General features: G+C 44.6%; 1 protein-coding gene across 2 annotated transcripts; it reads right to left on the bottom strand.

Moving 5' to 3' along the window:
• Positions 1 to 105,772: 105,772 nt before the first annotated feature.
• Positions 105,773 to 241,124, bottom strand: PLPP5 (phospholipid phosphatase 5). 2 transcript variants are annotated; one of them, XM_069214022.1, is made up of 8 exons: positions 240,915 to 241,124; positions 210,545 to 210,674; positions 208,348 to 208,456; positions 201,137 to 201,227; positions 193,827 to 193,890; positions 188,456 to 188,580; positions 152,606 to 152,776; positions 105,773 to 106,976 (listed from the first exon to the last, which is right to left on the bottom strand). In XM_069214022.1, exons 2-8 carry the CDS (start codon positions 210,613 to 210,615, stop codon positions 106,810 to 106,812), a joined length of 798 nt encoding a protein of 265 aa, XP_069070123.1. In that variant the 5' UTR covers positions 210,616 to 210,674; positions 240,915 to 241,124; the 3' UTR covers positions 105,773 to 106,809. The 2 variants fall into 2 exon arrangements, with proteins under 2 accessions (XP_069070123.1, XP_069070124.1); XM_069214023.1 differs by lacking the exon at positions 105,773 to 106,976 and adding an exon at positions 134,729 to 134,807 and having other exon boundaries at positions 240,915 to 241,050.
• Between the last annotated feature and the right edge of the window lie 47,234 nt (positions 241,125 to 288,358).

Raw genomic sequence — 288,358 nt, 5'->3', positions numbered from 1 at the left:
CAAACATTTTGAGGCACATTCAGCGCAAACCTTGCCCCATATTTAAACTTTGACGCACAACCCCACGGACGTCAGAATTCCACTGTGTGCGTCATTTTTTGGAAGCGGGAAACTGCCTTGCGTTAATGATATGCAAGGTAGGCGTTCCCTTCCCAAAAAATGACTTTAAGGCCTATGCGCCTTATTTATACCCCAACGTCATTTTGACGCACAGGAGGGCGTGGGCCTTAAAAAATGGTGCACAGCCTGATGTGCGCCGTTTTTAAATGCCTGGGTCAGGGCAGGCGTTAAGGGATCTGTGGGCTCGGAAGGAGTCCAGAGGTGCCCTCCCCTGCCCCCAGGGACACCCCCTGCCACCCTCGCCCACCCCTCGAGGACACCCATGGATGGGGGGACCCATCCCAGGTAAGTAAAGGTAAGTTCAGGTAAGTATTTTTTATAAAGTTTTTTTTAAGTAGCATGGGGGGGCCTAATTTGGGCCCCCCTACATGCCACCCATGCCCAATGACCATGCCCAGGGGACAGAAGTCCCCTGGGCATGGCCATTGGGCAAGGGAGCATGACTCCTGTCTTTGCTAAGACAGGAGCCATGCCAGTGGGGGTTGTGCGTCAAAAAAAATGGCGCAAGTCCGGTTTGAGGCCTGATTTTTGCCTCAGACCTGACTTGCACCATTTTTTGACGCACGACCCCCATTGTCCCCTACGACGGCGGTGCCTGGTGTGCGTAATTTTTTTGGACTCAGACCAGTCCACAGCGCCGGCTAACTTCATTCCTTAAATAAGGTGCCTGCATGGTGTGTTGGAATGGCGTTAGCCGTCGGTAATATTTTTGACGCACAACTGTGTTGGCGCAGTTGTGCGTCAAAAAGTATAAATATGGCCCCTAGTGTGAAATAAAAACGCTGTACACGTCAGACCTGTTCTGCTGCAGGACTGCCTATGCGCAGCCCCACCTGTTTATGCCCGCGGTCATGTGACTGCAGGTGAGACCAGTGGGTGAACTTAGGCCGGGTGGGGTTTGTACAGCACCCCTCGAACTGGCCTATGACATTACACTACAGTCTTCAACAAGGCGTCAATGTATTCAGTTGGATTCAGCACTTCAAAACGATCTGGTAGGCCAACAATTTGTGTTGTTGTGGCACACCTAACCTTTCGCATTACCAGTGGCGGCTGGTAGAATTTGAAAGTGGTGGGGTGCAAGATCTATTAACAATTTTTTTGCATGCAAGCAAGCAAAGTGAGCGAGCTCAACAGTTCTGAGGGAGGTTTTGGGGAGGCTCCCCCACCCCTGAGAACATTTTTAAAAAAAGGTGTTTATAAGCCCAGTTTCCTCACTATTTCTTCAATAAACAGACAAAAAATACAGTGTTTTTAAGCTTATATGATCGAAATCTTTAAAAAATATTTTGTAGAATTTCTGTGCCAAGCATGTCTGACCTTCGAAGAAGGATACAGTAGCAGGTAAAACAGCAATGTGTATTTGAGCATGTATATGTTTGAGTATGTGTGCGTTGCAGTGAATGCATGTGCAAGTGTTTGAAAAAAAGGGTGGGTTTTTGTGTTTATGTATGTGTATATGTGTATTGTCTTTGGGGAAACGCATTTGTGTGCAAGCGTATGTGCACAAACATGTGCATGTACATATAAGCAGATGCTTGTATGTGCACAGTACTGGTGCACACATTTAATCTCTTGTGACTGTGCGTGCACAAATGCAAACATTTCAGCAAGTGCGTCACAGTGTGAGTTTGCTCCAAAGTTTGTGTGTGTTTAGTGCAAATTCATGAATATGTGCATCATCAACTGCCATTTAGTAATTTCAGAAGCATATGCAGTGTATCTGTTTACGTGAGCTACTTGTTTTAAACCCTTCTACACATCTAAAACATACTTATATGTTGCAAGGGGGTGTGTGGCTTAGCACTGCATGGTGATGGCAGGGTTCTGAGAGAGCTCTGCTAGTAGGAGCACCGAGCCTGCGAGCCGCCCAGCACCGGCCACATTTGCTGACCAGTCGGGGGGCTGGCGATGAACACCAGCAAGTAAATCCACTGTAGCAAGGGTGAGAGGCCCACTGTGGCGGTGTGCGCACGACCCCGGAGGAGGCCTGCCCGCGTCAGGCCTGCACGGTTGGGCAGCTTCATAACCTATCAAATTGACGTGACGAACGGAGGTGGCAGTGGGCGCCGCTTTTACAGCTAAACATATCATCTAGCACCGCTTGGCGTAGCTGGTCAGGCCGGGGACAGCCAGGCAGGCGCGCCGCCGTCGACCAGCGCCAAGGGTCTGACTGACGCCTGCCATTGTGGGCCGGCTGCAGTGGCGTGGATGGCCCCCACCCCATCCAGACAGCAAGGAGGCCCAGGGGGGTCAAAAAATCACGCTGACAATTTCCTTGCACTATGTGAGTACAATATTTCATTGCAATGAGCGTGCTTGGTCTCTGCAAATGATACATGCACTCCTGTTGCTTCGGGCAGGGGGCTTAAGACGATTTGCATCCAACAGGATCACTCACCCCAGAAAAAAGCACCAAACTCTACCATAGACCAAGCGCAGTGATCCCCAGTTCATGGGCTCAATTAAATAAACTGATAGAGAGAATGCCTGGTTGCTCTGAACAGCTACCATAATGCTACTCGAATCTGCCACTCATTTGTGACATTCCTGTAGCGCAGTGGGCAAAATGGAAGCTAAGCAGCAACGCCTCCCGTTTGATCCAAAAAGACAACTGCGTGGACGGGGTCCAGTTCCCTGAAGAAGAGGGCAGAGAGGATTGGGCTTCCTCTCCCACAGAAGATCTGAAATTCATTCTTCTAGAAATGTGTACTAGCCTGGCCACCATTGATGGTAAGCTGGACTCTCTGACTAAGGGCATGGACAACATGAAAGATAGAATGGACACGCACCAGACACATCTAAACGATGCGTAACAGCGTATATCCGTGGATGAAGATACAAATCTGCAACACTCGAAACTACTAAATGAGACAAAACAAGAACTGTGCAAAGTCCAGCTAAAAAATGAAGATTTAGAAGCCAGATCATGGAAAACAACATATGCATCTTAGGAATTCTGGAAACCACGTTAATGGGAAATACATAGAAAACCTGCTTTTGAAGTTATTTGAGGCTGAACACTTTTCCAAACCCATTGTTGTTGAGAGGGCACATAGATCCTTAGCTCCTTGACCGATCCCTGGCGCTCCTCCCAGTCCCATCGTTGTGAAATTCCTCAACTACAGAGTTAGAGACCAAGTGATCCGCTTAGCCAGAGAAGATCAGGAGTTCCACCATGAGGGAATGCATCTCACCTTCTTTCCAGACTTTGTGCAATCTGTGCAGGATGCTGTAGGAAACTACCGTCCTTTTTGCATGGTTACCCCCACTTTTTGCCTGCTGTCAGTATGTTTTGACTGTTTCACTGGGATCCTGCTAACCAGGACCCCAGTGACTGTGCTCTCTCCCTCTAAACATGGTTGTGTAAGACATTGCACACCCCACAATTGGCATACTGGTTCCCCCATATAAGTCCATATTCTATGGTACTTAAGTACCCAGGGCATTGGGGCACCAGGGGATCCCCATGGGCTGCAGCATCTATTGGGCAACCCATGGGAGCCCACGCAAAATGTGTCTGCAGGCCTGCCATTTCAGCCTGTGTGAAAAGGTGCATGCACCCTTTCACTACAGGTCACTGCACCAGATCACTGTAAGTCCCCCTATGACAGGCCCTCCTAACCTAGAGGCCAAGGTGCAGGTACTTGTGTGTGAGGGCACCCCTGCATGAGTAGAGGTGCCACTATGAACTCCAGCTCCATTGCACAGGGACTTCATAAGTGTGGGGAAGCCATTTTACCCAGGTACTGGGCAGAGGTCACCACCTGTGCCCATCTACATAATGGTAACTCCAAACCTGGGCATGTTTGGTATCATACATATTGGAATCATAGCCCAATACCATTGCCAGTATTACTAGTATGATTCGCTGCACTCTGGGGGCTCCTTCAAGGACCCCAATATTGCTCCTAACAGTCTTTCGGGGTTTTGGGGTGCTACCCTCCTGCTGCTTGACCAGCTCAGGCAGAGGAAGGCAGAGCAAAGGATTTCATGTGGGCTAGGGAAGCAATACCCTCTCCATTGGAAATAGGGGTTACATGGCTTGGGACGGGTAGCCTCCACAAGCCACTGGTATGCTTTGAAGGGCACATTTGGTGCCCTCCTTGCATAAACCGGTTCACACCAGTCCTGCTCTGGCGTCGAATCTGGACTAAGGAAAGTTGAGTGATCACTCCCCTGTCCATCACCACCCCAGGGGTGATGCCCAGAGCTGCTCCAGGTGGCCACTTGATACTGTCATCTTGAATCCAAAGTGGGCAGAGGCCCCTAGGAGCATCTGAGTGGCCAGGTCAGGTAGGTGACATCACAGCCCAGTCCTGATAGGTGGTCAGCCTGTAAGGTGACCAATCCCCAATGGCTATTTAGGATCTCCCTCTTGGGTGGGTCCTCAGATTGGACAAGCAGGATTCCAGAAGGACTCCTCTGCATCATGTATTTGATCTTCTGACCACTGGGACTGCAACTTGACCCTCCAGGAACCAACAATCTGCAAATTCAGTGACGACTCCAATCTGCAACATTGTTTCTCCAGCTCCTTCCAGCAACTGCAACATTTCCCTGGCTGTGCACCCTCTGAGGGCAACAAGTCTTCAGCCTGCATAAGAAGTACGAAGGAGTCTCTCCTGCAAGTCACCCCCTGCATCCACAGGCATCAACTGCAACAATGACCGGCTGCATGGATCTTCTCTTTTCTGGAGCTGCGTGGATCCTCCATCACAGGTGGTGGTCTGGAGTGGTCCCCTTGGTCCTCTTTACCAGCTGTCCAACTTGGGAGACAGTAAGCCCTTGCCTCTCCTCGCAGGACAGTACCCTTGTGCCTTGCAGCTACAAAGGCTCTTTAGGCTCTGAGTAGCCCCGGCCCCCAGCACTTCTTCCTGAAGTGCACAGTCTCCTGCCTGCTGCTCCAGTGACGTGGGACACTCCTCCAGGTGTGCTGAGTGGGCCTCACTGCATCTCCTGTGCCTGCTGCCAGTGGGTTGCCTCCTCTTCTTGTGATTCTCTCAGGTGCTGAGAGTCACCCCATACTCCCCTCCTTTGGTCGAGTCCCCCGGAACTTGCTGGTCCTCTTCAGCCTTGCAAACCTTCTTTTCGAATTCTTGCACTTGTCAAGGCTTGTTGGTGGTTTTCCAGCACCACTGACTGACTGCATCACAACAGCTGACATGGGACATTACTTGCATCACTTCTCGAACTCCTCTTCTGCTCCTGTGCTGCACTGCTTACCTTCTTCATCCACCGTCGACCTGGTCCTGCATTCACAGAAGGGTGGGTAGTGGCCTCTTTTGTCAGGACCTACCTTTGGGTTCTTCCAGTCTTAGTTGGGTCTTGCACAATCCTTTTCCAAAGTCCTCCTGTCGGGTTTGGGGAAAACCAGGTACTTACTTCTCCTCTCCTGGTCTTGGGGGGCACCCTGGTACTTACCTTTTGGGTTCCTAGTTCTTCCAGCTCCCTTCTCCTGATTCCAAATCCTTGGGTGGGGAGCTGCCTTTAACATTACACCTCGTTAGTATATGTTTTGGCCCTCCCCTGTTTGCTATTTGCTGTTGCTTTTACCAATGCCTATTGCTTTCTATGCCATTTACTGATTGCTAATATGTATATTTTAGTGTGTTTTTAGTGTGTTTACTTAACTCCAGTTGGGAGATTGCCTATACAATATTTTAGCAATTGTGTTACTATAGTAAAGTACCTTTATTTTTTCTAACACTGTGTGGTTCTTTCATGTGTGTAAGTGCTGTGTGACTATCGTGGTTTTGCATGTCTCCTAGATAAGTCTTGGCTGCTCATCCACAGCTACCTCTAGAGAGCCCTGGTTTCCTAGACACTGCCTACACCTCACTAATAGGGGATACCTGGACATAGTATAAGATGATAACACCAAAGGTGGTCACCACACAACAGGCCATGTTTCTACAAATAGGAGCTGGTGGATGATATCATGGGGTAGGGATCCATCACTGGTGCTGGCTACCCCCAAGCCAGTAGGATGCCCACTGGAGTTGGGCCACAAGATAGTACGATCTGAAGTAGGGAACATTCAGTCCACCATGGCTCACCGGCAGTTGTAAATTGCTACGGGCTGTCAGTTTCTGCTTGTTGTCCCAGATCATTTCCCTGAGCATTGAATCTAGCTTCCGGACAAATTGTTGGGGTGAACAGACGAGCACATTGACGAAATAGCATAGTAATCGTGGAAGGATGATTATCTTGTAGAGGACAATTTTGCCACTGAGGGCAATGGGGTGGACATTTCCAGAACCAATTCTGGGACTTTAGCGTTGTGAGCATCTGCTTCAGGTTACCATCAAACAGATTTTGCTGCGAGTGGTATAAGTACACACCTACGTAGCGAACTGTTGCACCAGCCATTGCAACTTGTACAATGCCAAGTCGGATCTCTTGGGGGGGGTGAATCACAGCGCAGGTGGAAGATGCACAATTTCTTCCAGTTTACCTGCCGACCAGCTGCCGCCTCAAAATCCTGCAGGGCTATGTATATCGCATCAGCGCCTACGGTGGCTTTACAGAGATAAAGCAACAGGTCATCACTGTATAACAGCACCATGTGTGTGCTACCATCTAAGGGGATACCCCAGTGCCTGCCCTCTGAGTGGAGGCAGTGAGCCAAAGGCTCCATGGCAATGGCAAAGAGGATAGGGGTTACAGGGCAGCCCTGATGGGTGCCCCGACTCACCAGGAATAAGGAAGAGATTAAATGGCCAATTCATACACAAGAAGATGGGGTAGCATACAGTAGTTTTGTATAGGCTAGAAGACACCTAGCAATTCCAGGCTCCATCAGCACCCTGAAGAGGTAGTCCCACGAAAGCATGTCAAATGCCTTTTCTAGATCAAGTATCAAACACGCTGTGTGGAGAAACCTCAATAAGGCCTGATCCATCACATGAAATTGCCTCCTGAGGTTGTTTGACATTCTGCGGCCCGGGTAAAAGCCGTTTTGATCAAGATGTATGATGTTGGGTAGGATATGGAGATAATAGTCTACGAGAATCTTCCCCAGTATTTTATAACCTGTGCCCACAATGGCAATGGGCCGATAAGAGGATAAGTGAGTAGGATCCGTGGCCGATTTGAGAAGGGATACCAGTAGGGATTCTTGAAGGGACATCCGAGGCACCCCAGTAGTAAGTGCATCATTGTACATGTCAGCCAATTTGGAGGCAAGGTGAGTGGAGAAAAGATCATAGTACTCCAGAGGGAGACTGTCCATTCCTCGCGGTTTATTACCAGCCAGGTTTTGGATCCCCTTTTTCACCTCAACCACTGTTATCAAATTGTTAAGTTCCTTGCACTCGATGGTGGAGCTGATGTTGAGTAACAACAGCGTGCCAAGAACTCCCCCGCCACGTCAGGAGGTGGGGCAGGTGGTGCTCGGTAAAGAACAAAGTAGTAGTCGTAGGATACTTACAATATGGCCTGCTGCAAACGCAAAGGGCAGCCTACATCCAGGGCTTTTTCAGTGATGCGGGGGTGCAGGTCACCTGAGGAGGTAGCCACACCGGGAGATGGTCTTGTTTGTCCCCACGGGAATGTATCCCGGCTGTATATGCCTCGACGCTGTAGCAATTGAGATGCTGTATAAGAATTGCATTCCCCTCATTGGCTGCCGCCAGTGCTTGGCGCATTGCAGCTTTCTGGGGGGGGGCTTGACAGCCGAGGTTTGCTAGAGGTTCCTCTGAGTCTTTGAGGTCCTTGTCCAGCTCTCATTGGACACCTACTATGTTTTTGATACACATGCCCCTGATGACTACCTTAAAGCAGTGCTACTCAACAGCATGCGTAGTAGCTATGGAATGGATTTTAGCAAAATAGTGACCTATATGACTACGTTGGGAATCTTGGAAGTCTGGGTCGTCTAGGACTTCTCAGGACAGGTGCCCTGTAGGAATTGGAAGGAGGGGTATGCTCTAGTTGGTGTCTATTATGTGGAGGGCATGGTCGGAGATGACTTGACCAAGATAGTCTGAATGTTTCAACTGCAGCAGTACAGAAGTAGAGCTTAGGAAACCATCTAGGTGGACATATAAGTTGTAGCATGGCAGAGTACTGTGAATATTGTCTGGTATGTGGGATTTGCGCTGTCCAGGTGTCCGATAAGGACGGGTGCTGGATCCAACAGGCAAATTGTAATGAATGTTGATGTGCGGGTGCTTAGGGGACCGGTGGGTGGCATCTGTCTAGATGAATATCAAGGATACTATTATAATCCCCACCAAACATCTGGGGGATGTCCACCCCTTGGTCTAGGACCCTGGACAGAGAGACCCAAAAACCCAGAAATTAGATTGGTCCACCTTAGGAGCATAAATACATCCTGGTAGCACAAGAACATCATCCAAGTGACCCTCTACAAAGTCGTACCTGTCCACCTTCTTGTTGATGACTGTATTAAGTGTCTGGAAGGATGTGCCTGGGCAAATCCAGAATAAAGCACTGCGTGCATAGGCAAAGCATGTCATGCCGTGTCTTGTGCTCCTCCAAAGTTTAGTCAGCTGCTGAAGCTTTCCACTAGTGAGATGAGCCTCCTGAAGAATAACAATGTGTGCATTTTGCTGCTTAATGTAGGAGTAGACGGAATAGTGGCAGTGTGCTGTGTGCATGCCCCTAACATTAGGTTTTAAAAACCTAGTCTGCACATGGGGCACCATAAAGTAGGGACATGTGAAGGTGTATTGCGACTATATGGCCTCGAGTGGCTTCCCATCTTCCGTCTCCACACCCATATACATGGGGTGAATGTTATGGTGCTCCTGCTGTAGGAGAAACAACCATGGGAACATAAGAACAAACTTGACTGATGCCAGGAGCCTACAGCAATCGTCTGCACAGCCAAAATGTCTCTTGAGGAACAGTTCATAAGTTAGGGAGTTATAATACAAAGTGACCATAGTGAGAAGGTGGGGCGGTGGCAGATGGCAGGCAGGGAATCCATGCACGTGGCTATTTTGGGGATTATGAACAATCAGCAAGCTGTGCAGCTGGACAATGATGGGTCAGCATTCCATGGGGGCTGCAGAGGACAGGGAATGGACAAAGGCGGCGCAGCCCCCCCAGCAGCCAGGTAACAACCCGGTCAGGACAGGGGTTATCAGGGTCGAGCTGCCCTATCAATAGGTACCGTACGTGAGCAAGAAGGGCTTCAGAGCAGGGCATCAACTGTCTACGGGCTGACCAACGGGCCGTGAAACAATCCCAAATGCCCAGAAGGTTTAAAGGTGTTGTTATCTTTGTTGACAGTGGAGTCTGTGTAGGAATCTGGTGGAGACAAGAACTGGCAGATCGCAAGTGCTGCATCTATAGCAGACTGCTGCTCCCTTCGCAGCTCCTGCTGTGAGGGTGCTCCAGTGCCCACAGGGGGTCCTGCTCCACAGTGACTGATGCACCCCTATCGTTTGGTTCGAGGCACACCATCCCTGTCTACAAGAGGGGCGTGCAACCCAGTCAGTATGGTTCTCAATTCAGTTCCAAGTTGAGGAAGGCTCTGTGAAGAAGTAAGTACGGTGATCGCGGATGACTTTCAAATTTGCCGGGTAGAGTAGTGAGTATTGAACGTGTAGGTCCCAGACCTGACACCACGCAAAAGAAGGAGGAGCACTGCCTCTGTACCATCATTGTGTAATTGAGGAAGACTGAGACTTTACAGTAATCAGATTTGAGAGGGGCCTTTTGTTGGGCCGCCTGCAGAATGGCATCTCTGTCCTTGTAATGATGGAGCTGTGCAACAATGGGACGAGACAAAATATACTGGGACAAATCCACTATATTCAGACCGGAGCTAATAAAGGAATGCCCCACCCCCACTGGGATAGCTAGAGGAGACCCCAGAGGGTTTCAAATACTTGGGCATTTTCATAACTCCCAAACGAGAAACCTTCTACCACTACAACCTCGGAAGGGTAGTAGCCAACTTCCAGAAAGATGCAGAGCTGTGTCGAAAGATTGAAGACTATCGCTATTAGGGCACGCAGCACTCTATAAGATGATCACCCTACCACAATTGTTAAACGCTCTACAAAATACATAGTACCGGCTCCCAGGGGACATTTTCAGACATATAAAGGGATTCATGAGATCCCTCCTGTGGCAGTGTAGACACCCACGGATTGCTTTAAAGACCCTGCACCGAAACCCATGCAATGGTGTGATAGCTCTTCCAGATAAAGAGGCCTACTACCAGGCGTCACACCTGATCCCAATAAATGACTGGATACATGTGCCACAGGATCACCCCACATACAGACTAGAGAGAGGCACTTTTTGGCTCCCAAATCATACCTACACTACCTATCTGGTGGTAAAGGCGCATGCAAAAAACTCCCAGCGACGCAAGTAACACTGACGGTGTGGGAGAGGGTGACGAAAAAGATAGGTTGGGCCCGAAGAGTTGCACAGGGGGACATGGCTAAGAGACATCAATAAACTACGAGGCTTCGGTGCGTGGCACTTAATCGGGATCTCTACCGTAGGGGTTCTTCCTAGACAATGTAGATATTAAATCCTTGACAACTCTTGGGGGCAGATTTATGGAAAGTGGCGCTGTGCCAAGTGCAGTATCACTTATCCTGCGCCCCTTAGACCCCCCTATCGCCACCATGTGTGTGCCGTATTTAAAATATGGTGCACCATGGCACAGGGTGGGGGCAATAGTGTCATATCTTATGACGCTATTGATGTACTCTGCAGGAGTAGTGCCAAAATATTGGCGCTACTCCTGCAGAGTACAAAGGGCCCCATTCTAATGAAAATGACAGTCCCCTTTTAACGCTTGCTTTTGAGCAGGTATTAAACATTTAAAAGTATCGTAAAAAATGGCACAAAGAAATCTCATAGATTTCCTTACGCCATTTTTCCAGCTCCCCTAATGGGGTAATGCCCCCTTAGTATACATTATGACTGGTGCAGGCATAATGTAACACAAAGGGTTACAGAGTGACGCAATGCATGCATTGCGCCACCCTGTAAATAAGGCGCTAGGATTTTGACCACGTTGGGCCACATTAACATCAAAATAAATTACATTAATATGGCGCAAGGTGGCGCTAGGGGCCTATAATTATGCCCCTCAGTGATGAATATAAACTACGCAAGTCCCAGTTCCTTAAGTATGCACAACTAAAACATGTTTGGATCTCAGAGGGGTTGGAGGATAGTGAAATTCAGGAATATCGCCCACTGGAGGGGAGAATACTGCAGGGGGAGCTCACTTATCGCACACTGAATAACATATGCCTGACCCGTTGCATAACCTAAGGAAATGTTGGATGAGACACTTAGGCGAAATGGAAGACATTGATTGGGAGGCAGCACTCATGCACCCCGGAGAAGTGTCATCAAATCCTGACTACGCCTAGAACAATACAGAATCTTACACAGGATCTACTATGACGGGGCAAAACTCTATGCTGTAGGCCGAGCGGCATCGCCAGCATGTCTACGATGCAAAGCTCCCAGAGGGGATTTTCTTCACACGATATGGCACTGCCCCATCATTCAAGGGTTCTAGGAGGGGATCCTGGCAGAACTTGGCAGAGTCCTGGACGCGGTACTCCCAGCTGAACCAGCATATGTTATACTGGGTATCCCAAATTATATAGATATTCCACGTCCCCAAATTATTTTTAGTGCACTAGGCCTGGTGGTTGCAAAACAAGATATCGCACTAAGATGGGGGTGGCAGAATCATCAAACATACAGGAATGAAGAAGGGGTATGGACCTCTACAAGGTGGCGAAAAAGGTAACATATGCTACTTGGGCTGCCCAAGGAAATTCCATAAGATATGGGGCAGGTGGATTACATACTGCATATCCTAGATCGGTGAGATGATAGTCAGAACGGCACACCAGACGTGCAACAGTAGGAACATCCCAGAGACTATAGGTCTACGAGATTAACAACAATGGAGTAGGGGTGTTGGGAAATACACTGCAATGCCAAGATTCATATGTACTGCTGATTACCAATGCATGTCTTGTACAATGATTCGCTGTACTCTGTTATGCGCCCTCAGCACCACTATTTATAATGTTTACTCAGCAATGTGGTTATACTAAAATTTGTAAAATAAAAAAAACACAATGGGGTGAGGCAGTGAGCCGGCACCGGGTGTGTTCACTCTAGAAAGAAGTACAGGAACAATGCCTGACCCGGGGAGAAGGATTTCACCCAGTCTTCCAGGAATGCAATCATCGTACAGTGAGTTCTCAGCCCCTTCTGGGAGTCCCACCACCTCTAGTTTACTGTGTTGAGCTCGTCCATTAGCATCATCTGCTCAGCTTTCCAGATACTGGACCCTCTCTGTGAGGTCCTTGGTGCTTTTTCCTTGGTTTTGTAGATGAGATTTAATGTCTTCAAGGGAGCGCTCTGCTTCGATCACCATAGAGGCTAGTTTCCTCTGGTCATCGCATAGTAGGCCAGATTCCATGTGGAGTTCTTCTATCTTGGTGTCTACTGAGGACCAATAGGTCTCTATCGCTTGTAGAATAGCACCCAGCTTGTCAGAAGGTTCCCGGGAATGGGCAGACTGTGCATGCCGCAATTTGGCCTGGTGTAGGGGCAGGGGTTAGGGGATGGTGGCTTGGATTGTCCCCTTGCCGGCTCCTGATAGTCCATCTTGAGCCGGGTGCAGCAGTGCCAAGGCTTGAAAATGAAGGGGATCAGTCTGCTGTGGAAGAGCAGGCACCCACTGTTGCCCAGGTATGGGGCCCCCACTGTAGCCCAGGTATGGGCCCCCAAGTAGCAGGGGCACAAGGAGTGAGGGATGAGAGTCATGAGTGGCCTGTGCAATCCAAAATTCTGATGGCATTAACCTATTGGGACGCACAGCTACACACTAGCAAGAATAGGAGTCTTCATGTGCTCATGAGGCCGAAATCTGGAGTCTGGAACAGGCCACAGCAGGCATACTTTATCTTACCCAAGTCCCTGGAGTCGCTGCTCCGTCCGCAAATCAGTCGGAAGGTGCCCTAAGGTCCACCGCTCCCCCAGCTGAGAGTCTGGATCGTCTGCTTCTTGGTCAGATCCCCAACCGTACTCCGACAGGCCCACCATGGCACCAAAGTCCATCCAGGTCCTTCCGTGCTGGGGTACATCTCTGTCAAATAGACCTGGGGATTCCTTCTTTCCTCTGCGCCTTTCCCTTCCAGTAACACAGTATAATCAGCTCAGACCCAGAGAGGTGAAAGGCATGCTGGAAGTTCTGGAGCCGGGGAGACCTGTGAGCTGCCCCCCTTTGAGGTTGCCAGAGTCGGGTTCCCCTCTGTATTCAGCTCAGATGGGCTTTTGCCACTTCTGTGGCCTCTCCCTGATCCATCGCAGCGACCGAGCCTGTTCACCAGTACCCCGGTCGCAGAGTCTTGCCTTCATGGGGTATTGCCGTGGCCACGGGCCCTCACCTCAGGCCACCGCTTCAGAGGTCCTCAAGGCCACTTCTGCCCTGGGAGACCACCAGACATCTCTTCTGCGATACGGTGGTGGGCACAGAAGCATCCCACTGATGTGTCCAGCAGTGTCTGGCAACAGCAACTGGGCAGGACCAGGCCCCTCCCACAGGTGCCGCCGGGCCCCTCACTCCATCCCCTCCACCGCGCCAACCTGGAGATGAGTGTAGGCCATGCGGATGTGCTGCTCAGGTCCACGGCCTTGGGCCCTTGAGGAGTGTCAACTGCTCTTGTTGCGGCCCGCATACAGCTTCTGTTGTGTCACCGCTCCACTGTAGGCACAATCTTGTACCAATGGTGAGGGATCAAGCCTGGGTTGGCAGGATATAGTTGAATTTCCCTGCCTGCCGACCCAGAGCTCAGTTAAGTACTATCCGCCATCTTTGGTTGCTAGGCCATGCCCCTTTTGACCCCACACCCCTGTCCACACTCCAGAGAGTATCCGCTCTCCCTAAACATGCACCCAAAACCTCATGCCCCACCCATCTGCCCCCAATCCCACCATAGCCACTGCTTGCCTGTTTCACTTGTCACTACCCACCTGCTCTCACATCCCCAAACCACCAAGTTCCACCGTCCCTACTCGGTCTTTCCTACCATGCTGACCATCACACCTCTGTCTCGCCTCGATCACAGTTCATCTGCCCCTCCTCAGTCACTTTCGACCTGTGCCAACATATACCCCTAACATATATGTCACTGCCCACCTGACTGCCACATCCTTGTCCTCACCTAAGTGACTACACCAATACCTCCACCTTAGACAGTCCCCACCATCCCCCACAGCAATGCCCAGCCTCAGAAGCCACCACCTTCAGGTCTGCCTCACCCCTGCCCTAGCTAAGCAGCGACACCCCTGATCCCCATGCTCTTGCACCCACCCAGGCTGCTATATACCTACATTACAACCACTGGAAAACCCAAAGTAAAATAATCAGCTTCTATCCAAGACACCGTGCATCACTCCCTTCCCTGACTATGCCAGCCCCAGTCCCTCAGTTGCCCACCACTCAAACTCTACCCTTCCTTGAGCTCATCGGACCCCGAGGACTTCAGATTTCTGAGCACCCAGGAACACGCCCACCTCTCCACCCCCATGCACCATAGTTCAGTCCTGAGGATGTATATTATACCCTACATGAAAGCATATTTTCTTGCCTCCCCTCCCAAAGCTCTCTTTTTTTGACTTAGGGCATATGTCTATCTGCAAGAACACTGTACCTGCTGCACTTTAGTCTTCTCCCTGACTGTACTACCCACCTAGGCCCATGGTCAGATCATGGCCATGCCTGGGCCCCGCACATACTTCAGGTAATTAGCACAATGAATTACACAACGTTTAACTTAACATGCAAGCAAATTATTTGCACAATCTGTCAACAGTATTCACACTGGACCAACTTTTGCAAAATAATACCTTGCATTTTGATGTTAAAGATATACAATTTATTTTTGTTAGAAATGCCACCCGCACACACCAGCCAGGATTCAGGAGCTGAGTTGGAAACACCTGGGAAAAACTCAAAGTCAGGGAGGTCCTTGGCCGCTTGCCCCCCTCCAGTTAAATGTGCCACTGCCTTTCAGTAATTTCTGTTGACTAAACGTTTTAGTTGTCGGTGTACTTTTACCTATGGAACTTCATTGACTTCTATTTGTGGAAAGAATGTAATAATTATGCTTTACTAAATCTCAGCATGCAGTCACTCACTCGTGACCTAGTGTTTAAGGCTTTTTTAACCTCTCAAGCTGCATTTAAGGTTTTAAGCAAACTCTCTTAATGCTCATGTGTCTGGTTTAGGGTTTGCTTCTGTACAAAATGTTGCAAAGTTCCTTGAAATAAAAAAAAGTCAGTTTTGATATTGCATAAACAACATGGAAGCAAATATATTTTGCTGCCACGTGAGAGGGCATTGTTAAATACACCATGCCCAACTAACAAAATAACTTCTCACTCTCATTGACTTAACGAATGAATGGTTAGGCTTTCATAGCACATAGCTACTCAAAGAGTGTCCCAGCACTTTATTAGACTGAGTAAAAGATGACAACCAACATACCTAGTGGGTCATTATGGCCCTGGCGGTCTTCAGAGCACCAGGGTCGCAGTGGCCGTCTGACCACCGCCAAAGCGGTCGTCCAACTGTTTCGGCAGCGGTCTGACCGCCACATTATGACCGTGGCGCCGCCCTGGGGATTACGACCCCCTCTCTGCCAGCTTTTACATGGCAGTAGCAGTGCCATGTAAAGGCTGACGGAGACGAGGTTATTAGTTTTGTATTGCATAAGCCAGTGGTTCCCAACCTGTGGTCCGGGAACCCCTGGGGGTCCGCAAAGCCTCCTCAGGGGGTCCGCGACTGCTTAGAAAATTAAATAATATTAACAGTTTAAGTCCCCAGCTTTCAGTACTGACTCTGTGGGGGGGTCCCCAGATTCCAATAGTGATTCAGTGGGGGTCCTTGGGATCCAGGAATGATAAAGTGGAGGTCCACAGAAGTCAAAAGGTTGGGAACCACTGGCATAAGCTATATGGAAGCATTGTTTTTTGCTGCAATGTGCCAGGATTTTTTTTTAAATATAGCATGCCTCAAAGAACAATATAACTTCTCTCTATCTTTCTCTTTCCTATTGACTAAATGATGTAGTGTCAGTGCACAGTCAGCGATGACATCTCATTGACTTCTATTTTTGGATCAAGAGTCATAGTTATGCTTTCATCCAGGTTAATAGAAAGTAACTTGTGGTTACATTTTCAGGCCCTCAGGCTGAAATTAAGGGTACAAGTGTGCTCTCTTCATAGTTGTATGTCTGCATAAATGTCTGTTCCTGTGAGAATAGTTTCAGGGTTTTTTCTTAAACAATACAAAGTTAGTGGTTTTCATATTGCATAAGCAGTATTTAAGCAAATATTTTGTGATGAAGTCTGTGAGTTTTTTTTTTAAATGTGGCATGCCCCAAAGAACAACCTCTTTTTCTCTCACTCGATCTCTCTCTCTTTCATATTGAGTAAACTATGTGGCTATCAGAATACGATCAACTGTTGAACCTCCTTGACTTCTTTTTAGTCACATGTCATAGTTATGGGTTGAGATACCTAAACAAGGCCTAGTGGTTAGCTCCTTAACTCTCTCGCTGAAGTTACAGGTTCGAGTCATATGTGTGTTTTAGATCTTCTTTTTTTTTATTTTATTTTTTTAACATGAGTTTGAATATGCTCTGAAAAAGGTAGTTTGACTTCATATAATATGAGCAATATGGAAACAAATATTTATATGCTGCAATGTTTCGGGATTTTTTTTTAAAATATAGATGCTCAAAAGTACAACGTAACTGCTTTCTCTTTGTTCATTATTGACTAAATGATACAGCTGGCAGTTTGCGGTTAACTATGGAAGTGCATTAACTATTTTTGGTTGAATGTCATATATATTTTCATAAAGCTCAAAGAGACTTGTGACATGATGTTTAACGTTGTAGGCTCAAAGACTAATGGCCAGATTACAACTTTGGAGGAGGGTGTTAATCCGTCCCAAATGTGACGGATATCCTGCCCACCGTATTACAAGTTCCATAGGATATAATGGACTCGTAATATGGCGGGTGGTATATCTGTCACATTTGGGACAGATTAACACCCTCCTCCAAAGTTGTAATCGGGCCCTAAATGTGTGTGCTTAAAGGTGTGATTCAGTAAAAAAGAGTTTCTCTGAAATAAAACAAAATAGTAGTATGCATATTCCATAAAGAATATTAAACCAAATATTTCAGCTTTAATGTGCCAGGCTTTTAAAAAATATAGCATGGCGCAAATAACAACATAGCTTATCCCTCTCTTCTATTGACTAGTTAGGTTTTCAGACAGCTTGCTAGAAAGTTACTTATAGTGCTGATCTGCTTAAAGGTCTAGTCCTGTAACAATTGTGAACGAAATATGGGAGTAGATATTTTAGCTACAATGTATTATAATTTGTTTTAAGTATAGCATGAACTAAATAATATGCAAATGCTATTTTTCTTTCTTTGTCTCTCTTTCTTTCTCCTATAGACTAAATCATGTAGCTGTCAGTATACAGTATACAATATCCTATGAAACCATATTTTTGGATCAAATGTCATAGTTATGGTTTTATTTTGTTTTATAATGTACTGTGCCCCAAATAACAACATAAATGCACACTCTCTCTCTTTCTGTGTCTTGCTCCTTCCTATTGACTAAATTGCGGCGCTGTTAGTTTACAACTCATTTTTTTTGGATAGAATGTCATAGTTATATTTTCATCCAGTTCAAAAGAAAATTACTTATAGCATATGTTTTTATGATCACAGGTGTGCTTAAAGATCTGTTCTTTTTAAGAGTTTCAAAAGTATGAAAATAATTATTTGTTTTCATATTACATATGCAGTACAGAACCAATTAGTTTTGTTGTAGTGCACCTGGATCTCTTAAAGAAATATAGCATGGCCCACACAATAACATAACATCTCTCTTTGTTTCACGTTACAATTTTCTAGCTGATGTAGCTGCAAATGTACACTCAAGTATGGAATCACATTGACTTATTTTTTTGGATTGGCTGTCATTCTTTGAACAAGGATGTCACTTGTGGCCTAGAGGTTAATGTCTTAAACTCTCAGACTGTGGTTTGAGGCTGCTGCGTTCACATGGCTGCTGAAAAGTCTGTTCCTTACCAAGAGTTTAAAGGTTTTCTGACATTAAAAATGTTGTTTTTCTATTGTATAAGAAATAATGAAGCAAATGTTTCAAACCAATGTGTTAGTTTTAAAAGAAAAATATACCATGCCCCAGAGAACAACCTAACTTCAACCTGTCTTGTCTATTTCTCTATCTTTCTTACCCCTTCTCTCCTGCCTATTGATTAAATTATGTAGCTGTCAGTTTAAAATTAACTATGCAACTACATTGCCTCATGTTTTGGACTAATGACATAATTTAGTTTTCATCCCGCTCAACAGACGGACATGCACCTGTTGGTTAAGAACTTGGGTCCGGATTTATAGTTTGGTGGGCAGGTACTTCATCACAAATGTGAAGGATGTCTCATCAACCTTATTGAAAATGCTTTAGGATGTAATGCACTTGTAAAACGGCAGACAGAATATCTGTAATGTTTGTGATGGAGTACCTGGCCACCACATTCTAAATCAGGTCCTTGGACTCTCAGGCAGAAGTTTGGAGCTAAAGTCTGCAGTCTTCATTTGCATGTATATGATTTAATGTTTGCTCCTATACAAAGTGTTTCCAGATTCTCTAAAACAGAAAATGTAGCATTTGTCGTATTGCAGAAGCAGTATGAAATCAAATGCTTTTGCTGAAATGTATATCAAGGCATTTTAAATAGCATATGTGATAAAGAATCACATAATGTCTCTCTCTTTTTGCTCTCTTTATCACCCTCTCTCCCTCTCTCTCCTTTCTCTTGATAAAATGATGTAGCTGTCAGTACATTGTCAATTATGGAATCTCACTGACTTCTACTTATTTATCAAATATATTTATTTTTTCATGAAGTACAATTGAACATTTCTTTTGGCCTAGTGGTTAAGGACCTTTGTCTCTCACCCTGAAGTTAAGGGTTTGCCTATTCTATTCATTGTCATTTCTCTGTTCCTGTTTCAATGTGTTCTGAAATAATAAAAGTTTGTTGTTTTCAAATTGCATGGACAATATGTAACTAAATATTCTTCCTGTTGTATGTTAGGATGTTCTAAATATAATGTGCCCCTAAGAACCACATTCCATCTCTCTCTCTTATTAATCAAATGATGTAACTGTCAGTTTACACTTATCCAGGCAACCTCACTGACATATTTTTGGATCAAATATCATAATTCTGCTTTTAGCCTTTTCAGTAGAGAGTAACATGTATCCTAGTGTTTAAAGTCTTAGAACCTAATTTGGATCTTGGCGGTCGCGAGAGCAGCAGACCCGAGAAGACCGCAAAGTTGTCAGCCTTCCGTCCACGTATTTAGATGTATTGTAGCTGAAACGAAGACCGCCACAATAAAGTGCTTTTCCTAGCCGTCAGGCAGGGGGGTTCCTGACAGCTGTATTTAGATGTTACAGTTGGACAGGCGGTGTACTGGTGGCAGTTTACTGACAGAAGGAGGACATCGCTGGACCCAATGGACATCAGACAATACCAGTGGCTGTGGAAAAGAGGTAAGTCACACACACTCACTTTTCCCTTCACATATGTGTCCCATGCTTCACACACAGCACAATACACCACAAACACACCATTATTCATTGCCATGACACCACAACACCTACATGGTAGAAACGCACATGCACGTACATTCATCACACAACATACACACACTAGTGACACCACTTACACACAGCAAACACACCACAACCAGCACACTCATCTACACAAACACACACACAAGCACAATTACACACATCATGACAGCGACCGCCACACAACAACATGCACCTGAGTTCTGCACGCAGCAACACAACACAACCTACACAACAGCATCCACACCATTATCATGTGGGACACATGCTGACACAAACACATCACCCACTACTCCTTTCTCCACCTCACCCAGCCAATCGTATTGCACACACATATACACATACTGACTCACACACACAAATCAAGCACAACATGACAGGTACCGGTTCTCTTGCAATGCACAGTTGACAAGTGTGAATATACCGTCATTGCGGTGCCAGCATTCATTTGGCAATGACTACTGATGCCATAATGACAGTTTTATATGTGTTAGATATGTGTTTTGTACCATTGTGTCCCTATCTGTGTCTGACCCACCTGTGTCCCTGACATAGGCATGTCACAGTAAATTTTAAAACAATAATGTAACAAGTATATGTCTACAGTGGTCCCATGCCCATGTGCAGTGACTCCCCAAAGTACACAGCCAATGCGGGTTGCCTACCTTTGTGTCCAGTGACAGGGGGGGGCATGTTTTCTATGGGGTCCCTTGGCAGCAGCAAAAGAGGTTCCTGTCCAGTCATGTCCAGCCAGAAATAGAAGTGGAATTGGGTGAAAAGGTGTGTTTTCACCCATACCTTTTCACCCCTTTTCTCCGCAATCTGCCAAGTAAGAAGTGGAAGTCAGACCTCCACGTTTTGCTTGGCAGTATAGCACATCCAAATCTGCTCGGAGGTAAGTGTGACTGGAGTCCCGCCATCAGCCACACTTTCCTGTGGTGCGTTTTCATAGATGGGAATGCTTGACGGAGTCGGCGGGACCCGGGCAGGTTAAAGTCTTTTGGACTGCCAACATCTAAATTTGGCGGGTGGACTGTCATGGCGGCGGGTGGGTTTTCAGTCAGAAAACAAATGGTGGGACCTTTACCACCAATATCTAAATCAGGCCCTTAAACTCTTGGGTTGAAATTAATGGTTTGAGTGTGCTGTTTTGATGGTCTTGGTTATGCTTAAATCCCTGTTACTATGAAAAGAGTTTCATAGTTCTCTCAAACAAATTAGTTGGGTGTTTCCATATTGCATAAGCAATACGAAAGCAAATATTTTTTTCGACAGTGTCAGGAGTTTTTAAAACATACCATGCCTCAACTAATAAAAAACTTCTCTTTCCCTCTTACTTCTAATGAATAAATTATGTCACTGTCAGTGTGCAGAAACATATATAACCTGAATGACTTCTGTTTTTGGGTCTAATTTTATTCATAGTTACATTTTCATAAAGCTTAATAAAGAGTGGCCTAGTGGTTAAGGTTTTGGAAACTGAAGCTGAAGTGAAAAGTTTGAGGTCTTCATGGGAACGTGCTTGCTTAAATGTAGGTGTCTGTCCCTGTTGATAGAGTTCTAATGTTCTCTGAAAAAAGGATTTTCATACAGCACAAATATTTAGAATAGTAGGATTATGTAAAAAAAAAAATCATGATAAGCAAATATTTTTGATGAGAATGTGTCATAAATGTTCTTGAAATGTATTGTGCCCCAAAAAACAACATACGTAACTTCTCTCTCTGTGTCTTTCTCTCTTTCATGCCCAACCTCTGTTCTAATCTGTAAACGATGTGACCATCACCATGTAGTCACAGTAAATGCCCAGCCCACAAAAATAAGTGCTGGTGCCCCCCAAGGGAAACCACTGGCTCAAATTAAGCAATGGTGTAGATCCCCTCAATAGTTTCCTAAAGAAATAAATCGTCAAACAAAAATATGAAAAATGAGAAGGGAAAAACAGCCACTTGTGGCAATATTTTAATCTGTAACTTCTTGACATGATGGTCAATTTACAAAACCAATACACCTGAATTTCTGCTGGGCTCTTCTGCTCACGGAGGTGTATAGGGTTTTATATAGGGTTTGTAGGTTCTCTAAGAATTCAAGGCATGCAGAGCCCACAATGAGCTGCAATGTTTTTTCATTGTGTGCCTAGTATAAAGCAATTCATATGGTACAATATAAAGAGAGAAAAATGGGTATGAGGAAAACCTATGTATTTCAGAACTATAAACCAGATGTTGAGTTTAGGAGTAGTGGGCCTTTTGACCTGCGTGTCTCTCACCAGGTTCTTTTTACCCTGAAGCCCTTGCAAATCTCAAACTCTGGCCAAAAACACACATTTACCTCACCTTTGTGTGATGAAAAGTTCTGGAATCTGTGGGGAACTACAACATTCCTACACTCCCCTGCATTACCACAAGTCTCCTGATAAAGATGGTACCTCAACTTGTGTGGGTGGGGCAGCATGAACACCTCAACTATTTTGACAGAAACTCAAACCTTTTTTTGCAATTTGGGTAGCTGTGGATTTTTGGCCCCAGTTCAGTCAACACCCAGGCCAACCTCCCAAACCAAACCCACAGACATTTTGGAAAACTAGACATCCAAGGGAGTTCATGGTAGTGTCTCTCACATGAATCCCACAAATGTTTCTTACCATCAATACCCTGCAAACCTGAGACGTTGTCTAAAATCACTCAATTTCCATGGATTTCTGACATAAACTTTCAGAATCTGCAGGGATCTGCAAAATTCCTACCATCCAACATTCCCCTACTTGTAGCCCACTTGTGTGGCTGGCCCTAGTGCCTGTGACAGGAACGGAATAAACCGCGGGAACGGGATTTCCCCCCACGAGAACATCCACACTTAAAGGTTTATATACACCATGTCTTAAAGAGCAAGATAAATTCTCTATCTTTCTCTCGTTTTCCATCCTATTCACTAAATAATGCAGCTGTCAGTGTACCTTCAACAAAGGAATACCCTATTTGGGTTGAATTTTATAGCTCTCTTTAAATCGCATTCAGTAGTGAATTACTAGTGTCCTCTTGGTTAAACTTGTCGACTTTCTGCCTGGAGGTTACATGTTCGAATCCTGCTGTCTCCATTGTCACGTGTACCAAAGCATATGCTACCATTAGATGGTGTCTCTTAGGCTCTTTCAAATAGGTGAAGAGTTCATAATTGTCACATTGTACCAGTAGGTGCACATTTTTAGTTTGTTATTGGGGGAAACAGTTGGATTAGGTCAAACATATTTCTAATGATAAGCCACTATCTTCTGTTGGCATTGTCTCAGGAAATAACTTATGTAAATGTACCATGTCCCAAAGAATTAAACAACCGTGCTCTTTTTCCTCGCTTCATGTCTGCTTCCTTTTGACTAAATGTAGTAGCTGTCAGTGTGAAGAAACTGATGGAAACTCACTGATCTCTATTTTTGCAGGGGATGTCAAAATATGTTTTCATCCATGTCAAGTGGGTATTACTGGTGTCCTAGTGGGCAAAGTATTAGCAATTCAATCTGAGGTTAAGGGTTCAATTACCACTGCCACCACGATCATATGCCTGCTAGTAGTTCCCGTCCTTTGCATAGAGTTTAAATGTTTTATGAAATAAAAAAGTGATATTTTTTATATTGCAGCAGTATGTCCAATGGTTTTGTTTCTTAATGGGAGAATAGTATGATTAGATAAAACATATTTTTAATTCTATGCCAATATGTTTGTATACATTGTCTCAGGAACTATTTTATTGAAACATATCATGCCGCAAAGAAAGTAACTTGTCACTCTCCCACTCACCTTTATGCTCATCACCTCTTATTCTTGCTGTCTAAATGATTTGGGGCCAGATGTATTAAAGCTTTTTGCGTTCGCAAATGGTGCGAATGCCCGTTTGCGAATGCAAAAAGCCCTTTCAGAATGTATCAAAGGCATTCTGAATGCAATTTTAAGGAATCACTAAAATAGCGATTCCTTAAAATTGCGAGACTGTTTAGAGAGTCGCAAATTGCGACTCTCTAAAGAAGAAATTGCAAATAAGGAATCCTTATTTGCGATTTCTAAAGCACATGTATGAAGCAATTCCTTAATGCGAATTGGGCATTCAGGAATCGCTATTACCACCAAGTTGAACTTGGTGGTAACCATGTGCAAATTTTAGAAATGCATTTGAAATGCATTTTTAGAATTTACATGTAAAGCACACATGCCCTTTTGGCATGTGTGCACCTTACATGTTGTTAAAAAATGTTTTGGGGTGCAGCAGAGGGGGCCTTAGGCCCCCAGCACCCTGGACTTTGCATTTCCCAAAATTGCGAATTCCAGTTAGGAATTCACAATTTGGGACATGCTAAATATTTGCAAATATGGGCCGACAGGCCCATAGATGCGAATGGGGGCCGGTATCTCAATTTGCGATTTGGTAATAGCATTTGCGATGTTTAAGAAATCGCTATTACCGAATCGCAAATATGATACATTGCATTTTGCGAATCAGAAATAGCGATTTCTTAAAAATCGCTATTTCCGATTCGCAAAAGGCTTTTTTCATACATCTGGCCCTTAGTTGTTAATGTACAGTCTCCTGTGGAACCTCACTGACATCTATTTTTGTATTTATTGTCATTATTATATTTTTACCCAGATCATTTGAGTATAACGTTTAGCCCCCTTGTTAAATTCTTAATCTATCAACTGGAGGGTTAAGGATTTAAGAACTGCTGACTCCTTCTCCATGCGTGTTTGAAGTTAAAAAAAATTAAGAAGGTGCTTACTAAATTCTATTTTCAAGCTGAATGTCATGGTTGTGTTTTTTTCCAGCTCAATAATGCGCCACTTGTAGGGCACGTGCACACACACAAATGCACACACACACACGCATACATCCACCCCTTTTTGCTATAAACAAACACTCTTTCATTTAGAGACTTCATCCTAAAATACTGGACAAGAAATTATTTGATTAAAAAAATGAGATGAGATATTAAAAATCTTCTTAGTTCTAATTCTGGGAGCGTTTCCTCCTCCTAACATGTTTTGTCAAAGGATTGTTCATGTCTGAGATGTCCGGAACCTAAAAAACAAGATATTGCGGAGATGGACACTTTAAGTCGGTAATTGAAGGATTTAGAAAAAGACATCCAAGCCAATGGCATGAGCCCAGGGTGTAAGAGACAAGTAAAATCACTGAAATATAAAATAAACATTATCTCTAATCAAAAAGTGGAGTTTGTTCTTCAGCATATTAAACAGTGATATTAGGATGATGGAGAAAAGTGTGGAAAATGTTTAGCTTGTAGACTAAAACAACAACAAAATAATGAATGGATTTGCCCTGATGTAGTAAATTACTCTATTGCCCTGACAGAGGTGCGGCCCACCAAATTCAAATTTAGAAATGTGCACCGGCTCAGAGAACATATCTAGCATTGACAGGTACTGCCGCCACAGCGGTTCCTCTCAATAGATTTTAAGTTTGGCGGAGGAATCCGGCAGCATGATGGAGCAGTGCAGCACAGTTACAATGCTGTTTTTTTTATTTAAAAAAAGAAAATCCCAAAGCAGTATTTTCTATTTGAAAAAAAAACCTATGCCCCATTGCCATGGTTGTTTCCTCCCATGGCGAGGGGGAACTTTTCAGTCCCCTTACTGCCAGATTTTTCGTTCCAGAGACGGGCATTGAAATTCACCTGTATGTCTGCCCATCTAAATTAGGGACTCAGACACACAGTCAGACCTCCTATGGCCCTTACTCCATTGGGGGAGGGCAGGGGGGAGTGTCTCCGCTGTCATCACACCTATGGTCCACTCAATTCTAAATTGGGCAGGTGGACAATAATGCTGGCGGGAGGAAACTCCAACATTCAAATCAGGCTCACAGTGATTCATGGAGTTAAAGTAACAGATGTCAAGGAGTTAGACAACAATAAAGACATTAGTGAATAGTTTGCAAAATTCGATGAAAACTCATAAGTAGAGCCTAAATGTGACTGTAATAACATGCATAGATTTCTGGATAGTCTATTATTGCCTCAACTCAACATTCTAGACAAAGATTTTGAGGGCAGTAGTATCCCAATAATTGATGTAATGGACTCTGTTTCTTCAGTGCTGGTGTAGAAAGTGTCTGGCCCAGACGGCATAGGAGCTGAAAAATACAAACTCTATAAATCAGATTTAACGCCTATACCTACCACACTTTAACGATTGCGTAAAAGAAAAATCACCAGGAATGTGCAAATTATTGTCCTTAATCAATCTCAGTGCTAAAATACTAGAGCAAGAGGAAAAAGACTAAACAAAATATTATCCTGCCTCGTGAACGTAGTTGGATGTCGCAATATACCATTCCTTAACAGTGAGAACATTGCTTCCTTTTATAAGACAGTGTATCAGTTATAGAAAACCCTCCTTTTTGTGTAATTTTATCTCTGTTTATTTTTCTTTTGATTACACACTTCTTGGAGGAATTAAGTAGAGAAACTTAACCACTACACTTCCCAAAATGTTGTGCCTCTTCCATTTGGATCAGGAAATGTCTTTTCCTGAGATTCCAGAGGGTATGGAACGTATATATCTGTGTGACCTGGATGTCAGAAAGGCAAATCGGGTGTATTTAAAGCACACTGCTAAATTTTTCAAATGTAATTCTCTATTTGTGAATTTTGGATCCAGTAACATTAGAGCAAAACCAACCACGCCGGTTCTCAGCTGATGGGTTTGCTCTTTGATTATTAAAGCCCATGAAACTGCTGAAGTTCCACTGCCACCGTCTCTGCATGTTGGCTCTGCAAGGGGAATAACTCCTGATGTGGACTCTGCTGCACGTGTTCCGTCACCGGATGTGTATAGGATGGCAACTTGTATGAGAAAAGTGGAATAGGAGTACCATTATTGTATGGTGACTTTCGCTGTGGGCCAGTCTCTTCTTTCTGTGGGAGAGCAGTTATTTGTCGATATTCACGTTTTCACTTTTCCAAATTAGTTAAAAGACATTTGTGTTTGAATTACATTCTGGTGTTCTAGATGTTTACTTTTAAATTGTTTTGTTTAATTGCTCCTTCAACTTGTGAGTTTGGGTATATCCTCACAGCTGAGAAGTGGCACGAGCAATAAGAGAGGAAGAAGATAATGCACGGATTACTTGTGGTACTCTCCTGTGGCGTAAGTCAAAATGGCGGGGCCCCTTGCGGAATGTGATGAGGGACCCTTGTGTGTCCAACACCTCACAAATATTCTTTGGCCTTGGGCTGTACTAGTCCTCTTGAAGAGTTGGGGTGCCAGCTGTGCCGCAGAAGGTGAAGGAGCCTGTGTGATTTGGAAGAAATCTTTAGCCAGCTTGAGTCGATAATAGATACCCATTTAGGTCTCATTAGAGTTTGTTTGGATTTGATGGAGTCACGCCTGGTGTCTTTACACAAACCACATTATCCCCACCTAGAGAGGAAGTAACTCAATCTGAGACTTAAAATTTATCTGTGTCTGTTTCTAGAGAGAGGCACCCAAATGGCCAGGTTGGCAGACCAAGAGTCTCACAAACCTTGCTACAGGCTTCATCATGCACGTCGCAACTTGCTTATGAAGAGGGGAATAATTCTGGAACCACACATGGGAAAGACTGTGCTGGCCAGTGTGAGGGACATGCTCTGACTATCCCACTTCAGCAACAACTAACTGTGGTAGCCACCAGTTACTGACAACAGCAGTTGTGGGATTGGAGCTCCCACAAATCACGATCATAGGCAACACTGGACAATAGCTCCCAGGCTTCATCTCCCCCTGGATTTTACCCATTTTGTGACTATTTTGGCAAACATCACTCCCCTTACCAAAGAGGTAGAGGAGTCTACGTGTAAACTCATTCACAAAGCGAAATATTTGTGTTCTAGCAGGGGTGTAACTGGTCGCAACAGTGAAAATATTATCGTAGCCAGAGGACTGGACTGGTTAGGCCCCGGGCAAAAATTATTTGAAGGGAATTGTATTGTGCTGAATTTTAGGCAGTCAGATATATTCAGATGACTGATCTTTCACACTAGGCTTTTATTATCCCCCTGCCTGGTGCAACGGCTAGGGGATCATAGGCGTGCATATCCCCAAAACAGGGGCAGATTAGACTCTTATAATAGAGGACCTTTAGCGCCACTGAAGCTGAGGAATAGATTTCAACCCTTAGGGGATATGGAATGCAACAATTGACTTAGAGTAGAATCAAGATGCCCTCCCAGAGCTCGGTCAAGTCTATTGCTGAGGTCCGGGATAAGCAATCGCTTCTTCTAAAATTTGTAGCTGGAAAGTCGCTGGGTTGGGTGGTAAAAGAGAAAACCATGTTTGGCTAGAAGAAATTGATGTAGTGGGATTGCAAGAGACCTGGGAACCAGAACATCATTTTTATCTAGATGGATAGATTTATTTCGGTGTATCAGCAGTGCCCACACCAGTAGGCAGAGATAAGGGTGGTTTGCTTATATTGATTTCCCTGGGCATTGGGTGTAAACCTACACAGATTGCACTTACCAAGTAAAGCAGCATGAACCCCTGTAACGAAGCCTACATTCATCTGGTCACATCAATGGAATATTTTGCACAGCAATTAACTCCAAATACTACGTGTAAGCAATACACAATTTTTGTTAGGGCCTGAGACAAGATACCACGGTTTTAGCTATGCGATGTTCTCAGTAAGCCAGTCCCTCCTCAATAACACCTAGTCCAGGCCAAACTGTCAGGAACAATGAAATCACAGAGAGGTTGTGTAAGCACATTCAAACTCACACTACATTTCCAGCAACAAATGCTAAGTACTGTATGGACTGAGGACACAGTTGGATGTGGGCATGTATGTGAAACTGCAAAACAGCTGATAGATTTCATAGGCAGAATTAGCTTTCTAACCAAACACCATACCACTGGTAACACTAACCACAAATGAAACAGTGTCAGGTTTCATCACGCAACCATTAGAGCTTGGTACATCATTGTTGCCACACAGCACTTCGTTGAACTGGTGGTATGAACAGAACTACAGTCTTACCTGACTATCATTGGAAGTACTGGTGTATCAGATGTGTCCTGTTGTTCACATTCTCCTCTGCCCCATCTTCATCACGGTCCTCAGTTTCCTCAGCTCCCCCCTCCTCCTGCAGGAACGACACATGCCTTCTGAGGGCCAAATTGTGGAGCATGCAGCAGGCCATGACTATCTGGTGGACCTTTACAGGGGAGTAGAGTAGGGATCCTCCAAAAATATGTAGGCACCGGAACCTGGCTTTCAGAAGCCCAAATGTTCTTTCGATTACTCTTTCGGTCCTTCCATGTGCCTCATTGTATTGATTCTCTGCCTCTGTCCTCGGATCCCTCACTGTTGTCAAAAGTCAGTGTAGGTTTGGGTAGCCGAAGTCACCTGGAAGTAGTGAGAAATTCACATTACATATGTACAATAGCAGAGAGGCAAGACAACTCCAGGTAACATACTGTGGCATACATCATGCTCACCAATGGGCCAGACTCTCTCTCTCTTTCTTTAGTTGTGCCATCATCTGTGGGACACTGCTGTTCCTCATTACGTAGGCATCATGTACAGATCCTGGAAACTTGGCAGTAAAGCGGGAAATATAATGATCAGCAAGGCACACCATCTGCACATTTATAGAATGGTAACTCTTCCTATTTCTGAACATCTGCTCATTTATCCTGGGAGGGGCCAAGGCAATATGGGTCCCGTCAATGGCCCCAGTCACATGTGGAATATGTCCCATTGTATAGAAAGCAGCCTTAACAGTGGGAAAATCATCACTTTGTGGGAATGTGATATAGCTGCTCATGTGTTTCAGCAAGGCAGTCAAAACTCTTCTCAGCACTTTAGTAAACATTGGCATACCTGCAGCCAAGCCCACTGTCACCTGAAATGATCCACTGGCCAGGAAGTGGAGCACTGACAGCACCTGTACTGTAGGAGGTATTGCAGTAGGACTACGAAGAGCAAGAATGAGATCTGGCTCCAATTGTTCACACAGTTCAGTGATGGGGCCCTGTTCAGACGACAGGTGAGAATTATACGGCGTTCCTCCAGTGTAGCCAAGTGAACTAGGGGTCTGTACAAAGGTGCATTCCTCCTCCTCTGCTGTGGTTGGTATCTGAACATAAAAAACATCACAAGTGTGTGATAGCAGGACTTTTGCCAAAATTGCGGCCGAGAAGGACGCCTAAAGCGTGAGTTCCGACTCGGGCTCGCCCAAAAAATATCTTATAGGGTGCTCCCGGAGCGGTGTTCGGCACCCGCAGGAACAGAAATTTGGCTCGGGGAGCCGGCATGCCGCTGCAGGGCCGGGCAGTGCTGCAGACAACGACGCAGCAGCAGAGACTGGGCAGCGGCCGCGGCATCGAGGAAATTCAGGAGGCTGGGACGGTGTGGAGCGCTGCCTGCTGTCCCGGCCGCGAGGCATCGGCGCGCGGTGAGTGGGTGGCCATGGAGGGGGTCTCCCAACTGGGGGAGACCAAAACTGATTGAGGCTTTCCCCCCCTTGTCCCCACCTCCCCCCACCTGTGCTGAGCGGAGGCGGCCACCGCGACTTTGATATTCTTGCCGCCGGGTGGGACGCCCCAGCGGCTGATGTGCAGTGGAGCCCGCGCGCTGAGGATTGAGGCCGTGCTCTGCTCCGTGATGGCTGCCTGCCAACCGGGGAGGAAATAAACATTGGCAAGTGGAGGTGAATCGGCTCGGCTGCGAGTGCTCGTAAGCCGCGCCGCACCAGTGATTGCCCACCCGGGCCCGGCGGTGACTGGTTCGCCCAGGGGGAAAACGTAAGTGGTCCTGGCTGCGCCAAGGTGAAGAAAAACACGCGGAGGGGCGGGGGCACACCAAAAGTGAAATCTGCTGCCCAAGCAGCACATAGTCACGCTGCGCTGCACCTCGAAAGTAGACCAACAGTAAAGCAAAATGGCCGGGAAATCCAAATCTGTGAAAAGTCAAGACTGAAAAACACATGGACCGGCACCTAGTGACCAACAGCTAATACCAATCTTACAGTCATTGGAAAGCACACTCCAAACACACTACACAATTTGAAAAAGTACTGCAGGCGATCATGGACACTAAATCCTCCTTGGAAAATAGAATACACACAATATCACTAGATTTGAACGTACTTAGGGCCAGATGTAGCAACAAACCAAATTGCGAGTTGCAATTTGCGAGTCCATCCGACTCGCAAATTGCAACTCGCAATTTGGTATGCAGTACGGTGTCTCAGACACCGACTGCGACTCGCTATGGGGTCGCAATGACCCACCTCATGAATATTCATGAGGTGGGTCGCAAATTGCGGCCCCATAGCGAGTCAAGGCACTCGCAAACATGGAGCCCTGCTGTAGTCAGCAGACCTCCGTGTTCGTTACTGCTTTAAATAAAGCAGTTTTTTTTTTTTAAGTGTAGCCCGTTTTCCTTAAAGGAAAACGAGCTGCACTTAAAAAAAATAACCGAAACCTTTAGTTTCGGTATTTTTTCAGGGCAGGGAGTGGTCCCTTGGACCACTCCCTGCCCTGAAAAAATATTTTTGGGTCCATTCACAAAGTGGAAGGGGTCCCATGGGGACCCCTTCCAATTTGCGAGTGGGTTACCATCCACTTGAAGTGGATGGTAACTGCGATGCCATTTGCGACCGCGTACGCGGTCGCAAATGGTATTGCATCCCACTGCGAGTCGCAAATAGGAAGGGAACACCCCTTCCTATTTGCGAGTCGGAAATGCATTTTGCGAGTCGGTTCCGACTCGCAAAATGCATTTCTGCATAGGAAACTGCGTTTTGCGACTCGCAAACGGCAAATTTTGCCGTTTGCGAGTCGCAAACAGTTTCCTACATCTGGCCCTTAGAGTGGACCACCGCAAACTGGGCGAGAGAGTGAAATCAGCAGAAGATGTGTTGAATGAGCTGACCCCTACGGCCTCGGATAACCAAAAACAAATTCAACGACTGGACGCAGAGGTGAAGAGCTTACGGAGACGGGCTGAAGAAGCAGACGGCAGACCCGCCGCAATAACGTACGCTTTCTAGGGTTCCCCGAAAAACTACCGGAGCAGAACACGGAAATATTCCTAGAACAATGCTAATCAAAGAAGTGCTGAATGGGGCTCCATCGAAGTTCTTTTCTGTGGAAAGGGCGCACAGAGTCCCAGGGAGACCACTGGCCCCGGGCCAACCACCTAGACAGCTGATAGCCAGATTCTTAAATTACAGAGACTGCGACGCAATACTGCAGCAGTTCCGTAGCAAAGGCCCATTCAGACATGAGGACTCAGTTGTTAACGCCTACCCAGACTTTACCCAAGAGGTACAGAGACAACGTAATTCCTATGCAAAAATTAAGCAATGCCTCCGCAAGCATAATATTAAATATGCCCTATTGTTTCCTGCTAAATTAAGAGTGATATCAGATGATCGCACCCATGTGTTCACTTCTGAAGATGCCTGGACGTGGCTTCACGCCAAGAGTCTTGCACGATCCCAGGAGGGAACGGACGAGGGAGAGGAATGGCTCATCTCCCCTTCGCGGAAGCGCACCAAGAAACGACCCAAGGGACAACCCAATGAAAAACAGGCAGCAGAAGAAAGGGCAAAAGTCTTGAAAGAAACTCCCCTGCACACACAGAACTCCTTTGAGGCACTTCGGGCGATCCCTGCGGACAGCCCGAAATCCGACTCGGCCAGCTCACACTCCACATTAACAGAAGTGTTAAAGGGCCCGAAGCTCACCCCCAGATCTGCGGATGCACTATAAATGCAAGCTGTCAAGCCGCTTCTCCTTCTGAACTGAGCGATAAACTTGAAGGATGGCACAGGACATCCGTGTGCGAAGTTATACGATGGAGGATGTAACTTCCACCTATGAGTATCTTATGAACAAATTTCCACCTCTTTACTGAGAGCATTGTTTATTGTCATTGAGCATGTGATTGGGGGGGGGGACAAACACTCCGGGAGCGCCCATATGTATATGCAGACTAGGTCTGCGGAAGGATGTGAGCCCCGTATAAGAGCCACATCTGGTTGCCAAAATAGCTCCCCTACATATATCCACATGGATACAGGTTTTTTCATGCATCAGCGGGTTGTGTAGTTTATTACGAGTTTATAGTTGGGTTAGGGAATTAGTTGGGGTGGGAGGAGGGGGGAAACAGTTAACTTGTACACTATAGGTCTATTCAAAATACAGGAAACACTGCTGCGGCTGTCAGTCTTAACTATATATCCGGCAGTGATGGGAGGAGCCCAGAAGGGTATGGTAAATTGGAGCGTATCACATGCAGTTACATCACACAATGTTACATGGCTCAAAACGCGAATCACGCCACACATCAATATGAAATAGTCTCTTGGAATGTGAGGGGTCTGGGGGCACCAAGCAAAAGATCCCGGGTACATGCACGCCTCAGACGTCAGGGTGCACACATCGCCATTTTACAAGAAACTCACCTACTGAAGCCTGACCTACAGGAGATGAGCGGGAAGTGGGGAGGACAGGTCATAGGCACAACATACTCGGCCTTTGCTAGAGGAGTACTGATATGGATAGCAGGAGGCGTCCCATATGTCCAAACCTCGCATAGGATAGACCAAGGGGGCAGATATGTGGTAATAGAGGGGCGGTTAGACGGGAGACAATTATCGTTAATTGGGATTTACGCCCCCAATAGCGCGATAGCTGAATTCTTGGGCACACTTACGCCAGCATTATTGGTAAACCATATGGGGCGGTGACTTCAATAGCACACCGAACGCAGTATTAGACAGGTCAAACACACTCCCGAAAGCGTTAACAAAGAGAAATGTCAGATGCCCTTTGCAGACATGGGCGGGCGACATGAGACTCCATGACTTATGGCGCATGAAACATCCACAACAGAGGGAATACTCATTCTATTCAATACCCCACAAAGTACACACCAGAGTAGACATAATATGGGGAACCCAGGACATATGCGCACTGGTCAACAGGACAGAATACTTAGCCAAGACACTATCGGATCACTCGCCGCTTAGAATAACACTGGACTGGGGCAGGAGACGCTCAGTAATCCCCACCTGGCGTTTACAGGTGGAAGCTCTCCAAGATCAGGCATTTGCAGAAGTACTGAACACAACACTGAGACAGTACTGGGAAATAAACGAAGACTCCACAGACTCAAGAGCAGTAGAATGGGATGAGCACAAGGCAGTAGCCAGAGGGCATTGCATCTCAACCACTTGGGGGGTGAGACGCACCCTACATGCGGAGGTCAGCAAATTGGAAAAGGAATTGAGAGTAATAGAAATTGCAGTGGCATGCAATGAGACACCCTACATAGGGCTAAAAGAAGCGCGTACAAAATATAACAAAGCAGATGCCCGACTCCGCCGACATGACCATAAATATCACTTAATGAGCCTACAAATAGAGGGAGACAGATCGGGCAGGCTATTGGCGTGGCTCCTACGTGAGGACTGCCAACACTCCCCCATAGGGGCTATAAGTGTAGACGCAGGCACAATGGCCACCACGCAAGAAGAGATAAATGGGACGTTCAGGGAATACTACACAAACCTTTATACCAAACGCACAATATGCACGACACAACAACATGAGTCCTTTCTCGCAGGCTCACCCCTGGTGCAGCTGTCACAGGCAGACAGGGAGACACTGGAGGATCCTCTGACACTGGGGGAACTGGACTTAGCTCTAGCGCAGATGCCTAGGAACAAAGCGCCAGGTACAGACGGCCTCCCAATAGAATACCATTCTACTTATTCGGCAAGCTTAAGGCCACATCTGTTGAAAGTATTTGAGGAGGCATGGTCCAATAAGTTATTGCCTCCAACACAGAGAGAGGCAATGATAGTGGTCCTTCCTAAGCAAGGGCGCAATCCCACAGATGTAAAATCTTACAGACCACTCTCGCTCCTAAATCTGGATTGCAAAATACTAGGTAAAATATTGGCTAACAGGATAGCCCCTATCATACACACCCTGATACACGATGACCAAAATGGATTCATCCCAAAACATAATACTTTTTTAAACATCCGGAGATTGCTGAGTGTCATGGGAGACACCCCCCCGGATGCACATGACGAGATGGTACTCTCATTAGACATTGAGAAGGCATTCGACACACTAGAGTGGGATTTTTTACTTTCCACTATGCAGTGCATGGGAATCGGCCCTAATTATATGCGCTGGGTACAGACATTGTACACCAAACCACAAGCTAGGGTGAAAACGGGAGGGGTTATATCCGATAGCTTCCCGATCACCAGAGGCACCAGGCAGGGATGCCCCCTTTCCCCCCTGTTGTTTGCCATAGCGATGGAACCATTAGCGACTCGAATACGTGCAATGAATGATAGATGGGGAATAATCAGAAATGGGCTATACCACTCTATATCACTATATGCAGACGACGCCTTAATATATGTATGGAAAGGAAGTGAGGTGATACCTTCAGTAATATCGCTAATGACCGAATACGGAGGGATATCGGGCTTGGTGGTAAAGTGGGAAAAATTGTGTGTGTACCCACTAACTAGATGGTCCCCGTTAAGAAAAGAAAATGCCCCTGTAGGACGCCTGAAATGGTGTTTCGATACGTTTAAATATCTAGGGGTCTACATATATCATAAAACTGAGGATCTCAGAGACGGCAACCTGGGGAGAGCACTGGCTTCTATGAAGGGGTTGCCGCGTTTTTGGAATAAATTACCACTGTCACCCCTGGGCAGGGTGGCGGTGGCGAACATGCTGATATTGCCCAGGCTGCTATATTACTTTGCGGCATTGCCACTCAGTGTCCCCAAAAGCTTTTTTCGTAATTTGAACGCAGTTCTACTGCAGCTTATATGGGGTGGGGGCAGGACGCGCGTAGCATTCTCCACGCTGCAGCGCCCAATTAGCGCTGGCGGTCTGGGAGCCCCCAACTTCAAATTCTATTACGCAGCCGCACAGTTACAGTGGATACTGAACTGGATCCACAGTCCTGCGCTGGTGGAATCCGCATGGCTGATGGCCCGACTACAGGGAGAACCTCTGATCACATGGCTAACAAATAAAACACTAAAAGGCACGTCTGATAATCCAATAATGGTAGTGGCACATTCATGCTGGGGGAGGTACATACAAAAAGGACATAAGGTGCTCCCCTATTCGCTGCTCATCCCTCTGGAACGGCTCCCTGGTTGGGCTGCGGCTGGGTCGCACTCACAGCTTGGACGGAGGCGGGCATACAATCGGTAGGAGACTGCTTCGAAGATGGGAAACTAATGACATTCAAATCTACACAAGCCCTCACAGGAGTGAACCCGGGGCAATTTTTAGCTTATTATGCCATATGCCACTCAATCAAAAAAACATGGGCGGCTGGAGACCAAGAGCCAGAGATCTCCCCCACACTACACCACATGCTGCAATACGATAATCAAATAAAAGTAGTGACAAACCTATACAAAATCCTGAATAAGTCCCCTGAACCTAATTTGGAGAGAGCAAGGGATGGGTGGAACACTGTTCTGCCAGAACCGATACCTCAAGAGGTCGAAAGTCCTATACCACACCCGAGGGGTGTCGAGAAAGCCCAGATTTTGTTACACACAGTTCAACTACACACACCAAACATATTTATTACCAGCCAGGATTAAATGCATGTTCCCTGGGTCGGACCCATCCTGTCCTAGATGTAATGCCCCACTGGCACACTTCTACCACATGGTCTGGGAGTGTCCTCAGGTACAAAAGGAGTGGAATGGAGTGGTAGAAGAAATCACTGAGCTGACGGGTATCGCACTGGCAGTGGACCCCAAGTCCTGTCTATTAGGGCTGAGGACGAGAGTAAAGAAACATAGACACCTACATAAGTTTGCAGACGTAGCATACGTGATGTACAAAAGATTGATAGCCATGAACTGGAAAGCACCCAAAGCACCTGATTTGAAAACTTGGCACACCCTGACACTGCGCTGGACCCGCACAGAATACCAGGTACTAAGGAAATTAGCGCGGGAGGGCCAACAACACACAGGATGTGAAGCCTGGGAAACTTTAGTAGCTAGATTAGAGGCTAAAAATGATGAGAAACCACCATGAACAGGGTAATGATACAGCCTTAGACACAACCAGATAGTATCTGACCACTTATAACACAATAAAGCAACTGGCCGAGACACGCCATACTAGACATGAACACACCCACTATAGCTGCTGCTACCCACGTTAGCCAACAAGAGATGGGCAAATATTTAGAACACGCACAACAAATACATCCCCAACACACACCATAAATAGACAACAGAACGGCATCCCCCACCACCACAAACAAGCAGGGGCCAGCAAGGAATAGTGTAATCAAGTAGCTAAATGAGGGGCCACTTAATACCAAAATACAAGACTCATCAGCCAGACATAGCAGACAAATATATTGGATGTTATAATAAGACCTAAGTTGTGTACATTTTGTTTTTTGATTGAATGTAAATGTTTTACTAGATCAACCAAATCCTGCTAATGTAAGCATAAAGTCATGGTACATAGATCTGTAAAGAAAATTTAATTAAAATATATTTTTTTTAAAAGTGTGTGATAGCAGGAAGGATATAAACACACAAAATCACTGTAAATAGAGCTGTCTTTTCACGCAACCAATGACTGGAATCAGCTCTGGTGGTCTCTACATGGAAAGGGACTTCTGCTACCATACATTTTCATCAAATGGTCATATTGCTTCACAGATGTAGTCCAAGTTGTGAGACATGATTTGTACCATCACATTTAACATTTTTGTGAATTATTCTTCTGCAAGCAGTGCACTTGTATGAGCTCTTATTGAAGAGCCAGATTCTCACACCAAATGTATGATGTAAATGTGTAGGAATTTCCTTGATGTGTACCATAAGTACCTATGATGCACATTTAAATGACTACCATGATAACAATCATCAGAAAATGGCACCCGTCTGTCCTGCATGCAGAGGACAGGTGGAAGTGACCTTACTCCGCCGGCGTTTGACATCATGGAGGAGGGCAGTGTGAACCACTGCGCAACTCTTCATTAGTTAACATTGAGGTCCATGAAGTGCAGGGGCCAATGATGATCACTGCTCAGAAGACCGCAGAGGCCCAGCTTGGGACATCCTCCCAACGAGGGAGGGGTGCCTGTCGCAACCTGACCCCACCCCCCAATGGCCCTCATACTGGCAGTGGCCAACCCAGAGTTGGATGGGCACTTGAAGGCAGCACAGCAGCCACAAGGGGGTGAGTACTCACTGTGTACATTTGTTTCTTAATGCCTGGCATGGTCTTTGGATGCCAAAGTAATAGTCAGTGTATGCTTCAGTATGTCCTTGTGTTGTAAAGTTCTGCATTGCTATGGTGAGTGATATGTACAATTGGCATTAGTCATTTACTGGGATTTCTGCTTCAGTAAGCGCCTACATCCTGACTCACCAGTGTTTGAGTAATGCGCTGATATCCACTGCCTAGGTGGGGTGGCCCGGCAATTGCACTTTGTGCAGACACTGTAACGGAGTAAGTGTAGCTGTGCCTTTGTCAACAGGCAGACATAGATTAGTGAGTCTCAGTAGGCGTGCAGATGGTAGTTTCTTCAGTGTTCATTTTAGCTGTTGTTCCTAGGCAATGGTGTGGTACTGTGGTTGTCACTGCATAGTGTAAATTACCAGTGAGTCATTGTGATGTGAATGCCATATGTGCTTTTATTGCCGTTTTTGACCCTGTGCTCCCTTTCTTTCTCCCCCAGCCTCCCTCCATTTCTTCTCCTGTCCTTGTGTGCATCAGCATCATCTGGTGAAGGACCAGGGGCACCGGCAAGTGGGGGAGTTACAGCCCACGGGACTCAGGAGGCAGTGTCCACCAATGCAGAGGGGACCAGTGGGTTAGAGGGCGAGGGGAGCACCACAGGGGAGACAGGAGCTGATGTTACTGGCTCTGATTCCTCCTCCGATGGGAGCTCCCTGGTGGTAGCGGACCCCTCTGGGACCCTCCCAGCATTATCATTTTCCGCCACCCCTGTTCCAGCACCGCCCTGCCAGTAGCCCCCCACCCAGTTGTCTGTGCCCGCTCACCCAGGAGGGTGGGCATCTCCTTTGTCACAGGCACCTCAGCTGCTGTCCCAGTCAGCCCTGCTGCCCTCACTGAGGAGGCTATTGACCTCCTGAGTTCCATCTCTGTACGGCAGTCAACCATAGTGCATGCCATCAAGGGGCTGGCATCTCAGATGCAGCAATGCAATGCCTACCTGGAGGGCATTCACGTTTGCTTGGCTGGCCTACAGAGATCATTTCAGGCTCTGGCCTCCTCTTTGAAGGCAGCCAGTGTTCCTAGTTCTTCCGCCCCCCCTCGAACTACCTGTGCACAGTCCCAGAGCCCTCTCCCCAACCCATCCCATGTACACAATCAGACAAGCATGCACCCAAGACAACAGACAGGACTCTCAAAGACAAGCACAAGCACCAAAGATCACACCACAACCATACACACAGCCAGCACACAGAAGCACAAACAACAACAGCCACTGCCTCCACTGTCTCCCCTCGACCTCCTCCCTCACAGTCACATCAGCACTCACACCTGCAAGCACAGCATCCTCAGTCCCAGATCCTGCCACCTGTTCAGCCTTGCCCACAGTCACCACAACACAGACACGCAGACTAGCACCCCATCACATGCGCAGTCACCACCACCACCATCACAACCACATGCAGCACACCCACCTCACTTGCAGACACCACCCCAACATACATACACATAATCTTTGTCCTCTCCCTCCCTCTCTTCCCCCCTCCTCCCAAAACACATATACGCTCCCACTCAAACACTCAAAAGTCATCCACCTCACACATGCACACTTTGCATGCAGCTTCAACCCAGTCCAGCACACCTACACTTCGTACAACTACTCCCTCGTCCTCCACTCCCAAAGCTGCTCCCACAGTCCACCCCACTGTACCTAAAAAAAAATTCCTTGTCCACCTCGACCTCATCCCTTCTCCTGACCCACCCTGTGTTGTCCTTAAATGGAAGGTCCTGCTCCCCCAGGCCAGTCCCTCCAGCTCCCAGTCCTCCCATAGCCCCCCTAGTGTTTCCAAAGTCCCTACCTCCACTAAGAAGGCTTCCACTACGGCACACAAGGCAGCCACTCCCACCCCCTGCTCCAGGCCCGCTCCCCTGCCCCCTAAACAGAGGAGCAAGAGCCCACCCCCTCCCAAACCATAGTCCAAAGACTCCCCCCTTGCTAAAAGAAACCCCCTCATCCCCCACCCCTGCCCCCTGATGTGCCTGCCTTCCACATTGAAGTCCCTACCCAGTGGAGTCACTTGGGCTGTCAGAAGTCAAGTTGGGCATTTTTCATTGTCCTGTGGGTTTCCATGAACAATTGGACTGGCCAATGGCCCCTTGTATATAGTTGCTGTTTTGTTGTGGGTGCTATCCTCACTGGGATACAATGGTTGAATCACAGGTATTAGTTGGGGCTTTCTTTTCTTCTGGCTTATGTAATTGTTTTTTTCAGCGCATTGTTCTCCATGTGTGTGGTAAGTGTGTATGGTGTGTTTTGTGTGTTTGGGTGTGTCACTCTCCCCTCCCTCCCTTGTGTGCTAGGCAGCTGTACTCACGGTTGTTGTCTTCATCAACGTCGCTGCTCCTGGACTCCCATTGCATGGTCCAGTATATGCAGGACTTCCAGTTTGGGTTCCATGGCGGACGCAGACTCCTCTGTGTCCCTGGAGGTGAGTGTCCTTTTATATGGGTCGTTTCCTCCAGGCTTTTCATGGCTGTGGTCCCGCACTGGAAATCCTGGCAGTCTGCTATGTCGTAATATGGTAGGCGGTGGAAACTTTTCCGCCGGGCTGAAGATGGCAACCGCCATGGTCAGTGGCCGGACCGCACTGGCGGTGCAAGCGGTGTATTGGCTGTCTGTAGGAGGGATCACCATCGTGGTCATAATATAGTGGTCTTCACCGCCAGCCTGGCGGCAGTACTACCACCATCACCGGCGTGGCGGTCAGCTGACCTCCAAAGTCATAATGAGGGCCAATGTCTTTTTAACAAGTTTAGTTATTATTTTTCTGGCTTGGAGAACACTCACACATCCCTCCTCTGAACACCTGCTCCATTTTACACCCCTATTTTAAATGTTCAACAGCAACCGGACACGGCGCTATTCAAGGCACACGTTTTTTCAGCCCATGTGAGAATGCTCTGCAAAGCTGTGCTCCAATCAAAACCTCCCCTGGACCTAGGAAGTGGCTCCAGATAACTTTGCTCTTGCTGTGTAAGGGTAGCTGACTGTTGGGCAGTGCAAGTGGTCCAAAGCTGACCCTCCATGGCCCTGCCTTCCCCCTTCAGGACCACTGTAAAATTATACTAACTTTGGCAGGTCATAAACACATATTTTCATTTATGTCAGTAAATGTTGGGGGGTAAAGTGTAGACTTCACCACTTTACCTTATCTTGACACACTCCTCCTGGGAATTATTTTTGCTTTTTAAAAAGGTTCCAAGTGTAAAAACGAAAACGAAAAATATTAAAAATGGCAGCTGGTGTTTTGTCCTCTGTAAGATGACCTTTTGAGATAAGATGATGTGCCTATGTTTTACATGTAAATGGAGAAAAGACTGTATGAGATGACTTGTTTTAATAACAGTCGTTTTAAAGGAAACAAACTATATTTTACAAATTAAATCAGATTTAATTTTCAAGTACATTTATTTGTGAAAGTACAAACTGTAGATATGAACACACATCGTGAACCAGAATAAAGAGTTTAGGGAAATGTTTTGTCAAATCAAAATGCCACAAGTGAATAGGTGACTGAACTTAATCCTGTGATATTAAGAAATAAAATAAGAGACCATAGCAATTACAACAAAAACAGCACAAAAAAGCACATTCATTATTCTATTAAAACCTGCTAACAAACTCACATATCCTCTGCGCAAATCAACTCATACTAATACTGTACTGATATTTCCCTCTGCTAATCCACCACTAATCCTGTTTGGGTTCCAGAGTAGCGTGCTACTTGCCGACAAGTGATTTGACGCCTCATTAGGGATAGTAAGCACCATATAATTACGTAAACGCAAAAGTAATATTGTATGCATATATGTATATATGAGTGTGTATGTATATATATATATATATATATATATATATATATATTCACTTAAAAAACCACCAACAGTTATCGGGATATCATAGTTAGGCTCACATATTAAACATACCAAACCATAGAAATTCACTTGTTAGAGTTATCTCAAGTAGGTATAACTCGTGCCTAAGGTAACTATAACTCACACCCTTGTGATGCACATTTTTATGTCAAAAATTTTACCGCAAATATTACATTGATATTATCAATGATGTTATCAAAAATTTCATGAGTGCCGTAATTTGTGGGGTAATTAGCAGTGCATGGTAAAGGAGAGAGTTATAGTTACCTAAGGGCAGGAGACTTAGTTACTATAGATAACTAACAATAACGTGAATTTCTATGGTTTGGTATGTTTAAAATGTGAGCCTAACTATGATGTCCCTGTAACCTTTGAATTTTTAAGTTAGAAATTGTAATAATACCTTGCTTACTTTACAAAAAACCTTGGAAGTTCACTGAAAAAAACAAAGGATAAAGGGATGTTATAGTTGGCTGGTATTGTCAGCTAAAACATACTATTACTGAAATCTCCAGTTATTTTTATCTCAAGTAACAATAACTCATGCCCTAACGTAACTATAACTCACTCCCAAGGATTGCAAATTCCGTTTGGCAATATACTACTAACTTTTGAACCTTACTTTCTCAAAAATAGCTGTCCCTATTATATGTTTTTTTTGGGGGGTGTAGGGGTCCAAGAGGGAGATTCACAGGGCCTACTAAATGTTAAAAACAAATTGCCCCTCTGGTCCAGTGATACTCCTGCAAGACTCCCCGTGTTCTTCAAACTGTCTCCCACTGCATTGTACTCCCACAGGACTGTGTACAGAAGTCTTCATGGAGGGCCCATTGACTATAGACATTAAAGTGCCATTAGGTGACCAAGCCCCTACAACACATACCCTTCGCTCTGTAATGGATCCTTTTGCGGATAAGTACAATCTTGTGCACAATCAATGAGACGCAGAGGTTGAGACGCAGGTGGCCAAACTCCTACAATGCACAGCCTTCGCTTTGTACAGAAGTCTTCATGGAGAGCCCACTCCCTCTAGACACTGAAGCCCTGTAGGTGGCCAAGTCCCAACCTAGTACTGGGTTTGGCCTGCACCAAACCCTTCACAGCTAGCAGATCTCTTGTGGGCAATGAACCAGACATGGATAGGAAGCCCTTACTATGGATGGTGTTTGCAAAGATATAATTCCTTACAAACATGCTAGTCTCTTTAGACTTTGAGGGCCCCAATCACAAAGAGCCTTTGCAGTTCGGGTAGAGACTCCACACTTGTGGTGGAATCACCGCACTGCAGTTTCTCACTCCATTTGACTCTACCCAAACCTACCCCACTACAGTTTATTCCAATCTACCCAACTCCACTCCAATCTAACTCACTCCACCCAGTGTTTAATTTGTAAATTTATAAGTAAAAACATGCTGGTGCCCAAAGCTGTCCTCTGAAACACACGGCTGCTGCAATTAAATGTGCAAGGACAGAATACTTAGGCAACCTAATCCTAAAGTCATCTCAGGCCTTTTTAATCCATTTACAGCCATTCCCTGCCCCTTCAACTCACTCTTGCAGCTTCCTGCTTTCTCCCTTTGTGACACTTTTTTGACTTGTCTATCATTCCTATATGTATCCTTTGCTCACAATAAATGTTTGATGCAGAAAAATAAGCACCGGCCCCCAAAAATAAGTGCTGGTGCCCCCCACCGGAAACCACCAGTTCCAATTAACTCTGACTCTACCCCCACTCCAATCTACCCACCCCACTCTACCCCACTCCAATCTACCCCACTCAAATCTACTCCTACCTACTCCACTACAATCTACTCCACTACAATGTACCGCACTCCAGTCTACCCCACTGCAAACCACCCCACTCCAAACTACCCTGTTCCAGTCATTCCCCTTCAATCTAGCCACTCCAATATACCCACCCCAATCTACCCCACTCCATTCCAATTTATCCTACTCTAATCCACCAAATCTACCCCACCCTAATCTATCCCACTCTAGTCCAGTCTAGTCCAGTCTACCCCCACTCCACTCTTCCTCAATCCATCTCCCTCCACTCAAATCTATCCAGCTCCACTCTGCTCCAATCTACCCCACTCCACTCTACCCACTCCAATTCACCCAATCTACTCCAATCTACCACACTCCATTCCACTCTACCCAATCTACCCCACTCCAATCTTCCCCACTCCAGTCTACCCCAATCTGCCCCACTCAAAACTATCCCTCTCCTCGCTATCTCACTCCAATCTACCCCACTCCACTCCAGTCTACGTGACCATAATACACAAATCCTATCCCACTCCAATGTACTCCACTCTAATCTACCCCACCGCAAATTACCCCACTCCAATCTACTCCACTTCTATCTCATTCCAATCTATTCCACTCCAGTTCACCCCACCATTATACACCCAATCTATCTCACTTCAGTCTACCCCACTCCACCCTAATCTACCCCACTCCACCCTAATCCACCCCACTCCAATCCAGTATACTCCTCTCCAATCTATCCTACTCCACTTCTATCTATCCCACTCCAGTCTACCCCGCTCCACACTAGTCTACCCCAACCCAGTACACTCCACTCTTCCCCAGTCTACCCCACTCGGCTCCAATCTACCCCAATATATCTCACTCCACTGTACCCAGATCTACCCCACTACACATGTCTACTCCACCTCAGTCTACTCCACTCCACCACAATCTACAGCATTTCAATCTACCCTACTCTACCCCCTCCAATCAACCCCAATCTCCTAGTCTATCCCACTCCAGTCTAACACACTCCACTCTACCCAAACCTAACCCATTCCACTTCACTCCAATCTACCACACTCCACTCATATCTACCCTACTCCACTTCAAACTAACTCAGTCCACTGCACTCCAATCTATGCCACCCCACTCTACCCAATCCACCCCACTTCAGTCCAATCTACTCCACTCCAGTCTACTGTACCCCATTTCACCCCACTCAAGTTTGCCCCACTCCACCCCAATCTACCCCACTCCACCCTAATCCCTACACCCCTCCAAACATCTCTCTTCAATCCACCCCAGTCCAGTCTACCCCACTCCATTCAAATCGACCCCACTATACTCCAGTCTTCCCCAGTCTATCTTATTCTACTTCAATCTGTCCAACTACACTTTACCCCACTCCACGCTACTCTAGCTTACCCCACTCCAATCGACTCCATTCTACCCCAATCTGCCACACTCCATTCTACTCTACCCAATCTACCCCACTCCACATCACACATGCCACTCAAATCTACCCAACTCTTGTCCAATCTAATCCACTTCACCCAAATCCACCCCACTCCCCCCAGGCTTCCCTACTCCAGTCTACCCCATCCAATCCACCCCCACCCCAGTCTATCACACTCCAATCTACTCAACCCTAACCCAATCAACCCCATTCCAACCTACCACACTCCAATCTATCCCACTCTACTGTAGTCTACCCTACCCCATCACATTCTACCGCACAGCACTCTATCCAACCTACTCCTCTCAATCCCCTGGCCTCTCAAATCTACCGCAATCTACCTCCTCCTATCTGATGTCTCACTCAAATCTACCCCACTCCATCTTAATCTACCCCACGTCACTCCAATCTACTCCAATCAAATCCATTCCACTCCAAAGTACCCCATTCCAATCTATCCCCCTCCAATCTATCCCACTCCAGTCTACCCCAATCCACTGTGCTCCGCTCACCCCCAATCTCCCCAGTCCACTCTACCCCAATATACTCATTTCAGTCTACCACACTCCACCCCAATCCATCCTAATCTACCCTACTCCAATCTACCCCAGTTCACCCCACTACATTCTGCATTACTCTACCGCTAATCCACTCTACACCATTCTACCCCTCTCCACCCTTACCCAATCTACCATATTCCACTGTTCCCCAGTCTACCTCTTCCAATCTAACACACCCAACTCCAGTCTACTGTACCCCATTTCACCTCATTCCACCTCACCCACCCCGTGCCCCACTCCGTCCCCACTCCAATCTACCCCACTCCAATCATCTCGCTTCAATCTAACCCAGTCCAATCGACCCCACTGCATTCCAATCTACCTCACTCTACCCTAATATACCCCACTACACTCCAGTCTTCCCCAGCCTATCTCATTCCACTCCAGTCTGTCCAACTCCACCCCACTATGCCCCACTCCACACTACCCCAGTCTACCCCACTCCAGTTTACCCCATTCTGCCCCAATCAGCCACACTCCATTCTACTCTACCCAATCTACCCCACTCCACATTAACATGTGCGCCTAAAATCTACCCCACTCTAATCCAATCTAACCTACTTCACCCAAATCCACCCCACTCCCCCAAACTACCCTACTCCAATCTACCCCACCCAATCTGCTCCACTGCAGACGACTTCACTCCAATCGACCTAACCCAATCTACTCCACTCCAATCTACCCCACTCCAGTCTACTCTACCCCATCCCAGTCTACCCCATAGCACTTTACCCAACTCCACTGCAACCTACTCCTCTCAATCCACCTCACGACTCTCACATCTACGGCAATCTACCCCACTCCTGTCTCACTCCAATCTACCCACTCCACCCTAATTTAAGACACTCCACTCCAATCTACCCCAATCAAATGTACCCCTCTCCACTCCAATCTACCCCACTCTAATCTACCCTGTTGCAATCTATCCCACTACAATCTACCCCAATCCGCTGCACTCCAATCTTCCCCAATCTACCCCACTCTACCCCAATGTAACCCAGTCCAATCTACACCATTTCAATCTACCCTACTCCACTCATTCTACCCTATTCCATCTTAATCTACCCCAATTCAATCTACCCCACCCCAATCTACAATGCTAATCTACCCAACTCCTGCACTCCAATCTACCCCACTTCATTCTGCATTACTCTACCGCCACTCCACTCTACACCAGTCTACCCCCCTCAACCCTATCCCAATCTACCCTATCCCACTCTTCCCACGTCTGCCTCACTCCACTCTACCCCAACCCACTCCACACCACTAATGTTTAGCCGTTCTGAACAGTAGTCACACTGACCGATTGTTTTTGCCATTGCTTGTCACTGATATGAGTCCAAAAAGCACGAAGTTTAAACTTCGACAATGGTTGTTGGCACAGATGAGAAAACAAAACAAATGTGCCTTTAAAGTAATGTCAGCTGTCCCTAAACTGGCAAGAGGAACAATGCTTCCCTCCATCCGTAACACACTGTAGGCACAAAACAATTATTTTCCAAGGCTTTGGTCGTGTTTCATTTGTTGGAAAAATAGTGAGATAGTAATTCCAAACAATATCTACTTTGATTTCTAATTAAACGTCATATACTACTATCTTTTTATGATGTCCAAAAGCTCTGATGTGTTCCTCACTATTACTTTGCCATGAATCATGTTAGCTGCATGCCTTGCCTAAAACGTCTTCACTTTTTGTTCCCTCCTCCTACATAAGATCAATGTTAGAATATACTTTTTGGAGTTCAATTGTACTTTTTTTTATTTGTGCATCTTTAAAAACTAAACTTTCTTAAAAAATTTACAAAGCTTGATTACTGTATGTTTGTGATGCATTATCAGTTTACAGGTTGATGCAAACATTCTCAGGTATCACAGTAATATTTAATTCGCATTTTATTTTTGATGTTTGAAACATTATGCAGCCATCAAGAACCACATAATTTTGCACGTTATAATAAATATAAAATGTAAGTATTCAGCTGCTGAAATACATCTCATTTAAACAAAAATCTTCTACCTTCTATGTCTTATTGTATTAGCCACTGTTTTACTATAAATGTTTTTGAACTCTTACCTGCAATGGGCTGTTTAAGATTTTCGAAGTAGCTGGCTAGTTCCGCCTTCAATACATGTGAAAGGCACTTCTCGTCAGAAGAAATACAACATTGGTAAACAACCAAAATTGCATCAAATAAAGTAGGACTTTTTTACAAATGTGTATATTTCTTTCGTTTTCAAATGAGGAGTATAAATGTAGAACAAACATCTTATAAACCTTCACCTACTTTTATACATGCAAGAAAGAGTTTGAATTTTCATAGCTTAGTAATCAGTCACAGCGTACTGGCCAGGAGTTGGGATCTGAGAAAAATGCTTGTCCAAATTCCAGAATTTTAATACAGTTCTTAGTTCGCAAGATCGGTCAGACTGAAACTAACACACAAATGAAAAACATTGCTTGTACTGTCGATTTTAAACCTCAGTTAGGAAAGAGAGCCTCAAATGCGGCGGAAGCTGATCCAGCAGAACTGGATCAGCAAAGCCCTTTTTAGGTTCGGCCTGTCGGCTCAACTATCCCTATACATAATGGGAACAACCTGAAAAAGAGCAACAGGAGTAAAACAAGAAGGCTCTTGGGCTCCACCCATATGTTGGTGGACAGGAGTACACGTTTTGATTCACCACAGAAAAAGTGCTCCCCCACTATGCAGCTGTGATTATTTTTGTTTGTTTATCAAGCTGCCGAAGTCAGCAGCAGTGTAGTTACCTAGAGACGGCTCACTGATCCACATAAAATATCAAGCTTTCAATGCATTGGAGGTTAACCTCTTGGGGGCATTCACGTGACATTGTAATGCTGCCAAAGTGTCTTAGATAAGTAGATAATTTAGTTTGTTTTTTCTCTGGCAGCAGCCCCGATAGAAGGAGGGCAGTCATGTGGAATGTATTGTTTTATTTTGGCTCAGCAACACCCCCCCCGCCCCCCGTTCCACTGGCATCATTCACTTTACAGTGCAGTTGAGTACTTGGAAGCAGTATTGGATGCGCAGAGCTACGCTGCATGCATTTTAGGTCTCCCTTGAGAGTGCAGTTGTTGCAGGACAAAAAAAAACTTTCAAAGCCCTAATGAGAAAGGTGCTTAAGTTCCACCGAAGTGCTGGTTTCCCTGAGTATAGGATCTGATTTATCCTAAAGTGTGTACTTGCACTAAAAAAGAGTGATTGTATTGCAACTTTTGGCTGGTGGCAAAGCTTATACTCAACACAACAGGAAGGTGGCAAGCCAATGAGTATGGTTAGAAGCCTAATTTGTTTGTTATGACGTGTTACATTAAAGGCATTACGCCTGATGTATGTATTATGAAAAGCATATGTTAAAGTCAGTAGGCATTCAAGGGTGGATTGTTATTACTCTATGGTAAAGTGTACGGATAGGTATTTTGTTACATGGAATCTCACAGATCACTGCAGTAGGCATTGGTTACCTTGTGATGAACCGTGGATGTAGAAGATAGTATTTTGCTTATCCAACTGTACTTTTGTATACCTTTTTAATTTATGACTGTGTCTGATGGTTGCTATGTGGAAAACCAAATTCTCAAAACAGGAGCCCTGAGTTGGTTATAGTGGCAAGCTATATAACTGATTGGTAAACTGGGGAAACCTATGTCCAATGCCATATGTCTGATCTGCTTATTATGAAAAGTTATGATAAACGCAGCAGGCCTAGATTATTTATTGTGAAAAGCAGTAGGCTCGTTCGGTGCCTTGGACGAGGTGATCTCGTCCATGGCACCTGTTCCCGGGTGCCTTGGACGAGATCACCTCGTCCTGCACCCGGGAACTGGGGGGAGCGCTAGCGCTCCCCCCTTGGGCTTCCCACCCACACCCCCCAGTCGTGGATGGAAGGGGAAGCCCTTCCACCCCCGTCCCCCCCTCAGCAATCCGATGACGTCTATATTGCTGAGGGACGCACTGGAAGCCATTTGCTTCCAGCACGTCCAGGAGAAAGGATCCAAAAGGTGAGTTCTTTCTTCTTTGGGGGTTGGTGGGCGGGGGACAGACATGGGGGGAAAGGAAAGGGTTTTTCCTTTCCCCCGTGCCTGTTTTCAGTGGATTCCTGCTCCACGATCGCGGGCAGGGCCCGCGATCGTGGTGCAGGAATCCCCACTAGGCACCAGGGAGTTATTTTAGGTGCTAGATTTGGGAGCGACCCCTTGGGCAAGGGTCGCTCCCATGGGGGGCTAATTTTTTCCGAATTTCGGCCCCCCCTGGGGGCAGATCAGCCGATTTTTCAGCCGATCTGCCCCCAGGGGGGGCCTATATCCACTAGACACCAGGGATGTTATTTTTTATAATGTTTGCAATGTTTTTTAGGGAGCGACCCTTGGGCAAGGTTCGCTCCCATGGGGGGGCTATTTTTTTCTGAATTTCAGCCCCCCTGGGGGCAGATCGGCCGATTTTTCGGCCGATCTGCCCCCAGGGGGGGCGAAATCCACTAGACACCAGGGAAATTATTTTTTTTGTTTTAGGGCAGCGACCCCTTAGGCAAGGCTCGCTGGCCTGGGGGCAATAATTTTTTTATATGTTTCGGCCCCCCCCTGGGGCTAGATAGGCCATGTTTTTGACCAATCTGGCCCCCAGGGGGGTCGAAACCCACTAGGTGACAGGGATTGTGAGGTGTGTGTGTGTTTTGTGTGTTTGGGGGCACCCCTTGGGCAAGGGTCACCCCCCAAAGGAGGGAAATTTCGTATTGGCCATCTCTGCCCCCCCTTGGGGGCAGATGGGCCTATTTTTGTAGGCCCATCTGCCCCCAAAGAGGGCAGAAACCATTTTGTATTTTATTTTTTTATTTTTGGGTTCCCCTTTATTTGTTTAGTGCTGGGGGTGCCCCCCGTTTGCCCCCTTTGGCAAGGGTTACCCCCTAAAGGGGGCACAGAGCTTTTGGCCATTTCTGCCCTCCTTGGGGGCAGATCGGCCATTTTTTTATGCCCAGGGACAGAATCCACTTAGGCACCAGGGATCCTGTGTGTGTGTTTTGTGTGGGGGGCGGCACCTTTGGCAAGGGTCACCCCCCAAAGGGGGCACGTTAGTGATGGCCATTTCTGCCCACCTTGGAGGCAGATCAGCATTTTGTTTAGGCCCATCTGCCTCCTAGTGGGGCAGAAGCCACTTAGGCACCAGGGACAATTTCTAAGTTCTTGGTGGAGGGGTGTTTGTCAACTGGCGAAGTATTTGTGATTATAACAGTTTATTTCCTGTTTTTGTTCTAGTTTAAGGCTTTTGCTTCCTTTGCTGTGGATCCTTGCGGTTTTGGCAGTAGTTGTCCTGCGGTTTGAATAGTTGCATGTTTTAGGTAAGTGAAAGCAATTTACTCCAAAGGAGTATTTTTGGCATGCATGAATGACATGATTGTAGGTGGTGTACTAAATGCAGTATTGTGTGTGAAATTGTCCTTAGATTTGAGCACAATGACATTTGTGTTGTCATATGTCTAATTTTCTTTTTTCTTTTTAGTGGGATATCACTGGTGACTCCTGTGCAGAGTAGTTGCGGGTGAGTAGCTTTTTCAGGCAAGTGAGTGGTATAGTTTCTTAGTACATAAATCTGTGATAAAGCTACACTTTGTTTATTACTTATTTTAGTGCTAGTTGTTGTTGGCAATCCATTTGTTGTTAGTGAGGATCATGGCTAGCCGCAGAGTGACCGCTCAGGGGGTTGTTGGCATGCTCTTTGAGTCGTCTTCAGACCATGATTACGAGACTGACTCTGCATCTGAGGCAGAGGAGGAAGTGAGAGATTCTGGTAGTGAGTTTTCTGTCCGAGAGTATTCTTCTGATGAAAAAGCTACTCTCAGTGCAGATGAAGGGCCTGTTTTAGAGGTGGACATTGATGTGCCAAGAGTGCAGCAGCCTGGGGCTGAAGGGTTTCCCATTAGAAGAACTGACACCTGGATTGCCCCAAACATGGAGCAGCCACAGTTACCTGCATTTACTCGTCTCCCAGGGTGTAGTCAATACGGAAAACTTTTTGCCTGTCCATTTCTTTCACTTGTTTATGGACAATGTATTTTTGGAAGAGATTGTGGAGCAGACTAATTTGTATGCAGAGCAATATTTGAGGGACAACGCTGCCAGACATAGGCCTCAGTCTAGAGCTACTCAGTGGGTTACCACATATCTGGAAGAGATGAAAAAGTTTTTAGGTTTAACTTTTTTGATGGAGTTGATCAGGAAGCCGTCACTGGCTTCTCATTGGTCTACTAGTCCCTTGATGGCAACGGCTATATTTCCTGCAACTATGACACGTAATCGCTATTTGCTTATTCTTTGTATGCTGCATTTTGTAGACAATGCTTTAACCTTGCCACGAGATCACCCTGATTGTGACCGTCTTTTTAAGATTAGGCCTGTCCTTGATCATTTTGTAGATCGGTTTTCAGAGGTCTATGTTTCAGGCAAAGAGATAAGTGTGGACGAGTCTTTGGTCCTTTTCAAGGGGCGTTTAGTTTTTAAGCAGTACATTCCTAGTAAGAGGGCACGGTATGGAATTAAATTGTATATGCTGTCAGAAAGCAGTACAGGATATGTGTATAATTTCCGGGTCTACACTGGTAGGGATTCCAGTATTGACCCTCCTGGTTGTCCGGTCACTTTTGGAGTTAGCGGAAAAATTGTGTGGGAACTTGGTAGATGATTGTTTAACAAAGGTCACCATTTGTACGTAGATATTTTCTACACAGGAGTGCAGTTGTTCAAGGAGTTGTTTAGAGTGGACACTGTTGCTTGTGGCACAATGCGTTCTAACCGGAAAGGCTATCCAAGGGAGCTTGTCTGTAAAAAACTTGAGAGGGGACAGTGCAGTACCTTGCGGAATAATGAGCTGCTAGCTCTGAAATTTTCAGACAGGAGGGATGTGTACATGCTATCTACCATCCATGATGAGAGTACTTCCCCTGTGACTGTTTGGGGTCAGGTTGCAGAAGTGCGCAAACTTGCGTGCCTTTTGGACTACAATAGGCACATGGGTGGTGTTGATAGAGTAGATCAGAGGTTGGAACCTTACACTGCTCTTCGTAAGTCTTAGATGTGGTATAAAAAGTTGGCCCTACATTTATTTCATTTGGCAACTTTTAATGCTTTTATTGTGTTCAAGGATTGTTCACCTGAGCCAAGGATGACATTTGTTAAATTTCAGGAGTCAGTGATAGAGAGCCTTATTCTGGTGGAACGGGCAACAGTTCCTAGGGTAGAAGTGGTGGAGGAAGTGGCTAGATTGAAAGATCGCCACTTTCCAGATCACATTCCTCCCACTCCCAAAAAAGACTTGCCCATAAAGAAATGTAGAGTATTTGCCCGGAGATCAATCCGGAGGGAGAGCAGGATGTACTGCCCGAATGCCCTTCAAAGCCTGGGCTGTGTGTGCCCGGCTGTTTTAGAAGTTACCACACAAGGAACATTTTTGGGAACTACCGTGAGCGTAAACTGCCTGTTTTGTATTTTCATATGTTGAGTTTCACAGTTGGCATTACTGTCATGTATTTAGTTAGATCTTTTTTGTTTGTAGTTTTGTACCTATTTTATAATTAGTTAGTGGTTTCTTTGTTGTTTATAAACAAAAAAAAAGTGATGGCGGTGTGCGTGGCGTGGCGCTTGGCTGGCGGTGTGCGTGGGGTGGCGCTTGGCTGGCGGTATGGGTGGCGTGGCACTTGGCTGGCGGTGTGCTTGGGGTGGCACTTGGCTTGCGGTGTGCTTGGGGTGGCGCTTGGCTGGCGGTATGGGTGGGGTGGCGCTTGGCTAGCGGTGTGCTTGGGGTGGCGCTTGGCTGGCGGTATGGGTGGGGTGGCGCTTGGCTGGCGGTGTGCTTGGGGTGGCTCTTGGCTGGCGGTATGGGTGGGGTGGAGCTTGGCTGGCGGTGTGCTTGGGGTGGCGCTTGGCTGGGGGTGCCAGCCAAACGCCAGTCCACGCACTCATCAGCTGGTGTTATTGCTGTATGAGGAATGTGGGCGTATGAAAGTGATGGGCCCTTGACTGGCGCTGTCTGTCGATGCGAGTGTTGTAATGTGCCTTGCCCGTGGCTCGCGGCGTGAATGGTCTTGTGTATGTCATGTATGAAAGGTGTGTGAATGGACTGTAAAGCGGTTGGTGACTTGCCGTGGCTTTACAGCTCACGAGCTGTGAGTCATTGGTTCAGTTTTTTGGCCTTTCAGTTATTACCAGTGCATTTCACTTTTGTGAAATCTCTTGTTAATAACATTTTATCTACTGAACCATCACTCACCCTCGTGCCAAATCCAACCAGTATGTGTGGTACAAATGACAAAACCTGCTACGCTGTAATCAGGCATCGCAGCACACTTGAGACACGCTAGGTGTCTCAGGTGGGACCCCGATGATGAAGCATGCCACTAACTTGGTTGGTGGGTGAGGGGTCTTTTTCACATACCCTAAGTGCGTTTCTTTTCACAATTTTAGTGTTTGGCATATCACAGACGTATGTGGACACATCAAAATGATATATTACAAAACTATCTGCGTTTGGGGGGGAGGGGGTACCTATGTTTTTGGTCCTGGGTGCGGCCTTCATCTAGGGAAACCTACCAAACCCAGACATTTTTTAAAACTAGACACCCCAAGGAGTCCAGGGAGGTGTGGCTTTCGTGGACCCCCCCAACATTTTCTTACCCAGACTGCTCTGCAAACCTCCAAATTTGATTAAAAAAAGCATATTTTCCTGACTTTCGTTTGTACGATCACCGCTCCAGCACAAAATTCCTACTCCCCAGCGTTCCCCTCAGTCTCCCAAGTAAAATGACACCTCACTTGTGTGGGTCCCCAAAGCAGAGTCAGCCTAAAGATGTATAAAAGAAGAATATGTCCTTATCAACTCGCTGTGCTATCCTCTCTATCTCTACAAGTTTTTGGCCTTATTCTGTTGCAGGCACCTCGCCCACCCACACAAGTGAGGTATCGTTTTTATCAGGAGACTTGGGGGAACGCTGGGTGGAAGGAAATTTGTGTCTCCTCTCAAATTCCAGAACTCTCTGTCACCGAAATGTGAGGAAAATGTGTTTTTTTAGCCAAATGTTGAGGTTTGCAAAGGATTCTGGGTAACAGAACCTGGTCAGAGCCCCACAAGTCACCCCATCTTGGATTTCCCTAGGTCTCTAGTTTTCAAAAATGCACAGGTTTGGTAGGTTTCCCTAGGTGCCGGCTGAGCTAGAGGCCAAAATCTACAGGTAGGCACTTTGCAAAAAACACCTCTGTTTTCTGCCAAAAAATGGGATGTGTCCACGGTGTGTTTTGGGGCATTTCCTGTCACGGGCGCTAGGCCTACCCAGACAAGTGAGGTATCATTTTTATCAGGAGACTTGGGGGAACATAGAATAGCAAAACAAGTGTTATTGCCCCTTGTCTTCCTCTACATTTTTTCCTTCCAAATATAAAAGAGTGTGTAAAAAAGACGTCTATTTGAGAAATGCCCTGTAATTCGCATGCTAGTATGGGCACCCCGGAATTCAGAGATGTGCAAATAACCACTGCTCCTCAACACCTTATCTTGTGCCCATTTTGGAAATACAAAGGTTTTCTTGATAGCTATTTTTCACTCTTTATATTTCAGCAAATGAATTGCTGTATACCCGGGATAGAATGAAAACCCACTGCAGGGTGCACCTCATTTATTGGCTCTGGGTACCTAGGGTTCTTGAGGAATCTACAAGCCCTATATATCCCTGCAACCAGAAGAGTCCAGCAGACGTAACGGTATATTGCTTTAAAAAATCTGACATTGCAGGAAAAAGTTACAGAGTAAACGTAGAGAAAAATAGCTGGTTTTTTCACCTCCATTTAAATATTTATTTTTTTCAGTTGTTATTTTCTGTAGGAAACTCTTGTAGGATCTACACAAATTACCCCTTGCTGAATTCAGAATTTTGCATACTTTTCAGAAATGTTTAGGTTTCTGGGATCCAGCATTGGTTTCACACCCATTTCTGTCACTGACTGGAAGGAGGCTGAAAGCACAAAAAAATCGTAAAAATGGGTATGTCCCAGTAAAATGCCAAAATTGTGTTGAAAAATTGGGTTTTCTGATTCATGTCTGCCTGTTCCTGAAAGCTGGGAAGCTGGTGATTTTAGCACCGCAAACCCTTTGTTGATGCCATTTTCAGGGAAAAAACCACAAGCCTTCTTCTGCAGCCCCTTTTTCCCATTTTTTTGAAAATACAAAATTTTTACTGTATTTTGGCTACATTCTTGGTCTCCTTCAGGGGAACCCACAAAGTCTGGGTACCTCTAGAATCCCTAGGATGTTGGAAAAAAAGGACGCAAATTTGGCGGGGGTAGCTTATGTGGACAAAAAGTTATGAGGGCCTAAGCGAGAACTATTCCAAATAGGCAAATAAAAGGCCTGGCATGGGAGGGGGAAAAGGCCTGGCAGCTAAGGGATTAAATGTGGGTTGTTATCACATTGTGTTACAGTGTAAAGACAGTTATTTTGGGGCAGCACCACTTTCCCTGCGCCCCTTAGCTCCCCCCCACCGCCACCATGTGTGCATCGTATTTAAAATACAGCGCATCATGGCACAGGGTAGGGGAATATAGTGTAATTATTTTTGACAATATTGATGTACTGTGCAGGAGAAGCCCCCTTTCAATGCCTGCTCTGAGCAGGTGTTAAAAGTGCCGTACAAAATGGCTCAAGGGAATCTCAGATTTTTCTAGCAGCATTTCCCCCCCCCCCCCAACGAGGGAACGCCCCATTTCCAAACATTATGACTGACGCAGGCATAATGTGGCACAAAGGTTACACATTGCACCACTACGAAAATATGGCATGGGGATTTCAGCGTTGTTGGGCCACATTTACATAAAAAATAATTACGTTAACATGGCACAAGGTGGCGCTAGAGGATTATAAATATGCCCCTTTGTTACATGTAATCTCACAGAAACCCTGAGGTTTTGATTGTGATGATCCTTGATCATCCATATTGAAAAGGGTATTTAAAGAAGTTGTATATTATTTGGTAAAGTGTATTTTTCTATATATTTGTAATTTTATAACTTTATTCATGATGGCTTCCAGTTTATATGCACTTGAACATGCCTGTGTTGGTTAAGATGTAAGACCATTGATAAAGGCTATAAATGTAATTTTACGTCATGCCATCATCAATAGGCTTGATCTGTTTATTATGAAACGTATGACAAATCAAGTATGCCTGACCTTATTGTGAAAAGTGTGTTTTAATGGCAATATGCTTTTAATGGTGCATTGGTATAGCACTGTACTAAAGCCTGTAGGCAAGTATTTTGTTACATGGAATCTCCCAGATTACCATAGTAGGCAAGGGTTTTAGCGTTAGATGAGCACTATGATAATGCTTATTAGGCTGTTTTAGCAGAGATAGTATGCTGCTTTGCCAAGTGCAATTTGATATACATTTATAGTTTTATGACAGATTGCCTTGAGGTAAAGCTTGCGCTTAGTGCAGTAGGCTTGGGTTAGTAATGTGACCTCTGGTATTAATGGGGTGGAAATGGGAGATGGGGCTTGGCCCTAACTCTATTTGCTTTGCCCCCAAACCCGAGTCCCACCACCACCCACCACCACTGTTGAAAGTACCAGGACGCGTCACAGAAAAAGATGCTCCACCTTGCCACACACCTTAATTTGTCCAAGTACTTTTCACTGCAAAGCGCTGTTGTCTACTTAAAATGTTTAAGTCTGACTGTTAGACCTGACACACGGAGGAAGTGGTTCCCCAACATTTTTGCTTTTCTCCAGGAACTTTTGCTGGTTCTCGCAAGCGACCTACCAGCTCTGGGCAATTTCCCACTGTAACTACAGTGTGAAAGGGCTGGTGCCATCCTTCCATCCACCTGGAAGTGGCACCAGCCCATGTGTGCATACTGGCACACATGTGGTTTCCTAAATAGATACTGGATCTGGCATTACTTGCCAGGGTGCGCACACTGGTACATGTGTATTCTAACATAGGAACTGAGCCTGATAGTGCAGGCCAGTAAAGGCGTATTTGCCTCCTATTTGGTGGCTTTAACCTAAGTGCCCAGCCTGCCTCTGCAGGCTTATGTGCACGCCAGGGCACATGTGGCCACAGAGTGCGGAATACCCATGCATGTTTGCACTGCCCGGAAGAGTTGCTCTGCCCATAAGGTAATGAAAGAAAGAGTACTATTAGGTCTGGCTGCAATAGTGGATTGCAGGGGAGCAGCCTCATGATGTTTAGTATCATTGGATTCAGTATGGCAAACCCCCTCTGACAGTGAAGGTGGTTTTGTTATGTATGTCCTAGAAATTGCACTTGTAGGAATTGGGCATTTCTAGGTTGTATAATGCTTTGTGTGTCCTGTAAATTCAGCTTCATTCCACTGGCTGCAGAGGAAGAGCACATCTGTGCATTTCCTAAGCAACAGCTATAAAACTTGGGCATCTGGAACAACAGCCCCCTGCCATTTGGGGTCTGGGAGAGATCATTTGGACAGAGAGGTTTCTGACACTTTGCCTCTTAGAGCTGGCTGGAGAATGGTCCCACTAAAGATAATGCTCTACGTACCATGGCCTCAGGGTGGACAGGGGCAAAATTTAGGAGAGACCTTTGTGGTTCAAAGGAGAACCCTTTGAACCACCCTGCACATCAAAGGCACACTTTAGTATAACTAGGGGTGCTACCCGTCAGCAAGAGAGGGTTGTATCTGCAGCAATGTGGGCCAGTACTGCTGTACCGCATTGTGTGCAGGGCCAGAGGAGTCTGTTGTGCACAGGAGGATAACTGTCCGAGGAAGAGATCCACTCACCCTTCCTGTATTGTGGCTGGCCTGAGCTGACTGCCTGCTGCTGTAAATTAACTCGAAGTGTGCTCTCCGAGGACAGGTTGGCCTGCCCCCTGTACTCTGCGGAGGTCTGATGGATATCAAAGACCTCCTGCGAGGGACTTACATTGTCTGACGCTATCATCTGGAGAGTGATGCCCTCTCCTGCACCTAGACTCTACCAGCAGCAGCGGCATGAGCGTGGACTAAGTATTGTGCCTAGAGACTGGAATTACCTTGTGCGGAGGTTGCCAAGTACTGCCACACATTAGGTGAGTTGCCCTTCATCGCGGGGACCACTGTACGGCAAAACATCTTGTGGCATGAACTGGATCACCCTGTGTGGGACCCTTTGTGGCCCTTGGTTGTCAAGTGTGTTGTATTTCTCTTGTGTGAACCGCGACTGCACGCGTATTCTTGTTGGGCCCCATTCATAGGTGGCAACCCTCAGAGGTGGGGGTGACCCCGGAGTTGTGCTATACTCTGCCTCATATGGCATGGCTGAACTTGCGTCGAAGCGTGTGACTGGGGGAGTCTGGTGCGACTAATGTCATCGCATACCAAACATTGTGCCTCACTCCAGGGAGGTACAAAAATGACGTTCCTTGAGTTGGTCTAGACAATCAGATCACACAAGTCATCAAGTGCAAGACATTGTACCTCATTCCGGTGGGGTGTGGGATTTACATTCTCCATGAGAGTATCTGGGATTGTCTGGTGTGGGCCTTTCAGAGGAGGTATCACATTGGGAATTGTCTTTGGAGTGATTGTGTGGTCGGGGCTGACCCAGGTTATCAGGCCCCTGACGTTGTGCCTAATTGTTGTGGAGATACAGCACTGAGCACTTTTCATGTGGGATCGTAACTGTCTGGTGCAACTCAAGTCTTTGTGTACCAGACGCAGAGCCTCCTTGTACAGGTGGTGCAGACCTAGTAACTCTTCATGTGCAACCAGAATTGTCGAGGGCAATTCAAGTCAACATGCCCCAATGTGCACCTCTGTTCCAGAGGTGCTGAATTTGGTACCCATTTGGGAACATTGGATTGTCTGGCTGGGCTGTGTGCAGCGGTGGCCAGCGGGTGGCCCCAGTGAGTTGCAGACCTCTGAGTGAACCTCCTGCTAGAAGCCCAAATGTGCTTGCTGACTGTTGCTGGATCTTCTGTTGTCTTTCCTCCCCCCTACCCACACCTCGACCTTGCCCCCAGATTCCTGGAACGTGTGATTTTGGTTGCAAGCAGCCTAGTATCCAGGGGATGGTTGACTCAATCTTTTGGTTTGTGGTGCAGTGGGATAGCTGAAGCTGATTGGTGGGTGGAGGGCAGATTGGGACCCAGGGTGCCTGCAGACACAGTGGCATGCACTAACCGCATATCAGGGTACCACATTGGGGTGCTGGGAGCACATGCGTACGAGTGTGTGTGTGTGTGCATGAGCCAACTGATGCCCTTTGCACTGCAGGGTTAGTACAGAGTGGATGTGCGGGTGAATGCGAAGGCAGCACCATGGTGTTGCTGGTCACGTTATTCTGCCAGTGAATTCCTGAGGTTAGCATTACGATTTTCAAGTGCAATCTAGGCCACAGTGCTATGTGAAAGTGTTCCAAACCTTGTATATACTTATTGCTGCTAATGATGGGAACCAAGGTGCATACTGAATTTATATGTTACATCGAAGTTGGTAAACTGTAGGGTGGGTCTTGTGCTGACAACATTTGGCACCGCACACGGGTTGTGGGAGGGAAAGTATTGTTTACTCACTTGTACATACAGTCGCTGGTGATACACACAGTTGGGCCTAACATTGTGAATTCTATAGCTAAAAGTGATTTATGCCCTGTTAACATGATACTCATGTTGGGATGACAATGTGTGTTGACTATAATGTTTATGTACCTACACGGTGTGTGAGGTCTCATTTGTTCTGCTCAGCATGGTTGTGGTGGGGAAGGGTGCTGTGCCATTGGTATACACATTGCCTCTGTGATAAGCCTGATTGCTCTGTGCCAAGCAACCCAAGGGTAAGTGCAGGTTATACAGCAAGTGTAATCACCCCCCTCTTATGGGAGTGGCAGGTTCTGCCTGACTAGGGCCTTGCCTCAGCCAACCAGAACGTGCCGCCTCCAACACTGACTTTATGTGTATATATCTATATATACATGTAAAGATATATACACATACAAATTCACATTAAAACATTTTAAGCAAACATACACACACATATATAACTTTTGTAAATACCCCCAGCACTTTTGCCTGTGGTGTGTGCTGCTTTTAAAATGCACTTCTAGAAATGCCACGGATGGTGGCAAGCCAACAATACCAGCTATAGGACTCATTAGTGCCTGGGAACATTTATGACAGTAGCCATACACCTGGTTTGTTTATTATGAATAGTCATGGACTGGTCTATTGTGCACAAAATATTTCTTAAACCCAATCTGAAGGTGAATTGTTATCATACTATGTTACAGACTGTGCACAGGTATTTTGTTACGTATGATCTCATATGATTATGGAAGTAGGCATGGGTTTTGATGTTGGTCACCCACTCTGACAAACCGTAGGAGTAGAAGATTCTTATTAGGCCCTATCGAGAAGAGCCGCATTTTGTTTTGCCAACAGTAATTCTATACAGATTTTTAATTTTATCTCTTTGTGCATCATAGTTGCTGGTTTAGGCACACTTCAGTAGGCCTATTTTGGATACAGTGTGTCCCAATCGAAAAATTCTATAGGGCATATCAGTTCACTGGGAAAAGTTATTTTAGCTTGTTTAGGTGTAATATGTATAAAATGAGAAGTTATGAAGCAAGTAGGCCTGATATAGTTATTGAGAAAGGATGTGTTAGCGGCAGTATGCTTTTATCATTAAGTTGATTTGATATTGTGCATGAATCACCCTAATCGGGGTATCTCATTGCATGGCCCGCCTGGAAGTAAGAAACACACAAGCTAGAATAGTGCCTTTTTAGTAGTTTTCTGAATTTCCTGTAATTAGTGCAAGTTCAGACAGCAAAGGGCAGTCTATTCCAGAGAGTGGGAGCCATTAAGAAAAAGCTCTACCACCGCATCTAATTTGCCATATGCATGGAACTGACAAGAGTTCTTGATTGCTACAGCGCAAATCCCTAGTGGGCAAATAACACTTGATCCTCTGGCACAAATATTTGGGACCTTCTCCCTACAATGCTTTGTAAGTTAGGCAGCAGATTTTAAAAGTAATTCTCTTCCTTATTAGTAACCAGTGAAGAGAACGTAAGATCGGCACAGCGGCTGATCTGGTAGCTGATTACAGATCAGACGGGCAGCCGTATTTTGCACCATCTGCAGTTTCGACAGTAGTGCCTCAATGGCGGATGCCAGTAGTACATTTCCATAATCCAGTTGACTCACCACCAAGGCCTGTACCAGGGAGTTTCTAGCTGTCAGAGGAAGAAGTGGCAAAGCTTTCTTCAGTAAACTGAGTAAATGAAAGCAAATACCTGTAGTGGATAGAACTTGCTCTTTCATTGTAAGGTCCTGATCTACTCTTACTCCAAGGTTTTTTTACAACCCTGCTAGGCATAAGCGTGGCACCTAATTCCGGCAGCCACTAGCCTCGATTCCACAGATTTTACGCTTTTCTAAACAGCATTATCTCCGATTTCCCTGGATTCAATTGAAGGAAGTTATCCAACATCCATCTTTCAGTGGCGTTCATTCCTGCCGAAAAATGGTCTTTCATCTTGTCAATGTCTTCATCACAGGAGATGACTGAGTGTCACCTGCGTATGACACAATTTTGAATCCATATGGTTAAATCACTTTGGCCAGGGGAGCCACATAGATGTTAAGTAATGTAGGACTTAAGCATGAGCCCTGTGGTACCCCTTTATCAACCTGCCTAGGGCGAGATTTAAAATCTCCCAGGGGAACACAATGAACTCTATCTTTAAGGGAACTCTGCAACCAGGCCAAGGCAGAGCCTGTAATTCCACACTCTTGAAGTCTAGCCAATAACTTGGAATGAGACACAGTGTCCAATGCCTAATGATGTCAGTTACAGTAACCATGGCTAATTTGGTGCTGTGACCTGCTCTGTATCCTGCTTGTGAAGGATCCAGGATCTAATTTGTTTCAAGATATTCAGTCAGTTGTTTATTAATTAGGCCTTCCAACAGCTTTCCAAATAGCAGGAGTAATAATATTGGTCTATAGTTTGAAAGAACAGAGAGGTCAACATTGCACTTCTTTTGAATAGGGATATCTATCACTGATTTCCAGTCTAAAGGGATTTTCCCTGATTCACTCGATTGACTAAAAAACAGTCTTATAGTTGGGACTGTTTGGTTAGCCAAGGAGGCTGTAATCCTAGGTGGGTAAAAGTTGTAAGGGTTGATTTTTCTATGACACTAAATCCGGTAGGCAGGTATGTTGTTAAAATGGCATCCCACAGATTACAGATTAGGCAAGGGTTTGGAGCTAGTGTCCCATCCGAACAAACCATGGGAAAAGAACATTTGCACAATCGTAATGGTTATATATTGTATTGATAACTGTAATGTTGCACATAGCTGTAATGTTATTACTTTACACCTATGGTTGCCTGTGGGAAAGCTATGCCCAACACATAAGGTGTGAGTTGGGTTAGATTTGCACTGTGAGAATTATTGCTAAGGCCTCTTAGGATAGGTATTATTTTGTTTTGCTAACTGTAATTTTGCACAGATTTGTATGTTTTACTGTATGCCTAATGTTTGCCTTGCAGGAAAGCTTACCCTCAGTATAGTAAGCCTGAATGGGTTATGGTGGCATGCCAATCATAACATCTATAAGCCTGATTGGTTATATGTAATCTCACAGATAGCTATTTTAAACAAGTGTTTTGGTATTGGTCACTTACTCTGACAAACCCTGGTAGTAGAAGATTGTCACTCTAATAATTCTTGTTAGACCCTACTGAGAGAGATAGTACATTGTTTTGCTAACTTAATTTTATAACCATATGCAAAGTAGTTGCCAGCACATGTGCACTTCAGTAGACCTGTGTTAGTTATAGTGTCACGCCAATGGTAAAGGCAGTGGGTCTTATTGGTTCATGTGTAAAAGTTATGTCAGATTTATAAGGAGTTATCTGTGTATAATTAAAGGTTATGACAAGCCAAGTAGGCCTGACTTATAGAGGGTGGTAGGCATGGGCTGTGGTGATCTTCCAAACAAACCATGGCATTGAAAATTTGCACCATGGTAAACAATCCTTATTAGGCTCTAATAGTAGGGCTTTTCAGTTGTTTCAACAACTGTAATTTTGTACGTATTTATTACAGTATAGCTGATGGATGTCTTGTGGCAAAACTTGTGACTGACAGTTGGCCTCAGTTGGTTATTTGGACAAGCCAGTGATAAAGGTTATAGGCCTGATTGTTTATAATGAGAAGTTACAATAAAGGCAGTAGGGCATAACATATTGATTGTGAAAATGACAAGTTAAAGTCAATATGCATTTAAGGGTAGAGTATTATTACTCTGTATTAAATCCCACCAGTAGGCATTTTGTTACATGAAATATCACAGATTACCTTTGAAGGGTGGATTTTGGTATTGGTTACTTTCTCTCTAACTAACCTAGTGGTAGGTGATATGCACTGTAATAGTTCTTGCTTGAATTTCTTTGGCTCTCTGCGGGATAATTTAATAAAAAAATAATAATACATACATCAATTATTATAAAGGTGTGTGTGTATATATATATATATATATATATACTTTTTGTGAGCACTGACACTGAAGCACTCTCATTTTCAGGTGGATGTTCACATTTGAACAGAAAATGTCATAATTCACAGGACAAGAGAGTAATAATTGAAGTGGACTAAATCCTGATCCTATGCAGTACGCATTCATGGATGGGAGCAGAGTGTATATATAGATAGATACATAGGAGTGCCTGTGGTTTAGCCCTCTTCAGCAACTAGTCTGTCCGAATGTCATTTACACTCTGCTCCCATCCATGAATGCGTACTGCATAGGATCAGGATTTAGTGTATATATATATATATATATATATATATATATATATATATATAGATAGATAGATAGATAGATAGATAGATAGATAGATAGATAGATACATAGGAGTGCCTGTGGTTTAGCCCTCTTCAGCAACTAGTCTGTCCGAATGTCATTTACACTCTGCTCCCATCCATGACAGTGTACTGCATAGGATCAGGATTTAGTCCACTTCAATTATTACTCTCTTGTCCTGTGAATTATGACATTTTCTGTTCAAATGTGAACATCCACCTGAAAATGAGAGTGCTTCAGTGTCAGTGCTCACAAAAAGTGTAAGGATTAATTAAACAATAAAAATGTAGTGTGGGTGTGGTCTGTGGGAATTGGCTGCTTGTGTGGGTTTAGCCACCCGTGAAGCGAAAGGCTCAGAGGGGAGTTGGCCACCCACGGGGGTTTGGGCACAGTGCCAGGCCACAGGCCAGGCACTGTAGTCAGCTGTACGCAGAGGTGGGGTTGACCACCCACAGGGAGTTAGGTGGAGGACATGGCCACAGGCCAGGCCCTGCTGCCAACCCCACATCACGCATGGCCTTTGGCTATGCACAGATAACCTTAGCCGCCTGCAAGGGGTTGGGGCAGGACATGGCCACTGGTCAGGTCCTGTGACCATCCCCTTGCCATGCATGGGCCAAAGCTAAGTGCAGTGAGGGAGTTAAGCAAGTATGATAAAAAGAACCCTGAAGTTCCCTGAAAAAACAAAAGTTTAAGTGTTTTAAAAAGTTAGGCTTGGTAATGCAAGGTGACTTTACATTTAAAAAATCCTAGAAATTTACTGAAAATCCAAAGGTTAAAATGATGGTATAGTAAGGGATGGTAATAACATTTTAGTTTATGTTTAAAGAAATCATAGAAATTCACTGGAAAAAAAACAAATGTTAAAGTGACATTGGAGTTAGATGTTGTAATATTATGAATACTAATGTTAAACAAAACATTGAAATTCACCAGGGATAGTTTACTGAGCTAACTATAACTTGTGCCCCCATCATGCATAGCTTTAGAATCTCAAATACTACATCACTCACTCATCTGTGATGTCATTAGTGATAACTGGTGAAATGTATAATATTTTTATATTTCTCAAAAACGCGCAGAAAATTCCAGGAAGTTTCCAAACCCCACCGCTGGTGCATTGTAATGTAAACTTGTTATATCCGGGAACACATCCAAAAAGCGTTATCTGCTTTGTTGTTGCAAATAAATCCTGCCACTTCATGAGTAAGTACTCTCACAGTCTATTCAAGGGTTTACATCACACAGAAATTGTATGGGTATTTGGTTAGAAGTAATACTTACTACCTTACGTGTGAAGTAAAATACTCTAGATATAGTGTACATTGATATAAAGGTAATTGTGATGTAATTACCTCGATGTAATGACTGTAAAAGTAAAAACCTATCAAGTAACAACTCATATTTGATTAACTATCAGGAATCTGTCTACATCTAATTTACTAATGTTTAGGAATCTAACTTGTATTTGTCAAAAAATATGTAAAGCTAAAATGTAAGGACCCATTATTGTGCATCAGTAAAAAAACATGATTTTGTTTGGGAAATTTGGTTTAGTTATCAAAACTGAAAAACTTACATTTGGTAGAAAAGTGTGTGTGTGTGTGTGTGTGTGTGAAACTTCCATGTTGACATTTGGAGATTTAACTCCACAAACCAGGAATGGCACCGTCAACTACCAAAAGGGACAGGGTCAAATATATATCCAAAAAGGGGGTTCCATTTTGTGCACCTGGCTAGAATGGGATTCAAGTTGACACACCAAGAGCAAATGAGAATGCACCAAAACATTAATTTATACAATATGAACACTTATTAAAAATCATAAACTATGTACTACCATGTGTAGGGAAATATCTGCATTTATTTTATACAGTCAATTTGCGTGTTTTACATAAAATCAGTCATAAATACTAGAAAACATCTCTCACATTTATTCGATTATTCATACATCTTTGCGGTCCTGCAAAAAAGTCCTGCAGAAGAAAGTGTCTGTTTTTTCCTGCACATGGCATCAATGAAAGGTTTGTAGTGCTAAAATCACCATCTTCCCAGCTTTCAGGGACAGACAGGCTTGATTCAGAAAATACAATTTTCTAACACAGTTTTGGCATTTTACTAGGAGATAGTGCCTTTTCCCTATTTTTTGTGCTTTTAACCTTCTTCCAGTTTGTGGTGGAAACAGATTTGAAACCCATGGTGGATCCCGGAGAGCTATACATTTTGTAAAACTAGACACATTTCTGAATTCAGCAAGGGATCATTTGTGTAGATCCTTCAAGGTTTTCTCAAAGAAACTAAGTGTTGAAATAGAAAAATATTGAAAATTATAGGAAAAAAACAGGCATTTGTGACGTTTTAATTTGTAACTTCTCATCACAATGGCTGATTCAGAAAAGCTATATACCATTACATCTGCTAGACCCTTCTGGTTCTGGGGATATACAGGGTTTATGAATTTTCCAAGAACTTGGGGTACCCAGAGCCAACAACTGAGCTGCACCTTGCAATGGGTTTTCTTTGTGTAACGAGTAGAGAGCAATTCATATGGTAAAATATACATAGTGAAGAGTAGGTATCAAGGAAACCTATGTAATTTCGAAAAGGGCAAAAGAAATGGAGTTTAGAAGCAGGGGTTATTTGCACATTTCTGAATTTGAGGGCACCCAAAGTAGCATGTGAATTAAAGGGTATTTCTCAAAATTACATCTTTCTTACACATTGTCTTACATTTAGAAGGTACAAATGCAGAGAAATACAATTGCTAATAACACTTGTTCTGCTATTCTGTGTTTCCATTAGGTTTCCCCCAAAAATGGTATCTCACTCGTGTGGGTAGGCCTAGTGCCTGTGACAGGAAACCCCCAAAACGCAACATGGATACATCACATTTTTCTACGCAAATCTGACCCATTTTTTGCAAAGTGGGTAGCTGCGGTTTTTGGGCCCTACCTCAGCTGGCACAAGGGGAAACTTTGCAAACCTGTACATTTTTGTAAACTAGACACCTAGGGGAATCCCAGATGGGGTGACTTGCATGGCTCTCACCAGGTTGTTTTTCCCAGAATCTCTTGCAAACCTCAAACTTGGACTAAAAAACACATGTTCCTCATATTTCTGTGATTGCAAGTTCTGGAATCTGCACAGAGCCACAAACTTCCTCCCACCCTGCATTCCCCTAAGCCTTCTGATGAAAATAGTACCTCACTTGTGTGGATAGGCCTAGTGCCTTTGACAGGAAACAACACAAAACTCAACATGGATACATCAAATATTTCCATGGTGTGGGAAGGATGCAAAGCACACCACCCTGGACTCCCCCAGATGTCTAGTTTTCGTAACTGTTTGGCTCTGGTAGGTTTTTCCAGGTGGCAGCCTACCCAAGCCCAAAACGTGCAGCTGTTCACCATTGCAAGTCAGATACTGGGAGTTAGCCAACCTCTCCTGGCCTAATCTGTTAAAAAAACACCCAGAAAAATAAAATATCCTTTTGCTTGTCATTGGGATGAGATGCTTCAGTCCGCAGGTGGGCAGAAGGACTGTTTCCCCATTTTTTCAGGCGGTGGGGGCATGCCCATGCTGGGTAGCCCACAGCCCTACAAAAAAAACAAAAAAAAAAAAAAACCCTGGTGTCTTGTGGGCTTTCTACACCCCCCATTAGGGTGACAGATGAGGTAATTGCCCCACCTGCCCCCTGTGAGGGGGGGGGGGAGGATGGGGCAGAAAGAATGTTTCCTTTATTTTGGGAGGGGGGAGGTGAGGGCATTGGCAAGCCCGGCAGAAGAGGGTAATTACCCCTAAATGCCCCTTCAGAGGAACAGAAGACTGTTTAAGTTTTTGGGGGAAGGCACAGTCATGCCTGGAGGCCCCATACCTCCAAATAGAAAAATAGAGATAGTAATTCCTGGTGTCTAGTGGTTTTCTGCTCCTCAGGGAGCATATCAGCCTAAAAAATAGGGCCAATCTGCCCCGGGGCCTAGAAAATGGACCCAAAATGCCCTTATTTTGGGGAATGACTCTTGCCCAAGGGGCTGCTCCCTGAGATATATTTATAAATGATCCTCAGTGTCTAGTGGCATTCTGCCCCCCCCCCCCGGGTGGCAGATCGGTCTAACAATAAGGCCTATCTGCCCCCAGGGGGAAGAAAACAGCCAAAATAAAGCCCCTATTATGGGGAACGGCCCTTGCCTAAGAGGCTGCTCCCTTTCACAAAAATAAATACTTGCTGTCTAGTGGAGTGGATCGCCCTCCTTGGGTGATCCCCCAGCTGGGATCTACTTAGTAAAGGTATCATTAGAAAAGGGAGATTCTCCCCTTTCCAATAATACCTCTCCTGTGTGATTTTGTCTCAGCCCCCCAAGCACCGAAGCAGTGAAAGTAAAATAAGTTGATCGGCTCATTTCACTTTCAGATTCACTGCAATTACATCAGTGCGCCATGCGTACCGATTGTTATTACAGTAACAACAAAAATGCTTCAGGCATCAGGGGAAGCTCTTCCCCTGGTCTTGAGGCTCAGACATAAAAAGGAAAACCCCTCTGCTGTTTACAACAGAGGGATTTAGTGGCCATGTGATGAGGACGGAATGGTTCTGTCCTCAGCACACGAGCACCGTTGCTGAGGACGGAACCGTTCAGTTCTCAGAACCGAAGGGGTTAAAGCCAGTACTATTATTTGATTTTCAAAATGTGGTTCCAAAATGTGTACTGACTTTTTGTAAATCAGAACAGATTTTGCAATCCAATTTATGTACTAACAGGTTTGGTTCACAAAACAGGAAATCACAGGAGGTTGCAGAATGAGCTGATAAGTTTATATTTATTTAGGAAGGTTGCTATTTCTGAAGACCTGTGATTGCACTCCAAATTGAAAAACTTTTTTTTTTTTTTAAATCAGCTCACATTCTGTGTTTTTCAAGCGGCACACATTCCTTAAAGGAACCAGACTGCTTCAACAGGTTTTCCGTAGAGAAGACCTCCAGGTGGAGCAGACAGTGGCCACCTGGACCACCTATTACCCCTGGGAGAAGTCACCAGCTCATCCTGGGAGTTCCTAACTGATTGATTTCTCCCATTTTGGGAGAGGATGTAGCTTAATAGCCAGAGATGCCGACTTTGGAACTGGGGAACCAAGTTTGAGTCTTGACATTGGCTTAACATCCTGTGATTCTGGGTATACCACTTAATCTTCACATGTTTAAAAAACAAAAATAAATGTGCCCTCGTGTAATGTAAGTGTTGCTCATGTAAGGTGCTACAATATCTTCGAAATTAGTAAGCACTATATAAATTTGCAAAAAACAAAGGGTGCGTTCCAGATTGTGATTCGATAACGAGCAGAAAACCTATTTTAAGACTCAGAAAACTTTGCAAAATGGGTGCCTGTGACAGGGAAGAGCCAAAAACATATCGAAACTGAGGGGGGAACCAAAGCAGTTCAAAAGTGCAGTTTAAAAAAAAAATGTGTTTAGGCTGACAAGTGGTGCAGAATTTTTATTGGGTTGGGTGCATAGACCTCTGGGGGAGCGCTAGAGCTACCCGAGGACCTGTACAAGGACGTAATGGTTATGTCTGTGACACCTGAGTGCTGTGCTAGGTACGTAAATATTATGTCCTTGGCGGGAAAGGCGTTAAAGTGATTTCTTCTTATATTTGCTGTATGAAGTATGTACTGATAAAGTGGGAGAAAATACAGGCTTTAGGTGATTTCCCTAATTTTTGTACCAGCCAGGACATCAAAATACTGGTCATGCCAGGTAGAAAACCGCCCAGGGTCCTTATTTCACATAAGAAACATTTTACCTGTTTGCGCTATGGCACACCTTTAAATAGATGTGCATGGAAAGTGTGGCCTACTACAGAGAAGTTTGTGTTCTCAGGGCAGCCACAAACTAGTGCTGGCCTTGGGGGCTCACATTCAAGTGAAATACTGAGCGGCTGCTTCAAAGCTGCTCCATGGTTCACTGAGCAGGCAGTAAATTACTTTCACTTTGAGGAGGAATTAGAGTTCCTTTTGTAGGTGGGTGCAGTGATGAACTGCACCCACCTGCAAGGAAGTGTCTGGGGAGTCCATGGGACCACATTTGTCCCCTCCAGAGGAATGCCACCAGGGGGTGCACTGACAGTGCACCACATTTTTACTGACAGCTTCTTTGCCTTTGCGTCTGTGTCTATTATACTGCGTAGACACAGAGGCAAAGCGATACCCTGATTTGCAGGGAGCCACGGCCCCATACAAATGGGGAAACGCCCTCTAGAGATAGTGCTGGTGCCATATGTGAAACAGCACTGTCAATATTACAGAAGGGGCCGCACAAGCATCTGCAGCCCCTCCTTCTGTAATACCAAAGGGCCCCTGGGGTGCACAAAGCAGGTACACGTGCCCGTTGTGCCCCCAGGGCACTTTCTGTAATACGGCCCCAGGTGGCAACCCTGCTACCCCTTTGTGTGCAGTAAAACACCCAACAGATTTCACCACAATTGTAGAGTAAATACCACACATATTAGACGCCATGACAACATCCTGCCTTGTGCGCAGTAGTGAAAGTAATTCATAATACATTTGACACATGTAATCTTTGTTTGAGTCTGAAAACATATAAATGAACATAGTTAAAATACTATAACAAAAAGCACTGCACAGCCTTACTGACGAGGAATGTATCCAAAGGTACTGCATAAAAAACAAAATATCGCCAAAACAAAATAATGCTCAACAACAAATCAAGCCCAAAATGAGGAAATACAAGCCACATTTCTCAACCTTTCATCTGTAAGGCAATGCGAGAGGGAACACATCCACTTAAAAGTCAGGTGGAGCAATTTTTACTTTTTATCTCACACAGAAGAAATCCATCAGGCGGAGAGACACTTCCAGCTTTCTATTAGCACCACTGACTGTCCATGCCTCATTTCAAGAAGTGTTTGACCCACCACTTGCCGAATACAATTAAAAATGTTCTTGCTATTGCATCAAGAATTTTAGATTATATTAAGGACATGGAGGTGAGGATTATGCTTCCCTTTCTTTACTGACGTAAAAACAGCAGCCAATCACATAAGAGAAAACTTTAAACTACATATCGCAAGAGCATAAACCCCCCCTTTTTTTCCAGTCACATAGCGTCTCCACTGTATATATGCCTCTGACACTATCGTCCTTGTTCTTTTTTGCCAACAGTAACAATAATCCAACCACATCAAAAGTCCAGATTCTAGAACTCCTGCAAGACAAACCACGGTGCTGGAGGCAGAACTGCTTGAAACCGGAACCTAGCACTACTCTTTAATCCGACTGATTCATATAGCTTTGCTGTCAGCACCTAATATAACAGAAAACAGTAATAATAACAACAAAACCACCAACTTAATATCAACAGGGTGGGCCAAGAAGTACAACATAACATCATATGTATTTGATGTAACCAAAAACAGAAGTCACAAACCAAATGAAATTGCATATCACTTTGCGTGGGTGGGCCAATCCTTGCCTCTGTGCCCTTAATAGAATCTAAAATTCTTGACACAATCGTTAGAAAATTCTTAATTTTATAGCAGAATGGGAGGCTTCAGATTATGCTAGTTTAAAGCTGCTCCACCACTCTTGTTGCCACATCTACAATTGGTTTATGATAAAAGTAGAATCAGAAGATCAATTTGCCACGGCCGTAATATCTATCAATCAAATGCCGACAGAACAGGTCTTGGATGCCATAGCTCCATGCACAGAATGAGCCCTGAAGAGGCTGACATCTATAACAGCTTCCCCAAGCAACCATTTAACCCAACAGGCCAAGGTCGCAGAAGAGACTGGGTGGAAAGGTTTCTGTAAAGAAATAAGCAATTGGCCTGCTGCATCTGTTCAGTGCTCACAAGTACAATCCTTGTATGCTTTTAAGCACTTAATCACATGCAATTTCTGATTATGAGAAAAAGCGGGATAAGAAACATAACGCAAAGAAGTCTTTGTACGCCTGGAAATAGTGAAAGACATTCCAGAGGGTGTGAATACTCTATCTGCAATATTTAGTGCTTTCACATCCGAGACCTGTCTACCGGATATCAAACATAAAAGTAGTATCAATTTTGCTGATAATTGTTTACAATAAAGATATTCGTTAGAAGGCCAATCCCTAAGAAATGTTAGGGCCACCTTGACATCCCATATTACCAAGTATTGGGGTTGAGGAGGGCGTACCATTCTAATGCCCGCAAAAGCCTACAGACTGTAGGATGTTTCCGCACAGGCTTACCAACAACATGTGGATGCCCTGCCGAGATGGCCAATCTAAAATTATTCATAGTCCTGTAAGCTAAACCTTGTCTGGCCATTTACAAAAGGAAGTTCACAATCACCTGAATTCCAGCCCACACTGGAGCCTCACTCCGTTCACTGCACCAACCAACCCAGCGTTGATAGGCTGACTTGTACCGTAGAGGGAGCTCAAAACTGTGAGAGGAAGAACATGGTATTCTCTGAAACTCCTAGCATTTGTCAACGTCGCTCAGAAATCTCCATGCCACAAGAGACAGGAGGTCCCGTACAAGCAGCAGATGAGGTAGACCCAACGGGTCTGATAGCAAGGTCAGAAAAAAATCGAATATTCCCTGGATGGTCGCACAGCAATGTCATTGCCTTCGGAAACCAAGGTGTTGACTTCCAACATGGTGTCACCAACAAAACTTCTGGTCTCTGTTGTCTGATCTGTACTAAGACTCTTTGGATCACGCAAAATGGGGGAAACGCATAAAGGAACCCCGACGACCATGATTGTAGAAATGCATCTGAATTTGCAACCAAAGGGTCCGGCCTCCAACTCAAGAAAACCAGGAGTTGAGAGTTCAGTCTCAAGACAAAAAGTGGGGTGCAGTTTCCAATTGCTGGAATCACAAGTTCAAGTCAGCCCTCACATTGGACTTGCCAGGAATGTATTCCACCATTATCGAAATCTGACGTTCCAGGCAATAGTGCCAAAAGTTCTTGGCAATCTTGGCTAGAAGCCTGTACTTAGTACCCCCTATGCAATTTATGTAGCAGACTGCTGAGATAGTGTCCATTCTCAGGAGGATACAACATTTTGCTGTGAGAGGGGATAGAGACCCCCCCCCAGCAACTCTAGACAATTGATATGATACCAGAGTTCCTTCGGTGACCATCTGCCTCCAGTCTCCACAGGGCCGCAATGCGCCTCCGCGCCCCAATAACTGGCATCTGATTCTATGATCACTTCTGAGTGTGGTGTAAATATCGCTTTGTTGTTCCATGCATCCATGGGATCCAACCACCAGAAAAGTTCAGTCCTGGCGTCCTCTGAAAGCATTTTCTAGTATGCCAACCCCCCTCCAAAGATTTAAAATCTTTAGGCACTGAAGAGCTCGATAGTGGAGGGGTCCCGAAAAAATGGCTGGGATAGACGATGCTAGGAGCCCTACTAGGCGAGTCAAAATCTTCCCTGATCTAGTCGGAGACACAAGGGCTCTCCTTAACGCTTTCTTGATGGAGTTCTGTTTGGAAAGAGGCAATTTCAGCTGAGCATTGATCAAGTCAATCTGAAAACCTAAGAACTCGATGTTTTTGGGGGGAGGGCACATACTTGACTTTTTGTGTTTGATAACAAAACCTAGATCCTGAGGCAGCTGAATTACCCAAGAAAGATGAAGAATGACCATGTCTGTGTTCTGCCCTAATATCAGAATACCATCCAGGTAATCAATCTTACTCCTTCGTTCTCTGAGATACTAAACGACTGGATGAAGCAACTTGGTGGAACACCAAGGAGCTGAGGAAAGACCAAAGGGAAGGACTGTGAATTCATAGCATGTCTGACCCCATCGAAACTGGAGAAACCTTCGATGGAGAGCGAAAATTGGAACTAACAAATAGGCGTGAGTGAGGTCGAGGCGCACTATCCAGTCTCCCTCCATGCAAAAGATCTCTGAGCAAATGGATACCCTCCATTTTGAAATGGCGGTATATTAGCCAAGCATTGAAATGTTTCAGGTTTAATACAAGGCGAGAGCCCCCACCTTTCGTCTGCATCAAGAACATTGGGCTGATGAAACCTTGGAGATGGGGAGTAGTCTCTACTATGGCCCCTTTTTTAAAATCAGAACATTGACCTGTTTGGGCATGAACTTGCTCTCTTCTAGGGGAAAAAAGGAGGAGTTGAAGGAATTGCTTCTATCAGCAGGGGGGGGGGCAGGGGGGGCAGGGAGTAAAAACCTTGTGTCGTCTTCAATACCCAAGGGTCTTGTGTAATGGCAGCCAACTTGTCCACAAAATGCTGAAACCTCTCCTACAGAATTACATCTGATGTGGGAATAAGTTTTACCTGTAAAAGTGGAACCCGCTGCGTTGGGTCCGCCGTGATATCCGCCTCTGTGAGCTCTACCCCCACTTCCTCTGTATCTTGTGGGTTTGAAGTTCAAGCTTGAGGAGCCTCCTCTGGCTCTGGAAGTGAATCTTCTGGTGGTCTGATGGAAACAGCCTGGCGCTCGACCTCTATACCGCCAGGCCCTGGTAAAAAGGGTAGTGTTGAAAACCTTCTTGATTGACGTTAGGGCCTTATCTCGGGCTGAAACATTGGCCATGTATTTGCCAAGATCTTTGACAAACTTGTCACCAAATAATAGACCACTAGCTAATGATCCTGCCTTCTTGGATGCCCATTCAGTTAGTTTGGAGTCAATTCTCATGAGGCATGATTTACACTGTTCCACTGATATCACACAGTTGACGTTTCCGAGCTTACATATAGCTCTCTGAGCCCATTCCAAGATTTCCTCGTGAGCCAGTTGGGTATGATTATCCTTCGCTTGAACTGCCAGCTCAAGGATTTTGGTCAGGTGACCAGACAGATCTAAGAGTTTGTCCCGACCCCCACGCCAGGCACGATCAAGAACTTTCTTTGGATCTTTTGCAAAGTTCTTTCCTTTTTAAAAAAAAAAAAAAAAAGTTGCCATATTGGGGTCTTCCTCTGTTGTGTCCTACACTTTGCCTAGGAGTGATGGTCAAGGACATTCCAGTCGTAAGGTGTTACGTACATCATGCTCAAAGCTTTTGCACAGTTTCTTCTGAAAAAAAGTGACACACCTCCATTCTAGGAACACACTCAGTAGATAGTGGATGGCTAATATTTTCTGGTCCGAATAGCAAATTATTAAGTGATGTGTTTTGCGTTTCTTTTTCTGTGGAGGTTGGGAATCATTTTAAGACTTCTCAGAGTCTATGGAATGATCGGAGGTGTCATATAACAAATCTTGTGAGTGAAGGGTGGACAAAATTTCCCAGGGGAAATTAGTTCCCTCATAGTCATGGTTTCTGAGCACAGACGCAGCCATTTGCACCAGGATTTTGGTTGAAGGAGAACCCCCCTATGGAGGACCTCAGTGGGAATCAGAATCATGGAATAGTAGTGAGGAGGTAAGTTAGCACGATTGGAGCCTCCCATTAAAATCTCTTTTGCCATATCTCACCAGGCGCTGTGTAAATGGTTTAAGGGCTTTTATTAATGCCCAATTTACAGAATCCTGCACATGGTACCCCAGTTAAGCATTTCAGAGTACCAACATAGACATAAGTAAGTGGCATGACTCGAAAAAAATCCGACACCAATTTATAAAAATAGAGCAGATTTTTATATAATTTTAGACCCTAAAAACAAAACAAATCAGTTGCATATAACCGGAGTTCTGGATTTTAAAGCAAAAATAAAATCAGTGCATTTACGAGCTGTCAAATCTCACCATTGCATTCAATGGGAAAAGTCACAAGTGACACTTGGTCAATTGCAGGGGGAGTTCCCTTGTGGGGTCAGTTCAGGGGAACCCAATGGTTGTCAAAGTTCTGCGGGTCCCAAGACCAAGCTGCGACAGTCAGACTAATTTTACCGGGCTCGTGGGGGCTGGGCGCACAGGTGTCCTGGCTGTCCTTGGTGCTGAGCATGAGAGCTGCAGGAGCTGAGAAATGGTACTTGTGACACTGTCACTTGCAGGTCAAGTTTGTGGGTGATCACTGGAAGTTAAGCTTGTGTAGGACCCTGGACGCGGATTCACCAGGCAGGACAACACCACCTAGTCTTGGCGTCTCAGGTGCAGAGGTGTGCTTGGCTATCCTTGGTGATGAACTGGAGCTGCGATTGCTGGTTTTACCACTGGGATGGTGTGGGCGAGTAAACGGATGCAAACGTAATGGAGCCACAGGTGATGTCGGCTGAAGGTGTTGCAGTGCACTCTCAGGTTGCAGCGCCGAGTAAAGGTGGTGATGAAGGGCTGCCCACCAACAAGCCTTGGCAGTGGTAAGGTGGAAGAGAAGCTACGTCCCCTTCCGGAGATCCAGTGGAAAAGAGTAGCTGGCTGTAACTTTGCAAGCAGGTGGACTACACTCCCCACAGTGCACTGGACCACTTGTCTTTGGGCAATCCCTCAGAGGGCCTAATGGCCAGCGCTTCTTTGGATCTGGGGAGTACTTTTTACCTGCTGCTTTAGTCTGGTCTTGCCTTTGACTCATAAAGGAATCCCTCTTGCTGAGGGAAGCAGTCTTTGGGCCTGGACTAGCAGCATACAAGTCATTCAAGTAGGCTGCCACAGGTTCAAGGTATCACGCCTTTTGTTGGTGTAGGTTCCTGTTGTCATCGATGCAGGTCTTCCCTTGTCCTCTTGTTGCATGTTCTTGCAGATCTAAGGTTCTGGTGCCAGGGGATTCCCTTAAATCCTAAATTTAGAGGTGTTAGGGGTATGGAAGCAAGTAGCCAGGGAGCTACTGGCACCAGCAGCTAGTCTGCCACTAAGGTGATCACGTGGTCAGTTGTGGCACCTTTTCTATCAATAACCCTCTATTCTGCCTCTTTCCAAGATCGCAGAAGTCTCCCTCGGCTGTACAGACCAGGCTGCCTACCCTAGAGATGTGGCTAGCCTTCTGGGGATGTATGTTTCCTGACTATTTTTGCTGCCAGCCCATGTGCAAATGTGCCTGGAGGAAGGGGGCGGTATTCTCATCCACTGGGAGACAGCCTACTTGCATATTAGATGCTGTGTCCCCTTTGAAGCTCACTGCCTTGATGTGCCACTTCACTAGCCTTCGAGGAAGGATGGGAGGTGTGACCTCCTTCCCATCCAGGCCACTGTCCCGAGAGTGTTTGCACCTCTGCCCAGGGGGTCAGAATCCTGTTTTGGTGTCAGGTGCTGCGGGCTGGCAGCCTGAGCACAGGAAAACAGAGGTAACTCAACGGGCAACCTCTAAGGTTTCTTTCTGGACACATGCCACGTCACCCTCGACACGAGATTTGTGTCAGGGATAAAAAGGCACACTGTTTCATACCAAGCATGACTCACTTTGGCGGTACCATAATGGAGATGGCGACTTTGGATTTTCCAGAGTGCCAGCCCATGTTATCCTATGGACTGTCGTTCACTCATTGTAGCTTTTAATGGAAAAGGACACTGTAGGGACATATAAGCTTGCAGTTATATGTCCACACCATTAATATAATGCACCCTGCCTTCTGGGATTAGAAGGCCTACCTTAGGGGTGACTGATATACATTAAAGACAGTGCTGGGGCTGTGCTACACATGGTGTGGTCAAAGTCGAGTTTGAGCAGTATGCACTGGTTCTGCAGTCTGCAATGGAAGGCCTGCTGTCAGTAGTTTACTCGGGTCACTCAGGGTGACATAATTAGTGCTTCAGCCCTGTTGACCCTTTTAACATATATCTCCTGCGTTCCACTGGTACCGTAGACTAGGGGCTTATTGGGGATACCAATTCACAGTTACCAATTTTAGGGGATACCAATTCACAGTTACCAATTTAAGGAGAAAGCACGGAGACTGGGGCCTGGTTAGCAGGCTCCAGTGCACTTTCAAAGTCATAACCAACAACATTTAGAGCAAAATGGTGACCATCCAAAAAGGGCTGTTTCCTGCACTGGTCTTCCACGCCTAACCACAAAGCAGCTGTGTCTCCATTGGAGTTATAAGCCCATCTAGTAGGACCTTAGCCCTGTCCTTCCATGGGTAATCAACTTCTCTGTCAGTCTTGCAAAGGAAGTGGGGCTACTCCACACAGGCTTGTAAAGCCTTCTGACCAATATTCTCACCAGTGGCACTTTTCCCACCAGGAAAGGTCACTGCTTCTCCTGCCCACATCTGCTTGTCTCCTCAAAACCACCCACACAGGGGTGTAGCATGCACATGCCAAGAGTCAGTTATTAAGCTTCCACTTCAGCTCTTTGACTCAGCTGGATCTTCAAGGTACCCGTGCTGAACTGTGATTGGGGTAACCGGGTCTTTATGGATACTATCTCCAGTCCTGAACTTTTCAGCTACAAATCGTTGATTTCAGCTGTGTAAGACTAATTAGTTAATTGGAAGCAAAACAAGATGACAGCAAAGTGAATGCACTAAATTATCACAGCAAAGGTCAGGGTCAGAAACAGTGTCCTTAATGACTTGAGGGAGCTGGTCATGTTAACTGGAATTTCCGATAGCATCACTGGGTGTTCACATACAGGGCAGCAGAAGAACATGGTTACCTTATAGCGCAAGGTGGTCACATTTAACATCCCAGATGAAGTACACATATGAGTGGGTACAAGTGGCATGGATGTGCTGACCTGAGTTGGCTGCACATGCTATTTAGTAAATATTGTTCCTGGAAGTGGATGAGAGCACATATGTTTGATAAATTTCACCTTCACATGAGATTACTAAAAGGCAAGTGCATCATGTATAGTTCACTTCATAATGGTTTTCAATTGTATAATATCCTTCCAATACATCATAGGACCACCCACTCTGGGTACATGGTATACACAATGGTGAGAAAGGTCAAGGGGTATATGATTGACAATCACTTTTGTCTCTTGCAATTTGTATTTTTATATAGTTTTCATTGAGGTTCAATAGGACATATCTCATAGACATTTAAACAGTATAGCATTTGCTCACAGTCATGGATTGTCCTACAATTTAATCAAAAAACAGATCCCCAACATCCCTCCTCTCCCTTCCTCTGCTCTTAAAAAAGTGATCACAGTTAACAATCAAACATTGTATTCACCCTGTCCATCCTCGGGTCTCAATCCCTCATCCATATATTGCTCTGTTGGTGTCTCTTGATTGGGCAAGTTCCACCTCAAGGCCCCACACCATTCCCCCCTCCTGGTGCAAAATGACAAGTCTCAATCCGGCTGCCAGCCATCTGAATCTTCCGCCTCCCCTGCAGATCAGCAATCCCTCGTACATCTTTACTGTGCTCTGTACAGAGGCCTGTCGGCTGGAGGTTCCCTCAGGTCAGCCAGCATGACAGCACACGCCCTCAAATTATCCTCAACTGTTTGGTTCTTTCTGACATGCTTCATGCGTACCTCCTCTGCCACTGCCCACTCAGACAAATCCCTGAGCCTGTCCCTATATCATGGGGGCGCCTCCAGGGACCATAGTCAGAGCTCACCTGCTGTGGTAGATATTTTCGCATAATGAATGTACTGACCGGGCCCCAGTGTAAAAGAGTCAATGACCACCTCTCTTGAAACAAACCTGCAGCCAGGGTACAGATGCCCAGAGCATCCAAAACCCCCAGCTTTCCATTTTTGGACTGACATAGCCCCAGCTATCTTGAGGAATGGCTGCAGGGACCTTAGTGGTATATTCTGGGCATACGGGGCTCGGTGTATCAGTCTCATAATCCCCATCTCCTTACACACCAGACTTATTACATATGGTGTGCCCAGAGGCAACCTTGCGTCCCCCATCAGCAAGACGAGCAACAACATCTCGCCATGCTGGAGATGTGCCACCATGTAGTATAGCTCCACTTTTGGGACTTCAAGTCCTCCTTTTCCCCAGGTCCTCTTAAGCTTGGCTAGTCCAGCTGGCTTCTGCCAATTGGCCCATAGCAGATCTATCATAAGGCTGTCTATTTCAGTGCAATAACGCCAAGAAATCTAAAAAAAAAAAAAAAAAAAGGGGTGCCTTCTAAGTGGACAGGCACTCGGGGAGCATGATCATCTTTACTAGAGCAATTCTATCCCATCTAGGACAGGGGAGGTCCCTCCAGAACTGGACCGAAGCCCGCAACCCCTCTACCAATCTGCCGACGTTAAGGTCCAAGAATGTCTGCTCTGCGTGGGCAACTTTGATCCCCAAGTATCATATATTTTCAGTTTTCCCAGGGAGCCGTACCTCCAACAGTTCTTCAGCCAGGATCCTGACCAATGTCCCCAGCTGGAACAAGTTAGATGTGGTTCAACTGGCAGAGTTAAGACACCTCTCCGAACTCGACCATCCCATTCAGAAGGATGGGTACAGAGTACTCAGGTTGCCTCAGATAGACTAGGATGGCATTAGTATACACGAAAACCACATGGGTGGTCTCCCCCACCATGATCCTCCAAGGTCCTAGCATTCATCACAGCACGTCTGCTACCGGTTCCATTGCCAGGGCAAACAGCAGAGGTGTCAGGGAGCATCAAACACAGGGTTGGGCAACAGCCTTCAGCCTTCAGTCCTAGGTAACCCTGCGCAGTGTCTCCGCTGGTATTGCACAGTCGCCATCCGATCCCGCCTGGGCCCCGTTCAAGGACAATTTGCAAGCTCCAGTCAGGCACAGGGTCCTTCAGTCAGTCTGCACCCAGTCTGCCAAATGCAACATGCACTATTTTACAAATCTAGACAGTCAAACGTCAGCTGCTGACAGTTTTTAACCCCTAGGGTGCCTGGGACGAGCTGGTCTCGTCTTCGCACATGGTTCCCGTGTGCCGGGACGAGGCCAGCTCATCCTGCACCCGGCCCACGGGGAACGCTAGTGCTCTCCCCATGAGCCTATGGCAGGGATGGAAGGGGAATCGCTTCCCCTTCCACCCCCAACCTCCCCCACCAACGTCTGATGACATCAGCACACAAATTGCGCGCTCACCTCATCAGGTCACCCCCGATCGCGCTGATCCTGGAAGAGAAATGCAAAATCATTTCTCTTCCGATCGGGAGGTGGGGCGGGAGAGGCATGAAAGGAAAGGAAAGGCCTTTCCTATCCTTTCATGTCTCGCTCAGCATTTCTGCTGCCCGATTGCGATGCGATCGAGCAGCAGAAACCCCCAAGACACCAGGGAATACATATTTTATTTTATATATGTGGGGAGTGACCCCTTAGGCAAGGGTCGCTCCCCGGGGGGGGGGGGAGCACATTATTTTTAGCCCATTTCTGCTCCCCCTGGGGGAAAATCGGCCTAATATAATTAGGCCGATCTGCCCCCGGGGAGGAGAGAAACCACTAGATACCAGGGATTTTTTTTTACACTTACACATAAGGGGAGTGGCCCCTTGGGCAAGGGCCGCTCCCCAGGGGGGAAAACATTTTTAGGCCATTTCTGCCCCCTAGACACCAGGGATAAAAAAAAATGTTTTTTTATTTTTTTTATTTTTTATATGTGGGGAGCGACCCCTTACGCATAAGAGAGGGGCAAAATATTTTTAGGCCATTTCTGACTATATTGGGGGCAGAGCGGCCTATTTTTATTAGGCCGATCTGCCCCCCTTGGGGGCAGAAACCGCTAGGCACCAGGGATTTTTTTTTTTTGCCAATTTCATGTAAGGTTCGCTCCCCTGGGGGGACAAATTTATTTTAGGCCATTTCTGCTCCCCTTGGGGACAGACCGGGCTTTTTCTATTAGGCCAATCTGCCCCCCCCCCCGGGGGGAGGGGGGCAGAAACCACTTAGGCACCAGGGATTGGTGCGTGTGGATGTGTGTGTCTTGTTTGGTGGGGCAGCCCCTTGGGCAAGGGTCGCTCCCCATGGTGGCACATTACTGTGAAAGCCCACCAGAGATCAGGGAAGATTTATTTATTTCCCCAAAGTAAGAGGGTGGGGGTATAACCCCACCCCAAATAAATGGGACCAAAGTTGTTCTGTCCACCAGTGGGCAGATGGGGCAATTACCTCCGATCCACGACCTGGTGGGGGGGGGGTGGGTGGTGCAGAAAGTCTTCTAGATGCCAGGAATTAAAAAAAAAAATTGTGGGGTGGTGGCTACCAACCAGTCTGCGCCTGGTTATGCCCCCACACCAACTGAAGGGGGTAACAGTCTTTCAGCTCTCCCTCCACACAGTAAAACATTTTATCCCATGGTAAGCAAGAGGACATTTGATTATTTTGGGTTTTGGTTTTACATTTGGGCCATGAGAGCTTGGCTAACTTTCAAAATCGTCTCACTTGGAACGGTGAGGGCTGCACTTTTTGGACTTTGGGACGCTGCCATGTAGAAAAATCCACAAGATCTAGACACATCTGAAAACTAAACATCTGGGCGATTACAGGGTGGTGTGCTTCACATGCACCTGGCACCATTTTCTTACCCACAATGCCCTGCAAATCTCCAACTTAGCCGGAAATCACACATTTTCCCACATTTTTGTGATGGAACGTTCCCGAATCTGCAGGAATCCACAAAATTCCTACCACCCAGCATTGTCTCATCTATACCAATAACAATTCTGTTGCACTTGTCAGCCTAAAAATGTTTTTTTCCAAACGGCCCTTTTGGACCTGCTTTGGTTCCCCATCAATTTCGACATGTTTTAGGCTCTTCCCTGTTGCAGGTACTTGGTATACAAGTGAGGTATCATTTTTACCATGAGACTGAGGGGAACATTGGGTGGTAAGAAATGTGTCCCGGTGTGGTGATCCCACACAGAAATGTGGGGAAAACATGATTTTTTTTCAGCTAAATTTGAGGTTTGCTGAGGATTCTGAGTAAGAAAACATTGGGAGATCCACGCAAGTCACACCACGCTGGACTCCCTCGGGTGTATAGTTTACAGAAATTTCTGGGTTTGGTAGGTTTACCTAGATGGCTGCTGAGCCCAGGACCAAAAACACAGATGCTACCCCCCACCACAAAAACAGGTAGTTTTGTATTTGATAGTTTTGATGTGTACAGATAGTTTTTTGGGGCATTTCCTTTCGTGGGCACTAGGCCTACCCACACAAGTGAGGTACCATTTTTATCGGGAGACTTGGGGGAACGCTAAGTGGAAGGAAATTTATGGCTCCTCTCAGATTCCAGAACTTTCTGTCACCAAAATGTGAGGAAAAAGTGTTTTTTGGCCAAATGTTGAGGTTTGCAAAGGATTCTGGGTAACAGCACCTGGTGAGAGCCCCACAAGTCACCCCATCTCGGATTCCCCTAGGTGTCTAGTTTTCAACAATGCACAGGTTTGGTAGGTTTCCCTAGGTACCAGCTGAGCTAGAGGCCAAAATCTACAGCAAGACACTTTACAAAAAACACGTCAGATTTCAATGTAAAAATGTGATGTGTCCATGTTGTTGTGAGCATTAGGCCTACCCACTCAAGTGAGGTACCATTTTTATTGGAGACTTGGGGGAACACAGAATAGCAGAACAATTTGTATTGCCCCTGGTCTTTCTCTACACTTTTTCCTTCCAAATGTAAGTGTGTAAAAAAGAAGTCTATTTGAGAAATGCCCTATAATTCACATGCTAGTATGGGCACCCCGGAATTCAGAGATGTGCAAATAACCACTGCTTCTCAACACCTTATCTTGTGCCCATTTTGGAAATACAAAGGTTTCCTTGATACCTATTATTCAGTCTTTATATTTCACCAAATGAATTGCTGTATACCCGGTATAGAATGAAAATTCATTGCAAGGTGCAGCTCATTTATTGGCTCTGGGTACCCATGGTTCTTGATGAACCTACAAGCCCTATTTATCCCCGCAACCAGAAGAGCCCAGCAGATGTAACGGTATATTGTTTTGGAAAAATCTGACATCGCAGGAAAAAGTTAGAATAAAACATTTAGAAAAATGGCTGTTTTTTTCACCTCAATTTCAATATTTTTTTATTTCAGCTGTTATTTTCTGTAAGAAAAGTTTGAAGGATCTGCATAAATGACCCCTTACTGAATTCGGAGTTTTGTCTTCTTTTCAGAAATGTTTAGCTTTCTGGAATCCAGCATTGGTTTCTCACCAATTTCTGTCATTAAGTGGAAGGAGGCTGAAAGCACAAAAATAGCAAAAATGGAGTATGTTCCAGTAAAATGCCACAATTGTGTTGAAAAATTGGGTTTTCTGATTCAAATCTGCCTGTTTCTGAAAGCTGGTGATTTTAGCACCGCAAACCCTTTGTTGATGTCATTTTCAGGAGAAAAAAAAACATCAATCTTCTCCTGCAGCCCTTTTCCCTATTTTGTTGAAAAAAAAAAAAAAAGTTTTGCTGTATTTTGGCTAATTTCTTGGTCTCCTTCTGGGGAACCCACAAACTCTGGGTACCTCTAGAATCCCTAGGATGTTGGAAAAAAGGACGCAAATTTGTCGTGGGTAGCTTATGTGGATAAAAAGTTATGAGGGCCTAAGTGCAAACTGCCCCAAATAACCCCCCGAAAAAGGCCTGGCAGTGAAGGGGTTAAAATAGTTTTTACTTTTTCTTTTATTGTCTCCAAAGTGAAGGAATCTGCAGCTTCACCCTAGCGTTGCTGGGGTACAGGAGAATGTGAAAAGAAAAAGCTGCAGTAGATCATGCTTTTATAGGACCCGTAAATAAAAACATCTGCTCGATTTGCAAACTAAGTTTTTGATAAGATAAGAGCAAAAATGAAAGGCACTGCAGTTAATTATGACACCCCTGGTCTATGAGGGGGTAATAATTCATCCAGTAAATACAGCTGTGTTACGATATTTACCACGTTTGATATTACAAACCGATTTCGAATTGTACATCTTGTAATAAAGGCTAACATGGTTACCCCCGTTCCAAAAAACAAAACTCAGAATATTGTGGTATTTCTGCACACAAATTCTCCTAGGTTTTACTTGACATTAAGTTGTATCCTGATTTTTCTAACCCTGTGTTCTAATGACCAGAAGATGGCTGCGCAGGTCCCCGGCGCTTAAACCGGTTTCAAGCATCACTGGTGCACGCTGTGGCACAATGGACTGTGATTGCCCAGGCAGTACGGGTGGAATTGCACAGTCTACCACTCTTGCATCCGGTTACCAAAGCTGATTGAAAACCCTATTCTGGGGACGTTTCCGTAACAGCTGTACTGTATCGCTTCCCTGCTACATTACATGACTTTGTCCACTACCCTTAGCCCTGTGCGTTTTTACAGTGAGAGTCTTATTGATGAGTGTTTTTGTACGCCTACCTTGTGAAACAACCACGCACCCCTCACTATCGGACATTTGTACAGACATGCCACTGCTCAGTGTGACTTATCAATACATCGTGCGCCTTGCACCACTCTGCTCCCATAGGAGACTGTAGCCTAGCTTCTGTAAACATTAGCACAGCGGCTGGGGCGCCACATATGGGCGCTGCCTGACGCAGATCTGCGCACATGGCAACATCGGCCAACTTCTCTGGTCGAAGTTTTTTGCCACCAAAAGATGATGCAGGCACCAAGCTGAAACAGCATTGCATTGAGTAGCGTAGAACTCCTTATAAATTATGTAAAGGGGTTGTTATTGAGCAGGAGCAGCGCAAAGACTCCTAGGATTCCATGCAAGTCCCGATCAACTAACAATGTAATACGGTTTGCATAGAATACTAACTAGTGTCAGATTAAAACAGTCTTAAACAGTAGGCAAGGTGATTATAGCGTATCTTTTCCATACGTTCTACAGGTAAGGTCTGTGGTTAGCACAGCTTGGGTAGTTGCCTTCATGTAGAAATTTGCATTGAAGGATATGACTAGAGTACACATTTCAGGCAAAATGGTTTGGTTCATTATTGAGGGAAAAAGGTAGAGCTGAGTGTTATATTTTAAGGGTTTGCTACATTTCTTATGGTGACAATCTCATCTTCAAAGTCTCGAATTTTTGTACCTTACACATAGTTCTTGGGCTGCCCCTTCATATGTGGTGGTGCCATTGGCAGTGTAGTTGGACGAGGTACCAGTGGCTAACTGATCTACCCCTTGCCTCAAGTCCTCTTCTGAAGCCTCCTCCTTTTTATCTTTGTTATTAAACAGATCAACTGACTCTCTTTACTGGAAGTTGCCATGTCCCTGCTCCTTTCAATGATGCTAGTCACTAGCATATTTCCTCTAGCAGTACTCTTGTGTATGCTTCCGGGCCCAATTTTCCCCAGGGCTGCTAGAAGCCAAGATAGCTCCATTGACCATTTGCAAAATGACACAAGGTTCCAAAAAATAAAAGATGGTACTTCAATTCAAGCAAAGAGGATTTCCTCAGTACACACTATTCTCAAACAATTTGTGGAGGCAGAGCATGGAATAGGAGTGCACCAAAGCGGATTTGTAACTCAACATGGTAGGTGCTGGTTTCCTCTTCCCTTCCAATAGTAGGGGTACAATAGCTTTCTTGTTTGGCTTAATGTTTTTACATTTAGTGGCATATTTACGAGAGGCTTGTGCTGCCATCGCATCACTTTTATTGACCCAGGGATTGTTTTTATGCATGAAGGTGCCACTTACTGCACAAAAACAATCCTGCCGACAATGCAGACTCCTTTGCACCATGGTACAAGGGTGCTTGTGTTGGCGTTACACAGCCAAAACGGCACCAGCACAGTTGGGACAGGAATGTACTGTATCTCATAGATAGGGGACATTCCTTCCCTTTCCTTTCCTTTTGCCCTGCGCAGCACAGCAAGAGGATTTGGGTCATACTTGGAACCTTCACATTGAGTGCTTGTGTTCTTTGCTCAGAAAAGTGTGTTGTGAATTGAATCCCTGGTGCCAGATGGAGTTAGGCTGGCAAGGGTCTCTCTTAGCAGGTCAATTAAAGGATACTAGATGAGCACCGGAGAACGTCTTATTTATACCACAACTTGCTGCGCTGCCCCATATTGTTGTAAATTTGGCCCCTAGTTTTTCCCTCGCCACAGAAATATTGAGGACACATATGTTCCAAAGAATGAGCAAGCTATTCTGATCACATGGGTGTCAAACAAAGGAACCCTAAAGCAGACGGTCCTTCAACAGGTCAGTATAGTCAGCACTGTGTTTTAAGTTTGCCATAAAGCCAAACCAAGTCCCATCTGCCATTTCAGTGATTTCAATTCCTTTGTTCTTTATCTCCATTTCAAAAAGGGGTTGGCACATCAACTCTGGGTGGGTTGTTTTGTGTCTTTGAAACTGACTCATCCAACTGGACTTCCAAGACTATTGGGATCTCTGCTGTTTGGACTCTCTCTTCAGGAATGTATCACTTCACAAAATCTTTGGAGCAGAAGCAGTGCTGAAATAAACAAGTGTTCAAATGACAGCGCAACTCAATGTAAACCATAGGTATTTGTATGGCTTGAGACCCCTCAAGTTTACAGTTGCCTGGAATTGTCTTATTTCTTTAGGAGCTTGATTCTGTAGTCCACTGAAAAATATCCTCAAAAGCTCTTTAGAGGAGTTTAGTAAATGTAAGTATTTCAATAGTTCTTTGCCCCTATACAGAAATTGAAATATATAAGTATCTGAATTATGATGAGTTTTCAGATACATTGTCATTTTCCACACCCGTCCCTCTTTTGACGTCCAGTGATCTTCAACACCCCTTTTACTGTGGCGCTGCAGCCACCGAAAGGTATGACGGGCTAGTAACTGGATTAGAGGAGCAGTCAGGGACGGAATATCAGAAGGATTGCACCTCATACGGGTTTATAGGTTTTGCTGAATATTTGTATTACCTCTGGACTTTGTCTTCGAATCAGAGGCCAGACTTGTGGTTTGGGGAGCACTCGGGTCCGCTTTCAACTAGAGGAAAATGGGGGTGGGGAGCGATCTTCTGTATCTTTTCTTTCATCAACTATGAAAACAAGAGCTTTGCGAATTACTTCTGTGGTCTATTTTTCTGAAAATGGACAATATTTATGCTGTTCTCCAAATTGAACACCTGGAGTGTGCACCACAAAGCAGTTGTCCGAGATCACCATGAATGTCTTGCTCACATATGCACCTTCAGTGAACCTGATTATGGTTCAAATGTAGCTATATAATTCCTGAAATCAGTGGTCTCCGTTTTTCATTCTTAGTCTTACCATATTGAATGGATCAATCCCCCCTCTGCCCCCAGGACAGACGCAGCCGCCCTATTCTACAGTGCTCTTCACAATCGCCCCTGAGGTTGAGCATGAGCAGTGTTGTGCATGAGTTCTGCTTTGTCTGGTGGGCCGGATGTCTTGAATCAAGGCCCCGATCGGACTTCCTGTGACTGTTGCAGCATTTGGGGTCCTCAGCAACGGCCTTAGGTACAGCCTCCTCTGGCTCATCAGGACATCAGCAAATGTAGCAAAGTACGAGCCGGAAGTTGCAGCCTCTCAAGCCCAATGAAACCTGGTGCTGAGATAGTTGTCCTCAGTCTCTCTCTTCTGGGTGCCCAACGAATGCCTCGGACACGCTGCTCCTTGCACCTCCTGGGCTGACACTCCTCCTTCAGGGTTGAAAGGCTCTTTCTCCCTCTTAACAGGCAGGCTTTTAGGTACTTTAAGACAGGTACACAGCTCTACCAGCAAGAGATCCAGACTCAAGTGATGTCCCCTCACCTCTGGGAATCTATCACACAAACATTAGCTCTGGTTGCACATCAGTCCTCAGAGTACTCTGTGGCGTACTCCCTTCCTTTGACATAAGAGTATTTGGGACTGTGACCACAAGTGGGATAGTCAGGTTCCACTTTTATAGGCCAAAATCAGACAGGAAACGTAATTCCACTACCTGAACCTGTAGAACCAGTTCGGGGTGGTTCTCCTTTCAAGTAGCTTTTCTGGCTGCTCTCCGGACATAGCCTTTGAGTAGAGTGATGCTTCTCACAGCAGAGTAGTCTCCAACCGGAAAATGCACAACAGAGACACGAGGTTTGTGGTTCCTGCACCTGGCTTTCATCATTACTCCTTCAGTTTGAATCAGGGAAAGACAAAGCGAGCATCACCTAAAAGTTTCCTTACCTCTGTCCAACACAGTCTGCACTACCATCCCTCTCTCCTACTATTTACCAAAGGGCAGTACGCAAGAAGTGTTACCAGTAACTCCTTTGTGGTGTTCACCCCTATTAGGACACCCTTTCTCCCCTAACATAGATGCATGTCGCCATTTTAATCTTGTGTTGTGGAGGAAGAATGCTACCAGCCACGAGTTGCATATGAGGAGCATCGAGATTTGCTCATCTCCATGTTCCACACATCACCTCCAGTGTCCAACCAGAATTCTGGGAGTTTCAAGGCAAAGATCCAGCAATGTGGAGAACTTCAGAGGAGCATCTTTCCTGATGCTCACGCATCACTGACCCTAAACTTGTTTGCTCCGAAATCATAGGCTTCCTTTGCCATCGTTATTTACCATGAAGAGTATCAAACATGGAACTTCTGTGGGAATAAAACAACATTCAGTGGTGGAGGAAGTCAGGCAGTTGAGAGAACAAACTCAAAATAACACCTGGAGCTCTACAATCACTCTCCTAATGTCTTAAAGCATGTTGAAGGGGTTAACCTTTCCAAAGCATCCCTGAAGTCACTTACAAAAGATACTTCCAGAATAAAATGGGGAGCTCATACGGATGGCCTGTTTAACCTAATAACAAATTTAGAAGGAAAAGCCATACAAAATCAATTTGTTAGAAGCAAGAGCTGTTTCTCCAACCCTCGATATCTTTTTTGGCATGGGAATGTCCCGTTTTGTTTACAGCCATGCTGATGAACGTCTGAGACCCCGTGATGGTCATGAGAAGGGGCTGAAACATGTCAACTTATTTATAGGGGGACAGGGATTGTAAGCCCTCCCCATGTAGCATGACTTTTTAAACATTTTAATGTTCCCATTGGTGCCCAAAATATATGGGAATCTGGGGTAAACACTAGGTATTTTTTTATATACACTCCCTGTTGGATCTAGAGCTTTATTAAAAGTGCTCCATGGAAGATGCTTGAGCCCACCCTGGTTTTTAGGGACCGTGTGTGATCCGCTGACAAAGCATTTCACCAATAGGTTGTGTGAGGACTCAAGATAAAAAATATTTAGTATTTCTTCTGGCAAACCAAGATGAGGCCATCAATTTGTAGAATAACCACTTATCTCAGGGAAGAAAAATATCTCGTAAGGGAGATAGTATCCTATGGCCCCCTTACAAAAATATCTCTCAACGCTCACACCAGCGCTGCATGATCATTTAATTTTTAAGCAGCACAAAATTGAGCAGTGCTGCTTGAGTGCCCACACATACTTTAGTAAATGCACACTTCTACCTCATATAGTGCAGTCAGCATGTTGACTAGGTCTAAACAAACACTTTTAATACTGATTAGCCCAATAACAAGACCGAATACTCTAGGAGACACTTGACATTTTCTTTTATTTCAGATATTTGCAAACATTATTTTAAACAGTTTCATCATTTCTGTAAATTAGCCACAGCAGCGTAAATCGTGTGGCACAGAGAACAAATTTACAGAGGATCTTTGGACCTTTTGACAAGCATAATAAAAGTAGAGATACAAACATTTACATGATTGAAGCGAACTAAATATAATCCACCAATTCTCCATCAAAAAAGAAACAACATATATAATACGTATGCATTAAACTGACCCCACACCATGTAATTGAGATAAATTCTTGCTAAAGGAAGAAACAAATCACATCCCTATAACTCCCAAAACTGGATGATTTGACTGCAAAGCCAATAAGCAGTTCAATTTCCTGTTCAAACAGTTGCACCCCATGAACATAAACAATGAGATGTGTGTGATTCATTCAGCACTACACAATACGTGTTATCTGTCACTCAACAAAGTGTTGTAAACTTTCAAGGTTGGCTGTGAAGCCTCTCATTGGCATTGATTTGTCAGCAACTGTGATGCAGTATGAAATCATTATGCCAAACAAAAAGCACAAATTGCTTATTTTTGGTAATGCCCTTTTTAGTGGATACTCTAACCACATATTCTTCACCTTTAGAATATCCATAGGCACTAAACTGGATCTAGAAGTGTGATGGACAGTCTGACGTGAAATGGAGTCACACCGTTTGCTAGAAAGCCCTTTCTAGTCCTCTGCACCAGTTTGTCCTGACAGAATGTGTAGTAAGGCAGCTAGACTGAAATAGCTTGAAGCACACTCATGTGACAAGCTAAAGCTAATGGGATGAGAAATCATTAGGGTTGGTCAGGAGACAGAGGACAGCTTTGTGACAGCTCAAAAAGAGTTCACATCAGACAACTGACTAGATTAAGATCCCACTATGGCATCATGAAGAGTTTAGGAGGAAACTTGTGGATTATTCCTTTGAGAAATTGGATCATGACAGTTTTTTTTTTGTTTGTTTTTTAAACAAGGACAGCTGGGCTTGTATGTGCAAATACACCAAAGGGGCAGACACATAACCTCTAACAGTGTCCATTGCAAGTCCTTGTGAGGCCAAAGCCAAAACAAACAATACATCAGTCAGTTTGACCTGCAACTGGTTATTATTACAGATACCACAGCATGCCACAAACTTGTCCCAGTTCAGGCATAAGGAAAATGTCACTTACCCAGTGTACATCTGTTCGTGGCATTAGTCGCTGCAGATTCACATGTTGTGCATAGTCCGCCGTCTGGTGTTGGGTCGGAGTGTTACAAGTTGTTTTTCTTCGAAGAAGTCTTTTCGAGTCCCGAGACCGAGGGACGACTCCTCCTTTGTTCCATTGCGCATGGGCGTCGACTCCATGTTAGATTGTTTTCCCCGCAGAGGGTGAGGTAGGAGTTGTGTATGTTAGTAATAGTGCCCATGCAATGGAATGAATAAGTATGTACCAACTAAGGTTTAAGTAATATATTTACAAATGTACAAATGTTGAAGATAACTTCCAAACAGCTACAGGCTCCCGGGGAGGCGGGTCGGCACATGTGAATCTGCAGCGACTAATGCCACGAACAGATGTACACTGGGTAAGTGACATTTTCTGTTCGGTGGCATGTGTAGCTGCAGATACACATGTTGTGCATAGACTAGTAAGCAGTTATCTCCCCAAAAGCGGTGGCTCAGCCTGTAGGAGTGGAAGTAGTCTGAAATAAAGTTCTTAGTACGGCTTGACCTACTGTGGCTTGTTGTGCGGATAGCACGTCTACACAGTAGTGCTTAGTAAATGTGTGAGGCGTAGACCATGTGGCTGCCTTACATATCTCGTTCATTGGAATGTTTCCTAGGAAGGCCATGGTAGCGCCTTTCTTTCTGGTTGAATGTGCCCTTGGTGTAATGGGCAGTTCTCTCTTTGCTTTAAGGTAGCAGGTTTGGATGCACTTAACTATCCATATGGCTATACCCTGTTTTGATATTGGGTTTCCTGTATGAGGTTTTTGAAATGCAATAAACAGTTGTTTTGTTTTCCTAATTTCTTTTGTTCTGTCAATGTAGTACATTAGTGCTCTTCTGATGTCTAATGTATGTAGTGCCCTTTCAGCTACTGAGTCTGGCTGTGGGAAGAACACTGGTAGTTCTACCGTTTGATTTAAGTGGAACGGTGAAATAACTTTTGGTAAAAATTTTGGATTGGTTCTTAGGACTACCTTATTTTTGTGTATTTGAATAAAAGGTTCTTGTATAGTAAACGCCTGAATTTCACTTACTCTTCTTAGAGATGTGATGGCAATGAGAAATGCAACCTTCCACGTTAAGAATTGCATTTCGCAAGAGTGCATGGGTTCAAAAGGTGGGCCCATGAGTCTTGTTAAGACGATGTTGAGATTCCATGAAGGAACAGGTGGTGTTCTTGGTGGTATAATTCTTTTCAGGCCTTCCATAAATGCTTTAATGACAGGTATCCTAAATAGTGAAGTTGAATGGGTAATTTGCAGGTATGCAGATATTGCTGCGAGGTGTATCTTTATGGAAGAGAAGGCTAGATTTGATTTTTGTAAATGTAGCAAGTATCCCACTACATCCTTTGGAGATGCATGTAATGGTTTAACTTGATTATTATGGCAGTAGCAAACAAATCTTTTCCATTTGCTTGCATAGCAGTGTCTAGTGGATGGTCTTCTAGCTTGTTTTATGACTTCCATACATTCTTGGCTGAGGTTTAAATGTCCGAATTCTAGGATCTCAGGAGCCAGATTGCTAGATTCAGCGATGCTGGGTTTGGATGCCTGATCTGTTGTTTGTGTTGTGTTAACAGATCTGGTCTGTTGGGCAACCTGACATGGGGTACTACTGACAGGTCTAGTAGTGTTGTGTACCAAGGTTGTCTTGCCCATGTTGGTGCTATTAGTATGAGTTTGAGTTTGTTTTGACTCAATTTGTTTACTAGATATGGAAGGAGAGGGAGAGGGGGAAAAGCGTACGCAAATATCCCTGACCAGTTCATCCATAGAGCATTGCCTTGAGAATGCCTGTGTGGGTACCTGGATGCGAAGTTTTGGCATTTTGCGTTCTCCTTTGTTGCAAATAGGTCTATTTGAGGTGTCCCCCAAATTTTGAAGTAAGTGTTTAGAATTTGTGGTTGAATCTCCCATTCGTGGACCTGTTGGTGATCTCGAGAGAGATTGTCTGCTAGTTGATTTTGGATCCCTGGAATAAATTGTGCTATTAGGCGAATGTGGTTGTGAATTGCCCATTGCCATATCTTTTGTGCCAGGAGGCACAGCTGTGTCGAGTGTGTTCCCCCCTGTTTGTTTAGATAATACATTGTTGTCATGTTGTCTGTTTTGACAAGAATGTATTTGTGGGTTATGATGGGTTGAAATGCTTTCAACGCTAAGAATACTGCTAACAATTCGAGGTGATTTATATGCAGCTTTGCTTGATGTACGTCCCATTGTCCTTGGATGCTGTGTTGATTGAGGTGTGCTCCCCACCCTGTCATGGAAGCATCTGTTGTTATCACGTATTGTGGCACTGGGTCTTGGAAAGGCCGCCCTTTGTTTAAATTTATACTGTTCCACCATAGAAGCGAGATGTATGTTTGGTGGTCTATCAACACCAGATCTAGAAGGTGACCCTGTGCATGTGACCACTGTGATGCTAGGCACTGTTGTAAGGACCTCATGTGCAGTCTTGCGTTTGGGACAATGGCTATGCATGAGGACATCATGCCTAGGAGTTTTAATACCGTCTTTGCCTGTATCTTTTGTGTTGGATACATGGCTTGTATAACCTTGTGAAAATGTTGAACCCTTTGTGGACTTGGAGTGGCTATTCCCTTTGTTGTGTTGATTGTCGCTCCTAAGTATTGCTGTGTTTTGCACGGCAGAATGTGAGATTTTGTATAGTTGATGGAGAAACCGAGTTTGTAGAGGGTTTATATGACATAATCTGTGTGGTGTGAACACTTTGTGAGGGAGTTGGTCTTGATTAGCCAATCGTCTAGGTATGGGAATACGTGTATATGCTGCCTTCTGATGTGTGCAGCTACTACTGCTAGGCATTTTGTAAATACTCTTGGTGCGGTTGTGATACCGAATGGCAACACTTTGAATTGGTAATGTATTCCCTTGAATACGAACCTTAGGTATTTCCTGTGCGAGGGATGTATCGGTATATGGAAATATGCGTCCTTTAGATCTAAGGTTGTCATGTAGTCTTGTTGCTTTAGCAGTGGTAACACGTCTTGTAGCGTGACCATGTGAAAGTGTTCTGATTTGATGTAGGTGTTTAGTGTTCTGAGATCTAGGATTGGTCTCAGTGTTTTGTCCTTTTTTGGTATTAGAAAGTACAGTGAGTAAACTCCTGTGTTTATTTGTGTACATGGTACCAATTCTATTGCATCCTTTAGCAGTAATGCTTGAACTTCTAGTTCTAGAAGGTCTAAATGCTGTTTTGACATATTCTGTGTTTTTGGTGGGACATTTGGAGGGAGTTGGAGAAATTCTATGCAATAACCATGTCGGATAATTGCTAAGACCCAAGCGTCTGTTGTTATCTCCTCCCAAGATTTGTAAAACTGACTTAGTCTTCCCCCCACTGGTGTTGTGTGAAGGGGTTGAGTGACTTGTGAGTCACTGTTTGGTTGCAGGGGTTTTTGTACCTTGAAATTTTCCCCGGTTTCTAGGGAATTGTCCTCCTCTATACTGGCCCCGAAAGCCTCCCCTTTGGTACTGTCCCTGGTAGGTAGACAGTGTAGATTGTGAGGTGCTTGCTTGTGTGGCTTGACCCTGAAACCCCCCTCTGAAGGTTGTTTTGCGGAAGGTGCCGAAAGTGCCTCTGCCCTGCGGGGAATAGAGTGCGCCCATGGCCTTGGCTGTGTCCGTGTCCTTTTTCAATTTCTCAATTGCCGTGTCCACTTCGGGTCCAAACAATTGTTGTTCATTGAACGGCATATTGAGCACCGCTTGCTGTATTTCCGGTTTAAAGCCAGATTTGCGCAACCATGCGTGCCTTCTTATGGTTACTGCGGTATTTATTGTTCTTGCCGCTGTGTCCGCTGCGTCCAAAGAGGAGCGTATTTGGTTATTGGAGATGTTTTGTCCCTCCTCAACCACTTGTTTTGCCCGTGTTTGAAATCTTTGGGTAGATGCTCGATGAGATGCTGCATCTCGTCCCAATGGGCTCTATCATATCGCGCTAGGAGCGCCTGAGAGTTCGCGATGCGCCACTGGTTTGCAGCTTGTACTGCGACCCTTTTCCCAGCTGCGTCGAACTTGCGGCTCTCTTTATCTGGAGGTGGTGCATCGCCTGATGAGTGCGAGTTGGCTCTCTTGCGAGCTGCCCCTACCACAACTGAATCTGGTGGCAGTTGTGAGGTGATAAAAGCAGGGTCCGTGGGCGGTGCTTTATATTTTTTCTCCACCCTTGGAGTAATCGCTCTACTTTTGACAGGTTCTTTGAAGATCTGCTTTGCGTGCCTTAGCATTCCTGGAAGTATAGGTAGGCTTTGGTAGGAGCTATGGGTGGAGGAGAAGGTGTTGAAAAGGAAGTCATCCTCGACAGGTTCTGCGTGTAACGACACGTTATGGAATTCTGCTGCCCTAGCTACCACCTGTGCATACGCTGTGCTGTCCTCAGGTGGTGAGGGCTTGGTAGGGTACGACTCAGGACTGTTGTCTGATACTGGGGCGTCGTATAGGTCCCAAGCGTCCTGGTCGTCTTGGCTCATGGTGGTATGAGCCGGTGAATGTGACGGAGTCTGTGCCGGTGATGTGTGAGTTACAGGTGGAGGAGAGGGTGGCGGAGTTACCTTCTTCACCATTTTTTGTGGTGTTTGTTCTTGTGTTTGGAACTAGAGTCTCCTTTTTCTCGTGATTGGGGGAAGAGTGCTTATCTTCCCTGTCCCACTTTGTATGAAGATCCGCTTTTGTGTGTGGTCTACATCAGTGGTCTGTAACTCTTCTTCAAATCTTTGTTTGCGCATTTGAGAGGACAGTGATTGTTCCTCTGTATATGAGCTGGCAGTTGGTTCGGTTGCTGGTCGTTTTGGCACCAAAACTTTGTCTCTGCTTGTTTTCGGCTCAGAGGAGAATTTTTTCTTTTTCGGCGTCGAGCTTATCCTCGGTGCCGCTGTCTCTGCGTCGAGCAGCTTCGGTTCCGCTGTCTCGGCGTCGATCTTTTTCGGCAGCACTTTCTCGGTCCCGAGATTGCTGCGTGCCTGTGTCTCGACCCGAGTCGGACGATCTCGGCACCTGTTCGGCCTTTTTCGGTGCCGATGGACGGTCACCTACTTTATGGGTTGAGCCATGGCCTGTTGGCAGTGGCGTCCCCTGGGCCTTGTCTGTTTTCTTGTGTGGTGCTTGCTTCGACGTCTTACTCACGGTTTCTTCGACGTCAAATTCCTCCGAGTCCGATTCATGGACGGAGAAGGCTTCCTCTTCTTCTCCTTGTCCCTCGAACTCTCGGTGTCCTGTCGGCGTGGACGCCATCTGCAATCTTCTGGCTCGCCGGTCACGGAGCGTTTTTCGGGACCGAAACGCACGACAGGCCTCACACGTTTCTTCCTTGTGCTCGGGCGACAGGCACAAGTTACAGACCAAATGTTGGTCTGTATATGGATATTTATTGTGGCATTTAGGACAGAATCGGAACGGGGTCCGTTCCATCAGTGTCGAAGTTACACGCGGTCGGGCCGACCAGGCCCCGATGGGGGATCGAAATTACCCCGAAGGGCTACCGGAGCTCTTCACGATTCGGTGTCGATTCTATTCTTACCCGATACCGAGCGAAACAATACCGACGTAGTTTTCCGAAGTTAAGACTATCTTTCCGTCCCGAAACCCGGAGCGAAAAGGAACACGTCTGAACCCGATGGCAGAAAAAAAACAATCTAACATGGAGTCGACGCCCATGCGCAATGGAACAAAGGAGGAGTCCCTCGGTCTCGGGACTCGAAAAGACTTCTTCGAAGAAAAACAACTTGTAACACTCCGACCCAACACCAGACGGCGGACTATGCACAACATGTGTATCTGCAGCTACACATGCCACCGAACATAGACTTTGTAGATGGATGCCTGGTTGTACAGATGACATCCACAATTTCAGAAGGGAGACTAAATGCAGTCAATGGCCACTGCTTAATCTCCAGGTATGGAGGTGTAGATTGTGCAGCCTCAGGTGCAAGACCCTGAGGTGCAATAGATGATCCTTCCAAAGCAGCAGCCTGATCAGAGGACAGATACTCGTGGCCCAGAAGTTTCGGGTAACACACTCACACGGGCCACTCCAGACCCACTAGGAAGACTTTGGCCCAGTGGTTCCTGATCTTCTTGAGAACTCAGGACAGGGGAAATAGCAGTGGGAAGATGACAGGAGCTCCATGCTCCACTCTAAGCAGAACAAATCTCTGAGAGAGTCTTCTTGAGAACTCCAGTACGCAAAAGTGTTGAAATTGCTCTTTCTCTGTGGTGGTGAAGAGATCTGGCCAGGTCTCTCTCCTCTGCCCTGGAGCACCTCTGGGTTAAACTGCCACTCGTGATCCGTTAGGTGTCACTTGCTGAGTCTGTCCTCACTGTTATTTAAAGATCCAACCAGATGATGTACGATCAGGGAAATGACCAGATGGGTCAGACACTTCCAGAGGACAGATCCTACCCAGCCCTGTTTGCCATACATGGTTGTGATGCTGTCCGTGAGGACCTGAACCAGACTTCCTCTGAAGCGGAAAGAAAGTTTTTAACACAAAGCAAATAGCCCGCAAATCCAACAGGCCGACATGACGATGGATCTCCACATCTTACAGATGACCTTCCAAACCTAGCAGTGATGCATCTGTCATCACCATCAGCTCTGGGCCAGGAAGGGAGAGGTGTCTGCCGCTGGTCCAATTGCAGTTGAGCAGTCACCACTGCAGACCTTTTTACACTCTTCTCTTAAACCTAGATCGAATCTGACAGGCTTTCTTGGAACTGGGCCCACTATTACTTTAGATACCATTGCAGGGCACACATATACTACCTGGTATGGTCAATGAGCAGGATGAAGGACAACAATGGTCCAAGAAGCCTCAGAGAAACAGTTACTAATACTAAGGACTGAGACCGAAACATTGGCATCAAAGCCCGAATATCCTGGACTCTCTGATCTGGGTGGAGGCCACCTCCAGGATGGCTTTGATGAAAAATAAGTCTCTGAGAAGGAGTCCGGTGTGATTCTGGCACATTGGTAGTGAATCCCAATGATGTCAAGAGGTTTGCCATCATCTGGAGGTGGTCCATGATTACCTGCCATCAGGTTACCTTCAAAAGCCAGTCTCTGAGGTAGTGGAAAACTTGTACACCAGACCTCTAAGGGTATGCTGTGACCACTATCCTCATCTTTGCGAATACCCAAGGGGGGTGGTAAGTTCAGGGAGCACTGCAAACTGAAAATGTTCATTGCTTACCTTGAAATGCAAGTAGTGCATGTGAGGCCTAAAGGATGGTAACATGGAAATATGCATCCTGCAGTTCCAACACTACCATCTTGTCTTCTGAATCCACCTGTCTGAGGTCAAGCCCTGCTGTCTGTGGAGAAAATGACTGATGCTACCTCCCACATTGTGGGCATGTGCCATTAAGTGCAAACTAGACCGCTCTGAAGGCTGCTACCAGAGGGACAGAGTCTAGGAGGTTTGCTGTCCCTGTGGGCTGCAAGCTGTCTGCTGGACTGCCTGCTCAGACTGGAATGGGGCACCTGTTGCTGGGATTGGGAACCTAGGCATTGCCCATATGCAAAACCCACTGCGATGCCGCAAAAGTGGTACAACTGTTGGGGATACTGCCTTGTGGAGACACCAAGGGAGTGTGCTATTGTTCTGCTTTTTTTAAAATGCACCAGGGTATAACTGACTTTCTCACCAAATAGGCAAGACCAGTCAAAAGGCATATCCATGAGTAACGCCTGCACGCCACCTGCAAAGCCTGTGCAGCTCATCCATACACCACCACCCTAGTACAGACTGCTTTGCTTGAACTGCTGGTTATGTCTAGACCCTCCCGTATGAAGTATTTCCCCACCTCTTGGGCATTCTGAATGGCCTGTGCCGGGTTGGCGTGGAATTCCTCCGGCACTGCTGGCAAGATCTCTCCAACCATGTCTCTTAATGCAAGGAAGTACCTACCCAGCAAGCAGCTGGTGCTGAATGATTGAAGGGGAAAGCAGGCCAAAGAGAACACCAATTTCCAGAATGCCTCAAGTCTCTGACTATCTGGGAGGTGCGGGGTGAGGGGAACACCCGAGCAAGTCTATGGCATCATGCTACCTATCTATTTAGAGGTGGGCAGGAACAAGGTTTAGCCCAGGTCCCCATGAGAGTCAGTCAAGGCTTCTTTGAATGGCAGATAGGGCTCAGACAAGATCTGCCCAGGCTGCACTAGGTTTTCCCTCAACAGATGCAAACTAAGTCCAGAAGGTCAGTTGTTCATCTGAGGAACAAAGCAAATGTGACTGTCTCTTCCGCTGAAGGACCAGAGGCAGAACCCATCATCGTATCAGATGTCTCTCAGCCACTGGCCTCCTGTAGGTTCAAATATAATTTTTCCTCATCATATTGTGGTGGAAATTCATCCACAACATTTCCATCATCACCAAAGGCTGACTAGTTTGATTTAGTCTGGTGCTGATCCCCCAAAAAATTGTTGGAGCACTGGAGCTCTTAAGCAAAGGTACGGTTTAGTCTGATCCAAAGGGAACTGGAGCCAGTTTGCTTTGGGGCTGTTCCAGGACACAGCCTTGGTCAGGGTCAAGGCTGATTGGGTTAGGAATCAGACAGGAAATTCGACTGGCACCCTCCTCTAGTGTCAGCATCAGCGTGGCAGGAAGCAGATGAATCATGACGCAGGATGCGGAGTCGCCTCCGGAGTTGGAGCTGAAACAAATTGGTTCAGGCGGCACAGACTGCATCAAGAATAGATCTGCTGGTGGTAAACCGACTAGAGGCTTTTGTGGCTCAGTGGAGACTGAAGACGGACTAGCAGGAGCCAGAGGGTGCCAAAGATGTGCATCATAAATTGTTTCCTTGAATGCCTCAATCTGTTGCGATATCACAAATAGCCCTGGAAATTCAAGGTGCATCAGATTCAGCTGCAGGATAGGCTCCTCGACATGGAGCGAGACAGAGGGGGCCACTGATAGAGTTGCAACTTCTCAGAGGGAGAAAGGCCTGATTGGGATGATTTTCACTTGGCCTTCTTACCTTTCTTCTTGGACTTCAACGTACTTGAATATTTTGACCAGAATAAAAGACCTGTCACATGGGAGGCCACTACAACTGGGATTAATCTGCACTCTAGACTGAGCGGGAGCTTGGCTTTTTCGACTTCCCGCCGTGTTCATAGGTGAACAGGTTAGCTTTGCGGTCTGGGTCACCTTCGGCTACATAACAGCACACTTCAAGCACGACTTACAGTTGTGGCCCAAATCCAAACACCAGAGATACACCTTGTGGGGATCTTTCACAGACATCCGCTTGTACAATTCTTACAAGGTTTAAATTCTGTGGCTATAGAATGGGACATATTCCATTGCATCCCATAAAAAAATGTTTAGAAAGAAGCTAGTCAGCTGACAAGAAAAAGTTAGGAGCTAGCTCTGGATCTGTGTACGAAGGAGCAGAAAGAAAAGAACTGAAATCAGCGTGCTTGGGTGGTCCTCAGATGAAACTGTTGCTGTCACTTCTGGGATTAAAATGGGTTTGACGTGAAGCTGCACAATGCCACCTCCTGGCATTCAGGGGCTACACTGAGAAATCTTACGGATCCAGTATGGCGCCTGAAAATATCCTAAAGGTGAGGAATCTGTGGTTAGCAGTATCCATCAGAAATCTCTCACCAGCAGGCGAGGAAACACAGAACTGGGATGACAGAATGGGGACTTCTACCATATATATATATATATATATATATATATATATATATATATATATACATACATACACACACACACACACCCACACACACATACACACAGGTGTACAATATACAAAAGCAGGCTGTAGCCTTATAAAAATATATGTAATTAGTCTACAGATCTACAGTTCATCCAAACTGGTTTCTTTTGTGATGGCATCTTTTCAAAGCGTTGCAGTGTAAAAAAACGTCAGATGACAAGAAAAACAACTGACTCGCTCTAGGTTAAAAGAGAAACATTCACTGTACACAGTGTGGTAGTGCTACAACCTTCAGATGAGGCAAATTTAAAATATGCAAGTTATGTTATTCCTTTAAAAGCTTGCTTGGTCTTAAAGGCATTTAAGCCGTAAAAACCAGACGGACACTTCGCTAGCCCAAGGATACATAATACAGAGATATAGCTGTCATTTTTTTTTTTACCATATTACGTTTTTTCCAGGACCTCCTCAGTGGAAGGCAGTCACAGTGCATGTCCTCAAAAAGTCATATTCAAGCAACGATCTGATCTCAGAAGCTAATCGATTGTTAACAGAAGCAAGGTGCAATACCAAATGAATTACTGAAATACAAATACGTTCTCATGTGGTATATACCACAAATGCGAAACAGAATTTGATAAAAAAAAATTCAAGGTGTTGGGAGCACAAATAACTAACAGATAAACACCACCAAGAAATACCCAACATAATTGTCTCACAATAAAACGTTAAACTTCTTTCTAGAATAATATGCCTCAAATTAGCACCATTCACATCACAACCCCACAAAGAACATGGAAGCCAAATGGGGTTAGCACAGTTAAAATCTACTGAAACTATGACAGGTCACACTGAAATCAGCCATAACCCAGCAGCTTCATAAACAGGTCACAACATGATTAACTGATTGCCTCTGCCCAAACCATACCTTAAAGAAGCCAATATACAAGCCACTCTGGGCAGTGGATGTTAAAATGTGGCAAATGCTGTCTATTTCTTCCAAAAGAACATTTAGCTAACGTATCTGAGGTTTTATACATTAGAAACTCTGCCTGATACCAAACCGGGAAATACATGAAAAAAGCCTTTGGATTGTCAGACTCGAAACAAGGCTGTGGACGACAGATAACTGGTTTTGAAACAGCTCATCCATTAAAAATTAGTTGTTTGGTCTTATAGAGATTGCTATATCTCCACCAAAGTAGACTACAATTAATTATCTCCCCTTGAAGTGACCTTTTCCTGAATTCCTAAATAATAAATATTGGATGTACTTTTACCTATTCGTAGTAAAATGCTCGAAAACGTAACTTTACTGAATATTTCAAAGGATTTCCAAGTTCCCTTTGATCAAGTGAAAACTGAGTTATTGCAGAACTCAGAAGTGTTCAGCAGTTCATGGAAATCCCCCGAGTTGTGCTTCAAGGCGAAGGGTTAAAGTCATTCTCCGTTGTTATACCGTTACATAATAATGCCCTTTGCTAAATCCAACTGTTGGAATGCAGTGAGAGAAACCATTCTTAAAAGCTCCTCGACATACCTGATTTCATCAAGAGGGAAATATTTGAATTTGTTTACTGCAGGACCCCTCCCCTGGCAGGGTCTAGATTGGAGAGAATTGTTGGGGGAGAAGAGGCATAAACTGCCGTAATTAGAAGGGATGTGTGAGAATGGGGTCGCAGCCTGATGGTCAACTGTCATGCAAGAATCTTGGGAGCACCCTTTGCTATGGATTTTTTTTTTTGCCTTGAAAGGTGCTGCCAGGCAATCGTACCTTCCTTGATTTAAGATTATATGAATAAAAACTCATAGCAGCACGTCTAGTATTAACACATTACTCAACTACAAGAAAACCTATTGAATAGGAGTCTTGGTAAAGGGCCACATATGTGTCTAAGATAAACAGCTAACCAAAATACACACTTATTTCATAAAATAATTCAAGGTGGCCAAGGACACGGGAAGTATGAATGGAACTGCTCTAATACAGAAGAAAACAAGCATGGTCGTAGACTGGCAAACCAAACCAGTTGCCATGGAATGCCTGGGGTATATGTCTGTTAACATTTAACCCTCCTAGACACCATAATCCACGATTGTGTTTGATGATACCTTTTGATAAGCAACGTTTTGATCCATGTAATTGAAAACAGACTAAGGACACCTTCTGATGGAGATTGTTAGTCATGAAATGAAGAATCCAAAAAATATGAGAGCTGGAATAATAAGCTTTAAGTGCTAATGTTACTTGCAATCGCAAAGCCTGTGAACAGGGGTTTGCAAGAGTAAAATCCTTTTTACAATTTTTAAAACACCTTTCACGAGTCGGAAAAGTATTTCTAACCCACAAAAGGGGTTTTGCAACAATTTCTAAATCACAAACAGGACTCATGAAAGTTGTTCCCTTCGTCTTTGGTGGTTGCAAAGAAATGAATCAATGGTTTGTGACTTGAATTGTGGATGAAATCCATTGAAAAGTTATTACCTCTAAAGTTGGTGTGATAACCGATTTGCAAAACAGAAGTTGGCTCCTTGGAAGACCTTACCCCCCCCCCCCTTTACGAATCGAGACAGACAAATGGCCTCTCTGGGTTGCAGGTTTGAGGGAGAACCAGGCAGTGGTTCTGGGAACTAGTGCTTGCTGAACCCCCGCTGAATCTTCTAAGGGAAACATTTTCAAGAGCAGTGCCTAAATATTTGACAGACACAGCCTGCTTCTGTAAATAAAAAAGGACATTTGGGAAGGCAAATTCAGGGACAGTGGCTGCCGGCCCATACAGGCTTCCATCCCAGCATTCACAACCATTCACAGGGAGTGCAAAATGTGACCTGCCTAATCAGTGTTCATTAGGCAGGTCAATTTGCCACATAACAGATATATATATATATATATAATATATATAAATAAATGCTGCATCGCAAATTACATCCCAATTCACAAAACAGGATGCAATTTGCATATCCCTAGTTTGCAAACTCGAGTGGTACATCAGACCCACAAATCTTACCATATATTATATACCTTATACATGAATGTACTGAGGCCAGAAATAAGCTCATCAGAGTGAAATCCTAGAACTATAAACATGCATTAATTTCCTAGGAAGTCCCTAATCTGGACATGACCCTTTAATGCAGTATTGCTGGCACCAATGCCCTGAACCTTTCCTCTCTGTACAGCACTCACGCAGCCACTGGTCCTTGTGTGTTGAGACGTATTGTCTAATGAAAGATACTGTATCAATTATAAGTTTCAACCAGCTTAGTAACATAGAAAATAGAGGTATTATGGTGAAGCTACGGTCTTGGAAAATTGGGTCACATATATGAAACGTTTATGATTCCTTTTTGGTCCACAGACACTTTTTCTTTTGGAATTCTTTCAATTGAAAGTAGCTCTGCTACATGCCAGTGATCAATTCCCCGAGAAATTGTTTCTGCAGATATTTTTTACTGATTTCAATGCAATATGATTTGCTACATTGTTCTCTGGTACTGAACGTACAATGCCTGCATTCTTGCAGTTAAGGCACAATTCAGCCACTGACTGGTGCATTGACCTGACGCGATTTGTATAGTACACTGCAGGGTACACACAAAGTTTGGATAGGAAGGGGGAAAACGAGATATCGACATCTAAGTTATTACACTGGCAGAAAGAAAATGTAACTGCTGCAAGTGCTTATCCAGTGCCAAAGGTCTCCCCACTCATTTCAAGACATCGGTTCTATGTTATTTCACCAAAGAGAGGCTCATATTCGAGTACCCAATGCAAGTGAACTCCCTGTGTGAATTCCTAGTGCATCAATTTTCTTTTTGGTATGGTTTTTTAGTGTGGGGTTTATCCCAGGATTATTCCACTACCCCTGTCACCACCCTTCTTCCCTCACTTATACGGTCCTATGTACCTTTTCTCTGTGGCCTTTGCCCTGGCCGCCATACACTAGGTTGTGAACTAGAAATGAAGCAAGGAATAAACTAGTCTCCTTTTCCACTACTCATGTGTTTCCTGAATAGTAGGGACCTGCTTCAACGCTTCATTCGGCACTGTTTACTAAGCATTATTCGGCTTGGTGGTGGTGGGGTGGTGCTAGCAGCATTTATACTTATAGAGGTAACATATCGCCGTATTCACCGCATACCAGGGCACTACCAGTCAAGCAAACTATCCAGCTGTGCTACAAGATGTAATGTTACAGCTTCTTAAAGGGTCTATGATTGTTAACTCGTTTACTTCCATCTAAGTAAAAGGCTGTTAACACTGATGTGCCTCAATACCAAGGGCCTTTTTGAAATGTAAAAGATTAAAGTACCCTTAACTCGGACGGACCAAAGGCTTCAGCAATCAGAGTACAGAAAGTCTTACAGTGCAGTTCAGCTGCATTCATCCAAGCATTATAAGAAACTTCCAGCGGTCATTCCTTTAACACCGTGAAACCCTTAACAAATGTGTCAATAATATTAGAATTGAGAAATGTCTATGTTGCTTAAGGGGACTCATCTTTCTGATGAAGAGCAGCGATCACAACCTTAGCCACAGTTTGAAGTACAAAAGAATCACATCTTCATCGTCCGGTATTTTCGAGATTTGCACCACATTAACCATATACATAAAATGTGTTGAAGTAAAGGAGAGACAGAAATGCCCCAGAGATGTAGGAGATCATTCTTGCATCACTCTATCCCCTGGTCTTGGGCTGGAGATCAAGCTATGGTGCAACTAGACAAAAGAAGATGGCTGAGCTCAATGTGAGTCCTTCTCAAAAGCTTCACCCGCCCTTTGTTCCTGAGCAGTGGTCAACATACACAGGGTAGAAGAGATGAGGATTAATGCCTAGATGCATGGGCCCTGGTGTTATACTTCTAAGCTGTAGCCAGAATTCGAAAGGTTCTTCTGTTTGTCTGTGGCTTTAGATTTGCAGTGCCAAGGTCTGTGGCACTCTGGATCACTCAGGGGAGGGTAATACTGCCTGTAACACAGGTAGGCGAACGACAGACCAATCAGGGATCCAACCAGCACATCTGGAAAAAAGAAAATAAATAATTATTGAGCACTTTCGCTAAAAGTCTGATTATCATTTTGGGCCTAATTTACAAAGCTTATTTTTTTCTTGAATGAAACTGTCTTGCTCTTGGAAATTCAGGAGTGTTACTCCTAAGGGAGATTTAACACACAAACTTTGAAACGTAAGGTCGAATCAGGTTCTTAAGGAGTATATCTAGAAAAGTTCCTCAGTCCTGTTCAGCTAAGCAAAATCGTTTCAATCCTCATGTGAGACATGTCCAAAACGACCTAGTTCCAGAAAATACTGCCACTGCATCTCAATCTTCAACAAGGTTCTCGCATCAATTAATCTACTGGACACACACACACACCATAATATCGATCGGCTATTAGTAAAGAAAAAACATAACTTTTTCTTAGTTTGTCACTGACTTAAAGCATCCTGAGCTCCAAATCTTGGCCAAGATGTTGTCCAACTTAGTAACAGAAGTCAAAAAGTTGACAAGGGACACTGCTGCTCTTTTTCCCTCTTGTTAAAATGGTATTGTAATTAACTGTCCAAACTAGGAGGGCTGCTTGCAGTGGCTGCCAAATGATTTAGAACACTTTCAAGTAATTAATGAAAGAACGAGCTGACTGTAAAGCCAAAGAAACCTAAAAGCACATGCTTTGTGAGACAAATATTAATTTTACTTATCTTTTAAATCATCAGCAGTTCGAGCAATGTGAGAGCTATAAATATTTAGGGATAACATTAAAATCGCATTTTAATCGGATGACATAAAAGTGAACTGCTGCCAAGATTTAACTGGTTGTATGATATGCTATAGCGCCATTCCTATGTGCCACAAAGCTGGATTTAAACTGATCTTAAATTATAGCTGCTCTCTGTGACCTGGCACTAGAACGAGGCAGTTGGGATGTGCAAACAGCAATGCTTTGCAGTATTTTTTTCACACTGCGGAGGGCTCCTCCAGAGGCAGCCTTAAGTTTGGACATTACATCTACACAGTAGGCTTTATGAAATATATTATTTTCAATCTATGTCATTTTACCGCTGTAGTGCCTTTAGGGGAAATTTGTTTTCCATTGGTCAGTTTCGAGGAACCAGTTAGTATTTCTGCACAACAAAGATTGTTTGATAAAATTCAACAGTGAATTGACCAGTATCAATTATGCAGCCTGTACCATGAACCAATTATAGTTTCCAGAGTGTGTAATGTGATTGCACCCAAAAGAGACTTATTATGATGAGTACAAATATTTGTTAATGTTTGTATTAAGGTGAAAACCAAATACCACTAAACTTTACTTGTCTGGGGGCGTGGCTAGGCCTGCCAGCAAGATGGCTGCCACGTAGGGAGGCTCTGCTGGGCATCGGGCTGAATTCATTCATTTGTCCTCTTGTGAGCGGCACCTGATATTGCTGTTGTTGGACAAGACTCCACGGAGCCGGTTATTGCTGGCCGCCCTGGGCCTGTGTCAGTGGGCCCAAGAATCTGCGTGGCCTGCTGCGGCCACTGGAGACCCGATCGAAACCTCTCCCTGCCCGCGGGAGGGCCCGGCACGGCGGTGCCGCTGGCGATTGGGGGAGGCGGGGACCTCGAGGAGTGCGCTTCTCCCCCTCTCTGAGGCCAGATCGGCGGCCGTGTTCAGACCGCGGCCTCTGCTGAGCGGCTGGTGCGCAGAGGCTGCCGCTGCTTGAGACTGCCGCGCGCCTGGCCTGCCGGAGCTGTCCTCGGGCAGGCTACGTGCTCCCATGCTGGGTGCCCGGGGGCGGTGGGGCCCGGTCCTCTTGTGGCCTCGAAGGGAGGCGCAAAGTGGAGTGTTGGCTGCCACAGGACCTGGGGCCAGAGGAATCCTGTTTATGTGACAAGCGCCTGGGCCTGCTTGGATGTGGTGAAGGTGCTGTCAGCTGGGTGGTCTCGGCGGGCTGCCTGCTGGATTGAGGTGTAACTGGAGTGGACCGTGGCCTGCCTGGCCTTGCCTGCCGGCCTCCCAGTGGAGACTGTCAGCGCGGCTGGCAAACAAGTTAACCCCTCGACTGCTGGGTGGCCCTTGGGGCTGCCCATCTTTGGACTTACCTGCATTGACGGTGGCTGCGGCTGCTCTGGGGCCCAGGGTCGCTTCCCCGAGGGCCCTGGTGGGCTAGTGTGTGGATCTGGTAGGCGAATTAGCTGAATCGCCTTATCTTGAAGTCGTTGGGACCTGCTCTTGGTGTGTTGGCCTCTGGCTTACGGACACTGGCTCAGTGCACCAAAACTTCCGTCCCGCTTCTGGTTTGACAGTGGTTTGAACATGGGTAAGGTGGAGCAACGACAGGCCAAACTTACCTTCGATGGTGGGAAAAGGAGAGGCGGCGCCCCGGCCCCACTGACCAGAGAGGAGCCTGTTGAGGAGGGTACATCGGATTCCTCTGTTAGGACCATCTTCCTTGACCTCACGGGTAGCCTTGCAGGCATTGATGCTAAGCTTGACCACCTGACTGTGCAGCTGGACCGAATTAAGGCCAGGGTGGATGACCATGATGCCCGGGTTGATCAACTGGAAACGCGCGCCTCGGAGGATCAGCGGAACGTCGAACGGGAACAGCTGCTCCGAATGGAGCGCATGCTGGAGGTCATACGCAATAAAAATGAAGATTTGGAGGCCAGGTCGCGGCGCAATAACATTCAAATAGGGGGCCTGCCAGAATCCACAGACATAGGCAGAATGGAAGACTTTGTTGAGGACATGTTGGTGGAACTTTCCCCCGGGGAACTCTCTCGGGTGATGGTGGTGGAGCGGGCCCACAGGTCTTTGTGGCCCAGGCCCCTTCCTGGGACTCCCCCGTGTCCCATCATCGCTCGCTTGCTAAACTACTGGGATAGAGACACTGTTTTAAGACTGGCCAGGGACCGGAGTCTTGTGGTCTACAGAAATACTGAGCTGAACTTTTTCCCGGACTATACTCCTGGTGTGCAAGCTGCAAGCAGAGCGTTTTTGCCAATTAAACGCACCCTGAGCCAGACTGACACCAGATTTTCGCTTCTGTACCCGGCGAAGCTGAGGGTGCAGCACCTGGGTAAACTGCTGTTTTTTTACAGACCCGAAGCTTGCCGCTACGTTCGCCAAGACGGTGTCCAAAAGAGTGGTGGTGGTGGCGGCACCAGACAGCCCTGGAACTGAGAGTGCAGCTTTAAGCGACAATGATTAACTGAGTAGGGGTGCTATTGATTGAGATTCCCTCTTGCTATGTGGCGGGTGATACAGACACCGAGATCCCGCCATTTGGGCCGCTTAATTGTTGATTGCACTGTTGGCCCTTGCCCACCTTCCTCAGTCCTGTTTGGGATTGCGGAACGGATGGCTTAGCTCTTGCCCCTGGGATTTGTCCTAGATACTTGATGTTTGTTGACTAAGGTGTTGCTCTTCTACCGGGGGGAGGAGGGTGTATCTGCTTTGACCCTGTTGGGGGGGGGGGGGTCTGCGTGGGTTGGGGGGGGGGGTATGTTCTTTCAGTGGGTCTTTTTCAGTCTTCTGTTTTCTCTCCTCTACCTTCCCTTTCCCCATGAGGCAGGCTGGCGGGGCGGGGTGCTGCTGATGTGCTACGATTTCATAAGTCTGCAGGTATGGTTACGGGAGGTGTGACTTTGGTCAGATGTCTTACTTGGAATGCGCGAGGCTTGAATGATGGGTGTAAGGTGCGGCTTATGTCTGCTTATGTTAAGTGCCAGGAAATAGATGTATGTATGTTGCAGGAAATTCATTTGGTGGCGGATACGCAGCACCGACTAAAGGCTGAGTGGGTTGGAGAGTGTCACTGTATGGTGTTTTCGCACTACTCATGGGGGTTGGCGATCCTGCTCCGTAAGGGACTGCAGTGGGGCACTCAAAGTTATCGTAGATCCTAACGGCCGATACGTCCTAATGCGTGGCACGCTGCTGGATAAAGCTTGCAGACTGGTGACAGTATATGGTCTGGTTGAGTCGCTGGGCAGTGGCGTAGTGATCTGGGGCGGGGATTTCAACGTGGTTTTAGATTCAGCGGCAGACCATGAAAGCCTTGCCAGGGTGCAGCATGTGGCCGCTGCTATGGCTCTGTCGTCTGTTATGGTCGAGGGAGCTTTGGTGGATATATGGAGGGCTAAACACTCGACTGCTCGTGAGGGTACATGCGTTAACTACGCCCACAATAGTTGGTCCCGCATAGATCGATGGTTGGGCTCCAGGGATGTAGAGCTTTGGACGCTGTCGGTGGAACACTTATCTCGAACTCTGTAAGATCACTCGCCGGTCAAGCTAGTGCTGGCGGTACCTGGACGGCCAGGGCGAACGGGACTGTGGCGCTTACCTTCTGGTGCGTTGAGGGATCTGCATTTTGCGAGGAGGTCCACAAGGCCATCATTAACTATTTCAGCAAGAACCTTGGTTCTGTGATTTCGGCGGGCACTCTGTGGGAGGCCTTCAAGGTAGTGATCCGGGGTGTGTCTTGCGAAACAACATGGTGTGTTAAAGGCCCTGTGGCGGGAACTGGCGGACTTGGAAGAGCAGATTTCGACGCTAGAGTAGCGCTTGGTGGTGGATTAGTCGGGTGCTACGTTGGCGTTGCTTCGGACGCTGTATCGCGGTACGAGGAGGCCTCGCTTCGGGAGATTTGTTTTATGGGGAGACATGCCAGGGCACAGCGATACGGCAAAGGCGAGAGGGCCGGGCGCACTCTGGCACATATGCTGCGTAGGGCCTGGGCCAGCAATTACATTACTGAGATAGATAGCGCTGACGGTGAGCGAGTGACGGGGACTAAGGATGTCCTACAGGTCTTTACTAAATTCTTTGAGGATCTATATACTGAGCCCATTGGTCTGGAGGTGAGTGCGGCTCGGGATTACTTCTCTGAGATCGCCCTGCTTTGGTTTGACGAAGCGCACAGGTCTTATTTTGATGCCCCCTTCTCAGACGAGGAGGTACAGGCGGCGATTCGTGGTTTGACCGGAGACAAGTCCCCGGGCCTGGATGGGCTGACTCCGGCGTTTTACAAAGAGTACACTGATATATTGGCTCCTCATCTTCTGGAGGCCTATGCGGAGGCTATGGAAACTGGGGTGCTTCCGCCCTCTCTTCGCGAGGCTCTGATAGTCATGATACTCAAGCCTGGCAAGGATCCTCACTGCAGCGACTCGTATCGCCAGCTCTCTATGATTAATATGGACAATAAAATCCTGGCTAAGATAATCGGCACACGGTTGCAGCCGCTACTTCCGAAACTGGTATTGCCGGACCAGTCAGGTTTTGTGCCCAGTAGGTCTACGTCTCATAATCTGCGCACGTTTTTTGCGAATACGAGCACGATTGATGCTGCGGATGACGTGGCAGCAGTGTTCTTGGATGCCTCCAAGGCCTTTGACTCGCTGGTATGGGAGTACATGTTTGCGCTGCTTGCTGCAATGGGCATGAGGGCGCGTTTTGTCCAATTGATCCGGCTGTTGTACACTGAACCCACAGTGAGACTGCAATTGAACGGCTGTGTATCTGGCTCATTCTGGGTGGCTCGGGGGATACGCCAGGGATGCCCACTCTCCCGCTGCTCTTTGCTGTTGAGATGGAGCCTCTTGCGGCATATCTGAGACAGCACCACAACGAGAGGGCACAGCCGTTCCGTCAGCGGCCCATTTTAATATCTCTGTATGCGGATGATATTGCGCTGTATGTGCGTGAGCCACAGAATAATTTAGACGTGCTCCTGGATGAGGTGGTCCACTTTGGTTCCTTCTCCGGTATCACAATCAACTGGTTTAAGTCGGTGGTTTCCCTCCCAGTACCCGATTAAGTGGGCGGACGGCCCGGTGTGCTATCTGGTTATCTGGCTGAGTTGCGACGTGGGAACGCTTTGGACGCTAATTACGGCAAGGCTATTGCATGGTTAGAGGATAAAAGTAGAGACGTGGCATTGTCTGCTGCTCTCGCTTATTGGGCGCATTGCAGTAGCTAAAATGGTGGTGCTGCCTAGGTTCCTATACCTGTTTGTGAACCTTCCTCTCATTCTAACTGCGAGATTTCTGCAGCGCCTTCGGTCTGCCATGATCCATCTGGTTTGGGCCGGCAGACGGGCCAGGATTTCTTGGAAGAGGCTGATGCTGCCCTTTGAGCTGGGCGGTCTTGCCACCCTGGATTTGGAGCTATACTATTACTGCACTCAGGCCCACTTTGCATATTACTGGCTCCATCCTATTCGGTATCTGCCGCATCTTGCCTCTGAAAGTGATGCGGTGTGGCCTGACGGCCTGTTTAGGGTCCTCGGGGACCCTCCTTGACACAGGACGTGCGGTGTGGATACAGTGCAATGTACGGTTCGAGCATTGTCTGCAGACGTCGCAGATGAAAGAATGTTTCGAGATGTGAAGCTTTGTGACTTTCTTCGCGATTCTGGCTTAACCGAGCTGGGAGACTGGTTTGAAGATGGTCGGTTGATATCCCCGGAGTCCATATTAGAGAATGGGCATGACACTGCGCTGCATAGGTTATATGTGCTGCGTGTGTGTGCGATGCGTGCGTGCTTCCCCTGTCTTCCGGGGGCTCCTCCGGTGTGTCAGGTTTGGAGGTGCTGTGGCGTGCACAGTCGCCGCGAAAGCTTATTAACAAGCTATACTCTTGATGTGGGTGAGCCCATCACGGAGGAGGTATGGCTGAAGTGCTGCGCGCACATGAGACCTTTGTCGCCCAATTATAGATTATGGCTCATACACTAAGTTCCTGCACCGCTTATATTATACCCCTGAAGGGCTTACACACTATAGGCTTGCGCATGGATGCGAGTTGTGAGAGGTGTTGAGCCCCAGTTGCTGATTTTCTGCATCTTGCATGGCGCTGTGGTGCCGTTCATGCTTACTGGGTAGAGGTAATACATATGATCGAAGAGATGACTGGATTGGTGCTTCCTTTATCCCCCACGCATGCACTGCTAGGCTATGTAGGCGAAGTGCCTCTGGCTCATAGGAGGTTGGTTGGCCTGCTGCTGGCGAAGCGAAGGGGTGCAATGTGCTGGGGTCGCAGCCGGGATCCCCGTAGCTCGGACTGTCTGTGTGATGCTTCGTTGTGCCATGAGCAATTGATGGTCTTCTGGGAGCTGGTACCTGGGGGTTCCCTGCCGCGGGATATATGGGGCCCGCTGCCTTCGTTTTTTTATGCCTTTGTAGTGACACTGCTTGGTCGCTGATAGGTCGGCTGCGCTCATGGCGTTTGATCACTGTCACCTCGCTTTGGCATTGTGGGTGCTGCGTGGTGTTTGCTCACTGTCCTGCCTCCCCCCACTATTCCCAGTTCGATCTGTGTTCTTTTACCTCAGTTATGCTGTTCTTGCCCACGAATGCATATTTCTGCTTGTTCGCCCCTGGACTTTGATTTACTGTGTTGTCCGAATATCCGGTCAAGATATTGCTGGAGTAAGTCGACTGGGCACGATATAGACTTATGCCACGCTTATAACTGAACTTTCTGGGTGCGGCTGCGGCCACTTGGCGCCTGATATGGGACTGTACAGGGCGGCATTATGTATACTGTTATGGGCAGCTTTCTTGTTGTTGTCACTGTTTTGATGAATATCAATAAACTAATTTAAAAAAAAAAAAAATGTACTTGTCTGGAGATGATTAAGAGTTTGCTGCTATTGGATAGAACGTGAGCTGCCAAAGATTATTGCGGAGACGTGTTCCAGTACTGGTCGAGATAGTCTAGGATTAGTGGTACATTATGGAAAATGGCACTTAAGACAATTGAATAAGGTTATCTTTGCCCAAGTAACTTTACATCCACTTTACCCAAGTCACTTTCCCAATAGTGTAAGAAAAGCCTCAAACAATTATGTAGACTTTCATTCAACACTTGGGTAGATGGTGCATCAACACTTACACAGGTTGTTCTTGGTCCTTCCAATACCTAATTACTGATTACTTTCTCTATTCCACTCTCCAATATTCTTGACCTAGTCTTTGCACTGGGAAGATCTTCTGTGGATATCCATCCTTTGAGAGATCGTAGGTTTCTGCAGACTGATCGACAGTGGTCTCAGATTTCTCAGGCATTGCAACGGACAGGGTTGCTCAGACATCACAATGGACAAGGAAGCAGGGTCTGGCAGACATAGCTGTCAGAGACTGACCATTGCCAAGAGACCCTAAATTCTCATCATCAATCCTTCACTGTTGACAGCAACTTTAACAATTAATGAGTGCAGCACTCCTATTTGTTGCTCTGCCATGCGATAAGGTAATCATCTCTAACTGTTGTGTCTTTGCAAGAGTGACTGACAGGACTTGTAAACTGTGCAGTACTCTACCGGATTCCTTGCTACAAGTCCCTGCTAGTGAAGTAGACTAGAATGCATGTTTTCCTGGGAGGAAGTGAGCAAGGCCTAATCTCCATCAAATGCAAATGCAAGGTGGTGGAGCAGAGACGGCCCATCCGCCACAACCGGTTAGTGGACAGATGATCTAGCACCCCTTGTATTTTTGGAATGTCTCTTTACAGAAGTAGTAGTTCTGCACTCTCCCCATAAGATTTTATTGTAAAGCAAAACACATTTGTATGCGTTTAAATGTACACACTTTTGAATGGAGCAGAACAAGACAGTTCCAGTCGATCAGCCTGTGGCTTGACAAAAGTAGAAGCTGAATATTTGCTAGCATAAGGCATGGCAAAGAACTACACACCTCACAAAATAAGATGTTCTTCTGGGAGGACAAGACCTGAGCAATAGCATCTGGTTGGCTAGAGCCAGTCTGGACTCCAGCACACTCCCTGGGAGGGACAGCTGGGCTGAGGTGCGCCTGAAAAGAAAATACATTTTGACGGCATGAGTGGCTGTCCCTGATGTTTTGGAACTTTCAAACTTAGTTGTCAGTTAGTCCAACTACCAATATACTCCATCTGAGAGGAGGCCTCTGGCTTTTCCAGTTGACAGATCTCTACAGAAACGTGTAAAGGAAGTTTAAGATCAGACTCTTTTCTGGTCTCCCTTAGAACTGTAATATCAGGCAGATTAAAGGATGGCTGCTACAATACATGAAAAGAGATCTTCCACCACAAAGGACTAATGAAAATACCTCAGTGTATGTCCAGTGCACCTCATAACTTCTGACTTATGATTCGTTGGGGAGCAGTCTAAGGAGGGTATAACAGTCTGAGAGGTAGGTCTTTGTGATCCTCGGGATATACATATTTTTGAAATTTGGGGTAAAATATGGTAGAGGAAGAAATTAGAAACCTTCTCCTAACAAGTTTTCATATAGGGCTCTCACACTTTACCTACAGCTACAAATTCAATTTCCAATGTTTGCAAGATAAGGGTTAATTCAAGAAAATATCGAAGCTGTTTCTTCAAATAGACACCATAGTAATACATGCTGGATTTCAGGACACAAGGATACCTTTCAGTGTAAACTAACTTCTAAGAGCTACCTCCTGATCAAACACTGGTGCAGTTGTAAGAATAGTCTTAAGTCACTGTTAGCAAATGGCCCTGGAAATTGATTTTTTTAATGCATTTTTCAACAGCAGGATTACCAGCATCCCCAGAGAGTTATTCTCACTGGTGAAAGCTAGAATTACACTCCATCAGTTGTGCACTGAAAGGTTTTAACTGCAAGTCTTTTTGCTCATAAAATCCAATTGTAAACCCTGGGCAAATAGAAGCAAAAGGACATAAAGCATTGGCAAAACCAATAAGTCTCGGCCTTGAAACCTAGCGGCTTTGCCAATGCTTTTTTGTGTCTCAGCAGCCAGAAATGGGGCCATCACTGAATGCACACTGTAATCTTAACAAATACTGTTCAAAGATGGCTGCCATAAATACGTTCTCATCCATAGTAGCCAGCTTTGAATGGATTTGTTAAAAGAAACATAATCACTGCCTAGATGCACACAGTGCACGCTTGGGTAGCCATCTTGGAATGGCCAAATACCATTTTAATTTGGCCGGTCATTGACAGAGCAGCAGGTGGAAAAAAGTAAATAAAAAAACGGAATAAAACAAGGTGGCTTGCTGAGATAAGAGCACACTGGGCAGGAATGGTGGGATGTGCAGGAGGGGGAGCAGAGAAAGAATATAGTCTCTCACTACAAGCAAGGTCTGACATCAGCAGTGGAATGACATTTTCGAATTAAATCACTGACACCAAATTACTATTAGGTGGGATAAACCTAAGAAAATTGAAGCATGTTATTAACCAGGAGGAGGGATGTGAGATACAATCAAAGCAAGGGGATGACCAAAGGCCCATTCTAAACGTACTAGAAACTGCAGGTCCACCTACAGACAGCTAAAGCTATCTGTAGTGGAGACCCAAAAATGGACACATGCTGTAGTGCATAATCTAGGTGAGCCATTTCGAAAACACACCTTGAACAGGTGTTAAAATGTAGCAGATCGATTTTCACCTACAAAAACAGTATTACTTCAACATAAGCAGTGTTTAATATTCATGAAAGCTACAACTAATAGCTTCCTGTTTTGTCTCTGAGGGCACTCGTGAAGACAGACCAAGACGGGACCAAAATTATAGATTACTTATCACCGAGTAAGAATTTTTAACAATTGTAGCATGTAACTTCCCGAAGTTGATGCATATGAGATCATTTAGTTTCAAAGATGCAATGTAAATGCATGAAATACCAAATGAAGACTTAATGATGGACATTTCAAGGAGTCCACTGACTAACTTCATATATCATTGACTTATCGATGCAAGTACAGCAGGATAATATTTACTGCTTTATATTTTATATGGACTAATTTAACTTTTAACTGAGAGAGAAGAAAATATTACCTACATGTAGACCTGGTTGTGCATCGTAGGAGGGTCACTGATAATCACTAGACTGATTCCACGCCGCCTCTGTGGACCCTGGAGCACTTCTTCGATATAAGTGCAATACATTTTAATATCCAGTAGGGTGTTCATGTCCGTCTGATTTAATTATGAAGTACACCCTATAATCGCCTATCAGAGGCTCGATTTCTTTTTCCGATGAAATACCATGTCGCCGCATACCTATTTCAAACCTGCACTGAAGTATTATATGCACAGAAAGGTGAAAGTATATGAGGGAAAGAGAAAGAAAAAATGCAGCCTGATAGGCTTCTACTGTAAAGAGAGAAAGGGGCCGTTCCTTTCCTGAAGGTTCTCTAACCAAAGTGCACCATACTGGCAGTCTGCCTCAGAGAGCCAGTTCTTTTTTACAGTAATATTACTCACCTTGTAAGCTGAAATGTACTTTTCAATGGTTAACAATTATAGCCAGAGAAGCAAGTGGGTTGTTTATGACTTCAATAAAGATACTTACCATGCAGAACAAGGACTACAAGTGAATAACCTATTTGTAGCATGTGTTGGGCATGGATACATATGCTTAAAATACTACTGCCATCTAGAGTTGGGCTCGGATGTTTACAACTAGTTTTTGTTCAAATAAGTCTTTCAAGTCATGACGTATACTGACGACTCTTAAAGTCTATATTGGGTATGGTCATTGGCTCCTTTGTTAGATTGTTTTTCTCCACCTAGTGTCCGGACCCCTAGCTTGGAGCTCTGGGATCAATGCTTCAATGCGGCTTCACCAGCCGTTTTGGTGACCAACAAATCACCCTTCAACGGAGACTGGCGAAAAAGCCACCCACCTGCTGGATTTTGTAGACTTTTTCCGCTCGCCCCCCGGGCTCAGATTAACTCCCACTTCTACTCTTGCACCGCCATCTTCTTTTACTCGACGCACATGCAGTGATGGAAAAGACTCCATTTTGCTTCTGCCCAATGCGTCACGCAAAGTACTCCAGGCAAGATCATCATCTAGTCTGCAACCTTTCCCCAAATGGCGTGTGAAGCGTGCCTGGCCTTCCAATCGAAGAAGATGCTTCAACAACAATGAGAGTGGAACATGGCCCAAAGCACAATACAGGCGCACCAAACAGAATACGCACCTGGGGTCTGCAGGGACCAGACGCAGCCACATACAGAACACAGCCTTCACCTTGAGGGTGACATCAAAGATGAGGCAGAAGCCTAAAGCACTCTGTTTGATGTCTCCATTCATCTCCCCAGCAGTGAGGAAGGGTCCGACTCCGATCACAAACTAGAACCCCAACAGATCGCTTCAACAGGGCACATGAGCACTGTGGTGAAAGTCTTCCAGAGCTAAACAAAAGGTACATTTACAGGCTCACGGAGCCCCCTGGGCCACGGAGGTATCTGACACAAGGCAAAGGAACAGACGGTTATTCCTCTGCCAAAACAATCCTTAAAGGCCATTAGAAAACTAACACACTGACTGCTCCAAAGTCAAATCCAGAAAAACAAGCAGTGACACCGGGAAAGCCTTCTAAGCCTTCACAGCCGAAATCTGTCACAGAAAAATCCAAAGCGCCTTTAGACTCAATGACACTATAAATAAAAACACCCTCAGCACCGAAAACCTCTCCGCATCCAAAACCTACATCAGCACAGAAAACTACATCTGCATCGAAAATGCCTACCGCCTTAAAGGCTACAGCACCTAAAAGTCATGGTGCTAAAAGAACACAAACTTCCCTAGAACCAAAAGAACGGCCTGTTCTGCCTATTATGACAGAATTACAGGAAAATCTTGACACCAGACAGAAGTTTCTAGTCATAAACTGAGATACAGGAAGGGTAGTAACCAAACCACCTCTGCCAGTTATAGACACATGAAAAAAAGACTTTTGAGGAAGAAATCCCAGGGCCTCAGACCACAGAAGCCCCCACGCAAAACAACAGAAGGACCAGATCCATCCACTTTTCCCCTGAACCTCTACCCTCCTCTTCCACCTACCCCTCTACCATTACCTATACTTTCTCCTTCACCTCCTACACTTCCACTGTTGCCAATACCAGCTACAGCTCAACCCCCTACCAACCTCACCACAAGGCTTCCCTCATGCTCACTCACAAAGGTCATCGCCACATTTTCTCTAGCGGAGTACAGCACTGGGAACATACCGACCCCTACTACACTCCATATTTTCCAGACCCACAGGGTGATCCAGATAATTTTGATCAACCATGGGATGACAATAACGTAAACCCACAAGGGGATCCAGATCTATACCCCCGACTGGCTTTCCTACCTGCTGAGGGCCTGCTCTTACTCCCTTCCAAGGGTCGAGTCACTAGGACCTTGCTAGTCCTCAAAAATCTACAATCTTCCTTGCAACAACTATTTGCATTTGCCAAGGCTTGTTGGCGGCGGTCCTGTCAGCCACCGACCTTCCTGCAATCCGGCGACTGATGTGGAACAGCTCATAGGTGACTCCTTGGATTTCCTGCATCCCCTGGACTCCACAGCTGGACTCCTTGCTTCACCGTACTACAGGAACGTCAAGTCCAAGAGGGTAGGCATTGCCTACCTGCACTACCTGGACATCTCAGAGTGGTCTGGACACTTTACTCTTCTTTTTCAGATTCTTTACGTCCAGAATCAACCTTTGGGTTCCACCAGCCTGGTCCATGGGTTACGACAGCAGCCTGACAACTGAGGCTTCCATGGACTCCAATGAGGGTTTCTGACGCCACTTCACATCTATTCACCTGGGCACCCCGGTGTAGGTACTTCAGTCTCCTGGGTATCCACGGGTGGGGGCACTCTCCAACCTTCTTTGTGCCAGCTGGTTTCCTCAGGGCCCACCGGGAAGGGTCCTGAAACCATAAAAATGGACTGCAATGGTCCTGTGTCAGCGTATGGGACATCTGACTCAATGACAACTCTGCACTTGGGTGCCTGTGGGATTTTTGGCACTTACTTCTGGAACATTTTTACTTCCCCAACCTCTGGGATTCTAACACACTTGCCTCATTTGGACATATCTATTCTAATACCACTTTCTAAGTATATGGTTTGCCCCCACCATAGGGCTCCATGTATCCCTATGCTTTTCCTGCTTGTTACTAAGTGTATATTTTGTGTGTAGATATCTCCAAGTGGAGATATACCAATGTTAGAGTAATCTTAGTGTTGTAATAAAGGATACTTTATTTTTTCAACATCTGGTGTGGTTCCTTCTTGTGAAGAATTTCTGTTTGACTATTGTGGTATTGCAAGTGCTTTACAATCCTCCTTGATAAGATTTAGCTACTTCCCACAGCTACCCACAAGAAAGCTTTTGCTATCTGGACACCTAAACATCACTAAGGGTTGCCTGGACTCAGTACAGGGTGCCACACCACAGATGTACACCATAAACTGAGCCAGCCTCCTACAACATATACCTCTCAAAAGCCAAAAAGCTCCTACCAATCACAGTATACATGAGGCACATACTATAAAACACACTACAAAGGCAATACCATCAGCGGTAGAGGATGTAGATCAAGTTTCAAGGGAACCACTTCCACCAAACAGTGACTGCCTGCCTCCCCCTGGCACTTAACACCAGTGGAGGGACAGTTACAGAACTACCATGCTGGTTGGGTACTAATTAACTCAGAGCAGTGGGTCCTCTCAATAATAGAAGGGTATTGTCTAGAACTCATATCTACTCCTGCCAATATCCCACCTCGAGTTCAAGCTAAGTACAAAAAAAACTTAACACTCCTACAAGAGTAAATTCAAGCTCTGCTTCTATTTAATACATGAGAGCCCTTTTAACATCAAGGGCATGAAGAGCTCATTCAGCAACTGAATCTGGCTGTGGAAAAAAGACTGACAATTCCACTGACTGACTGATATGAAATGGTGAAACTACTTTTGGTAGGAATTTTGGGTTTGTCCTAAGGACAACTTTATTTCTATGAATTTGAAAGAAAGGTTCTTCTAAAGTGAATGCTTGAATTTCACAAACTCTTCTTAAGGAAGTAATTGCTACTAAGAAAGCAACCTTCCATGACAAAAAATGGAGAGGGCAAGAATGCATGGGTTCAAGTGGTGGACCCATAAGTCTTGTGAGCACGATGTTAAGATTCCAGGCAGGAGCTGGTGAAGCCCCAGGTGGAATATTTCTTTTAAGGCCTTCCACAAAAGCCTTTACAACAGGAATCCTAAACAGAGAAGTATGCTGTCTGTTTTGTAGGTGAGCAGCTATTGCTGTTAAATGGATTTTAATAGAATAATATGCAAGATTTGCTTTTTTGCGAATGTAGCAAATAACAGACAATATCCTGTTCGGACGCTTTAAGTGGATTCATGTTTTTGGGCTGACAGTAATATATAAAATGTTCCCATTTAGCTGCATAACACTCTCTAGTTGTAGGTTTGCGTGCTTCCTTTAGAATATCTATAAATTCAGATGGAAGCTGTAAATAGCCAAATTCTATCACCTCAGGAGCCAAATCACCATGTTGAGCATACTGGGATTGGGATGCCGGATTTGACCTTTGTTCTGGGTCAATAGGTCTGGTCTGTTTGGTAGTTTGTGTTGTGGTACTACGGACAGATCCAACAGTGTTGTGTACCAGTGTTGACATGCCCATGTGGGAGATATGAGTATTATAGTGAGGGAGGTGTGACAGATCTTGTTGACCAGAAATGTAGTTAGTGGGAGAGGTGGAAAAGCATAAGCAAATATCCCTGACCAACTGATTCATTAAGCATTGCCCTTGCATTTTCGCTTGTGGCAAAGAGATCTATGTATGGGAATCCCCACATTTGGAAGTATTGTTGAATCACTTGTGGGTGAATCTCCCATTCATGTACTTGTTGCTGCGTCCACTAGTTGATTGTGTATCCCTGGAATATACTCTGCTAGTAGTTGAATGTGATAGTGAATTGCCCATTTCCAAATTGTCTGTGCTAAAAGGGACAATTGAGATGAGTGCCTCCCTTGTTGTTGCAGATAATACATTGTGGTCATGTTGTCTGTCCTTATTAACACTGTTTTGTGTGTGATTTGTGATTGAAAAGCTTTGAGTGCTAGGAATAGTGCTAGTAATTCCATATGGTTTATGCGATAAGTTGTTGAATTGAGTCCCATTCCCCCTGTATGGTGAGGTTGTTGAGATGGGCACCCTAACCTATCATTGATGCATCTGTTGTGATTATGGTCTGTGGCACATGACCCTGAAAGGACCGCCTTTTAATAAGTAGGTGTGATTCCACCATTGCAGAGAGTGATAAATCTAGTGGGTCAACAACACTAGATCCTGAATATGACACTGTGCCTGAGACCATTGTTGTGAAAGACTGCTGTAATGTTCTCATGTGTAGATGTGCATTGGGTACTATTGACATGCATGATGCCATAATTCCCAATAGTTTCATGATCAACTTCAGCCATTAAGTGTGGCTGTAATGCAGTTGAGATACAAGATCGCAAAAAGCTTGAATACTCACTGGGTTTGGGTATGCTAATGCTGATTGAGTGTTCAGAATTGCTCCTAGATACGGTTGTATTTGGGCTAGCTGCAGGTGAGATGTTTGGTAATTGATTGTGAATCCTAGGTTGTGTAGGGTGTCCACTGTATATGTGTATGTTGTAGGCAGGTTTTAATTGTACTGGCTTTTATGAGCCAGTCGTACAGATATGGAAAGACATGTATGTGTTGTCTTCTGAGGAATGCTGCAACCACTGCCAGGCATTTGATGAATACCCTTGGTGCTGTTGTTACTCCGAAGGGTAGTACTTTGAATTGGTAGTGTTTCCCTGCTATAAAATCTCCGATGTGCTGGATGTATGGGAATGTGGAAATAAGCATCTTCTAGATCTAATGCTGTCATGTAATCTTGTTTCTGTAGCAGGGGAATGATGTCTGGTAGAGTGACCTAGTGAAAGTGTTCTAACAGAATGTACTAATTGAGGGGTATAATATCTAAGATTGATCCGAGAGTACCATATTTCTTTGGTATGAGGAAGTATAATGAATACACTCAGGACCCTTGTTGGGATATAGGTACCATCTCTATGGCACCTTTGAGTAGTAGTGACTGTACCTCCTGTTTTAATAAATTGAGATGTTCCAGAGTATGTTTGTGCAAGCGAGGGGGAATGTCTGGTGGAGTAAGGATAAGTTCTAGGCAATAACCATGTTGGATAATTGATAGAACCTATTGATCTGTAGTAATGTTGTGCCATTTTGGGTAAACATTTTCCAGTCTTCCTTCCACAGGAGATATATGCTGTGTGAGGATCTGTAAAAAAAAAAAAAAAAAATAATCACTTTTTGGTTGAGGTGGAAGAACCCCTTGGGGTGGTTGACTTACCTTTCCCTCCGTTGTAAAAATGTGGCCCTTTTTTCTGTTGGGATGTGGATGGCTCTGAGGTTGTTAGCTTGAAACCAACCCTAAACTGCAGCCTGCAAAAAGTTCCCCGAGTAGGACTAGTGTAAAGGGCACCCATAGCTTTAGCTGTATCAGAGTCCTTTTTCAGCTTTTCTATTGCGGTATCAACCTCTGGCCCAAACAGGTGTTGGTTATCAAAGGGCATATTCAACGCTGCTTGTTGGATTTCTGGCTTAAACCCTGAAGCCCTTAGCCATGCATGCCTTCTAATGATGACACTGGTGGTGATACTGCTTGCTGCTGTATCTGCTACATCAGTAGCAGATCTGATTTGATTATTGGAAATGGCCTGCCCTTCTGCTATCTGTTGTGCCCTTTTCTGGTGTTCTGGTGGAAGGTACTGTAATAAATCTTCCATTTGGTCCCAATGAGCTCTATCGAATCTTGCTAAAAGTGCTTGAGAGTTTGCAATCCTCCAATGGTTAGCAGCTTGAGTTGCTACTCTCTTTCCGGCTGCATCAAATTCACAACTTTCCTTGTCTGGAGGAGGAGCAGCCCCTGTAGATTGGCTATTTGCTCTCTTTCTTGCAGCACTGACGAATATAGAGTCAGGTGATAATTGAGTTCTAATAAAAAACGGATCAGAGTGTGCAGGTTTATACTTTTTATTCACCCTTGGTGTAATAATTCTAGATTTTACTGGTTCCCTGAAAATGTCTTCTGCATGTTTAAGCATGCCTGGGAGCATAGGGAGACACTGATACTCCTTATGAGTGGATGTTAGGGTATCAAATTAAAATTTATCTTCAATGGGATCTGTATGTAATTGTACCTTCTGATACGCAGCTGACCTAGCTATAACCTGATTATAAGCAGTGGTATCTTCAGGGGGAGATGGTCTTGCGGGGTATAAATCAGGATTATTAGAATGGATGGGATCTGTATCATATAAAGTCCCATGGATCTAAATACTGTTGAGTGTCATATAGAGCATTCCCATGTGTTGCGATAGGGGATTGTGGTGAAAATTGTGTAGGTGAAGGTGGCGGAGTATCTGGTGGTGGAGAGGCAGGAATTAAAGGAGAATGCGCTGGTGAATGCTGTTGTGTTGCCTTTGGTTTCTCCTTTTGTTGAAAGATTTTAGCAGGTGGAGGCCCAGTTTCTAAAATTTCTTGTAAAGTCAATTTTCTTTTGATTGTTGAAGAAGGAAAGGCTATGATTCTTCCTGTATCCTTATGGATATGGATTTTTCGCTGTTTAGCGTCCATTACTTCCAATAGGGCCTTATTTCAGAAGACTCCTCAGTAACTGGAGCATGTTTTCTACCTTGAGGTTTCAGCTCTGAAAGTCTGGATACCGAATGTTTGAGTCGGTCCGAAAATGTCGGTTCCGAAAGTGTTGTTTGTTTTTTTGGCTCTGAGGTGGAAGTCTCTGATTTTCGTCTCGATCCCTAAACAGGTGTGGCCAGCTGTTTGGTTGGTGCCGAATGCACTTTGGTCTTTTGTTTTGGCGCCGAACCCAAGGGTTGGTCATTCGATTGTATTTTTCGGGTCCGACCATGGCTGCCAAGAAGTGGGGGACCCAAGACCAGTGATGAAGTCTTTTTGGTTGTCTTTGGGTGATGAGAAATAGCTGATGTACTCACGTACCACACCGGCGGGATGGATTGACTGTCGATATTGTAATCTAGATCCGAATCGGAGTCTGCAATGGAAACGTTCGCGTGATGTGCCAATTCCTATTGTGCATGTTCTTGTCCGAAGAAGTCTGCGTTTGTTCTGACGACTTGGACGCAATCTCTAACCGGCACGTTCTTCGATCCCTAAGAGTCCTCTTCGAACGAAAGGATCGACAAGCATTACAATTCTCTTTTCTGTCATCTCAGAGAGAGACAGAGATTTCACATAGAGTGCTGATCGGTGTATGGAAACTTGGCATGACACTGAGTACAAAAGCGAAACAGAGTCCGTTCCATCAGCCTAACATTGTTTAACTACCACACCTCGAAGTAGGACCAAGAAGGGTGAGTAATCGACCAACGATTACAATCGGATCGAATGTAAGATTGGAAAAAGCCCTATCGAGAACTATACCATTTAAAGAAAAGAGGGAAGTTCAGATAGTACTGAACCAAGATCTACAGGAGCAAGAGGAAACGCATCCAAACCAGACGGCAGAAAGAAAACACTCTAACAAAGGATTCAGTGCCCATGCACACTATCACAGAGAGGAGGAGTCACTCGATCTCGTGACTCAAAAACCTTCTTTGAAGAAAAACAACTTGGAACACTCCTAGCCCAAGACCAGATGGCGGACTTATGCAAAGCATGTGTATCTGCAGCTACACATGCCATTGAACATTTACATATTGGCTTTTCATCGCTACATAAAGCATTCATGCAGAAGTAAGTGTTCCATAACAACATTAGAAGTGAATTTTCATGTCTGCCCAGTTTAACCCACAACTTCCCCCTGCATGAAAATCACTTTATGCGATCTCCACTCAATGCAGCGTCGTTCAACAATATAACTAGAACATTTGTATGAAGTTTAACATGTCTCACTACAATTTCTCCTCCCCTTCATGAGCTTCCATAGGTTATCAAATGTAACACTCATTCCCCCGTTTCATGTTAATGGTGTCACGTGGCTTTGACTATGGAGCTCCCTCTGGTTAAGGGGTCTTCTAGTCCTTCAATCTGCAGATATGGTTCTAGATATAGTTGGGCACCTGGCAGGTTAAAGGAGTTTTAATGGAGAGGGCATAGGGTCATCTAGCACCCTCGTCAGGGTCTGTGTCATCGCTTCCCATGTGAGCAGGTCATTGGATAGCTTGTCATCTCGTCTAATGCATCTCAAATGTGCCTCCTCCGTCCATTCCACTAACCTCTCCACCCCTGCAACGTCTAGGGCTTAGCCAGTGCATCGCAATTCAACTCTAATAGGCATTGCTTAATCTGTCTGGGGATTGTCCACCCATCGTTGTTCTAGTGCTGGTTAAAATGCCCATCCAGAAGAGCGCAATGACCGAGCAGCACCACACTATATGCAAAAAAAAACCTCTAGGGAAACTTAAAGTAATGCCAACCTTTTTTAACACAGGCAGCACTGAATTATCTTAGTGCTTACGGCAATCCATGAAGATCATACAATGTAGAAATAACATTTTCTCCATGGTTTTGTACTTAACTAAACTGAAGGAATAACAACAAAAAGATACAGGTAGGTGTGTCCTGCATGTAACACTACTACCTTCAGCAATTGTACAACCCACAAATCCAACTTATTTCCTACTAATAAGGGTTTCAGGCCAAGTGTAAGGTAATTATTTTGGACAAAAGTAAAAAGATTAATTCACCCCGTTCTTCGTGTAACTCGTGACATTTGTCTCTCACATTTCTGCTCTGTATCTAAAACAGCAGGAAAAGAGCAAAACATTTTGGCTCTCCGATTGACCACAAGAACGATCAATTGCTGTGTCTGACACGAAAGCATGTTTCTTGTGTTCTGATGGTAATGGGGAGATTTTCCATCACGCCTATAGGCCAGTTCATCCTTACTGTGTGGAACCTGAAGCAGACAGCTGAAATGCACAGTCTCCATGGGTATGAGAGGAGACATTTCACTCAAGTCTGCTTCTGTAATGCCCAGGGCCTGAGGCAAAGTAAAGGTCAGTAGGTTTATCTACATATGTTGGTAACATCACTGATTGAGGAAACAATTGCACAACATAGGTCTCCTAGAATTTGTAATGCCCCAAGAGGTAGCTTAGCCTGCAGTAGACAAAAAGAGTACCAGTTATCTATTTGGTAACGGCAGTTCAGCTGGATCACTTCACAGGCCTTGTCAAATTTTGCAATGATGTTCATTCACAAAACACTGATTAACAAGAAAGAAAAGAGAAATGCACCGGTGTTCACAAATTTTCAATCAAAATGTGTAAATATCATGTATGCCTAAATAGCAATATCTGGGCCACACATCTGAATTCACGGGGCTCCGTGCATGCTCAGCCTGAAGGGAGCCAGCAATCTCTTACTGGACCTGGTGGGTGTACAGTGTCTCCAGGAAGAGAAAGTGTGCTCTGACATAGGAGTAGGACATATGCAGCAACTGGTTGCAAATACTGAGAAAATTTGACATGTGATTGGCTCAGACATGCAAGATGTGGAATTGATGAAGAATGAGTATTAAGTGCGAGAAAAGCAAGCACATAATTGGTTTATTCATTGTGCTGGTGTGCTAGATGTGATTGGATAGGTGTGCTATGCAGCCTGGAGAATGTTTGATTAGAATAATCAATGATTTAAGAATCAGTGAACCAGACAGCTATGTGGGCATAATCATTAAGCCGCTAGCAGCAGAGCCCAAGGGTGTGAGCTTGGAAGTGTTCACTAAGGGACTTCAAAGGTAGAAAATGTTGATAGAGATGAACCCAAAGCCCTAACGAATCCTGATGGCAATCAAGAAGAAAGGATTAATTTAGAAAAAATAATATCATCAGAGTTCTTAGAAGGACTTTTACTCAAGAGTTGAAGAGTTGAGCGCACTAATGATGTTTTTCACATGTGAGCTACCAGAATTTGGCAGCACCTTTAAGGAACATGAACAACAAAGCTGCTGTCAAGAGCAGAAATCAAGCTGCTGAGAGACTCATTTTCATCTGGGGCCACTGGAAGGCCTTGTTTAGGTTCATTGGGATGACACTCTCTCCTCATTTTTTGAAATGGGTGGATTGGTAAGCAAGTGCCTCCCACAACAAGAAGGGATTTAACCATCAGGGTTAGTACACGCCTCTTGGGAGCAATGGAGATTTACCAGGGACCCAGGCTAAAATCGGGATACCTCAGTGCTAGCTAAAAGACTTCATAAATAAACTCTACCTCTAATGCGTGAAATCATATACAAGAACTCATGAAGAAAATAATGTAAAGTGACTCAAGAAAACTGATGTTATCAAGTTGTGGAGCAGATAATGTTATTCCATTAACAAAAAAGCTAATTTATTTTTTAAGATTTATATACTGTGCACAAACCTAATATTACCTAAGGTAGCAAGATGGGAATCATCACCAAATAAGCATATATAGATGACGTGCCCTACTTACTGAATGTCCCCTTGAGGCTTCTACACCTGCTTGCACTGAAATTCCTCAACTGAGCACTTAGGCCACCTCCTTTCTTCACCACCAGACTGCCTACAGGACTATTCATTTCTCATCCCTCGCCTAGTACTCCTTTTCAACAGCTCTTAATGATGGCGAGGATCAGTGATCAGGGCAGGGATTCAAGAACGCCATGTGGGAACCACAATGAGAGCTGGACCACACCGCAGTACCCCTGCTTATTAGGCTTATCTCCCAGTGAGAAACCACCTCCATTTGTAGTGAAGCCTATGCATGCCCTTCAATTTCTGGTGACACTACCAATCAAAGGCAGAGTAGGTCAGAGCACATGTGTAGCTTCTCACATCTGTAGCCATTACTGATCCAGCCAAACCCTCAGCACAGTCGTAATGCATACTGGCAGGAAAGCTGCTCACTGGATTATTTATTTACTGAATTACAGTACAATGGAGAAGGAGTGGTGTAAAGTGGAGGGGAGGATTTTGGTAGCGAGTGGAGGGAGGGAAGTTACTGGGGAATTTAACATTTTATCTCTAGCAAATATCAGAAGAGTACAAGTGTGAAAAGAAGAGAAACTTTAAGAAACTTAAGAGTGGATAACAAATAGAGCAAGGATTCAAAATGAAGATAAAGCCAAAATATACGCTTGAAGGTTTCCAAAGCATTCCTCATTCTTTTGGAAACAGTATCAGATGGAGGATGAGGAATGATCTGCAAAACCCCAGTCCCTAACACACATCCTAGTGCAATAAAAGACTAAATATGAATCAAGGTCATCCATTCCCTAAAATGCTGAATTGCTACAGAGAACTGGCAACTAGTTTACATGAAACTCCCAGATATTTAATAGAAAGTCAAGGAGACATGGCCAGTCCATGGCAGAGGCTCAGCTCCTTCTCTGTTATATCCGCAAACATCAGCACATTTCATATACCCTAAAACCAGCAAAAAAGCATTAATAAGCTAAGGTAAACATGGAAAATGATTTGTGTTGTTATTTTCCTGAAAATACAGTAGATTCATACTGAGGCCTGAAGAAGGAATTGCTGGCCATCTTCTTGAGAGGTCCTGTCCATTTGGTTTTGTAATGGGCAAAGCCCAGCAATCGGTGGGGCGATTAAGTACACCCCCTCTCCACAAGCTAGACTTCCTTTGACGGCGAGTAGAGTCCCAGAACATCTTAAGGGACAATGCTACGTAGAAGGGTTGGAGGGCCCCATGGTTTTGCACATCCTCAATCAGGTGTAGCAGGCCTCAGTGCTTGGTCTGTGAAGCCCCACCCGAGTGCAGCCTATCCTTTTGTGTGCCTAAAGGGAGGGTTCTGGCATGAGGCAGGTGTGCAAATCAAATCAGGGTTTATAAAGCGCAGCTACTCGCTAAGGGGGTTTGTCCTCTGAGCTTCCATTGAAGAGCCAGGTTTTAAGGTCCTTCCTGAATTGAGGTAGCGATGGTGACTGGCGGAGGGGAAAGGCTGTTCCAGCTCTTTGCCACGAGGTAGGCGAAGGATCTTCCACCAGCTGAGGCCTTCCATATGCAGGGTACGGTGGTTAGTGCTTGTTGAGAGAAACAGAGAGGTCTGGTGGCGGAGTAGAAGTTGATGCAGTGGTTGAGGTAGGCAGGTCCTAGGTTGTGGAGGGCTTTGTAAGCGTGGACGAGGAGCTTGAAGTTAATTATTTTCTCGATAGGAAGCCAATGGAGGTCTCTTAGGTAACTGGAGATATGTTTACGGCGAAGAATGTCCAGGATGAGTCTGGCGGAGGTGCTGCAATTCTTCGGTTTCTTCTGGGTGGTACCAGCGTAGAGGGTGTTGCCGTACTAGTTTGCTGGTAAGCCGGGCATGGGTTACGGTTTTGCAGCAGTCCTTTGGGATCCATTTGTATATCTTCCGGAGAAGTTATCTTCCGGAGAAGTCCGTGTGTGTGAAAGCAGGAGGATGCAACTGAGTTGACTTGGCGGATCATGGTGAGCGATTAGTCTTGGATGTAGCCGAGGTTGCATGTGTGGTTTGTTGGGGTGGGGGTGTCGATGGTCATCAGGAGTCGTCCCAGGCTGATATGGATGTTCAGCCTGGGACGACTCAGTCTTGTCAGAGTTGAGCTTGAGGCAGCTGTCCTTCATCCAAGCAGCGACAGCTTTCATCCCATTGTGGAAATTCTTCTTGGCCGTAATTTGGGTTTTTAGTCAGTGAGATGATCAGCTGGGTATCGTCAGCGTAAGAGACTAAGTTCAGCCTGTGGTCCCTGACAACTGATGTGAGCGGGGTCATGTAGATGTTAAAGAGTGTGGGGCTCAGTTACAAGCCCTGTGGAACTCCGCAGCTAATCTTCATAGGTTCTGACAGATAAGGCGGGAGTCTGACTGTGTTCTGTCAGACAGGAAAGAGCGTATCCATTGTAGGACCTTTCCGCGGATGCTGGCTAAGTAGAGACTGGAGCAGAGGGTGAGGTATAAGACCATGTCAAAGGTGCCCGATTGGTCCAGTAGGATGAGGGCTGCTGTATGGCTGTAGTTGAGGAGCGAGAGGATGTCATCTGTGGCAGAGGGGAGAACGGTCTCCGTGCTGTGATTGCTCCTGAAGTCTGATTGGGAGGTGTCCAAGATGGTCAAATCAGTAGTAAGGGATCCCAAACATTGTTGAGTAGGAGAGCGAGCAAATCCTGTGGCAGGACAGGGGCGAGGCCTATGTTAGGCCACATCAGAGGAACCATGGAGACTGAACTCAAGTCTGAAAACACTGCAGCCGGGCCGCTGCTGGAGAGTGTGGTGGTGACTGGCACTACACTTCTACTAGACAGTGAACTCTGAAAAAACGAAGGCCACTGTTGTATCTGCTGTTATATCGTAGCTAGACCATATGAGCTGGACTGGGCTGATGTAGCTTAGTTGAGGGCCTGTTAGAGCTCAGGTCAGCGTCACAGAACTCTGAACGGAGTGTTATCTCCCTTGCAGCACTGAGCATTATATGAGCGATTTCCCCTCCCAGCAACAATGCTGGCTGACTGGTCACACAGGTGTGGGTGTAACTACATTTGTGGGCAGGAACCATAAAAGAAGACCATGAATTGGCATTAAACAGAGCCCACAGAGAGGTTTCAATAAAGCAGATGCTTACAGCAAAAAGAGGGTAAAAAGAAAGGAGACAAGCCAACTCCTCCTTCAGTCAGCCAATGGAGCAGGGAAAGAAACCTTCCTGGAACTTTTTGCAACAATTTTTGAAGGAAATAAAGGAGATGGCCATAATCGAAGGATATCTAAAGGAATACGTCCTCGAAGGGTCTATAAGAGGGCCGGCATTCAACTGCAACATAAGGGAGTTACAGGCCATTTCCTCCCCATTTGGTCCATCGTTATTTGCCCTCAATCATTGAGCGCAAAGGAAGATGCAATTAAGCCAGGCCAGGAAGTCTTGTGTGAGACTCTTATTAGCAACAGACCAGGATCTCAAAGTGCATCACCTTCCATGTTCTCCTAAAGCCTAGGGGGAGTGACACAGCACTGCACAGGGTCCAGATATAGTAGGATGCCTGACGCACAGGTTGCTGAAGGTGCTTCAGCAATCACACTCATGACTCAACTAGCAGAAAGAGAATATTGTACAAATCAAACATGTCAAATCAGTAGAGATGGCTCAGGTGACAGTAAAAATCATTGTATCTGACGCTCCAGGGATGGTCGCAAACTCCTTGAGGGCACCCTCCTTACAGTGAGATCTGCCAATCTGTAGTTGAAGGTCAGACTCTGATTACTCATCCCCACCAATCAAGCTCCCTTTTCACAGAAACTATGTTGGTGCCCTAAGCCGTGGGGAAACTTGAAAGGTGATACAAGGAAATGTACTAAAGCATCTTCTATTTCCCACATAGGTACAACTAATGTTAAGGAAATGGAGAATAATAGTCTAAAAAACGATGAGCCTGATAAATCATCCTTGCAGCTCACACAGAGAAAGAGTGCAGGAGTGCAATGTGACCCTTGGGTGATGGTCAATGAAAGTTAGCATGTGGTTAAGGAGATCATATCTCTGTGGTCAACATGTCAGAAACATCCATGCACAGGTGATCTGAACTGAGTGAGAATACATTACGAACGCTCACTCACAGTTGATTCCATGCTCAAATAACCTTCTCTCAAAATTGCCCCTAGTCAGTCCGAGACCATGGCATAATTCAGGGCACCAGTAATGAGCAAATTCAATCGCCAGAAGGACAGGTCATGGTACACGGCTAAATTAAGAGCTTTAAAAAAACATACTAGTGAAATTACACATGAACATCAAGAAACAAAGTGGAAGTATGAGATTGATATAATACTCTCTCATTTTTATAACAATGTGTATGCGTATGTACTCTAAACGTTCAACAAATGGTTAACTGTACTGTGTTTTATTAGCCCACCAATAAACTTATGATGATAGGTCATTCGACATTCATCACACTGGCAACAGAATTAGAAGGACCAGGCGTTCCTGTTTTTGACTAGTTGTCCAGGTAGATTTCGGGAAATTTAGCTCATGTCCCGGTTTTTAGAGAGGGTGGCCTGAAAACTGTGGGAGGTGATTTTTTTGTTTTCCAAAGAAGGGATTGTTACCAGATGTTATCAGAAAGCAATTCAATTAACAAGCATTATACTGGCTTTAAAAAATGCATTTCATTTATGTTCTTAGTGCCTCTTTGGAAATTTTATGCTGATGAGCGCTGTCATTCTGAACGGTCGTATGAAGTAAAATTGTAGTTGTTGTTCTGTTTTTTGTGTGAAATGTCCTGGTTTTTGGCCTTACAATTCTGGTCACCCTAAACAGAATTATTTCCCTGGAAGAGTACTATCCGGAAATAATTCTTAAACATGAAGTCCTCAATAACATATGAATTAGGGGTTTACCAAAGCAGAGGGTCCAGACCTAAATTCAGAGGCTTCTGCAGCACATCAGAAAGAGATTCTGTGACCTGCCAGTCCACTTAGAGCACAAAGAGTTTCTACGTCTGAAAGCCTGCGAGAAACACCACCAAATATTGTGGTAAGAGCACAGTTATAAAATTAGTCCTCAGTGTGGGCACTGTGACTGCTGAAGCTCACAAATTATCCCTATTTAATAAATTAGCAGTGAGAACCCTCGAAAGGAGACAACCCTAGACTGAGCGCCAAATTTCTGTGAAAAGGTGATACACAATGTAAGTGGGCTCATATCACAGCTGATTTTCCCCTGGAATGCACTGGCACTCGTCAAGTCTCCACATGTAGCCAAAATCATACTGGGCATCACTGACTATCAGTCACAGTCTGAAGCAGCAAAATTAAACTAGAAAAACATACAGAAGCGATGGACCACAGTTGGAGGCCATAGGGAAGGGAACTTCCCCTATAAAATCAAAATTGAGCACGCCACACATCAAGCAGTTTGTGAAGTTGCAAAGATATGAGAGGAGAAAATGACAACCTGCAGCAGGTATGGAACCAGAATCGGCCAGCGTGAAAGGTCCTGAAGACCCAAACAGAGACTTGGGTTTCACTTTGAAGATGGATGAGCTGAGGGAAGACAGAAGGGAAAAAGAGGAAAGTGAATCCACTCCAAGACCATAGTAGATGACAACCAATGGAAAAAAAGACTTGGAAATCCCTGGGACCTAGTATCACTAGTCCACTTAGGGACTCATGGTTGCTTATACTTAGTCCATTACAGAAGTCCTCAGGGAAGAGACCTTCAGTTGAGTAAAATTCATCCATTTTAGTTCGACAACAAGTTGGCTTAGATGGTAAATTGGGCAGATGTTTTGGGATTACTGGGTGGAGGCGAGGACTGGACAACATTGACAGAAGTGGTAAAATCAGGGCAGCAGAGGAGGTATACATTGCCCTGGGAAAAAAAAGTCCACAAAGGAATATAATAAAACCAGCTACCCTGAAAGCAGATCGTCATATTTAGGTATGGTTAAAATTGCTAAAAGTGCTTGAATGTGAAAGGCCTGAACTCAGCAGAAACTGGCTAACAATATTCAATACCTTGAGAGAGTGGATGCGACATCTGTGACTCACCTCCACAAGAGGGACCGGCCTGACTTGAACCCAAACACGCCCCTCTGCAGTTTTTGCCTATATAGAGACACACTCAGCTGCAATACTGTGCAGCCGTAACATAGAAGGCCAGATGCTGAAAACACAAGGAGACAACAAGGAGAAGCATAGGGGTGGTGCCCAATCAGAATCTCAGACATACACCATAATCTCACTATAGGCATCTTACATCAGACAGGAGACCTTCCTAAAGGTAACAATATCAGGCATACTCAAGACATCAGAAGGAGAAATACTCATTTGGGGGGTGGTTTGAGATACATCCTAACCTAGGTATGGATCCTATAAAGGACTGTTCCCAGCAGAAACATGATGGAAGAGGTTCAGTCACTGCAGCATTCAGGGGGTGGTTGGAGGAGTAGGATTAGTTGTCTGTGTGGAGGCATATTCATGCCAATGAACTGTACTGTGCATACCAATTAAGTGTACTGTACATTACTGTACATTTCATTCAGCCACCTATAAATTTTGTGTGTGGCAGGATTACTTTCTACTGTTTCAGAGACTGCAATAACACTGATAAAATACACATAGGCAATACAGCCATATCCAGTCATGCTCCCATCACTGTCCACTTCCACACAACCAACACAAAAGTCATGCAAGCAGACGGTGTCTTAGCGAGTTTCCACTGCAAGACCCCAGTCTAAGAAAGTAGATGACTCTGGAAATTGAAGACTTCATGTCAGACAACCTCGACACCTAAATACAAACTCTTTGGAATGCAATCAAAGCTGTGGTAAGTGTGAGATTCATAGCTGCAGCATCTCAAATGAATATTATCAAGGCAGGGGCGGAGCTGGAGACAAAACTGTCAGAACAAGAGATTCACAAATGAAATGGTTTCAATAAGGCAGATGTTAGATATACAAGCCCAAACAGCAGCACTAGACTTGTCGAGACAGTATGCCCTGCTTCTCACAAATCTAGTATTCAAATGGAAACAAAGTAGGCAAACATTTGGCTTTGCAATGTAAACCTAAAATAGGACAATACCAGGGTGCAAAAGTTTGTTGAAACCCTTGTGCAACAGTTGTTAGTGAGACAGATATAGCTGAATCCTTTAAAGAGATCTTTGAGGCACTATATTTTATTATGGAGGATGCATTGCTGCAGACAATTACCCATTACCTCCAGAACCCTCTCCAGTATTAGCTCACTGAATATTGGAGAAATGCACTGGATTAACTCATAGCTAAAGAAGTGCTGAGGGCAATCCATAATCTCAAACAGGAGAAGGTACCGGGCCCAGATAAATACAAAGTCAGTTTTGTTTTTACAAAACCTTGTTAGCACCAATATTAATTAGTCTCTACAATGGCTTTGGAGAGACACAAGAAGTTATGGATTAAGTTAAAGGGGCGGCAATAATGTTAATTCTGAAACCAGCCATCCCAAACAAGTGTGACTCTTTAATGCCAATCCCACATAAATATTAACATAAAAAATTCACCAGTGTACTAGCAAAGCATTTAGAGAACCCTCACACAAACTAATTAATATCGATCACTCAGGTTTTATTCCTTGCCACTAATGCGGTGACAACACCAGTAAGCTTCTACATGGTGTGAAGAGTGCCCAGGGGAGCATAAGAATGTCCTGCTGCTCTTTTTGGGCATCAAAGATGCATTTTCTGGAGTTAACTGGATGTTCATGGAGCAGGTCCTTTGGGTCATGAGGTTCAAGAACCACTTTCCAAATTTGACTTTAGAAAGTTATGATTACCCAAGAGCACAAATTAGAGAGCGCCTATCAACATTTTGAATCAAATGAGGCACAGGCAATAATGCCCACTGTTGCAACTGTTATTTGCCCGAACCTAGAGCCCCTGGCTACTGCAATAAGAACAAGCATTTGCAATGCAACGGGTCTCGCGTTTGCTCGTGTTAGAGCTAATAGCATTGTAAACTCCTAACCGGACTTTTCTTGCGACATAAACCATGTACTTAACCGGAAAAAGTGCAAATAACTGTGTAACAGGGTCAATATTATGCAAAGCGCTCGACTTCTGCCAAGTGAGATCACGTTGCGAAAATAGAGAAAAAGCAGTCCACAAACTGAATGGAAAACAGCGAGCCTCGCATGTTTTCTGTACTTGGTCAATGCGCTCGAGGAGGGCTAACCACCGGAAAAGGCATGACATATGCGTGCCTTCCACTAATGAAATCAAGCAGATTCTAACAGGCAAGCCCACAAACCAATGAAAGACACTGAAGTCACGTGGACGGGGCTCCGAGCCCTTATTAATCCCTAAAGCGTCTCGCTAGCGAAAAGCATGCGCAAGTGGCGCAGGCTCGACCCTAAAAATAGAGTGTATAAAGGGAGTTAATAAAGGCAAGAGCAATTTTAAATTGACCATGTTTGTAGACATCATTATGGTGCTACTACAGAACCCATAATGTCACTGGAGTGTCTTCTGGAGGAATTGGAGGCCTAGAAACTAGTCTTGGGCTTCAATTTAATGTGGGGAAATCCATTTGGCTGCTACTACACCTTATCCCAAATACAAGAGATGATACCAATTTTATCAACTGCAGGGTGGAGGTGATAACTTATTTGGTAATTAAATTGGGACATTCACTAGCACAAGTTACTACTTTACGTTACTTCCAACTATTAAAATAAATGACAAACAATCGACAGAGATGGAAATTGCAACACTATCTTCTACATTTCCAGGTTTTTCCAGCCAGTCTCTCTGCCCCAGGCTACTCCCTGATAAATAATTACATTTGGATGAACAAAACCCTAAGATTAGCAGTGGGTACATCTACAAGCTGACACATAAAGAGACTTAGCAATACTGTACATACAAATATTTTACTACGTGGCAATATTGAGACATCTGATGGAATGAGAGAAAATGGAGACAATGGTGTTGGATCAATCATCTCATAGCAGGGATCCCAAACTGGCAGGTCCCTTGATTTTCATGCCTCCCCCATAAAGTTGGGGACCATATGCCTCACCTATAAAGCATGCCACTCTAGCCGTGTGGAACAAGGTGATGGTTAAAAGAGGGTTCAAGACCTTCCCCTCTCCATTCTCCCCCAATCTCTTTCAACCAAGAATGTTCCAGCATGGTAGACAAATGCACTTTTCTAAGGTTGAAAAAGATGAGGTGTGTAATGACTGGCTCTTTGGAGAGTTTGGGGACCGGATAATCTCAGTAAGAAAGATTTTCTTACTATCAGGTGGGACATTACGCACTCTAGCCAACAATCCGAGAAGCGGCCTAGCAGTCACTAAACAATTGGGAGAAATAGCTAAAGGACGCTACAACAGACATATCTAAATCGATCATATATAAACAGTATTGGGGACAACACCCAAATACAAAACACAAGCCCAAAAGAGAAGGCAACCAGACGTAGGGAAACACTTTACTGATAAGGACTGGAAAAGACTGTATGACACAGCAAGGATTACAACACACATAAAAACAAAGTTAGGAAAACACAATATAAAGAACACCACAGAAAATAGAGTGAGACAAGGCAAAGAATTATACACACTGTAGGTCATGTGGGGGCCAGAGTCCCTATAGTTCCACTGTGGCACTACCCAAAACTGGAAAGGTACTGGCACGAGGGTCTTACAGAACGGGAGAAAACCTTTGAGATTCACCACACTGAGAGATCTGGGGGTCATACATACTGCTGGGTTTGCCAATACCAAAAGGCAGGTCTCATAAGTACATAGGAGTTCAGCAACTGCAATGGCACTGATGGTAGATATCCAGGTTATCATAGGTGCATGGCAGCAAACTGACTCCACCAGCTCTTTTGGACTCGATCAACAGACTAAGGGACACCCTCTTTAAAAAATAGCAAAAACAAACACACACACAATACACTGAACAACGTCATTCTTGGTACGAGGCTGAGTAGTACCCATTCATATCTACATCTCGTATCCATACAGAACACCACCTGCCTACATCCCTTAAGTGAGTCAGCCTCATACCGGAGGGTCGATTCAAGTTGCTACCACATGTGGCTGACAGTAAAAGGATACAATAGGAAAGGTGTGTGGGGCTCTGGAGCTGAACGTTTGATGTAATCTATGCAAAGTTTCCTTTGGGAAGGGGTAGACGGAGGGTTGGGGGATAGTTATACTTGGTTAATGGATATGAAGATAAAGCTACAGCTTGCTGTCCATTGGATTTAGGCGATTCATATGTAAGTGGAAAACTTCAATAAAACATTTGAAACTAAATAAAAAGCCAACCAACTTACTCAGACTGCCCACTCTGGGTATTTAAGCCTGTCTAATTTCTCTGTCTTACTTATATAATAAAATGCTTCCGGTAGGAACATAACCTGTTTATTTGCCCAATGTTCCAGCAGCAAGAATTCAGTAGTGTTTTCTGCCGTGGAAGGGTGAAATATAAGAGTAGGTTAGCTCTGTATTTTTACAAAACAGACAAATGGAGAGGCTTGCTGAGATTTGAGGGTTTCTCTATTGGAGATATCTTTCTCTTGCGCAGTGGGATATTCCCAAATGCATTGGAAAGTCTTTTGTCCTGGAATCAATGTCTATCAGAGAGCTACATACTGCGGTTTTGTTGGCTGTGCTAGAGAAAGTCCTGCCTAATGACTTGGCTAGCTTTCCAGTTATTACCCTAACTCCAAACTATTGCTGACTGGGATCCTGCAGATGTGCTTGGGCCATGGGCTATGCCAGTGGCTCTTCTCACTTTTCTGAATTAACTGTGCTCTGAGTGAGCCAAGTACATAAAGTTTCAATAGTCTCACTGGCATGACCACTTCCTAGTCCTTCTATTACCATTAATTCTATTTAAGTATTGAATTTTCAAGAACACCAAAACTCAGTGAGTTTCGGTTTGAGATTTACCTTTCTAGGAATGGACTTTCATATTTTGGAGGTGATCTTAGAAAGTGGAGGGAATCACTTGCCTAGCGAATCTGCACCTTAACGCTCCGAATGTCAGATATCATGGGAATACTGGTTAAGCAAATGACCTTATGTCAGGAAGTCATATTAATGTCACTAACCAAACATACTGTTGTAACTATTCTTACAGATGGGAAAAAATCTGATTTACTTTTGTTTTAGATGTGCCTTTTACTTAGGAGCAAATGGTGAAGTTGTACCAAATTCCAGTCTATGTTAAAACACAACGCTGGTGCCTACAAGAAGCTCAGAGTGCCAAAGGTGATGTACATTCTCAGACCATTCCAGTTATAGAGTCTGGTATCGATATTTTGGTGGATTGGTTTCTGTAAACAAGTACATTGGAACTGTCACAGTCATCACCACATCTCAAAATAACCAAGCACTGGCAAAGCCAGGGTGGCGGCCAGCCTTGTGGCTTTGTCAACACCTGCTTGGTTTTGCAAAACAATTATTTGAAAATAGTGGCTAAAAGCAAAAGGAAAATGTTAGTTACCCTATAAGCAGCTGTTCGTAGTGGGTAGTGCTGTAGATTCACATGCTCTACATACTCCTGGATATCGATCACTGGGCTTGGAGGTTTGCAAGTTGTTGTTTTTTTTTTCCAAATAAGTCTTTAGATTCACAAAATGTGCTGTGACTCCTCCCTTAGTGGGGAATGTGCAGGGTCACTGGCACCAAGTTAATTTTTTCGCATAGATGGTGAGAATGTGTACATAGTATCAATTGAGCATAGCATGATGCATTATGTGCATTGTACCATGTAAAGTAGTTAATAGGAGAAGAGGTCTGCTACGCTCAATTGAGCATAGCATGATGCTCTGTGTGCCCTGTCCCATGTAAAGTAGTTAATAAGGGAAGGGGTGACAGGCTCCTGGAGAGGAGGGTGGGTGTATGGCAATCTACACCCTTACAAGCTACAAACTCATGCTTAGAGGGTAATTGACATTTTCCGTTCGTAACATGTGTGGCTACAGATACACATGCTCTGATATGACTTAAAAGCAGTCCTCTCAAAGTGGCGGCATGCACGTGTTCAAGCAGATTCTGAAATAAAGTGTCCTGTCTATCACAGGAGTTCAGTATGTCCACACAATAGTACTGGGTAAATGTGTGCGGGTGGAAAAGGTTGCCACTTTGCAAATGTATATTGTCTAAGAAAGCCATGGTTGCCCCTTTCTTACGACTGAAGTGTGCCACAGGCAGGAGAGTAAGTACTCTATGGGCTTTATGGTAGCTGGTTTGGTTGCATCTGGCTAGCCAGCTTGATATGCCAGCTTTAGAGATGGGGTGGCCTTTGTGAGGCTTTACTGAGGCAACAAAGAGCTGGTTAGACTTGTGAAAAAGCTTGGTCCTGTTAATGTAATACATGAAGGTTTTTTTTATGTCTGGCATGTGTTAATGCTTTTTTGCTACTGAAACAGGCTGTGTAAGGAACTCTGGGAGCTCCAAAGTTTGATTGAGAAGGAAAGGGGAGAAATTTGGGATTGGTTCCAAGAAGAACTCTATCTTTGTGAACCTGGATGGAGGGCTATTGCATAGTGAGTTCTTGTAGTTTGCAAATTCGTTTGAACAAAGAAATGGCCACAACGAAAGCTACTTTCCAGGAAAGGAAGGAGAGGAGGCACAAATATAAAGGTTCAAACGATGGCCCCATGAGTCTTGTGAGAACTGAGTTAAGAGTCAATACAAGGTCAAGGGATATTCTAGGAGGTATACACCTCTGAAGATCCTCCATGAAAGCTTTTGACTTCTGGAATCCGGAATACAGATAATGTTCTCTGTTTTACATATAAACCGCTGCAGCAGCTAAGGATGTCTAGGCAAGGCCTGACTTCTGAATAAACAGGAGATAGCAGATACTGTCCTGGGCATTAAGCTTTAAAGGGTCTGGGTGTTTGGCAATTAAGTAGTGGGCAAACTATTTCCACTTTGCAGCATAACAGACCTTAGTGTGAGCCTGCACCTTTCTCATACAATGGTCATACATTTCTGCAGAAGTTTTAAATAGCCAAATTCTCAGACTGCAGATGCCAGATTACTAGGTGGAGCTACTTGGGGTTTAGATATCTAATTGGCCTAGGTTCTGGGTGAGATGATCCGGCCTCTGCGGTCATTTTTTGTGGGGACCTATGAACACCTCCAGAAGTATGAAGTACCATTGCTGCCTGGCACAGGTGGGAACCAATAGAAGCAGTGTACCGGAGGAGTAGGAAAGGCAAAAAAGCTTGGGCAAAGATCCGTGACCAATTCATGCACAGTGAAATGACCCTGGACAGTGGATGTATGTGTATCTGGAGGCGACGTTTGGGCATTTTGTATTTTCCGAGGTGGCAAACAGTCCTATTTGTGGGGTACTCCAGCGCAGGAAGTAACTTTGTAGGACTTGCAGGTGAAGTTCCCACAACTGGCCCTGTTGATGCGTTCTGTAGAGCAATTCCTCGGAGTAGTTACCCTCCCCTGTAAGAGGTTCCGCTAGAAGGTGTATGAGGTAGCAGATTACCCAACGCCAAAACCCCCGCACTAAAGTTAAGAGCTGAGGAGAGTGTTGCTCTCTTTTTTTCTCGTAGGCAGAACACAGCGTTAGTGTTGTCCTTATTGATGAGGACTAACTTCCCCCAAATGAGTTGGAAGACGATTTTGAGGGCTAGTTGTATTGCAAGCATTACTAGGTAATTGATGTGGCAGCATTTGTACTGAGGGCCACACTACTCTAACATTAATGCTGTGGAGGTGTGCCTCCTGCCTGTGATAAAGCTGTATGTGGTGATCTTACTTGTGTCTGTGAAAGTCCTGGCCTGCAACAGATTGTTGCTATTCTACCACTGCAGACAGTAGAGAGCCTGCCTCTACCAACACTAGATCTTCCCAGTGACCCTCCACCTGTGACAACTGCCATGCATAAGTAGGCTGGTAGGAGGCACAGTCCGTATGCATTATGCTATCATCCACAGAAGGTGCATGATAGTTTGAGATGACTGACCTGAAAAAGAGGCAGCAGCATCTGGAATGCGAGCAGCCTTTGTTGAATACAGTAGGCTTTACGCGTGACTGTATTCAGCAGGAATTCAAGGACGGACTGTATTTGTGGAGGTTAGGGTTGGGATTTGGTGGCATTTATTGTGTATCCCAGGCTGTGAAGTAAGGAGATAGTGGCTGGGCGAGTTATAGTTGCCTGCTACTAATCAGCAAAACATCAAGGTAGGGGAAGATGTGAGTGTTACCATTCGAACGTAGACACCATCATTGCTAGGCACTTTGTTAACACCCTTGGTGTAACAGTGACGCTGAAAGGCAGTACTTTACATTGGTAGCGATGTATAATTATCATAAAACTAGGGCACCAGAGGTGTGCTGAGTGGAGAAGTATGTTAAAGTATACTTACTTGTGGTGGAGCATCATCATGTATGTGCCTTGGCAAAGCAAAGGGACGTTCTCCTGTAGGACAGTTGTATGGAAATGTTCGGACAGGATGTATTTGTTGAGAGGACTGAGGTCAAAGATACACCTGATGTAGCTGTCCTTTATGGGAATGAGAAAGTACAGGGAGTAAACTCCTCTCCCTTGTTGATGTGGAGGGACTCTCTCTTTTGCACCTTTCTGGAGGAGCACTTGGTCCTCTTCTTTGAGGAGATGAAGTGGCTTCCGCTGAGGGTGATTTGGCAGAGTGGAATGTTTGAAGGGGCTGTGAGAAGTTCTAGGCAGTAGCTGTGGCAAATCGCCACCAACAATCACTGGTCTGATGTGATTTTCTCCTAGTGAGAGAGGAAATATTGTAGCTGCCACAGGTAGGTGATATGATCCAGGGAGAGGAGATCATGTCACTTCCTTGAGATGAAAGCCCTTTTACTCAAGTCACCTCTGCCCTTACCGCTGCTGTTGTCCCTATAAGCACCCGTGGTGTAACCTCTACCTACCTGCTGGTGGAAGGCATGGTGTTGTCTATGGTAAGGCTGCAGCAGGTTGGGAAGGTGGGTTTAGCTCTTCCCGTGGCTGTCGGTTTCAAAGGGAATCTCTGAGCGAGGAGGATGCAGAGCACCCATGGCTTCCTCAATTTCTGTGTCATTTTACTCTTTTCAAACATGTTGTCGATTTGGGAGCCGCACAGGGTTGCCCTTTGCTGAACAGCAGGTTGAGAGGACCTTGAGTTTGACCCCATATATGCCAAGCTAGGTGTGTTGCTTAAGGCGGGCACTAGTATTAATACCTCATAAGGTTGTAGTGGAGGTGTATTTGGTGGTGGAGGCAAATGTTGGGGTGGAGGAAGAGGACTTGTGCCCCCTGTCAATGTCTCTTTGGTGCCAACTCGATGGAGGGCGGCTTTAAAGAAGATTTACCCTTGAAGACAAGTCTCGTCTTCTGGGGAAGCTTCTCTGACGGCTTTGGCGAGGTGGTTTCTTCAAAATTTTCCTGGTGCCACGGGCTGTTTCTGCCTGTTATTTAGTTCATCTTGGAGCTTCTGTAGGATTGTGAGCTCTCATTCCTTATATCTGGCTACTAACAAGGGTTTCAGCATCAACAGGACCTTTGGCGCACCTTTGTTTGAAATTATATCAGTAAAGACCCATAACCAGATATATGAGGTGTAAAAATGTTATCCAGGGGCGAGGCTCACCTCAACTTACACAAAAACAATTGTCAATTACCAAGCACGGTAGCAAGAAATTAGACTATTCCTGACCAACTGGGAAAAATTCCCCATTACATTATTAGGATGGGTCCGTCAATATTATAAAAATGGTAATTCATCCCAAATTTTTATATTTGTTTAGGGCTCTTCCATTCACCCCTCTAGTGCTTATTTCAAAAAGCTGTGAGAGGGAGATGGCAATGAAGGGTCGTTAAGAAGAGGACTGGTTATACTGATATATCATTATTAAAAACTAACAGTGAGGGCCAAAAAAACGTGTTCAGAATAGGACACATTCTGAGCCTTGTTAGTGAACGTCTGAACCTGATGGCAGAAAAAAAATCTAACAGAATGCCCATGCTCATTCGCCACTAAGGAAGGAGTCATAGCACATCTTGTGACTTGAAAGACTTCTCTGAAGAGAAACAACTTGCAAACGTCCGCGCCCTACACCAGATGGGAGGAGTATGCAGAGCATGTGCGCCTACAGCTACACATACTAAAAATTCGTTTTTAATCTCAGAAAGCACACATTGCCTTAGCAGGTTCTGGCACTAAAGGGAAATACTATGCACGGATGTACTGCTTGTGAAAGAACTGAATGCGGTCACTCATTGTCAAGTTATCTAGTGGTTTAAGTGGGCTAGCATCTTGCACAATACTGTACATTGCAGTGGGCATAAGAGTGTGAATGACACAATCATAGACCAATGGATGAAGAGGGTTGGCTGAAGGCCCCTATAAGTAAGCACATTATACATAAACTGTTAGTAAAATCAAACAATTCTGGCTAACACCAGACCTAAATTAGTATGTTATAGATGTTGAATGAGCTTACATTTAAAATGTATCTGAGGTAAGTACCAAACCAATGGAAAATAAACAAATATTAAAGGAAAGGAGACAGCCTAATGACTGAATGGGCTAGAGGGTAAAATGTCCCTTTCCCGTGCTCATTCTCTTTGGTGCAGATACACGTGACGTGCAATTAGAGGAAAAAATCAAAAAGAGGGGAAAAAAGAAAGACACCGGCATGGACAGAGCAGCCTTATGATTAACCAGGGCATGACCACAATGAAGAAATGGTTTCTTACCTGTAACTCCAGTTCTCTCGTAGGGGTATTTCCATGATAGTCATAAGCACTGAATAGTTCCGCGCGCCTGCGGGGACCCCGGAGCACTGTTGTGTAGTATATTCTTAAGTGCAATCATCAGCTCCTTGACAAAAAGGTCTGTGAAAAACACTTAAGAATAACAATGTGCAGCCTATGTGAACAGCTACACAGGCCAAATTGTTAGAAGAAAAAAAAAACAGTTGTAGTGTAAATTTCACGTTTAAACCTCTATTTATTCTATAAATACATAAATAAATACATTCTCATATTTTATTTACACCTCTCATGAGAATAAAACAATGTAGGGCAGTGTAGCCCATAGGCTGCCATTATACAGAATGAAAATAGAGCTGTGCCTTTAAGAAAGTAAAGTCTTCCTGTTTCCCATCATGCACAGCAAAAGGCAGTTGCCTCAGTTCTTTTTTGGAGGCTATTAACCTGACATGAAGAAAAAACAAAACATTTGTTGGAGTACCAACCTCCATAATATTCATGTTCTATGTCAACTCCACCGGGGAGGAGGGAGGGTTGCTTATGACTATCATGGAAATACCCCTACGAGAGAACTGGAGTTACAGGTAAGAAACCATTTCTTCTCTCGTAGGGGATTTCCATGTATAGTCATAAGCACTGAATAGAGTAGCAAGCCCATCCCCATAACCGCGGTGGAGTAGATATAAGAATACTGAGAAAAACATGAATCATGCAAACAAATTCTTGAGCAAAGCCTGCCCAACCTGAGCATCTGCCCTAGCGTCTGTATCAAGGCAGTAATGCTTAGTAAAGGTATGGACCGACCTCCAAGTGGCAGCCTTGCATATTTCTGCCAAAGGGACATTTCTCATCAAGGCTACAGTAGCTGCTTTCCCTCTGGTAGAGTGGGCTTTTGGCCTACCACCAAGGGATTTGTTTGCTAACTGATAACATAACATTATACATGAAACAATCCACCTGGATAAAGATTGTTTAGATGTACCCAAACCTGTTCTGATTGGGCCATAGTTAATAAAAAGCTGTTGTGATTTTCGTAAGCTTTTTGTCCTGTCCAAGTAAAATTTCAAGACTCTCTTTACATCCAGAGAGTGCAGAGTTCTCTCAGCAGGAGTAGCTGGATTCTGAAAGAAAGTCGGTAATGAAATTGTTTGGTTCACATGGAAGTCGGAGACTACCTTAGGTAAAAATTTTGGATGAGTTCTCATTACCACTTTTGCAGAATGAAAAACCGTGTAGGGTTCCTGAGCGCAAAGGGCCTGGATTTCGCTGACCCTACGCGCTGAAGTGATTGCCACCAGAAAAGCAGCTTTCCATGTGAGATGTTGCAGCGATGCCTTATGTATTGGCTCGAATGGCGGCAGCATCAGACGTGATAAGACAACGTTCAGTTCCCATGGAGGAGAAGGCTTTCTAATGGGGGGAAAAACCTTCTTTAAACCTTCTAGGAAATCCTTAATAATCGGAATCCGAAAAAAGGAAGTTTGTGAAGGACTCTTTCTGTATGCTGTGACAGCCGCCAAGTGAACTTTTATTGACGACAGTTGTAAGCCCGATTTTGCCAAACTTAACAAGTATGGCAGGATAGATTGTTCTCCACAGGAAACCGGGTCAATGTTGTTGTGTAAACACCAAATGCAGAATCTCTTCCACTTGCTTGCATAGGCTGATCGTGTGGAAGGGCGCTTTGCTTCCTTCAGAATTTCCATACAATCCTGAGGTAGGTTCAAGTGTCCATATTGCACTAGCTCAGGAGCCATGCTGCCAAACTCAACGATGAGGGGTTGGGATGAGATATCTGCCCTCTGAACTTCGTGAGAAGGTCCGGACGATATGGTAGCCTGATGTGTGGTTTGAGTGACCGGTGAAGAAGGTCTGGGAACCACCACTGGCGTGGCCACTCCGGAGCAATTAGGATCATTTTGGTCTGAACATTGGACAGCTTCTGGAGGACCGCCGGAATCAGGGGAAGCGGTGGAAAGGCGTAAAGAAATGCTCCTGACCAGCTTATCCACAGGGCATTCCCCAGTGTCCCTGGATGGTAATATCTGGAGGCGAAGTTTTGGCATTTTTTGTTTTCTGGGGTTGCGAATAGGTCTGTAGAGGGGGTACCCCAGAGTGCGAAAATGGAATGAACGACGTCGTCGTGTAGTACCCATTCGTGGTTCTCGTCCATTACCCGACTGAGGGCATCCGCTTGAACATTCTGGATGCCGGGCAGGTGAGTTGCCACTAGTGACAGGTTCCTGGCTAGAAGCCAATGCCAGATTGTCTGAGCCTCTCTGGATAAAATTCTGGACCTGGTGCCTCCTTGTTTGTTCACGTAGTACATAGTGGCCACGTTGTCTGTCTGGAGAAGGAGAGTTTCCGTTCTCAGAGAGGGAAGGAAGGCTTTGAGCGCAAGGTGGACTGCGCGAAGTTCCAGCAGGTTGATGTGATAGAGACTCTCTCTCTGTGACCACTCGCCTTGGACTCGAAGATGTTCCATGTGCGCCCCCCATCCGATCAGTGACGCATCTGTTACGATGGTTTGAGATGGGGGCCGTTGTTGGAACGGAATCCCCACCAAGAGATTGCTGGGTAAACACCACCACTTGAGGGATTGTAGGGTGTGAGGAGAAAGAAGGACTTTGTTCTCCCAATCGTCCCTCAGTTGACACCACTGATCCTCCAGGTTTTCCTGCAATGGTCTCATATGGAGGCGAGCATTGGGAACCAGATGGATACAAGACGCCATCGAGCCCAGTAGAGAAGCTATTATTCTTGCAGTGGCTTGAGGTCTTTCCTGCAGTTGTTTGCACTTCTGGAGAATCGATAACCGTCGTTCCTCCGAAGGAAACACCTTTCCTAGCCTGGTATCTACAATGGCCCCTAAGTAATGCAACCTCTGAACAGGTGTTGCTGTAGATTTCAGGAGATTGACTTGAAGACCAAGTTTTTGCAGCAGTTGTAGAGTCCATTCGAAATGTTGCTGTGTCTCGAGACAACTGGAGGCCTTTATGAGCCAATCGTCTAGATAGGGGTAGACGAATATTCGCTGTTTCCTCAAGTGGGCGGCTACTACCGCCATGCATTTGGAAAAAGTTCTTGGCGCTGATTTTAGGCCGAAAGGTAGAACTGCAAATTGGTAATGGCGTTTTCCGACAGTGAACCTTAGGAATTTTCGATGTTTCTTGGTTACTGGGATGTGAAAGTAAGCGTCGCAAAGATCTATCGCACATAGCCAGTCGCCCTGACGTAGATGTGGATAAAGTTGGTGTAAGGCTAACATCCTGAATTTTTCTTTGCGAATCCATTTGTTTGCTGTCCTCAGATCTAAGATGGGACGAAACTCTTGTTTGTCTTTTTTCGGTACAAGGAAATATCTCGAATAAATCCCCTTCCCTTGCTGGCTGATGGGAACGGGTTCTATGGCTCTTTTTTGCAATAGGATATTGATCTCTAACTGTAGAGCTTCGAGATGGCGGTTGGCTGTTTTGGGTGGAACAGATGGTGGAGGACTGGTGAATCTGAGAGCGTAACCATGTCTCACAATATTCAATACCCAGGCGTCTGTTGTGATGCGTAGCCACTCGTCCAGATGATTTGAGATACTTCCCCCTACCGGAGTGGATAACGGAGGAGGGGGAAGCAAAGATTCAGGGCTTAGACATGGGAGCCTGTCGAGTTGCCTGAGTTTGAGGTGTTGAACGACCCCTTGTCGACCTTCGCTGAGTAGAGAAACCCCTTTGATACTGCTGTTGTTGCTGTTGCTGGGGGCGCGAAGACATCCAGTGTGGCGACTGATACCGGTGGGTGAAAAGTCGTCGTTGATATGGCCGGAAAACCTTTCTTTGTTCTTTCGGTCTTTCCATCCCTACCGCTTTCAAGGTATCTAGTTCAGCTTTCATTCTAGCCATCTCATCATCGGCATGAGAACCGAACAAGGTGGAGCCCGAGAAAGGCAGGTTTTGTATTCTCTGCTGCGCTTCAGGTTTGAGTGATGTAAGTCTCAACCATGCATGCCTTCTGAGCGCTATCCCGTGTGCATAATTGTGTGCGGATAGCACCGAAGAGTCAGCTGCAGCACTTATAATTTGGTTAGACACCATGGATCCCTCACCCACGACCTCCAGGAAATCTTCCCTTTTATCCTTAGGAAGATGTTCCGCAAACTGTATTAAAGAGTCCCAGAGGGCACGATCGTACCGCCCTAATAACGCAGTAGCGCTGGCTGCCTTCATCGTGACGGCTGCAGTAGAGCATACTTTTCGTCCTGCAGCATCTATCTTTCTGCTCTCTTTATCTGGAGGTGAAGAAGAAGATGGTGAGGTTGAATGCAGTTTCTTTGCCGCTACTATGACCACCGAATCAGGAACTGGGTCCGACCTCAAGAATAGAGGATCTTGTTCTGGTGGACGATATTTTTTAATAAGTCTGGAAGGAGCAGACTTTGTTGCGGCCGGTGCAAGGAAAATATCCATTGCTGGTTCAAGGAGACCTGGAACCAGTGGAAGCAAAGGTCTGGAAGATGTCCTGTGATGCAAGGTCTCGAAGATCACTGACGTCGATGGGGCAGGTACCGCCAGCGGGATGTTCAGCTTGGTTGCCCCTCGTACTAAGACCTCCTGGAACGTATTCACATCATCTATGGGGGACACTCTCGGGGACGGTGAGTCCGATAGGGTTGGAGAGTAGTCCCGTGTAGACGAAGAAGAACGCCTATGATGTGAATGCTGAGATCTCTGTGGGTCATGACGGTGCCGAGAGGAAGAAGAGCGTCTAGAGGAATGTCCCGAACGTCTTACAGACCGCGTTGGAGTCCTCAAAACAGACTCTACAGGCGGAGCCGGAAGAGGCGCCGTAGGTGTTACCGGCGTCTGTGGCAATGGTGATTGTCGAGGAGAGAGTTGTGGAGACGCTGGAAGGAGGATGATTGAAGCCGAGGATTCTGAGGTTGTATAAACCCTCCTAGGTCTTTTTGATTGTCTCGACGTCGACACACTCCTCGACGTCGAAGTACGGTGACGGCGAGTGTCCTTCGCCGTCGATTCTTCTCGCCGTTGAGAATCTCTCGACGACGACCCTCGACGTCGCCGTGATGACGGTGAACGTCTACGACGTCGAGCACCCCTCGACGTTGATCGATCTCGCCGTTTCGACGGCGAACCGGATTCAGATCTCCTCGACGTGGAACGTCCTCGCCGTGTCGACGTTGACCCAGATCTCGACGGCGAAAGTCCACGCCGTCTCGACGGCGAAATCGTCGTCGACGGCGAGCGATGTCTCTTTCTCGCCGGCGAACCACTCCTCGACGGCGAGCATGTTGGCGCCGTTCCTTGCCTCGACGTCGACGCCCTCGACGTCGTCGGAGACCTGTGCCGTTTTTGAGCCGGTCTGGTCGGAGTTATAGAGGAACCAGTGTGAGCCCTGGTAGAAGACTGACCTTCTCCTCGCTCTGTGGTAGAATGACCACTTTTCCTCCTGTCCTCTTTCGCCTGGAGTCGGATCTTCTCCCTGTCACGAAGGGTCCTTCTGGAGAAGGTTTTGCAGATGTCACACGACTCCGGTTTGTGGCTGGATGGAAGGCAAATTATGCAGACCCGATGTGGATCTGTTTTGGCCTTTTTTCTGCCACAAGAAGGACATTTGTCAAACAGTGAAGGCATTTCTGAAGTAGAAAAACCTCAAAATTCTGTCAGAATCTAACAGAAAAAAGCAGAAAATTATCACTCAATGTTAAAAACGTCGAGTGAAAATGAAATTCAAAAGATTTTAAATGAATTTCTGTCACAAAAGGATTTTGTGAGGTAGAGCTCAATGCTTCAGGGTCCTGTCAGAAAGGAGCCGGAAAAAAGAACTGAGGCAACTGCCTTTTGCTGTGCATGATGGGAAACAGGAAGACTTTACTTTCTTAAAGGCACAGCTCTATTTTCATTCTGTATAATGGCAGCCTATGGGCTACACTGCCCTACATTGTTTTATTCTCATGAGAGGTGTAAATAAAATATGAGAATGTATTTATTTATGTATTTATAGAATAAATAGAGGTTTAAACGTGAAATTTACACTACAACTGTTTTTTTTTTCTTCTAACAATTTGGCCTGTGTAGCTGTTCACATAGGCTGCACATTGTTATTCTTAAGTGTTTTTCACAGACCTTTTTGTCAAGGAGCTGATGATTGCACTTAAGAATATACTACACAACAGTGCTCCGGGGTCCCCGCAGGCGCGCGGAACTATTCAGTGCTTATGACTATACATGGAAATCCCCTACGAAAGAAATGAGTAAACTTCTCAAGTTCTAAAACCATTGTTTGACAATTCCATCATCATCTTCTGTCAACTGGAAAAAGGAATAGCTGGAAAATATTTATGACTAACATAACGAGCAAGGCAATGAAAAAAATGGAGTGTGCAATTTTTACAGTTTAGGAAAGTGAAAAATGAAGCCACCACTTACCAAGATTTCATAGGAGCCACACACCTTCGGGTTCGTAGGCTCATATCAGACGCACAGTAAGTGCAGAGATATACAATCCATGGGCAAATAACTAACTTCTAACACTAAAAATGTTACTGCCTCGGGAAGCGGGCCCATGTGCATGAAACAGTTACCTTGCCAATGATGTTTGTAATCGCAGGTGCGTGACAACGCGATAACGACGGCGAATAGGAATGGAGTTAAGAAGGTGCAGAGCCGCCATGCTTTTCCTCGACCACATGCTGAGAAGCAGTGCAGCTTTCCAGCGATGTAGAAGGCGGTAAATCCCAGGCCAGCAAAAGCAACTGCAAGAAAACAGAAAAGGATAAATGTATTCAAGGTTAGCCAACAGTCAGTTCATTCATAAGGTCTAGTAGGTTATCCTGCACTCTGTTGCCAAGTTGTGCTACTGTTAATCTCTCAAGCAGTTTCAGCTCAATGGAAAATCAGAATTACCCTGGTGAAATATTACAGCAGAATCTGACGAAAGGTTTTACTGCGAGATGGTGAGGTTTTTCGTATTCTAAAGAACATCCCAAAATGAACCCGTTAATCCTACACCCATTCCTGAGGTCGGATTGGACCAATCAGCAGGAAGAGTAGATGTCAAACGATATAAGGTCTTTGAACTATGGCATCCTGTAGTTTTTGCCCTGAACGCCAGCTCACTTGCTTTACCCGACCGTTGATTAGCCATGCATGGTATCCTGTGTAGGCCCAGGCCATGGGTACAGCTCTACGCACACTGATGGCCTATTTATTGGATCAGTGTTCCTGGGATGTGTGAATGGTGCTATGCTATTCGGTGCCACTGGGAGATCAGCTATTGGATCACTGTTCTTGGGATTTATGAATGATGCTAAGCTATTCTGTGCCACTGGGAGATCAGCTATTGGATCAGTGTTCCTGGGATGTATGAATGATGCTAAGCTATTCTGTGCCACTGGGAGATCAGCTATTGGATCAGTGTTCCTGGGACGTATGAATGATGCTAAGCTATTCTGTGCCACTGGGAGATGAGCTACAGGTAGTCAGTTGGGTCTTGGCTGAGCTCGAGTTACATGCCTGCGTGGGTATTTCTCTACATTATATACATGCGACTCTTGTACATGTAAATAAAGCATCATTGTTTTTGAGCAGTGGTGTTGTGAGCTTTACTGGTTGAGTGCAGTCCACCCAATGTCACTGGCGAGGAGGCAATAGAGAAGGAAAATGACTCAATTCAACCAAGAACCTACAAACCCACTCAGGCATCCCAGAACATCAGGAAGTAACTGCAGCCCTGTGGAAAATATACGCTCTGCTCTGGATCGAGAAAGTTTATCTGCAGCAGAAGAGAAGGCCTGCTTTGGGTGAAAAAGATAGATGCTAGCCATTATGCTGTCCCTTGCACCTGTATGAAGCGGGCAGGTAGTCGTCTACAACTGCATTTTGTTTGGACCGTGAGCTAAGCACAAGTGATGCACTGAAAGTTAATTGTGGTGAATGATCGGGGAGTGAGCTTACTCCAAGTAACCTGCAGTCATTTTGGGAAAGGAGGGACACTAAGGATTTCCACAGTTGGTCTCACTATCAGTATTGTGAAAGGGGCTTTCAGGCAAAGAATCAGGACTTAGCAGAGCATATATAAGCACGGCTGGGCTCTTGGGGCATTGTGGAGCGTTCTTCTACCAGATGCATTAACCTTTCAAAGGGTCCCATGCATCAGCTCATTAGATGTGTTTTGTTTTTCAAAAACAGGCTCCCAAAGCGAGTGTATGAAAAATAAAAATCAAGGACCTTAATGCGTTGCAAGATTTCCCCCCTGTGACTGGGGCAGAGCCATCATTTTTTTCAGGCTGGCACCACCAATGTTGTGCACTGTGGACCCGGCAAGGAAAAAAAAAAAGCAATTGGAGCAAACATGGTCTTGGGAGGCATTCAGCAAATACAATGCTATTCCGACACCAGGAGAACCAGAGTTTGAATGCCAGTCTGTGGTTTTGACAGCAGGGCAGGCTGTGGATTCACTGTCGGAAACAGTGTTTACCCCACTTGTAAATAAGGAAAGTGGACGGTGAGGGGGGACAGAGGCGGAGTCTGCCAATTTCCGGAGGATTCCTTGGTACTGCAAATCATTACATTAAGATCTAAATCTGCACTCTGTAAGGATAACTCAAGACTGCTAGGTACAAAACACACAGCTTCTTCATTACAAGCTGCTTTGGCATAACAACCGCACCTCACCCGGAGCTGAGATCTTGGTACAGTTGAGTCCAAGGACCAGGTTCAACTGTCAGTAGCAAAGCTCTCTATGCCACTGAAGTCTAATGCCACATACAACGGGACACTGGCAACACACATGCCACAACACTGCAGGTGAACCCACACGCACTCAGTCAGCACTCACACAACCAAATCACAGGATAACACACCTCTGTGTTCAAATTCAGAACTCACTCACGGACATGAAAGATACTTTGAAACAGAGTGACTACATATTACATCAATAACAATGACAATTCTAGTGCCTGCGCTGGAGTGAGAGTTCTGAGCAGGAATAATATTGGTTGAATATGTGATGTTTCAGCGTCATTTAGCCCATGCAACCTTTGTTGCAGTGTTGGTTTGTTTCGAGATTAGGATATGCATACATCAAGGTATTACTAGTATTTGATATTTATTTCACTGTCTAGCAGGTGTCTGTGTGAATGCTGATGGTCAGACGATTCTAGAGCCAATAAGTGCTGGAGAGTCTTTGACGTCATGGATGTAGTTTGGTGCTAAAAAGAGAATGTCAAATATAAAAACAGGGGGCAGAACCAGTAATCCCCATTACCTGGGCTTGTGTTATATTATAGATAACACATTAGCTTGTGTTATATTAAAGATAACACATAACCTAGGCTTGTGTTATATTAAATAACTCCTCGGCTGGAGGAAGATCTTTCACCTACCTGGCAGCAAAAGGATGGAACACCTTAACTCTTCACCTCAGACAGTCCCCATTGCCACCTCAATTCAGGAAGGACCTCAAGACCTGGCTCTTTGACTCAACTCTGAGGACATACCCCTCAGCGCCTTGAGACCCTATGGATGAGTAGCGTGCTCTACAAATATTTGAATGATTGAAAGATATAAAGATTCTGTCAGAAGCAATTTCACAACAAATTATAACTCAATAAAAGGCTAAAAAATAGTTCTACGTGTAACCAATCAATGGGTGGGAAGAAATTGTGTACATCAGCATTACAAAAAAACACACCACTACAATGGATAGACTGAGAGCCTATTTTTTCTTTTTGCACAAGGCATCATATATCACAAAAGGGTGTTCCTAATAGTGAGCTATACAGTGCTGTGCTAGTGAAAGTGACATAGGACAAAAGGCAGTCAAGGAAAACAAACAAAAGCTCGCTATAAAATGATGCAAATTAAATATACAATGTAAAGAGTCAACTCAATGTATGTGCCCATTCTCATTACAATTAATCAAGTATTAAAGTATGTGGATGTTTCGACCGATTTGAAGATAATTTGGGATGCGGTTTTCATGAGGACAGAAGGAAGTAATACACCCTAATTTGCTTAGTGAATTATGCATACCACATCATCAAAAAGTGGGCAAATAAATATCCTCTATGTCAGTGGAACCAACACTGTTGTGCTACCAATAGGTAAGCATCTCGATCATCAAACTCCACAATACTCTTGCAGCCGTCTAAACAAGAATGAAAATGAAAGGCTTAAAGATCTGGAGAACATTGCGCCATTATAGCTCACCATTAGGAACAATCTTATGTGATATATGTTGTCTTCTTTAGACCAATAGACCCAGTCTAGCCATATTAGTGTACTTGTTTTTTACTTGTTATTTTGATGTATACAATTTTATTCCCACACCATTGTTTGGCTACACAAAGGACTTTGAGTTACAATTTGTTGTATACGTGCTTCTGAGAAGAGAAACGTCAGGCAGATGAGAGGAGCGAGCTCGCGAGACAGTAACTGGGGTTAAAGCAAACAAGGGACTGAGGCCAGGAGCCACATATTTTGGATAGGTAACAGAAGCCTTCATAAAGATAGACTCTGGAATAACATATGTTTTAAGTTCTCCAAGGCTTCTTTCAAGCTTATCTTGACGAGGTCCCAAGTACCTGAAACCCAAGATGTTTCAGTGAACCAAACTAATTTCCTCAGTAGGATCGCTGCAGGCAGCGCCTAAGAAAAGTAATATTTCATGTGAACTGCCAGGAGTTCACCCAGTGAGCAGCACTGAGGTAACCGGTCCTGTTCCTAGCTTTGCCTCACTGCGCAGGTGCGACTGAAAGCATGGTGTTGGATGAGTGTGTAAAAGAAAAGAACAGCCATTAACCTGTAAACGCCCACAGTGATAGGGAAGTATAAAATTATTCAAAGAACATTAGATCGACTCTGGTGAGTAGTATGTAATTTACAGCGCAAGCAATAGACAAAGTTCAAACTCTCAACCGGTTTTTAGAAGTTTACTTAAACCACAATGTAATAGCGAGTTCTGCCATTTCCCAAGTTGCATATAGGGCTGAACAGGGAGTTTTGAGAAGAATCGTTAAACCCGAAGACTGCGAACCATACCTAGAGTTTAAAGTTAAATCAAAATAGAATGGTTTACATCCCCCTACAAGAAATGGTGTGGAGAATTCATTACAGAAGGATGCTCTCCACCTTTTATTTCAGTAACGACGTCTTTGCCACTTTACCTAGCAGGAAGATACAAAACTACACAGATTACGTTTAGTGAAGGCACCTGATGTATACAGAATATAACAGGCCTAGGTTGATCCCTGTGGTGAAATATTTTGCTTCTATAGCCTGCTCATATGCCGTCTCGGAGTTTCTGCAAAATTGAGGTGGATTTAGCAACACTGCTGAGTGTGTCAGAACTCCTCTTCCTGCTACTCATCGAGCCGGCCCCATACAGAAAAGGGAACTTGGTTGACAGTCGTATGAAGTGTGACAAGTATAGTGCTTCGCTAAATAGAAGCCCATTCTAACTTAAAGAACAAGAAGGCAAGTTTTAAAAATTGACTAAAGAGCACAGGTCCAGTAAAACGACATTAAGTAAATTATATTTCCATTAAAAATAGGCTTATCTAGAAAGTGATATGTGCGTTTGAAATCACGTTTATCAGTAGCATAGAAAAGTGCTTATGGTTTTGTTTTGGGAAAAAAACGGTCCTGGCATGACCACAAGAATTAACACGTGGCATCACCTGCACTGCATATGGGCTTAGATAGTTTTTCATCTACGTGTATTTTGAGTTATAACAAGAAACAAATAGAATCCGCAGCTTTCAAGCTTTAGTAAGTGACATGAAAAATCAAAGCGCTCACGACGAAGTCAGTTTCTTTAAAATACCTTTAATTGAGCATGAAAACATGCCGTTAGCTGGTAGTAAAGGTTCTGCCCTGGCCATGTGAAAATTCCTACTGTGATGATACCTTCAAAAATTCTGTCTAATTTTCTGACCCACGTCTATCGCGTTCCTCCAGAGTAACTGCCTGAACTAAGGTGGTCCTGAGAAACTAAAAGTATGCTTCACGCAAATAAAGAAATCATAGCAAGGTCACTCGTTTAAAAATATATTTGCCTTTGTTCCAAATCAGGACCTAGGGCTTTCTTGTGATCCCTTGCCTTTGCACAATGGAAATTCATTCTGAAACTGATTACAGAAGAAATGGGAGTTCTGTCTTAGTTTGCCTCAGCCGAACATTCTTAACTAATGCACCTGCTAACAATGCCGTGCAAAATGAAAGGCAAAAACTAGAAATGTGAAGTTATGGTATTATAGTGCCATGGGGATTGTCGACCTTCATGTTTTCTCTGGTATGAGGAACCACTATGTCAGCTGTAGGTTCCTTTTAAGCCTTCTGCCAGTTATAACAATTAAGCAAGGCTGGATAAGTGTAGAACATTATTCTTGGGGTGTCGGTCTCTATGCTGTGGCTAGTCACCTGCTGTGTCATGTTGAAATGGTTGCTATTTTTGTTTTGCTTTACTTAGACAAAAATGAAAATGTGACTTAACTCAAAAATTTAGCTTTTAACCATATTCTCTTGTGCACTCAGACATGGTGCACTCACTTGCCTGCTCATGATGGGTTCAGAACTCTGCAGTTGTTTTTTCTTCAAAGTCCGTGTTTTGATTTTGGGTCTGGGTCGAATGACTTGTGATCATAAGCCATCATGCACAGAGACAAATAGCACCTTAGAGAAAGTACACTTTTCTGCAGATGACCATCTGGGCACCTGGTAGGACTCTTAATATGTTTCACAAAATGCATGTTCTAAGTAGGTAGAATCAGAAGAGCCACAGTCTTGGCCGCCTACCGCAATGAATTTCAACAAAATAAATAATTCCTTTGTAACACCAATTTAACAAAAGCCTTTCTTTAATATCATGTAACATGTCTGCACACTCTCCAGACTCTCCTAAATGAGAAATCCCCATACATCTTAATGTCCCAAAAATGGGCTCGCAGGAAACTGACACTGTTCTCAATTTGAATAAACAAACTATTTTGTAACTACTGAGGCTTCACTCACATCACAAAGTGCCCACTTTAAAGGCTGCCTGGCAATTCTGCTTTCTACAAAGCTCTCTTGGCAATGAAAAATAATTTCTACATGTAATGCAAATGTTTAACTGTTAAGATTAATATACCAGCTCCAGAAGTAGGCAATTATCTCCCAGTGGTAAAGTGAACGATAAAACGCTAACCGTACTAACACTCTACCTGCCTGATCTTTGGTTTTATAGGAAAGGTAGAGTCTCTTCACTATTATCTGCAGAGATTCAAATATTAAAGGCCTGATTTGGAGTTTGGCAGATGGATTACTCTGTCGCAAGTGGGACAGATATGTCCATCTCATTATCTTAGTGCATTATATCCTGTGGCACTTGTAATAAGACGGACTGTATAACTGTCAAGTTTGTGATCGAGTAACCCCGTATGCCAAGATCTAAATCAGATCCTAAACTCTCTTAACTCTTTAATAAGGAGAGAAACTGTCAATTCATAAGTCTTTGATCATATCATTACTCATGTTGAACCTTTTTAACTACGGAGGAATATAGATTTTGTTAAATGACTGCAGCGTTCATGTACCTACTGTTACGTACAAATTACGAAAAGTGAGAGGCGACCCCAAACAGGAACTCAGCCCTATTCTCTTGTTGAAAAAACTATTGGCATATGTTTTCGTCACATAATGCAACAACAAGCGTACAGGTGACTGATGACATTGTAAATCATGCTGTTCCCATGGTAAACCACAATGTGTTAGAACGCAAGAGTCCAGAATAGCACCATTAATGCACTCAGCAAATCGGGAAGATTGTAAAAAGAACAGTGAGCGATGCAAGTACAAGGAAGAACAGAAGGGCACACTGGTTGATTAAATTAAACTCATACAAAACCAATGTAAATGTTTTGTACCCCTAAGGGTTGTGGTAATTAAGCATGTGCAGGGAAGGGTGCGCTCCTGAAGAAGCAGCAAAGAAGGATAAAGTCAACTAGTTTAGGAATTATCATTGTTGAAAAAGGATTAAAAAAAATAAAAGAATTGGTTTCTAAATCTCTGAAGACACATGGGTCATATATGTTGCAAATTTGTACACAGACAATGAGATTTCATATTCCAATAAAGCCCCAACATGTTCATAGAAGCACTGTCCTATCTTTCTTACTACTCAAAGTATAATCGTCAATACAAAGAACAAAAGGCGTAAAATGTCTGCTGGACGAGATGACAGTTTGTTTTAAAAAAAGAATATCCCTTAATGAGGTACATTTTCAGTCCCACTATTTAACTTTTGCCTTGCTTTCACTGTTTAAGAAAGGAATTAGACCAACCTCTCAAACTATTGTCAAATTGTCCTCCTAGATTTTGCTAAGAAGCTTTTCAGCAAATGTCAAGTAGATAAGTTGGTTGATGAACAAATAATATATAACCTAGACCAAAGTTTTATAACATTGCTGTAACCCAGGTTGTTATTGATTTAGCTGCAGATAGATTTTTCACTTACTTCCGATAAACTGGACAGACCAACTCCGTGGAGAATACTTGCCCACTCATGACACCTTCAAGTGTTCTGGAACTTTTGATTGCCCTGCTCTGGGACACTTGGTGCAGATTACTGATGAGGCAGAAAAAGGTCTGCCAAAAGAATAGAAACACAAAACGGCTTAAAACAATGGTGTCTAGGCTGTGGACAACTTTTCTTTTTATGATCTTCCCTTTCAGTTTTTTTACGCGTACAGTAAGCTTTCCAAAGATGTTGGGTTCGTATCAGATTCATACCTTAGTGTATGTTGATAACATGATTACTTTTGACATTATGGTGATTGGACTTTTAACAGTTCTTAAATATCAATGCATTCAGTAGCAAAATCATGATTTTAACAAAAAGACGTCCCCCCCCAAAAAAAATCTCCTTTAACCTCTCAGGTACCTGAGGCGAGCTGGTTACGTGCTCAGGAGCGCTACCGTTTCTACCATACCCCCGGACTATTTTAATAAGGCCAATCTGCCCCCAGGGGGGCCAAAGCCACTAGACACCGGGGATCATTTTTGTTTTATTTTTACATGTGGGGAGCGACCCCATAGGCAAGGGTCGCTCCCCTGGAGGGCAATTTTACTTTAGGTCATTTCTGCCCCCTTTGGGGGCAGATCAGCCTATTTTTCTTAGGCCGATCTGCCCCCATGGGGGGTAGAAACCACTAGACACCAGGGATTTATTTCTGTGCCAATTTCACGCAAGGGGAGCGACCCCTTAAGCAAGAGTCGCTCCTCTGGGGGGAATATTTATTTTAAGCCATTCCTGCCCCCCTTGGTGGCAGATCGGCCTATTGTAATTTAAATAGGCACAAAGTTGTTCTGCCCACCGGTGGGCAGATGGGACAATTACCCCCGATCCACTCCCCAGGAGTGGGGGAATGGGGGTGCAGAAAGCCTACTAGATGTCAGGGAATTAAAAAAATAATAATAATAATTTGTGGGATGGTGGCTACCAACCACTATGGACATGGTAATGCCCCCCAACTGAAGGGGGTAACAGTCTTTCAGTTCTCCCCCTGCACACTAAAAGATCATATTCCAATGGCAAGCAAGAGAACTTGTCTAACTCCCAAAGTCGTCCCACTTGGAATGGTGAGGGCTGCACTTTTTGGACTCTGGGACACTGCCATGTAGAAAAATCTATGAGATATAGACATATCTGAAAACTAAACAGCTGGGTGAGTCCAGGGTGGTGTGCTTTACATGCACCCGCACCATTTTTTCTTTTACCTACAATGCCCTGCAAACCTCCAACTTCGCTCGAAATCACACATTTCTCCCACAGTTTTGTGATGGAACATTCTGGAATTTGCAGGAATCCAAAACATTCCTACCACCCAGCAATAAAAATTCTGCCCTACTTGTCAGCCTAAAAAGTTTTTTTCCCCCAAACTGCCCTTTGGATCTGCTTTGGTTCCCCCCTCAATTTTGACATGTTTTTGCCTCTTACCTGTCACCGTCACTTAGCCCACCTACACAAGTGAGGTATCATTTTTATCAGGAGACTGAGGGGAACGTTGGGTGGTAGGAAATTTGTGCCGGTGTAGTGATCCCACACAGAAATATAGGGGAAATGTGATTTGTTAGCTAAACTTGAGGTTTGCTGAGGATTCTGGGTAAGAAAATACCTGGGGAATCCACGCAAGTCACACCTCCCTGGACTCCCTCGGGTTACTAGTTTTCAGATATGTCTTGGTTTGGTAGGTTTCCCTAGATGGCTGCTGAGCCCAGGACCAAAAACGCAGGTGCCACCCACCCCCACAAAAACAGCTAGTTTTCTATTTGATCATTTTGATGTGTCCACGTAGTGTTTTGGGGCATTTCCTGTCGCGGGCAATAAGCCTACGCACACAAGTGAGGTACCATTTTTCTTTTACCTACAATGCCCTGCAAACCTCCAACTTCGCTCGAAATCACACATTTCTCCCACAGTTTTGTGATGGAACATTCTGGAATTTGCACGAATCCAAAACATTCCTACCACCCAGCAATAAAAATTCTGCCCTACTTGTCAGCCTAAAAAGTTTTTTTCCCCCCAAACTGCCCTTTGGATCTGCTTTGGTTCCCCCCTCAATTTTGACATGTTTTTGCCTCTTACCTGTCACCGTCACTTAGCCCACCTACACAAGTGAGGTATCATTTTTATCAGGAGACTGAGGGGAACGTTGGGTGGTAGGAAATTTGTGCCGGTGTAGTGATCCCACACAGAAATATAGGGGAAATGTGATTTGTTAGCTAAACTTGAGGTTTGCTGAGGATTATGGGTAAGAAAATACCTGGGGAATCCACGCAAGTCACACCTCCCTGGACTCCCTCGGGTTACTAGTTTTCAGATATGTCTTGGTTTGGTAGGTTTCCCTAGATGGCTGCTGAGCCCAGGACCAAAAACGCAGGTGCCACCCACCCCCACAAAAACAGCTAGTTTTCTATTTGATCATTTTGATGTGTCCACGTAGTGTTTTGGGGCATTTCCTGTCGCGGGCAATAAGCCTACGCACACAAGTGAGGTACCATTTTTATTTGGAGATGTGGGGGAATGCTGGGTATAGGGAAGTTTGTGGCTCCCCTCAGATTCCAGAACTTTGCAGCACCAAAATGTGAGGAAAAAGGGCTTGGAGGTTTGCTAAGGATTATGGGTAACAGAACCTGGTGAAAGCACCACAGGTTACCCCATCCTAGGTTCCCCTAGGTGTCTAGTTTTCAGAAATGTCCAGGTTTATTAGGTTTTCTTAGGTGCCGGATGAGCTAGAGGCCAAAATCCACAGCAAGGCACTTTGCAAAAAACAGGTCAGTTTTCTTTGGGAAAATGTCATGTGTCCATGTTGTGTTTTGGTGCATTGCCTGTCACGGGCACTAGGCCTACTCAAACAAGTGAGGTACCATTTTTATCTGGAGACTTGGTGGAATGCTGGGTGGAAGGAAATTTGTGGCTACTCTCAGATTCCAGAACTTTCTATCACCGAAATGTGAGGAAAAAGTGTTTTTTTGCCACATTTTGAGGTTTGCAAAGGTTTACGGGTAACAGAACTTGCTGAGAGCCCCACAAGTCATGCCATCCTGGATTCCCCTAGGTGTTTAGTTTTCAAAAATGCACAGGTTTGGTAGGTTTCCCTAGGTGTCGGCTGAGCTACAGGCCAAAATCCACAGCTAGGCACTTTCCAAAAAAACACGCCAGATTTCAATGTAAAAATTTGATTTGTCCATGTTGCGTTTCCTGCTGCGGGCATTAGGCCTACCCACACAAGTGAGGTACCATTTTTATCAGGAGACTTGATGGAACACAGAATAGAAGAACAAGTGTTGTTGCCCTTTGTCTTTCTCTACATTTTTTCCTTCAAAATGTAAGATAGTGTGCAAAAAAGACATCAATTTCAGAAATGTCCTGTAATTCACATGCTAGTTGGGGGACCCCGGAATGCAGAGATGTGCAAATAACCACTCCTTCTCAACATCTTATCTTGTGCTCATTTTGGAAATACAAAGGCTTCCTTGATACCTATTTTTCACTCTTTATACTTCATCAAAGGAATTGCTGTATACCCGGTATACAATGAAAACCCATTGCAAGGTGCAGCTTCTTTATTGGCTCTGGGTACCTAGGGTTCTTGATGAACCTACAAGCCCTACATATCCCCGCAACCAGAAGAGTCCAGCAGACGTAACAGTATATTGCTTTCAAAAACCTGCCATAGCTGGAAAAAGTTATACAAGAAAATGTGGACAGAAATGGCTAGTTTTCACCTTAATTTAATTTTTTTCTTTTTATTTGAGCTGTTACTTTCTGTAGGAAAACCTTGAAGGATCTACACAAATGACCCCTTGCTGGATTCAGAATTTTGTCTACTTTTCAGAAATATTTAGCTGTCCAGGATCCAACATTGGTTTCACACCCATTGTGTCACTAACTGGAAGGAGGCTGAAAGCACAAACAATAATTAGTAAAAATGGGGTATGTCCCAGTAAAATGCCAAAGTTGTGTTGAAAAATGTGGTTTTCTGATTCAAGTCTGCCTCTTCTTGAAAGATGGGAAGATGGTGATTTAGCACCGTGAACCCTTTGTTGATGCCATTTTCAGGGGAAAAAAACACAATCTTTCTTCTGCAGCCCTTTTTCGCTATTTTTTTTTTTTTTAAAGAAAACTACATTTTTGCTGTATTTTGGCTAATTTCTTGGTCTCCTCCAGGGAAAACCACAAACTCTGGGAAACTCTGGAATCCCTAGGGTGCTGGGAAAAAGGAGGCACATTTGGTGTGGGTAGCTTATGTGGACAGAAAGTTAAGAGGGCCTAAGCGCCAACCGCCACATATAGCCAAAAAAGGCTCGGCACCTGAGGGGAAAAGGCCTGGCAGTGAAGAGGTTAGATGGAGAATGGAAGGAAGAAAAAATGGAAAAGGTACACGCTCTGTCTATCTAGCTATGACCATTTCGCAAGACCCGTCCGAACTCCCTGATCTGGAAGAGATCAGCAGGAAAGTTACGGTACATTTATATATAAGGCCTGCAATGCCTGCAATGTTAAAATATTCACAACACTTTTATACAAAATTGAGCATAAAGCTATTTCTCGACTTGTCTGACGCTAGAAAATCAATTCAAGATTTTGAAGTTAAAGCAGCTTCAATAGGTCCATCCTTAGAATATGGAAGTCAGTAGTTATTAAGACATTTAGTATAATAATTGTAGGAAGCTGGCTATCTATGTAATGTACCGAATGCGAGGGAGCGGGGTGAACTATGCAGATAATCTAGGCGACCCTTATTGGTTTAAAGGGGTTAAAACAATAACCCCAAATGCTCTCTTGTGGTGGTGTGGGCAAGCAGTTTAGGCTTATTAGAAGGTAGTTGTAGGAAAGTGCCCCTTTTGGCATGGTTACACCCCACTTTTTGCCTGATGTTGATGCTGACTTGACAGAGTGTGCTGGGATCCTGCTAACCAGGCCCCAGCACAGTGTTCTTTCCCTAAAACTGTACCATTGTTTCCACAATTGGCACACCTCTGGCACACAGCTACGTCCCTTATAAAATGTTCCCATGGTACCAAGAGCTCCTGTGGCCAGGGAAGGTCCCCAAGGGCTGCAGCATGTATTATGCCACCTAGGGGACCCTTCACTAATCATGTGCACACTGCCACTGTAGGTTATGTGTGTTGGTGGGGAGAAAAATTCAAAGCTGACATGGTGCCCCTCTCAGGGTGCCTTGCCCACAAACCACTGCCAGTGGGATAGGTAAGTCACCCCTAAGGCAGGGTGCACTATACCACAGGCGAGGGCACAGCTGCATGAACAATATGTCCCTACAGTGTAGGTGTTTGTTGTTACAAACTTCACAGCTCCATGATGGCTTCATTGAAGTCTGAGAAGTTTGGTATCAAATGTCTCAGCAAAATAAACCCACACTGATGCCAGTGTTGGATTTATCGAAACATGCACCCAGAGGGCATCTTAGAGATGCCCCCTGTATATTAGCCCCACTTCTAGTGCAGGACTGACCGTCTGTGCCAGCCTGCCACTTCCAGACAAGTTTCTGACCATATGGGGTGAGAGCCTTTGTGCTCCTTGTGGCCCGAAACAAAGCCTGCATTGGGTGGAGGTGCTTCACACTTTCGACCTGCAGGAACTGTAACACCTGGTGGTGAGCCTCAAGGGCTCAGGCCTCTTGTTACAGTGCCCCAGGGCACTCCAGCTAGTGGAAAGGCCAACCCCCTGGACAAAACCCTGCCTTTGGTGGCAAGTCAGGTGGGAAAATTAGGAAAAACAAGGAGGAGTGACCACTTCACCTGGGACCACCCATAAGGTGATACTAACGCCCCTAAATCAAGGATTTAAGGGCTCCTCTGAACCTAGCTTGTCAGATTCCTAACGACCTCAAAAAAACAACCAAAAGAAAGAAGGATCTCCCGTGGACAGCGACCCTGTCCAGAAAGAAAGTCTGACAAAGGAGTCCAAAATCGTCCTGGATCCGCAAGCCCTGCTCACTCTGCACCCGACGCCCACGGCCCGTGTCCAGGTGCCCCAATGGACTAGAGCTGGTCCCAAGACGATTCTGAACTAGTGTCCACCTTAAGTTGACCCCTCCTGTCCACCACAATGACGTCTGCAGACTAAGTCCAGAGGACCCCTCCCCCCCGCCTGTGAAGGATCCGGACAAAGATACCCAATGCCAAAAGGTACCCTGCACCCACAGCCCGCAGGCCTTGGGGAACCCGACATCCAGTGCAGCAAGATGCAGCATTGGCCCTCCTCACTGTCCAGCCAATGGTTTCACCAAACTGACCCCCGCAGCCTACTTGTGACCTCCAGGGTCCCCCTATTGAAAAGCATTGGGAGCCCGATGCTAAGTTTGCACCCTGCACCCAGTCGCCCCTGTGCTGCTGAGGGTGTGTTTGGTGCTGACCTGTGGCCCCACCAGTGCTCTCCTAAACCCCCAGGGCTTCCCTCCAAAGACGCAGGTCTTAACTGCAAGCAGGCATGATTTCAAGTGCCCCCAGTCTCTATAGGAACCCATTTTAAATCTTGAAACAACTTTGACCCCTGCACCCTGCCAGCCCAGTGTTGCTGGTGGTGGGTGTTTGGGGTTAACTTGAACCCCAACCTGTGGACATCCTAACCCTCGGAGACTGGAACTGTAAGTCTTGTACTTACCTTGGAACAGTACTAAATTTTCTTCCCCCCAGAACTGTCTTTGAAAATTACAGTCAACTTTTAAAATAGATATTTGCTGTTTTATTGAAAACCGTTTAACTTATATTGAAACCAAGTGGTGTTGATACATATACTTGCTACTTACTTCCAAAATGTACTTACCTGCAAACTGAATCTTGTGATTCTAGAAATAAAGTAAAAACATATAACTCTACTATATAAAACAATTGGTCTGGAGTTAGTCATTGAGTGTGTGCTTCATTGATGGCATGTGTGTGTACAACAAATGCTTTGCACTACCCTCTGATAAGCCTAACTCCTCAACCACACTACCACAAAAGAGAGCATTAGTATTATCTACTTCAGCCTCTGTTAAGCCTCTGGGGAACCCCTGGACTCTGTGCACACTATATCTCATTTTGATATAGTATATACTGAGCCAGCTTCCTACAGTAGTGCTTAGGAATTGCTTAACGCACAAGCAGTACATGAGGCACACATACAAGAAACTCGAGACTAATTTTAGAAAAATAGTACACTTCTATATATGTTTTAGACACAAGAAAATCTTCAAAGCAAATTAAGTACGGTCGCAGAGAAATTCTTCACAGTGGAGTAAGTAAATACACCAATGCACTTTTACACAGTAATGACTTTCAATGGATAAAGTACAAGTACCGCATAGAGGGTCTTTACAGTATGATCTCAGGGGTCCCCGTTAGCTTATAAGGTGCGGGGGGCAAGGTCACAAGAAACACCAGCAGTTCAGTTTTACCTGCCATGGGGTGTCTGGGTGCAGAAGTGCTAGATGGGTTGGGTGCCCTGCACACTGCACAGTTGGCAAAGAAGGGAGCCACCTAGAACCCAAATAGAAAGGTGGTATTGGGGACAAATCTGAGAGCTCCTAACAAGGGGGGGAGGGAAGGGGATAGGGTCTGTGGGGGTCCTGGGAGCAGGGGAGCACGTCAGTTGTTGTGGATCCTGGCCAGGAAGCTTGGGTGCAGAGGGTTTTGGTCGGCAGGTGCTCGTGTGTCAAAGGTGTCCAGGGCTCTCGGTTAGACCTGCAAGAGGGGGACAAAACAGGACAGATGGGTCGCTCTCAGTGCTGACCTCTGAGGCGCAGACATCCCTCTTTGGCTGGGTCTTTGTGGCATTGGAGAGGGATTGGATTCAAACAAGCTTTGGTTTGCTGCAAGGAGTACGGTAGCCTGGGTATCAGTACTACGGTGGGTACTGGCGCCTTCTTACTTGGTGGGAAGATGGTTCTGACCTCCTGGGGCATGGTGACCTCCTCTTGGGCAGCTGCTGCATCAGTGGTCCTGGTGGTCAGCAGAACAGTGAGCCAGAGGTTGCGGTTGGTGCCTGCAGGTAAGTGGCTCCTTTACTTCAAGGGAGATGCTGACCGCTTGGTGAAGTGCTGGAGCTCATGCAAGGCTTTTAGAGGATGCACAGCTGAATGACAAGTTGGGGGTGTCACAATTGTCGGGACAGGAGCAAGTAGGCAGGCAGGGTTTGGCACCAAAGACCACTAGCAGTCCACAGTTCTCTCTTCTTTGTCCTCTTCTTTCTTCAGTCAGGGGAATATAAGTTTCCGGTGTCAGGGGGCCACCTAAATACTCAATTTAGTGTGTTTAGGGGAGTGTATGGTAGTAGCCTACACCCTTATACGACCAGTTCTTGTGGAAAGTGGGCATATCTCTGTCCCAGAATTTCTAATTCCACCAAAAACAAGATGGTGGAACACTTCTTTCGTGGAACACATGAGGCTCCCCAAATTAGGGGTAACACTTGTCTGGTAGTGCACCACAGCTCCATGCATAGCTAATTTCCCACCTGTCCTAGTGTTAAATGGGGCTCATGGCAGGGGGGTGGCAACTCCCAAGTCTGGGGGAAGCCGGGGTTGCATATTTGGTCTATACAAGTCAGCCAGCACACTAAGGGTCTGGTAGGATTCAGGGGGCACCTCTAAGGTGCCCTTTGTGTGCATGTCATAATAAATCCAATACTGGTATCAGTATGGGTTTATTAAGGTGATGTGTTTGATACCAAATATCATAGGTTTCAGTGACTCCATTAAGTAGCTGGGGAACTCGTAATGATGAGTGTCCAGAACATACCTTAAGATGGTGTCCCTGTACACTTGTAACATCTAGTAATTAGGCTAGATATCACAGGGACATGCTCTGCTCATGCAGATATGTCCTCACATCAAATATAATGTGCCCTGGTTAGGTCTCTAAGGCCTGCTGTAGGGGTGACTTACATCTGTTAGATGCAGTGATTTGGGGCAAGGCACACAATTAATGTGTCATGATGTGTTTTCACTCATGGGTTGCACCATGTCACACAGTCAGCAATAGCAGGCTGTGTGCAATATGGAGGGAGACCCTTGGGGCTGCAGCCCTTAGGGACCCTCTGTAGTACCCAGCCCCTAGGTACCAGGGGTACCATTTACTATGGACTTAGAGAGGTACTAAAGTGTGTGCCAATTGTACACAACTAGAACTTTTACCTTACTTTAGGGAAAGAGCACTGGCACTAGGGACCAGGATAGCAAGAACCTAGTGCACCTTCAGTCAAAAATCCTCAGTGGCAAAAATGTCGGAAAAAGTGGAAGTGAAAGGTCACTTTCCTACGATAATCCACTGAGGGTATCATATAAACCACACATTTCATAATTTTCTACAAGCCGTGGACAGTCTTAGTTAAGTGACAAATTTAATCATTAGGAAATTCTCATACTATTTTCTTCTGGCATTGGAGCAAGTGCATTATTGCTGGACTGATATGTAACCCTGGCAGGGGGAGAAGGGGGTGTCATTCTCAATTGAAACTTTGGTGAAGAATAGGTTTGCTAAAGCTGTAATTGACCATGCATACTGTTCAAAATTGGAATTATATAAAAACAGTGGCAGAATTTTCTATTCTCGAAAAATCTCCAAGGTGACATAGCACTACCCATCAGGCATAAATACAAAGTGTTTTTTTTTTTTTTTTTTTAAAGAACTGAGGGCTGCCCCTAAAACTCACAGCCCAGAGGTAGTTAGGTTTGAGTCCAATCACTTATGATTGAAGGTCTGTAACAAGAGTTGTTAAATGGAAAGGTGAAGAAAATGACATCCAATCCCTTACCAGTAGCCCTGCTGAATATGAGTTTCCACCCACTAAGACTGACAATCCAAACAACTCAAGAATATAGCTTAATTTAGCACTCAAAGATATATATACACACACACACACACACACACTAAAATATGTTCACACTTAACATTTCATATGTATAGTCACCCAGTTAAAAATACAGCACATTATATATATATAAAACACAGTGGGAGTACTATCTCAGATAATCTCCCCTATGTTCTATATGTGTTTTGTATTTGTAATTGTGTGATTTTTCTTATGCAATTTTAAATGTGAAAATATTTTATTGTGTTGTTTAAATCACCTATGTTTTTCTAAATCTTAAAGTGGTATGTGGCTGTGTTAGATCAGGTTTAGAACCATGATATAAAATTAAAACTCTCATATCTTTTGTAAAACAAAAAGCAGGCAATAGGAAGTGTATTCTTATAAGTGTTAATGATCCATTAGGAAACCAACCCCATAATTATAGTAAATGTACATCATTAACCGTTATAAATCACCAGCTGACATTATGTTTTTAAAATTTTTTTAAACTGTTAGCGATACAGCAACGCTGAGCTGGAAGGAGTGAAATGTATAATAGTGAAATGTACAACTTGCACTGTACATTAAGATTTTATGTCTCGCAACAAGTCATATCTAAGAATTTATGAATGAGAAAAAAAAGGTAATCCAATAGTAGTTTGATGTGTCTAAACATACCACATTTCTGTATAATGAAAAAGTACTCTTCAATGTAATATGAACAAAACGTATAGTAGAAACACTATATGACCATGTGGAACCTCAGAATGCACCGTTTTGAATATATTTATAGTCCTGAAGAAGAAGATAAGAATCCACACCATGAAAGACGAGTTGGCTTATTTGTCATTTACTTCTGTTTTTAGCTACTTTTTCCCCTTATGTTTTACCCTTTTGCTTCATGGAAAATACGATTTTAGATTGTGCTCTTCCTTCTGTTGTGAGGCCCTGATGAACTGAGATTTGAAAAAAAATCATTGTAACAAAGTGGACTTACTCAGCCTTCTTGTGAAAGGAATTTAAATTAAGGACATCGGCAAATCGGACATACTCTACTAAATTAGGGAACTATGGAATTTTTGAGGCATGGACTCATTCCACTAAACGTAATTTATAGATTATTTTTTAATAAAAAGGTTTACAATTATGAAAAGAAAATATTTTTTAAGATAATAAAATACTTTGTGGCAATTAGGAATTACAAATTGAATGTCTATAGCTATTTTTTTTATTTTATTAAAAGATACATTGTGATACACTTAAAATAACTGTGAATGTTTCCTTTGGGTAAAAAGTGCTTCAAAGAAATAGAAAGCTTTCCACATTATGGTACTCTCTGTCTATGAATGATAAGGAATAGTTTCTTACCTGTAACTCCAGTTCTCTCGTAGGGGTATTTCCATGATAGTCATAAGCACTGAATAGTTCCGCACCCCCGCGGGGACCCCGGAGCACTGTTCTGAAGTGTATTCTTAAGTGTAGATGTTCGCCTTTCTTGAAAAAAGGCCTGTAAAGACACTTAAGAATATCAATGTGCAGCCTAGAGGAAAGGCTACAAAGGCCAAATTGTTGATTCTTTTGGCTGGAAAGAAAGGAAACTGTAGTACAGATATACCTTTAAAACATTTTTTCTAGAAATGTAGTAAAAACATGTTTTCCAACCTTATTTACAACTTCAAAATGAGGATGAAACAATGCAGGGCAGTGTAGCCCATAGGCTGCCATTATACAGAATGTAAATAGAGCTGTGCCCATAAGAAAAGAAAGTCTTCCTGTATCCCATCATGCACAGCAAAAGGCAGTTGCCTCAGTTCTTTTTGTAGGTTTGTAATATGACATGAAGAAATCTGAATATCTCTGTCATTAACAATACAATTGTTATTATAATTATCATCATGTCAACTCCACCGGGGAGGAGGGAGGGTTGCTTATGACTATCATGGAAATACCCCTACGAGAGAACTGGAGTTACAGGTAAGAAACTATTCCTTCTCTCGTAGGGGATTTCCATGTATAGTCATAAGCACTGAATAGATTAGCAAGTCCATCCCAATAACTGCGGTGGAGTAGACAGAACAATAAAGAAACAATAATTCACGGAAAGAGATTCTTAAGAGAGGCCTGTCCAACCTGAGCATCTGTCCTAGCATCTGAATCAAGACAGTAATGCTTAGTAAAGGTGTGGACAGATCTCCAGGTAGCCCTCTTTGCATATTTCTGCTAAAGGAATGTTTCTCATCAAAGCAGCAGTTGCTGCTTTCCCCCTAGTAGAATGGGCTTTTGGCCTGCCATCGAGGGATTTATTTACTAACTGATAACAGAATATGATACATGAGACAATCCACCTGGATAAGGATTGTTTGGAGGTGGCTAGACCTGTTCTAACTGGGCCATAGTTAATAAACAGCTGTTGTGATTTGCGTAAAGATTTTGTTCTATCCAAGTAAAATTTTAAAACCCTTTTTACATCGAGAGAATGTAGGGTTCTCTCAGCAGGAGTAGATGGATTTTGGAAGAAAGTCGGTAAGGAGATGGTCTGGTTTACGTGAAAGTCTGAAATGACTTTAGGTAGAAATTTAGGATGTGTTCTCATTACTACTTTTGAGGAATGAAAAACCGTATAAGGTTCCTGAGCACAAAGAGCCTGTATCTCACGGACCCTGCGAGCTGAAGTGATTGCAACCAGAAAAGCAGTTTTCCAGGTTAGATGCTGGAGGGATGCTTTGTGTATTGGTTCAAAAGGGTGCAGCATCAGGCGCGAAAGGACTATATTAAGCTCCCATGGAGGAGATGGTCATCTAATGGGAGGAAAAACCTTTTTCAAACCTTCTAGGAAATCTTTTATGATTGGAATTTTAAAGAAAGAGGATTGGGAAGGACTCTTCCTATATGCCGTTAGAGCTGCCAGGTGTACTTTGATTGATGACAACTGTAAGCCAGACTTCGCCAGGCTTAACAAATATGGAAGAATAGCTTCTTCTCCGCATGTTATTGGGTCAAAGTTCTTGTCCAAACACCACATGCAGAACCTTTTCCATTTGAAGGCATAAGCTGTTCTTGTGGAAGGGCGTTTTGCCTCCCTTAGAATCTCCATGCAGTCCTGAGGAAGGTTAAGGTGACCATATTGCACTAACTCAGGAGCGATGCTGCCAAATTCAACGACGAGAGGTTGGGATGTCTCATCTGGCCTCGAAACTTCGTGAGAACGTCAGGCGGCAAGGTAATCTGATGTGTGGTGTGAGTGACCGGTGAAGTAGGTCTAGAAACCACCACTGGCGTCGCCATTCTGGGACGATGAGAATCATCTTGGTGTGGGAGTGGGACAGCTTGAGGAGGACTGTCGGTATCAGGGGAAGCGGTGGAAAGGTGTTAAGAAATGCTCCTGACCAGTTTATCCACAGGGCATTCCCCAATGTTCCTGGATGGTAGTATCTGGAGGCGAAGTCTTGGCATTTATTGTTTTCTGCGGTTGCGAATAGGTCTATAGAAGGGGTACCCCACATGGAAAAGATGGAGCGGACATCGTCGTCGTGCAGAACCCACTCGTGGTTTTCGTCCATTGCTCGGCTGAGGGCATCCGCCTGGACATTCTGTATGCCCGGAAGGTGAGTTGCCACTATTGATAGGTTCCTGGCTAGAAGCCAGTGCCAGATTGTTTGGGCCTCTGTCGACAGAGTCCTGGATCTGGTACCCCCTTGTTTGTTCAAGTAGTACCTGGTGGCCATGTTGTCTGTCTGGAGAAGCAGAGTTTTCGCCTTCAGTGCAGGGAAAAAGTCTTTGAGTGCAAGATGGACTGTGTGAAGCTCTAAAAGATTGATGTGATACAGTCGTTCTCTCTGCGACCAAGAGCCTTGTATTTGGAGGTGATCCATATGCGCACCCCATCCGAGCAGCGATGCATCCGTAACTATGGTCTGAGTTGGATGCTGTTGATGGAATGGCATCCCTTTCAGAAGATTTTTCGGGGAACACCAGCACTTGAGATTGAATGGCATGGGGAGAAAGAAGGATGCTGTTCTCCCAATCGTCTACTAGTTGATACCATTGATTCTCCAGGCACTCCTGTAAAGGTCTCATATGTAGGCGAGCGTTGGGAGTGAGGTAGATGCAAGACGCCATCGACCCCAGGCGAGAGGAAATCGCTCTTGCAGTAGTCTGAGGCATTTTCTCAAGCTGCTGGCACTTTTGGAGGATTGATAAACGTCGTTCCTCCGAAGGAAACACCTTCCTTGAGTCGTGTATATGATGGCGCCTAAGTAGTGCAACCTCTGTACTGGTGTTGCCGTGGACTTGGAGAGGTTGACCTGAAGGCCCAGTCTCTGGAGTAGCTGGTGAGTCCAATTGAAGTGCTGTTGGGACTCTAGGTATGTGCCACGCTTTTATGAGCCAATCGTCTAGATAGGGATAGACGAATATCCGATGTTTCCTTAAATGGGCTGCCACCACCGCCATGCATTTGGAAAACGTCCTCAGTGCTGATTTGAGGCCGAAAGGTAGCACTGTAAATTGGTAATGACTTTTTCCCGACGAGAAATCTTAAAAACTTCAGATGCTTTTTGATCACAGGAATGTGGAAGTAAGCGTCGCGGATATCTATTGAACAGAGCCAATCGCCTTGACGAAGTTGGGGATAGATTTGGTGTAGGGATAGCATCCTGAACTTTTCTCTGCGAACCCATTTGTTGGCTACCCTTAGATCTAGAATGGGTCGGAACTCGTGTTTGTCTTTCTTTGGCACCAGGAAGTACCTCGAATAGATTCCCTTTCCCTACTGGTTCATAGGGACAGGTTCTATCGCCTTCTTTTGTAATAAGGTTGTTACTTCCACTTTGAGAGCGTCGAGATGGTAATTCACCGGTTTGGGTGGAACAGAAGGCGGGGGGCTTATGAACCTGAGACAGTAGCCATTCCGCACAATATTCAACACCCAGGCGTCTGATGTTATGCGTTGCCACACTTCCAGATGATGTGAAATACTTCCCCCTACCGGAGTGGGTAACGGAGAAGGGGGAAGTGAGGATTCAGGGCTTAGACGCTGATGCTTGACGAGCTGTCTGGGCAGTTTGTGGCGTAGAGCGACCCCTTGATTGTTTTCGCTGGGTCGAAAAGGCTCTCTGATGTTGCTGTGATCTTGGAGGCATCCACTGCAGTGTTTGAAGCCTTTGAGCAAGGAATCTACGGTGGTATGGACGGAATGTTTTCCGTTGCTCTCTTGGCTTCTAGATGCCCACCTCCTTCAGAGTGTCCAGTTATGTTTTCATCCTCGACATTTCGTCGTCAGCATGAGAACCAAACAAAGTGGAACCTGAGAAAGGCAAATTTGGTATCCTCTGTTGCGCCTCTGGCTTAAGTGACGTAAGGCATAGCCAGGAATGTCTTCTCAAGGAAATTCCATGAGAATAATTATGTGCGGATAACACAGAGGAGTCTGCAGCCGCGCTTATTACTTGATTGGAGACCATGGCGCCTTCACTTACAATCTCCAAGAAATCCTCCTTTTTCTCCTTAGGGAGGTATTCTGCAAATTGCAGCACAGAATCCCAAAGGGCGCGATCATACCTGCCCAACAGGGCAGTGGCACTAGCCGCTTTCATAGTGATAGCTGAAGTGGAGCAAACTTGGCGGCCTGCGGCATCAATTTTTCTACTCTCCTTTTCCGGTGGAGAAGAAGAAGACGGAGATGTAGAATGTAATTTCTTAGCAGCCACGATTACCACCGAATCTGGCACTGGATCCGCTCTCAGAAATAAAGGGTCCTGCTCAGGAGGACGATATTTCTTTAGGAGTCTGGAAGGAGCAGTTTTAGTTGTGGACGGTGTTAAGAAAATGTCCATTGCCGGTTCAAGTAAACCTGGGACCAGCGGTAGTAATGGTCTAGCAGAAGAACGCTGGTGTAGTGTCTCAAAAATGACAGAGGTTGTTGGAGTGGGTAGTGCCAGAGGGATGTTCAACTTGGTAGCACCGCAAATTAGTACCTCTTGAAAAGTGTTGACATCGTCTATGGGAGAAACTCTCGGAGAAGGGGAGTCAGATAACGTCGGAGAGTAATCTCTTGTGGATGAGTGTCTATGGTGTGAACGAGGAGACCTGCGATCCGAGTCATGCCGATGACGATGTCGAGATGCAGAAGAGCGTCTCAAAGAATGTTGAGAGTGCCTCGTGGATTCTGCAGGAGTCACTGGGGCGGACTCTGAAAGAGGTTCCGGCGGAGGAGCTGTAGGTGCCAGAGGTGTCGGTAGTAGAGGAGATGGTTGAGGCGAAGGCTGAGGCGAAGGTGGTAAGAGAATGAGAGAAGCCGAGGATTCTGAGGTGGTATAGACCCTCCTTGGTCTCTGAGTGCCTTCTCGACGCCGACAAGCTTCTCAACGTCGAAGTACGACGCCGACGAATACCTCTCGGCGTTGACTCTTCTCGCCGTTGAGAACCCCTCGACCTGGACCTGGACCGGGAACTTCTTGACAGCGAGTGTCTACGCCGTCTCGACGGCGAGCGATGTTTCTTCCTCGACGGCGAGCTGGTTCTCGACGGCGAGCATGTCGGTGCCGTTCCTTGTCTCGACGTCGATGCTCTCGACGTCGTCGGGGATCTGTGACGCTTGTGAGCAGATCAGGAAGCTGCTCCAGAGGACACAGTGAGAGCCCTGGTAGAAAATACTGACCTTCTCCTCGCTCTGTGGTAGATTGTCCTCTTCGTCTCCTGTCCTCCTTGGCCTTTAGGTAGATTTTCTCCCTGTCACGAAGGGTTCGCCTGGAGAAGGTTTTACAAATGTCACAGGCATCAGGCTTATGAGATGACGGTAGGCAAATAATACAGACTTGATGTGGGTCTGTTTTGGCCTTTTTCCTGCCACAGCTAGGGCATTTATCAAAAAGAGAAGGCATTCTGGTGGAAAAAAGCCTCCATTTTCTGTCAGAATTTGACAGGAAAGGCTAGAAAACGTTCACTCTAGATGAAAAACGTCGAGTGAAATTGAAATCCAAAGGATTTTTGTTGAATTTTAGTCAAAAAAGGCTATGAGAAGTGGAGCTCAATGCTTCAGGGTCCTGCCAGAAGGAGCCAGAAAAAAGAACTGAGGCAACTGCCTTTTGCTGTGCATGATGGGATACAGGAAGACTTTCTTTTCGTAAAGGCACAGCTCTATTTACATTCTGTATAATGGCAGCCTATGGGCTGCACTGCCCTGCATTGTTTCATCCTCATTTTGAAGTTGTAAATAAGGTTGGAAAACATGTTTTACTACATTTCTAGAATAAATATGTTTTAAAGGTATATCTGTACTATAGTTTTCTTTCTTTCCAACCAAAAGAATCAAAAAATTGGCCTTTGTAGCCTCTCCTCTAGGCTGCACATTGATATTCTTAAGTGTCTTTACAGGCCTTTTTTCAAGAAAGGCGAACATCTACACTTAAGAATACACCTCAGAACAGTGTTCCGGGGTCCCCGCAGGCGTGCAGAACTATTCAGTGCTCATGACTATACATGGAAATCCCCTACGAGAGAAATTAGTTTTGAGACAAAATCAGTATTAAAGCCCCTTACATAAGGAGGGGACACTGGTCTGAAGTCACATTAAATTCTGCTGACCAAGTGTAAAAGTTGCTCGTCAAAAATTCTTACATCCCATCCAATGTTCATTAGCAACAGAAATACAACTGCGAAGGAAGCTATGTTGTTTATTATGGTTCCTGAGAATGCAGGTGATTGTTATCAACGTTTAACATTTCATAAGTATTTCTAACTCTGTATTGACTATGTATATTCAGGGGCATATTTATGAGCCTCTTGCGCCACCGTTGCGTCACTTTTTTTGTGAGGCAACAGCAGTGCAAACCTTGAACTCATATCTATGAGACCACACAAAGGCACTTTGTATTGCTTTGAATGTCCTCATATATATATGGAGTAAGGCAAGGCAACGCAAATCCCTGTGTTGCCTTTCTCCGTGCAAGGGAGGTGTTCCATGGGTCGTTGCAGTGGGTGTTCTCACGCAACACCCATAGATTTTGACATGTCCCCTGATTTACAAGACCTTGTAAACCTGGGGTTGTGCCAAAACTGTATGCCTCCCCAGGTGAGGCACAACAAAGAGAAATATCTTTATTTCTCCTTGCTTGTTCCTCTTTCTATGTGTGCTGTGTTCTGCAAAACACACAGAAAGAGAAAAAAAAGGCCTCCCAGGATTGTTTTTGTACAATCCTGCCCACAATGCAGACACCCTTGCACCATAATGCAAGGGTGCTTGAATTGGAGATAGGCAGCCAAAATGGAAGCAGCGCTGTTGGAATTACAGAAATGTGCCTTACTGCCTAGATACGGCACATTTCTGCCCTTTGCCTTTGACGCAGGGCAGCGTAACAGGTAACTTGCTGCGTAAATATGGGCTGTAGTACATAAGCAGTTGATACCGTGATTTTATAACATGCATGTAAGTTTGTTGACCTCTTTGGAGGTTATGAAAAAAAATTAAATACAGGACTGTACACCTCAAGGAGCCACAGACTTTCAAGTAGATAGAAATGGGGTAGTAAAAGAAAGGTGAAGGGAAGGAACGGGCAACAAAAAAAAAAAAAATGAAAGACTACAGTAACACACATGGGAAAGGAGCCCAGGGTCAGCTGCACCATGATGTGGGGGCAGAGGGAATGCTGAATGGTATACTGGATGGGTAATAAGGTGGGTGAGTTCAACAAGTCCACAACAAATAGTTATTTTTGATAAGTGTTCCAAAGGAACCTCTTTAGACCTCTTCTGAATGAGTGATAACAGAGGTCTGGTGAAGGAAAAGCTCAGACTGGGGATGCTTGAAGGGAAACTGTATCATCTGGGCAAACCGCTGGTCATTTCCAATTGCTTGTACTGACAACAGTAATATGGTTAGTTTCAGCTGTCTGTATTTTATCGTTTTGTAGTGACGTCCACTGGATTATGCTATTTAGCGAATTAAAGTCCAATAGGTTTTAGATTTCTTCCACTTTACATAAACCATTTTTCTAAGCCCTAAGGAAATCATGGGGTGCACTACCCATTAGACAAACCACACTTTTGATGCTGAAGAACCACAAACAAGTCTCACTGGAAGACTCAAGACTTCATATTAGAAGAAAATTGTAGCAATAAATGCTTATTTTCCATTTTTCGATTAAGCAAACAAAACAGTAGATAAAATATCAGATGCACTGTATTTCAAGCAAAGAACAGAAGAGTAAATCCGAACACAACTGTTACTTATACGAGCTTGGATAACCCAACTAGAGGGCAATTCCCCCCTACATTTTGACACTGCAATTCAGCCCCGTCCCTACATTTAGGCTCCCCTCCAGGGGTTTTATCCTCTCCATCGGTCACTGTTGGAGGCCCCAGCCAAAGCCTCCGGATTCAGGAGTTTATCTCTGAGGTCCCTCCAAGCCTCAAGGTCCTCCTCCACCTTGTCATCATGCCAGTTTGTTTTATATGTCATTCTTCTGCCAAAACCCATTCCCTGATATTGCTGTACCAGGTTTTAGGATATTTGTCCCATCCATGCAATAGCTACCCAGCGGCAGGACAGAACTAGCACCAGTTGTAGGAATTTGTATGGCATCTTTCTCCTTTCTGGGCGACGTATGTTCCCTAGGAGACAACACTGTGGCATTAGTGCCACACTGATACTCACAGTTCCCCAAGTCCCGATACCACCTGTGTACCTCCTGGCATTGCCATGCCCGATGTAAATAACCCACTCTCCGCATCCAGGACAACTGTCTGAGCGGAAGGCGGGTATCCTCTGGAGGGCCCCAGCGGTTAAATAAGCCCGATGTAGGAAGTTATAGTGGATTAACTTAAACCGGCATTGCAGGAGACCACGTGGGCGAGGGTGTTGATGCGTAATCAGTCCACCTCCCCTAGCTGTTTGTCCAAGTCGAGTTCCCATGCGGCCTGTGATCAAGGGATAGCCCCAATCCCCTCCATCCATTCTCATTGCCTTATGTAACAGTGTGATCAGATGGTGACTGGTCCCACAGGACAATAGTATTCCTAGATTGCACGTGGTTCCAGGGGCCACAGGGAAAGTGGGCCAGGTTTCCCTGGTTATGTCAGCCAAACCGGAGTGATGCAGGAAGTGGCCGTGGCACAGTGAGAATATAGCATATGCCTCATCTAATGGTACAACAGTCTCCCCGTGGTATAGGTCTCAGAGAGTGCTACAGCTCCTTGTGCGCAATTCCTGGAAGGACACTTCCTCTATTAATTGTCGGAGAGGTTTCAGTATCCAAATCGGGAACTCCCAGTGAAATATCTCTAACTCTTTGGGGGGAAACTGTTGCCAAATGTAGGCCGTGTCTTGCACTATGTGCAGGATGTCTGGTAGGAGTCCCGTCCCCTCCATCGGGAGCTCAGGTAGGCGCTCCACCGCAACTCTCCCCTGCAATAGGCACTTCTCATAGTTGTCTTCAGGAGCCAGCCAACGGACTGCATGCTTTAGATGTGCGACGTAGTAATAAAGGTCAAGGTTCAGGGCCTCCAGTCCCCCCTTCTCCATAAGTTTTCTTCAGTGTCGTCAAGGCCACCCTACAATGCCCACCTGCCACAAGAGAGATATAAGTAGGGAGCTCAATCGTTTGAAGACCCTCACTGGAATAGGGCATTGCAAATTCTGCAGCACATATAAGCACCTCAGAAGCATCACCATCTTAGAAATGGCTAAACGGTTCATCAGGGAGAGGGGCAATGTGTTTCAGAAACAAATTGAAGACTTAAAAGTCCCTCTAAAACCCTTCCCATATTAAGGCTAAGCTGTTGTGCACCTGTGTGCGCTACTTTGATGCCCAGATATCTAAGCTGCTCCGTTTCCCAACACAGGCCCAGAGGTTGCAATTCCTCCAGCGGGGTTCCCAACAAGGAATCAAGTGGAAACAGTAAGGACTTGGCTCTACTGAGCCGGAGTCACAAAAGAAAGACCAACAAATTCTTCCAGCAACTGGAGTAATAGTGACACAGAGACACGAAGTGAGGACACAAACTAAACCATCATCAGCATACAGTAAAATAATATGTCGGCCCTTTCTCAGTGGCATGCCCGAGGCCTGCAGCACCTGGTGCACCCAAATCGCTGGCGGCTCCATTGCAAACATGACCAGCAAGAGTAAGCATCCCTGTCTTGTCCCCACTTCCTAGAGTCCATACCTCTGAGCGCGCACCCCCCACTCCAACTCTCGTCTGTGGGTCAGTATAGAGGAGGTGTACCTAGCCAAGGAACTGTGGACCAAACCCCATAACACCTCGAGCAGGTCTCCCCAGTCCACCATATCGAACACCTTTTCCAGGTTGATGGTCACCAGCGCCATTTCCTTTTCGCATTCCTTAACCTTGTGTAATATATTGGATAGTCGCCTCAGGTTCATTCACGTATTTCATCCTGGTATGAAGCCTCACTAGTATTCGTGCACTAGGCGGATCATGTGTGTTATTTAGAAAGTGTCAGGCAGCTTGCAGAGAACTTTGTGTCTGTATTAATAATGTTAATAGTCCTATATGCAGCTGTATTTGCTTGCTCTCCCCCTGGCTCCAGAAACATGCATATCTCCCCCTCTGTCATGGTCGGTGACGTTAGGCCCTTGTCCCTAGCCTCCAGGAATACCTCCAGGAGCCTCTGTATCTTTGAGAATGCCTGGTAAAATTCAGGGGGGGGAAGCCATCTCCCCCTGGTGTCCTCAAGAGAAGGAGCACTTTCAGCACTGCCCTAAGTTTATCCAGATTTAGAGGGGCCTCTAAAGCTTCCACTGCCACTGGACTGAGTTTTGCAATACTAAGTCCCTTCAGGAAAATTGAGTATTGCTGTGTCTCAATACCCCAGTCGCAGAGTACACCTGATGCAGGTGCTGTTGAAAGGTTTGTACTATGTCCACCATTGAGATGACTATTTCCCTTGGGAGTCATTACGGTTGTGATCATTTTGGGGTTGGATGGGGGATGGGGTTGCGGGGGGGGGGGGAAGGGGGGGGTCAGTCTCCCTACGGAGGATCCAGGCTAGGAGTTTGCTCGATTTGACTCCCTCCCGGTGCAGCCTCTGTCTGTATTGACGTAATGTGTTCCTGGACCTGCTTCATACAGTCTTGATATATGACAATGGTGCTCCTGTCGAAGCGGGGGACCGTCTGTTCCCATGCTGCCCGAACGATGCAGTCCCTGTTGCAGTAACTGAGAAGTTTAATGATGAAGGCCCTATGGGGTGCCCTGATAGCAGATGAGCGACCTGCATCCTATGTGCCCTCTCCACCTCTCCACAATGAACAAATCCAATAGGCCCTGGGGATTCAGCTCTGTCCAGTCTTCCAGGAATGATGTCCCCTCTGCTTTCTCAGGAAATCCCAACACTCTGATGTAACTCCAACGGGAGTGATCCTCTGCTAGTTTTGCTAGCACTGCTGTTGCCGTCTTCATCAGCATCATATGCTACTTGAGGTCTTTTACTTCCCCCTGCGTGTCTACGATATTGGCCTCCGCCAATGTTACTTTACCTGCCACTTTCCTCAAGTCGACACAGAGGAGATTCATATCTATGGTCACAGATTAAATTTGGTGCTCAAGACCTGACCGGCACGCCTGCATGGTTGCTACTAGTTCAGCCTATGATGGCTCAACGTGTCCCTACAGATGATCATCTGCCTCCGTAGCACCCATTAGGCATGTTATCGTCTGGGAGGGGGCCGCGGAGTGGTGTATTGGGCGATGGTACTAGATGCTTGGCTTTGGGCTGTTTTATCCTTGTCTATGGCTTCGGCTGCTATTAGCTTGCATGGTTTTTACAAGACTCCCCACTGCCACTCCGTGATGTCTTCAAGACCCTTTCCTGTGGCTGCCCACACCAGTTTGCCTTCAGACATACAAGAGGGACTGGACTCCTTCAGGATCACATGCTCTAGATTTGCCCCACTCCACCTCTAGAGGCACTACCTGTTCTGCAGGAATTACCAAGGTCCGTTGTCGCCAATGGCTGCCGCCTCCGCTGACAAGCAGTGTCTCCTCCCCCCCTACCCCCACCACCCCCCCACCGTCACCGCCACCGCCACCACCACCACCCAATAGTCAAACAGTGGCCCAGGCCCGCCGAACTCTGTTTTCACACCCTGGTGTAGTAGCAGGTGGGTGATTTCCCCTGCTAAGGGCCCTTTAGTGATGTCTCTCTGAAAAGCAGGGGCCTCAGAGCGGCCCTTCTCTACAGTCCGGAGTGTCAGGTGCCCCCACACACAAACAAGGACATAGGGCACCCAGCGGATTCTGGCAGCAGGGGCCGCACTGCATGTCTGCGCTAAGACTTTGAGTTGTGGCATTCGAATTGGGGGCATTACCACTCCAGCCTAATCGGGTTGTGTACCTCCTGTGCTACATTGGTATTTGCTCTGTTACTTGGGACCCTCCAAATGCGCACATTCTGGGCCACAAGCCTTCCGGGTTCCTTTTTGTCATTCTGTCACTTTCTTAGACATGTAAGCAGTCACCAGGGGAAGTCCCGTCCTTCCGGAGCTAGGCAGCTCCTTCAGTTGCAGTGTTCGGCTTGTCCAGGTATTCCAAGCTTCTTTACTGCCGCCTGTCTTGTCTCCTCCAGCCACAGGCCTCTGCATTAAGCCCCAGGGCTGTAAGTCGGAGCAGGCGTATTCATGATGCAGGCCCTCTGGTGTCAGATAGCGTCCCGCACCAGGTCCTCAGCATTCACCAAGGAATCCTAAGCTCCCCCGGAGCAGGGGACTCACATGGGAGGTCCAGGCTCCACTGCCGGCTCTCCGCCGCTTCGCAGCTCTAACCGGCCTCTCCTAGTTGTTTGCTGAGGCATCTCCGGCCAGTGCTGCCTGCAGTCCCAGGTGGCCAACCCTCCGCCTGGTCTCTCCATCGTCGCCTCTCATCAACTGGTGGGACAGGGTTTCAAGGCCTTTTGACTTGCTGTCTCCCTGAGCAGATGACCAGCTATGCAGGAAGCACCTCACCACACACCCAGTGCAAACTGGCTCCACCACCAGGCCACTCCTCCTGCTTCCAACAACGCCAGAAAGACAGCTCACGGCAGCTGCAGGGTAGCAGGCAGGGGTATTCTGACGGCATCTATATGTGGAAGAACAGGATTTTTAAGGATTGCGTAGGATTGAGAAGGATTAAACTGCTAGGTCGGCTGGAAGCTCGGGGTTTACATTCTGTCGGCCATGTTCCTTAGCCACGCCCCCCTCGCTTCTTGGATTACACAAAATACATGAGAAACTTTGTTGTGCAAGCACATATATGCATTTATAATAAGAGACAATATTGTGCTCCTGTTTTGAATCCTCTGACCAACAGGTTATTCCTCGTGCTCAGCACTAAATTTATGTACTTGTTCTATTTCACATTATTTTATAGTTGACCATTTAGAATTGAGGGAGTGTGTGACTGTCATCCTTAATTACCCACCCCTTTTTTCCCTTCAGTTCCCTTGATGCTGATATTATGCCACAAATGAGCTCTTTGAACTGATAATGTTGTGACTTACCACAACTTGCAGGTATTGGAGATGAGCTGGATGCTTTAGGATGTAAATATAGCTATTCTTGAAATGTAATATCCTTGATATATAGTGTATTTGTAACAGGGAGAAGACCTACAAAAGTTTTGCTATTTCAGGTCACTGTTTTATTTGAGCTGAATCTCTACCTGAGGAACCTCAGGACTTTTCATTGTCTTGAAAATTCCCCTGCAGTACTGACTGAAAACCAGGTGTATTCCACTATGAGGCAAGGTGGATGCTGGAGGGTCATGTGACGTCAGACATCTATTTTGCAGGACATAATGTCTATTCCTTAGAGGTGCTCTTCAGGTGGCACACCTTCCAAACCGGGTAGTGAATAGGTCACATAAACATGCACTGAAAATGTGATTGTTGCAATGTCTTTAGCAGTTGTCTTCATATATTTTTAGTTAGTGGTGTTTAAATAATATGTTTGTATGTGTAGTTTATGTATGGTGTAAAATTACTTGAATAAAGTGCTGCAGTAGGTAAACACAGGGGTCTTTCTAGATTTGAAAGTATAGCTTGCTTGCATCGCATTGCATACAGTCGTGTGAAGGTGGAGTTGTCAGATTGTAATTATAGGTATTTGGATGTGCTTAAATGTTGCACTGCTTCAGGATCACAGGTAAAGAGGTCTCAGCAAGCATAAGGCTTGTCTTTTGCACTGTCATAAGAATCTTTAAAAAGCCACTTTCCTTTAGAGGAGAATTTAAAACAGTTTTCATGCAGTTACAAAAACATCTAACCTGCTATACTACTGATGACATTGAATTACCATTCCCTCTTATTCTGAATGCACCTCTGTGTCCCTAATACGCCTTTTCTATATATAAACTACTCTTAAATCTTAACCCTGTTCGCCTTAAAGCTTTTTTTTTTTTAATCATTATTTCTCACATACCTCCAATCTGATGATCACACCTAACAAATAAACCATAAATAAACGAATGCATGGAATGGTTTCCTTTATCATGCAAGACTAACTCCAATAACCAGTAGAATGACCACTGAGTTCCCAAGTAGCGTGCTCAGAGGTAGTAAGCGCGATATGAATACAATTTCAGTTTCAAAGACACTGCTGAAACTCCTGTTTCTTGTGTGTCTAATTTGACTGAAAAGGTTGTCTTTATCTTGCTCCTGGATGATGCATTGGAGCATGTGTATAGTGTGGGCGGTGTTTATGCGCAGTGCCCACAGACCTTGCAGCCTCATTAGCTTTCTTGATGTTTTGAGCATCAAATCCATAAATGCTCACCATCAAAGAGCATATTGGAAAGGTTATGTTCCAGTTCAGGCCTAAACATCAGAAATGTATAACCAGATGTGACATTTAAAGAGCAGACAGGTATTAAACTGTCTCCAAGCTGGGTCTGTCGTATCTAATGCATGCTTTGGTGATATTCTTGCACTTCAGCAGCACCTCTGGGCTCTCTTTTGGTGGACCTCTTGAGAAAGTCCTCAATGTCTTCCTACTGGTGGTGATTTCTGTTTTATCAAATCCTCTGAATTGGCAGTTCTCCAGTTCTTAGCCACCTCTGATGTCCCCCATTGCCCATTTGTTTGCACTCCTTACCTATAGTGGTGAACCATCTCCGGTCCTGTCACGGAAAGCTCTTGTGCTTGTATGACCCATTACAAAGTCTGGCGGTATAAGGGCACTGATGTAAATTTGGTGTTGGTGTAGCAGATATATATTTTGTCTTAACTCTATATGTCACTCCTAGTCTTTAGATGGTTCTTATACTTCTTGGTGGTGGATCTGAAAAATCTTTAGCATTAGTAAATATTGCTTTGTTTTTTTCCGTCGACGATAGACTCTGAGGAAGACAACTACCCCTTCTTCTTCCACTGCTGAAGCCGGTGATTCTGTTGAACAAGAAAGACCCCAATTTGCTTAAAAATTACCTCAATAAAAGTTAAGTTATTTTTCTTACTCTGCCTCTTTGTAATAAGTGTCTGTTAGAACTTGCCATTGTGCCACTATGTTGGCAATGTCTATTTACGTTCCACTGTCTGAAACCTGCTCTCAGTATACCAGCTGCAGATAGCATACCAGTAAACGCTTTCTACCTGCCTTTGAGGTAATTGAGCCATTTAAAGAGTTTTCTCCTATTGACTGATCGTTTCAATGTAGATTGCTGATTGAGCTGAAATCAACCACTTTGGCTTATCTTGCAGAGCTTAAGACTCTTTCTGAGGCCATGTAATTCTAGTACTAAGACCTCCTTTTGGGGTCAATGTTCCTCTTGATGTCAAACCCCTTTCCAGGTGAGTCTTGTGTGGAATCAAGACTCCTTCAAATATGATCAACCAAATAAGTTAAAACTCCTTCTGAGGCCCAAAATTGTTCAGTTAGTTCCACTTTGAGCCTGAATTTTGGTGCTCTTAGTCTGCATCTTGTACAGAATTCGAAGCATCAAGCTGAATCAATTTTTAAGACTCGTGTTGAAGGTTTGAATTTTCAATGTATCTTCAGAGGAGTGTCAGTCCTGGGCACTGTGGGAGTCTGTGGAATATTTTACACAAGATAAGCTCTGGGCCAGTGTTTTCTGCCTCTTCACCAGGGAAAAAACTTCTATCCTCTCAATCACTGCCACAATACTCTTCCCTGGTGCTTTTGTACCCCTCTTCAAAGGCTCTTAGCCATAGCGCAGTGCAGTCTCATGGAAAGTTACTTTGTAATGTGTCCAAGATCTATTCCTCTGGAGTGAAATTATACAAATAAAGCATTCATATGCCTGCAGTTGTCATCGGCATGGTCCCTCAAGTAAGCAAAGATTATGGATTTTGTGATGGTCTTTTCATGAGTAGTGGGTATAACAGTACTTAAATTGTGTATTTTACAAATCCAACTCATATTTTCCAACCTGGTAGTTGTTCTTATGTGACCTTGAACCAAGAATAGTAAGGTGAGAAGCTGGCAAAAAAACTATATTCTCCAGCAACTTTTCATCAATATTTGGGTTCAAGTGCTGAATTCTACTCTGAAATGAATTTCCCTCTTTCCAGGCTTTAGTTCTGAGCCTTTGTCCACAGTGCGAAGTATTTCCAGGAAGCACTGGTAAACAATGCCAAACCCCATAACAGAAAAATGAAAGTAGAAGTGGAACCTGTGTTGCTAAGCATCGTCTGATTCAAGGAATGCCATTGCACATCTTTCAATGCACATTGGAAGAACACACATTGCAATCATCTGAACCAGACACTATATGTCTACAAAGTGTACAGCAGTTGTATCTACAACACACAAGCTGCAAACCAAATATATATTCACTCCGACTACATGTGTACAACAATCGCAAGCTAGATAAATGCTTTTGGTACTTTGAGATCAAATATTGGTTGCTGGTGCCACTTTCCAAATTTACACTACTTCATCATAATGCAAAATGCTCAGTTAGCCTTAAAACTCCTTATAAAGAAATCTTGAATGACATTTCTACCAGAAAACAGTGGTGTAATTCTGCATAACCAGAACAAGTACTACTGGAAGAAATGGTATGGAGCTATTGCAGTCTGTGAATGGGTCACATATTTATCTTTATGAAAGTATAAGTGAAGAAATTATATAAAACTCACAGGAGGAATGTCCACTTGGAAAGCTCTTTCGACCTTCAATCACTGCTTCAGGATCACCAGTGCAAATCAACTCTGCATTCGAAAGTCCATCAGGGAAGCATCGGTAGAAGAAATCTGGTCGAGGCCTAATTCAAGGACAGACATAAAACACCTGTAAGTGCTGCGTTATATAATTTACAATATAATGTAGACTTCTAACTATAACTATCTCTTGAGAGGTTGTTGGTTCAGATCAGTTCCAAACCAGTCACTCTTTTCCCATCTTTTGCAGTAGATTCTTCCCAACAAACAGTAGCAAATTAGTTAGACCACCTCAATCAGTACATTAAATTGAAGTTACATCTCCTTACTTTCATGCACAGAAAAGCAGAGAGATTCCCTTTTATTGTCTGCCCGCTACTTACTGTTCTACACTAGTATTGAAATTAGACAATTAACCTTTAGTCTACATTGGCCCAAGACATTTATTCATTTATCAGAGGTAACAGGGACAGGTGAGCACTGAAAAGTGTACCTTGGATTCTGAGCATGCAACGCCATCGCCCCTCCCCCCCAAACACTTCCCTCTGGGGAACAATACCTAGAGCTATAGCTTTTTTTCACATAACAATACTTGATAAGACTCCTTCCATATTTCTACTCTCATTCTCTTCAATGGAGAAAATACCTCTAAGTAAAAAGAGCCTGATTAGAAAAACATTTCCTGGTCCTCAAAGGAAAGATTACAGCTTCAAACTGGATTATTCCCCATCGGTGATACTAGTACAGCATAGAAGGCAGGGCCCGAACTCTGCAGAAGATGTTCCTCAAAACCACTTTATGGTCCATGAAGCTCATCAACCAGGCTGCTGGGAGAGCAGGGGTTCAGGGCCATAAGGGGAAGGAGTCACTTCACACATTGAACTATTGAGTGCATCCATCAGAGCCCTGAAATGAAGTGGTCAGGCAGATGCCATGACCTATCTACACAATGCACAAACATTGTGTACCATGAACGTAGCTCCTGCAGTGGAACCAGCCAATCCCAGTCTACAAATTTTGAATGGCAGGTGAGCAACAGTAACATTAGGTGGTCTAGAATGAAGGAATTATGGAAAGATTTTTTGAACATTCTGTGAAGAAATAGAAGGTAATGAATACAGTTATTGAATAACAGATGTCCTGATGTGATTTAAAGTGAGTGTCAGGATGTTTCCAGAGGTACTAAGTTGGGAGCTATAGAAGAATATAAAAATGATGGAGAATAGGTAGGAAGGTTGCACTAAAACGGCTGAACACACGTAAAGAGGTAATTTTATTTCAGTGTGCAATCTCTTAACATCTTTAAAGCTGCAAAATGTCTTATGAAACAGACTTGACAGAAATAATATATCTTCCATATTATAAAATACATGTGTATTTTGACAATACTACTCTTGAATGCACAGATAAACAGGGTGTTTTGAAACAGAGGTTATGAAGATTATAGTAGTTATAAATCCAAATAAATACAAATTAGGAGAAGGCTGCCAATCCTTATGTTACAAACAGATGATCTATACTGTATGAATGAAACTCTTTTCATCTTACTTATGGAAATTATTTAAATAAAATGATAAATTGAGTGTTTGATGCACTATTTTGTGCAGAATTGATTGTTTAGGTTTTTGTTATGTAAAAAAAAAATATTATAGCTAAATATTGTAAATTGATTTTTTAAATCAAAATTCTTGAGTATTTGGATTTGAAATACTAAATTTGAGAAAATATAAATATGCGTTTTGGCTCAGATGAAGTGATAGAACATGGCAAAACACGTGTTGGCCAAAGTTTCAAAAGGTAAAGAAACTAAAATAAAGATTGAATGTTTTTCTTTAATAAGAAACTGAACAACATTTTTGATAGCCCCTTAGAAAGATTGCGTTATGTTTACTATTTTAAGTGTAACTGACTGTAATCCATCGCCAATTATTATTATTTATTTTTTTAAATGCAATGGTAGTCGCAGCATTCCACTGAAGCTTGCCTGCTTCAGAACTCATGTGCATGCTCAGTGGAATGACGCGAAGTCGTTTGCTTCAAATATTTATTTACCAATCCAAGATGGCGGACATCATTTGGCTCAGTTTAAAAAAAATAAAAAATAACCTTTTTCTCATTGTGAATGCACCAATAAAATAAATAAAAAAAATACTGCTGGTGTTTCAGGGATGTTGGGGTTAACAGAGGAGTGGGTGATGGGGAGGAAGGGGAAAACCAGCACACGAAGAAGAGAACACACCAAAAGTAGACATGTGAGGGAGAGCAATGCAGAGCGCAGAGAGCAGTTGGGGGTGGATAAGCACAAGGGTGAGAAACAGCAGCCTTGCGAGAGAGAGAAGCACTTGAATGAGAGCAATAAATAGAAAGGAGAGTAGCACACAAGGGAGATAGTTGGAAAATACAAGAAGTCATGGAGTACTTAAACAAAAAGAAACAAGCGAAAGCACACTAGGAGGAGAAAAGCAACAGACAAGAGAGAAACATTGAGCGTGGAGAAGCACAAAGGAGACAGCCAGAAACACATGCAACCTTACAGAGTTTTCAGAAAAAAGTGGCAGCCTGAAAGGGCGCTATGGAAGGACACAAGTAATTAGTGTATTCTCCAGGCAAGGGCCAAACACAAGATGGAACAAGGCAAATCATTAAATAAGAAGCATGCAAATGAGAGGGACAATAAAGCCAACCAGTGGTAGGCTCGGAGCACACTCTAGGATCTTGGTATGCTGACAGTATATATTTTGCTTGCACAGTCTGGATGGCTCAGTCTAAAATTCTACCCTGCTTCACCTTGGTTTAGTCCCTGCCGTTTGATAAGCTTTTTTTTCCATCTTCCCTCACTTCGGTATCCTCAGCCCATTAATTAGCCTTGCTCTTCAAGGTTTTCATAATCAAAATACTCACACTTGTAATTTTTGCCTACAAAAAACTGCCATGGTCTTCCTTTTTCATAAACTATATTTTCATACCTAACTTAAGTTTTATCATGGCCAAACTGCTTCTAGTCACTCTGCCGATCTTCATAGGCACAAGCCTGATTCCTTCAATTTTCTTTTTATTTTTATCTGGTTTAAATTATGTAAAAATATAAATGGGCCCATTTAGTTCCTGGGGACCCCAGAGCCTGGATAATTTTTAAAACTGGGAGGGAGGACCAGCCCCACCATCCCCCGGCCGTACAGAGGAAAGGGAGGGTGGAGTACAGCCTCCTCCCCTCCCAGAGCCGTTAATGGCCTTTGGGGACCCATCCCCAAGGTCGGGCTACTGCTATGTCCTGGAGTGCCTGGTGGGAGCAATTTTAAAACTCTCACTAAATGAAAGCAAACACCACGTCTGCTCCCAGCGTGCAGAAGCATGTAAAATGCTCCCACCCGCTGTGAAGCGGGCAGGAAAACAAATGAAAAGTTTGCTCCCGCCCACAGAGAGCGGCATGCTTAGCTGCTCCCTGCGGGCAGGAGCAATGCCGGCTCCTGCTGGAGGCGAGGAACCGGCTGGGGCCACAGGGGCATTGCCCCCCCCCAACCCTGCAGCCTCCTTCAAAGAGGAAGTGTTTGCACTGGGTCAGCTCTAGGGCACTCATCTGTTACTGGCCAGGCCCGGGGATGCATTCGCCGGGGCCAATACTAGCCCAAGAAGGGAGGCTGTGTGCCTCCTCCCCATTGATAATGTGGCAGAGGTGTGGGAGGTGGGGTACCTGGAGTCGAAATAAGCACAGGGATGCAGGCCATGCTGCTCCTCTCCCCGAATATTAATTATACAGGCCCTGGGGTGGACTGCGTGCTCCATGCTTCCCTTCCCCTTTTGATTATGTACTGGGTGCCCTGAGTGGTCTTCAAGGACCCACCATTTACTGGACATGCTGTGGTGGATGGGGTCCCCAGAGCCAATATTGGCTTGGGAAGGTGGGGGGGGGGGGGGAATGCGTGACCCCTTTTAAATATGGAGTGAGTGCCCTGGATGGGCTCCAAGGCAATCACCATTTACTGGCCAGGCCCCGGTGCCGGGAGATGGGGGTCCCCGGGGCCAGAAAATGGCCCAGGAAGGGGGCTACTACCCCCGTCCCCATTTACAATAATGCTGGGCACCAGGAGATGGGGTCCCAGGGGCCGAAATACAGCCCTGGCAGGGAGTCTACGTACCCTCTTTCCCTAAAAAAAAAAAAATGTGTCGGGACCTGAGGTATGGGGTCACGGGAGCTGAAATCACCCCAGGGAGGTGGGCTGTGTGCCACAGCACCTCCCAGGCAGGTTGGCTGCCTTTGGGGGTTGGCCGCAGGCACTACATGTGGCCAACTTCCCACCAAAAGCCGTGCTCAGCGTGGTGTTGGAGTCATGCAGGTTTGGCTGCAGGGCCTGGCGATAGGCCCCCCATCTGCGTTAAAATAAAATTTAAAAAAACACATAGAAATTTACTGAAGAAAAAAAACAAATGGGTGTTATAGTTAGGAAATAAAAAAATAAAAAAAATTCAAAAAAAAAACTTAGAAATTCACTAAAAATACCAAAGGTTACAGGGCATTCATAGTTACGTTCAGAACTTATACACACAAAACCACAGAAATTCAACAATTAAAGTTACCTTAGGACACGAGTTATAGTTTCTTGAGACTGAACTGCTGAATTTCTAAGTTTTTGTGTGTGTCAAAAAAATAAACCTAACCTATAACATTCCTGTAACCTTTGTTTTTTTCCAGAGAAACAAAATAACATACATATATATATAAATATAAATTTTACATTGAAAGCGCTAAAGTTTCTTTTAAGTTGCGCTAGTGCCTTTTTGGTGAAACAGTGATATAAAGTAATGTTAGAAAAAAATAATTAAACTAAAGAACTCTCCCAAAGCCTCCCACACGAAGGAACAGTGATGACAGAGTGGACCACAACAGCAATGTATAGAGAAAGCTAGCAAAGAGAAATGTATTTTGAAGTTAACACCACACTAGTTGCTTAACTTCTTCGCATTTACGGAGGCTAACATTTGGGGATGGCAGTTAAAGCACTTTGGACAACACAACAGCTGAGATTCACTCATTGAACGAGTTATATTTTTTCTGACAACCATTCATGAATGCGGCAATAGTCCTACCCCTTAGCTGTATGGAAGCTGATGTGGACAAACCCCAATCTTACGCACAAGTAGCAGATGAAGCTAATTGATTTATCTCTTTCCAAATACAGTGTTCATGTACAGAATAGTTTAAAGATGTATTACCCTCCCCCATTGCTGATTTATTATCTCACGCTAGAAATGTATGTACTTTTGGAATAGATGCCAAGGACTAGCTAAACTGTTACGAAATGTATGGTGGAAAGGAATACTAGTACATGAAAGACAGAATCTTGAATCTTACCTTCCCACGATCAGCTTCACTGTGTTTGTAAACACCCCATTGAGAGCGAGAGCCAAACTGGCAGCTGGGAAGACAAACCGCACATTGAGTCAGACCTGAAAACCACTAGTACCACCCCCCACAGATGCTCAACACCTCAATGACTGAAAGGGTGTCAGTGTTTTGTTCATCCTCCCAAAGACATCTATAGAAGGACAAACCTTGGTTTACTTTTTACATTGCTTTCCGTGCCATCTGCCTAATTGTTTACTTTCCAAGAGAATGATCAGCACTTATTGTGTCCAGGTGACAGTATGAAGGCAAGGGGGAAGCTACAATTATTACATCTGCCCTCATCCATAAACATCAGAGGTCCCCTGCAATACTAGCACAACAATAAAAGAAAGTCAATAAGCTCCTATCTCGGGTCAATGAAAAGACAGTGATATCCTAGATGGATTTTGCCTTCCAAAGAAAATAGATATGAAATTAAAATAGAATAAAATCGTACAGGTAGTTTGTTTTATTTTCTTATTTGACCACTTATAACGTGCAGCCTTGTATAAAAGGTAAACTATACAAAAGAAATATTATGGGGCATAACTGTACAATACACTGTAGCAAGTGCTTGGTAGAATAATAATTTGGTTTGTTTTTTAGTACCACTTCATACCACAACTCAGCCGTTTCTAAGTGTTGTAAATAACTAATGATATTAATACCCAATATAATGGTTCTCCATTTACCAACCCCAAAAGGATAGAAGGCTGAGTCAGCCATACCAGAATTCACACTTGTGACCTAAGAACACAACACTTTCAGCATTGTATGTTTAACTCACTGAACTAGTGACGTTTCATTAACAATAAAAAAAACAAAGCTTTCATGGAAAATTAAGATTATTCAGGGACCTATTACAAACCCTAAAAAAAAGGAGCGTTACATGTACCGACGTTTTTAAAAATTATAGCACCATAAAAGATGCCCGTAAAATTCTTTGACATTTTTGTACGTGTTGTAGTCTACACCTATTCATACACAGGAATGTCATCTGCATGTTATACAAGAGGGTTACCCTGTCCTAAATAGCCGACTGGAGATGAATCTGGAAGCCCGACTTTTATTTTGGCATTGCTGGATGATAATCTAGAGTAGGTACAGAGGCCTGGGCCTGTCCCGGATGTTGCGAGGTCTAGGCCCTGCCCTGTGACCTGATGAGGCACACCAAGTGCACCCACAACAGGAGAACAAGGGCTGAGATGTACATTGAGACTTTCTACCTGAAGTAAACCAAGGTACGATCAAGTGACAAAACTGCCTTTATAAGCCCCAAAGGGGGTGACCATGATAATTTGTAACTGTATCTAATCTGTGCCTCTGCCACTAGACACTATACTACCTAGACATCACCCATCTGCGGAGAGAACACTACAGCATTAGATCATGTAGCACCAGTGATCCAACTCTGTATTACTGGGCATAAATGGACGGTGTAGTACTTAGTTCTGTGCTGTAGTTAAAGTACTTGCTTTTACTAAAGAAATAAGCCTTGGAGCTGGAAGCTGAATTTACTGTGTCTGTCGGTTGATTTAGGAGCTCTGAATGTTTGCTCCCCACACTACCTCCCTGAGAAGCCCTGGAATACCCACTCTCGCTACCCTGAGAGTCAAGTGTAGAAAGGTTGTAACTCACTTAAATAGCAGATTCATAGTAGTACACAATTCAGGACACCAGTTGCAAAAGACCCAGTTAACATGGTTGGGGCCCCCATCACTCCCCCACCCACCCCTGAAAAGGGTTAGACAACTGACAGCAAGCGGCGTGAGATCTGGAGGTTCCAGTTTCAATTCTCTTGAACAGAACAAGAAGTTCCACTTGAGCACAAAATTACCTGCACATTAGAAAGGGAAGGTGGTGGGAGTAGACCTGGGCACTATACAGTTAAGAGATCTGTGTTTGTAGAGAAGTGAGGGGGTCCCTGAAAATATTTTTGTTAGTTGTATTAAGGACCAGTTAGAGTAAGTGGGTGGTAGGGTTGAAACGGTTATGGACTGTGGGGAGGGAATCATGATAACATCCCAGAGAGGGACTGCTCTCTTAACCTGCCCACCTAAGGACCTAGAACATGTGTTGGTCAGTATACAGGGAACAAAACTGGTCTTCAAGTCAACCAAGTGCTGGACGAGGCAGTTCTCTAATTTATCTTTGCGATCAGGTAGACAACAGGAAGATCAATCATTTAGATGACAAGATCCAGTTTATGTTGGCGTGGACATCCCCACCAACCAGGCCCAAATGATAGCATTCTTAGGATTCATTGGTGGTAACAGGAAGTGTATTTCTAGCTATGGAACTGTAACTGCACCCTTTTCAGCCCTGACATTAAAGCAGCAACCTAAGAATGTGAATTGGGCTGCTGAGTTTCAGAAGACATTTGAGAACCTCAAGACATCACTATGTAATGCACCTTTGTTGAAGAGACCAGACTATGGTCAGCCCTTCACTGTATAGGCAGATGTCTCAGATAAAAGAGTTGGACCGGTACTAGGCTCAACTTGATGAGTTGGATTGGTGCTGAGCTCAACTTGATGACAAGGGTAGAGAGCATCCAGTGCCCTTTACCATCTGCATAATGATTTCTAGGGAAAACATTGTCAGTCCAGTGAAAAAGAATACCCTGCAATAGTGTAGGCTTTGAAGAGTTCTGGCTTCAAAGTTTGTGGTCAAGGCAGATTACCAACCTCGTAAACCACTACAATGGTGGGTGGCTATGAAGGTTGAGCAGGTCAAGTTTCTGAGATAGACTATCAGTGCAAGGCCTACATTTCATACAGAAGCACAAACCTGGAATTAATAATGGGACTGTAAATTAACTTTCCTGCTAGTTTTGCCAATTCGACGACCAAACGTCTCTTGGTGGCATAAGGATTGGGGTAGTGAGATCTGAAGTGGGGGGGGTTGCCTTATCTTTCGTGATGAGAATGTGCCCTGCACAGTATATAGGCATGTTTTTCTACAATGGGAGCTCGACTACATGGTACTATGGCACAACTGACTTATTTTGGCCATGGTGTCACGCTAATCTAACTTAAAAAAAATATCAAATGGCAAAATCCTGTAATGTAAAGAATAAAAAGAAAAATAAGGTAGCAATTTTTCTATGTATTTATTTAATAATGCTGCAATTAATTATATCCTACGATCAACTGCATTCACATGGTCTTGGCACACCATGACACTATATAACAGCATTCTAGGCAAGGCAGATATGGGGCACACATTAGGTTTATTATCTTGCATGTTCATACAGAAATATAGTATTGCCAATGTGTTTTCATGGAGCGTTGAGGCGGCATGGTTATCCCTACTAAGAGCAAAACACTCATTTGCCGGGCCAGGGCTGTGGATACCCGTGGTAGAGATGGCGGAGGCATGGCAAGATTAGTGAGGATGGAAATGTTACTTGTATTCCTACTCGTGCATTGCAGAAATCTTCCTGAAGTAATGAATGTAAAACAAATCCGACCCTCTTGTGATGGTCCCTGAACCATTCAAAGTTATATAGTAAAATGCACATTTAAAAGATACAAGAGCTGTCATTTCCATATGCACTTTAAACTTCTACAAGTCTATGCTGGCTAATTTCCTCAAAATTTACTCATAAAACAGCATTGCAGGATACGCTCTTCATATTGTTGTAAGGCTACCGAAGGTGAAATATGTAAACCTGAGTAAAGGAAAAAAATAGTCTGATAGGCATACAATAAAAGAAGCTGAAAACACACACTGTTCTTTTGTGGATCCAACAGCTTCCATATCCCAGCATGCCTTGTGCATGCCTTGTGATATGGGATTGCTTGCCAGCCTCAGTTCTGTTTCAGGGCCATATGCTAATATAGTATTGACTGAAGAACTTCGGGCCACTGAATAGTAGACCAGAGAGGCATCACAGTATATTCACTGATGGTCACGAATGTACAGCAGAGTATCGTATCCCACAAAAAAAAAAAAAAAAAAAAAGTGTCTAGGTATATGCGGCGAAGGACAGATGATTTCTCAAATACGATGTAAGGAGACCTCAAAGAAAGAGGCTGTTAAGTACAGCTTGTCAGACTACTATATCCATTCCAAAGTTTGAATCTAGACAGTAATGTTTACAAAACTATGAATGGACTTCCTAAACTTAAATGGCTCCCTATCCATAACAGACTACAATACAAAATAGGATGTCTCACTCACAAGGCCAGCCAACTCAAAACCCCTACATACCAATGCAGCACTTCTTAATATCTTGGGCAAACAGAAGAGACTAAGCAGCAAGAACTCACTCCTCATAAAACTGCCCGCTTTGAACATGTCCTTAGTATTGAAACTGTTGTTATTTGGTACCACTCCTAGCCTTCAGACTCCCATTCCATCAGAATTACAAAATTATATGATAACCTTCATAAAGTAAAAACTCGCCAGTTCTGCTTTTATCTCAACTAATCTGTTCTAGTTTGCCCAACCTGTTCCCACCCTCTTTTACGGTTACTTTTTCACATCCTTTCAGAATTTGTCTCTTGCAACTGTATTTTCTCCAGTTATCTGTAAAGTATTCTTTACACCTACTCATGCATACAATGCCAACAGACAATCATAAATAAATACAAATTCTGATGTAGCTGCCCTACAAATGTCAAAGATGGGGTCATTTTTCAACCAAACAGCTGTATCCACTTTAGCCCTCATCATAAGAGCTCTGGTTTGCTTGTCAGGGACCTTTTGGCCAATTAGTATGAAAGTGAAATTCAAGAAACTATCCATCAGCAAATAGACTGTTTTGATGTAGGTAGGCCTGAATGAAGTAGAAAACAACGTTTACAAAAGGTTGAATGAATATACTTAAGTCTTTAGTCCAGGTGGAAGTTTTACATTCTTTAAACAAGTTTTAAGGTCCCTCTGCCAGACATGAATGACTACTAAAGAAAGTCCAGCAAGGTGATTGACTGATTTAGGTGAAATTCTGGAACTGTGTTCAGTAATAAAGAAGGATGTGTTCTCATAACTATTCTATTGGATAAAAGTGTTTGTTTTAATTAATTCTCTAAGCCTATTAAATTATACAATTTACCTAGACTATTTAACTGGTGAGGACTTGGATCAAGGTTTAATCAAGTACAATGTTGGAAGTTTAAATATTTGAAGTAAAGAAATTAAGGATGATCTTTAAATTCATCTTAGTCAATGTTGAAACAAATGCTCCTAAATATAGAAGACTCCACCATCTGAATACAGTACAAAAATGTCCTCTTCATAACAAGTTATCCTGCTTTTTGAAAAATGAATTTGCAATCTTATGAAGTTACTTACGATTATAACAGTTTTAAATTATGCACAAATTATACCCAAACTATGAATTTCATGAAAAGTTGACTTACCTATTTAAGATGTGTTTCACTTAATAATGCAAATGGCAATGTGTTTACCCTTGTTTTGAAAATAATTGAATTTGAAATTTAGTTTTGCCCTAGAAGGGTTTTTAAAAATCTAATTAATGTTTTATATCTCTAATGGCATTGATGAAGAGGCAATGATATTACAAATCAGCGTGTCGGCTAAAAATTTATAATTCAGTAATGTGTTTGGAGAATTTAATTAAATCATTTTTTTTCTATCATAAAAATGTGCCTTACAATGTTTACTTTCACATTTAAAATGTTGACTTAAAGCAAAAAAAATAAAATAAAATCTTGACGGTCTGAGGTAAAGAACTCACAAAGTAGATAACAAAACGCTCTTAAGTGTTTTTAAATCCTTTTGCATGAGCAGGGAAAAAAATCAAGTGGCGGTCAAGCAACTGCCAGTACAAAGCATGTTGGGATGTGAAAGCTGCTGGCTCCATAAGGGAACAGCATATGTAGTCGGCTATTTTTGTATTTTTTTCCTCTATTAAAAACTTTATTTTTGTCTTCAGGGATAGCCTTCACAGTAGTGGAGAGCTTCTACTTCAAAGTTATGTTATTACTAAAATTATATAATCAGGAAAAATAGCCAACGTGGACTTCAGAGGCTTCAACTACATATGAGCATGCCAGATCTCACACCCTTTAAGTGTGCATTCTACTGTATGGATCTAAAGTCTTCTGAGATCCTGACATGTAAGTAAGAATATTCTACATTTGCGGCTATCAATGAAGATCCTAGAATGAAGAATAAGACGCATACTATAGCCCAATTCTAGGGCTAAGTCCTATTCTGCTTCACAAGTGTATGGTGTACAAGTGCTCACAACAGTAGAGCATGTGACCTAAGCTCAGTGGCGGACATCAAAAACGAACATCAGGATTGAAAACAAGCGCTCTCACATTCGACGGGCTGGTAAGACTCACAAAGGAGGGTGACCGTTATGAAATGATTGAAGATGTAGTTAAAGTAAGTGAAGTGGGGAAAGGGCAAATCAATTCCATGGGTGTGGATGAGGGCGCAAAAGTAAAAGATTTCCTGCCAACAATCTAACTTGACATTGCATTGGCAGGTTCAAGCATGCACTTGTATCAGAATGTTTATAAGAAAAGAAAGTTCAAGTTTTCCCTTGCACTCAAATCAAAATGTCAAGGCAATTGCAGTACTGATCTATGCCACTCCACATATCACCACCAGATGGAATGACCAGAAATATTGGCTATTAAGAGTGATTAGAAAGCATGAAGGAAAAGCGCCCTGTGTAAGGCTTCAGCACTAAAGAACACAAAATCAGCAAAGAATGAAGCAGAGTTGAACGAGAACATAAAACTGTATGGCAATACAAAAGCTGTGGTTCTGTAGTGCAACTCTTTAGCCAACTCATATGGGTTAGGTATAAACAGACAAACCAACAGATCTCCCCTTTGTATGTATGTGGTATTTGTATAGTACAAACCTAGCTAAAAGGCAGCAGAGCACCTAACCGGGTCAAAGGCAAGCATTCACGATAAGTGATAGAAAAAGTACTGGGGTCTGGGAGCAGAAGTGGACTGTTCCTGCACTGTGATATAATATTCTTCAAAGAGGAGATGTTGTTCCAGAGCCTGGGTGCATAGACAAAAAGATCTTTAACACTTCTTGGCCTCCAGTTTCATGGCTGTAGATGTGCACAGAGCCACAAAAGAAGGCTAGATTGTCTGCAAGGTAAGCAGGAATCTTGGTCAAGATTGTTTTGTAAATGATATGGCCAAAGAAAAATGAATGGGGGGGGGGGGAAACACATGTGCGGGCAGTCATGCTTGCCTTGAGACATCTCAGGGCAAGGCCATAAACAACCTATTGAATCAAGTTGTGTAATTATTTAAAAATGAATATGCTCTACTTACCTAAGCAAGCCTCCTTTGCATCTCCCTTTTCAACTTTGCTGAAAAACTTTATCAGAAGTATGAACACCAAGGGAGAAAAAAACGAAATAACCTATAAAAATAGAACACAGAGATCACTAACAAAATCCTAAATAGTGAGAGAAAACATAAATATAGAAAAAAAGATACACATTTCTCATTCATAAATCCAATAGGAGACTGCTAAGCGATACTGACAAGATTGCTGCAGTGTAGCAGTGCCCTGTCCCCACCAGTAGATGGCAGAAACAGCACAGTGGCTGCGATCCTTGATGTGACGCTAGATTTGTGTATCAACCCCATAAACTCTTACCCATCTTAGTCCTCCAATCCCCACTTAAAACGGTGCATGAAATGAAGTCCACAATGGCCGGGTTGGAGGGGGGGGAGCGGGGTGGTATAAGTTAGAGTGAGGCAATATTAGGCCTACCTAGAAGGCCAGTGAGGAGAAAGTCTTCTTTCTGCAAAGAAAGGGCACCAATAGAGGCTGCAGGCAGGCATTGCAATCCCCTGGATCTGGAGGTTGATTTATCAGTCCCCATGAGCAGTGGATAGATTGTCCCCAAAGGAGGAGAGTGTGTGGAGTATACCAGGGGGATCCTTTTCCCTGTTCTTCCTCAAGGGGATCATTGGGTGGGGGTGCTAGGTAGGCGTGGAAATCTCTAAGGTGCGGTGTAGAGAATGGGGTGTGTGGTGCATTTCAGAAAACCTCCTAGGTGGGCATCAAAAGCAGGCCCCAAATCTGCTGACAGGCCTCACAAGGAAGCCAGCCTGTAGGCTGCTTAATTTGAGGCAGTGGTTGCCGGTGAGGGCCACCCGCACTTATTTTTGGGTAACAGCAATTAATTTTTCTGCATCAGATAATTCTAGAGAGCAAGGGGGGGGGGGGGAGGAACATACAAATCAGAAAGAGAAAGACAGAAAAAGTCACAGTGAGAAAGAACGAAATGGCAAGAGTAAGATAAGGGAGTAGGGACTATATGGTGACAGATTTTTAACACTACCAGCCTTGGTATTCAGCGTTTCAAAGTTTAATTGCACTGGCTGCAGACTTCTGAGCAGACCACTGGGCACCGGCATGCTTACTTTTACAAATTAAGCACTGTCTGTCTGTCTGTCTGTAGGCATACAATGGAACCAGCCACAAGATAGCATTGGAGTTCTGGAGTTTCCTCAAATGGGCTCGGTAAGGAGCTGTTGTCTTGACAGGGCAAAGAATAGCGCAGGAGTCCTAATTATAAAATGATGATCCTCTGGTGCGAAACAGGTGTGCATGCATTGGAAAATAAAGCTTGCAGAGTCCTGCTACCTATTTTAAACTCCCCACTGTCTCCTGTCCTGGTGGACCAGTACAATGAATTTAGGAGGTACCTTGAAGGAGACAGTAATCAAAGGTGATATGAAAGATCTTTCTCGATGAGGGTTCCATAATAGAGTGGAGAACAAAAATGGATACACCACCTTACAGGGGACCCACTGGGCCAGAGTGTTGGAGGACTCTGCTATGGGCATACATGTCTCGGAACTTGAGCAAAGGGAGTAAAAGCCAACTCATAAGTTAAATGACAGTAAAAACAGAGACCAGTACCGAAATCGGAGTATTATATGGTTCCTGAGGAACCTCAGGAAAGCCACAGAGAAGTGAAACTCTTAAGTTAAAGATACTTAGTGTTCGCTATTCTCCACCGAACTGATATTTCTTTGTGCTTTCCCTCAAACTCATTCTTTTCTCTGAACTATAGGTTGTTCGTGCTGGACCCGAGTCTCGCTCAAATGATGGCAGAGGCTCACCTCTTTGAGGTTTGCAGGAAGTTTATCAAAGGATTCAAACTGCTGTGATTCTTATGGAAGTAACCCCTGTGATGTGACAAGACTGGGCAACCTCAGTTGGAAAGCCCCTAACTTCCACACAAAGAGGTCCCTCCAACAAAGAATTTAGAAAGACTTGTTGATGCTCCTCTTTATTCATGAAACACAAAGAGAATTAAACTTAACCGTACATGGCGAGAAGTATTACGAGTGTCCAGCACCAAAAACGGGCGGTGTAGAGATCTTGCTTGGTTCTGACTTTCTGTTTGAGGATAGGATGCAAAAAAGTGCAAAGGTCAGTTTCTTTTGGTGAAGGGTTCCTCTAGAAGCAAGGTTTAGCCCAAACATAGTTGATATCTGGGGCTGCAGCTTGAGCAACTAGATAAAACGAGGGACCAATGGCTAGAAACCCAAAGTAAACTGAATATGGGCTTTAAAGCAAGTAATAAGCAAGGACCACTTGTAGATGTTACAGAAAAATATCAACCAGGAGAGATGAGGTAAACCTTCTTCTCTAAGGTATGACTTTTACACATGCATTGATTAAGCTTTTTGCAGAACAGCGGGCTGAGATGGGTGTTGGGGAAGAAATCTTAATGACTTCCAGGGCCAGTCACTCTGCTAAAACTGTACAGCTACTGGTTTACCAAAGCTGAGGAAAAAGCCTGGATTGGGCGGGCAATGGCACGCACCTTTAGGATGAGCGGGTGAGAGGAGATAAGAGAGTCCACTAGAAATAATTTTGCAGGAAATTATAATGCAGGGGTGTCAAAAGTCACTCTGTTAGATGGCTTTAAATTGACAAGATGAGTTTTGATGCCAAGGGGAGCAAAAAGTTAAGAAGTATGACAAAGAAACAACTTAAATCACAAGTAACAAAGTTAGAATAGAAACTGTGAGACACCGAGGAGGATAAGAAGCAAACAACATTGCAGATAAAAAGTTTAGAGTTAAAGGTGCTTCTCACAGATTACTTTGAAAATAAGCCAAGATCCCTGAAACAAAGACACTAGGAAATAGCTGAGCTGGCATCTTTGATACCTACTGCCAGACTCTGATAGCAGGGGCAAGAGTGAAAGATATATAAGGTCTAAGGTGGGATTTCATCTCCCTACTGATGGTGAAGGTATAGCGGATAGCTTAAGGCTCTATTATGTCTCTGTTAGGCTTTCTTGAGACATAAAACTGTCGGGTGGATGGAATAAAATAGGCTACATTCTGAAGCACTTATTAGAGCAGGCAATCAAGAAAATGCAAGTAGATTAAGGCCATTAAGGAGAATTGTTTTAAAGTCCGAGTTTATACACAATTAAAATATATGTTACCTACTCAAAAGTGTTCATCAGACTTTCAGTTTGCCACTAACCACGGTACACGCATTAACTGCCCTCATTGTTAAAGAGGGGAAAAAGCATAATGAATTTAGTGCATAGAGACCAACCTCACTTTTAAATGCTGAAGCAAAGATTCGAACAAAATCCATGGCAAATAGGTAATTTTATCAACAACTTCAAAATATGTATGGAGATGGAAGGACGATAATATCTGGAAAATCTTGAATCAGTTGCATCCTGTGTAAAATGTGTACTTTTATCTATTGATGCTGAAAATGCATTAGACAGGGCAGAATGGCCGTTCTTGTGGCAAAAGTTTCAAAAATATGACATTGGCTACTGATTTTTGTTTTTGACTGAGGCACTTCACACATTCACTTTACAAAAAGGTATCCTGCCACCCTCTCTTCTGTGCCTTATCTTTGTCGTCCTCCCCCCAAGAGAAGTCTTTGTACGTATTTTTTTTAAAATATATTTTATTGGTATTTGACATAAGTACACGAACCAACTATAAAACCCTGGGTGATTCAACCATTAGAGTATATATCCAACAGTGCACTTATGGTACATGCATCAAAGACAGGTAATATTTGAAATATATGTCCATGGAATGTTATTATGTCCTACCGCCCATCCACCACCCCCGGCCTCTGCTCACCCAGTTATTCACTGTATCAAAGTACCGAAGCACACGTGTTCCTGGCATGAATCCGTGTTTCATGGTCAGCAGTCTAATCTTGCTCCTGCTCCCCATTCTCGTTTTATCCTAAAGATGTAATGGATGAGTCAGGGGAGTCCGATTCTGAAATGCAGGGTCGTTTCTCGTTTTGCTAGAATCAATGCTAGGTCTATGTATTTTGTCATAACCTTGAGGGGTTTGGGGCGGGGAAAGTCTCCCAACAGAGCTACCAGAGGTGAAGCAGGTATTCTTCTGTCTCTCACATTGGAGATGTTTTAGAAACACTCCCTCCCAATAGTCTCTAAGTTGTGGGCATGCCCATAGCATATGTAGTAATCCCGCCTCCTGCTCATCACATCGGGGACACCCATTATTTTCCTTGTCGAACATCTTGGATATTTTTTTGTGAGGCGAGATATGCCCTATGGAACACGTAGAAATTAATCAATTTGAAGCGCGCTTTTCTGGAGACTGTGTATACATGTGACATGATTCTAGCCCATTGACTCTCAGCTATGGATGCACCAATTTTCCCTTCCCACGCTAGTCCCAATGCGTCCAATGGGAGCATTGTGTCCTTCCTTAAAGCCCTATATATAGTGGAAGTCTTTGTAATTATTTGATGGACCCTCACACACACTATAGGTGTCATGCTTCAGGTGCCACTCTGGTCCTTAAAACCAGTGTGGGCTCAACCACATCTCAAGGAGCACTTTAGATATTCTTCCTAGTTCAGACAAGGATTTCAAACACTAAAAATACCTAGTGGACAACCCGGTTTCGCTTTATTGTGGGTGCCCCTCTTATGGTTAAAACTATTAGTTGGGTGTATTTTAGGAGAGGGTTACTTCCGCAATACCCTAATACTGTGTTACAGCATTAGGGTATTTGGGTAAAAACCCTTCCCAATGTTTTTCTCTTTTATCTACTATCCAGAAATGTATGGCTTCAGACCTTCCCAAATATTATAAAAAAATATACTTAACTGTAGGTACCATCTGTCTCGGTTATGCTAGTCCTGGCACCACATTTAACCTTGTTGTCTCACGGTTACTGCTAGGTAAGCAGTCTGAAAGTATTGCACAAAAGGGACCACCCGTCTGAGGGGTGGAGAATGGTAATGTGTCTGTGAATGTTTGCCAATGGGGAAGGTAAGGAGGCAGGATTGGCTATATTCTGATTTAACATAAACCTTAATCTTTTCTTGTTAGAATGAACAATCAATAAAGCAATAGCAAAAAATTCCCCAAACTGAAGAAACAAGAGCGTATGAAATGGCATGCATTGCAACACCATAGGCAGAATCCAGCATGAAGAACATTGACTGAATTTTAATACGAGAAGCATTACTCCGAATCTGGAAACTTTCCACTGTGTCTTCGTTTTAAAAATGTGAATTATGTGTACTCAGATATGTGTCCATAATGCAATGTGCAATACCAAAATGAATAAAAAGCTAAGAAATCCACAAATCGTTTTAACCAACGCTGAACTGAAGGTTTAAAACTCAACTGCTACCTTAACCCTAGCCACAAGCTGAAGTCTGACACTATTTGCTCAAATCTAGGCATAGGGTCACTATACTTAATGCTGACCCTACACCTAATCTTAGCCAAGTGCCCTGACCCCACAAATAAAATTCCAAGCCCAGAAACTAAGCCTAGCATTAACCTTGGTTTTACATTTTAGCAGTATTGTTAAAAATGACTTAAATGCTTGTAGCCTAAAATATATCAAAATTCAGGTATTTCAAATTTAGACTTTGGGATCTGTGCTTTAACCATGTTTGATCTATTAAATGTACCTGTGCAGCAACGGCACTGACACTACCTTTTGCTTCCATGTGAAAAAAAGACAGCAAAAACATCTACTGCCACAATATCTGTGATACCTTATATCTCCTGACAAAAATAGTGGCCTATTTTAAATTGCTAAATCCAGCCAAATGTATTTCTCACCTATTAGAGGGCTCAGCTAATTTAATATACTAACTCTAACCCCTGTGTATTTAGGGACGAATGCTTGATAGGGGTGTATGAATATTTCAAAGTATTTGTAAGGTGTACTGAAGTATGGTAGATAACATGGGAGGAATGGTTTCAGTCTATGTTTTTCAAACTGCTTTCATAAGTTACTGTTTTTCTTTGTAAGCAACGTTTTCCTAAACCCACTTATTCCCCATCGCCTTTGCCTCCATATGAATCTATCCTGATAGTCATTGAAAGTTGCATCTCGCACACTCCTGGATCACAAAGGTGAGGTAAATGTGTTGCCTTACAACACACATGAGCACTGGGAGGTCCTGAGGAGCACAGATGCTTCTGCACACCTCGGCTGAAGCATATGGAAGGCAGTGGTTAACAAATGCGGAAGTGTTCAAAGGACGCTGTAGAGGATGCATAAGGTCCAGTCAGACATCCAAGACCAGCCTTCTCTTTATGCCTGGGCTCAGGACTCCTGCTTACCTACTCACGCAATGTATTGCCATCTTTGCAAACGTATTAGCGGGACTACTGTATATGTTATCCATCATGACACTCACTTTGCTTCCTCTCTTAGAGAGCTCTGTGGCCGCCAACTGCCCGCCAACTGGGGGTTAGTGGTAGAGCTTATTAAAAAAAAACAAGATAAATAAAATAAGGGATGGAAGGATGATGAGGTCAACTTAGAGTTAAAAGAGAGGGAGGATGGGTTATGCAGTGATAGATGGAGGACATCCAGAACGGAACAATTGGTTTGGGGATGGGGAATGGAGAAAAGGGGAGGGAAGACAGCAAAATGAGAGGAGAGACAGTCAAAGGAAGGGAAGACTGTTACAAGAAGCGCGATAGCCTGGCAAACAACATGAGAAAGGAGGGATCATGAAGTAGAGGGTTAGCTGAAATATGGTCAGAGAAAGGAGAGACAGTCAAGAGTTACTCGGGGGAAAGATGCATAGGCTATACAGCTAAAGGGTGAACAACTCAACCAGTCTGCAGAGAGAAAGCACCCTACTCAGAAGGAGCATGTGAATAAGAGCAGACTCCAGCCTGACAGTAAAGAAATGCACAGCCTCATTGGAGGTACAGTCTATTCTAGTTCCTAAATATCATATTTTCCCTTGAAAGAATGCCACGATCACCTCTCTCAAACATCCTGATAGTGCCCAGCATCTATCATAACATCTTAAGAGGTAAATCCCTTTTGCCTGAGGTTCTAGAGCTTGTATCAGTTTGTAAGATTCAGTGAAGTCACATATAAATGAGCCTCCCTTTCAGCGAAGGGTCCAGCAGCTTTTTATGTGTCGCCGTAATGCACAGGTGGGATTCAGTTTTCAATGAAATCAAATATCGAAATAGAACAGATTATTTCAAATGAACACAAGTACATACAAACATAGGCGTTGTGGGCACCCAATCTGCCTGCACATGTGGGTTCTTGTACAACCACATCTCCTCGGGCTGAATGACGCGCTGAAACGGAGGCAGGAGCTCGGTCACCCTAAAGCAGAAAGTAATTAAGCTGATCATGTGATACCATAATTGAGATTTTTAACAGTACTCAAAATACATGTGTAAAAGTTGTACGTCACTGAAACAGCAAAACAATAGATCGTGTCTCCCTACGAGTCAACTTTCAGGACCAGAGAAATGAAAGGTTGAAAGAAGACCACAAAATAGAGCCAGGTTTCTAAAAGTCACAGCCTGATACAAATACTGTTGATGGATTCAGGCCACAAGCACCAAATACAATTTCCAACGTGCGGATTAGGAGATGTGCTTCTCAGTCCACAAGAAACATAGTTTATTGATAAGAACTGTGAAAGCCTCTCCCAGAGTTAGCATGCTGACTGATGAAAGAAGACAACCTCCCTCCTCTAAGCACACCCCAGAAGTCAATTAATTTCCCCATTTGCCTAAGGTAAAGCAATAAATGACTAACTGAGAGGTAGGTGGCTTATTCTGATGGGCTCCAAATATAAAGAGGTAGACATGCTCTCTGTCCACTTCTAAAAACTGCCAAATTCTAAAGCAAGAATTCAATGTCTCACTCATCACTGCAGTGTGGGAGCCTGCCCATACAAAGACTGGTCTAACAGGATATTTCAGGTTTCCTCACATACATCCTAACATCTCTGCTCTGTTATCTGAAGCTTAAAACCTTCCTTATTGGGATTCTTCATTTCTGGGAGAGCTTTATCAAACAAATGAGATGCACCCAAAATATATGATTTAACAAATGAAATGTGGTTACCTGTTTTAACAGCATAAATAAAATCTTAGTTGAAAGTATACCAATTCAACAAAAATGCAAGATATAAAATGTGTTGATAAACAAAACTTACTAAAGGGCCTTCCATTCATTTAAGACCACAATTCCAGAATGACAATTTCCCCTACTGTTAAACCCCGAAACTATAATAAGTCCTCTTCACCTTTCACAAAACTTCAAATTCTCTCTGCCTTTACACATTAACCGCATCACTACACCTTCAGATGTTCCTCCATCTATTGGAGGCTGGCAATTCGCAGCCAGAAGCATTACCATCTGAACTGTCTACCTCAACACTTCAGGAACATCACAAACCTTTTCTTCAGATGACTGACAGAACCCATCTTTTCACCAGCGTATTTGGCTAATATCTGTCCTGTATCATCTTATTTACTAGCAATTCAGCCATTATGCACCATACCTACAGCTTTCCACATCATGTTGCACCTTATACATTCGTAAACAATAAAACCCAGGCTCTGGTGCTTTCCAGTTTATAGTTAGCACACTGGACACCAAAGGATCCGAATTCATTTTTACATGATCACAAAGTGGTCCATTACAAAATCATACCACGTTTTGGGCAAATTCACAAAGGCATTTAAGAGTATGGGAAGTAGTACCCGAGATATTAATTTATATACCGAAATGCATCAGTAAATTAGCCTCAAAATGTCTAACACCCTTTTAGTAAAAGTACAAAACGCACAGTTCTATATATTTGTATCAACTGTATATGACGTTTCCCTGAATAATCTTATTTGATATGTTTTGGGGCCAATTTAAGAGACATTTAAGAGTTATGGAGCTAGTACTACATATACTCAAATGTCCGTGGGAATGTCCCCCATATCTCCAATTTACAAATCCACTGTTAAACTTTCTGAACATGTATGTTCTTGGAGGCCTACAGAAAGCCTGTGCCGACCAGGATGTTTTAGGTCTGAAAACAAGAACATTAACTCAAAAACTCAACACATAACGTAAACAATTTAGCAATAATGTTTACTGCATGATTATTAGAGGTTGAACTACTAACTGGATCAGCAATTGCTAAGCACTTCTGTATGCAAATCATACAGTTTCTGAAAGAGTGAGATGTTAACGTAGGTCGGCTCCTTTTTCTTGGGCTAATTGGAGAAGGACTGGAGGCGATCAATGCCTTGGGGCTCAAGAATAAGCTAGATATACAATCTCATGGTAGAAAGGTGGGAGTGAAGGATTCATCTAGAGGTTTTCATAACAGTGTTTCCAAAACGTGCTTGAACAATTTTCAGAACTGGGCTGCTGAAATCATGGCAAGTAGTCAGTACTTACAAAAATATTCCAAACAGGACAATTCTCGTGCACACCTCGGCCATGAAATCCACCACCAATTTCTTCCTCATTTTCCTCCAAAGGAGACACTGCTTCGAAAGTTAACCTTTAGGTGACACGTTCATGAGGTCTTTTGGGGGGAAACAAAACAGATTGAAGCAAGCTTTTTTTCTGAATGTCAAATAGTTTTAAAGTTGTGAAAACATTTACTTCGATGAACGATCTACCAAGCAAAAACTACGTTTGAAAGAGCTTGCAGTCCATGTACAATCCTTGGGCCTCTGCTCCTTCTAGCCAGACACGGAGGCTGACAAAAAGTATATCTACTGTTTGGATATTAGAAAAATTAAAAACTGCTTTGTATGTTCCTTCATTTAGACAGAAGAATAGGCCTTACACACTTAAACATGTACGTTACACACTCATTATGTTCTGCGTTTTTGTATAGTGCAGCATTTGGCATCTTGGTACTTTTGGGAGGTCTGTAAGTGTTCATCAAAGCCCGCAGGAATACAAAAATATTCAGAATGCGTTTGTGCTTCCCACTTGCTTCCCAAAGCGATGGGTCTGCTTCAGTGTCTGCACTGTTTTTACCGCCCTCCTTAGGGTCAGTCCATGATGACGATTCACAGAGCAACAGAGGACAAGCAAACATAAAAACAGACATTTTCCACAAAGACGTTTAACTGTTCCAGACATCACTTTGGGGGTATCAGGCACTTTATCCATGATCTAGACTTAAACATCTTTACTACAGGCACTATTCCCTCCAGACTGGACTATGGAAACACTGCCTCACTGGTCTCCCAAAAGCTCATGTGGCCCCCTTCAGAGCTGCGCTCCATGCTGCTGCCCACTTTGTTTTGAGTATAAGAGATATGAGCACATCTCTCTTCAGTTACTTCAGAACTCTTCAGTGGACTCCGTCTGATGCAAGAACAAACTACAAGATCGCGGGTATCACTCACAAATCCTTATCTGCAGGTCTGGCTGTGAAATTCAAAATCTAAAACGGCAAATTGGTTTTGAAGTATGCCTCGTAATTTCAAGCAATAGTGGTTTATGAGGCAGTCGTTCTTCAGCAGCGCAACAAGAATTGTGAACTTTCTTCCTGCTGCTGTATGTACCACCCCATGTCTTGCTACCTTCAAAAAAGGGTCTCACATCCCTCCTACTCCAAAGACGTTTCTGTTATCACTGCCGACTTTCTCCAAGATGCAAAATTAATTCTAGATTTCGCTGAATTTATTGATCTTGTATTTAAGGTTACCCGATTTTGAAAATCAAAAAACAGGATATTTCACAAAAATATTGGATGGAGTACAACTTAACATCAGCCAGTGGGCACAGAATGACTTAAATGACAGTGCTCGTCAACATAGAAACACAGAAAATGAAACATCAAAGGAATAATTGCTTTCTGATAACAGCTGCTACCTAGTTCTTCCTTGGAACACTTAAATACATCAGATACGTCATTTAGGGTAGCCGGGGGACTCAACTGGTTTGCCCTTTGTGGCCCATGGCCTCGGAGGTGGCAAACTCTGTAACAAGCACCAAGAACACAAGGGCAGCTTGTTGTTTTTTTTTTGGTCCTTGGGTATTCCGCTGTCCTTTTTTGTTACCCATTTTAAGGTCGAGCAATGCAGAGCGCAAGCGCTGCTTTTCCCAGGTGTTGGTTTGTACCTGGGCTTTTAACAACGCCCAGCTCACGCCCATCACTACAACTCGTTCGTGGGCCTGCCCTTCAAAACATCCTTTCATGATATTGGTAAATGGTTTAACTTTGTCCCTCCTTGGGGAGGTTTTGCTACCGCCTTGGCCATCGCCCCTGTTGCATGACTAATTGCACTTTTGCCGATTAGTTTAACTGCGAGCGCACTTTTTTTCTCTTTTGTGCGTCTCTTCACGCTGATGCTCAAAGCGGCAGCGGCACTGTGAATCGGCTCGCTTATGTGAAACTGTTTTAACTTTTAATTTTCAATTTATGTGGCACGAAAAGTCTGGTTAGGAGTTTACAACGCTAATAGCTCCAACTCGAGCAGGTGCGATACCCATTGCATTGCAAATGCTTGCTTAGACTAGTAGTGAATACAAGTGTGCTATTCACTATTCGTGTAATAAAAAGGGGGCACCAGGGGCTAGAATAAGACTTTCGCTGGCAGCTGAGGGAAGCAGGAAAATACTTTCCAATGTATGTTTCGTGCATGCCTTCATCCAAGAGTTTGTGTGAGAGAAACAGAGGGTGTATGTGAGAGCATGTGCATACGAGTGAAGGCTGGTGGACGACTTACAGACAGGCAATGAGTGGGAATGAGTAAGAATGAATGTCTGCGGGTAAGACTCGGTGAGTAAGAAAGATGACAAATGAGTGACAGTGGTGGATGAGTGAGAAATAATGAGCAAGAATGTGTGTAAGGGAGTACTAGAGAGCGTGTGAGAGTGAGCATCACTGAGTGTAACAGAGTGAGAATGGGTGAGTCAGTGAGAAAGAGTAAAAGTGACTGCAAGTGAGTGAGGGTAAGAGAAAGTATAAGTGAGTGTCAGTGAATTTGAGTGAGCATAAATTAATAACTGAAAATGAGTCAGAGTGAATAAGAATGACGGAATGAGAGGATGAGTCTGAGAGAGCAACAAATAGTCAGAGTAAGAATGAGCGATTGCGAACGTCGAAGAGCAAGAGTGAGAACGAATGAGTGGAATCGAGTGCAAAGAGAGTAAAAATGAGGCTGAGTGAGTGGATATAAGTGACCATGGGTAGAAACGTGGTGCTATACTTGGGAGTCTGCCATTGACTCTGACATACTGAAAGTTATTCTTGGCTTATAGTGGCACCCATGGCAAAACACTGGACATACTGAAGGCAAGCCTTAGCTTGAAAGGCACCTGCCACAATATACAGGCACTCTAGTAATGGGAACCCATGTTAAAATACAGGTTCTGGAAAATATTGCCTATGGGGCACTTGTGCAAAAAATGCTTGTGTTGGTACTTTGGAGCAAATTCTCGTCACAAGGGGTGGCAACTATGGCAAATGGGAGAGGGAAACAATGACGAAATGCTGGTGCTGACATAATAGAAGCAAAGTTTTACATAAGGGACACCCACGGTAAATTGATGCCATTAATGGTAACTTCTGGGGCTTCAGAGGACCAGCAAGCAAAATCGGCACACGGCAGTAGGGTTCCCACTGTAATAAGCAGCAGTCAGTGCACCAGCACAACTGAAAGCCTGGCAAAAACCCAGGGAAACATTGCTGAAATCTCTGTCCTGAATGCCAGCCTACCCACTTCTGTAAACTCTGAAGAACAGCTTGCTTGGCCAAGCAGTGAGTTATCAAGATGGTGAAGGTGTCTGCTCGCTAACTAACAAAATTGGGCTGAAAGGATATCAGTTGGGCCATGGTAGAGCCAGTTGGAGGGGGGGGAGAGGCTACTTTTGGATTCGAGGTGCTGTCTCCTGGGGGAATCACATGATTGGGAATCTGTGTGACTTGGAGCGCAAGGGAATAGAGGTTCGGTAGTGTGCTTTTGCACGAGGAGCTGGACGGTGAGCAGACCCCTGAGTGGTAGCCGGGCTCGGTTTGATGGTCACACATCCCTAGTGGTGCTTTCACTGTAGCGCAAGACCTCATCAGCAGTGAGAGCTATTTGGACCTGGGAGCCTTCTGCTACCGGATGCTGAGTTCTACTGACTGTGTTGGTCCTAGTGGGAGCTATGATCACATGAAGATTTAGCTTGAGGAAACAAGCATTAGGAAAGCTAGTCGGCCTCGCCTGTGAGGGATCTATTGGCTTTGTCAATTTTGTTTAGTGCTGTGCTGTGGTGTGGTGTGGTGTGGTGTGGTATGAAATGGCATGCCATTCAATAGTGTTGTGTGATATGGCCTATAATTCTATAGAATAGTATGGCATGACCTGTCATTCTGTAGTAAGCTATGGCCTGTCATTCTATAGTAAGGTATGGTATGGCCTGATATTTCATGGTATGGTACGATATGGTAGGCCACATGTTAGAAATGGGGTCTTTGGTTGGCAGTCAGGTTACCCCCTGTCCAAGCAAGAAGCCTCACTCTAGTCAAGGTAAAAGAGAATCACCCTCAGCTAACCCCTGCTTACCCCCCCCTTGGTAGCTTGGCACGAGCAGCAGGCTTAACTTCAGAGTGCTAGGTGTAAAGTATTTGTACCAAAACACAGTAACTTAATGAAAACACTACACAATGACACAACACAGGTTTAGAAAAATAGAAAATATTTATCTAAACAAAACAAGACCAAAACGACAAAAATCCACAATACACAAGTCAAGTTATCAATTAAAAAGCAAAAAGAGTCTTCATGTAGTTTTAAACACACACTAAAACTGTTAGCGTGAAAATGTACTTTGGGTGCGTCAAAAATAACCCCGCACAGGCAAGTGTGCATCAAAAAGGGCTTGTGATGCGTCAATTTCACTCACGAGCGAGACCTTGCATCAGTTCTCCTTTCGTCAGGTCGGGCGCGTAGTTTCTCCTCTCTGCAGGAGAGCGATGCGTCGATCTGGTCAGAACTCTCGGGTCCGGGCAGGCCTTGCGTTGTTTTTACACGCCCAGCAGTGCTTGCGTCAGAAATCCAGCCGCACGATGATCTGAAAACCACGCAGCGCGGGTTGCGATCTCACCAGCCTCCGTCAGCGATACTGCGTGTCGTTCCTCCAGCTCTGTGCGTCGATTCTTTGGTCGCGTTACAGGCGAGCGTCGATTTTCAGCCGCAGATCCGAGTCGCAGCCATCTTTTCCCCGCACAGCGTTCTGTGTGTGGATTTCTTGCTCTTAGGCTGCCAGCTTCTCCTTTCAGGGTCCAAGGAACTGGATGGGCACCACTTGGCAGAGTAGGAGTCTCTAGGTGCTGGCAGAGAGAAGTCTTTGCTGTCCCTGAGACTTCAGACAATAGGAGGCATGCTCTAAATCAAGCCCTTGGAGAGTTCTTCACAAGAGGGAAGGCAACACAAAGTCCAGTCTTTGCCCTCTAGCACAGTCAGAAGCAGCAACTGCAGGATAGCTCCACAAAGCACAGTCAGAGGCAGGGCAGCTCTTCTTCCTCAGCTCTTCTCCAGGCAGAGGTTCCTCTAGGTTTCCAGAAGTGTTCTAAAGTCTGTGGTTTTGGGTGCCCTTCTTATACCACATTTCTCCTTTGAAGTAGGCCTACTCCAAAGCAAAGTCTCTCTTGAATGTGAAGTCCTGCCTTGCCCAGGCCAGGCCCCAGACACTCACTAGGGGATTGGAGACTGCATTGTGTGAAGGCAGGCACAGCCCTTTCAGGTGTGAGTGACCACTCCTCCCCTCCCTCCTAGCACAGATGGCTCATCAGGATATGCAGGCTACACCCCAGCTCCCTTTGTGTCACTGTCTAGTGTGAGGTGCAACTAGCCCAACTGTCAAACTGACCCAGACAGGGAATCCACAAACAGGAGTCACAGAAATGGTATAAGCAAGAAAATGCTCACTTTCTAAAAGTGGCATTTTCAAACACAATCTTAAAATCAACTTCACTAAAAGATGTATTTTTTTATTTGTGAGCTCAGAGACCACAAGCTCCACATGTCCATCTGCTCCCAAATGGAATCTACACTTTAATCAGATTTAAAGGTAGTCCCCATGTTAAACTATGAGAGGGACAGGCCTTGCAACAGTGAAAAATGAATTTAGCAATATTTCACTGTTATGACATATAAAACACATTAAAGTAGGACATATAGTAACCATACACTGCACCCTGCCCTTGGGGCTACCTAGGGCCTACCTTAGGGGTGCATGACATATAAGAAAAGGGAAGGTTTAGGCCTGCAAGTGAGTACACTTGCCAAGGCGAATTTAAAGTTAAAACTGCACACACAGACACTGCAATAGCAGGTCTGAGACATGATTACAGAGCTACTTATGTGGGTGGCACAACCAGTGCTGCAGGCCCACTAGTAGTATTTGGCTTACAGGCCCTGGGCACCTCTAGTGCAGTTTACTAGAGACTAACTAGTAAATCAAATAGGCCAATCACGATAAGACAATTACATACACATTTTGTAAAGGAGCACTTGCACTTTAGCACTGGTTAGCAGCGGTAAAGTGCACAGAGCAACAAAAACAGCAAAATCAGAGTCCAACATACACCAACAAGCTGGGAAACAGAGGCAAAAAGTTAAGGGAGACACGCCAAGGATGAAAAGTCTAACAGCTTATCATTGTTTAGTAAGGTATGGGCTGTCATTTTATGGCATGCTAAGGTATAGCCTGTCATTGTATGGTATGATATGGCCGGTCACTGTATTGTATGGCATGGAATGGTGTGGTATGACCGGTCACTGTATAGTATGGTATGACACGGTGAGTCATTGTATAGTATGGCATGATATGGCCTGTCATAGTATAATATTGTATGGTAAGGCCTGTCATTGTATAGTATAGTATGGTGTAGTGTGGCCCGTCATTGTTGAGTTTATAATGGTATGTTATGGCCGGTCATTGTATAATATAGTGTGGTATGGCCTGTCACTGCATAGTATAGTACAGTACAGCATGGCCTGTCACTGTATAGTATGGGCTGTCATTGTATAGTATATTATGGCATGGCCTGTCATTGTATAGTATGGTATAGCCTGTTATTATATAGTATAGTATGGTATGGACTGATGTTGTACAGTTTGGTATGGCCTGTCACTGTATAGTATAGTACAGACAGCCTGTCATTGTATAATACTTTATGGTATGGTATGGCCAGTCACTGTAAAGTACAGGATGGTATGGTATGACCTATCATGGTATAGTATGGCATATAAGTGTAGAGTTTAGTGTGGTATGGTCGGTCATTATATAGTACAGTACATTATGGTATGGCCTATCATTGTATGGTGTAATATGGCCTGTCTTTGTATGGTATATTACAGCTGTCATTGTATGGAATGGTATAGTATGGCTGGTTGATGTATAGTATGGTATGCTATGTTATGATTTGGTATAGTACGGCCTGTCGCTGTAGAGTTTACTATAGTATGATATGGCCTGTCATTGTATAGAATAGCCTGTCATTATATAGTATAGCATGGTATGTCATTGTAGAGTTTAGTATGGTACAGTAGGTCCTTGAATAGGTTAGTATGGTATGGTCTGTCACTCTGGAGTACAGTATACTACGGCATGGCATTTTATGGTATGGCATGGCCTTTCTACGGTATGGGCTGTCATTTAGAGTATGGGCTGTCATTGTATAGTATGGCATGGCTTCTTATTGTATAATATGGTATGTTATGACCGGTTACTTTATGGTATGGTATGACCTATTATTGTAGAGTATAGTTTGGTATGGCTTGTCATTGTATAGTATGGTATGGCCTGACAATCTATAGTATAATATAGTATGGTGTAGTATGGCCGGTCATTGTAGAGTTTAGTATGGTATGGTTGATCAGTGTCTAGTATAGTATGTTTTGCCCTCTCACTGTATAGTATGGTGTGGTATGGCTTTTCAATGGATAGTACAGTATGTTATGGTATGGCCTTTCATTGTAGAGTTTAGTATGGTATGGCCTGTCATAAATAGTGTAGTATTTGTGGTATGGCCTTTAATTGCAGAGTTTACTATGGTATGGCATGGCCCGTTATTGTATAATACGGTATGGTATGGTCTGTCATTGTAGAGATAAGTATGGAATGGTATGGCCTGTCATTGCATAGTATAATATTGTATGGTATGGTATGGCCTGTCATTGCATAGTATAATATTGTATGATATGGCTTGTCTTTGTATGGTGTAGTATGGGCTGTCATTGAATGGCATGGTAAGGGCTGTCATAGTATGGTATGGCCTGTCACTGAAGAGTATCTCAGACGAGACCTTAAGAAAAAGAAAAAAAACAATTGATATCTGAGACAGGCCCGGGTCTGACTTACACAATTCAATGAATGCTCAGGCTTCACACAGACTTACATGAAATTTGAAAGACAAAAGCTTGTGTTGGCTTCAGATGATATTTACTGTGCTTAGTAGTAGCCCCAATACAGTCAAAATGTATTGAATTATTGACCTCTATTTACTGTGTATCTGTCAGAGCTTGAATGTCCATTTAAGTGTAGGTGAGCTAGAGCTTGACTAGGGCTTACTGCGGCTGTGGGCACAGAGGAGGGGGTAAGCTAATGTCAAACAGCTTGAATAACAGCAAGCTCAGTGTGGGGTTGGGAAAAAGCTAATCGAGCCAGCCTCACTAATAATTGTTAATACCACAACAAATATTAAGGAGAAATAGTACCTCAATCACGTCGACAGCAGAGGACGAGCAGATTAAGTCTGAATAATCTGTGCTTGGTCCCTGCTCCACCGAGGCAAACAGAACTGATGTTTGGGCTGCGCTGGCCAGTTAGAAGGCAGCAAAGAATAGTGAAAATGGAGCCAACAAATGGTAAGCAATAGGTGGGCTGCACATCCTTCACTGAACACAATAGTGTTGCAAGCGAGAGGATACGCTCGCAGGCATGACCCTAAAAAGCGTGGACGCCACGCACAATCAATAAAATGCCAAACAGAGACATTGAACTGGGCTACATGTTCCCATTTTTTTTTTAAATCACTTTGGTGTTGCATGCCCACTGCTATTTGATCACACTCCTACAGCTACCACACAGGAGGTGAGTTGTTGGTAGCAACCTCATGGCAAGGTGCGTTCTGGTAGGTTAAGTCTGCTCGTACCCACACTCCCCACCTTAAAGTAATGGCCACATTGGGGGTGAGGTGGGACCTCATGGTGAGCAATGGGGCAATCCCTTCTAGCTGTGAAACTGGGCAGCGAGTGAGGCAATCAGGATTCAACCGTACATACTGCTGAGCTCACAAGGTCTGTTCGGGGCCTTATCCGCATCCTACAGAACAGTAGGCCAGAAGTGGATGTGGTGCACTGGCCTTCCCTGGCATATTGTGTAGGGTACGTACTCAGATTTTCATAGCCCTCATATACGTACCATCCCTGTCTTCTGTCTGTGGCAGGCCCCACTCTGTAGTATGGGGAAATAGTATTGTCATCAACAGAAACTACTGTTGAACCCAGACAGGGCACTAGAATGACAGTCGCCAACAATGGAGCTTCTGAAGTGCAACACAAATCAGAGGAACCAAGTGACAAAAAATGACAACATGAAAACGCTGTTAAGAGCTATGGAAGAAGCCCTGGTCTCTATAGAAAATGGATACCCTTAATGCCAGGATGGATGCGATCTCTCGCAAGCCTGAAAAGCACGAGAGGAGGTTGGTAGAGGCTAAGCAGCACATTTCGGCATTGAAGACAATCTTGCAACAAAAAAGTCAGACACTCTTGAACCTGGAGAAGGTGCTGCATGCATTCTTAGCTAAAATGTAGGACTTGGATAGACTGCATGAAAAATTATTCACAAATTGGGGGATTCCTGAATCCACAAATACAGGTAAAAATTGAAAAGTATATAGAATACATTCTGTTGACAATTTTTGGCCTGGAGACTTTCTCCCCTTTTGGTGGTAGAGAGTATATCGGCTGTTGGAAGACAGACAGACTTCTGGCGCCCCTGCAAGCCTTATCACTGTGCACCTTCTAAATTTCAATGACCTAGATACAGTCATCTGATTCGCCCAAGAGCAATGAGATCTCACATGTCAGTCTATCCCATTGTTTCCGGATTTCATTATAGCAGGCCAGGAGGCCAGTCAAGAAACAGCTTTTCAAAGCAAATATTCAGTATACAATGCTGTACCTGGCTCATCTGAAGGTATAAAAGCAATAAACCTTCAAGGCGCCACAGCACACCTCAAAATTTCAGAAGATTTTTCAAGGCAACCTGGAGCTTTGGGGAGCCCATGAAGCTGCAGACATGTGCCGATCTCATGACAATTCAGACTAAGGTGTTCAATTGACAGCTGGTGATGTTCGTCATTGGCCGTTCTGGATATGTAGCCTGCTATCATTATCTGACCGGTCTGTTGTCCTTAATGACAGATCTGACCTAATCATTTCTTAAAGGTGTTCTGATCCGCCACACCAGGTAATCAGAGCAACATGAGAAGTCATGTCTTTCCCTGGTACAAGCTCCCTGTATCTACAAGTCGTTGGTGCTCTCCACTGTTCCACTGACCTCTTGACGTGATCTCAATGGGTTACCTACCAGCTTCCACTGCACCTGCAAGAGGTTACATCTACTATTGTTACTCACTGTTTTTTCTGCTTTGTACTCCAGTTTAATTGTGCATTAATAAGTTGATTGAAATGGATTTTCTAGTGGAGGGAAATGTCCTGGTGGGACTGGGCTGCCAGTATGGGTGGGATAGGGAGGGTAGATGTTATATTATAGGATTGGTGCAGTGAGCATTACAAGCATGTTTATTGTTTAGTGGCTATATGGTGAGACAAAAACAACCCCAGCAACCCCACGAGACAACGCATGCTCTGTCCAGCAGAATGAGAACTCCACCTTTGCTACTTGACGAACACACAGGATAAGTGGACCATAAAATGTTTAACATAGAATCTGTAAGGCCTTATCAATCTTTGCAAAATTTGAACAGATACCAAATAACCATTGCTCTGCACCATGCTCAGTCTGCCATTTTGCGGCAAGATGGACCTCCCACTGTGTTATGTCTTCGTATTTTTTCTTGCCAAAGGTGTGGGTATCCTTATGTTTTTTTAAAGAGCAAGCACTGGCAAACCCAATGGGTCTCACCTATGCGGAAATCCGAGAGCTACTGGCATTATCAATGCCTTTAAGTCATGTGTTATGGCTCTATTTTGGTCTCCCTCTGTCAGTGACTGCCCTTAATTGGGCTGTGGCCAAACAGTGCAATTTATGTGATGGAGGTGGCCGAATTTACAAGCCCGATCATGTGTCCTCCTTGATTTAGTGGCGGTACAATTTAGGCACATTTAGGGATGAGGGAGAAGGAAACACGTACAAGAGAGACTGAACAGGATAAATTGAGAGGGGACAAATAAGAGGCACTCTGTGATATATGCATCTGAGCATGCATGGCTGTACGTCTGTGTGTGAGCACAGAGAGCGAGGGATGCTAAAAGGGTAAAAGGGACACATAAGAGCACCAAGTTAGGGCAGGATGATCATATATAGCCACGTAGTGGTAATGGGGGGTTGGAGAGAGAGCGGGAGAGTCCGCACATGGGAGGTGGGGGCAGGAGCAGAGACATACGGTGCACTACAGATCACCCATAACAGGGAACTGGAGAGGCAGGATTACTGCTTCTCCCTCTGATCTGTAAACCCCATCCCATACCAGCGGCAGCCACCCGTGCTGTGCACTCACAGGCACGATGGAAGCAAGCTCCATCCAGGATTACTGAATTAAGGCAATATAAAGTTCTCTTGTCTTTTTTATTTAAACATATGGAACAACTGCAAATTAGCAACTACAAAAGAAACTAGCACAGCAATGTATTGTCTGGTGCAGGATCCTGTCACAGCTCCAACCCTGCACGGAACTTTAAAGGAAATGCATGCTCTGCCTGGGGAAAAGCACCCGGCCAACATGCTGAAAAAATTCTGAAGGGGGGGCCCCCAATGATTTTTATTTTTCAACTGGGGGGGCGCAGCATTAAAAGGCTTTGAGATCACTGCTCTAAACTAAGTGTAGATCTTGAAACTATTTTATATTTTTAATGACTGAGTGTTTAAGATATGTGCAGAGATGAGAAAATACACTTCTATTATGCGCAATGCAATAAAATAACAGCTTTTACAATTTTAATTTTAAATTAAATGTTTTACTTATACTGATGAAATATTATCAATGCTGAATGTATACGTTTGCATAGTGTGTGTTTTATTAACAAGTAATTTTTAAATGCATTTGATAGTTTCCTGTGTTAGCATAACTAAGGCCTACACAGCTTGCATTTCACATTCATGTAAACGTGCTAAACTGTTTTTCATAACGTGAAACCTTCCCTTCAGATTTCTTTCCCATGAGAGGAAAAAAGCCCTACTTGTAAAAAGTCTATTGCTTAACTGTAAAAGAACTGTAGTTTTTTGGCCATGAATTAGACATAATGCAAGAATAGAGCATACTTTTGTTACAAAACCATTTGAGTCTCACGGAAATGGAGACGTTGTCATGACAGACCTGGAAAAATGTTGGACTGCTGCAACCTGACGTTTGCTAATATTTTGATTGGATGATGCCCCCTTTTCACAATATGAACTTATCCTAGAAGCCAATAGGAACATTTCATGTGAATTAATATACAGTTAGATGAACAAACTTTGATCAGAGAGGAGAAGAGATCAGTCCTGTCTTGGCCAGAGACAGACACTTCCCTGATGTTGACTAGATGCTTTGCTGATGAAGATTTCCTGAATAATGTATCCCTTGGAGAGGTAACTTTCTCCCTGCCATTTGCACTCGCCCCTTGACATGCCTTGTTAGGTTAGAATTTTCACCTATTTTATTTTTCCTTACTTAGTGCCCTGTAGCTTGAGTTATTCTATTTTTCCAAATTGTTTTGGTCTTTTTTTGTATTTTGTCCGCATATGTTACCCTCCACATGTATTTCCCTAATTTGGTTAGCCGTAGGTTTGACATATTCCCAGCCACTGATTACTGACTTGATTGAATTTGAAATGACTAAATGATTGTGGAATCCGAGCACTGTATGATTTCTGTGTCTCAGATATTTCCTTTAACTTTCTGTATCATTCTTCTTAACTGCTTAGTTTTATGAATGTTAGTATGCCTGAACTTATTTAGTTGCCTTGGGCAACCCTTGGTGATTATGTATCTTTATAACTTGGTTTAACTCATAGTGTACATGACTTTAAGCTTGTGCTTGTAATCAAGCTTTGAAGTATATTCCTGATTAGAGTTCTCCTTCCGTGGCTACATTCGTCAATGTGTCTAAATTATTAGGGTGGTGAAGAAGAAATTGTTTATGGTTCTCCACCCATCTTACTGGGTCAAACGTTTTTTTGACCTCGTTGTGCATTTGATTCCTGCGAAGGATGAAAAATGTTTTCAAAAGAGTGAACATAAATTGACAGACATATGGAGACATGGAAACCTGATAAGCAAGGAGGGCACATTCTAATCAGCAGTGGGTGGTAAAGGGTAGATTTCTGGCTGATAAGGCAGGACATGGGGTCCTGAGTCAATGAGGTTAAACATTTAGCTCACAAACTATCCAACCACTCACCTGTGCTATTAGATTTGGGGGTTCCTGGTGCCATACACATTGGCCACTGCTGGCAACTTAATCTGGAAATCCTGCTAGACTGTGTCTTTGGGAAAAAACTACGAACTGACATCTTTGACTATTTAATAATTCATGTTGGTACAGTGGAACATAGGGACACAGTATGGGAGGACTTCAATCAGAGGCACATGTATAGCACTGAATGGTAGCATACTCATATTAATTTGGGAGTATTTAGTTCGTCTGGAGAATGTTAAGGCGACAGGAGACGGATACTAGAACAGTTTAGGGCCTGTCTGAATTTTCTGCAATTGCTGAGGAAAGTAAATACTGGAGTAAATATGCGCATGCCAGAGCATTGGGGGAGTGGGGACAAGAGCCCTGACAACTATGAATAAATGTCCATGGGTAGCCAATGATTTTTTAGAAGCAGAGAATTCTCTGAAGTGCCTCAGCAAACTACCACACAGATCTTAAAGATATTTCACTATATTATGTAAGCTTATACATATCAAGGAGCCCAAGGCCCCCTGCACAGATCGTGTGTTATTTGGAAGACGTAGCACTGGGGTAGCGGAGCAACACCCACCTTCTCTTTCTTATATAACCATTCAGAATAGAGGAAATACTAGCAATAATATGAGAGTTGTTCACTAGCAAAGCACCCAGGTGAAGATGGCTGTCTGACAAGGTCTACAAGAAATACACCAATATCCTTGCCCACACCTGTTTAGTGAATATGAGCAACCTCAGGAACAGTGCACCCTTCCCCCTTTGCGCTGCAAGGCAGTTCACATAGCACTGCTGAAAACTGGATATGCCACTCTCAGGTTGCGATTCCTACCAATTTGCCCCTCCTGAGTTGTGATGCTAAAACTTCTCTCTGATACCCCCTAGGTCTTGGGCAGATCAGAGGACCAGGCTGTAGTAGGAGAGGGGGTTGGGAATGGAATTCCTTTAGGAAATCTGGACATTTTGCTGTTCGCATATGGAAATGATCATTTGCAGTAGAACACTGTATTATCCACTACATGTTTTTACGGTGTTCTTTATTACACTCCCTGGTCAACCTAAAAGTCTGGCCTTAGAGAAAACTCACAATGAGATGTGGCGTATCAGAAGCTCATTTCACACATTTGGCTTGGTCCTTTAGTACAGGCATACTGTCAGGAAATACTCTGCTAGGATACAAAGGGTAATTTATCCAAATCCCAGGATAGCCTTTCTGGACTTAGTTAAAGAATTAGACACCCCACACAAGAAATTTCTCACCCTTAACTTGCTCGTGGTGAAGCGTCAAGTGGCCTGCTGCTGTGCAGGGGGAAGAGAACCGAAATTTAGGCAGCAGCTAGATTCCATGATTTACTGTAATGAACAACTGGAATTACATGCTGAATTATTGTCACCATCCTCAAATCCCTGGGACATTTAGAGTCCCATTAGAGCATACTTTTCCTCGTGAGAGGCTGCCTAGTATGATGGATGCATGTGTGGAACCTGAATATGGGGATGCCGGTCGAAGCTCACTGATTGCCTATGGTTAATAGGTTTGTGTAGGTGGCCATGGAGAGGTGTCATTTGCGTGCCAGTATGTGGATAGTTTGTACCTGCTCACTCCCTTCGCAGACTGAAATATCTATGTGCTACGTCTAGTTGAAGGTCCTACCAAACCTTCAGGATGGAGCCAATAAGTATCCTTCTGCTAGACGAAAATAGGCATAAACTAAACGTGTGCTCTATTGTTGTATCACTGTGCTCCTGGGTTGTTTTTAAGTTTTTCTAACATGCATTGTGTGTGTGTGTATATATATATATATATATATATATATATATATATATATATATATATATATATATAGAGAGAGAGAGAGAGAGAGAGATAATTAACAGTAAATTCTGGCACAGGAAAATTGTGTGTTATTAGGCTGGCCAAGCCACAGTAAAGATCATTTTTGACATATCTGAGCACCAGAGCGCATTTGGAAAAAAAGAAAAGGGGTCATTTCCTGGGTGGGACACCATGAAAGAGTTTTAATATTTAATGAGTTCACTTTCAAAGCTTTTAGCAAATTCATGTGATAACTGTGCTTTAAAATGTACTATGTGACCCCGTGTTCTATGCAGGCACGGTTCCAGGACGTGAGACCTGGGAGGGCCATGAGAAAGAATGGGTGGGCCATAAAGATGAGTGCGGTTATCTAGAGTCTCTCTAGTGCCTGAGAGCTGGGTCTGGGCATGCTGATCTTGTTTGGATGTGAGCTGTGTACCATACCTACTGCCAGGTTCTGTCTACTAGCTTTATAGTGCTAGAGGTTTAAACCCATAGGCTTAATCTCATCTGCTGTCTCCACGTCACCGTCTTTTCCTCAGTCTCACACTACCCTGTCCCGACTTCACACTCCTCTCTCTCAGCTTCACTCAGCTGTCCCTCTCACCTCACACTCTACTTCCCCCATCTCTCTCTCTCTCTTCACCTCATCCAACTCTCTCTCATCCTTATTGACCTGTTTCTTTGCCGTGCCCTTCTGCTTCTCCACTTCATCCTCATATTTCTCTTACCTGAACCTCCTTTCTTTCTGCCTTATACTACTTTCACTCTCTCCTGATCTTGCCATCCTCTTACTGCACGTCAACTTACTCTAGCTCCACTTCACTCCTCTACTTCCATCTCACCCTTTGGACTCCACATTGTCCTTCTCGCTCTTCCTCACCCTTTTCTTTGTTCCTTGCCCTCCGCTCACTCTTGCTCACCCTCCTCAGTCTTACGGACTCTCCCTCGACATTCTATTTTTTTCTTACTATCCTCCCTCCTGTCTCAGCCTCCTTCCTATAATTCTCCTATCTGCTTCACCTACTCCGCTCCTCACCTTACCATTCTCTCTCTCCACTGCACCCTCATCCCACCTCACACTCTTCTGTCAGCCACTGCATCACTGCTGCTACCGATGTGGTAATGGTTTTGTGTATGCAGAGGAAGGAGGTGTGTGCATGTGCTTGTGTATGTGCATGGGTGGGTGTATTGAGGCCCTCCACATTCAAAACAGTGGCAGCACTAAACCCTGGATTTTATAGCGCATTCTCATGAACATACATGAGATTTACAGATACCCAGGGATATGCGTGTTGTAACTAAATAAGCAAGGTAACAATTGGAAGAGAAATCAAAAGTGGCAACCTGAACAGCAAAATCAAACCAGACATCAACTGTGTGCAAGTTTCTACCTGTCTGCCCACTGTGCCAAGAGAGTACATTGTCCAAGGTTGACGACTGAACTTCTAATTTGATGGCTAGTTTCACAACCACTAAATTGTTGTCAGTCCTTTGAGCAGAATGCATCTTATGGGTAACAAAGAGGAAACGTAGAATGCATGTGAGTGCCTCAAAAATGAACCCTCTCTCCTAAAATGTGACTGGCATGTTTTCTCTTATTTCCCAATCTCCTGTCTCCCACCAGTCTCTCAAGTTCCCATCACTCCCTCTTTTCCCCATCACCCTCCCTATCCATGAATCTCTCCTCTTGTTTTACCACTATCCTCCAGTCTTAGATCCCTCCACCACCACTTAACATTTGCTTATGGTCCTTCTTTGTGACCACATCCCATTCTCATTATCCCCATCCTTCACCAATGTCCTCCTCTGCCTTCACCCTACTGTATTCCTGTCCCTCTGCTTACCTCTCGTCACCCCAAACTCAGGACATGCTTAACACCCCACTCCCGCACACATTACTAATTTTGTTTCTCAAAACCCTGTTCCATCTATTCTACTTTCTCAAACTCCATTTTCATCCTCCTTTATCCACTTCTCACACCTTCTTCACCTTCTCTACTTTATGATGCTCATGATCCCCTACTCCTCAATAATCAACCCTGTCATACTTCTTCTCTTCCCTGTTAATCACTTCTTTATCCACCTGTTTCCTTTTTATCCTGTCTTGTATGTCCTTTTCAACTCATCTTTTCTATCAACACTCTCTCCTCTAATTTAATTCTCATCTCTGTGCCACATCACCTTTTCCTCCAGTCAAGATTCTAGACCCTGTAGACCTTGGGTACTCACAAACACTATTCCAGGGGCCAAAAGGTATTGTCTGTGTTGTGACCGAGGGCCGCAATAATGCCAGCAGGGTGGCTGTACATAGGAAGCACTGATATAATATAATGTGATGTACTAAGGTGACACAGTTCTTCATGTTAATGAAATACTCTTTGGAATTTTAAATACCTGGTTACATTTTTGCTGCAGGGTGCCTTTAGAAACACATTTATTTTTAAAGTTAGCTGGTGCGGGATGACTTAGTTGCTTCCCTTTTTTAACTTCAATTAACCTTTAAATAAAGGCTTGTCTTGTCTTTTTAGATAACTTCCTTCTCAGTGTTAGTGCTGAGATAATAAAGCAGCAGCCCAGTGCTCCTGACCAGGGGGCCGCATGTAAAAGTCACCAGGGCCGCATGCGGCCCCCAGGCCGTACTGCGATTATCACTGCTGTAGACCATGGATACTCAAAGTACGGCGCACTGGCCTCATGCGGCCCCTCTGACCTTTACATGCGCCCCCCCTGGCCAACAGGAGCACTGGGCAGCTGTTTGCTTGACTCCACACTAACAATAAAAATATTAAATAGACACACAATCATTTATTTCAAACTTAAAAGAAAGGAAATAACTAGGAACTCCTTTGCTCAACTTTAGAAACACCTCCATTTTTAAAGCCATCTTGCAGCATAAGTGTCATAAACTAAGACAGTCTATTCAAAATTTAAAAAGTGTATTGAGTTAACATGCAGAACCTTTTCACCATAGAACAATTTATTTTATCAGTGCATTGAGATGTATTAATTTAAAAGTGATAGTTTTCAAACATAAATGTGGCAACATTCATTCTGTCCCGTACCAGGAGAACAGCACCAATAGTAAATTAAAGAGACAAGTCACTTGGTATGTGCACTTTATGGGTGGCCTGGGTTCCTATCACACATGAACAACATTATAGTTTATTAAATGAAACATAGAAGCAGGTTAGAAGCAGCGCACACCATGAAATCATGTAACTCGAGGTCCTCTCATATGTGATAATGCAGAAAAAGGAGGGGAAATGATATTAAACAATTGCCTAGGCTCACACAATTCAAAAAAGTGGATAAGCCAGGATTCATTCCAGGTTTTCTGGTTTCCCATTGTTTATTTCAGCCACTAGATGTATATCCTTCGCTTCTCCTGCACCTATCTGGCCACCAATCTCCCCCACCACCCCACCTGACCACCTGGCATCAATGCGGCCCCCGGGCACATCACAGACCAAACTTTTTGGCCCATGGGAAAATGTTTGCGAGTACCCATACTGTAGACGCTGCCATGGAACCAACTCCCGGATACCTGAAACAGATTGGTCTCATTGGTACTCAAAGCTTTTGAGATTTCTTACTGAAAACTTTTCAAGTGCCAATTCAGAATGGGAGACTCAAGTTGTCACCCAGAGACCAATGCAAACTCCAGTCCAGGTTCAGTTGCCACTGGTCAGCTGGGCACTTCAGAAAAAAGGCCTCTTCCAGCTTTTTTGTGCCCCACTAGCCAAACAGGACATTGGCCATCTGTCTCTTGGAGCCCACTTATTTGTCCCAAGTACAAGGGGGAGCAGCTGTAGTCTTCAGGGCTCCTCTAAAGTCACAGAAAGCGTATCCGGTCCCCTTCTGATCTGCCAAACTACAGTGTTCAGAGGAGGGTGCCTTGGGGGGCACATTATGGTTGGCATTAGCTAGTGGGTGGAGGTGACTGGGTGTTGTCAAAGTTGCCAGGCCCCAGACTGCCCACTTTTTCAGTTCTCAGTAGTTTCCGTTCGCCTTACTGCAAACAGGTCCAAAGTGATGTAAGGGCAATGATAAGATGGCCAGCGTTCAGCCACATTTAACTTGGGCTCTGATAGCTTAGGGTGTGCAGGAGAGTGAGCTATGGAAATTATTAGTGTCTTCTGACATCAAACACTAAACTCCAGTTTGAAGCTGGCCCTAGACCCGCAACAAAAAAAGAGAGAGAGAAGTCTGGTAAGAGAAAAGCAGGGCCCTTCAGCAACTAGAAAGAGGATATACAAGGACTGAGATCTGATCACGTGTGATGTCTTTCAAGGGTGCAACATGTTTATATGTACCTCAGACAGGTCGTTCAGGCAGGATTTGACATTGTTGTACCAACAGAAGGGGCAGCAGCTCTCATCCTGAATGTGCAGCTAATCTCAGAGTAGTCATAAGTGCCTATTCAGGTCGATCAATCTAACAAAGTGATTTAAGTGTGGCTCATGGAAGGAATTTCACACCGCAATAAAGGCTAGGTACCAGCTGGGCAGAAACTTGGGAGCTAAGGCAAATTAGCCTCTAGGAGCTTCATGGCAGGGCAGATGTAACTTTGTAAAGGTTACTTTTTCTTACTATTTATAAAAAATCCAACTTCACAAGTAAACTGGATTTTTAATAAGTATTAAAATACAGTGGCTTATTTACTATCCCTTGCTGGTCCTAACCCAAGATAGTGCCAAAAGCCATGTTTTGTAGGCCCACTCTGTAGATAGCACAATTGTTGCTGCAGTTCACAAGTGTCATTTAACTTCCAGGCCCTAGGTGCATTTACTAGACCATACATTGGGGACTTACAGGCAAGTTAAATGTGGCAGTCAGAAATAAGCCAATTAAACCATATATAAAAAGGAGAGAATATGCACTCTACAAATGCTTAGCCGGAGGAAAGTGTACAGAATTAAAAAAACAGCAAATATAGGATGCAGAAACAAAGAGAACAAATCTGGGGTGACCATGCAGAAAAGGCAGATTCCCTTCAGTATCTTTTTTCCAGAAAAGGAAGGGTGATTAGCAAGATGTTAAGCCACAGATAGTAGGAACATCTCTGCAAGAAGTGCATTGGATTATTATATATTATCAGTTTAGGACCAAGGAGTAACAGCAGGACTATAATCAGAGCAACTGGAATAATGCAATGGGGAAGTCCAAATTATGCAACGGGGTTGACTAAGTTATGCAGTGTAATGAGAGCTAGTATTGCTTTATTATGTTGTCATTTTTTTCCACACATGTTAACACTGTCTGGAAAAAAGTGTCACCTCAGTAGTACCAGTTTAAAACACAACTACAGCAATAAGCATCTGAAAAGTGACCAGTAAACCTTTGTGAAGAGTCTTCCACTATGCAGCAACACTTACTTCACTGTTTAGTAACTGTATCAGCAGAATTGCATAATTCCAATGGCTCCAACTATAAAATATTTCTGACTATTTGTCTGACAAAATGAAAGCATGTGTTGGAAGAGAATAAATGCAAAGTCACTGGTACCTCAAAGCGGAGTTCGTGTTCTTTAAGTTCCTTCAAACTATGTTAGCAAACTCTGCCTTCTAAGAGCACCTCAGGAGATTGTGGGTAGGAGGGAAAGCGGCAGGACATGCTGCCATTGCTTTTCTTTGTATAATGGTCACTTGCACTGCTCCTTTCCATACTGTATGACAAGTTTTTTTCACTTAAGAAGTGTCAAAGCGCTGTCAATGTCAGTGTTTCCGCTTAAAATAATGCCAGAAGCAAGACCACCGGAATTCTGCGATCCTGCAGCTTTAGTGTATTCTGCATAATTATGGACTTTGCCATGTCACATAATCCATTGTGTCACGAAGACGAGGAAAAAGGAGAGAAGCAGAGTGGGCACTGTAAAGGCGGAAAAGCCGAAAAACTGCAATGAGCATGGGCAACTGAGCAGCGCAGTACAGGTACACACTGGGTCTCTGGTTCCGTGGTCCTCCAGTCCCCCGCCCTTGCCTTTGCTCATCTGCAACTTTTAGCCTGTGAGACCCAGGCGTGTCTGTCTGCTCCGCCCAAGCTCCACCCATGCTAGCAGAGCCACAACACGGGGGCAGGTGGTTAACTTGGCTGCAGTACAGAGCACTCCAGGGGCCTCAGGAAACAGAGGTTCGGGTGCTCTGGTGCTAAGGATTGAGGTTTGGGGTGCCACTGGTGCTTCAGGCGCTCCAACCATAGCAGCAGCCGCACAATTTACCCTCACTTAACCGTCAACATGCCGGCCAGGAGCAAGCCTCAATTTACCCTAAACGTTCCACCCACGTGCAAGCCCAGGAGCAAGCCTCAGCAAGCGAGGATAAGCGGGAAAAGTAGGCCTCGCAGAGGCAGAGGTTACAGCAGTTAGTCTATCCCTGGCCATCCGAGCCCAAGGGTAGAGCTCCGGCCCACGGAAGCGGCCCAGCCAGGTCTGGGTGCGGCTTGTGGCGGAAGGAGCGACTGTCACCCAATCATCCCACACAACGTCTGCTCGCCCAGCTCACTCGGTCACAAGCATCCCCTAGGACTCAGAGCCATAACCTTTCAACCAGCAATTAATTGCCATTGGCTACAGTTCACTGTGTGCTCGTGCCTCTCCCTTGTGGTGGTCAGCCAGGAGGAGGCGTAGCAGCGGTCGGTGGCGTAGTAATCTGTATAAAAAGGAAATGGAAAACAGCTGCAGATCACATCAACCAATTCTGCTAAACTCCTAAAAAACGGACCAGGAAGACAAACAGATAATCTCGCGTTCACGATCACAAAAGAAAGCCTGTAACAAGCCCATCAAGTGAATTGGACCGTCGACCATCATTAGCAGTTTACACGAACCCCTTCACATTAAAAAGAATGAGATCAGGGAAATCTCGTCAGCCACCAACTTGCAAGTCATGAAGACGAGCCTCACCGAAAGATAAAGAATAGTCTTGTAAAAATGAAAATAGGCACAAAAACAAAGGCTAGTTACTGCACCACCTCCAGAACAGCTTGTCTCCTAGTTTGGGAAAATAAATCCTCAGCAGAAATTTTCTTTCTAAAAGACCCATTGGCCACAATATATGCTATGCCAGGCTTATCCTGCCCAATCATGCCACAGAAAACAGGTATCAATGTAAGCTCCTATGAATTAGCCCTTTGAATGGATCAACCCAGTTGGGGCTTCCCAGTGTATGTAGGCCCCACCTGTTGCCGCCCATTGAAAAAGATAATGCAGGCACTTCGACACCGCAGAGACCCAGCATACATGGGAAACAAATACAGGGACCGCTCAGGAACATGCAAGCACACCAACACAGAGTGCATTCAAACCGGCAGAACAGGTCTGGGCTTTGAGAGTCAGCGAGGGGAACAAGGATGATGTCTTTATGGAAGCTCAAAAGGTTGGAGACATGGCTACAGACTCATCGAAGCAACGGAGCTCAGGAATCTCCGAAAGATGGATCCTGGTCTGGTGCGTTGTCAATATCAAATAAGGCTGATCTACTACAAGCTCTGGAATGCAGAACAATAAGTATCCAGTCACCCGGCCATAGCAGAGGTCCCCTCACACCCTCCTCTCACAATGTGCAAGGAAAGACTGATCAGAAAGTAGTTTCAGTACCCCTTGGCAGAGCAGAGCTCAGTACAAGGAAACTGAGGCCACGAGAGTTGTCATGACCCCATCACTAAACTTAAGCCAAACAACTTTTCCCAAAAAACCTCAATGGTCAATCTTTCGTCAGGTCATGAAAACGGAGCAAAGGTCTAACCTCACATGGTTGCCAACACCACCAGTCACTCACCATGATATCATCCACAAACAAAATTGAATCACCTTCACCAGTAGGCGTGCACATGCATCATCCCATACAGTGGTGGTGGGGGGGGGGGGGGGTACGCTACTAACTATGTTACAACAGTCAAATGAAGTGTTGAACTCACAATCAGACAAACTCGATGTCCAAGAAGACCTAATGAACCTGATGGCAGCACACATAGTAGGAATCAACCAGAAGCTGGAAACTTTAACAGCATTAATCACCAGGGTGCAAGCCGTGTACTCACCACCAAGCGCTTCAAGGCTTGCACATGTGGTCCAATAATTGACAAACTGGTTTCGCTACCAGAAATCTTGTACACATTTATGCGATTAGGCAGAGACTCTCTGCAACACACTCCATCAATTAAAGGAGGCCCGCCAACAGAACAACCAGGTGTGGTTTTGCCACTGCTGGATAAACACTGTGGAAAAAAAATCATGAACCACAGAGATGCAGTAGGGGCCAATTCAGCGGCCAGGACAGTAAGAGACCAGAAAGTACAGCAAACTCACAAAACGGCAACGAAAGCGGGCAGGGAAAGGGAGGAACAAGCACCCTAAACCCACGAAGAATGGAGCTAAACAAGTTTACGCAATCTGCACAAAACAAAGCAATCCATGGAGAGACAAACAAATGTTTCACCCAATAGTTCGAATACATAAGGTTTTTTAGCACCATCCAATTCAGCATTGTCAAAAACACCTCAACAGCTACACAAAATACGATTAACAGACACATTGGACCACTGCACATGCACAATAAATAGCAAAACTCCCCAGAGATATACACAGGCGGAGGCTACACAAACAAGAGACAGTATATCTCGAAAAAAGTTGGAAAACCGGGATCATCACAAGCAAGCGAGGGCTTGATAGGCAAGCACACCAAGCCTGGTGAATAAACTGACAATTGCACTATAAATAAGACCAAAAGCCCTATATCGCCCACAGCACTATTTTTAGAACGAGATTGCCTGCCAACATTGGTGAGTAACAAGAGGAATACAACCAACTTAAATACCCATAAATGGGATCCCATATCCATAACCCTAAAAGGTCAAGAATGGAAAATAATAGGCTTAGTGGCTCCATTTGAAAAAGCATACTACCTGGATGGGTCAACACGCAAATCAACATCACAAACAAAAGGTCCCAGGCAAGAAGCAAGCTCAGCCTTTTGAAGACAACAGACTTGGCTGGCCAAAGCCTTGCAGGACATAGTAATCACATAAGATCTGGCCCTATTACCATCCCAACCAGTAGCATGAAGGACAGTCAATCAAAGCTCGCCTGCCAGGGTACTCCCCACAAGGCAGCCATGATACTCTGAGTAGAGGCAACCTGCTGAGACTGTTTAGGGAGATCCCGGAATTAAGAGGAATAAAATCATCAGATCTGTAAGCAGTGGAATTTTGGCCAATAGAAAATCGGCAGCAACAACATGGAAATCAAATACAATTGTGGACCTGATCCGTACATTTAGCTTACATTTTGAAACCTGGGGAATCACTATAAAAAGACATCAACCACCCAAATATCCATACCCCCTGTTACAAAGGATGGGGTCAAGCTTGGCCTCATCCACCACAGAAAAAGACCCAAAATCTGTTTCATTGGAAGCAAGACGTTCCTCACCCGAACTGCTACTAAGAACGTCTCTATCTTCAGCCAAGGATGGGGGCAGACAGGCTCAGCAGAATTCCACAGCTAAAGTCACGCAAGATTGGACCACAATATTACAAATCTTGGATTCTCATCGCTCATGACACTGCCACGCGGCAAAAAGAGGATTGTCTTCTCTCAGTCTCAACACGGCCAACAAGAGCATATTAACATTTGTTCATGGAACGTCCATAGATTTGGAGAAATGTTGCACGACCATGAGACAATATCCTTCCTCCAAAATTATGACTTAATTTTACTACAAGAAACATGGTCCATAACCTCAATACCCCTAGTAGGCTTTCACGAGTACCACATCCCAGCAGAAAGGATGTCAATCTATGGTCACCCAAGGGGGGGGGGGTGGAGGGGAGTCACATTGACATTTCAACAAAGTATAAGTGGTCGCTGGAAGAAATCGATTCAGGTGTAAACTGGATCCAAGTTATAAAACTGGATAGTAAAATGGAAGCAGCAGCAAGCGTCAGCCTGCTTATAATAAACACATTTTCACCCCTAAAAGAGCAAGAAAGGATGGTGACACTTATGAACCTAAAAAAGCTGCTGCAAAATTTCTAACAGCAAAAGCTATTCTTACTCTCCGAGGATTTTAACATCAATCTGGCTGAGAACGCCTTGAAGACTGGGAAGACTCAAGGGGCACTCGTAGCCACCAAACAACGGAAACAGCTGGGAGTTCAAGAGCTCACAATCCTGAACAGTAAGTCACATGAAGACAGCCCAGCAGCAATAATTTATCTAAGCAGAAAGCAGCAATCAACCATAGACTATACTCTTGTAGGTGAGGACACACTCCCTCTGGTGAACACCATTAAAATTCACCCCTGTCACGAAAGCGACCACTTTCCACAAGTCCTAAATATTAACCTAAAGTTGCATGAAACCTGTAAACCAGACAACTTGATCGAAAGACTGGAAAGCCACAAACTAAACAGATTAAGATGGCGAGGAGACAATACAGACCAAATTATGGATATGGTCTATGAGCACGTAAATAAACAAGGGGAATGTAAAGAGGACCAGTGCCCCCAATTATGGTCTGCTCTAATTAAAATCCTACAAATAAACTTTCCAGCAAAGCAGGCACAATACAAGATGTTTGAGGGAACTAAGAACAATGTGGCAAGAGGTAGGGAACCTTGGTTCAACAGTGAAATGTGTGAAAACTAACGGAGAATAGCTTCGAAAATAATAAGATTGACAAAAGAATTTTAAAAAAGGCAACAAAATTGACACAACCAATTTGACTGCAACAAAGAAAGAATATGAAAAAGACTGCCAGAGGGCAAAAAGCAGATATATTGAGGAGCTGTGGGTAAAATTGCTTTTGTTAAGCAAACAGCCCAATAGTAGATTCTTCTGGGGAATGCTTAACGATTTAACAAAGGGTCAGGGACGTCACTGCAGCGTAATTCACGAGGAAGCCTGGATTGCGCACTTGAAAGATATGTATGCCTTCGCCAGCAGCAGAGAAAATACTATTATAAACCAACACCCACAGACTCAGGAGAACCTAAGCTCACAAGGACCATCAGTCACAGAGAGACTAACAGACACAAAGAAGATAGAGGGGATCATAAAAAAAACTGAAGCTAGAAAGAGCAGCAGGGTCCAATGGTCTACCTAATGCACTATTTAAGCATAAAATAATGTGGCCTTTTGGGCAAGGTATCTAGCATCCCTCTTCAACTACATCTACTCCCGGAATAGCGTCCCAATGTCCTGGAAGGGGAGCACTTTTCATCCAATATATAAAAATAGAAGCCACATCTCACCAGGCAACTACAGGCTAATAGCCTTAATGGACGCGGAAGCAGAAATGTAGGTGTCCTGCATTTTACAAGATCTTTTAGCCCGAGAAGAAATGTCTTATACCGAAAATCCAAACTGGGTTTATGGCTGGCATGGGAATAACAACAAACTTGGTAGCTTTGAGCATATTGGCAGAAATAGCCAGGAGGAAAAGAACTAGGCTGTTTGCCTGTTTTATCAACCTCAAATAGGCACTGGATTGAGTGCCACGTGACTGCCTTTGGAGGAAATTGGAAGCATGGGACATGCCAGGGAAAACGCTTAATGTAATTATTGGCCTATATAGCGATACGTGGGCCCAAGTGAAATTTGGAGACGTAGCAGAGTCACCTCTAAAATTTGTACCAGACATGGCCTGAAGCAAGAGTGTGTCCCGGCCCCATGTCTATTCAATTTATACTAAGCCGACTTGAACACCTACTTGACAGCAGTAGACTGACATCCTCCGATCTTGGTAAATGAAAAAAATAGTATGCCTGCAATAAGCAGACAACATATTCATATTAAGTCAAACTCCAATCAGCCTGCAAAGACTGATCAATGCCCTCGCAAGATGTATAGAGCGGCAAGGACTAAAGCTGAACTTGAGGAAAAAAAAAGTAGTGCGGCTAGTGGACTTCAAATACAAGGCACACAGGTGGTTCATTAAAGGCCCGCAGGTTGAGTCCACCCATTCATATAAATATCTGGGAGTTATCTTGGGCCAACAACTGTTGTTTGCCAACCACAACATATCTGTACTTGCGAAAGCTCAGTCTTTAATATTTGCCTTCAAGCTTCTGAAAAAGAAATTGTGCGGTCCATCGTTTAGTCATCTATTAAAAGTGATGGCAGCCCAAGTCCTACCCTCTTTGATATACGGTCTCGAACTATGGCATGGCAAGAAAACCTCCACTTTAAATCAGTTTCAAACAAAGGCCTACAAAGCAGTTTTTGTCTCCTCAAAGCAGCATCCCCCTGCACAGGTGTGTTTGGAATTCAGCTTCCAACACCACAAATTCCAACGATTAAACTCCTTTGTGAAACTGTGTTGGCGACTTCGTGCAGTTGAACAGTTTATGTTGGCTTGAGATAAAAGCCCAAATGGAGAAAAAAAAAAATGAATCAACTCGTGGGGTATCTACCTTGAGAAAGCTCTGATTGAACTTAAGCTACAAGATGCATGGGTCAGCAAGATGGGACGTGTTGCATTTGCCAAGGCTGGTGCTAGCGCAAGTGTTTTAATAAAAATTGAGTTTTTATGTATTTTGAATAATAAGTTTATGTAGAAAAGAAAATAACGTAGAAAAATAATGCATGCGTTTGGAAATGTGGTTACGAAGAATGGCCACCAATGTTAACGAAATGTACTAATCAATGATTTAATATTATGAAATGTTGAATATATGTTAGACTAATGCAGTAATATGTCATATTAAGGGTTATGAATTTAGCTCTAGCTTTATTAATTGTAGGCCTTAACTTAGCAAGTGTCTTAGCCTACTTGCCAGGCCTCACGTAAAGGCAGTATTTCTTAGCGTTTAATAAAATGGCTGTCCTAGAGAGGTAAACTGTGAAATTTCTATTGTATTGTTTAATTGTGCTCATAAAGGAAGCTTCTCATGAGAGCTGACTGCTAAAAGATGATGTTCGAGCTAATGCAACATTTTATGTGTAATACTGACTTTCCCAGAACAAGAACAATGAAGATACTGACTAGAGTAGAAGCTGCAACAATATTGTTACCTGACAAGCTGGATGATGAGGACATTGCAAGACAAACCAATCAATGACATGTGAATGGAGTAATATTAGAATTCATACCAGATTTTGGATTTTAGTTTTATTGGACAAAGTATGAACATACGATTAACTGACCAATAGGGATTTGGGGAATAGTTTTAACAGTTGTGACTTAACAGGATCACACTGAGAGAAGACCGCCAATTGCCCATTTTCTTCCTGATGGAAAGGTTACTACTTTCTTGTGTGTCTTGACAAGAAACGTGCTTAACTTTAATGCTTAGAGACTTTGCGTTTTCAGAACTTTGATGCTGAATCCTGATGCCTTGCTGATCGACTGATGTCCTGAGGACGAAGACCGTCTCTGCTTTGCTGATCCATACTGAGGATAGGTATTATAACCTAATTTGTGATTATTATGCATATTTGCTTTTTCTTTCTAGGTACCAACTGCGCTGTTTTGATAGAGCCATAGTTAGATGTTTTTCCAAATTTGTGTTACTAAATAGTTTTGCAAGAAGCCCAACATGCTGATGCTAATATGTTAGTTAAGGATCCTCACTCATTTATTGTGATAACAGGGAATAGTGTTTAATGAATTTCTCTGCTAAACATCATATATATATTTACATTGACACAGTTGACCTTGCTATTGATTTGCACCATAACCTTAGAATGCGTTGTTGTTCAAGCTTTGATTAGATTATGTTTCTTCGCCTCTTTGGACAGCCAGTATTGTTTCTGTATGTGTTTCATTTGATTTTGAAATTAATCTACATGACCATAGCATTATTAATATAGGGAAATAAATATCCTAACTTTCACTAAAAGGTGTGGTTATTCATGACTGAAATGTCATGGTGTGTGACACTTACTGACTCCATTGATTGTTGATGTTATCGATTGATGTTGATTATTGTGTATTGATTATGTACTGGAGCTATGGTAAGAACATCTTAATTGCGAGTTAAAAGGTTCATTGACCTATTTGCGTCCCCTTGTAAGTTTACTTATTAATGTCAGATGCGCTAACACTGCCAACCGCTCATCTAAGAAGCAGTCATTCATTCTAAATAGTAACATCCTTGCAAATCAGTGGCATGCATGGACTCTGCGGAACTCTTATACCAGCTTGAAACGTCAAACATACATTGCCACGCACTTTGATCAAGTCACAAAACAGAGATTCATGCTCTTCCGATTTGGCCTCTGACTTCAATGACCTTCTACAGTGGTTTTCAGCTAGTTTTCTAAAGCTTTTAACTGCCAATGTCCATTAAAGGCTGTGAAAACACCCCAGGACACAGGCAGCAAGCTTGTTTTTTTTTTTTTTAGGTTGAGCACGCAAGCGCTCCGACATGTTGTAATCTATATATGGGCTTTAAACCACACCCACCACTCTCACTCGTTCATGGGCTTGCCTTACATTTGTCCCTCCTTGGGGCAGTTTTGTTACTGCCTTGGCCATCGACCCGGTTATAAGGATAATTGCACATTTGCCGATATGTTTGACTGCGAGTGAACTTTTTTTTCCTTTTGTGTCTCTCCTTCGCGCTCATGGCAGCCATGTTGCTTTGAATCAGCTTGCTTATGTCAATTGTTTTACTTTTCATTTTCAATCTATGTGGCAAGAAAAGTCCAGTTAGAAATTTACAACGCTAATAGCTCTAACTCTAGCAAACGCAAAACCCATTTGGCAGGACCCATTGCATTGCAAAGGCGTGTTTTTTAGAGGAGAGGTTTGTGGCCAGAATGGGGGCAAAAGTGCCTCTTAGGTGCTTCTCGGCACGAAGCCACGCCCCCTCCAAGGCTCCGCCACCTCCTCGCACTGGGATTGTTTGGGAAACTGGCAGGTCTGCAGCCTACCGCAAGACTTAAGAAGAGGCATGTACTCCTGCAGTTGGCCATGTTATTGTGTGTGTTTAAAGTCTTCATGTGAGTGTGGATGGATGGACCTTGAACTTTCCCTCGCCTTCAATCCGTATTAGTGCCGGTTGGGGGCGGATATTTCAAGCGTGGGCACTACTTCAGGGCCGGGAAGTGACCTGGGCCATCTGAGTGGCTATAAGCAGCAAGGGCACTCTAACTAAGAGAAGTGTTCTCTGGTGCTGTCAGCTCCGCAGGCGTGTGAGTTTATTCTACAGCTTCGCTTTGATATGGGGCATGTTACAAATAGACAGGATAATATGGGATGTAGGACTCCTACCAGGCATGACTGACATAAACACAGGTGGGTAGTTCTGCCCTCATTTAACCAAGTACCGACTTGCTTCGCACCAAAAGCAGGCGGCGCCGCACGTCGACGGTTTATATACCGCCGCAGGGGCGAAAGTCACTCACCTAGCGTCCGTGCTTTCCGGATTGCTTCTGCCGTTTTCCTCTGTGCTCTGCAGGGGAGGCGCCGAAAATGTTGCCTTCCTCCTTTCAGTAGACGTGGCAGTAAGACCCGCCTCAAGCAGTCACCATTCCCTTCCCATCTTTCATTTAACGCGCCACTCTGACAAGACAAGATTCCTATGACAACACATTTCGCCGGTGTACACCGGCGGTGGTTTATTCTCCGGTGCGCATGTACAGTTCGGCTGCCCGCGCCATCTTGATTGGCTAAATGTCAGGTGAACAAACTCGGCGGAGAGCGCCATGTTAGCTCGGATTACGCTTTTCCTGAGTATGAGTACTGTGATGTTCAGAAACGAGAATGTTGTTCTAGGAAACGGATTATCATCTGATCAGATTGTTCTGTCCCTAAGTGAAGGGGAGACATTTAACCCCGTAACTTCTGAGGCGTTTCTACCCCATTTCGGTTCCCTTTTTCGAGTACTTAACGGTTACCTCTATAACGTTTTGTCCATATCAGGTATCCACGCCAAATTTGCATAATTTTTTAATAATATTATGGGGATTGTAAAGGTAGCCAGGGTTTGTGGATTTCCCTGGAAAGGAGGAAAAATCAAGGCCAAAATATTGCTGTTTTTTTCTGGGAGGGGAGGAGCGCTCAGCTGAAAAGTGTCTTTTTTTCTAAAGATGGCATCAACTAAAGATTTGTGGTGCTAAAATCATTATATATATATATATATATATATATATATAAAAATTAACCACACGTTTGATACTTTTCTAAGAGGTAGCCATGTTTTCCTATTTTTTATGCTTTAAACTGATGGAACAGATATGTTAATTAAAGAAATTACTAATCATTGTGTGTTTATTAATGAGAAAAATGCATAGAAAAATTAATATTAGAAAATAATGTGTATAATCGAAAATGTGCCCTTGGAGAATGGTAACCATGATAACAGATGCAAAATAATGAAAAAAGAATAACAAAACGTGTTAATATATCATAACTGAATGTATAACCTATGTTTTATGTTAATTCATATTCTTAAATTATCCGGACTAAAGGCCTGGGTCCTGCTTGCTCATAACGTGGAGACTTCGAAAAATGTTGCGAGGACTGGTAACTGTAAGGAGAAACCTTGTTCAGAGTTCAGACGACTTAGCTGGAACATTCTGCAAAGTACCAACAGACAGGAGATGATGAAGACAATTTGATACAATTATGTGTAGTGTAGGCTAAATGTCCTTTCCCAGGACTTGAACAATAGAGGCACTGACTAAAGACTTGTATGCAACAATTTTGTTACCAGAAGAGCCGGATGATGTTCTCATCGCAAGAAGAACCAATCAGTTTTATGGGACGTAAGGTACATGCAAAATTAGAGATTTGGTAAACAAAAACTATAGGTTAGAGTCACAACTTCTGATTGATGGACAAATTAGCAATTAGTGGGACGGATTGAGAGACCCTAATAAAAAGTCATGACGAGGGGAGCAAAATCAGAACTGCGAGGAGAAAGATGATGACGTCAGGAGACTCTGTCCGAAGTGCTGATAATTGGGCTTATACTCTGTGAGCCTAGTACGTAGCTGACCACTGATGACCTGGGGGCGATAACTGACTCGTTGCTGATCCATCCTGGATAGGTAGCTATGAAAATGTGACTGACTTATTTTGTGCCTTTTCTTCTAGGTACTAACTGCGCTGTTTTATTAGAAATTCTCTCTTAGGTAGATTTTTCCAAATTGATGTTTTCTCTAAATTGTTTTCGCATGAAGAACCCCTGGGCTGATGCTAATCTTGGTTAGGTAGGCTGACAGGGGAGATGTTGACAGTGACAAATGACTGACAAAGCTCATGTTGTTGTTAGTCGCATATGTTTTTCCCAAAGATAATGTCTTCTAACTGATGAATTAATAAAGAATTGATTTGAATAAACTTTGAACTAACAGATGACCTAGAATTGTAAGAAATAGGGAATAAAACTTGTTAACCTTTTTCATGAGTAGTGGTTATTTCTTATTAGCATGATTATTATTGTGGTTTTATAAAGTGGTTATCTTGTTTACTGATGTTGATTTTTGGTTCAGTGGTTACTGCATGACTAGGATACTCCATGCGATTCAAAAGATTCATCAACCTATACGCATCCCCTTGTAAGTTTACTTACTAAGGACCGGGCGTGCTATCAATTTTTGTTAGCAGCTTCACGGTTAGTTTCCTTGGGGAACTAGTTATATGGTGACTACTGGTTATGGTAGAAGTTTAAATTAGGGTTAGTTGTTTGTATTTTATGAGATTTGAATTTTATTTTTCTGAAATGGCAACAGTAGCAAAGATGATGTCCCCTTAAGCCCAGAAATGACTGCTAGTAAAGTTGGGTATGTTCTCTGCGTGTTTTTGAGATAGTAAGAAAGTGTAGGTTGCGCTTGCATAGGCTTAAGCAAATCGCAGGTGAATTGTGAGGTATAGTAGGGAGTCTGAGTACTCCAATTGAGGTTAGTAGGAGTGTGCGTACTCCGTAGTATGAGAGTAGGGAAGTCGTCGAACTTCACAATGGTTGTGGCGCTTTGTGCTAAAAAAATATCCACGTGGTTGTTGATGATGTACAGACCCTACATGGTCTAAGACTCCGTAGTATATTGACAAGTGTAGGAGACACTTGGTTATATGTTGCAATTTGTGTGGTTTAGTAGGTTGATCGGGCGTGGTCAACAAGTCGGTGTGTGTGATAAGTGGGTAAAAAAGATTTCGACTGAGATTTGGCAAGTTTTATGTGCACCAGGACAGACCCATTGATCAGTTGAGAGTAAAATTTGCGGGTCGAATTTTGCTTGCAAATGTGGGAGACTGAGAAAGAGGAATAGCTATATGAGCCATTGGTGAAAATCCATAAAGTCTCTAAAGCGATTGTATCCCTTCCTGTAGTAAACCAGCAGGTTTGTTTTAGTTATTGGGTTTTGGTTAGTGCTCGCAGTAAGTTGCATTAGTTGTGTGAATCAAGTCAAGGAGTTCGAGCCGCAAGGCTTTGTCAGCCGCTGTGAGAGAGTGTGACGTCAGAGTGTGCTGCGCTGGGATAGGTTGGTTAGTCAGAAAAGCCGCGACCAGATTGGCAGCCGTCCATAAGAGGCAATTGGTTGAGTAAGCAGGTGAAGGGAATCTTGGGAGTAAAAGTCATTTCATTATTGAATCAAGAAGTAAACAAAGCAGGCAAAATGAAGTTTTTCAAGGCATTCAGGAGTGCGATGAAGAGTGACACTTACATTAAGGCATACATGGGGAGCCAACCCCACTGGAAAATACTCTGGCTTACATTGTGATGAAGGAGCGAGGTGTAGCACCATGTTTGTGGTTGAAGCAATGGTGCAAATTAACCAAAAATCAAGGGTCTTTAGCGTTTCAAGAGCATGGAACGTTTAATTTGAGAATTTTGGATCCATTGCGAATGTCATTGTACAACATGAAGCCATTACCGAGACCAGCACAGTTTGAAGCTTTAGCGGTCTGGGAGCTAGTGGCTAGACAGCAACAAGAGATGAAGCTTAAGAGGAGGATGAAGCGAGTAGAAAAATCATTAGCTGAAGCTAGATGGGATTGGGAACAAAAAAGATGGAGAGCATTGACAATTCAGTATGTCAAATTGTTTCCCGCAATTACAGAGGGAGATGAGGCAGAAAAGGAAGATAGTGCCAAGGAGGATGAGAGTGGAGGAAGAAAGCAAAAGATAAAGTCCTATGTAGATGATGATGATTCTGATGTTGAGGATCTCATTACACAGTTGTTAAGAGACAGACCTCCACCTTCAACAACCTATGCAGGAGGTCCAGGTACTAATGCTACTGCCCCTACGGCTGCTCCGGTACAAGCCCAGGGAGCCGAGGGAGCTGTACAGGCATAAGGCGGACAATTACCAGGGGTAGTATAGAGTAGACCTAATGCAGGAACTAGCACTGTAGTTCAAGCGCAGACACATCCACCTTTGGTGCAGCAAATGTATCCAGATGTGCCGGTTCTTGAGACAGTCTCGAACATCATGGTGCCGAGGGAGCAGGTGCTTCCGAAGCCAATGCTGATTCAAACAGATCTGACACCAATGTTGCTGCCTTCAGCTCAAGCACAGAGTCTACTGAAGTTTACACCATTGACAGGAACGCAGTCAGATATTACACCAGTTATGAATCAGGCAATGGGGGTAACATTCCCGCAAGGTGCAAGTGGGAGAGCAGCTCCAGATGCAATATCGCTACCAATTACTGTTGGTCCAGCGGTACCCTTATTTGCACAAAAGAAACCAGATGGAGGGGAAGAAAGTAAAATGTAACAGTGCCTTGTAAGGAGGGGAGTGGGTGATCCCGCGCATCTAATGTCATCTGCAGGACAAACTTTCAATGGATCTAGACCTCTAATGGACCTTAGTCCACTTGTAGCACTTTCAGATGCAGTGAATGGCCCAAATGCGAGTCAGAGTTTGAGGCTTCTGACACTGCAAACTTCAGGTGCAGTGGTACAACAGCTTCCAGTGCCAAATGCAAATACCATTTCATTACAGGGATTGTCAGCTCAGCAATTAAGTGAATGGTTAGACAGTCTAAACACTCCCCAGAATGCATCAATGGGTGAGGATCAGATAAATCGTGTTAGGTTGATGTAGGAAGTTGGCTATGTATATACTATTTCAAAGTAAGAAATAGTGTGCACAGAGTCCAAGGGTTCCTCTTAGAAGTAAGATAGTGGCAAAATTAGATACTTCTAATGCTCTATTTTGTGGTAGTGTGGTCGAGCAGTAGGCTTATCAAAGGGTAGTGTTAAGCATTTTTTGTACACACACATGCAATAAATAAGGAACACAAACTCAAAGACTTACTCCAGGCCAATAGGTTTTTATATTGAAAAATATATTTTATTAGTTTATTTTAAGAACCACAGGTTCACGATTTGCAGTAAACACTTTAAATGCAAGGTACTTCACTTAGATACTTTAGGAACTTTGAATAAAAGCAATATCATAGGCAGTCTTTGTAAAAATGGCAATAAGCTATTTTCAAAGAGGACACTGCAAAAATCAACAGTTCCTGGGGGAGGTATGTAAAGTTTAGTTTAGGAGGTAAGTAAAACACTTACAAGTCTCAGTCCTGGGCTATATACAGCCCACCGTTGGGGGTTCAAGGCAACCCCAAAGTTACCACACCTGCAGCTCAGGGCCGGCCAGGTGCAGAGGTCAAAGAGGTGCCCAAAACACATAGGCGCCTATGGAGAACAGGGGTGCTCCGTTCCAGTCTGCTAGCAGGTAAGAACCCGCGTCCTCGGGGGCAGACCGGGGGGGTTGTAGAGCAGTGGGGGTGGAGACACAAGTAGGTACACATAACACACCCTCAGAAGCACAGGGGCAGCCGGGAACAGTGTGCAAAGCAGGCGTCGGAATTTGTATTGGAGTTAATGGAGGGTCCCGGGGGTCACTCTAGCGGTGCAGGCAGGCACAGGGGAGGCTTCTCGGGACAGTCACCACCTGGGCTAGGCAGAGGGTTGCCTGGGGGTCACTCCTGCGCTGAGGTTCGGTTCCTTCAGGTCCTGGGGGCTGCGGGTGCAGTGTTGGTTCCAGGCGTCGGGTCCCTTGTTACAGGCAGTTGCGGTCAGGGGGAGCCTCTGGATTCTCTCTGCAGGCGGAGTGAGAAGTCTCACGCTTCCGGCGGGAAACATGCAGTCTTTGGAAGTTGCTTCTTTGTTGCGAAGAAGTAGCTGGTTTTGAGCAGGGCTGCTGCTCACGGGAGTTTCTTGGTCCTTTAGTCCAGGGCAGTCCTCTGAGGCTTCAGAGGTCGCTGGTCCCTGTAGGATGCGTCGCTGGTTGCAGGTTTTCGAAGTTGGTGACAGGTCGGTAGGGCTGGGGCCAAAGCAGTTGTCATCTTCCTCCTTCTGTGATGCTATTAATTGTGTTTGACCAATGACTTTGTGTTTCACCACTGCACATATTAGTTGCTCAATGTTCACCAGTAGCACATTACATGTATTCAGTTTAGCTGCCTATTGGCTTTAACGTGGCATTCAACATTACATTTGGTATTCAGTTTAGCTGCCTATTGGCTTTAACATGGCATTAGCCATTACATTCTGTATTCAGTTTAGCTGCCTATTGGCTTTAACATGGCATTAGACATTACATTTGGTATTTAGGTTAGCTGCCTATTGGCTTTAACGTGGAGTTAGACATTGCAGATGAGCTGTGTTTTTCCAAGCTGTGTTTTCCCAAGCTGTGTTTTTCCACATGATAGACCAAGCTGTGTTTTTCACACCAAACCCTAGCTGATAAGAGCGCGTAGATTTGTGTTTACCTCTCAATCCAGTCTGAGAACGAGTGAAGTTTGGAGAATTGGCCACTTTCCAAGTTTATTCAGTTCTCACACTAAGTTTGCTTTTAACGATGGCCCTGGGCAACAGCGAGGGGGAGAACGATCTTGACTTCAGACAGGAACGGACGTCAGTTGCCTGTCTCCCGTTTGGGTAGAAAATCTCTTTCTCGCAGTTGAACCGGAGTCATCAACTTGCAGGCATCAGAAAGATGAAGCGGAGTGATAGGCCCTACGGTGATGCAATTTTGACTTTTATGCTTTGCTTTGAAGTTATGCTATAATATAATTACATGTATTTGCTGTGTACATTGCAACTGAGAAGTACTTTGATATATTTTGCTTTCATTGCTGCGACTACTTTTAAACGTGTGCTTCCAACCTACTAATTTCGTCTTTCAGGAACCTCGTGGTGAAGTAATAATAACAATAAATGTCTTCTTTAAACTAAGAAATGCATTCCAGAAAGGTTTTGTAAACTTGGTCATAAGATAAGAGAAGGAAAGCAGAACATTTTGGCGTTAATCGGCAGTCTGGGAGTCGGGGTTGGAGATTGGAAGTGCACTATTTAAAAGTGTAATTGTTTTTTGTTGTTTAGAGAATTAAAGAAGCACTGCAGACCATGTTTGAAAATGCATGTGAAGTTAAACTGCCTTATGGTGCTGTGAGAAACATGTTTTCTTGTTTATCAGGACTGTGTGAGTCTTGGGATGAGTGCTTGGAAGCATATTTAGAAAATGTGCCTTTTGAAAGAAATGTTGTTCCTTTTATTCTTGACAGAAGGGTTTGGATACTTTTGTCTGTTTACAGAAAAATGCAGGAGAGATGTAGGCAGTTAGAACATGAAAATAAGAATTTACGTGAGCAAATTAGCCAGAACACATTATTGCAAGATAATGCTAAAATCTATAAAACTGCTGTTTTAGAAGAATCTGGCTTTTCCCATTCCAGTAATGAGAAGGTTAAAAAAAATGAGTCTCTTGAGAAGAGCGTAGATGTGCAGAACAGCCCACGGTTGTTGGCAGTTGAAGTGCATTCCTTAACAGATTACACTGTGAAGACAGCTGAGAATGTGATTTTCAGACCGCTTTTGCAAAGTACGATGTGTAACTCCTTCGCTGCCAGGCTTTTTCCCCCTCCTGTGCCGAGCCTTTTTTTGGCTATTTGGGGCAGTTCGCGCTTAGGCCCTCATAACTTTTTGTTCACATAAGCTACCCATGCCAAATTTGCATCCTTTTTTTCCAACATCCTAGGGATTCTAGAGGTACCCAGACTTTGTGGGTTCCCCAGAAGGAGGCCAAGAAATTAGCCAAAATACAGTGAAAATGTAGTTTTTTCAAAAAAATGGGAAAAAGGGGCTGCAGAAGAAGGCTTGTGGTTTTTTCCCTGACAATGGCATCAACAAAGGGTTTGCAGTGCTACACTCACCAGCTTCCCAGCTTTCAGGAACAGGCAGACTTGAATCAGAAAACCCAATTTTTCAACACAATTTTGCCATTTTACTGGGACATACCCCATTTTTATGATTTTTTGTGCTTTCAGCCTCCTTCCAGTCAGTGACAGAAATGGGCATGAAACCAATGCTGGATCCCAGAAACCGAAACATTTCTGAAAAGTAGACAACATTCTGAATTCAGCAAGGGGTAATTTGTGTAGATCCTACAACGGTTTCCTACAGAAAATAACAACTGAAAAAAAGAAAATATTGAAATTGAGGTGAAAAAATCTGCAATTTTTCTCTACGTTTTACTCTGTAACTTTTTCATGCAATGTCAGATTTTTTAAAGCAATATACCGTTACGTCTGCTGGACTCTTCTGGTTGCGGGGATATATAGGCTTGTAGGTTCATCAAGAACTCTAGGTACCCAGAGCCAATAAATGACCTGCACCCTGCCTTGGGTTTTCATTCTATACCGGGTATACAGCAATTCATTTGCTGAAATATAAAGAGTAAAAAATAGCTATCAAGAAAACCTCTGTATTTCCAAAATGGGCACAAGATAAGGTGTTGAGGAGCAGTGGTTATTTGCACATCTCTGAATTCCAGGGTGCCCATACTAGCATGTGAATTACAGGGCATTTCTCAAATAGACGTCTTTTTTACACACTCTCTTATATTTGGAAGGAAAAAATGTAGAGAAATACAAGGGGCAATAACACTTGTTTTGCTATTCTATGTTCCCCCAAGTCTCCCGATAAAAATCGTACCTCACTTGTGTGGGTAGGCCTAGGGCCCGCGACAGGAAATGCCCCAAAACACAACGTGGACACATCCCATTTTTTTACTGAAAACAGAGGTGTTTTTTGCAAAGTGCCTACCTGTAGATTTTGGCCCCTAGCCCAGCCGGCACATAGGGAAACCTACCAAACCTGTGCATTTTTTAAAGCTAGAGACCTAGGGGAATCCAAGATGGGGTGACTTGTGGGGCTCTGACCAGGTTCTGTTACCCAGAATCCTTTGCAAACCTCAAAATTTGGCTAAAAAAACACATTTTCCTCACAATTCGGTGACAGAAAGTTCTGGAATCTGAGAGGAGCCACAAATTTCCTTCCACCCAGTGTTCTCCCAAGTCTCCCAATAAAAATGGTACCTCACTTGTGTGGATAGGCCTAGTGCCCACGAAAGGAAATGGCCCAAAACACAACGTGGACACATCCCATTTTTTTACAGAAAACAGAGGTATTTTTTTCAAAGTGCCTACCTGTAGATTTTGGCCCCTAACTCAGCCGGCACATAGGGAAACATACCAAACCTGTGCATTTTTTAAAACTAGAGACCCAGTGGAATCCAAGATGGGGTGACTTGTGGGGCTCTGACCAGGTTCTGTTACCCAGAATCCTTTGCAAACCTCAAAATGTGGCTAAAAAACACATTTTCCTCACATTTCGGTGACAGAAAGTTCTGGAATCTGAGAGGAGCCACAAATTTACTTCCACCCAGCGTTCCCCCCAAGTCTCCCGATAAAAATGATACCTCACTTGTGTGGGTAGGCCTAGCGCCCGCGACAGGAAATGCCCCAAAACACAACGTGGACACATCCCATTTTTTCACAGAAAACAGAGGTATTTTTTTCAAAGTGCCTACCTGTAGATTTTGTCCTCTAGCTCAGCCGGCACCTAGGGAAACCTACCAAACCTGTGCATTTTTGAAAACTAGAGACCTATGGGGAATCCAAGATGGGGTGACTTGTGGGGCTCTGACCAGGTTCTGTTACCCAGAATCCTTTGCAAACCTCAAAATTTGGCTAAAAAAACACATTTGCCTCACATTTCGGTGAGAGAAAGTTCTGGGACCTGAGAGGAGCCACAAATTTCCTTCCACCCAGCGTTCCCCCAAGTCTCCCGATAAAAATGGTACCTCACTTGTGTGGGTAGGCCTAGCGCCCACAAAAGGAAATGGCCCAACACACAACATGGACACATCACATTTTTTCACAGAAAACAGTGCCTACCTGTGGATATTGGCCTCTAGCTCCGCCGGCACCTGGGGAAACCTAGCAAACCAGCACATTTGTGAAAACTAGACACCTTGGGGAATCCAAGATGGGGTGACTTGTGGGGCTCTGACCAGGTTCTGTTACCCAGAATCCTTTGCAAACCTCAAAATTTGGCCAAAAAACACTTTGTCCTCTCATTTCGGTGACAGAAAGTTCTGGAATCTGAGAGGAGCCACAAATTTCCTTCCACCCAGCGTTCCCCCAAGTCTCCCGATAAAAATGGTACCTCACTTGTGTGGGTAGGCCTAGTGCCCACTAAAGGAAATGGCCCAAAACACAACGTGGACACATCACATTTTTTTTACAGAAAACAGAGGTGTTTTTTGCAAAGTGCCTACCTGTAGATTTTGGCCTCTAGCTCAGCCGGCACCTGGGGAAACCTAGCAAACCAGCACATTTCAGAAAACTAGTGACCTAGGGGAATCCAAGATGGGGTGACTTGTGGGGCTCTGACCAGGTTCTGTTACCCAGAATCCTTTGCAAACCTCAAAATTTGGCTAAAAAAACACATTTTCCTCACATTTCGGTGACAGAAATTTCTGGAATCTGAGAGGAGCCACAAATTTCCTTCCACCCAGCGTTCCCCCAAGTCTCCCGATAAAAATGGTACCTCACTTGTGTGGGTAGGCCTAGTGCCCACTAAAGGAAATGGCCCAAAACACAACGTGGACACATCACATTTTTTTTTTTACAGAAAACAGAGGTGTTTTTTGCAAAGTGCCTACCTGTAGATTTTGGCCTCTAGCTCAGCCGGCACCTGGGGAAACCTAGCAAACCAGCACATTTCAGAAAACTAGACACCTAGGGGAATCCACGATGGGGTGACTTGTGTGGCTCTGACCAGGTTCTGTTACCCAGAATCCTTTGCAAACCTCAACATTTTGCCAAAAAACACTTTGTCCTCTCATTTCGGTGACAGAAAGTTCTGGAATCTGAGAGGAGCCACAAATTTCCTTCCACCCAGCGTTCCCCCAAGTCTCCCGATAAAAATGGTACCTCACTTGTGTGGGTAGTCCTAGTGCCCACTAAAGGAAATGGCCCAACACACAACGTGGACACATCACATTTTTTTTACAGAAAACAGAGGTGTTTTTTGCAAAATGCCTACCTGTAGATTTTGGCCTCTAGCTCAGCCGGCACCTGGGGAAACCTAGCAAACCAGCACATTTCAGAAAACTAGTGACCTAGGGGAATCCAAGATGGGGTGACTTGTGGGGCTCTGACCAGGTTCTGTTACCCAGAATCCTTTGCAAACCTCAAAATTTGGCTAAAAAAACACATTTTCCTCACATTTCGGTGACAGAAATTTCTGGAATCTGAGAGGAGCCACAAATATCCTTCCACCCAGCATTCCCCCAAGTCTCCCGATAAAAATGGTACCTCACTTTTGTGGGTAGGCCTAGCGCCCACTAAAGGAAATGGTCTAAAACACAACGTTGACACATCCCATTTTTTTTTACAGAAAACAGAGGTGTTTTTTGAAAGTGCCTACCTGTAGATTTTGTCCCCTAGCTCAGCCGGCACCTAGGGAAACCTACCAAACCAGCACATTTTCGAAAACTAGTGACCTAGGGGAATCCAAGATGGGGTGACTTGTGGGGCTCTGACCAGGTTCTGTTACCCAGAATCCTTTGCAAACCTCAAAATTTGGCTAAAAAAACACATTTTCCTCACATTTCGGTGACAGAAAGTTCTGGATTCTGAGAGGAGCCACAAATTTACTTCCACCCAGCGTTCCCCCAAGTCTCCTGATAAAAATGGTACCTCACTTGTATGGGTAGGTCTAGCCCCCACGAAAGGAAATGGCCCAAAACACAACGTGGACACATCCCATTTTTTTTTGACAGAAAACAGAGGTGTTTTTTGCAAAGTGCCTACCTGTACATTTTGGCCCCTAGCCCAGCCGGCACATAGGGAAACATACCAAACCTGTGCATTTTTGAAAACTAGAGACCTAGGGGAATCCAAGATGGGGTGACTTGTGGGGCTCTGACCAGGTTCTGTTATCCAGAGTCCTTTGCAAACCTCAAAATGTGGCTTAAAAAACACATTTTCCTCACATTTCGGTGACAGAAAGTTCTGGAATCTGAGAGGAGCCACAAATATCCTTCCACCCAGCATTCCCCCAAGTCTCCCGATAAAAATGGTACCTCACTTGTGTGGGTAGGCCTAGTGCCCACAAAAGGAAATGGCCCAAAACACAACGTGGACACATCCCATTTTGTTTACAAAAAACAGAGGTGTTTTTTTGCAAAGTGCCTACCTGTAGATTTTGGCCCCTAGCTCAGCCGGCACCTAGGGAAGGCTACCAAACCAGCACATTTTTGAAAACTAGTGACCTAGGGGAATCCAAGATGGGGTGACTTGTGGGGCTCTGACAAGGTTCTGTTACCCAGAATCCTTTGCAAACCTCAAAATTTGGCTAAAAAAAAACACATTTTCCTCACATTTCGGTGACAGAAAGTTCTGGATTCTGAGAGGAGCCAAAAATGTCCTTCCACCCAGCGTTCCCCCAAGTCTCCCGCTAAAAATGGTACCTCACTTGTGTGGGTAGGCCTAGTGCCCACAAAAGGAAATGGCCCAAAACACAACGTGGACACATCCCATTTTGTTTACAAAAAACAGAGGTGTTTTTTTGCAAAGTGCCTACCTGTAGATTTTGGCCCCTAGCTCAGCCGGCACCTAGGGAAGGCTACCAAACCAGCAAATTTTTGAAAACTAGTGACCTAGGGGAATCCAAGATGGGGTGACTTGTGGGGCTCTGATCAGGTTCTGTTACCCAGAATCCTTTGCAAACCTCAAAATTTGGCTAAAAAAACACATTTTCCTCACATTTCGGTGACAGAAATTTCTGGAATCTGAGAGGACCACGAATTTCCTTCCACCCAGCGTTCCCCCAAGTCTCCTGATAAAAATGGTACCTCACTTGTATGGGTAGGTCTAGCGCCCACGAAAGGAAATGGCCCAAAACACAACGTGGACACATCCCATTTTTTTTTCACAGAAAACAGGTGTTTTTTGCAAAGTGCCTACCTGTACATTTTGGCCCCTAGCCCAGCCGGCACATAGGGAAACATACCAAACCTGTGCATTTTTGAAAACTAGAGACCTAGGGGAATCCAAGATGGGGTGACTTGTGGGGCTCTGACCAGGTTCTGTTATCCAGAATCCTTTGCAAACCTCAAAATGTGGCTTAAAAAACACATTTTCCTCACATTTCGGTGACAGAAAGTTCTGGAATCTGAGAGGAGCCACAAATTTCCTTCCACCCAGCGTTCCCCCAAGTCTCCCGATAAAAATGGTACCTCACTTGTGTGGGTAGGCCTAACGCCCACGAAAGGAAATGCCCCAAAACACAACGTGGACACATCCCAATTTTTTTAAAGAAAACAGAGGTGTTTTTTGCAAAGTGACAACCTGTAGATTTCGGCCCCTAGCTCAGCCGCCACATAGGGAAACATACCAAACCTGTGCATTTTTTAAAACTATAGACCTAGGGGAATCCAAGATGGGGTGACTTGTGGGGCTCTGACCAGGTTCTGTTACCCAGAATCCTTTGCAAACCTCAAAAGTTGGCTTAAAAAAATTAATTTTCCTCATATTTCGGTGACAGAAAGTTCTGGAATCTGAGAGGAGCCACAAATTTCCTTCCACCCAGCGTTCCCCCAAGTCTGCCGATAAAAATGGTACCTCACTTGTGTGGGTAGGCCTAGCGCCCACGAAAGGAAAAAACACAACGTGGACACAGTCCAATTTCTTTACAGAAAACAGAGGTGTTTTTTGCATAGTGCCAACCTGTAGATTTTGGCCCCTAGCTCACCCGGCACATAGGGAAACATACCAAACCTGTGCATTTTTGAAAACTAGAGACCTAGGGGAATCCAAGATGGGGTGACTTGTGGGGCTCTGACCAGGTTCTGTTACCCAGAATCCTTTGCAAAACTCAAAATTTGGCTTAAAAAAACACATTTTCCTCACATTTCGGTGACAGAAAGTTCTGGAATCTGAGAGGAGCCACAAATTTCCTTCCACCCAGCGTTCCCCCAAGTCTCCCGATAAAAATGGTACCTCACTTGTGTGGGTAGGCCTAGCGCCCACGAAAGGAAATGGCCCAAAACACAACATGGACACATCACATTTTTTCACAGAAAACAGTGCCTACCTGTGGATTTCGGCCTCTAGCTCAGCCGGCTCCTGGGGAAACCTAGCAAACCAGCACATTTCTGAAAACTAGACTCCTAGGGGAATCCAAGATGGGGTGACTTGTGGGGCTCTGACCAGGTTCTGTTACCCAGAATCCTTTGCAAACCTCAAAATGTGGCCAAAAAACACTTTGTCCTCTCATTTCGGTGACAGAAAGTTCTGGAATCTGAGAGGAACCACAAATTTCCTTCCACCCAGCGTTTCCCCAAGTCTCCCGATAAAAATGGTACCTCACTTGTGTGGGTAGGCCTAGTGCCCACTTAAGGAAATGGCCCAAAACACAACGTGAACACATCACATTTTTTTTTACAGAAAACAGAGGTGTTTTTTGCAAAGTGCCTACCTGTAGATTTTGGCCTCTAGCTCAGCCGGCACCTGGGGAAACCTAGCAAACCAGCACATTTCTGAAAACTAGACACCTAGGGGAATCCACGATGGGGTGACTTGTGTGGCTCTGACCAGGTTCTGTTACCCAGAATCCTTTGCAAACCTCAAAATTTGGCTAAAAAACACTTTCTCCTCTCATTTCGGTGACAGAAATTTCTGGAATCTGAGAGGAGCCACAAATTTCCTTCCACCCAGCGTTCCCCCAAGTCTCCCGATAAAAATGGTACCTCACTTTTGTGGGTAGGCCTAGCGCCCACTAAAGGAAATGGCCCAAAACTCAACGTGGACACATCCCAATTTTTTTACAGAAAACAGAGCTGTTTTTTGCAAAGTGCCAACCTGTAGATTTTGGCCCCTAGCTCAGCCGGCACATAGGGAACCATACCAAACCTGTGCATTTTTGAAAACTATAGACCTAGGGGAATCCAAGATGGGGTGACTTGTGGGGCTCTGACCAGGTTCTGTTACCCAGAATCCTTTGCAAACCTCAAAAGTTGGCTTAAAAAAATACATTTTCCTCATATTTCGGTGACAGAAAGTTCTGGAATCTGAGAGGAGCCACAAATTTCCTTCCACCCAGCGTTCCCCCAAGTCTGCCGATAAAAATGGTACCTCACTTGTGTGGGTAGGCCTAGTGCCCACGAAAGGAAATGCCCCAAAACACAATGTGGACACAGTCCAATTTTTTTACAGAAAACAGAGGTGTTTTTTGCATAGTGCCAACCTGTAGATTTTGGCCCCTAGCTCACCCGGCATATAGGGAAACATACCAAACCTGTGCATTTTTTAAAACTGTAGACCTAGGGGAATCCAAGATGGGGTGACTTGTGGGGCTCTGACCAGGTTCTGTTACCCAGAATCCTTTGCAAACCTCAAAATTTGGCTAAAAAAAACACATTTTCCTCACATTTCGGTGACAGAAAGTTCTGGATTCTGAGAGGAGCCAAAAATGTCCTTCCACCCAGCGTTCCCCCAAGTCTCCCGGTAAAAATGGTACCTCACTTGTGTGGGTAGGCCTAGTGCCCACAAAAGGAAATGGCCCAAAACACAACGTCGACACATCCCATTTTGTTTACAAAAAACAGAGGTGTTTTTTTGCAAAGTGCCTACCTGTAGATTTTGGCCCCTAGCTCAGCCGGCACCTAGGGAAGGCTACCAAACCAGCACATTTTTTAAAACTAGTGACTTAGGGGAATCCAAGATGGGGTGACTTGTGGGGCTCTGATCAGGTTCTGTTACCCAGAATCCTTTGCAAACCTCAAAATTTGGCTAAAAAAACACATTTTCCTCACATTTCGGTGACAGAAATTTCTGGAATCTGAGAGGAGCCACGAATTTCCTTCCACCCAGCGTTCCCCCAAGTCTCCTGATAAAAATGGTACCTCACTTGTATGGGTAGGTCTAGCGCCCACGAAAGGAAATGGCCCAAAACACAACGTGGACACATCCCATTTTTTTTTTACAGAAAACAGAGGTGTTTTTTGCAAAGTGCCTACCTGTACATTTTGGCCCCTAGCCCAGCCGGCACATAGGGAAACATACCAAACCTGTGCATTTTTGAAAACTAGAGACCTAGGGGAATCCAAGATGGGGTGACTTGTGGGGCTCTGACCAGGTTCTGTTATCCAGAATCCTTTGCAAACCTCAAAATGTGGCTTAAAAAACACATTTTCCTCACATTTCGGTGACAGAAAGTTCTGGAATCTGAGAGGAGCCACAAATTTCCTTCCACCCAGCGTTCCCCCAAGTCTCCCGATAAAAATGGTACCTCACTTGTGTGGGTAGGCCTAACGCCCACGAAAGGAAATGCCCCAAAACACAACGTGGACACATCCCAATTTTTTTAAAGAAAACAGAGGTGTTTTTTGCAAAGTGACAACCTGTAGATTTCGGCCCCTAGCTCAGCCGCCACATAGGGAAACATACCAAACCTGTGCATTTTTTAAAACTATAGACCTAGGGGAATCCAAGATGGGGTGACTTGTGGGGCTCTGACCAGGTTCTGTTACCCAGAATCCTTTGCAAACCTCAAAAGTTGGCTTAAAAAAATTAATTTTCCTCATATTTCGGTGACAGAAAGTTCTGGAATCTGAGAGGAGCCACAAATTTCCTTCCACCCAGCGTTCCCCCAAGTCTGCCGATAAAAATGGTACCTCACTTGTGTGGGTAGGCCTAGCGCCCACGAAAGGAAAAAACACAACGTGGACACAGTCCAATTTCTTTACAGAAAACAGAGGTGTTTTTTGCATAGTGCCAACCTGTAGATTTTGGCCCCTAGCTCACCCGGCACATAGGGAAACATACCAAACCTGTGCATTTTTGAAAACTAGAGACCTAGGGGAATCCAAGATGGGGTGACTTGTGGGGCTCTGACCAGGTTCTGTTACCCAGAATCCTTTGCAAAACTCAAAATTTGGCTTAAAAAAACACATTTTCCTCACATTTCGGTGACAGAAAGTTCTGGAATCTGAGAGGAGCCACAAATTTCCTTCCACCCAGCGTTCCCCCAAGTCTCCCGATAAAAATGGTACCTCACTTGTGTGGGTAGGCCTAGCGCCCACGAAAGGAAATGGCCCAAAACACAACATGGACACATCACATTTTTTCACAGAAAACAGTGCCTACCTGTGGATTTCGGCCTCTAGCTCAGCCGGCTCCTGGGGAAACCTAGCAAACCAGCACATTTCTGAAAACTAGACTCCTAGGGGAATCCAAGATGGGGTGACTTGTGGGGCTCTGACCAGGTTCTGTTACCCAGAATCCTTTGCAAACCTCAAAATGTGGCCAAAAAACACTTTGTCCTCTCATTTCGGTGACAGAAAGTTCTGGAATCTGAGAGGAACCACAAATTTCCTTCCACCCAGCGTTTCCCCAAGTCTCCCGATAAAAATGGTACCTCACTTGTGTGGGTAGGCCTAGTGCCCACTTAAGGAAATGGCCCAAAACACAACGTGAACACATCACATTTTTTTTTACAGAAAACAGAGGTGTTTTTTGCAAAGTGCCTACCTGTAGATTTTGGCCTCTAGCTCAGCCGGCACCTGGGGAAACCTAGCAAACCAGCACATTTCTGAAAACTAGACACCTAGGGGAATCCACGATGGGGTGACTTGTGTGGCTCTGACCAGGTTCTGTTACCCAGAATCCTTTGCAAACCTCAAAATTTGGCTAAAAAACACTTTCTCCTCTCATTTCGGTGACAGAAATTTCTGGAATCTGAGAGGAGCCACAAATTTCCTTCCACCCAGCGTTCCCCCAAGTCTCCCGATAAAAATGGTACCTCACTTTTGTGGGTAGGCCTAGCGCCCACTAAAGGAAATGGCCCAAAACTCAACGTGGACACATCCCAATTTTTTTACAGAAAACAGAGCTGTTTTTTGCAAAGTGCCAACCTGTAGATTTTGGCCCCTAGCTCAGCCGGCACATAGGGAACCATACCAAACCTGTGCATTTTTGAAAACTATAGACCTAGGGGAATCCAAGATGGGGTGACTTGTGGGGCTCTGACCAGGTTCTGTTACCCAGAATCCTTTGCAAACCTCAAAAGTTGGCTTAAAAAAATACATTTTCCTCATATTTCGGTGACAGAAAGTTCTGGAATCTGAGAGGAGCCACAAATTTCCTTCCACCCAGCGTTCCCCCAAGTCTGCCGATAAAAATGGTACCTCACTTGTGTGGGTAGGCCTAGTGCCCACGAAAGGAAATGCCCCAAAACACAATGTGGACACAGTCCAATTTTTTTACAGAAAACAGAGGTGTTTTTTGCATAGTGCCAACCTGTAGATTTTGGCCCCTAGCTCACCCGGCATATAGGGAAACATACCAAACCTGTGCATTTTTTAAAACTGTAGACCTAGGGGAATCCAAGATGGGGTGACTTGTGGGGCTCTGACCAGGTTCTGTTACCCAGAATCCTTTGCAAACCTCAAAATTTGGCTAAAAAAAACACATTTTCCTCACATTTCGGTGACAGAAAGTTCTGGATTCTGAGAGGAGCCAAAAATGTCCTTCCACCCAGCGTTCCCCCAAGTCTCCCGGTAAAAATGGTACCTCACTTGTGTGGGTAGGCCTAGTGCCCACAAAAGGAAATGGCCCAAAACACAACGTCGACACATCCCATTTTGTTTACAAAAAACAGAGGTGTTTTTTTGCAAAGTGCCTACCTGTAGATTTTGGCCCCTAGCTCAGCCGGCACCTAGGGAAGGCTACCAAACCAGCACATTTTTTAAAACTAGTGACTTAGGGGAATCCAAGATGGGGTGACTTGTGGGGCTCTGATCAGGTTCTGTTACCCAGAATCCTTTGCAAACCTCAAAATTTGGCTAAAAAAACACATTTTCCTCACATTTCGGTGACAGAAATTTCTGGAATCTGAGAGGAGCCACGAATTTCCTTCCACCCAGCGTTCCCCCAAGTCTCCTGATAAAAATGGTACCTCACTTGTATGGGTAGGTCTAGCGCCCACGAAAGGAAATGGCCCAAAACACAACGTGGACACATCCCATTTTTTTTTTACAGAAAACAGAGGTGTTTTTTGCAAAGTGCCTACCTGTACATTTTGGCCCCTAGCCCAGCCGGCACATAGGGAAACATACCAAACCTGTGCATTTTTGAAAACTAGAGACCTAGGGGAATCCAAGATGGGGTGACTTGTGGGGCTCTGACCAGGTTCTGTTATCCAGAATCCTTTGCAAACCTCAAAATGTGGCTTAAAAAACACATTTTCCTCACATTTCGGTGACAGAAAGTTCTGGAATCTGAGAGGAGCCACAAATTTCCTTCCACCCAGCGTTCCCCCAAGTCTCCCGATAAAAATGGTACCTCACTTGTGTGGGTAGGCCTAGCGCCCACGAAAGGAAATGCCCCAAAACACAACGTGGACACATCCCAATTTTTTTACAGAAAACAGAGGTGTTTTTTGCAAAGTGACAACCTGTAGATTTCGGCCCCTAGCTCAGCCGCCACATAGGGAAACATACCAAACCTGTGCATTTTTGAAAACTATAGACCTAGGGGAATCCAAGATGGGGTGACTTGTGGGGCTCTGACCAGGTTCTGTTATCCAGAATCCTTTGCAAACCTCAAAATGTGGCTTAAAAAACACATTTTCCTCACATTTCGGTGACAGAAAGTTCTGGAATCTGAGAGGAGCCACAAATTTCCTTCCACCCAGCGTTCCCCCAAGTCTCCCGATAAAAATGGTACCTCACTTGTGTGGGTAGGCCTAGCGCCCACGAAAGGAAATGGCCCAAAACACAACATGGACACATCACATTTTTTCACAGAAAACAGTGCCTACCTGTGGATTTCGGCCTCTAGCTCAGCCGGCTCCTGGGGAAACCTAGCAAACCAGCACATTTCTGAAAACTAGACTCCTAGGGGAATCCAAGATGTGGTGACTTGTGGGGCTCTGACCAGGTTCTGTTACCCAGAATCCTTTGCAAACCTCAAAATGTGGCCAAAAAACACTTTGTCCTCTCATTTCGGTGACAGAAAGTTCTGGAATCTGAGAGGAACCACAAATTTCCTTCCACCCAGCGTTTCCCCAAGTCTCCCGATAAAAATGGTACCTCACTTGTGTGGGTAGGCCTAGTGCCCACTTAAGGAAATGGCCCAAAACACAACGTGAACACATCACATTTTTTTTTACAGAAAACAGAGGTGTTTTTTGCAAAGTGCCTACCTGTAGATTTTGGCCTCTAGCTCAGCCGGCACCTGGGGAAACCTAGCAAACCAGCACATTTCTGAAAACTAGACACCTAGGGGAATCCACGATGGGGTGACTTGTGTGGCTCTGACCAGGTTCTGTTACCCAGAATCCTTTGCAAACCTCAAAATTTGGCTAAAAAACACTTTCTCCTCTCATTTCGGTGACAGAAATTTCTGGAATATGAAAGGAGCCACAAATTTCCTTCCACCCAGCGTTCCCCCAAGTCTGCCGATAAAAATGGTACCTCACTTGTGTGGGTAGGCCTAGCGCCCACGAAAGGAAATGCCCCAAAACACAATGTGGACACAGTCCAATTTTTTTACAGAAAACAGAGGTGTTTTTTGCATAGTGCCAACCTGTAGATTTTGGCCCCTAGCTCACCCGGCATATAGGGAAACATACCAAACCTGTGCATTTTTAAAAACTGTAGACCTAGGGGAATCCAAGATGGGGTGACTTGTGGGGCTCTGACCAGGTTCTGTTACCCAGAATCCTTTGCAAACCTCAAAATTTGGCTAAAAAAAACACATTTTCCTCACATTTCGGTGACAGAAAGTTCTGGATTCTGAGAGGAGCCAAAAATGTCCTTCCACCCAGCGTTCCCCCAAGTCTCCCGGTAAAAATGGTACCTCACTTGTGTGGGTAGGCCTAGTGCCCACAAAAGGAAATGGCCCAAAACACAACGTGGACACATCCCATTTTGTTTACAAAAAACAGAGGTGTTTTTTTGCAAAGTGCCTACCTGTAGATTTTGGCCCCTAGCTCAGCCGGCACCTAGGGAAGGCTACCAAACCAGCACATTTTTGAAAACTAGTGACTTAGGGGAATCCAAGATGGGGTGACTTGTGGGGCTCTGATCAGGTTCTGTTACCCAGAATCCTTTGCAAACCTCAAAATTTGGCTAAAAAAACACATTTTCCTCACATTTCGGTGACAGAAATTTCTGGAATCTGAGAGGAGCCACGAATTTCCTTCCACCCAGCGTTCCCCCAAGTCTCCTGATAAAAATGGTACCTCACTTGTATGGGTAGGTCTAGCGCCCACGAAAGGAAATGGCCCAAAACACAACGTGGACACATCCCATTTTTTTTTTACAGAAAACAGAGGTGTTTTTTGCAAAGTGCCTACCTGTACATTTTGGCCCCTAGCCCAGCCGGCACATAGGGAAACATACCAAACCTGTGCATTTTTGAAAACTAGAGACCTAGGGGAATCCAAGATGGGGTGACTTGTGGGGCTCTGATCAGGTTCTGTTACCCAGAATCCTTTGCAAACCTCAAAAGTTGGCTTAAAAAAATACATTTTCCTCATATTTCGGTGACAGAAAGTTCTGGAATCTGAGAGGAGCCACAAATTTCCTTCCACCCAGCGTTCCCCCAAGTCTCCCGATAAAAATGGTACCTCACTTGTGTGGGTAGGCCTAGCGCCCACGAAAGGAAATGGCCCAAAACACAACATGGACACATCACATTTTTTCACAGAAAACAGTGCCTACCTGTGGATTTCGGCCTCTAGCTCAGCCGGCTCCTGGGGAAACCTAGCAAACCAGCACATTTCTGAAAACTAGATTCCTAGGGGAATCCAAGATGTGGTGACTTGTGGGGCTCTGACCAGGTTCTGTTACCCAGAATCCTTTGCAAACCTCAAAATGTGGCCAAAAAACACTTTGTCCTCTCATTTCGGTGACAGAAAGTTCTGGAATCTGAGAGGAACCACAAATTTCCTTCCACCCAGCGTTTCCCCAAGTCTCCCGATAAAAATGGTACCTCACTTGTGTGGGTAGGCCTAGTGCCCACTTAAGGAAATGGCCCAAAACACAACGGGAACACATCACATTTTTTTTTACAGAAAACAGAGGTGTTTTTTGCAAAGTGCCTACCTGTAGATTTTGGCCTCTAGCTCAGCCGGCACCTGGGTAAACCTAGCAAACCAGCACATTTCTGAAAACTAGACACCTAGGGGAATCCACGATGGGGTGACTTGTGTGGCTCTGACCAGGTTCTGTTACCCAGAATCCTTTGCAAACCTCAAAATTTGGCTAAAAAACACTTTCTCCTCTCATTTCGCTGACAGCAATTTCTGGAATCTGAGAGGAGCCACAAATTTCCTTCCACCCAGCGTTCCCCCAAGTCTCCCGATAAAAATGGTACCTCACTTTTGTGGGTAGGCCTAGCGCCCACTAAAGGAAATGGCCCAAAACTCAACGTGGACACATCCCAATTTTTTTTACAGAAAACAGAGCTGTTTTTTGCAAAGTGCCAACCTGTAGATTTTGGCCCCTAGCTCAGCCGGCACATAGGGAACCATACCAAACCTGTGCATTTTTTAAAACTATAGACCTAGGGGAATCCAAGATGGGGTGACTTGTGGGGCTCTGACCAGGTTCTGTTACCCAGAATCCTTTGCAAACCTCAAAATTTGGCTTAAAAAAACACATTTTCATCATATTTCGGTGACAGAAAGTTCTGGAATCTGAGAGGAGCCACAAATTTCCTTCCACCCAGCGTTCCACCAAGTCTGCCGATAAAAATGGTACCTCACTTGTGTGGGTAGGCCTAGCGCCCACGAAAGGAAATGCCCCAAAACACAACGTGGACACATCCCAATTTTTTTACAGAAAACAGAGGTGTTTTTTGCATAGTGCCAACCTGTAGATTTTGGCCCCTAGCTCAGCCGGCACATAGGGAAACATACCAAACCTGTGCATTTTTTAAAACTATAGACCTAGGGGAATCCAAGATGGGGTGACTTGTGGGGCTCTGACCAGGTTCTGTTACCCAGAATCCTTTGCAAAACTCAAAATTTGGCTTAAAAAACACATTTTCCTCACATTTCGGTGACAGAAAGTTCTGGAATCTGAGAGGAGCCACAATTTTCCTTCCACCCAGCGTTCCCCCAAGTCTCCCGATAAAAATGGTACCTCACTTGTGTGGGTAGGCCTAGCGCCCACGAAAGGAAATGGCCCAAAACACAACATGGACACATCACATTTTTTCACAGAAAACAGTGCCTATCTGTGGATTTTGGCCTCTAGCTCAGCCGGCACCTGGGGAAACCTAGCAAACCAGCACATGTCTGAAAACTAGACACCTAGGGGAATCCAAGATGGGGTGACTTGTGGGGCTCTGACCAGGTTCTGTTACCCAGAATCCTTTGCAAACCTCATAATTTGGCCAAAAAACACTTTCTCCTCTCATTTCGGTGACAGAAAGTTCTGGAATCTGAGAGGAGCCACAAATTTCCTTCCACGCAGCGTTCCCCCAAGTCTCCTGATAAAAATGGTACCTCACTGTTGTTGGTAGGCCTAGTGCCCACTAAACGAAATGGCCCAAAACACAACGTGGACACATCCCATTTTTTTTTACAGAAAACAGAGGTGTTTTTTGCAAAGTGCCCACCTGTAGATTTTGGCCCCTAGCCCAGCCGGCACATAGGGAAACATACCAAACCTGTGCATTTTTGAAAGCTAGAGACCTAGGGGAATCCAAGATGGGGTGACTTGTGGGGCTCTGACCAGGTTCTTTTACCCAGAATCCTTTGCAAACCTAAAAATTTGGCTTAAAAAACACATTTTCCTCATATTTCGGTGACAGAAAGTTCTGGAATCTGAGAGGAGCCACAAATTTCCTTCCACCCAGCGTTCCCCCAAGTCTCCCGATAAAAATGGTACCTCACTTGTGTGGGTAGGCCTAGCGCCCACGAAAGGAAATGGCCCAAAACACAACATGGACACATCACATTTTTTCACAGAAAACAGTGCCTACCTGTGGATTTTGGCCTCTAGCTCAGCCGGCACCTGGAGAAACCTAGCAAACCAGCACATTTATGAAAACTAGACACCTAGGGGAATCCAAGATGGGGTGACGTGTGGGGCTCTGACCAGGTTCTGTTACCCAGAATCCTTTGCAAACCTCAAAATTTGGCCAAAAAACACTTTGTCCTCTCATTTCGGTGACAGAAAGTTCTGGAATCTGAGAGGAGCCACAAATTTCCTTCCACCCAGCGTTCCCCCAAGTCTCCCGATAAAAATGGTACCTCACTTGTGTGGGTAGGCCTAGTGCCCACTAAAGGAAATGGCCCAAAACACAACGTGGACACATCACATTTTTTTTACAGAAAACAGAGGTGTTTTTTGCAAAGTGCCTACCTGTAGATTTTGGCCTCTAGCTCAGCCGGCACCTGGGGAAACCTAGCAAACCAGCACATTTCAGAAAACTAGTGACCTAGGGGAATCCAAGATGGGGTGACTTGTGGGGCTCTGACCAGGTTCTGTTACCCAGAATCCTTTGCAAACCTCAAAATTTGGCTAAAAAAACACATTTTCCTCAAATTTCGGTGACAGAAATTTCTGGAATCTGAGAGGAGCCACAAATTTCCTTCCACCCAGCGTTCCCCCAAGTCTCCCGATAAAAATGCTACCTCACTTGTGTGGGTAGGCCTAGTGCCCACTAAAGGAAATGGCCCAAAACACAACGTGGACACATCACATTTTTTTTTTTTACAGAAAACAGAGGTGTTTTTTGCAAAGGGCCTACCTCTAGATTTTGGCCTCTAGCTCAGCCGGCACCTGGGGAAACCTAGCAAACCAGCACATTTCAGAAAACTAGACACCTAGGGGAATCCACGATGGGGTGACTTGTGTGGCTCTGACCAGGTTCTGTTACCCAGAATCCTTTGCAAACCTCAACATTTTGCCAAAAAACACTTTCTCCTCTCATTTCGGTGACAGAAAGTTCTGGAATCTGAGAGGAGCCACAAATATCCTTCCACCCAGCATTCCCCCAAGTCTCCCGATAAAAATGGTACCTCACTTTTGTGGGTAGGCCTAGCGCCCACGAAAGGAAATGGCCCAAAACACAACGTGGACACATCCCATTTTTTTTTACAGAAAACAGAGGTGTTTTTTGCAAAGTGCCCACCTGTAGATTTTGGCCCCTAGCCCAGCCGGCACATAGGGAAACATACCAAACCTGTGCATTTTTGAAAACTAGAGACCTAGGGGAATCCAAGATGGGGTGACTTGTGGGGCTCTGACCAGGTTCTTTTACCCAGAATCCTTTGCAAACCTAAAAATTTGGCTTAAAAAACACATTTTCCTCATATTTCGGTGACAGAAAGTTCTGGAATCTGGGAGGAGCCACAAATTTCCTTCCACCCAGCGTTCCCCCAAGTCTCCCGATAAAAATGGTACCTCACTTGTGTGGGTAGGCCTAGCGCCCACGAAAGGAAATGGCCCAAAACACAACATGGACACATCACATTTTTTCACAGAAAACAGTGCCTACCTGTGGATTTTGGCCTCTAGCTCAGCCGGCACCTGGGGAAACCTAGCAAACCAGCACATTTATGAAAACTAGACACCTAGGGGAATCCAAGATGGGGTGACTTGTGGGGCTCTGACCAGGTTCTGTTACCCAGAATCCTTTGCAAACCTCAAAATTTGGCCAAAAAACACTTTGTCCTCTCATTTCGGTGACAGAAAGTTCTGGAATCTGAGAGGAGCCACAAATTTCCTTCCACCCAGCGTTCCCCCAAGTCTCCCGATAAAAATGGTACCTCACTTGTGTGGGTAGGCCTAGTGCCCACTAAAGGAAATGGCCCAAAACACAACGTGGACACATCACATTTTTTTTTACAGAAAACAGAGGTGTTTTTTGCAAAGTGCCTACCTGTAGATTTTGGCCTCTAGCTCAGCCGTCACCTGGGGAAACCTAGCAAACCAGCACATTTCAGAAAACTAGTGACCTAGGGGAATCCAAGATGGGGTGACTTGTGGGGCTCTGACCAGGTTCTGTTACCCAGAATCCTTTGCAAACCTCAAAAGTTGGCTAAAAAAACACATTTTCCTCAAATTTCGGTGACAGAAATTTCTGGAATCTGAGAGGAGCCACAAATTTCCTTCCACCCAGCGTTCCCCCAAGTCTCCCGATAAAAATGCTACCTCACTTGTGTGGGTAGGCCTAGTGCCCACTAAAGGAAATGGCCCAAAACACAACGTGGACACATCACATTTTTTTTTTTTACAGAAAACAGAGGTGTTTTTTGCAAAGTGCCTACCTCTAGATTTTGGCCTCTAGCTCAGCCGGCACCTGGGGAAACCTAGCAAACCAGCACATTTCAGAAAACTAGACACCTAGGGGAATCCACGATGGGGTGACTTGTGTGGCTCTGACCAGGTTCTGTTACCCAGAATCCTTTGCAAACCTCAACATTTTGCGAAAAAACACTTTCTCCTCTCATTTCGGTGACAGAAAGTTCTGGAATCTGAGAGGAGCCACAAATATCCTTCCACCCAGCATTCCCCCAAGTCTCCCGATAAAAATGGTACCTCACTTTTGTGGGTAGGCCTAGCGCCCACGAAAGGAAATGGCCCAAAACACAACGTGGACACATCCCATTTTTTTTTACAGAAAACAGAGGTGTTTTTTGCAAAGTGCCCACCTGTAGATTTTGGCCCCTAGCCCAGCCGGCACATAGGGAAACATACCAAACCTGTGCATTTTTGAAAACTAGAGACCTAGGGGAATCCAAGATGGGGTGACTTGTGGGGCTCTGACCAGGTTCTTTTACCCAGAATCCTTTGCAAACCTAAAAATGTGGCTTAAAAAACACATTTTCCTCATATTTCGGTGACAGAAAGTTCTGGAATCTGAGAGGAGCCACAAATTTGTTGCCACCCGGCGTTCCCCCAAGTCTCCCGATAAAAATGGTACCTCACTTGTGTGGGTAGGCCTAGCGCCCACGAAAGGAAATGGCCCAAAACACAACATGGACACATCACATTTTTTCACAGAAAACAGTGCCTACCTGTGGATTTTGGCCTCTAGCTCAGCCGGCACCTGGGGAAACCTAGCAAACCAGCACATTTATGAAAACTAGACACCTCGGGGAATCCAAGATGGGGTGACTTGTGGGGCTCTGACCAGGTTCTGTTACCCAGAATCCTTTGCAAACCTCAAAATTTGGCTAAAAAAACACATTTTCCTCACATTTCGGTGACAGAAATTTCTGGAATCTGAGAGGAGCCACAAATTTCCTTCCACCCAGCGTTCCCCCAAGTCTCCCGATAAAAATGGTACCTCACTTGTGTGGGTAGGCCTAGTGCCCACTAAAGGAAATGGCCCAAAACACAACGTGGACACATCACATTTTTTTTTTTACAGAAAACAGAGGTGTTTTTTGCAAAGTGCCTACCTGTAGATTTTGGCCTCTAGCTCAGCCGGCACCTGGGGAAACCTAGCAAACCAGCACATTTCAGAAAACTAGACACCTAGGGGAATCCACGATGGGGTGACTTGTGTGGCTCTGACCAGGTTCTGTTACCCAGAATCCTTTGCAAACCTCAACATTTTGCCAAAAAACACTTTCTCCTCTCATTTCGGTGACAGAAAGTTCTGGAATCTGAGAGGAGCCACAAATATCCTTCCACCCAGCATTCCCCCAAGTCTCCCGATAAAAATGGTACCTCACTTTTGTGGGTAGGCCTAGCGCCCACGAAAGGAAATGGCCCAAAACACAACGTGGACACATCCCATTTTTTTTTACAGAAAACAGAGGTGTTTTTTGCAAAGTGCCCACCTGTAGATTTTGGCCCCTAGCCCAGCCGGCACATAGGGAAACATACCAAACCTGTGCATTTTTGAAAACTAGAGACCGAGGGGAATCCAAGATGGGGTGACTTGTGGGGCTCTGACCAGGTTCATTTACCCAGAATCCTTTGCAAACCTAAAAATTTGGCTTAAAAAACAAATTTTCCTCATATTTCGGTGACAGAAAGTTCTGGAATCTGAGAGGAGCCACAAATTTCCTTCCACCCAGCGTTCCCCCAAGTCTCCCGATAAAAATGGTACCTCACTTGTGTGGGTAGGCCTAGCGCCCACGAAAGGAAATGGCCCAAAACACAACATGGACACATCACATTTTTTCACAGAAAACAGTACCTACCTGTGGATTTTGGCCTCTAGCTCAGCAGGCACCTGGGGAAACCTAGCAAACCAGCACATTTATGAAAACTAGACACCTAGGGGAATCCAAGATGGGGTGACTTGTGGGGCTCTGACCAGGTTCTGTTACCCAGAATCCTTTGCAAACCTCAAAATGTGGCCAAAAAACACTTTGTCCTCTCATTTCGGTGACAGAAAGTTCTGGAATCTGAAAGGAGCCACAAATTTCCTTCCACCCAGCGTTCCCCCAAGACTCCCGATAAAAATGGTACCTCACTTGTGTGGGTAGGCCTAGTGCCCACTAAAGGAAATGGCCCAAAAGACAACGTGGACACATCACATTTTTTTTACAGAAAACAGAGGTGTTTTTTGCAAAGTGCCTACCTGTAGATTTTGGCCTCTAGCTCAGCCGGCACCTGGGGAAACCTAGCAAACCAGCACATTTCAGAAAACTAGTGACCTAGGGGAATCCAAGATGGGGTGACTTGTGGGGCTCTGACCAGGTTCTGTTACCCAGAATCCTTTGCAAACCTCAAAATTTGGCTAAAAAAACACATTTTCCTCACATTTCGGTGACAGAAATTTCTGGAATCTGAGAGGAGCCACAAATTTCCTTCCACCCAGCGTTCCCCCAAGTCTCCCGATAAAAATGATACCTCACTTGTGTGGGTAGGCCTAGTGCCCACTAAAGGAAATGGCCCAAAACACAACGTGGACACATCAAATTTTTTTTTTTACAGAAAACAGAGGTGTTTTTTGCAAAGTGCCTACCTGTAGATTTTGGCCTCTAGCTCAGCCGGCACCTAGGGAAACCTAGCAAACCAGCACATTTCTGAAAACTAGACTCCTAGGGGAATCCAAGATGGGGTGACTTGTGGGGCTCTGACCAGGTTCTGTTACCCAGAATCCTTTGCAAACCTCAAAATGTGGCCAAAAAACACTTTGTCCTCTCATTTCGGTGACAGAAAGTTCTGGAATCTGAGAGGAACCACAAATTTCCTTCCACCCAGCGTTTCCCCAAGTCTCCCGATAAAAATGGTACCTCACTTGTGTGGGTAGGCCTAGTGTCCACTTAAGGAAATGGCCCAAAACACAACGTGAACACATCACATTTTTTTTTACAGAAAACAGAGGTGTTTTTTGCAAAGTGCCTACCTGTAGATTTTGGCCTCTAGCTCAGCCGGCACCTGGGGAAACCTAGCAAACCAGCACATTTCTGAAAACTAGACACCTAGGGGAATCCACGATGGGGTGACTTGTGTGGCTCTGACCAGGTTCTGTTACCCAGAATCCTTTGCAAACCTCAAAATTTGGCTAAAAAACACTTTCTCCTCTCATTTCGCTGACAGAAATTTCTGGAATCTGAGAGGAGCCACAAATTTCCTTCCACCCAGCGTTCCCCCAAGTCTCCCGATAAAAATGGTACCTCACTTTTGTGGGTAGGCCTAGCGCCCACTAAAGGAAATGGCCCAAAACTCAACGTGGACACATCCCAATTTTTTTTACAGAAAACAGAGCTGTTTTTTGCAAAGTGCCAACCTGTAGATTTTGGCCCCTAGCTCAGCCGGCACATAGGGAACCATACCAAACCTGTGCATTTTTTAAAACTATAGACCTAGGGGAATCCAAGATGGGGTGACTTGTGGGGCTCTGACCAGGTTCTGTTACCCAGAATCCTTTGCAAACCTCAAAATTTGGCTTAAAAAAACACATTTTCATCATATTTCGGTGACAGAAAGTTCTGGAATCTGAGAGGAGCCACAAATTTCCTTCCACCCAGCGTTCCACCAAGTCTGCCGATAAAAATGGTACCTCACTTGTGTGGGTAGGCCTAGCGCCCACGAAAGGAAATGCCCCAAAACACAACGTGGACACATCCCAATTTTTTTACAGAAAACAGAGGTGTTTTTTGCATAGTGCCAACCTGTAGATTTTGGCCCCTAGCTCAGCCGGCACATAGGGAAACATACCAAACCTGTGCATTTTTTCAAAACTATAGACCTAGGGGAATCCAAGATGGGGTGACTTGTGGGGCTCTGACCAGGTTCTGTTAATCAGAATCCTTTGCAAAACTCAAAATTTGGCTTAAAAAACACATTTTCCTCACATTTCGGTGACAGAAAGTTCTGGAATCTGAGAGGAGCCACAATTTTCCTTCCACCCAGCGTTCCCCCAAGTCTCCCGATAAAAATGGTACCTCACTTGTGTGGGTAGGCCTAGCGCCCACGAAAGGAAATGGCCCAAAACACAACATGGACACATCACATTTTTTCACAGAAAACAGTGCCTACCTGTGGATTTTGGCCTCTAGCTCAGCCGGCACCTGGGGAAACCTAGCAAACCAGCACATGTCTGAAAACTAGACACCTAGGGGAATCCAAGATGGGGTGACTTGTGGGGCTCTGACCAGGTTCTGTTACCCAGAATCCTTTGCAAACCTCATAATTTGGCCAAAAAACACTTTCTCCTCTCATTTCGGTGACAGAAAGTTCTGGAATCTGAGAGGAGCCACAAATTTCCTTCCACGCAGCGTTCCCCCAAGTCTCCTGATAAAAATGGTACCTCACTGTTGTTGGTAGGCCTAGTGCCCACTAAACGAAATGGCCCAAAACACAACGTGGACACATCCCATTTTTTTTTACAGAAAACAGAGGTGTTTTTTGCAAAGTGCCCACCTGTAGATTTTGGCCCCTAGCCCAGCCGGCACATAGGGAAACATACCAAACCTGTGCATTTTTGAAAGCTAGAGACCTAGGGGAATCCAAGATGGGGTGACTTGTGGGGCTCTGACCAGGTTCTTTTACCCAGAATCCTTTGCAAACCTAAAAATTTGGCTTAAAAAACACATTTTCCTCATATTTCGGTGACAGAAAGTTCTGGAATCTGAGAGGAGCCACAAATTTCCTTCCACCCAGCGTTCCCCCAAGTCTCCCGATAAAAATGGTACCTCACTTGTGTGGGTAGGCCTAGCGCCCACGAAAGGAAATGGCCCAAAACACAACATGGACACATCACATTTTTTCACAGAAAACAGTGCCTACCTGTGGATTTTGGCCTCTAGCTCAGCCAGCACCTGGAGAAACCTAGCAAACCAGCACATTTATGAAAACTAGACACCTAGGGGAATCCAAGATGGGGTGACTTGTGGGGCTCTGACCAGGTTCTGTTACCCAGAATCCTTTGCAAACCTCAAAATTTGGCCAAAAAACACTTTGTCCTCTCATTTCGATGACAGAAAGTTCTGGAATCTGAGAGGAGCCACAAATTTCCTTCCACCCAGCGTTCCCCCAAGTCTCCCGATAAAAATGGTACCTCACTTGTGTGGGTAGGCCTAGTGCCCACTAAAGGAAATGGCCCAAAACACAACGTGGACACATCACATTTTTTTTACAGAAAACAGAGGTGTTTTTTGCAAAGTGCCTACCTGTAGATTTTGGCCTCTAGCTCAGCCGGCACCTGGGGAAACCTAGCAAACCAGCACATTTCAGAAAACTAGTGACCTAGGGGAATCCAAGATGGGGTGACTTGTGGGGCTCTGACCAGGTTCTGTTACCCAGAATCCTTTGCAAACCTCAAAAGTTGGCTAAAAAAACACATTTTCCTCAAATTTCGGTGACAGAAATTTCTGGAATCTGAGAGGAGCCACAAATTTCCTTCCACCCAGCGTTCCCCCAAGTCTCCCGATAAAAATGATACCTCACTTGTGTGGGTAGGCCTAGTGCCCACTAAAGGAAATGGCCCAAAACACAACGTGGACACATCACATTTTTTTTTTTTACAGAAAACAGAGGTGTTTTTTGCAAAGTGCCTACCTCTAGATTTTGGCCTCTAGCTCAGCCGGCACCTGGGGAAACCTAGCAAACCAGCACATTTCAGAAAACTAGACACCTAGGGGAATCCACGATGGGGTGACTTGTGTGGCTCTGACCAGGTTCTGTTACCCAGAATCCTTTGCAAACCTCAACATTTTGCCAAAAAACACTTTCTCCTCTCATTTCGGTGACAGAAAGTTCTGGAATCTGAGAGGAGCCACAAATATCCTTCCACCCAGCATTCCCCCAAGTCTCCCGATAAAAATGGTACCTCACTTTTGTGGGTAGGCCTAGCGCCCACGAAAGGAAATGGCCCAAAACACAACGTGGACACATCCCATTTTTTTTTACAGAAAACAAAGGTGTTTTTTGCAAAGTGCCCACCTGTAGATTTTGGCCCCTAGCCCAGCCGGCACATAGGGAAACATACCAAACCTGTGCATTTTTGAAAACTAGAGACCTAGGGGAATCCAAGATGGGGTGACTTGTGGGGCTCTGACCAGGTTCTTTTACCCAGAATCCTTTGCAAACCTAAAAATTTGGCTTAAAAAACACATTTTCCTCATATTTCGGTGACAGAAAGTTCTGGAATCTGAGAGGAGCCACAAATTTCCTTCCACCCAGCGTTCCCCCAAGTCTCCCGATAAAAATGGTACCTCACTTGTGTGGGTAGGCCTAGTGCCCACGAAAGGAAATGGCCCAAAACACAACATGGACACATCACATTTTTTCACAGAAAACAGTGCCTACCTGTGGATTTTGGCCTCTAGCTCAGCAGGCACCTGGGGAAACCTAGCAAACCAGCACATTTATGAAAACTAGACACCTAGGGGAATCCAAGATGGGGTGACTTGTGGGGCTCTGACCAGGTTCTGTTACCCAGAATCCTTTGCAAACCTCAAAATGTGGCCAAAAAACACTTTGTCCTCTCATTTCGGTGACAGAAAGTTCTGGAATCTGAGAGGAGCCACAAATTTCCTTCCACCCAGCGTTCCCCCAAGACTCCCGATAAAAATGGTACCTCACTTGTGTGGGTAGGCCTAGTGCCCACTAAAGGAAATGGCCCAAAAGACAACGTGGACACATCACATTTTTTTTACAGAAAACAGAGGTGTTTTTTGCAAAGTGCCTACCTGTAGATTTTGGCCTCTAGCTCAGCCGGCACCTGGGGAAACCTAGCAAACCAGCACATTTCAGAAAACTAGTGACCTAGGGGAATCCAAGATGGGGTGACTTGTGGGGCTCTGACCAGGTTCTGTTACCCAGAATCCTTTGCAAACCTAAAAATTTGGCTAAAAAAACACATTTTCCTCACATTTCGGTGACAGAAATTTCTGGAATCTGAGAGGAGCCACAAATTTCCTTCCACCCAGCGTTCCCCCAAGTCTCCCGATAAAAATGGTACCTCACTTGTGTGGGTAGGCCTAGTGCCCACTAAAGGAAATGGCCCAAAACACAACGTGGACACATCAAATTTGTTTTTTTTACAGAAAACAGAGGTGTTTTTTGCAAAGTGCCTACCTGTAGATTTTGGCCTCTAGCTCAGCCGGCACCTGGGGAAACCTAGCAAACCAGCACATTTCAGAAAACTAGACACCTAGGGGAATCCACGATGGGGTGACTTGTGTGGCTCTGACCAGGTTCTGTTACCCAGAATCCTTTGCAAACCTCAAAATTTTGCCAAAAAACACTTTCTCCTCTCATTTCGGTGACAGAAAGTTCTGGAATCTGAGAGGAGCCACAAATATCCTTCCACCCAGCATTCCCCCAAGTCTCCCGATAAAAATGGTACCTCACTTTTGTGGGTAGGCCTAGCGCCCACTAAAGGAAATGGTCTAAAACACAACGTTGACACATCCCATTTTTTTTTACAGAAAACAGAGGTGTTTTTTGAAAGTGCCTACCTGTAGATTTTGTCCCCTAGCTCAGCCGGCACCTAGGGAAACCTACTAAACCAGCACATTTTCGAAAACTAGTGACCTAGGGGAATCCAAGATGGGGTGACTTGTGGGGCTCTGACCAGGTTCTGTTACCCAGAATCCTTTGCAAACCTCAAAATTTGGCTAAAAAAAACACATTTTCCTCACATTTCGGTGACAGAAAGTTCTGGATTCTGAGAGGAGCCAAAAATTTCCTTCCACCCAGCGTTCCCCCAAGTCTCCCGGTAAAAATGGTACCTCACTTGTGTGGGTAGGCCTAGTGCCCACAAAAGGAAATGGCCCAAAACACAACGTGGACACATCCCATTTTGTTTGCAAAAAACAGAGGTGTTTTTTTTGCAAAGTGCCTACCTGTAGATTTTGGCCCCTAGCTCAGCCGGCACCTAGGGAAACCTAGCAAACGAGCACATTTCTGAAAACTAGACTCCTAGGGGAATCCAAGATGGGGTGACTTGTGGGGCTCTGACCAGGTTCTGTTACCCAGAATCCTTTGCAAACCTCAAAATGTGGCCAAAAAACACTTTGTCCTCTCATTTCGGTGACAGAAAGTTCTGGAATCTGAGAGGAACCACAAATTTCCTTCCACCCAGCGTTTCCCCAAGTCTCCCGATAAAAATGGTACCTCACTTGTGTGGGTAGGCCTAGTGCCCACTTAAGGAAATGGCCCAAAACACAACGTGAACACATCACATTTTTTTTACAGAAAACAGAGGTGTTTTTTGCAAAGTGCCTACCTGTAGATTTTGGCCTCTAGCTCAGCCGGCACCTGGGGAAACCTAGCAAACCAGCACATTTCTGAAAACTAGACACCTAGGGGAATCCACGATGGGGTGACTTGTGTGGCTCTGACCAGGTTCTGTTACCCAGAATCCTTTGCAAACCTCAAAATTTGGCTAAAAAACACTTTCTCCTCTCATTTCGGTGACAGAAATTTCTGGAATCTGAGAGGAGCCACAAATTTCCTTCCACCCAGCGTTCCCCCAAGTCTCCCGATAAAAATGGTACCTCACTTTGTGGGTAGGCCTAGCGCCCACTAAAGGAAATGGCCCAAAACTCAACGTGGACACATCCCAATTTTTTTACAGAAAACAGAGCTGTTTTTTGCAAAGTGCCAACCTGTAGATTTTGGCCCCTAGCTCAGCCGGCACATAGGGAACCATACCAAACCTGTGCATTTTTTAAAACTATAGACCTAGGGGAATCCAAGATGGGGTGACTTGTGGGGCTCTGACCAGGTTCTGTTACCCAGAATCCTTTGCAAACCTCAAAATTTGGCTTAAAAAAACACATTTTCCTCATATTTCGGTGACAGAAAGTTCTGGAATCTGAGAGGAGCCACAAATTTCCTTCCACCCAGCGTTCCACCAAGTCTGCCGATAAAAATGGTACCTCACTTGTGTGGGTAGGCCTAGCGCCCACGAAAGGAAATGCCCCAAAACACAACGTGGACCATCCCAATTTTTTTACAGAAAACAGAGGTGTTTTTTGCATAGTGCCAACCTGTAGATTTTGGCCCCTAGCTCAGCCGGCACATAGGGAAACATACCAAACCTGTGCATTTTTGAAAACTATAGACCTAGGGGAATCCAAGATGGGGTGACTTGTGGGGCTCTGACCAGGTTCTGTTACCCAGAATCCTTTGCAAACCTCATAATTTGGCCAAAAAACACTTTGTCCTCTCATTTCGGTGACAGAAAGTTCTGGAATCTGAGAGGAGCCACAAATTTCCTTCCACCCAGCGTTCCCCCAAGTCTCCCGATAAAAATTGTACCTCACTTGTGTGGGTAGGCCTAGTGCCCACTAAAGGAAATGGCCCAAAACACAACGTGGACACATCACATTTTTTTTACAGAAAACAGAGGTGTTTTTTGCAAAGTGCCTACCTGTAGATTTTGGCCTCTAGCTCAGCCGGCACCTGGGGAAACCTAGCAAACCAGCACATTTCTGAAAACTAGACACCTAGGGGAATCCACGATGGGGTGACTTGTGGGGCTCTGACCAGGTTCTGTTACCCAGAATCCTTTGCAAACCTCAAAATTTGGCCAAAAAACACTTTCTCCTCTCATTTCGGTGACAGAAAGTTCTGGAATCTGAGAGGAGCCACAAATTTCCTTCCACCCAGCGTTCCCCCAAGTCTCCCGATAAATTTTGGTACCTCACTTTTGTGGGTAGGTCTAGCGCCCACTAAAGGAAATAGCCCAAAACACAACGTGGACACATCCCATTTTTTTTACAGAAAACAGAGGTGTTTTTTGCAAAGTGCCTACCTGTAGATTTTGGCCCCTAGCTCAGCCGGCACCTAGGGAAACCTACCAAACCAGCACATTTTTTAAAACTAGTGACCTAGGGGAATCCAAGATGGGGTGACTTGTGGGGCTCTGACCAGGTTCTGTTACCCAGAATCCTTTGCAAACCTCAAAATTTGGCTAAAAAAACACATTTTCCTCACATTTTGGTGACAGAAATTTCTGGAATCTGAGAGGAGCCACAAATTTCCTTCCACCCAGCGTTCCTCCAAGTCTCCCGATAAAAATGGTACCTCACTTGTGTGGGTAGGCCTAGCGCCCACGAAAGGAAATGGCCCAAAACACAACGTGGACACATCCCATTTTTTTTTACAGAAAACAGAGGTGTTTTTTGCAAAGTGCCTACCTGTAGATTTTGGCCCCTAGCCCATCCGGCACATAGGGAAACATACCAAACCTGTGCATTTTTGAAAACTAGAGACCTAGGGCATTTCCAAGATGGGGTGACTTGTGGGGCTCTGACCAGGTTCTGTTACCCAGAATCCTTTGCAAACCTCAAAATTTGGCTTAAAAAAACACATTTTCCTCACATTTCGGTGACAGAAAGTTCTGGAATCTGAGAGGAGCCACAAATTTCCTTCCACCCAGCGTTCCCCCAAGTCTCCCGATAAAAATGGTACCTCACTTGTGTGGGTAGGCCTAGCGCCCACGAACGGAAATGCCCCAAAACACAACGTGGACACATCCCAATTTTTTTTACAGAAAACAGAGGTGTTTTTTGCAAAGTGCCAACCTGTAGATTTTTGCCCCTAGCTCAGCCGGCACATAGGGAAACATACCAAACCTGTGCATTTTGTTAAAACTAGAGACCTAGGGGAATCCAAGATGGCGTGACTTGTAGGGCTCTAACCAGGTTCTGTTACCCAGAATCCTTTGCAAACCTCAACATTTGGCTAAAAAAACACATTTTCCTCACATTTCGGTGACAGAAAGTTCTGGAATCTGAGAGGAGCCACAAATTTACTTCCACCCAGCGTTCCCCCCAAGTCTCCCGATAAAAATGATACCTCACTTGTGTGTGGTAGGCCTAGCGCCCGCGACAGGAAATGCCCCAAAACACAACGTGGACACATCCCATTTTTTTTACAGAAAACAGAGGTGTTTTTTGCAAAGTGCCTACCTGTAGATTTTGGCCCCTAGCTCAGCCGGCACCTAGGGAAACCTACCAAACCAGCACATTTTTTAAAACTAGTGACCTAGGGGAATCCAAGATGGGGTGACTTGTGGGGCTCTGACCAGGTTCTGTTACCCAGAATCCTGTGCAAACCTCAAAATTTGGCTAAAAAAACACATTTTCCTCACATTTTGGTGACAGAAATTTCTGGAATCTGAGAGGAGCCACAAATTTCCTTCCACCCAGCGTTCCTCCAAGTCTCCCGATAAAAATGGTACCTCACTTGTGTGGGTAGGCCTAGCGCCCACGAAAGGAAATGGCCCAAAACACAACGTGGACACATCCCATTTTTTTTTACAGAAAACAGAGGTGTTTTTTGCAAAGTGCCTACCTGTAGATTTTGGCCCCTAGCCCATCCGGCACATAGGGAAACATACCAAACCTGTGCATTTTTTAAAACTAGAGACCTAGGGCATTTCCAAGATGGGGTGACTTGTGGGGCTCTGACCAGGTTCTGTTACCCAGAATCCTTTGCAAACCTCAAAATTTGGCTTAAAAAAACACATTTTCCTCACATTTCGGTGACAGAAAGTTCTGGAATCTGAGAGGAGCCACAAATTTCCTTCCACCCAGCGTTCCCCCAAGTCTCCCGATAAAAATGGTACCTCACTTGTGTGGGTAGGCCTAGCGCCCACGAAAGGAAATGCCCCAAAACACAACGTGGACACATCCCAATTTTTTTTACAGAAAACAGAGGTGTTTTTTGCAAAGTGCCAACCTGTAGATTTTTGCCCCTAGCTCAGCCGGCACATAGGGAAACATACCAAACCTGTGCATTTTGTTAAAACTAGAGACCTAGGGGAATCCAAGATGGCGTGACTTGTAGGGCTCTAACCAGGTTCTGTTACCCAGAATCCTTTGCAAACCTCAACATTTGGCTAAAAAAACACATTTTCCTCACATTTCGGTGACAGAAAGTTCTGGAATCTGAGAGGAGCCACAAATTTACTTCCACCCAGCATTCCCCCCAAGTCTCCCGATAAAAATGATACCTCACTTGTGTGTGGTAGGCCTAGCGCCCGCGACAGGAAATGCCCCAAAACACAACGTGGACACATCCCATTTTTTCACAGAAAACCGAGGTGTTTTTTGCAAAGTGCCTACCTGTAGATTTTGGCCTCTAGCTCAGCCGGCACCTAGGGAAACCTACCAAACCTGTGCATTTTTGAAAACTAAAGACCTAGGGGAATCCAAGATGGGGTGACTTGTGGGGCTCTGACCAGGTTCTGTTACCCAGAATCCTTTGCAAACCTCAAAATTTGGCAAACAAATCACATTTTCCTCACATTTCGGTGACAGAAAGTTCTGGAATCTGAGAGGAGCCACAAATTTCCTACCACCCAGCGTTCCCCCAAGTCTCCCGGTAAAAATGGTACCTCATTTGTGTGGGTAGGCCTAGCGCCCACGAAAGGAAATGCCCCAAAACACAACATGGACACATCACATTTTTTCACAGAAAACAGTGCCTACCTGTGGATTTTGGCCTCTAGCTCAGCCGGCACCTGGGGAAACCTAGCAAACCAGCACATGTCTGAAAACTAGACACCTAGGGGAATCCAAGATGGGGTGACTTGTGGGGCTCTGACCAGGTTCTGTTACCCAGAATCCTTTGCAAACCTCATAATTTGGCCAAAAAACACTTTGTCCTCTCATTTCGGTGACAGAAAGTTCTGGAATCTGAGAGGAGCCACAAATTTCCTTCCACCCAGCGTTCCCCCAAGTCTCCCGATAAAAATGGTACCTCACTTGTGTGGGTAGGCCTAGTGCCCACTAAAGGAAATGGCCCAAAACACAACGTGGACACATCACATTCTTTTTACAGAAACAGAGGTGTTTTTTGCAAAGTGCCTACCTGTAGATTTTGGCCTCTAGCTCAGCCGGCACCTGGGGAAACCTAGCAAACCAGCACATTTCTGAAAACTAGACACCTAGGGGAATCCACGATGGGGTGACTTGTGGGGCTCTGACCAGGTTCTGTTACCCAGAATCCTTTGCAAACCTCAAAATTTGGCCAAAAAACACTTTCTCCTCTCATTTCGGTGACAGAAAGTTCTGGAATCTGAGAGGAGCCACAAATTTCCTTCCACCCAGCGTTCCCCCAAGTCTCCCGATAAATTTTGGTACCTCACTTTTGTGGGTAGGCCTAGCGCCCACTAAAGGAAATAGCCCAAAACACAACGTGGACACATCCCATTTTTTTTACAGAAAACAGAGGTGTTTTTTGCAAAGTGCCTACCTGTAGATTTTGGCCCCTAGCTCAGCCGGCACCTAGGGAAACCTACCAAACCAGCACATTTTTTAAAACTAGTGACCTAGGGGAATCCAAGATGGGGTGACTTGTGGGGCTCTGACCAGGTTCTGTTACCCAGAATCCTGTGCAAACCTCAAAATTTGGCTAAAAAAACACATTTTCCTCACATTTTGGTGACAGAAATTTCTGGAATCTGAGAGGAGCCACAAATTTCCTTCCACCCAGCGTTCCTCCAAGTCTCCCGATAAAAATGGTACCTCACTTGTGTGGGTAGGCCTAGCGCCCACGAAAGGAAATGGCCCAAAACACAACGTGGACACATCCCATTTTTTTTTACAGAAAACAGAGGTGTTTTTTGCAAAGTGCCTACCTGTAGATTTTGGCCCCTAGCCCATCCGGCACATAGGGAAACATACCAAACCTGTGCATTTTTTAAAACTAGAGACCTAGGGCATTTCCAAGATGGGGTGACTTGTGGGGCTCTGACCAGGTTCTGTTACCCAGAATCCTTTGCAAACCTCAAAATTTGGCTTAAAAAAACACATTTTCCTCACATTTCGGTGACAGAAAGTTCTGGAATCTGAGAGGAGCCACAAATTTCCTTCCACCCAGCGTTCCCCCAAGTCTCCCGATAAAAATGGTACCTCACTTGTGTGGGTAGGCCTAGCGCCCACGAAAGGAAATGCCCCAAAACACAACGTGGACACATCCCAATTTTTTTTACAGAAAACAGAGGTGTTTTTTGCAAAGTGCCAACCTGTAGATTTTTGCCCCTAGCTCAGCCGGCACATAGGGAAACATACCAAACCTGTGCATTTTGTTAAAACTAGAGACCTAGGGGAATCCAAGATGGCGTGACTTGTAGGGCTCTAACCAGGTTCTGTTACCCAGAATCCTTTGCAAACCTCAACATTTGGCTAAAAAAACACATTTTCCTCACATTTCGGTGACAGAAAGTTCTGGAATCTGAGAGGAGCCACAAATTTACTTCCACCCAGCGTTCCCCCCAAGTCTCCCGATAAAAATGATACCTCACTTGTGTGTGGTAGGCCTAGCGCCCGCGACAGGAAATGCCCCAAAACACAACGTGGACACATCCCATTTTTTTTTACAGAAAACAGAGGTGTTTTTTGCAAAGTGCCTACCTGTAGATTTTGGCCCCTAGCCCATCTGGCACATAGGGAAACATACCAAACCTGTGCATTTTTGAAAACTAGAGACCTAGGGCATTTCCAAGATGGGGTGACTTGTGGGGCTCTGACCAGGTTCTGTTACCCAGAATCCTTTGCAAACCTCAAAATTTGGCTTAAAAAAACACATTTTCCTCACATTTCGGTGACAGAAAGTTCTGGAATCTGAGAGTAGCCACAAATTTCCTTCCACCCAGCCTTCCCCCAAGTCTCCCGATAAAAATGGTACCTCACTTGTGTGGGTAGGCCTAGCGCCCACGAAAGGAAATGCCCCAAAACACAACGTGGACACATCCCAAATTTTTTTACAGAAAACAGAGGTGTTTTTTGCAAAGTGCCAACCTGTAGATTTTGGCCCCTAGCTCAGCCGGCACATAGGGAAACATACCAAACCTGTGCATTTTGTTAAAACTAGAGACCTAGGGGAATCCAAGATGGCGTGACTTGTAGGGCTCTAACCAGGTTCTGTTACCCAGAATCCTTTGCAAACCTCAAAATTTGGCTAAAAAAACACATTTTCCTCACATTTCGGTGACAGAAAGTTCTGGAATCTGAGAGGAGCCACAAATTTCCTTCCACCCAGCGTTCCCCCAAGTCTCCCGATAAAAATGGTACCTCACTTGTGTGGGTAGGCCTAGCGCCCACGAAAGGAAATGCCCCAAAACACAACGTGGACACATCCCAATTTTTTTTTCAGAAAACAGAGGTGTTTTTTGCAAAGTGCCAACCTGTAGATTTTGGCCCCTAGCTCAGCCGGCACATAGGGAAACATACCAAACCTGTGCATTTTGTTAAAACTAGAGACCTAGGGGAATCCAAGATGGCGTGACTTGTAGGGCTCTAACCAGGTTCTGTTACCCAGAATCCTTTGCAAACCTCAAAATTTGGCTAAAAAAACACATTTTCCTCACATTTCGGTGACAGAAAGTTCTGGAATCTGAGAGGAGCCACAAATTTACTTCCACCCAGCATTCCCCCCAAGTCTCCCGATAAAAATGATACCTCACTTGTGTGTGGTAGGCCTAGCGCCCGCGACAGGAAATGCCCCAAAACACAACGTGGACACATCCCATTTTTTCACAGAAAACCGAGGTGTTTTTTGCAAAGTGCCTACCTGTAGATTTTGGCCTCTAGCTCAGCCGGCACCTAGGGAAACCTACCAAACCTGTGCATTTTTGAAAACTAAAGACCTAGGGGAATCCAAGATGGGGTGACTTGTGGGGCTCTGACCAGGTTCTGTTACCCAGAATCCTTTGCAAACCTCAAAATTTGGCAAACAAATCACATTTTCCTCACATTTCGGTGACAGAAAGTTCTGGAATCTGAGAGGAGCCACAAATTTCCTACCACCCAGCGTTCCCCCAAGTCTCCCGGTAAAAATGGTACCTCATTTGTGTGGGTAGGCCTAGCGCCCACGAAAGGAAATGCCCCAAAACACAACATGGACACATCACATTTTTTCACAGAAAACAGTGCCTACCTGTGGATTTTGGCCTCTAGCTCAGCCGGCACCTGGGGAAACCTAGCAAACCAGCACATGTCTGAAAACTAGACACCTAGGGGAATCCAAGATGGGGTGACTTGTGGGGCTCTGACCAGGTTCTGTTACCCAGAATCCTTTGCAAACCTCATAATTTGGCCAAAAAACACTTTGTCCTCTCATTTCGGTGACAGAAAGTTCTGGAATCTGAGAGGAGCCACAAATTTCCTTCCACCCAGCGTTCCCCCAAGTCTCCCGATAAAAATGGTACCTCACTTGTGTGGGTAGGCCTAGTGCCCACTAAAGGAAATGGCCCAAAACACAACGTGGACACATCACATTCTTTTTACAGAAACAGAGGTGTTTTTTGCAAAGTGCCTACCTGTAGATTTTGGCCTCTAGCTCAGCCGGCACCTGGGGAAACCTAGCAAACCAGCACATTTCTGAAAACTAGACACCTAGGGGAATCCACGATGGGGTGACTTGTGGGGCTCTGACCAGGTTCTGTTACCCAGAATCCTTTGCAAACCTCAAAATTTGGCCAAAAAACACTTTCTCCTCTCATTTCGGTGACAGAAAGTTCTGGAATCTGAGAGGAGCCACAAATTTCCTTCCACCCAGCGTTCCCCCAAGTCTCCCGATAAATTTTGGTACCTCACTTTTGTGGGTAGGCCTAGCGCCCACTAAAGGAAATAGCCCAAAACACAACGTGGACACATCCCATTTTTTTTTACAGAAAACAGAGGTGTTTTTTGCAAAGTGCCTACCTGTAGATTTTGGCCCCTAGCTCAGCCGGCACCTAGGGAAACCTACCAAACCAGCACATTTTTTAAAACTAGTGACCTAGGGGAATCCAAGATGGGGTGACTTGTGGGGCTCTGACCAGGTTCTGTTACCCAGAATCCTGTGCAAACCTCAAAATTTGGCTAAAAAAACACATTTTCCTCACATTTTGGTGACAGAAATTTCTGGAATCTGAGAGGAGCCACAAATTTCCTTCCACCCAGCGTTCCTCCAAGTCTCCCGATAAAAATGGTACCTCACTTGTGTGGGTAGGCCTAGCGCCCACGAAAGGAAATGGCCCAAAACACAACGTGGACACATCCCATTTTTTTTTACAGAAAACAGAGGTGTTTTTTGCAAAGTGCCTACCTGTAGATTTTGGCCCCTAGCCCATCCGGCACATAGGGAAACATACCAAACCTGTGCATTTTTTAAAACTAGAGACCTAGGGCATTTCCAAGATGGGGTGACTTGTGGGGCTCTGACCAGGTTCTGTTACCCAGAATCCTTTGCAAACCTCAAAATTTGGCTTAAAAAAACACATTTTCCTCACATTTCGGTGACAGAAAGTTCTGGAATCTGAGAGGAGCCACAAATTTCCTTCCACCCAGCGTTCCCCCAAGTCTCCCGATAAAAATGGTACCTCACTTGTGTGGGTAGGCCTAGCGCCCACGAAAGGAAATGCCCCAAAACACAACGTGGACACATCCCAATTTTTTTTACAGAAAACAGAGGTGTTTTTTGCAAAGTGCCAACCTGTAGATTTTTGCCCCTAGCTCAGCCGGCACATAGGGAAACATACCAAACCTGTGCATTTTGTTAAAACTAGAGACCTAGGGGAATCCAAGATGGCGTGACTTGTAGGGCTCTAACCAGGTTCTGTTACCCAGAATCCTTTGCAAACCTCAACATTTGGCTAAAAAAACACATTTTCCTCACATTTCGGTGACAGAAAGTTCTGGAATCTGAGAGGAGCCACAAATTTACTTCCACCCAGCGTTCCCCCCAAGTCTCCCGATAAAAATGATACCTCACTTGTGTGTGGTAGGCCTAGCGCCCGCGACAGGAAATGCCCCAAAACACAACGTGGACACATCCCATTTTTTTTTACAGAAAACAGAGGTGTTTTTTGCAAAGTGCCTACCTGTAGATTTTGGCCCCTAGCCCATCTGGCACATAGGGAAACATACCAAACCTGTGCATTTTTGAAAACTAGAGACCTAGGGCATTTCCAAGATGGGGTGACTTGTGGGGCTCTGACCAGGTTCTGTTACCCAGAATCCTTTGCAAACCTCAAAATTTGGCTTAAAAAAACACATTTTCCTCACATTTCGGTGACAGAAAGTTCTGGAATCTGAGAGTAGCCACAAATTTCCTTCCACCCAGCCTTCCCCCAAGTCTCCCGATAAAAATGGTACCTCACTTGTGTGGGTAGGCCTAGCGCCCACGAAAGGAAATGCCCCAAAACACAACGTGGACACATCCCAAATTTTTTTACAGAAAACAGAGGTGTTTTTTGCAAAGTGCCAACCTGTAGATTTTGGCCCCTAGCTCAGCCGGCACATAGGGAAACATACCAAACCTGTGCATTTTGTTAAAACTAGAGACCTAGGGGAATCCAAGATGGCGTGACTTGTAGGGCTCTAACCAGGTTCTGTTACCCAGAATCCTTTGCAAACCTCAAATTTGGCTAAAAAAACACATTTTCCTCACATTTCGGTGACAGAAAGTTCTGGAATCTGAGAGGAGCCACAAATTTACTTCCACCCAGCGTTCCCCCCAAGTCTCGCGATAAAAATGATACCTCACTTGTGTGTGGTAGGCCTAGCGCCCGCGACAGGAAATGCCCCAAAACACAACGTGGACATAACCCATTTTTTCACAGAAAACCGAGGTGTTTTTTGCAAAGTGCCTACCTGTAGATTTTGTCCTCTAGCTCAGCCGGCACCTAGGGAAACCTACCAAACCTGTGCATTTTTGAAAACTAAAGACCTATGTGAATCCAAGATGGGGTGACTTGTGGGGCTCTGACCAGGTTCTGTTACCCAGAATCCTTTGCAAACCTCAAAATTTGGCAAACAAATCACATTTTCCTCACATTTCGGTGACAGAAAGTTCTGGAATCTGAGAGGAGCCACAAATTTCCTACCACCCAGCGTTCCCCCAAGTCTCCCGGTAAATTTTGGTACCTCACTTTTGTGGGTAGGCCTAGCGCCCACTAAAGGAAATAGCCCAAAACACAACGTGGACACATCCCATTTTTTTTACTGAAAACAGAGGTGTTTTTTGCAAAGTGCCTACCTGTAGATTTTGGCCCCTAGCTCAGCCGGCACCTAGGGAAACCTACCAAACCAGCACATTTTTTAAAACTAGTGACCTAGGGGAATCCAAGATGGGGTGACTTGTGGGGCTCTGACCAGGTTCTGTTACCCAGAATCCTTTGCAAACCTCAAAATTTGGCTAAAAAAACAAATTTTCCTCACATTTTGGTGACAGAAATTTCTGGAATCTGAGAGGAGCCACAAATTTCCTTCCACCCAGCGTTCCTCCAAGTCTCCCGATAAAAATGGTACCTCACTTGTGTGGGTAGGCCTAGCGCCCACGAAAGGAAATGGCCCAAAACACAACGTGGACACATCCCATTTTTTTTTACAGAAAACAGAGGTGTTTTTTGCAAAGTGCCTACCTGTAGATTTTGGCCCCTAGCCCATCCGGCACATAGGGAAACATACCAAACCTGTGCATTTTTTAAAACTAGAGACCTAGGGCATTTCCAAGATGGGGTGACTTGTGGGGCTCTGACCAGGTTCTGTTACCCAGAATCCTTTGCAAACCTCAAAATTTGGCTTAAAAAAACACATTTTCCTCACATTTCGGTGACAGAAAGTTCTGGAATCTGAGAGGAGCCACAAATTTCCTTCCACCCAGCGTTCCCCCAAGTCTCCCGATAAAAATGGTACCTCACTTGTGTGGGTAGGCCTAGCGCCCACGAAAGGAAATGCCCCAAAACACAACGTGGACACATCCCAATTTTTTTTACAGAAAACAGAGGTGTTTTTTGCAAAGTGCCAACCTGTAGATTTTTGCCCCTAGCTCAGCCGGCACATAGGGAAACATACCAAACCTGTGCATTTTGTTAAAACTAGAGACCTAGGGGAATCCAAGATGGCGTGACTTGTAGGGCTCTAACCAGGTTCTGTTACCCAGAATCCTTTGCAAACCTCAACATTTGGCTAAAAAAACACATTTTCCTCACATTTCGGTGACAGAAAGTTCTGGAATCTGAGAGGAGCCACAAATTTACTTCCACCCAGCGTTCCCCCCAAGTCTCCCGATAAAAATGATACCTCACTTGTGTGTGGTAGGCCTAGCGCCCGCGACAGGAAATGCCCCAAAACACAACGTGGACACATCCCATTTTTTTTTACAGAAAACAGAGGTGTTTTTTGCAAAGTGCCTACCTGTAGATTTTGGCCCCTAGCCCATCCGGCACATAGGGAAACATACCAAACCTGTGCATTTTTGAAAACTAGAGACCTAGGGCATTTCCAAGATGGGGTGACTTGTGGGGCTCTGACCAGGTTCTGTTACCCAGAATCCTTTGCAAACCTCAAAATTTGGCTTAAAAAAACACATTTTCCTCACATTTCGGTGACAGAAAGTTCTGGAATCTGAGAGTAGCCTCAAATTTCCTTCCACCCAGCCTTCCCCCAAGTCTCCCGATAAAAATGGTACCTCACTTGTGTGGGTAGGCCTAGCGCCCACGAAAGGAAATGCCCCAAAACACAACGTGGACACATCCCAATTTTTTTTACAGAAAACAGAGGTGTTTTTTGCAAAGTGCCAACCTGTAGATTTTGGCCCCTAGCTCAGCCGGCACATAGGGAAACATACCAAACCTGTGCATTTTGTTAAAACTAGAGACCTAGGGGAATCCAAGATGGCGTGACTTGTAGGGCTCTAACCAGGTTCTGTTACCCAGAATCCTTTGCAAACCTCAAAATTTGGCTAAAAAAACACATTTTCCTCACATTTCGGTGACAGAAAGTTCTGGAATCTGAGAGGAGCCACAATTTTCCTTCCACCCAGCGTTCCCCCAAGTCTCCCGATAAAAATGGTACCTCACTTGTGTGGGTAGGCCTAGCGCCCACGAAAGGAAATGGCCCAAAACACAACATGGACACATCACATTTTTTCACAGAAAACAGTGCCTACCTGTGGATTTTGGCCTCTAGCTCAGCCGGCACCTGGGGAAACCTAGCAAACCAGCACATGTCTGAAAACTAGACACCTAGGGGAATCCAAGATGGGGTGACTTGTGGGGCTCTGACCAGGTTCTGTTACCCAGAATCCTTTGCAAACCTCATAATTTGGCCAAAAAACACTTTGTCCTCTCATTTCGGTGACAGAAAGTTCTGGAATCTG

The sequence above is a fragment of the Pleurodeles waltl genome, chromosome 11 (genome assembly GCF_031143425.1).
Source record: "Pleurodeles waltl isolate 20211129_DDA chromosome 11, aPleWal1.hap1.20221129, whole genome shotgun sequence".
Lineage (NCBI taxonomy): Eukaryota > Metazoa > Chordata > Amphibia > Caudata > Salamandridae > Pleurodeles > Pleurodeles waltl.
Note: the sequence above shows the minus strand (reverse complement) of the source record. Positions and strands in the feature narration are given on the sequence as shown.

Bases quoted from the DNA above. Each gene is read 5' to 3' on its own strand.
- PLPP5 (XM_069214022.1), bottom strand. From the start codon at position 210,615: ATGAGGAAGAAATTGGTGGTGGATTTCATGGCCGAGGTGTGCACGAGA. The intron at 208,457-210,544 runs GTAAGTACTGAC...TTTCTGCTTTAG, and splicing joins GTCCTGTTTGGAATATTTTT to GGTGACCGAGCTCCTGCCTC. The intron at 193,891-201,136 runs GTAAGTAGAGCA...TTGTCTTCCCAG, and splicing joins TGCAAAGGAGGCTTGCTTAG to CTGCCAGTTTGGCTCTCGCT.